Source organism: Hirundo rustica, chromosome 7, assembly GCF_015227805.2.
Source record: "Hirundo rustica isolate bHirRus1 chromosome 7, bHirRus1.pri.v3, whole genome shotgun sequence".
Classification (NCBI taxonomy): domain Eukaryota; kingdom Metazoa; phylum Chordata; class Aves; order Passeriformes; family Hirundinidae; genus Hirundo; species Hirundo rustica.
The window spans coordinates 27,078,226-27,366,583 of record NC_053456.1 but is presented as its reverse complement, the minus strand read 5'-3'; the positions used below and the strand labels follow the sequence as shown (position 1 = coordinate 27,366,583).

Here is a 288,358-nt window from a genome sequence, read left to right as displayed (position 1 = left end):
GGGGTCAGCAAGGCGCTCTCTGCAGAGGGGTCACACATGGGGCCCAGGGGCAGGAAAGGGCCAAATCCTGTCGCTTTTCCTCCTGCAAGCAATCCTATGGTCTTTTCCTGTGACCTCAAAACTTTGCCAGCCAATATGAGCCAACACTTCAGAAGAGTTTCGGGACTTGTGTTCGTATTTGGCACCTGAAAGGGCCCCTCGAGGGTTCGGGGCTGTCTGGCTGCTCCCAGCCCCTTAAAGGGTGGCCAAAAGGTGGCCCGCCGCCCGAGGCAGCCTCGGTAGCCTCGCCGAGACGGCGTCCCTCAACCTGGACGTGGCTTCTCGACGCAGCGGAACGAGGCAGAAGCCTATGAAGCAGATACCGGAGCAGCTGGGAACTGGGGACACTACCCTGCGTCTGCCCGCCTTTCGCCCGCTGGGCTCCGCGGAGCTGATCCCCCTCTGCTTCCACAGACCCTGACGACGCTGTCTCCGCGCCACCCCCGCCCCGTTCCTGAGAAGCAAGCCCACTCCCCCCGCGGAGAGGGCCGGCAGCGAGTGCTCCGCCGCTGGCGGGGGCCGCCAAATCCCAGCCCCGCAGTGCGGCCTCAGCCGCCGCCGGCGGAGCCTCCGTGGCCTCGGTAGCCACCGTGGCCTGAGCAGCCACCGTGCCCAGGCAAGGCACCGCTGTCGCCAAGCACCGCTGTCACGCAGCGAGTGCGATTCCACCAAAAGTCTCTTCTTCCTCCAGCCCTCGCGTCTCCCCCGGCCGCCCTGCCCCCTCTCCCCCCCGCCCCCTCCGCCGGAGGGGCCGCCGGCCTGCGCGCAGCCAGCGCGCTCCCGTGACAAATTTCAGCTTTGGAAAGGGACGGGTGAGAGTTATCCACCGTTTGAAATCCCATTATAAAACCAGAGCAGACGCAGCGCTCGTGTGCTCCCCGTCACGGAATCGCTCCAACTAAATCAGCATCCAGCAAGAGCGTCTGTCCGCGGTGAGGACAGCAGCTCTCACTTACTCTGTTCCGCGAACCGCTGCGCTCCTGCTCCAGGAAGAGCCCTGCAGCCGCGCCGTCTCTGCAGGGTGACACTTATCTCCTCCTTGCCAGCGTTTCGCTGGGATCCAGAACCCCCCAGTTCCCCGGCCGACCGGGCCCGCGCCGCTGCCCCTCGCAGGGGTCCCAAGCCCCCGCAACCTCCCACCCCCGAAAGACGAAACGCTCCAAGATCTCTGCGCTTTGTCAACGCAACGGAGTATTTGACAGTCACAATTACCTGTAAATATTCTGATCGTTTTGTATACGGGACACTTTTTGCCCTAAGCCTGGCAAGCCTCACACAAGCGGAACTGCAACACTACCGCAACTTCACCGCGGCAGACGGCAAAATTCCGCGCTCCGCTCTCGGCACTGAGTGCGATCTTTTTCAGTACCGCAGAACCGAGGAGCGGGAGCGAGAGCTACCGCTTCCCTCTCTCCACACCCTGAAGCGCAACAGCTAAACACTCTATTTAAAACGCTAAAATTTAGGCGAGAATTCAAATCAGACACGGGGAAAAAAAATAAAAGATAGAGATGCCTGTTATCAAATCATCCTTTCGGACAGAATAAACTGGCAGATAAAGCGCCAGGTTCTCTAATATATTGGCACTTTTTCTTTAACTGCACCCGCAGTTTAAGAAAAAAAAAATCATGAGGTCTGAGATGGTCACTACTAGCTAAACTGCGAGATTTCATAATCGGTCTTCCCATTTTCCACCACAACCCTCTCCCTTCCCTACCCATCACATCACATCACAATAATTAGCAGCGCGGGATTACCTGTCTGTTTCTTTGCGCCTCCTTCAAGTAAAGAAGGTAAAAGTCACTTCACCTATTAGCTTGTATAAGTAATAAAGAGGTGGTAACTTGGAGCTACCACATTTTGAAGATTGTGTCACATGCTTCAGCATGAATAAGGGTGTTATAGCCCTGGCGATTACTGGATCAATGCATTTGTGCAACAACTTATGGCGCCTCTGGTTTTTAGCAGGTATTTGTTCTGTCCCTGGGAACAGCTCTGCACATCCCTCCTCGCTAAGACGGACATAAACAACGACAGCTTCCCGATTTCTGGGGCGTCTTTGCACTCGTTTACCGGGGAAAGCCTGTTTGTCAGCGCCTTGACTTTGTATCAGCCTATTTTGAACGAGATACGGCGGGATTTCTCGGGCTGCAGCATCTCCCTCCGCAGCCAGGACAAGGCGGAGTTGCAGGGGCTCCCGTGCGTGCTCTCACTCAAGAGGGGATCATGGCGTGCGGCTTTTTGTCTCCCCTCACACAAAAGGGACGAATTTGCCCAACTTTCTCAAAGTTTCTCAGCCCTGTGCTTTTCTTAAGTCGCTTTCAAGAGAGCCCGAGCACCCTGACGGTCAGCCCCAAGGAATTTCACAGAACTGACTCGGTCCGGTTAAGGGACCGCGAATGGGCGCCCAGACGCGAGCGAAGCGCACGCCTCGAGGGGCGAGCTGACAGCACCCCGCGCCCCGGCGGCTCCAGCCCTCTGATCCTCTCCCAGAGCTCCAGGCACCCACTCGGGCCAGTCTCAAGCCTAGACGAGTCCTCGACAGCCTGGCGGTGAGACGGGCAGCGATCCCTCCCAGGCAGTCACTGCCGCTCCTACTCGCGGGAGCCCACAGCCCTCCCGGCTGGCCGCAGTGAGAACGGAGGGGACACTGAGCTTCGGCAGGCAGCGGGCTGACGGGGAAGCCTCCACGCAGGTGGAGCCGGGAATCGACTCCTACGATCTGGGGAAAGGATGGACCTGCTACTGCCGCTCCGGGAGGGAAATGTTAGTAGCATCCGGATTTTGATACTTTTGGCCTCGGCGACTCTCGGCGGCACCGGAGCGACACGACTGGAACCGGACCAGGGCATGGCTGCAGGTGCCGCGGAACGCGGCGCGGCCAAAGGCCCAGCACGGTGATACACAGGGCTGGAAACGACTCCTGTCCCTTCGGTGCCAGCGGTGACCCTCCGCCCCGCTTGTACTTGGCGTCACCGCTCAAGCAGGAGGAGAGGGTCGGGCGTGGCCCAAGGGTGTGGGCCCGGGCGCGGACAGTTTAAAGACCTCGGTCGGCTGAGCGCCGCTTGTGCCCTCCGTCGTTTCCCTTGAACGAGCCGGGCCTTCCGCGCCCTTCCCCTCGCACGCCGCCACAACGCAGGCCACGGGAGAGGGTCTACCCCCAGCCCCTGCGGATAGGTAACCACCCGCACCTGTGTACGGCCGAAGGGCTGAACCCGGGCAGTCTCCCCTGGCACTCCGCAGATCACGATTACCGAGCACCATCAGGCCGGTGGTCCGACCCTGCCAACTGCCCGGGGCACGGGCCCTTCCCACTCTCCCCGTGTACTTTCTCCCTCGTGCGGACTCTTCCCGGCCTCTCCAGACGTTACCGCCATTATCACAGTGTGCCGACTCTCCCTGCAAAGGCCGATCCTTGTAAGTGTAAGGGAGAGTGCGAGCAGCTTTGCCAACTCAGTCAATTGCCCTCAGCCTCCTCAGCCTGCCTCTGGCAGGCTGTGTCAGCATCTGGATACCAAAAAGTGGAAGCGGTTTTCCCAGGCTTTCACCGGCGGGTGTTTTCCTCTATCTGCGGGATATGCAGCTATATCAGCTGGAGAACGGGGTGAGGGGTGCAGGGGCATCGCACTGCCAGTCTATCTTCAAGGAAGATGGAGGCACGGATGTCTCTGCTACACGACCCGCCCGGGCCCACCGTTTGTCGCCCGTTTCTCCTCTCCCTGCCCACGCCAGAGACCGCCGGCCCTGGCCCCTGCCTGTGTCAGGCAGCTGTCAGCCGCCATGGCACCGGGGCGGTCCAGCCCTCCACCTTCACAGTCCCGGGTGCCCTGCGGGGTTCCGCACCGGAGGAAAGGGAGCCTCCGCCTTGCAGGCTTCTCAAGACCCGCCGAAGGCTGGGAACCGAGGGCCCTGGGAGCACCTCCCGGCGCATTTTCCTGTGGGTGCACACAAACAAATATTTGCGGACTACTTTGAAGCGTACGAACCCTTCCGGACCTCGGGCGGGTCCCGAAGGCCGGTAGAAGGCCGGATCGCTGCGCGCCGGCCCCGCGGGGCTCGGGTGGCCCGGCCGAGCCCACAGCGGCACAGAAGCTCCCGTTCCCCGCCTCCTCCTGCGCTCAGCCCCGCTACGGCCCTGAGAAGCCGGGCTACGGCCCTGAGAAGCCGGGCGCCGGCTCGGGGGGTTCTCGTCCTCACTGACGGGGACGAGAACCAAACAAATTACTTTCTCGATTTTCACCTTGATTGTATGGTCCTGCTTTTATAGGCCCGCCCGGCAGCTTGTGTACACACATTTACACCACTTTAGAAAGCTTCGACAGTAAAATCCCAACGAGTTCGCAGCGCCTGTCCGCTCCCACAAAGCAAACAGACGAGTGCAGTGCTGGGCCGGGCCAACCCGACCTCGCAAGCTGCACCCTTGATGCCTTAAGTTTTAGCTTTCATATTTTCCAGATTCTGTACAGAATTAGTATAAAACTCTGAACTTCATATAAAGTGTTAGCAAGTTCTCTTCAGTTTAGTTAGACAAAACAATCCTTTCCCAGCCTGAGAACCAAGGACACTGTTACAGCTTCAGGCCCAAAACTATAAATAACAGTGAATCGAGGAGAGCAGACTGGGAGGATGGGACTTCATAACCTGAAGCTGTAATTGGACAATTAACCCCAATATGTAAATGGACCAAAACTTATTAAAGGGTGAAAACGTGTGATCTGCCATCCATCTTGGTGTAGCCTCGGCCAGGCTCTTGTACTGCCAAAGGTGTATTCTTTGAAGGCCTTTTATTAAAAACCTACTTCATTCCTTTAACACTGTCTGGCCTCTGTTCTAGGTAGCCTCTCAAGGCATCACCTGAACCCCACCACCTTCCCTCTGCTGTCCAGCAACCCTTGGCATCACTGTGGCTGCAGGTGGCTTTCAGCTTGGAATGAGAGAGTAGAGGAAGTCTGAAGTCTATTTATATTAATATATTTTCGATTAAGTCAACGTACAACATCTGCACAATGTAGCAGACCCTTCCTCTTTACTTTTTCCTCATTTCTGCCAAGACAATTCACTCACTGCAGCTAAAACAAGCTTCCTGAAGCCTTCACAAAAATTAGAAGCAACAGCTAACAAAGAATCAAAATAGGAGGTAAGCTTCATGGGAAACCAGGCATGCAAAGTAACTGTGCAACTGCCAGGCTGGATTTCTCTTTTCATACGTTCATGGCTGATGAATAACGTACAACTCATTTCCACAAGTTCTTAAAGGTTTAGTCCAGGCTGCAGCTGGCCATCTGAGTGGATGTGTAAAGCAAGATAAAGCCATCAAGTGGCAGTAGGGTGACTTTTCTCTTGCAGATGGCAGTGGGAGCCCCTGGTAGCTTGCAATACAGTCACTGCACCCCAGTTCTGTATAATCAAGGATTTCCTAGGAAGATGGCAGAGGGTCTGAGGACATCTGTGGTATGTGCCCTCTCACGGGCAATAAGGCTCTTATATTTTTTTACTCTCCAAGCACAAAAAGGGTAGAATATACAATAGAAACCTTTAGGTTATTCCCATTGCAACAAAGAAAAACTGTTAGTGCCCACAAATTAACAGGTTTCCTTCTGAGATAATTTCCACCAATGCCTGCAAATAGCATCAGTGGCTTTTTCTGCCTCCTCAGTTTCCTGTAAATCAAATCACACCCAGTCATGATACATTCACATCTCCCCCTAAAAACTTGTGGGTGATGGTTGAAACAAGCAATTGTTTAAGATTTACAAGACAGATCTGAAGTACAGAGGTGAAAGGGATCAGTAAGTTCCTGCCAGCAATGAACAGTAAGAAGAAGGGTAGGAGGGAAGTCCGGTCATTTCTCCCTCAGTGTGACCTGCCGTAAGAAAAGTTACAAGATTAACTGCCTCATTAGACAACAATCAACTGAGAAGGAAAGCAGATCTAAATGGGCCACTTGCAGCAAAAAACTTGTCATGACTGGTAGTCCGACACCAAACAAAAGCCATGACAAACCACATGTCACTATTCCTGGTGTTCATGAATGTCAGTGTTTGAGATGCCAAGGGTGATCATTAGTGATTGTAAGAGATATCAGGGGATACTTGAGATACCCTAGATTTATTAGGGTACCTATTTTTACTATTTCTTTATCCTTGATTTGATACCCTAACTGTATCCAGAATCCTAGCTCAACTGTTGACTTATGTCCTCCATAGTTCAACACCCAGCAAAACTTTAGTTGCAGAAAGAGGTGAGGTTTGTTTGTGGTTTATGGTTTTTATTTTCCTGTCTTAAGCAACGCCTAATATAGACAATATTAGACAGTTTGCTCCCTTTTCTTTCAGTAGTTCCTGTTCAGCACAAGTTGAAGTGACCACAGTAAATGATTTGTCTCTGGGTCAAGGTCATGATCCTGTGTCAGCCTGAACACAGCACTGCCTTTGAAGCCAACAGGAGTCTTACGCAGGCACAGTTAAGGGATCATGCTACTAGTTTGTAATGGAAGCTGGAATGTCTTAGAATGAGAAATCATTCTAAGATCTGAAGTTATTGTCCTGCTACAGCCTATTTGTAAATGGCAAAAAAATTATTGGTACCATGCCTGCTGTTCCCTCTATATTCTCATGAGATCTCTGCTCTAGAAAGTGTGCCTAAAAGCCCTTGGTTAATGGCTAGCTTTATGCAGTTTCTATTGTGCTAGAAATGTAAAGTTGCTCAGAGATGCATTTGGTGTTCCTGACTGCTTTGTAAAAGGCTTTTGTTTGGTTGTTGGGGTTTTTTTTTAATAAACAATTAAAAATGGCTTGTCCTCTAAAAAGATGTCTTTTCAAAACACTAGAAGCACAAACAGGGGAAACAGCCTTTGAAAGAAAAATTACTTTGGACAAGTTTCGAATTTCAAACGTAGCCTTTGTTTATATTTCACTGACAAAATGCCTCTCAAATATTCTTTGAAAGGTGATTACATTAGGCAGGGGCTATTTTAGCAATTTCACATCTCATAGCACTATTGTATACAGGAATCTGTCCACCCACTTCCCTTGCTGCAGACACAACTCCTTGAGCCTTTACTCAGCTATCTTTCATCACTTCTAAAGCCATGAAGACTTTCTTTTCTTGCAAATTGAAGCCAACCCTTTCTGTACCACCAAGTTTTCTCTAGGACTTCTGGTGGGCTGCAGAATCCCTTTTGGCCTATTGGTGATGTTCTGTTTGAAAGTTCGTCGCAATATTTTGCTCAGAGTTGGGCAGAAAATGCTTTCCTGGTTTAACAAAGTTTTAGGATAACAAAACCCAATTTCTATTTCAAATCTCAGGAGAAAGTTGAGATTTTGAGTATTTCATAATTTTAAGGGAAAAAAGTTATTTTTGCTGCCCATCCTTTTCAAATTGCATATCCTTCCTTCTCTCCTATTTTTCCTGTAATTTAGGAAAAGAGACAAAACCCCTCCTGCAAAGCCATGATAAAGCAGCACATGTAATTATTCCTGCCATCAGCTCAGGTGGTGAAAGCTTCAATACACATTTGAGTTCTAGAGTGACAGGAAAGCTCTTAGTGTTTTTACTTTCTGCATAGTCTCAATACCATCATATTTCAATTTTCTGGCTACACTTGTCCATCTCCACTGCAATAAAAACTAAATTTGTTGACATATTTGACATTTTTTAATATTCTTTAAATACATTTAAAACATCTTCATCAAGACAGAATCTGTACCAGCTTAGTATCCATCATTGTGGGAACTAACTTGCATTTTTAGGAATGTTCCCAGGCCCCAGAACACAATGGGCTGTGCCACCAGATACTGAAACAGTTTCTTGCCGTGAGTTTGGAGTAAGTCAACAAGCACTGTCTGAAACAGCTCTTGGACATATTTCCAGAGTAGTCTGAGGCCAGACTTCACGTCAGCAGGCAGTTCACCTGAGCCTATCATGTTTTTCGTGGGCAAGACGGTAAAGCAGTGTCAGTGGAGGGTGTTGTGGGCGAGTTACAGAACCATTCTGACACACCAGCAGACAGCACTTCTGCCAGTCCTGCATTAGAAAGGTGGAGTAGCATGAGGCAAACATCAGTCCCGCTTTTTGAACTCCAGGCTCCTGCACAGTGTGTAAAAAATTGCACAGTACATTGCCATGCATATAAGGTGGCTGAAGATTGACAAAAATGGCCACTCAATGTTGCTGTGATGTGCTTCTGTATGGCTGTACCAAAGCAGATGAAACCAGAGTTTTGCTCTTTGTTGTGCTATCAATATTTAATTCCTCATGTCATTACAACATCTATTCTTTCTCAGGTACAGCAGTTATGCATGTTTAGAGAAAACAGACTACCACACCTACTTCAGTAGTTTTGTGAACACTGGTAAAACCCCAAAACTTCTATTTTCCATCAGACATAGACAAGACAAAGGCTTCGTTGGTCTTCACTGCTCTGTCAATGCTCTCACCATTCAGAAATTACTGGCAACCACTTACATAATCAGACCTTTTTCATAAAATGATCCATTCTAAAATTGTCTCAGAGACTTTTGATCTATTATTTCTCCTGTCATATCAGAAGAGACAGACTAGTGTGCATTTTTGGGGCCTGATTGCAAAGGCTACAGAAACTTCACCACATCAAATGCATTCTTCATTCTGTTTTATGGTTCATTAGAAGGATTCCAGAATTTGGTGGATAAGGAGGGGGTTGGAGATAAGAGGTGCGAGGAATCTCAGATACTTAAAAGCACAGAGATTATCAGTAAAGCAAGATATGATAAGGATTAGGAACTACACATATGACATATTTTTCCTTCCAATGTTATAAAAGCAGATGAAATGCATTCCACAAATCCAAATTTGGACCTATTTTTCCCCTCTCTAGCACAAGTCAGTGAAGATAGCAAGCCCACACCAACTGAAATCTGACTTTAAGGTATGAAGAATGACCCAATCAGCAGTGATGTGAAGGGTTGTATATGCCCCACACAAGAAGAGCCAGAGTGGCCTGGGAAAGATTTACCAGATATGGGTTATGGCTTAGTAGGGATGAAGCTACAAAACAAGCAACAGAACTTATCCTTTGAGATGCAGTAGTGGTATTTGACAACTTTTACATGAGCACTTACTAATTAATGTCTGGTGGAGCTCAAGCCTCATTAGCTCCTGTTTTAAAGATACGGTCTAAAGGTTAGTGCACAACCTGGTTGTTTAAAAGCTTGGGCTACAGACACAGTTTTGCTCTAGTTCTCTTTTTACAGAGAGATCTCTTGAGTGGTGTTTTAGAAGAGTATTATTGATCCGGGAGAACAAGACCGGCTAATTGTCTACCAGGCACATCCTCCTAAGACCCAAAAGCACAACGGAGAACCTCTCAAATCACCTGTTTTTTATATCTGTGAAAGGAAACAAACCTGACCCACTTCACAGTCAGAGAGGATCTGTTTGCTGGAAATTGTGAAGTCTTAACACTGAACTTGCTAAGGCAGATCTTACCCTTTCCCTGCCTAAGGAGGAGCAAAGTGCCTGCAGAACGGTCACATTTCTGTTCTGCGTAAAGGCAAGCTTGAGAAAGACACCAAGGATCCTGCTGTGCTGCTTCCCAGATTCCTGCCCCCGCATGCACCTCATAGGGTCATTTAGTGTGAGAAGGAAAAGAGGCAAGGAGCCGAGTGATTGGCCAAGACTATGCAGTGGGTCACTGAAAGGTTCCCCAGCCATTCCTAATTTCCTATTCTGTGCATTCTTCCAGATCAGTCTGCTTCCCAGTATAGGAGAACATTTCCAAAATGCAAGGCAGAATGCAGACTCTCAGTATATTTTGAATGATCTGCAAACTTTCTGTATTTAGGATCATTTTCATCTGTTAGTTGGGACACAAGTATTAGGATTACTGTAAGAGACTGATAGAATGTGCAACATATAGTAATTCCCAAGGAAAAACAGTATGTGCTTCTTATCTCTTCTTTCATACATTCCAAATATTTTAGAACTTCATTTGGTCCATCACCTGGTTTGAATCAGTGATCAAGTCAACATGGGAAAGAAGCTTCAAAACCAGAGCTGAATCTTACAAGTATCAATGCCAAAAAGTCCTGTTCCTACAGCTGCATTAGGAGTAGGTTCTGTGCTGTTCCACAAGTAACTAAGCTAAACATTGCCTTTCAATGATTTAAGGACCAATTTACTGAAGGTTTATTGACAATAAATATAGTCATATTTCCTTTCCTACCTTGACAATTGTTGCTGTAGAGAGCATTCAAACTTTGAATGAGCATTCAAACTTTGAGTAAGCATTCAGATGATTCCCTTCTCATCTATTCTGTTTCCAAAATCTGGAACTTTTGCAGCCTGATACAAACGAAAACAAACTTGTTGATAAAGTCAGCTAGAACTTAGAATAAGGAACACTATGAAAAAAGTTTTGCCCAACCTTTCTGCTTTCTGTTGTATTTTGGGTTACCTCCATCAGGTCTCCTTAACTCAATGAGTCATTTCTGTCTAACACAAAAGTACTTTTGCTGTTACTAAATCAAAAGAGTTAATGAGCAGTAGATGTCACAATCTGCACCTCCTTCTTCGCATGGAATAGCAGTAGCCACTATCAAAGAGAAGAGGTTTAAAGCAAAATTTGCAGGCACACTGACTGCTGTGTCCATCCTTCCTTTCCTCAGCTCATAAACTACAAAGACACCAAACAAGGATTATCACTGCAAAAGAAAATGAAAAAAAAAAAGAAAAATCAGGCAACCCTGACAAAAATACAAATTACTGGGGGGAGGGCTGGGAGGGCATTTTGCACACCACGAGGAAACTCGCACTTGTTTACCAGTCTCTACTGCAAGATGAATAATGCCCAGCTATGAATGAACTCAGAAAGCCTGGAAGAACATAGCGTGGGATCCAAGATTTCAAAAGGGTGGCTCTTTGGCAGACATAAGCAGTTTTATTCCCCTGGACTATTCAGTAGAGTAATAAGTGAAGCCACTCAACCAGCATTCAGACAACACTGGTACCTACCTTGAAGATAACATCAACTTTCTTTCTGGTCCCACTGGCCAAGCTGCAAATCTTGGATAAACTCCCCAGCATTTACAAGTTTCCAGCATATGTTCACCTTGACTTTACATGGATACTATTGTTTTGCTGAATTACTCTCTTGCACGTCCTGCTGCCTTAGGTGTTTGAGACATTCTGTTTAAACAGGTGGCTATAATTAATTATTCAAAATTATTTTTAGGATTTTGGATTCTTTTTCCTGACAGTGCATTAGTTATAAGCATTGTACAAAAATAAGGCAATTGCATGCTGTTTAGGGTATTTGTGATTAAAAAAACATGCTCTAGCTCATTGTAATGTTTCTGTAGGCTGGCATTCTTCGTGAGAAATTTATTTCTTGTAGCTGCTTTGGGTTTATGTCAGTTGTATATTTAAAGAACAACATCCGCTAAAGCAGTTTCATGTGAAAAATGGAAATATACTTACTTAAAGAAAGTATTTATACTCTCATTTTCTTTCCATTCTCAGTGTGTCTTTAACAAATACTTGGCTGCTAGTGAAAAAGGTCAAGAAGATTATTAAAAAATAATTAGGGAGTCCAACAGATGAAGGTGCTGCAAATTACTGTTCTTACAAGCAATAGTATGAAGAAATTGGAAGAATAACAGAAGCTACAACACATATAGAGAAACAATTATTCAGAATGCATAATACACTGGATTCTTGAACTTGTAAAGAAGTAGGCTGAATCTAGCCTTCAGCTTAAAAAGAATCTTGAAAAAGAGAATACAATGACCTCCAGTGTGCGTGTCAGGAGCCATCAAGTTCCCATACAGCTCCTACTGTAGGGAGGAACAATAGGGAAGGTAAAGAGATCTTTGCACTAATGGCCTTTTCCCCATATTCCTCCAGCCAGATGATGTATACCATTCTTGAAACAGCTGTTTCTTCACAATGTATTCTAGGCACCAGTTTTCATTCTGATGTGATTTTTTCAGTTAAAATGTAACAAAATTAAAATCCAAATTATTTAGAAGTGATGCCAACAGCTACAAACAAACAAACAAACAAAGAGGAAAAACCCACCAAACAAACCAAGCCAGACCCTCCCCCCAAATATTTACTCTTTTATTTCATTATATAATCTCATTTGTAATATATTAGGCTAACATTCTCCAAAAGTTTTATTCTATTTCTTTAGCCACTACAAAAATCTTTTAATCTGACCTTAAGCATTTCTTTTTCTGCATGGGGTGTTTGTTTCCCGATTCACAAAATTTATTATTCTCGAGAAGCAATCTGAATTAGCAAGGGCTGAGCTTAAACAGAGCCCCAGACCTACACTATGGCTCTGAGTCTCGACGGGCAGGGCATGTAACGGGAACCCCCAGGTGAAGCTGATCATGGTCCCTAGACCCTTCTGGCACTCAGGGCCCTGACAATTATTGATCTAGCACTAAAATGTGGAAATAAACTGAAAAGCAAAATGGAGAAAGAAATTTTGGTGTTCTGGAAGCAATGTGTACTTTTGCATTTGTTGAGTGCTCAGACCAGGTAAGATGTGGAGTACATGTGCATATGTGCATATGCATGTTGTGCTTGGGTCAAAAGGCATGGTAAAATTTTTCTTTAGCCTCAGTAGATCCACCTGAAGGATTTTCTTTGGTAATGTGAGCACTGGAACTTCATCCCAATACATAACAATTGTAAATACTACAGAGGCTGAGACAGACCTTGGTCAGTGGTGCATGATGCACACTATAGTACTGAAAATCTGAGATGAAATCCTCAAGCCACTGCTTTCCACAGAGCCAAGATCTGGCCTCAGGCAAAAGCAAAACTGCAGAGGTTACAATATCTGCTCTTCCACTCCAGCTCCCAGAAACAAGACCTGCATAGCAGATGTATTATAATTTATTAATATGCAAACTTGCACAAACCTTATAATCTCAAATGATAACTGAGTGCTTCCCTAGTTGATAAATCACATTTGAAGAGTTTTTCAAATAAAGCTTAAACTATTTTTCTTTCTGGAGTAACACGGAATGTCAAAGTATCAACTCTAAATAGCAAGAACTGTTCTTTTCAGATATACTGAACACACACAACTTCAGATGGCAAAATCTGGTCATTGTTACAAAGCAAACCTTACCTGGAGTTGTTTAGTGAGTTTGGACTCTCCGCCTCGAAAGAGGTCTATATTGATTTATTTATGCAGGAAAACAAGACTTCTGAAAGAATTATCTAAAAGAGAATATTAGGAATTTGTGGCACAGCAGACAGAGATACACAACACAAGAACTGTGGGATAATTATAAGAAAAATAAAATACATCAGTAGAAACAGATTTAATTCACTGCTGAAACTGTGTGTAAAAGATAATTCTACATTTTGCTTTTCCTTTCTGAAAGATGGAAAATCTACTTGTACATTGTCTTGGCTATGGCCCGACAACAGCTTTACCAAGGGGAAGATGAAGCTTTTGTCCTCGCTGAGCGCTGGCCAGCCTGGGACATGCCTGTGTCATGAAATGCAGTCAGGACAGTCTTGTCCTTCTCCCCCACCCTCATTTGAACTGATTTGTTTTCATCCCAGTAATGCTGGTCAATTGCTAATCGTAAGACCACGATGAAGCCTGACAGTTGTCTCTCATGGACTTATATTTTGCAGAAAACAAAAGCTAGATCTTACAAATACTCTGGGAAGCCAATATTCCTCTGTTGCAAACAGGACGTGGAGGAACTGAGTCAACTAACACTTTGAAGGAGGAGATGAATGCCCTCATCTCATGGCCACACATCCCCTTCAGTTCAGAGATGTAAATGCCACTGACAGCAATGTCCTCCGGAGGACAAGCACCACAGAATTAGAAGATCACTGAAACAGATGACTTTTCCCATCATTTTTCGCAGTTGTTTTTTTTTTTATTTTTTAACCTGGCATCTGTTCTCCCATGTGTGCATACGTATAAAGGCCGCTAACTCTAGCTGTTTCTTTAGGCACGTTTCTGTGATGGGGATGGAAAAGACCTTTTCTTTGGAGAAAAGGACATCAAGATTTGAAGCATCAAACCTCCTCTTGCTTTCAAATGTCGTGAACTGCTGTAGTTGTGACACAGCCAGACAGCTGGCTTAGCTGGCTCATCACATTCCTTCACTGGCAGGAAGGTAACGGCTTAAAAGAGAGAATAAAATTCACAACTTGCAAAGCACCTCTGGGTTTTCAATATACTGTGTACATCATTTGTACACATGTTTGTGAGACGGGGGAGGCAGGCCTGGGAGAGATATAGAACAAATAGGAATATAATTAAACCTAAAAACTAATAAGGCGAAAGATCTATAGGAAGCTAATATCAACTTGTAGTTTCTCAAGTTATTTTTAAGGACTGTCTAAAATCAGTGAGAATTTGATTGTGGCATTCACAGTTGTGATACTAATCAGTGGGCTCAGCTACAACATAAATCTGGCCTCAGGTTTATATTGATTGCACATCTATTCGATCAATAAAAAAACATAACCCATTCCTTTATTTCATCTAGTCTCAGAGTCTGCTGTCCCACACATCTGAATAAAGTGCACTTTATGCTGTTTGCAGCAGGAATGATTCAATACACAAAGAATAGTGTGGTTCTACCACTTTTTCCACACTCTGAGCTGCACCACTGATGCTGCTGTGCCAACCAGCAGGGACAGATGCTGAATGAGAAATTCTTCTAATAAGAGCTTGTGACAAGCATTTTCCTCCTAGTCAAAACTTACAACAAAAGGGGGTGGGGGAAACGGGACCAGTACGGAGTATTTGCATAGCAGCAAGCACTGAACATCTGTGGCTTTTGGGCCTCAGGGCCAGGATTTACAACCTGGGCTGCTTTTGGGTTGCATGACAAGGACCTGAGTTTGGATTTAGTTCCAGCAGGCTAATCAGATATGCATCATAATCCAAACAGATATGAGAAAAGTTTTTATTGAATTAGGCAAAGTATTAATTTTTCTAACCTTCAGTCCAACTCACTCAAGCATCCAAAGAGCTTACTCTCTTACAAAACTGACACAAAAAAAAAAAGCATCGGGTGCTTTTACAAAGTATACTTGATCTGAACAAAATTAAGAAAGAAATCAAGAAAGATACTAAATGAGAGGACATAAAAGAGAAACAGAATAAAGGCTGCTATTCCTACTTCTCTTTTGTGAATATAGCTTATGGTTTGTTATTCATATCAGTTCTGTGCACCTCATGAAATTAAATTAAATTAAACTTGGTAGAATACAGTGAATGAAGAAGACAACAGCTTCACTTTTTTGTGAAGGTGCATGCATGTACATGCAAGAGTGTACATTCCCACGCACAGGAACCCTCACAGAGAAGGGGGAGAAGCAAGGGCTGTGAGCAGAGCTGCTACTGAGCAGGGTTCACCCTTGTCCTGACTCTTACTAAAATTCAAGTATTTATTCAAAACTTGATTCTTTGAGACACCATTCTCTAATCCTGCAATAGAAATCACAAGTTTGAAGTTTTGAAGTACCCAGAGAAAGGATGGATAGGGAATAAGGGCAGGTTTCAGTGGAAAGACCAGGTTTGAGCAGAAGGCAGGAATGCCCTTTTTTTTTAATTTCCAGGAGTTTTGGTTTTATAGCAAATATTTTAAGGGGCTATTACAAAAAGCAAGAGAAAAGTACCTTCAATTCTGGAGAACACAATAGGGCAAACAACCCAAGACAATCTGGATTTCAGAATTAAGATGCATGGGGTATCTCCCTATAGAAACAAACAATGGATAAATATAATGGATAAATATTTTTATGGAAGCACTGTCTATATGGCACTGATGAAGCCCTCCATTTTACATCCCAGTAACAAGGATGTATTCCACAGGAAGTTATTCTAGAGACTGCTGTTGACTCTGCCCTGGAATGCCTGTGTGTAGCAAAGCAAATGATTGCCCTGAGGGGATTTTCCCACTGCTCATAAAAGATGTCACAGCCTAGCCTTGTCCCATCTGTACTCTGCTTTCTCAGGACAACATCAGTGCAACCCATTTGGAGAAGCGTGTGCTGTAAATAGTGATGTTTAAACGTTACACAGAACAGTGGCAATTTTTTTCCCACTTAAAACATTAAGAAATGAATATATTAAAAGCGGAGCACAATGTGGTGTTTTACCAATAAAACGTAGCAGGGCCAGATCAGCAAATATTCAGAGCCTGTCTTCATTTGAAGGGAAAGGTTCAGGAAAACAGGGAATTGACAGGAGAAATGATGAGTGTACTTTGCATATACTCGCACAAACCACACAGTTTCTACTAGAATTGCAGCCAGTAACTATGCCCTGCCTGGCCCACCTTGCCTCTTTCCTGGATCTAGGGAGATCTGAGGTTTAGCACAGGAAGTACTTCCAGCAAAAGAGGTCTAGGATACGGTAGGGTCCAGGCACACCCGTATGTGAGCTGCATGGTCCCTCTGTCACAAAACCCATTGGATCTAAAGTGAAGAGCAAAATAAGTTTGGGCCTGTGATGCCTCTTCCCTTCTAGTCAATGCTGGAGTGCAGCTTTAGGTTTCCTCTTAGAACAGACTGTAGGATATGGATGCAAATTTAGCATGTCTGAAAAGGAAATAAACTCAAAGCTGTGCAGCACTGCCATGATGACATGAGAGGCCAAGATCCTCATCAGGCCTCCCTCTTAGACCAAGACACTTGAAATGGGATATGGGAAACCATGCCCTGACAAAACCTGCCAGGTCTATCTGTTGGCTAAAACATTACTCCTACATATAATCTGCAAGGCAGCATGGTTCCCTCCACCACAGTGTCCCAGCCCTGCACTGAGCATACAGAGAAACTCCATGCCCATGCAACTTTCTAATTTGTAGTGGCATTTAACACAAGCCAAAAATGCCCACAGCTATCAAAGGAACGGTCTGCTAGAGCAAAACCACTATTCTAATATTTACAATTGACTGCTTGCTACAATTGCATAGTGGCTGCCAGGACGCTTTGAGAGGTGGCAAGAACAAGGCAATAGTCAAAGGTCAAAATATCTGTAGGGGAGATAATGAGGGATTATTTGTTTCATACCCTTTGACTTAAATATTTTCACTCCCTCCCTCCTATACAACATAATGTTGTTCATGAATCTCCCCACAGTCATCTCAGAGCTTTCCACTGCGCTTCTACAAACATTTCTTCACAGTGTGTCCATTTAGATACAAAATTAGTTAAGTGGAATGTGACATACAAAATAGACTTGTGCTTTTGACAAGGTAGAGGTAAGCCCATACCTTTTGCCCCAATTCACTCACCATACTTCTTGCTAGTAGGCAAATCAATCTGGACTTGCTAGACTCGGGTCGGTGCAGACGTGAATCTCCAAGGTAATCTTTAGCAACCTAAACCTCAGAGAATACAGAGACTAATATACACACTCTCTGATTCTGGGGGCCCTTTTTGCCTAAACTGAAATCCTTGTTTGTCTCTTACTGTCTGCATAAGAGGATGGAAATCCCTGTAGACATAGAAAATGGGCAGAACTGGAAACAATGGATGCTGACAAGCACACTATCATTATAGGCATTTATGTGCTGAGCAGCAAATTGATAGTACCTTCATTTGTAACTTTTGCTCATCTGTTCACTATTATTAAATGAGCTCAGAAACCAGAGGAGCTTTGAGAGTGACAGAGTGTAATTACACACTTTAGAAGAAGATATTTTTCATTGTGGTTTTAGGACATAACAACCTATTTAAAAGTAAAAAAAAAAAAAAAAAAAAAAAAAAGGAGAAAGAATGTGGGTGTTTCAATTCAGCTACATCGCTTTCCTCAGAGAGCAGACTCATTAAAAAAATCTGCTTTTCGCTTTGGTTCTAACTAAATGTACAAACAATGCAAAGGCTACTAAAAGCTTTTCTTTTGAAATACCCGACTCTGCTAACTGCAGAATTTTGAAAATCCTGTATTTAAATAGTGATTTTTTTTGTTGGTGGTGATGAACCATCTTAGTATTTTAATTTTGTTGAGTGATTTATCTGCTTACTTTCATAAGATCAATCTGTACAGGAGTTTGTATAGCAGTTGTGTAGTAGTAGTAGTAGCAGCTGTAAAATAGTTGTGTTTTATAGTTCTACTTGATCTAACATCAAAACGCTAAATATTTTATAACATTGAAGTCAGCAATGACAAATAGGTATATTGAGTATGAGGATCAGCAATAATGGATAAGAAGAGATATGAGGGAAAACTAGTAATCCCATTCATATGACTGTGTGAAATTACTAGCTTCAGCTTGAAGAGGTTAGTGTCAGAAATTACTTTTTAAGGAAAAGTGTAGCATATTGTTATTCTTGGTCCTGTGCAGTCAGGTCCTCCAGTGGCAACTCACCTTAGTTTGAAGGTTCCATGTCACATGCCAAGCCAGGTTTTACTCTTCACAGGGATCTTGTGGTTCTGTGCTGCCACAGAGAGCCAGAGTCATCCGGCTATTGCTTTTGCATACAGAGATCATTCGGCTATTCCTCCACACACCATGCCTGCAGCCAATCCAAAAGTGACAGGAAAATATGTGTCATTGTGCCTGAAAAAAAGCACAGAAGTCCCAGAATTTCATTCTATTTTCTACCCTTATCAAAAGTTTATTGTGCTTGTCTCAGTGTAGGATGTGTCTGCAAAAACAATGTACTACAGAACTACTTGAAAAATACCAATATTTGCATCACACCTAGGATAAAAGAAAGCAGCCTCAAGAAACACAGACTTCCTAAACTGATTTAGCCAGCAAATGAGCATCCTGAAATGATTGTCATTTAACAACCCTCCAGTTACCACAGCCAATCTCTTCTATGCAACCTCCAGTGCCTCCATTTCATACCATGCAGAAGCCTTGACGTGGAACCAGTGACCACAAGAAGATGGTATCCGTTTGCCTGGCAAAAATATTTAGCACCTGTCATTTGAATACTTCCTCAATTTGTGCAGGGTCTAATCAGCTAGTGCAATGATTTGAATTCAAGGAATAATCAGAACCACGTTTCAGGTAATAATTTTTAAGCTACAAAACTTTTCTGCCCATTTCTGAAGAATACATGAAAATTTGAATATTTCCAAAGGGAAGGAACTTCTGGGAGGACTTGTGATCAGTGTGTAGGGATACTTGTACACAAGTATGGTCCCATTCCAGAGTGAGGCCAAAAGCACTAAGTTTTGGTCTTTTCCTGGTTATTGCTAATCCACTGCAAATGGAATAGTTCATCTTTTCCCATCTCCTCATCTTAAGAACTCTCCAACCCAATCTGATACTGGTGGCAAACTAAATAAGATGGTGTATATGTATTTCTGGATCAAAATAAAGTGAAACATTAAAAGCATTTATTGTGTTGAAATTTTCTCTGCCAATTTTCTGCTAAGAAGCATAGATTTGAAAGGTCAGGGCTCTTGCAGTACAGAGTTAGTGGTATATTAGTTACAGTAATTCAGCCTGAAAATTCCAGGAGAAACAAACACAATGGAATGCCCTGAATTACAGGAGGCAACCACAGCTTTAATCAGCTCTTAGGAAAAGAGAAACATGCATTTGGTTATTGACAGTTGATAAACTCTGTTATGAGGTTTGAAGAAACAAGGAGTTCTAGGATTTTTTTCTTTAAGTAAATAAGCTTTTGTTTTCTTTCTTCCCCCCTATCCAGCCCTGATTACTGAGAATTTTTTCCCTCTTTACTATACAGATACACTTTTTAAACTGTTGCGATTGTTCCTGGCATTCAGGATTTCCAGACCCTGACTGGACTGTAAAGACTGGGATGAGTATGTCTCTAAGCATGTCTTGAAATAAAGTCCAGGAAGCAGAAGAGATCCTGAGATGATTGATTCTGTACAATGGAACTGTATTGATTACATAAAGGTCTTAAAATCCAAGGTCTGACCAAAGCCTTTATTCAGTCAAGACTTCTAAGTCAGCTTAATGTGTTTGTTTTCAGGAAACACCCATTTCCACAATTCCATCGCTGAGGAATTTATCACTGAATTTTTCTCTTTGTAAAATGTTCTGCTTCAAAATGTAAGTCATTACTGAAAAATGAAGATAGAGGAGGAAAGAGCGTACACTGTCATGGCTTTCTCCACGCCATCATTATCACCAATATATTGAGCCAATACAAAATAATCACCAAAACCAGAAGCAGTGCCTTAATGTAGTGTTTGAGTTTGCATAGAGCATGAAACAAAAGCTTGGAGAGGTACAAATGCCCCATTCATTTCCAATGCTGATTACTCCACAACTTTCAGTATGTTGATGTTGTATTAAATTACTAATTATATCAGAGAATTTCAGATGGTCGAACAATCTCCTATGACTGTCCAGAGTGAAACGTGAGCCGTCTAAAGCAAGCAAGCCCAACTCTATTTATAGGTGAAGTGGTTTAAAATGTCATTATCTTCAAGCCAATAGAGTGATATTTCTTCCTTTTGCAATTGACTAGTATTTCCAAATGTTTCTGTTTCATCAACATTTTCTGCCTTGTCCAGAAGCATTAGAAATTCATATACAATACCAGAAAAGTGTGTGAATGCCAGAGAATGAAACAAAGAAGAAATTCCCAAACCAAGGAACATCACAAAGCCATGAAAGGAGGAAGTCAAGGCAGCTTGACAATCTTTTTTTGATATCATCCTCTGGCAATTAATTCCATAGGACAGGCTTTTTTCTTTTTTTTCCCCAATAATATTTCACTACATTGTCTTACCGAATACCAGTGTATACCATCTGTCATTCTCTTTAAGCAATTCTGCCACAATTTCCCATCAAGTAATTGCCCTCTCAAACAGGTACTGGAATAACATGGGACAAAGAGTTTTGTTGTGTTCCTTTGAAAGACATTTGAGTCAGAGGTTAAAGAAATCACTGCTCCAGAGGCTCTTAAACATGTCATTGCCATAATATAAAAACTGACTTACTAACTTAGATTATTTGGAGAGTTAAGTGCTTGTGTTATTGCAAATTAAACTAATTAGTATCGTTTCCTGACAGCTGCAGTGAGCGATAGCAATTCCATGATTTTTTCTTCAGCCGCTCATGTGGGATGAAGAGAAGAGTGGAGACAGCTTTGTGATTTAATGGAATGGGATCAGTTTATCATCGTAAGGGCACATCGTTCCATTCTTAGCACAACTCTGCTGTTTCCTCTGTTCCCTCTCCGTTCATCAGCTATTATTGCACTATTAACTTATTACATGGAAGCCAGGGGAGACAGATGGAAGTTGCTGGAAACTTCACAAATAACTACACTGGAATTTGCTTGAAGTATTTCCTGCTTTTGGAACTGTTGTAGATTATATTTGCCATCCTTTTAACCAAGATTGTTGCTGCTAGTAGAAGGTACAAGAATCCATTTCAATACCATAACTGGTTTAATTGTTACAAAGGCCGAATTGTGAACTAGTGATGATTGAAGTCTCTAGCTTATATGAATAATTGTGTAAAAAGGGAAAGTTACAGTATTTAATTGGCAGACATTTAGCAAATCACTTGCATTTATCATGTGTGGAAAATGTGTACCAATCATGGTGGTAAAACCATTGTCCTTACCACTGCCCAGAATTTCCATGACTATGTGAGGAACAATAGCAGACAGTCCCAACAAACTCTAATAAAATGTCATACAGAAAACTAAAAGTAATCTGATCAGTAAGGAAACGTCTAAGATTTCTTTAGAAGAGCCAGAATGAAATAAAACTCTTGTCCATCTCCCACTTCACAGAAGCCCACACAAATGGATAAAATTACTCTGAATTCAATTATTCTGGAATTCTAACTTTCTAGAGACCATTGGGTCGTGCTTGAACTTTTCATTAGATCACTTGGGTCAGATTTATGGTCTACTTATATTACTAAACTGGCTCCAAAGATTTGCTCTATCTTGGAGCCATTGGGATAGACTGTAGCTTTGTGGTTCACAGACTGGATTAATGCTTTCAGCTACTAATTAATTGCTGATCACCAGCATGGAAATTGAATTATCTATAATCATATTAAAATATGGGGTTTTGTTCCTCTCCTCCATGAATCATTTAGCTTAGAAGGTCTTGATGGAAAGAAATGCATATTTTTGAGACAACATAATACTTAAGTAAAACACAACAAAGATTAGAGAAATAAATCCTCTTTGTCATTGCTGAGCAGAAATTTATGCATAATGCCAGCTATCTACTGTCCTGGTATGGTCACTCCTAGCACAGGGTCTGAGTATCTCCCACTTTTCATCTATTTATTTTCAGACCACTCCACAAAATAGCAAATTTTTATGGTTTCTGGTGACTCTTTGTCAAGGGAAGTAAAGAACAAGTGAGAATTCCTCAAGGCAGCACTGAAAATATATTAGGCAAGAGGGAGTTAAAGCTGCTTCCTCCATGTGCCAGTTTTGTATCTGTAACCACATAATTTTTCATATCTATAATCAAGATGGCAATAACAAAGTTCATCAAGGAAGAAGGAGCTGTGGATCCAGTTTCCAATTCACTGGTTTCGGGGATTTTACGCATTCTGAACCAGGAAGAATCTTCCATGACTCCTTAGGAAAGACTGCTTTCCCAGCATCTTAACACTTCCAGTCATTATTTTTCCATTAGTATTGATTCCCATCAGTTATTTTCTTTATGTTTTACCAGTGTAAAGGGCTACAGTAAAGCTGTGCCATTCTAGCTGCTCTGCATCACTGAAAAGGAAAGATACTGTTCATCCTACACCCACTGGGTTTATTTCTGCCGCTGCTCTTGACCACACAGACTTTTCTCTTTCTTGGCCAAGAGCCCTTTGGTGAACTCCTTGGTGAGCTAATTCACCTTGCTGACTCGGCATAAAACTAGTTCCCTATCTTTTTTTTCCTTTCAAAAAATGCATTCCCAACCACTGTCACACAATCCAACCCCTCACCTGAGATGCCATGTTAATTGCCATGAGATCTGATGGCTTGCATTACCACAAAAAAAGTTGAATTCACCTTTGCAGGAAATTCCCTTTGAAAGACAAGAAGCTTTTGCTCTTACACCAGATCTTAATAGATGATGCCGCTAAAATTTTATTGGACAACAAAAGTCTTTTTGTAACCTCAGTGATAAGGCTGATTAAAAATACCAGTTATTTTTAAATGAAGATCTTAATTAGGAGTAAAGAAAATAATAAGTAGTAATAGCGATTTTTTCCAAGATAGTACAGTTTTTCTCTCTGCATAAATTGCTACAGGGTAGCTTAAGAAATACCTGTTCCTTTCCTTCATGAATTAAGGGATTTGTTCAATTAAAGCAAATGGAAGCCTTCAGAATTAATTCAAAAATGAAAAGACCTCAAAATGTTCCTTAGTATGGCTCTGATGTGATTTCATAATCTCTGTTACATTATAAAAGCCATTTGGTTGAAGGCACAAGAAAGTTTAAAGTGAATAAAAAGGAGCTATTCTTACTAGGTATCAGATTATCTCTTTTTCTGACTTAGAGATGGGGCTATTCAGAGGCGTTTTAAATACGTACTTTTCAGGTACACTAAATAGGAGAGGTTACACACTTTCAAATTTAGAATTGTTTAACTGAGTGGTCCAGCTATGAACAGTCTAGAAATAATCAGCACATTCGAGACTTAATTATTTTAACTGAATATTTGTGGTCTTGAGACGACTCTTAAGAAAAACGGTATGTCTCAAAGAGAGGAGGTATGAAACATGCAGTGTTAAAATGCATTGTATATTGTCATCTAATAAAGCTGTTTCTTTGTGAAGCTCTTGCTCAATTTGTCAGCCAGGACACAAACCAGGAACACATTCAGCCTTGGACCAACTAGAGCTTTACTATTAGAGATGGGTGAACCTCTAAGTTTGTGGTTTGGGGAAATTCTGATGATTAATTTTCATGGCTGACCCAACTATATGGCAGTGGGATTTCCTTTTCTTGTGTTTTAAAAGACATGCACTGTGGGTTTTTTACTCTGTAAAACCACATTTAAATATCTACATCAAAACTTTTCCTCAGTTAGTGACACCATGAAAGCAGAGATGAGAATATCTTACATCCTGTAGAATAATATCCATTAGGCAAAATATAAAATCAAAGGTACAAAGGTAACAAATCAGTTTTACAATCAGCCATGTAGAAGCAAGTCTGGATTCTAACTGAATTTGCCTTCGTTGTTTCCAGCAACAGGATTCTACTTTAACTTTCCTGCCATCAAACTTTACCCAAGGTCATGTAACACATCCCTGCAGAAATTAAGGCACTGTCAGTAAACAGGGACTTTGCCCCACAAGCTCCTCATGAGAGAAACAGTGACAACATCTGTGAAGGTTGACCAAATGCTCCTGCTGTAGGCAAAGCCTACCCAACTCCACTTTCAGTTTCTGTCTCCTCAGAGGTCCTGAGAACTGTGCCTGTGTGTCCAATTTGGTTTAGAAATCTACTTACTTGTTCATAGTTTGCTACTTGGGCCAATCAAGGTATTTTTTAGTGAGCAGTAAACACACCTCAGTGTTTCCAGACAGCAGATAGGAAGTTAACATCAAAATCAGCTAAGACTTTTGCTCATAGAAATTCAGTATAATTTTAAAATGTATGTCAGAAGCAAAAGTAGTCTGATTTTAATTTAAATTCAAAATTTTAAAATACATTTTTACGAACTATTGGCTCATATAATTCTAGATGTTTTAAATTATTATGAGCTTTAGGAAGTAATATTTCAACATGATACATCATGGAAAAGCACTCACTGAGAGCCTCTAGTTTTCAAAACTGACTAGTCATTTTGAGTATCTGATATATCTGAAAGGAGACTGATTGTATTCTGCTTTAGTGTCTATCATCAGAGAGGCAAACTTGCTTAAGACATCTGAAGACAGTCTTTTGTAATCTGATTTCTAAAAGTTCTTGAAGGTTAGTGAATTGATATCCTAGATGGAGACAGGGACTAAAAACATACAAAAATTACCTTGAGATTCTGTGAAAATTTAGACAGAGCAATCCTTCATAGGATCTTTGAGGGACATGATCTCAAGACTGTCGGCTCAAAATTATTGAAGAAGTGAGGTCTGGTGAGCATAATGTTTCTTTATAGACTGGAAGAAATAAACAGAATTGGTTTTCTTTACCAGAAGCACATTGCCATTTCTTTATAATAAGATAAATTAAAATAAAAAAGTCAGCTATTCACTTCTTAGGTTACAAGGGTTACCACAATTACAAAACAAAGCTCACACTGCTGATCTATTCCAGGGGTTATGACCAGTCCTGTCTGGAACAATAGCCACAGCAGAGCCCACACAGTGCACCAAGGATATGCTACTTAAAAAAATATATAGCTTTGCAGATTTTGTCATGTTTCAGTGGCAGACATTCCTGAGACATATAGTTCCCTCATGACAAATATGGCCTATTACTCAATTAACACATCTTTAAACTGAGAAGACAGGCTCTTGGCAAGGGGCACTTGCATTGTGCAGTTAAACAGATAAAATAGCTGCTTGCCTCATTACAGAAAAATTCCCAGTAGTGGGAGTGTGCACCCCTCCCAGCTGACAGCATCTCTACACCAGGGTGCCACTCCAGCAGCTCCAGCACCAAAGGCTCCCCTGTACAGAACATGCCTTGCAGTGGCCTGACACAACAGTTTACAAGTTTGTAGTGTTGCAGTAGTACACGCCAAGAGCCATAAAGCCTCAATGCCTATCAGCTGTAGTAAACGCCATCCACTTTCCATCCGCTTTCCTACCAGCCGTCAACACTGCACCTCCAGAGAGTTGTACGAGGCTTTGTCACAGACTCTTCCTCTGATCTGAGTGAGGAGCACGTGTCAAAAGCTCATCCAACGTGGCTGGCTGGGCACATCTTGCTTTTACTTTCAGGATCAGAAAGCACCTCACATCACCTCAACAGCTTAAAACAGCATTGCTAGCACACACTAAAAGTGCTTGTCAGCATTCAAGAAAGGAAGGAAGAACAAAAAGAAAGTCACAGTAATGGAGCTCCTGCCTGTTAGTCATCCCAGTCAGTAATTTAGAAATAAGTAAACAGTTGACCAGAGAATTACAGTGTGGTTGTCTGATTCTGAGTGAACATCCCAGGGCCAAAGGCTCCCTCACCATCAGAAAGAGCCTTCAGAATCCCCTCCAGGGGAATGTACTTCTGCTAGGCCACACAGAAAACTTCCTTTTTGAAAGACCTTCAAAGATTTAACATACTGGATTCCAGACAAAAATAGAACTTTCTCAGTCACTTCTTGTTCCTTACATCTTCCCTTATGTCTCCCATTGGAGAAAACTGGACCTGCAGGTTACTGCTTTGATGTTAACACTGTGAAGTAGGCAAGCCTCAGCCCAAACACAGTCTGTAGCCTCCATGAAATGTCATCTGTGGCTCCCAGGGAGGTTGTTCCTGTCACTGCAGCACAGGCAAGTCAGTTTGGCAGCAATGGTCTGGTTTTGCTTGGACATTACAGGTACGTAGACTAATCACCAAGCTTCACGAGCTTAGAGTCAGCATCTTAAGATTCACCTTTATTTTGGTCTTGGGGTCAGAAGCCAGTCCTGCAGACTTCCTTTCAAACCCATAGTCACATGCTCTCTCTTTTCTCCAACACTCTCGTCTCCTCTCTCAGGCAAGAGAAGTTGATCAATGACCTTTGATCAAAGATGATTGATCAGCAGGCTTTCTGACTGGACTGGAATGTGATCTTTACCACTCTTTTCCACTGTGATGCCAAACAGGCTGAGGCAATTGCCATGGATCTAGGCCTATGTATGAATGTACTCTTCAATGCATCACACCTTCTCTCACACTTACTTGCAGATTTTCAACTGCTTCCTACATTCAAACAGCCAACTTAGGGAATGCTGGGTTATTTTTAGAACAACAACAGCAATAATAATAACCATTCAGAAATACAGCCATGCAAACTGATTAAAACAATGCTAGTCCTGGATTAGTGAGATTTGACTCTGCTAAGACCACTCTTTGCTGTGGCAGACAACGCTCCTTTTTGTATGTTATTGCTTCAGTGCAGCACTATGCCTTGGGCAGACACAGTCCGGGGCAGTGAGGAGAGATTGCTGCTGCAGGACTCTGCACTGTAGGCAGCATGATGCATCCTAAGGCAGATTACTGTGATTTGCCACCACGCAATCCACAGATATGATTGCATCTCCTTTCAGAACTAAGTGGAACCGTCTGGTCCTTTGTGTTCAATCAAAAGCCACACATTGACTCTCAAATTACATCTGCATTTACCACCTAAAACATGAAAAGAAGCTTGTGTTTTCCAGCAGTATCTTCATTCTTTGTGCACCAAATTCAGTAACCCACCTGCTCTGGCGTGCACAGCAGTTTCCTTCTCTCACAGACAAGATGATGGGATTTGTTTCAACCCAAGAGTCTGTTCTCCCCTTTTCCCTGTTGGCCACTTCCAGGTTCTCTGGCTCTGGCCAGTTCTGTAAAAATACATGTTTTTGAGTTACATAGTAAATCCCCTGCCAATATGAAAAACCTTGGAGTCACTATGTAACTTCTTCCTTTAAAACTAAGCTTGTATAACAGGACAGCTGTATTTCACAGGTACCATTATTAGCTGCATAACCAAGGACAGCTGTAATGCTCAGCTGAAATGAGATTCACTCCTAAAGAATACCTTGTATCCCCATAGGATGAGGCAAATACCTGCTGTGAAACCTCACACATGAAAACTTAGATAAAAAGAGCCTTATCACTATCTTTTTAAACGGGAACAGAGATTAAAGAATGTTTTCGATTCACCTAGCAATTCTGCAGTGGAACAAAATGGACACAGATCCTCTGAATCCTACCTCAGCAACTTAACTACAATGTTGCCATATTATGTGAGATTTTGTGAGATGTTTACAGCTCTGTAGCTGAATTTTCACAGTCTGTACTGTAAACATCATGTTTTCCACATTCCTTTCTGGTAAGAGTCAACTGTTTGACTTCTAGCCTGGCCAGTGGATGGAGAGATGGTAACCGTGTTCTCCAATCCCTGGTCATTCTTCAGAACCTATAAAAGTGAGGTCTTTGTAAATAATAAAAGTTTTTCAGCCTTCATGGATTCTGTATTTCTTCAGATCTGTATTTATTTGTATCCTCTAGCGACACTACAAGGCTTTTCTTCTGTTTAAGTAATCAGAAGCAGTTGAACCAGCATGACATTTTATCCTTTTACAAACTAACCAAAGTGCTTATATGAGACCACATATTTTCTGGTGGATGAAATACCATTTCTGAGGACCCCTCCACCATGTTGTTTTGTAGAGTTTTAATCAGTTTGATGCCAGCAGTGGTAAGATTTACCCCTACTCAGAACAACACAGAGCTCAATCCCTGGATCTGTGACTGGCTTTTGAAAGACTGTAGACAGTATTTTCTATTCCCAGCACCATCAAGCAGAGCCCTGCAGGAGACTGTGGCTTCCTCAGATTGACAGCTGATAGCTGCCAAGGGGAACAAATGTTGGGTATAGATTTTCCTATTTCTTCATACAAGTCTCTCACCAAGAGAAGGCTCCTTAGGAAGTGGGAGGAAGGGGCAAGAGGGTGATGCAGAAGATAAAAACAGCAGCACAATCCCACTAATCATATGTCTGAAGATAGCTTTGTTTGAAACAATGAAAACAGACAGGATAACACCCACCTCTACTCATTTCCTTTTCCCAGAACATCTTCCCCTTGGAATATATGAGTCACCCGGAATAAGTGTCAGGTCTGATTGCATTGCTGTTACAGGTAGTGCTGGAACACATATCATAGTAGAACCAGGGCTGAAAGGGACCTTAAAGATGATCTAGTTCCAACTCCCCCACCCTGGGCAGGGACACTTTCAACTAGACCAGGTTGCCGAAAGCCTCATCTGATTTGGCCTTGAGCACTTTCAGGGACAACCCTGTGGGGCGTCCACAACTTATCTGGACAACCTGCACCAGTGCCTCACCACCCTCACAGTAAAAAAAATGCCTCCTAATATGTCATATAAACCTACTGTCTACTAATTAGAAGCTATTTCCCTTTGTCCTGTCACTACATGCTCATGTTAAAAAGTCCCTCTCCAGCTCTCTCCTAGGCTCACTTCAGGTACTGGAAGGCTGCAATTAGGTCACCCCAAAACCTTCTCTTCAACAGGCTGAACAAACCAAACTCTCAGCCTTTCCTCAAAGGAGAGATGCTCCATTCCTCTAACCATCTTGGTGGCCTCCTCTGGACTCACTCCAACAGTTTGACGTCCTTCTTGTGATGCAGGCTTCCAGGTAGCATCTCATGAGTAGCTGCTATGATAGACAATTTTGAACAGTTTACAATTTAAAAAAGCACTCATTTTAAAATCAAACAAAACAGGCCAAAATTTCTAAAACCAGAATTTTTGTGCCATTGCCAGACTAATTTCTAGCCTTCCGAGTAACATGTCAATCACTAGGAATCCTCATGGTGTAGCATACTGAAAAACACCTCATGCCTGCTTACTAAAATCCTACAGCCTAGGCAATCTAATCAAGGAACTGGCATGTCCTTCATTTAGTGCCAGCTTCCACCCCCCAGGGGTCAGCTGTGCAGACATGGAATGCGAGTCAGTGCACATACAATAACAAGCAATGTTCAAAGCAGCACATGCCTGTGTGTGAACTGTGTCTGTCTGAGACCTCCATCCCAGCACACTGATTGCTACAGTTTTCATTCCTTTTTGTTCATCATCATGAAGCAACAACCTCTAGTGTTTCAGCCCAAGCAATAGGGCAGTCTCCTCCCCACATCAAAGAGACCTCTAATATTAGTGCCTTGCAAAACAGGACATCAACTGCTATCCAGAACTACTTAAAAACAAACTGAAAACAAAAGCCAAAGCCTCCTCATCAATGTACAACTGCAAATGTTTTGGTCCTGCATGTCAAACAAGCTTAGTTTTGACATAGACTTCTAAAGTTTCCGCTGGCTTGGCAACCAACACCCCTGTCTCACAAGCTTCTTAATATCCTAAAATTCCACAGCTGAACAGCAAGAAATTATTTGATGAGGAATGATGGATTGATTCATGTCACTTATCTGTTTAAGGACATGACAGGAATGAAATAATTTAAAGCTAAAACTCTTTGAATGTCTTTCTTCTGAAAGACTCTTTGTATCAAATGCCATGAATCTATGTTACTCTGCCACCACTGAGGCTTTTGCAATGTAGCAGTGGCAGCAAATAACACTCAATAACCTGTGGTGAACTGTCATGAGCAGTTAATTTGATACTAAACACATTTCCAACAAGTAATTGACAGGGATATTTTCTAGGTGTTAAAGTATTGTTGTGTCACTGAGTTGGTCTCACAAGTGTTTCATGGCCTCCAGCAGGAAGAAGTATCTGCAGTATTTGCAACCAAGGCTTTTTTTTTTTTTTTTTTTTTTTTTTTTTTTTTTTTTTTTTTTTTTTTTTTTTTAAATCATGGTTTTGGCACTTTCTAGAGGCCTCCTATTCAGCTGATGGCTTTAGCACAAGTTTACAAACGCAGAGGCAGGCTGGATGCTAGGAGAACATTGCCATTCCTCCCAGGGAGCAATTGGAGGTCTGTCAGACCAGCTAGGGGCAATGCAGAAAACTTTCCAGGAAGCCACAGACATTTTTATTTCTCTATAGCCTTTTAGCTGTCTGGCAAGCATTAGAAACTTCTGCTTGCATCAGCCCTAAGGAGGACTGGCCCATGCTACCACCCTGTAAAGGATGCTCTGGGGTCCCAAGACCACCACAACATCAGATGCAGGCCATGTACCATGGTGGCAGCCATCTCCACTCGATGCAGATGTTTTAATTTGCTATTTTCAAAGACGCAGTGTCAGCACTAGCCAACTTGGAGGTGGCCACACTTATTCCTGAGGGACCAGCTGCAGAAGGAATTTGATGAACAAATTCATGCTTCTGCTCTTACAGCTGAAAACATGGCAGAGGTGCTTCCTTTACCTCCCTACCGTGGCTGTGATCATCGCTTAGGCAGTCACACAGTTCCTGCTCCTGCTCATCTTTGTGATGGATTAGGTATGCAAGGGATTTGTTTTAACATAGTAAGGAAGCCACACACTAAGGCTCCACATTTGAGGATCATGTTCATTATATATTGTATAAAGAGAAAAATAATCCTCTTCTGAAATGCTGGTTTCTGTCTACAACAACACTAATAAAATACTTATTAAAAAATCAGGTCTTACAAACTTTGGATAAAGGGCAGAGAACCAGCAAAGTGCTGTGTATTTGCATTCATACTGAGATCTTTGGGTATTAAAAATGCTATAATTTTTTTTCTAAATATCACCTGTTGCATTCTTAAATACAGTCAACCTTGTCCAGAGACTTGGACAGAAACAAGCAAGCCTATGGTAGGTCCCAGAGAAATTTATAAATTTTTTTTGTGCAGAAGTACAAGTTTCATGCAATTAAAAAGAATATTTACCATACTTTCACATGTATCTGTACCTCAAATAATCTGTGCAAAGTCAGAGGGTAGATGGGAGTCTGATGGCACTATCTCTATATATGGAGGACCCAAGACCACTGGGAATACAGTGCATTGTTCTGGGAAAGAGAGAAGATCAAGAAATGTGTTTTAGTTTAGCATCAAGATCTTGCTTGCATTGCTTAAAGGTGCCTACATACCTAAATACCAGATATATGAAAAGCAGGAATTTTGAGTTGATACTGATGCAGTGATCAACACAGATACATTCACAGGACAGTCCTCCTCTCCACATTTTGGACTTCTGGAAAGGGATCACCACCATGAAAACTAGGAAGGCCCTCATTACCAATGGGATACACACAAGGAATTACATTTACATACGGACCATTCTTAACATGTCTGTGTTTTGGGCTCACTTCTCATGAAATGCTCTCTTCAATTGTCCCTGTTTCAGCCATGACTATCCTGAGCCACAGGAGTTCGGAATGTGCCCTTTGGCTGTCACACCACTTACTGCCTCGGGTAATCTTTTCATTCCAGGTGGACTTTCCAAAGCAAGCCATAGCAGATCAAGGCAAAGCTTTACATGGAAAGTGTATGAAGTGAATTTAGTGTTTCAGTTTTGTGGTGGCCAATCTGAAAGATTTTAAGTTTCTTCTGATTAGGCATAAATGTTTTGACACTCAGAATCAGACCAGATGCATCACACTGTGAATCCATCTATTTCAGATATCTAAAATCCAACTTGGTTAAAACAAGAAAACTATTTCAAATATTCCAAAATTAAAGAGCAATGTTCATACTGACATACCAAGCTAAAGAGTCAGTCATAGAAGCCAATCTGTGACAGAACAGTAGGCAAACCCCAACATGACTATATCCAGACATCTTAAACACAGGTTTGGCTGGCAGTCTGGAAAATACTAGGTTTAAATGCCAGTATTTGCACTTGATAGTACACTAAATGCATAAATCCTTTAACATGATACTTTGCTTGAGTCAGAATTCTATGCCTATAAAGCTATTAACAGTAAACCACAAATGTCCCAGCAGTTTAAGAGATGGAAACTGAGTTACTGACATGTTATTGGGGTTTTATGGAAGCAGGTACATTATGGAAAACTATTGGAAAAGAATTAATTTTTAAACCCCATGTTTTGTTAATGACATGTCATCCAGATAAAAAAACTATTTATCACTTGCTTTTAAGGCACTTTGGTTACCATACATGTGGCTGTTGATGATTTTTATGATGAAATAAAGACTTATTCTCAACACAGAATAATAGGAAAAGTTCAAATATGGAAAATATTTTTTGTGTTACTTGAAGAATCAGTTTTCTCAGGATTTTCATTTCTATTTTTTAGGAAGAATCAAAGTATCCAATTTGTCCTTTCTTTAATTTGTTTTCCCCCTGAAAAGGCTTTGACATTCTGTACTCACAGAAAAACAAGGTGGGGCTTTTTTTTCCCTTAACCACACATCTCTTTGGTAAAAAAAAAAAAAAAAAAAAAAAAGACATTTAACAGAAACTGAAAATTCTTGCTAAGAAAAAATAAACCATACTGGGTTTAAAAATCTTTTGGCAGGAAACTGTTGGCCAATTCTACTCCTAGAAGCTTATTGATCCTTTGTTTGTAAAGAATTTGCTGTCTGAGAGCTGCCAGCAATTTGTACCGTGCTTCATTGCATAAAGAGTATCTCAGTCCACTTCAGCAGTAATTTCTGCCTCAAGCTGAGTATTTCAGCAGTGAGAGATTGTTTTGATGCTTCTGATATGTTTTTCCTCTTTGCATCCCAAGAGTAGTGGACAAGAGGTGCACTGGAATAAACAGATAAGCCTATTTACCTGATGAAATGATGATGGCTCTTAACAAGAGCAGGATTCAAATTCCTCTTTAGAAAGAAGGTGAATTCTTTTCCAATACCAGACAGCGACACTTCCTTGTTAAACTGATTGCTGCATCTGACTGATTAGTTCATGCAACAAAGAAAAAGCCATTGTATTAGTCAGTACCAGTAAACACCTTTTGAGTGCAGAGTCTGATATTTGGCTCCAGCCTCCTTGGAGAGCTTTGCTCCTCCTCTCCTGCACCATGACTCCATGGGCAATGCACATGGGACAGTGGGTTTCAGTGACCTGCACTAATTGTGCTCTGCCCATGAGAACACACCTTAGAAGAAGAGGCTGCACCTCTGCACTGCACCCCCGAGGAAACAAAATCCTAACTACACAAAAAACATGAGGTGAGAGTCAGCTTATTAACGTGCCTCTTGGTGGGTGTGACTTACTGTGTGTGCTGGTGCATCTCCATGGAGGGGGGTGGAGCGTAAATCAGTTCCTCTGTGGATGGATTACATCAACTTAAGGTATTATTCAGGCAGCCCTCATTTTCCTCAGTGAACATGCAAAAGGACAGGGTCTGGCAAATAATCTGTGGAAAAACATCCTTTTCCCCAGAGCATTTTGTCATGTTACTCAGGTTCTGCCCCCAAATTTAGATAATTATTTTCTCTTTTCCATACCTCATTTTCATATTCAAATCACTTACTTCACTCTAGGGCTGAATCAGTGTTGTTTTTCTTCCTTTGCAAGAAATACAGAACTGAAAAAGCAAGAATTTTTTTGTTGCCAACTGATTCCACCTTCCCTCAGAACAAGGACAGTGTCCACAAAAATAAAAATAAGCTTAATGCATAAGGAGCATATGATATAGAAAAAAAAATCGTCAGTCTATTATTTTTGTAAATTTCCACTACACCATGACTCTGTGCCAAACTGAGTCTCTTTCTCCCTAAAACCAAATTAAAGTATCCTTGCTGGATGGCATGATTTCTTGGTGGTTTTTATAGGCAGCCACAGGAAAATTAAGTTATGTGAATTTTAGTCAGAAGGTCTTGTTTCAGGTTCAACAAAAGTGGGAAGTGATTAATCCTCTTCTAAAATATTCCAGATGAGACTTGATGCATAAAAAACCCCAGTTCCAAAGTGGTTACTCTCCAGCAGGGGAGTTCCTTGTCTAATAGCTGAAACAGTACATGCAGCAGTGAATAAAGTAGCTAGATTTTTCAGTTCAAATAGACCAGTATGTTAATCAAAGGTTTCACCTTATGTGTTTCCTAAAAATATGACAGCAGCAGACAGCAAAATCATTATATTTTACTGAATTTTACAGTGATCTTAAGTAATAATGAAACATCCAGGCCAATTCCTAGAGGCCAGGGCTACACAAAGTAACCACAAGGAACATAGGCCATGAATCCAGACGATCCTCTTCTGGAGCACTGTATTATATAAGCTTTTTGAAGACCTCCTTTAAGTGCATGCCCAGCATTAGGGTTTACCTTTAGTGTGGAAAGAACACACATGTATCTGCCATTGTCTCTGACTGTAAACATCAAAGGAAATCATCATGCAGGTCAGCAGAGCAGTAGGAGGATGGGAGGTTGTGGCTACTATGCCTCCCTCGAGTTACCTTGCCACCAGCCTGAATTTCTGAGCTGTCCCTGCTGCACAGCACGAGGGGTTGAGTTGCAGCTCATAAGGCCGTATTTCTGGTCCTCAGAGCTAACTTGCTCTAGCTACACAACACTGCATTGTGTCATGTAGACATAACTCACATTTCTGATAATGCAACCTCAGTCCTAGATGGAGTTATGATGATTACATTTCATTGATCATGCTGCTCACAACAATCTAATTATGAAGAAGAAAGCTGACAAGGCTCCAAAAATCGCAGACTGAAACACACCTCAGATAGTTGTAATCCTTGTTCTCAGTCAGCTACCATTGCTTCAGCACTGTGCATTAGCATGCTTCCATGTGTGATCCAGTTACTACTGATCAGTAAGAAAGTTCAACCAGGCCAATCAGGCAAAATGACATCAGAAAGCAGACTGCCATCTGTATGCTGAAAATATTCCTCACCTTTCCAAAGGTCTCATGATATGCATGCTGAAGGAAAGAACAGATCTTTTGGAAAGATCTTATTGAAAGAAATCCTTGGCACCTTCATTTTCATATGTGTGTAGAATATATTGTTTTGTAATCTGAATCTGTTAAAAATGCATAATTGAAACAAATCTCTCATTTTTTTCCAAAGGAAGGAAGGACGAAAGAAAACACTAATACTTTGCTTTCAAAGCTTTGACATTGACTTGGCTTTCTGCTGTACTTAATGATAGCTCTACAAAGAAACAAGTTACTGTCTTATGTGGGAAAGCATATTTGTGGCTGAGAAAGTGCTGCAAAAATTGCAGAGAGCTTTGATAATTTTATACCACATTTTCACCCGTTTTTACAGCCAATTCATTTAGTCAAAAGTTATGTTTTCTGTTGCTTATTTTTTTCATTTCATATCTCCCCATTTAATGTTTTAGTTCTGGGCTGAATATGATTTTGTGTGATGAAAGGTACCAAGACACAACTAAGGCTGTAACACTGTGAAATTTAATTCCTTCAGCTCATTCCATGTAAGGGTTCTTGAATCAAAACACAGGTTATATTGCATTGCTTTTATATTCTCAGCTCTCTCCTAACCCAATCAGGCCTCTTTTACTATGTAAATGCTTTTATCACAGCCACACTTTCTAAAAAATCAGTTTTGCACCAGCACCTCAAAGTTCCCTTGGGATACAAAAGGGGGTGTCTGGCTGAAGTTCAAACACTGCTTGTTCCATTGTGTTTCATTCCACTTCACTGCAGACTTTTTCCTAGCAGGAGCTAATGAAAAGACAAGATTCCAGCTGCTGCGTTTTGGGAAGAAAGACCTCAAGTGATTTTGCATCTGATTCAAGCCTCTTTAGTTTCTTGTAATTTTTTCTCTTGATTTCAGACAGTTTTCTGAATTCTCAATCTATTTCTAGAAAAAGCCAATAGATTATTTTTGTCCTCCATTGCTTCAGCATTTGAGACTTCTTGATAGAAAACAGGTAGTAAAGACCGACCCTTAAATCATACAAACCTTTTGAGAGGAACAGCTAAAAGCTGGTCGTAAGCTTCTTGATTTTTGCATTGCAAATGTCATTGCACTGTTGTTATGGCTGTTCCTTTTCTTATCAAAATGACTTTTAAACATGTTATTGTTTAATTAATATTTCTTAGGATTCCCTATTTCTCTGAATTTCCTCAGAGCATGCAAAATGAAAGCTTTCACAACTTAGCTCAAGAGATAATGGTTCTCCCTCTCTAACAAGGGCTTCTTTTCTCCACTGTGTTAGCTACTAAAGCTAAATAAATATTAAAAAAACCCAAAAACAAAAACAAAACCACCCAAGCAAAACATTTAAATTACTTTCTTTTTTTCCTCTTAGATTATATATAATTATTTTATTCATTTCACAATTATAGCATTGCCTTCGGGCTGGGTAAGCTTTTTTTTTTTTAAATATAAGGAATAAAACCACAACTTTCTGCTTTCTTTGCTTTAAAGTTTTGCCTTTTCACAGGCCAAGCCTTCTATAAGGTAGAATAAATATTGCTTGGACCATGGGGATGGGGAAACTGGACCTTGCTCTCTCTTCTGTAGTGACCCGTTTAAAGCTAGCTGTTTAAATTTGGGGCTCAACCCCTAACCATATTTCTTGCCTCAGTTTAGTAGATACTGACAACAGAAATCCAGTTGAAAGGGTCCATCATAACCATTCAGTTGTGCATCCCTCCTGTGCTAGCGTGAAGGGTATGACTCCCTGTCCAGCAAGGGGAACTAAAGCTTAGTGCTGAGCAGTGCTGCTGTTCAAGTGACCCTGTCTTGGGTGACAGTAATTGGATTCCTCTTTCTTTGTCATCAGGAGAGGGTACTGAGGTCCAGACTTTCAAATATAAAGAGCTGACTAAGGGATTCCCTCTCTCTCATGGGGTTAAACCTGCATCAGCTCTGTGCAGCCTCCAAACTAAGGAGCTCACAAGCTGCTGGTGCATCTTCAGGAAATCTGTCAGGCAGGAAAGAACTCCACATGCATGCTTTCATAAGCAAAGCCCGCATCATCTTGCATGCACACTTCACGTCTCCAGGAGATTACCTCTGGAATCTGGGCTTGTGATATGACACATTTTAATGCAGAGTCACTGAAGTCTGATCCCCAATGTGATTAGCACAGCTCAGCCTTAGTTGGGATAGATTATTCCTATTAGTTTCCAACTGATCTTGGAACACAAGTATTACATCTGATTTTAATGAAATGCAAGACCTAATTTTTTCCAGTCATCTAATAAAACAGTTGAACCTTCTCATGACTTGCTGTAATTACACCAAAGGCTGTGCATTATCATGAACAATGCCAACCTCTTTACGAGATGTAAAATTAATCCTCCAATACTTGTGTATTGATATGTTTGGAAATGTAAACTGAGGATTGAAAAGAAATCAGTGCTACCCTGGTGAAATGTGAACATACCTGGCACAGAAGTTTTCACACAATACGCTGTGGCAGCCTCTTGGTTACATGTAACTTTATGTTAACAGGAAAAGTCACTTTAAAATATTTTTTGTTCACGAAAGCCTCAAGCACATACACAAGTTAATCACATTTTAGATGATCATGTTAAAGTACTCGTAAAAAAACCAGAAGTGCATTATGAGGAAAAAAATTCAAGGTGGAGACATTACCAAGGAATTTCTTGCTTTGGACTGCTTTTTTTTCAAAGACTCTGGCAAGATGCTGTACTTTCAAAACTAAGTTTTTTCCATTGGGTGGCTTGTTTGCTTGCTTCTGTAAAACAGCTTGGTGGTCCTGGGACAGCTCTTACTGGCCTAATGTTCTTCACACAAAAGCCACTACTCTAATTTGCATTAACTATAATTGGCATTAACTGTTCCCTGCTTTGGCAGCCTCATCTGAGAAACCAAAAATCAAATCCACAATGTAGATTGAATTGCCCTTAGTGGCCCCTCCATAACAGGGTTAAGGGAATACTGAGAGTTAGGAAATGCTTTTGTTTATTGAGGCAGGCAAAGGACTGCACTTTCTTCACCTCACTGTCCAGTCTGCAGTGAGATTAGGGGTCTACTGAGTGATCAATCAAAAGACAGAGCACTAACAGAACCTCTTTGGAAAAACAGTGCATTTCAGTGGCAAGCATCAGGAAACATCTCTCTGCCACTGAGCTGCAAGGTGGTCTTCATCGTATCAATCTCTGTGCCTTCTGGCATACTACACCTGTTCTAAAATATCATCTCTCTGGCAAAACATCCATAGATAGGGCTATTTAAGTACCAGCAAAATCTAGTACACGGTTTCTCAAAATTTAGAGATCTCCCAATCCTTGGGGCAGGATTGTGGGAATAGCAAGCGTCATCCTGTGTAAACTTACCCTGTTCCTGGTTAAAAGGCAATAAAATTTGGAAAGGTTCACTCCTTGTCTCTCTTTTCCTATTTCACTTTTTTTTGCTTGTGGGCAAAACTATCTGTGCAGGTCTTTTCCATATATTTAAAGACCCCCTCCAGGGTCCACACATCAAAGGCCAATAAGCATAAGCACAGGCCTTCAATAAACCCCTTAGTGACAGAAAGAGCAGGAGTGAATGAGGCTGAACTGGCTGCATTCTGGCCAAGGACTGCAGCTACATCTTTTGTAGCTACACTGGTGGCTGCTACCAATGGATCACTTTGTCCAGTAAGAAAACTCTAACTGTGGGAAGTATTTTAAAACCACAACGACCCTCTCCTTCCTGCTAAGATGAGTTAGGGAGGAACTACACAGGTTCCATGGCACCAAGAAAGCAGTACAAAACCATTCTCCCAAAAAACGTGACCTGCATATCAGCCTAAGTTCACTGATTGCACATAGGCCCAAGGCCATTAAATGTTGACCCTGGATTTTGGAGGGTTTCCTGTAAGAACAGACAGCCCATACTCTCAGTTCTTTTTCCACCCAGATAAACAGTTCTGTACTAGTATTTAGTAAGATTTTAACCGCAGCCTCATAACTATACCCTTTCCTTTAAAAAGCCCTACATTTTTCAACAACAGCAAAGTTAAGAACTACTCCTTCAAATGAGTTAAGAGCGTTAGCAGATGGAAAACCCAAACACTGTTACAAAAGATAGAGGCAAGGTTCATGCATCCTTACATCAGAAATTTGAATATATGGCTTTGCTCAGTCTTCTTATGCCTTCATACTCAATAACATCCAAAAAATACTTGTAAATGCAGTATGAGCAGCAGTCCATCTTGGCTGCCCTGTATTTTCACACAGACAAATGCACATACTAACTCCCCAGCCACGAAGTCTAACTACTAATTTCAAACACAAGCAAACCAGCTGTTGTCAACTATTCATTTGCACAGCCATGTCACCAAGGATCTCAAAGTATGAGTTCACTGTTGTGTTAGGTTTTGAATTTGTACAGAAGAAAACAATAACTTGCTCCAAGGAATTTTAAGGATGTAGCCATCCACTTTTAAAATTTCACAACCCCTCAGGCTCACAACAAAAAATCAATTACTGATAAGCTAACAGTAATAACCAGTACTTAAGGCATAAGGTCAGCTAACCAACTCCTATTTAAATCAAAACCACCAGCACAATTCTATATGCCAAACTGGATACCCTTTCACTGCTGCTGGCTGTCTCCTGCTGTGTCATCCCATTTGGAAATAAGAAGGGAAGTTAGTCTGGAATAGATCATGTGCCTCTACTTTTAGTGTTTGGGAGTAAAATAGATAATTATGAAGGAATTAGCTTCATAATATTACAGGGATCAGAGGACTACAGACAGAAGGAGACTTGTAAATATTGTTGATTTATCAACACTTAGGATTGCCTTTCTCGCCATTAAGTTCATAATTCCTCTTCCCTATAATAGAGGACATTATGTTTCTGTAAATTAGTTAAAGTATTGCAGTACTTTCTGTCTTATATTCATTATATAGAATATATTTATATTCATTCTCTTCCTCCACAAATGTGGTGGAAGTTTTTTGGTTTGTTTTTTTCAAATTTTCCAGAGTCACATTTGTGCTGAGGTCTGCTATGGAAGAACATGAAATTTTCAAAGTAGAATGCTCTTGAACTTTGAAGTCCCTAAAAAACATCCCCAAACAAATAACTTGCTTATGACCTAGTCTTTCTTAAACCATAATTATTTTCCTTTTGAGATTAGGAACGCTTTCTTTTCCTTCTCTGACCTATTTTATGGTACTTGTTTAGTTGTGGGATTTTTGGTTTGTGGTTTTTGTTTGTTTTTTTTTTTTTTTAATAAATACACTGTAGAAATAAAAGGACATACATTTAGTTCATAAAACTAGTACAAAAATGGCAAGCCCTCATGACACTCTGCAGACACTGGTCTACATAACTATGGGTATTTAGATGGAGCTTTCTCTACGTAGCAGCAAACACAAAAGCTGCCATCTCACTGTTGCTACGCAGCTTCTAACACACAAGACATTGTAAATAATAATGGCTGATACTCCTTGTCAGCAGTGGCAGACGAGTTTCTGCTTTTGACTTCTAGTGCTCATGTGTCTGTGAAGTTCAGCCTTTGCAAGGGTTATCTTCCTACAGAGGAAACAAAGCAACATAAGGTTTCTGCTCCTTTGGGGTTCACTTTTCTCTAGCCAGCTTGATATAGGCCACTTCAAGTTTAATTAGACATCTCGAATGGACTTCTGGAACCTTTTAGTATAAACTGAATTAAAATGTCTTAAGAAACCTTGCCTCAGGAAACTGGTAAAATAATGACTGGAAGAACAGCAGCATTTCTGTATGAAGAAATTATTCCAGTTGCATTATCTGGTAGTTTTAAGGGCTACAGGCAGTAAAGTTCTCTATTTGACTGCATATCTCAAAAGCCTGATCACTGTTTGTTCAAAGTTCTTTTCCTTGACTGCTCAGTCCTACTACTCCCTGGTAAGGAGTGACAGAATGGGTGAGACTGGAAGGCACCTCAGGATGGTGAGGTTCATCACCTAGTCCAACACTGCTTCTCAAAGCAGGTTGTAGGATCTTCTTGAGATAGAACTACTGCCTCTTTTTCTGCCACTAGAATAAACCCCAGGATTTCAATAAGAAAGGAAGAAAGACTTTGTAAGCCTTAACCTAAACTTAAGCTCTCTTTATGAATCTGTGACTTGGGGAAGTGACTGTCCTTTTCCACTTATTCTCTTGCAGGTCAATACTTTGATGTCCACTCCAAACACAGTGAGCACTACTGATAGCACAAACTGTGTCAAAGCCGTTAGCAAGAAATCAATAAGCCTCCTTATGCTTAAGGCCATGAGAGACACAGAAGTCAAGTGGATAAAGCTGAGCACTCAGAAGCCTGTTGATTAACATTCTGTTCCCAGTTCATATCAAGTTACTTTAAAAAAATAGGCTGCTCTGTAGAGTGTTTTGAGATCCTGTGAATAAAATGGTACTTAGTCCCATTTAGACACACAGGAATTCACAGCAGGTCATGAAGGGCTGTTAAAACTACTTGCACCTCTGAAATCATGATGCATGTGCCAATTTTTTAAACTGTGCTTATTATCAGATTATACAAAATTACATGCAGAGAAAATTATACTTCATTAGTTAATTCAGCATAAATGATGCCAAACTGCTCAGGAAGATACCTCCTAAAGAATGATACGGTTGTTATAGTGCAAAAAGCCAATCCAGCCCATCTTCAGCAAGAATTAGAATAAACCTAGAAAAGTTTTGTGAATGTGGATAGTTTTTACATCCAATTACTTGCTCATTTCACCAAGTATGCATTATAGTGTCAAAGTACCAAAATTTAAGGATCCCTAAGAGAACTGTAACTGACTGGTGATACCCTCATGCAACATCTGCTGATAGATGATCTACTTGAAAAGAAAGGCTGTAGCCAAAAATGTAATACCAACAACTACAAACACAGAAGTTACCATTAACAAGGCAAACACTTTAGGAAATTAACAACAAGGGGAGACACTTTTAAAGGTTATAAGTAACTTTTCATCAAACAATACTGGCTTTCTAAAACAATTTGTAAGGAACACCTATTCCTCACATTTTCTTTAAACTAGACTCTATACAGCTAAACTGTGTGCTAAGCAAGCAGTTGTGGGAAGGGTCTGGTTAGGTCAAAGGATGTTAGCTAGATTTTCTTTTTTCCTCTCTAGTTTTTAGTTATTTCCTTGAGTACTAAAGAAAGCACAGCAGCTGCTCTTGAAAGAAAGATCCACAGCCCTTTTTTCTGTAAGTGGACTTCCAAGAGACAGAGAAGTTTGTTGTTTTGGGGGGGGTTTTAGGACTCAAAAATGAAAAGATTCATTTTAGAATTCAAGTCAGAAGCCTATAGAAATATGTAGTGATAGGTACTGAGCAGTACATTTAATAAGCTGGAAAGTGCTTCGATGTTAATTCTTCCTGCTTTGTTGTGGATGGGAGAAATAGAAAGCTACTTCCAAATTTCATCTAACCTACCACTTATTCTAAACACACTTATGCACAGCCTCAGAATGGAGCTTACAAAGCAGCTTTGAAAATTATTAGCTTCCTGCATCCCCAAAAATGTAGCTGAGTGACAAGCAGGCAATTTTCCAAATTTCCTATTTAATTGAGAATGATCAAATTAAAAATAGAATAATAGAAGTTCCTTCAGTGCCATTTCTTCTGACAGGTACATCCAAACTGTGATACCAATATAATCTTCATGCTGAGAAAGAATTGGAAGGCACAATATTGCATGATTTTTAGCAAAACAGAGGACTAAAACTTTCCCTATACTATGTGTAACATTTAAACATAAATAAATACACCAGTTGTGAAACAACTGTACATGAGACAAGTTTGCAGCGTTCTCTGACTGATAAAAAACTAATCTAAGTTGAAATTAAAATAGATGATCCTTTTTTTTACTATTTTGTATAGATTTATTCACAGACTATTAGCCTTCAGTATACCATTCACCATATATACTAGCAAAATGATACAGGACATCTCCCCATGATAAAATATTTTGAAAATAGAAGAAAGATTTGTAAAATAGATCATCCATAAGGATCTGAAAAAAAAAATCTGGTAACCTGCTTGCTCCTTTGCTTTATAAGATTCTTTTTTTCTGAGTAGGGATAATTTTCAGTGTCAAATGCTGAGTAGCCTTGTTGGATAATCACAGAATTGTCTTTATAGGCAATGCCTCAAACAGTGGTTGCAGGTTCATCCATTACCACCCTCCTGCACTGTCTTTTGTTGCACACCATCAGGAAAGTTCTTCCATAAGGACAAACCAAGGGCTGACTTTTAAAATTTAATTATAGTTTAAGCTATGCTGCTTTCTGGTATTATTTTTCCCATCTCTTTTCTCATAGTACCTTTAAAAGATTTGTAGACTTGTCTCCCCAACACACTTAATTGTTGCCTAGAAAGTTTATTACATAGTTGTTAACTTTCAATGTTTCTAGTAGTCAGTCAAAATTTAATTATAGCAACTATCCAAATAAATCTGATTCTGTACATTAAGTAACAGCTACTCTTAAGTAAATAACATTTGAATATCCTCCCCCTCTCTCTGTCATACATAAGCATTATTTGGAATACTAACAAATACTTGCAAAACATGTCATTTCCTAGCTGCTTGGTCTTACTAGATAGTGCTCTAGCAGCCATTTGTTTCATTAGAACCCTAGGATCATTTGGGTTGGAAAGGACTTCAGGAGGTCTCTAGTCCAACCTCCTGCTCAAAGCAGACCTAGATATGATGAAATCAGACCTAGTGGGGATAGATTCACAATCACCCATTTTTTAAATCGTGATGCCTGGAGCCTTGACATGGGGCAGGAACAGGGTGATTAATGGCTGATGGCAGAGAGCATTGTGCCTTTAAGCAGAGTGGGTGTTCTAATTCCGACCAGCATGGACTAAGGAAGCTGGTGTTATACAATGATCATTTGGGGTTAACGTATGATATTTGGAACATCTGAAACCTGTTATTTTTCCTAGCTGAGGTTTATCCTGAAGCTTCATAAACTTTCCATTTTAAATTACAGAGCTTCCTTTTTTAACTATAATAAACTTTTATCTTAAAATGGTGTGTGCCTTTTAATCATTCCAAAGTATTTACTTTAATTAGGTTTTAAAAACCCTGCAGAAGACAGCACTGTTCTTAATTTTGGCTGTGAGAGTTTGCTCTGCATTCAGCTAGCAGCAGTTCCTAATACCCCTGCTGAACTTCAGCCAAACAGAGCATTTGAGGCAAAGCAAGATGGCATGAATTCAAAAAAGAATACTTGTTTTCGTGAAAACACTGGTCCAGTTTCATGGTATTATCTATAATCCACTGGTTTAGTAGAAGAAAAGTTTTCATCTTTCTTTCTCTATAGACATGCAGCATGTGGCATTCTTAGAGTGTCAATGTTTTCCCTGGTTTTTGCATGCATCATTAAAGATTTGAAGTTCAGAAATCCTGAGCATTCCCAACCTAGCAAAAACCTCTGGAAGCTGCAAACACTTATTTGGTTTAAATTTGATTCAAATGATATGTCAAACTAGAAAGAAAAAAAATGGGTTGGGAAATAAAAAAGGTTGTTATCTAGGGTTGCTGGAACTTCCTGCCTGGGCCTATAATAGCTTCCTACCTGAGACTACAACAGCAGCAAAACTAAGACAACTAAGATTTCAACTGAGGTTATCAGTTAAACTACAGATAATTGAGCAGCTCAAAGCAAGCACTATCCCAAGATAAAAACCAAGCCGCTTTCTTTCACTGGCATTTTAAGTCAAGGTAGTTAACCTGACTGAGCCAGTCTGAGTTAGCATAGGCTACAGCAAATTTTACAAGTGTTAGATTTCCTATCCATGCACTCACAATAGTTCTGTTCCTTTTCTGGTGTGAGGTCTTGCAAACAAAGCCTGAGGTGGGAGAAAGACTATGGGTTAATTTCTGCATCACTTTCTTACTGAACCTGAGGTAGTCATACCGGACTAACTGCTGGCCACAGACAGAGGTAAGGAGATGAGCACGAAGAGGGGCAGGGCTAATGTTCTCCTCTTCATTCTAAAGAGACATTCTAGCAAAGAAAAACTGCTACTGCTTTTTCTTTAGGATACTTTTCAGTGGGCCAGAATAACTGGAAAACATTAACTGCTGCAGAGCCATTTTGTAAGGTTGTTCTATTACTCCAGGTGTACAAGCAGAAAGTCTCTCCATCTGCAGATACTCTCTGATATAAACAAAAGAGAATGTTGTTCTCTCCAGCTCTTTTGGGGAATATTGTAAGAAAGGATATCAACACAGTGAGGCCTATTGGCTCTTACCCTTCTCCCACTCAGTGCATCTGAAACTTTACAGGCTTTGAAAAGTTTTCTTGTCAGCTGCACTGAGGAACAGGGTTGTCAGTGTTCAAGCACATGGATGAGGGAGTGCTTGCTTTGGCTGGGTTCTAAATCTTGGCTTTCAAAAGGAGTAAATGGGAATCAAATTATATTAATTTAAGGACCAACTTAATGTAAGGGTCACAGAGTAATTGTGTTCCCCTGGAATGCTACTGCATGAAAAATAAAGATGCTTGTAATGTAGATTCCTGGGGTTTAGATTGCCCTATATTCAATGGTATGTGAGATTTCTGCATAAGCATTAGTCTCTTTTTCAGTTAGTCTTTGTTCTTGCCTGTGCTCTTAGATGTCAGTTCTGCACAGGAATAATGAGGCTAATAAGCCTCACAGATGTATGCTTGCCTAGTGACATTTAAGAATTCCAGAAAGTGAATCATATTATTTATTAATCTGGCCTCTAGTTGTAATTTAGTCTCAGAACAATAGACTCTGGTTTCCCACCTAAAAAGAGCTAACGTAGCCCTTAGATGATGACAAAGTAGGCTTGTAACTGAAGGGTAAGAAACATCCAAATAAATCACACATTCTGAAAATGCCAACCTGACTTTTTCTTCCAAATTTTGCTGAGTTGGGGCTAAACACGCTCTCACTTCCAGTAGTGCAAAGCCTCAGTTTGCACTAGCCTAAGCAATACAAGGACACACTGAATTTAATTTACTTCAGCATATCATCATGGAACTGCTGAAATACATAACACTTGCTATGTGCTTAAGCGCCTTGCCAGTGCAAGACCCAAAATAAAGCTGCCTGCCACTAAGGTAATCGCAGATGTTTAAACAGATTCAACCTGATAAGTTGCAAAATCAATTCATGAGTTCTGACTACTAAATACCTTGCCCATAATATAATTTATAACAATTCCTTTAGAGACTGGTGCAGCACATCACTTTTGTCCACATGGAAAGCACAGATGAGGAAGACTTTTTTTGCCAGTGACTAGTATCTTCAAACTAACTCAATTCACATCAACCATGCAAAGCCTGAGATAATCAGTGAAAAAATACTGCCATCATGTTTTCTTTTGTGGTTTTTTTCTCAAAATTTAGAGCAGCACTGAGTTACTCAATGGAAAGGAAACAAAGAGAAGATGCTGACAACAGTGTGGAAAGAAGCTGAGTGGAAAGTACTTTAGTTTTGCTCTAAGCTCCTGAGAATTATCAACAGAAGATTTTCAGCTGCAGAAATTTATTTTTCCTATTTATTATGTAAGTAATCTCAGATTGATCTTCAAAATACTCTTTCAGGGTTTTTTTTCCTCTTGATCTTTCCTGGAGGAGGCAACTGAAACCAGAATTGGGTCCTTTCTACAAAAAGAATTCACAGAATTTTGCAGGACAAAAGTGATAGTTTAGTGGCATTACAACATCTTTCACTTCTCCCATGCAGACATTTATAGGAGCTAAACTGTGTTCACAAGAACCTTGCTAGAAAGCAACAGGACTAGGAATACTCAAGTCATACCAGGGTTCAGCAGGTAAATGTTAAGGAAGAGGGAATCCTGCCACGTGACTTAAGTGATGAGGTATACCATAAATTTTAACTACTTTTAACAGTAGCCATCCCGGGATATTAACAAATGATTCACAGGCTGAAACACGTTAAGAAGAAAAAAAATCAAACGGGGAAGTTCAAGTAATTAAGATAGTAAAGTCTACTCTTGGAAACTTCAAGCTGAAGTTATAGCAACTGATGTTTCACGTGTTCCAACTGAAGCAGAAAAATTCAAAGGGTAAAATGTCATTTGCAGAGTCTTTTTGTAGAATCCTTAACAACCAGAAAATTTTCATAACCCCAGTGACTTCAGGGGACTTCTAAACTTATCTTGGCTTCCACAGAAACACACAGATTCACATCAGCTAATCACCTGATCTTACACAGCAGTTGATTCACTGCCAATTTTTATTGTGTTTTTATGAATAATCTGTAAGCACCTTGAGTTACAAGTAGGCACTATTTGTTACACTGAAATAAATAGAAGTAATAAGACCAATTTGGCACTTTTCTTTTACTATGAAGTAGTGTATAATTATAAGTCATTGGGAAAATCTAAGAGAAGCAATTTGGAACAAATGTCGCTTAAACTAATGTTTAATATTTAGACTGCTGGGTCAACAGAAAGTTACAAAAGTCATTTATGGCAACTAATTGAAGCCTATGAAAAATATATTTATACTCAGTGGTGCTCCCCTTTTTCGTCTAATGGGCTTACTAATCTATAGATTCACTGTTTGATCAGTGCATCTGGCTCCACAGGCTTCACGGTTTGCCAGCCACAACCTACTAATAAGCACCCTGCTGCCTGTTTGCTAAACAGATCAGTGCTGGCAAGCACCCAAAACTCTAGCCTTTGAAACTTGGAGCTTTTTTGACTTGCCCAACCTATTGTGTGGCAAGAAAGACAATAAACTATGAACCTCATAAATGCTGAGCAATTAAATATAAGTTAGTAATACAGTTGTGGTAACAGAGACTGCTTACCTCAATCCAATATATGCCTCATTTGTTCTTTGTGTCATTCCTGCTAAAAGCCAACCATAAGCAGTTCGCTCAAACCCTAATGGTTGAGATTTCCTTGTAAACAAGAAGGTGGCCACCTACTAGGAGAACTCCATAATTCAAGTAGCAATAGGATTTTGCTTTCAGCAAAAATTTTTTGGTTTTATGTTCAGTAACAGAAGCATTCACTCAAGCTCCCAACCCTCACGTTTTAGCACACTGAGAACTTCCACTGTAGATCGAAGTCCAACTCCATGAGCTGAACACTTCCCTTTGCTTCTCTAGAAAAAAAAACTACTTACTTATGGAAACATGTTTTCAGAATCAACAGCTTTCCTTTAGAACCGATGAGCATGAAATCAGCATGGTTAACGACTCACTCCAATTTCAGAACAGATCATACAAGAGTCAGAGTCTGGTTTCACAACTAGGCACTGCTCTAAGCACCCAGGAGTGAAATCTTCATTTCTGCATGAATCAGTTCTGTCTTGGTCTGACCACTACACAGTCTAGTTAAAAAAAAAAGAATCTTCAAATGCTCTAGGGACTGCAAAGTTGGTTAGGGAAAAGCACTCATGTACTCATGTAAAAAGTTATTTCATCCTTTTCAAGATTTCAACTTAATAATAGTTGTGATCTGTGAAGTAAATTCAGCATAGGTATTTTGGAGGAACTGCTAGAGGAAAGGAAAAGGTAGGAAGAACTTCCTGAACTGCTATCCTTCTAAATATCTGTTGCGCCTGATTAAAAAAAAAATAAATAAAAATAAAAACAAAATACAGGAGAGAAGGAAGTCCCCAATACATAAAAGCTCAATTTCTCAATTTCTAAGCATTGAAGTTATTAGGTTTTAGCTAGATATTGGGTTAGATATTTTTCTTATATTTTTGAACTATATTTGGTGCCTAGGGAGCACCTTTGGAAGGAGGAGGGAGCTGCACCGTGTGCTAACCTTACTATATAAAAAACAAGTTGTTGAATATTCTGCTTTCTTCAGACAGTAAGATGTGCTCTTTGCAAAAAAAAAAAATTGTTCTTCATCCAGGCCAAAGTTTCCCTCTGAAGCTAAGCAACTACATTTTTAAAGTACAAAGGCAATCTAAATTCTATTCATAACCAGAAGACCAATGCGCCTGATTTTTCTAATTTAATTACTAAAATATTTTCAGCATCTGTTTATCAAGTGTGGCCATCGAAAAGACCTCTATCCCAGCAGACCTTTAATATATTTTTTACCTGTCTTGGGCTTGTAGGCTTCTGTGCACAACAGTGCACATATCAAACATATCACTCTAAGATGAGAGGCCATTTTGTTTCAGCAATGTCCCTCTATGGGAAAGTAAGGGGTATAAACTTTAGGGCACAGGTATTTTCTCCTGGCTCATACTGCAAATCCTATTAGCAGAGAAGTTAAAATGAGTTGATCACTTATATATATCCCCAAAGTACACATTGTCTGGGGAGCTCCTGGACTGGAATAGATGATTATGTCTGTGTGTGTTGGCAGAACAACAGTTTGTCACATAAGCTTACAGCTCCATAGAGATCATTCATTCTACCGTGGTATTTCAAAAACTAAGCCAGAGAGGCCCCTGCAGGGATGAGGAGGGTGGTGCATATCCCAGATCACTCCATTTCAGTGCCTCCTTTAGAAAGGTCAAAAGTGCCATTTACAGGGGAGATTTTAGGGATATACACATTACTGCTAAAAGCAGGACAAAAAACATCCAACAACCAGTTCTAGCTAGTACTAATCTTGGTTGGATACAAACCTGTAACATACAGGGGAAACAATACTATGCAATATGAGACCAGAGACCCAGAGACCTTGGACCCTCCCAGAAATCTCTGAGTTTGGATATTGCTGATCTAAGTTTTCTTCACACTACTAGTATCCTTATTTTGATAGAAAACAAAATTATCTGTAATGCCTTCATGTCTCACATGAAGCAATCTACGCATAATGTTAATTGCTTGGATTTTACTCTGCCAGCAGTCCAGTCACTAGAGAAAAACAAGTAATCAATTTCCTTATTTGAAAGCCAGAAGCATATAATGTTTATTAATAGAGAGCATGGTTTACATAGATTTTACTGTTATTGACCATAAAACGTTGTATACTATAAGCAAGGGTAAAATTTCTAACTAATTAGCCTGTGAAGATCATATTTAATGGAGTATATAAACTCAGGCTCTTTACAAATCTTTAGGGTCTTATTCATTAAGAGTATGCACATGTAGTCTTTATGCTGAAACAGGATTTTGATACAATACAAGGTTAAATAATCCACCTTGAGATTTACAAAATAGAAGAGCTCATATGTTCCAGTTCTTTTAGCCTGTAAGAAAGGAATCAAGTGAAATATGATGCATCTTCCTTAGCCAAGGAACTCTAAATACATCCAGGGAAAAAAGCTGCAATCACCCAGATACTTTCAAAATGTTGTCAGCAGAGGAAAAAAATAGTGTTTGCAATAACCACTTTTATCTCCTTGTGCCCTGATTCAGAACACAAGAACTAATCTCGTTAACTCTTACAAGAAAAGCCCCTGCACATGTTTTGTCTGGATCATCTATTGCCACTGTGCAGCCTGACAGCCTGCCTATACTGATGACCTAATGATTTGGACTTCCTTTTGCAGCTCTCGTCTCAGCAAAACACTCCAGCATACACAAAAGCATCACTGACATCAGTGGAACTTGTGCATAAATTTGCAAGCACGTTGTTTAAGTAAAATCTTGCGGTAAAATTACTAAATCTGTCATGAGTCCATTCGATTGGGACAGAATTTGGTCATGGGCAGCTAGGTGAGGAATGGCTAACCTAACAATTTTGCGCTCAGCACAGTCCTTGGACAGTCAAAGCTTTCAGCAAATTCATTTAAGCCCTAGGCCACAATATAATTACACAAGTACTTGCTCATTTTAGTCCAAATATTGCATCTCACTCAATCCTACATCCAAAGCAACTAGATCCATCAGCAACCATGAGTTTTCCTATTAACTGAGATCCTTGGCACCAGTGTACCCCCCTGTACCAATACCTTGCTTTTACACACTGGTACTTCAGTGGCATTACAGTTATAAAATCTTCAGAGTTTTGATTTTCTTTTCAATTTGTTCCTTTTTTTTTTCAAAATACCTGTAAATAGAAGGCTGTAAGTGTCATAATAACTAAGATGTGGTAACCAATATTCTGAGAAACATGTTACTATTGGAAGACAACAAATATGTTATTGCAGAGACACTATAATGCTCAAATAATTGTGAAATAAGGATTTGATTTGTTATTATATCCGAATACAAACAAAATCCTTGTTTTAAACTTCTCAACTGTATTCGTGTCACCTTCTGGAGCCTCTCCCATTTATATTGAGATCCTTAAATTTAATGTGTTCTCACTTGTTTAGGTTGATGCTGCCCTCTTCTGAAAATAGGAGATCATGACATTCACCACCCAGAAACTTCACAACACTGGTGGTTAGTTATACAGCAATCTACAAATAAGAAAAAATCTCCAAACTTTTCCTTTTTAATCTCACATAACTCAAATTTAATCAGCACTTATTAGAAAGGACTAGGCTAAGGAACTATTTTTAGTCCAATTTGCTGTTGGAATGTCTGTCAACCTTTGAAAAATCCAGAATGTTTCTCATTCAGCCAAGAATTTAGCTGAAGCAGACTTGTATTAATGTCCATGATAATCTGAGTGCCTCTCTCTCAAATTTGTAGAGGATTCTTTTCTGACCCCAGATTGACACCATTCCTTCCTTAGTGGTCTTTTGCCCACTCAAAGCAGACCATTGCATTTTTAGAATTGTTAATGTCTGTCATTCTTCACTAAAAAGGTACTATGGAGGTTCCATTTCTGTGTTCACACCCTCCAAGGTTTGCTTTGGGTTTCATATGCAAACAAACTGATAATATGACAAAATCACCAAAGTTTTTATGCCCCGGGCTATACAGTAATGGGAGCTATTCATAAAGCACACTAATGTTTTTATTCTGGTGGGCTAAGCCCCCTAATATTCCCAATGCTTAACTGATCTCTTTGCAGCAGTTTCTTCACATTAAGCACTTGGAGGAGCAGACCTCTACACTGCCAGCAATGCAATAATGTATTTTTAGGGCAGTAAAACAGCTAAGTGCAGTTCACATGACCAAATGCCTGCCCAGACCAGTCAAGATAAAAAGGAAATAGTCTTGCTTAAAAATGCTCTTATTTTACAAGTGCTAAGCTATTATCATGTTAAATGTGTTAATATCCTGTTTGCCTCACATAACAAAATTGGTTTTTAAGCAATGCATTTGAGTATGTCAGCACTTCCTGCTGTTCTGCATTAATTTAAAAATGAAAGTTCTAATTTTGTTTACTATTTTTCCTAATTAAATATTATTTCAGGATGAACCATTATCTGCTTCCTTCAGGATATAAATTCATCATGACATATGCAGTAATAACTGATATAAATTCTTGAAGTCCACTCCAATGCTAACCAGCACTAAAATCTAAGTGCAAAGTTGCATTTGGATTAAAAAATTAAAAAAAAAAAATTACAATACTTTGAGGCTAACAGCATTATGCGCATTCAAATAGTCAACCATCTGCAGCCAGAAATTTGTTGAAATAATGCAGAAGGGAATTGCTTACCAAAAGAAATGGAGCAGCGGTTTGAAATTGTTCAGCTATCTGATACGAGAAACAAATGAAGGTGAGAATGGTTTCTCTACTTCTTTATCCATGGACTTAAACGTGGGACCACACAGGCTGCCATAATAAAAGCCGCCTGATACCTGGCCTAAGGCACTGATTATTAATACATTAAAGCTCCTTGCCCAAACAGTAACTTTGTAATACAGTACATCACTGGAAGTCAAAAGGGCTGACCCATTAGGCAAAGTATGTGGATGTGTCTGCAATTTTGCACATATAGCCTGTCTTAACAAAAATGCCAGACTTGTGTCAGAGTCTATTTATTTCCTTTATAATACCTCCTATTATAAGTCTCAATAGTACTGAAAGATCACTCTTGATATTCAAGACTGATTTGCAAGCCACCTACAGTGTTTGATGCCCAATTTCTGCTCATCTCAATGGGATTTGAATTCAAGAATACTTTAAGTAGCATTGGAAATCTCAGCCCAAATCTCTGGCCTCATTTTGGGCCCATCTGAAACTTGAATCCTCTTGAAAGAAACATCGATTGGATTTATAATTAATTCTACTATATGGGTCAAATTACGCCAGCAATTTCTCTGCCAGTTCTCTATAGCTCTTCAAGTTCCTCAAATCCAGTCTTTAAACTGATGGTGAATTATTTCACCACCACATCAGAGCCAGCACATCACAGGGGCTTCAGTAGCTTCTATTTGTGTTCTGAATACACCCATAGCAGCTGTTGAAGTGTGAATAATGATTTCTATAGAGACCTTCTTTGCCTTCCTGTACTAAGCAAAAGCTGGAAGAATGCAAACAAACTAGATGTTCTATGATTTGCACATCTCAGCATTAAGAGTGATAACAATCACCATTGGAGAATTGCTTCACCAGGGAATGCCATGATCTTACAAATCCCTGTGAGGAGCCACACTGAGCAGCTGAAAAGCAGTCAGGTCAAAGTAACCACATGACACACTACAATGAACGGGATTTTCCATGAAAAGAGCAATGTCAGTTGGCATTTTCAAAATATGTTTTTGCCCATCATGTTTCAATATCATAAAAATTACTTGATATAGAAGTGCTATTTTTTCATATATTACATGGAAACTGAATAAATTTGGTCCAAAAATGTTCATTCAGTGCTAACAGAACTCACAAAATGAAATTTATTCAAAACTGCTTTGCAAATATAAATTACAAGCCTACTGTAGTTAAGGAATAATATATAAAATTAAGAAACTTGAAAGTAATGAAAACACAAAGTGAAAACAGTGCAAAAATTTTAGCAAATATATTTTAGAAGTTGTGAAGTCAACTTTGAAATTCTTTAAAAACAACAACATGTTAAAAACTTCAATTCATTTTTGCAATATACTCTGTTGAGCAGATAGTCTGAGGAAAATAGTAGGTAACCCAGAGCAGTTTTAAAATTCACTGATTTTGATTAATGGTCTGTTTGGAAAAAAACTCCCCAATGCAAACAATGTAACATCTTCAACCTAGATATTGCAGAGAATGTTGCCAGCAAAACCAGTTTCACTTGTGCTGCAGGCAGACCTTAAGCAAGTTGATAAAAGGTAGAAACACTAAAGGTGAAGTTTTGGCTCTACATAAATGAAGAGCCAGTTTCATCAATGACTGCAACGAAGGCAAGATTTCCTCAAATCAATATATAGATCTCATGATCATCATATATAAATCTCAGGACCATCAATATGGTCCTATTGCCATAAAGACCCAGATCCAAAAACGAGCGGTGAAAAATACGTCCTTTGTTCTCGCCACCCCACTCATGTGAAAATAACTTTATAAAAGTCACTTTACAAAGTCATAAAAAGGAAGCTTCCTGAGGTTCCCAAAGCTATTCCCCACCCCACCAGTATCTGTCAGTCCTTCTGCCTACCTCCTTGTTTTTATGAAAGCAGACCAGTGGTAGGAGTCAGAGGGAATTTACCACTTCCTTTCATGGCAAAAAAGTTCTGTCTCCATTCCCCTCATTGCCTGTCAAGTTTTCAAAGAGGTGTTGCTAGAGGCAGGAATACTTTAAAAAACCCCAGCAGATTTCTAAAGTCAGCTTTAAAAGTGTCCTTTAAGAGCTTCCCTGAGGTGTTTATGGCTTATATTGCTCAATTAGCTATTTTATATTGCAGTATTTTCTTCAAAAGCAATCTTTGACTAATTGTACATTCTTAGAAAAAGTTTCACATTTTAAAAGTCCTGTTTTTACAGCTGCAATAAAGTCCTCTAGGGCACATATTAGGAGCCATAATGGCACATGACTGGACTTCAACACTCACCCCATCACCATGATGGGTGTCTCCAGCTAACTAGCTGTACCTAGTAACAAGCTGATGTTAGCACCTGTTCTCACAAAATGGATTTTAATAGAAACGGGGCCAAGCTGAATGCATCTGGGGAAGTTCAGTTCTGAGGGCTGGCTGAGTCCCTCAAACATGAGAAGGTTTTAGAAAATCTCAGTGTGCACAGATCCCAGGGTTTAGTGCTTTTGTCACTGAACTTCAGTTAACAAACTGCTTAAATGATTGGCCCAAAGTACATTTCATTTTCCATATACACTGAACAGGTAAGCATGAATGCCATAAAATTGGAGGTAGCTGAAGTCCTGAATCTTTAAAGGCAGTCACCTCCAACACCTATCCCTTGGGATAAATGCTTCCAGGTTGAGTTTCTTTTTGAAAGAATTGTGTTGATTTTCTATATGGTGCTTTTACTTGATTGAAATAGAATATTACTATAATAGAAGAACTTATTACTACAATAGAAAACTTTCTAATATCTCAATTAGAAAGTAACATTCCCCCTATAGTCACTTGTGTTACAACAGGCAAATATATATTGCACGAGACTTATGTTCATCTGAAACAATCTAATTTGATTTGCATAAAGAAAACTTTTCCACCTTCCATTTTCTACTCACATAAATAAACATTACAATTATGCTCACAGAGAGTTAATGAAAGACTTGCCTTGACTGAAATTATTTCTTAATTCTTTCATATTGCACTGTTTTGAGTATCAACAGATCACTTCTGCTTATGCCTGTTGGTTTCCATTTTGATGTGCATGTTTTGTGTTACCCAGACTGTATTTCATGTGCTCTTCTCACTGAACTTACACAAATGAGATGTCAATATCCTTCAGCCTGAGCTGCATGGCAGAACTGGGGCTCCCTTTCGGTACAGCAGGCAAACATCCTGAACTTTAAAGCCAAGGGCACCCACACTGACACAGCTCAGCTGTTCCCATAATTTCCCCTTGCTCTGTGTATTGGTAAAGTCAGATTTGCGCTACACTTCTGCTTATCAACTGACACTGCATAAACACCTGAGCTCTCTAAGTGACATCTACTATCAGAGTGAAATTAAGTATTTATTTAATTCAATTATAAACATTCAGGATACAACTCTACCTATAAAATTAAAATTAATAAACCCAGATTCATTACATGGCAAATTTCCCAGATAAGACCATAAATAATTTGAATAGTACGGCAGCACAGTAAAGTATTTACATGATAAAATATTAATACTCTTCTAAAGAAAAAAGAAAATGTGGAAATGAGGCAAGCCATGAACATGAGGAAATTATCTGCCTTTTCTAAAGTCTAGGATTCCTCACAACCCGTGTATGAAAAGCCAGAGCACTGCAACTGAGAGATGAATGAACACAAAACCTGAAATGTCCAGAGCTTAATGCTAGCTTATCCTAGTTCACTTCATAAAATCCCTCTTTTCATGAAGTATGTGACTGACATTAAGAAAAATTGTGAATCACTCACCAATAACATACCAGTTCCCCAGAATCCAGACTTTTAAAAAAAAATTTAGTGCTGAAGAAGAAAGTTATGAATTTCACATTTAAGTATATACATTTATGCAAACCTCTCCACTAATATTCTGTGACACTTTTCTGTAGCAGGGAAGACTAATTGCCGTCAGACCACATGCTGTGGTCTGGAAGAAGACAAAACAAATAATCAAGACCCTTGCTCCTCCTGCTCTTGAAAACTCCCAAGTGAAAGGCTAGGGTTGCTGAACCACATGAACAGAGCAGCACAATCACCCAAACAGAACAAGGTAATGCTTTGCTTCTCAGCCTATGTTAATCTGCATAGATCCAATACAGTACAAAAAGCTGACATTGATTTTTGCCAGCTGAAAATCTGCTCTGAACCTTAAAGTAGCTTCAGAACACGGCTATCAGATGCCTTCAATTTAAGGTACGTACAGTTGTCCAGCTAAGCTCTTTATTAGAAAGCTTTATTCCTTGAGTAACTAAACACCATTTTACAAAAATTATATATAGAGTGGTTGTTTAAAGCATAAGCTTTGTGTTTGGAGAGATCTAAATATATTAAGCAACTTAGTATCAATGGCCAAAAAGCATGGACTGTCCCTGAAGGTAAAGAACAACTTCTTAATGAAAAAAACTTGCAATAATCTTAGATCCATCTTCAATTTAGATCTTGTATTTTCCCCTGTTGTCAGAGTTTCAATCACCTTTGCTATGAGCTCTGGGTTTCAATTTACAGAGCATTAGCCCTAGGCTCCTCATCAGCATCTTCAGGTCTACTGGGACATGCATTCCAAAACACTGAGCAGTGGGAAGAACAAATCAAAATTAACAAATCGTGAGTGACAAACGAAGCCGACCAGTTGCTCAAGGAAATGAGGGGTTTCCTCAAATTCTAAGAGTGCCATGTAGATCTAAAACCATAGAGGCCAAAACAGTCTGAAGATTTTGACAAGAAACTGTCCCTAAGATAGAATATTAATTCAGATAAGCAGCCTACAAGTAAGGGAGGTCTAAAAAAATTGAAAATCAAAATCATTCAGATGTAGGCACCAAAATCATAGGTATGTGGAGATTCTATGCATTTCTGTAGCTGTTATTATTGCAACAGGACACAAAGTGCAGATAATATGCATTACAGCAGGAAACAAGTAAACAAGAATCACTAAGGCCACTGCAAACAAAGGTGATTAAATCTCAGCTGGCTTCTTTCTGCCAGCAGCTTTCTTGAAACAAAGGTGAACACCCACATCTAAAGCCTTATTTTCCCTGTTTGATGTCTCCCTCCTTTGTTAACCTGTTTTCCAGTGCAGCATACTAGTCCAAGCACTCAAAGGAGAACTTGCAGTAGGCTCCTTCTTGGCACTGACTGCACAGGGCAGCTGAAAATCTTGTAGTCAGTGAATTTTGCAGCTGCTCTGGTTGCAGTAGGCAAAAACCTAGTGTTCAGGTGGACACTAAATTTGCATTATATATAATGCTTCAAAAGTGAATAAACCTATATGAAAGTGACTTATAAGGACATTTATTTAGGGACTACTTTCTGACAGTTCTAAAGCCACTTTCATCCAAGCAATGCTGAAAGCTTTACTGGCCCTTAGAGGAAAGGTCTACAGCTCTTGATCACTGTTAATCCTTATAATAGCAAACATGTGGAAGAACAGGTAAATCCTGTACTATTCACAGATTATGACCTATGGAAAAACAGGTAAACCCTGTACTATTCACAGATTATGACCTACAAGTTAATAAATCCATTTACAACTAGAGTGTTTGCCTTCAACAGAATATACTGTACAACGATTTGGCGTGCTGAAGGTTTCCTACTTGCAGTGCAAAAGAATGGGGAAGAAGCAGGTTATAATTTGTAGTTTTCAAATTAAAAAGTAAACAGTCTCCAGAAGGGTAAGCCAATAGGACAGACACCCTGATTTTGGTTGTGAGAGAGTTAATTTTCTTCTTAGCTAGCACAGAGCTGTGCACTGAACTCAGTATGACAAGTAGTGCTTACCCAAATCAAGGACACTCCAGCTCCCCACGCTCTGCCTGTGAGGAGATGTACAAGAAGCTGCGAGGGAGCATGGCTGAGACAGCTGACTGGCCAGAGGGATATTCCATATCATAGAACACCATACCTGGTATAGAAACTTAGGGGGTTGGCCAAGAGGGTCTGATCCATGCTCAGGGATGGGCTGGGCATCAGCCAGCAGGTGGTAAGCATCTGTCTGGGGTATCACTTGTTTCTTTTGGGGTTTATTCTTCTCTTTCATTTTCACTGCAATGATTATCATCATTAGAACGGTTAAGTTTTGCTTTGTTTCAGGTATAAACTTTATATAACTCACAAGTTGTACATTTTTCCTGATTCACCTCCCCATAGTGGGTGGCCACTGCTTGCATAGTACTTAGTTGCCAGCTGAGGTTATACGACCAGCAGCCAGTGAATACAACATGAATAGGTTTCTATAGTATTCCCATCTCCCGGCCAACTTTGAAAATTACCCTTTATCACATAGGTGGTAAGACCCACCATGTCCTTTACTCTTCAGAATTCATCGAAAACATTCTTTATGTTGAAAGTCCTTCAGCTGATCAAAACTGGGACAAAATATGATAATGGAGAATGATCAGGCATGTCCTTTTTCTGAACAACTTGAAGGGAGAATTAATATCTTTTGTTTTGAAGCCAATAGCCTTTAAAAAGAAGTTAATATTAATTTCTATCTTCAATTCTCAGCATTTCAGGACTGTCATGATACAATCAATTTTACAAATATAGGCTTCAAAAATCTGAACTAAAACTTTCTGAAAATAGGTCACTGGGACATCACTTTTGTTGCTACAGAATAACAAATCAAGATTTCCTCAGGCCCAAGAAGTAGAACAGCCAAGCATATTATCTCTTTCTGAAGCTACAGTCAGATCAGGCCATTGATACTGCTCCAGTCTCTTCTCAATACCAGCTATGAGTACATCATAATTTGTATAATTTTTATTCTCTCCTCACTCTGCTGAGGAGATAAAGCGTACTAAGATAACTTTCAGGCATGTGAACAGCCATGTAGAGTACACCATCACAAAATCCCTAGTACTTTGACAGCATAAGCAGCCCACAGTATTTTAGTACTCCAAGGTTGCTTGCATTACAAATTACTCCTTCCTACATTCCACATCATTAAACACCTGATTCTGTTCACTGAAAAGAGCACAAGCTTCACTGGGAGAAAAATTACTAAATCAGCCATGACAGCTTTGCTTATTCAGTATAAATAGAGTGCCAGTCACAAGTCCAACAGGATATAGTTGAACAATACATCTCAAGTAGTGGCTGTTAATCACAGATTAAATAGCTGTTCAACAGAGATGACAATTCCAGTCTAACAACAAGGCACTTCAGAGGCTGTGCTGAAGGCACTGCTCTCTGTAGCACATCACCACTGATCCTACAGCCAGCAATAACTATTTCTATCTTCACATTATTGGACTGTGCAGTAACAGAAAAAACCCTTGAAAATGCTCAATAATTATGGTATTGTGCATTGAAGGATGCAACACTGGCTTGCTGTTAAGCTCCCATTTGGAATAATAATGCGACAGATGCAAAACATGCACTGAGAAGCACAACTTAGTAACAGTAGCCCAAAGGAAGAACCAAGGAGATTTTAAGAATCCATTAAAACCAGACATCCCAAATTAAGAATTTGCACCAAGGTTCTAACCCTTCCAAGATACTCAAGTGCATGACCCAAAGCCTTCTGCAGACAAGTGTTACTTCTTCAAGTTATGTGGCTTTGGATCACGCCTCAAGTCACAGACTCCAGCAAGTTTTCCCTTAAAACAAAGCTTTGCCTTCATACACAGAAGGGCAGGCATTGCAGTCTAACATGAGTCAAGGTAAACCCCTCAAAAACACCAGATCGCCCATTCTACTGTCACACCATTACTGAGAAATTCCTGTAAAAATACGTTGCCCTTGTGGGAGATGTGCAACAGTGGTGAAGTTAAGACTGCTGCTGTGAAACTGTAGTGTTTCTTTACAAAATGAAAATTGTTTTCATACTAGTGTATGGTACTATATTGAGCAAGAGCAATTGAAACATTGATCCAAAAATTCAAATTGTGAACAAAGGCATAGGACAAGCAAAGCTTGAAAAATGAAGAAAAGAAAGAGCCCTAGAGACAAGTGTAGTCTCAATAATCATTAGCTTCGTGATTCTGAAGAGAAAAAAATGTTTCCTGAGGTGGTAGCTGAAAAAGGGTTTGTATAGCTCAAGGAAGCTACTTCCAGTTGTTTGCCTACTCTTTTGTTCTGAAAAGCAGGACTTGCTCTTACTTCTGAAAGGATATTATAACAATAGGATTTTTGGGGTTTGGGTTTGTTTTTGTTTCCGTTTTCCAAACGATTTTTTGTCTCTGTCCTATTAGTTGAAGGGTTATTTGGAAATGATTCAGTGTTCATTGTCACTTCCATTGCACTGACTATTGACGTACTGTCTACAGCGCAGAGATAAATTGTATAATTTGAATACAGATAAAACCATGTAAGCTCATGAGTAGTTCTGAATGCTCCATTAGTAATTCAAAAGTTAGTACATAAGATTATTGTATGAGACATTTCTTGGAGCTTGCATCTCTGCACAAGTTATTTTGTGAGCAGCAACCCAAGCATTTGGCATGACATCAAACTGAAGACAAGGTCTTCAGCCAGTATAACATGTCTCATCTCCATCAGCTACATGCTACAGTGTAAGCTGCCCTTTCACAGTCTGTATATATAGAGGAGTACATGATTTCTCATTTGGATTAAAGAAATTATACTGGATGATTGCAGAGATGGTTTCTTATATTTCAAAATTAAACTGTAAACAGAGTTTACACATAAGAATGCACTTACTGTAAATGCATCAATTGTCACTCTTAACACACGGTTTCCATTTGGCACAGCAACAATACAAAAGTGTTTACAAAGTGGATTGGAGCCAACAGATGGCTCCTTCAAGCCATCAGTATCAGAATCATACTCAGTTTCCATTCCTTCCCAGAAAAAGTCTGGGATAAGAGATTGGGATGATACCTAAGCACATACACATGGTGATTTATATCTGGTTTTGTATGCATGTGCATATATAGGCACACATGTAAGTCAATGTATAATCATGTACACATGAGCAACATACAGTGCTCAGGTATCTGGGCTCTTCAGCTGTCTAGGACTCTCCCAAACCCTAATCTTATGCAAAGAATTTTTCTCCATTCAGTAGAGATATTTTATTAAAAGACAATGTTATTTTGATGTCTTGTAACTACACATTCTGATGTGTGCTAGCTGAGTATTCCTCTTTTACAGACCAGTTTTGCTGTTTCATACCTTGGCTGAAGGCCTGCCAGGGCAGGGACTGCAACACCAGCTATGCTTAGGCCAAGCTGGTGGAAGATGCTAAGCCATTCCCTGAAAGAGATCAGCAAGGAGCACTTCTCACATGCATGGCAAAAGCAGAGACCACATGATGGAAGCACAGTTTTGAGTTGGTGACTGCCACTTCCCATGCTTCAGAAAAGAATTTCTCTCTGGTGTTGCCCTAGGGATATTCCTTCATTCTGACAGAGAAGAATATTATTATTATTGTTAAAAAAAAAATCTGTAGTTGAATTGCCCCTTTTTTTGTGCTGATCATCACTCCTAGTGCTAGAAAAGAAGCGTCCCTCATTTGTAAAGCAAATATTGTCAGACATGACTTGAGATGACCACTCACATGCTTCCAGATGGAGCCCATTTCTCTCCTAAATGCCATCAATGAAAACAGGACCCATCCTATATATGTGATTCTTGCTAGAGTAATGTACATATGGTTCTCTTGAAATTGTTCCTTGCTTATTTTTATATCACTGATATTTACAACACTACACATCTGTACCATATGCCTCTAGAAAAACACTGAGTGTGCACTGCAGATAACTTTTACAGATAAAATGCATATTAACTCCAAAAAGCCCAACAGCAACAAGTTTAGAAATAGACAAGCGTGCAGGGTTTCCATTTCAGACCTTACAAATGGTTTCTATTTTTAACCTTACAAAGGTCAACCACACCACACCAACAGACTTTTGCTTCTTTATCTTAGTCTCCAAGATTCCCACTGCAGCTGAAAGCCTTGCAAGAATGCCCTCCAAAAGGCAAAACACGACACCTTTCCCTACCTCTTTTCTCAGCCAGGGGGGACGGGAGGCTCACAATAACCTCTTGCTTAGAATTTCAGGTTTGTACAAGTTATCCTTTCTCCTAAAGACACCATCCAGGAAAAACACATCATTTTTCCTACTTCATTGCTCAATTGACATGACTGACCAGCAAAGGCCCATACCTGGAAATATTTGAGCCAGAAACCAAAAAAGCCACTTATGTCAAGCTGCTGAGATTCAAAATGGGGGAAAAAAAATCATTTCTGCCTGGCTCAGGAAAAGAGCATGCCAGGATACACAGGGCATCATCAGTGACAAAATGAAGTACTTCTTATTTTCCAGAAGACACCAGGTTAAGACTAACACCAAGTAGCCTGTTAGAAAACAAAATTAGAGCTCTGTTATCTATAAAGATACAATCTCTCAACCAAAAACCTATGGGATGAGAAACTGAACAACCCATTAAGGTTTTGAGGAGCATCATAGGCAACAGCCAAGTAGAACTGAATAAAAAGTAAATTACTGAAAAAAACCTAATATTGTTTTCCTACCATACAAGATTGGAAAGGTTTTCTATTAAACACAATTTCTAACAAAAATCATCACTAATCATCTTATGACTACAAAGAGAAGCATCTATTTTCTCACTTTTATTTTGGAAGTTGTCTGCCAATGAGGCAAGGACCCCAAAAAGCTTTTCTTTCAGTTCTCAACTTTGACAGAATTTTTTTGAATAGCCTTTCAGAAAAGTTCTATTTTAACCAGGAATTAACTGTAACTAGAAATTCCCATTGAATGGATTTTCATTAGAAAATATGATTCATAAAAACAATTTCCTCAAACATACTGTATGTTCAACAAAACTCTGCTGTAATACTGGAACTCTCCTGCCAGCTCACCTGGCAAGAATGGGATCTTCAGAACCAGTTTTGCAATGAGGATCTGTTTATGCAAGGAGATTTCACAAGATGTCTCACAGGAGTTGGGGACAGCTGTCTGCTCCACTTCAGTAACAAAAAAAAAAACAATTTGTATTTTCAGGGCTTTCAAGAATATTAATTTTTTAGAATTCCCTCTGTGCAAAGCTTTATAATTTCTCTCTCTTTTTTTTTTTTTCTCCCCCTTCCCAAAAAAACTTCCTGCAGCTTCCTGAAGTTCTTGGGAATTTTTCCATAGAACAAGAAGTCTGAACTCCCACTAACTCTTTCTTTGGGCCATGATCAGTTGTAGCTTATGTCCCATTCATACCACAGTGACTGTCCACATAACACAGGGCTCCATGTCTCCATAAACAAGGGTGCATGCCTCAGGATAGGACATGAAGTAAGGAAGCCTTTTTTCCCCCTCGGTCACTGCAGCAGAAATACTGAATACAGATATTATCACTCTCCTTTCTCCCTCCTTCAGTCTCTTAGATGATTTTAAAACACTTCAGCAGAGAAGTTATCTTTTACTCTGTGCTAATTTTTAGCCTCTGGGAAAAGCTACAATAAGCAAAGATCTAAGCAGAGCCTTGTTAGTAAATAGTTCCCAAGTTCATACTTGGTAGAATCAATAGCAAAGGGGGGAAAGGCCTGTCAATTATTATTTTTAATTAGAAATACAGCTTAGAAGTGTTGACAAATGGAGCCATACTGAGGGACAATGTTAAAAGTACAGGAACAGATCCCCAAGTTTTTGAGATCTTTGGAAATCATTGGCCCTGCCTTGTCCTGTCCAAAACTGTAAGCAGACAGAAAGGATCCAAACTATGTGCAAATTAAAAAGTTGCTATAGTTTAGCACATTTAAGGCAAGGAACACAAGAAATCAAGAACTTTTGAATCTATTATCTAACAAGCCAGAAAAATGAGAATAAATATGAAATATTGGCCTGTTATTTAAAATCATAAACATAATTAAGACTTAAGGAATACCACAGAACTCTGATTTAATTGCTATGGCAACTTGCACAGTTTTACAGAGTGGTTCTAATAGTTCTCTCATCTAGTAAAAATGTGCTGAACAAAGAAATTTAAACAGAAATTGTAGTTTCAATTAAGTGTATTAACTTATTTAAGAGTAGTATAATATGCAATGTGAATTTAATATTACATCCACATCATATTGAAGCACTTGAAGCTATTAATTTAGGGACACAGGACCAGGAAGAGGACCTTTTAAGTAACAGGTTCAATCTATGGCAGATTTAATCTCATCCTATTTGAATTTATCAAGTCCTCAATTAAAATTAGCAGGGTTTCCTTACTCCCACTACTCTAACAATGCCATTCCCAGGCCTCACTCTCATGGTAGTTTGTATCCTTCTGCAAAGTACCTGACAGAACCTACTTGTCTCCATATTGTCCTTTTGCTCTTCACCAACATTCTCTGTCAGTTGAAATAACTTTTCACCTTTGGTATTTATTCCATTTCTAGTTTCTCCATTTAGAAAGCTATCACACTCTCTCTTCATTTTCACTTTGCTGTACCAAACAAGGCATTAATAACTTGTAAGAAAAATAAATACACACATAAAAATACATACACACTACATACACATACACAAAAAATGTAACAAATGTAAGTGTATACTCACACATATGCACATGATTATGAAGGAAAGGGATTGGGTCAGATCAATTTATATAAATAAAGAAAAATATGAACTCCCAAATACAAAAAAATTGCAGTTTTATAGACTATTTTCATTTCTTGGGTTGAGATAAAAGTCAATCAACTGGAATGAAATGGCATATAGCCATAAAGTGAGATGCCTATATTTGTCTCCAAATCCACTGGTTTTCTCTTCTAAAAATAATGCACAGCAATTCAAACAAATGCAAGTCGGTTTTCTACAATGCCATTTTAACCTTTACATACTGTTCTCTGTGCAATGTAACATTTTATTTATTCTGTGGGATACAGCTCAACAATGAGCAAGGTTTCAGTTCTCTTTTCAGATTTAGTCTGGGTTGCAACTGGACTGAGTTGCAAGAGTGTCTCAGACATATTTAAAGATGGGATTGACTGCACTGTCACCCATAAAAAGCACAATGAGGAGTTGATTTTGTCATGAAAGTAGTAAACATTCTCCAACCACAGTGAAAACGAACAGCAGACCTATTCCCTTTTACTAGCAGGTATTCAGTTCAGTGGGCTCCAGTGAACTAGACAGTTTTGTCATTTGATTGGTGTTACATCAGTTTTAATTACTTAGAAGGATAATGTAACAATATGGCCAATGAAAGTAGAGTGCACAATGCTTGCAGCACACCATGTTGTTTTCATCCCATCCTCAGCAAATACGTATTAAAAACCAGAACTTCTATTTGCTTTTATGCTTTTCAGAGGTCAAGAAAACATTAATTTCTTAATTGAAGAGTAATTAGATTGTTAAAGTGAAAGAGAAAAACATATGCCTTCAATGGGCTCTGTCCTGCCATGTCAAAATGAAACAGTTGCAGAATTAAACTGAAGGGTCTTTTATTGAATTCATTTACTGAAACTCATTTTAAGGTGATTTATCTAATATGTATCTCCTTAAGAGCAGCTTGAATACTGTTTTGTCACCATACCATCTTCTCAGGTAGTTGTTGATTACACAAATGACTCAAAAATTGGCCATATCACTGTTATCACATGATAGAAGCAACTCCTCATTTCATGCTACAAGCTCTAATTTCTCCAGCTCCTTTTATACCAGAATCAACCAAGTTCACTCTTTCTAAAGATAGTAAATCAGTTCAGAGAGAACTGCACACAAACAGTTGGTTAGAAATAGAGCAAGGGAGAGAAAAATGATTGGAATCATCAGATGGTTGGAATGAGAGCATAATTACCTCTGAGCAGCAGCATTGCTTCTTGTCAGCTTAAGCAGTTTGTGGAATTACAAAGTTACTTTGCAAGCCGAAGATGTTTTTAGTACCTTGAGAAACCACAAAAGCCTTGTTCAAATAAATGTAACAGATTAACAGCATGGCTATATACTTTGGAAGAATGAATGTCCTTCTGGCAGTAATTGTTTGTAATTAGAAAACCTGTCTATCTGATAATTGTTATCTGGTTATCTGATCTTGGACACAATTATACAAACACAATGTCCAGGTTTCAGCACACAACTGGGAATTCCAACTGATATACTTTTACTGATTAACTGGCATGAGTCCCATCAGCCCCTCTGCCAAGGTTACCTCAGTGAAACCTACTTCATCATGAGCGCTTCACTGTGTTTCATCCAATAACTCAAATTATATCAGCATCTTCTTAGTCGGAAACCAAACATTAAAAATTGAAAAGCTCTCAGGTCTACAATTTAAATGGCCACCTTATTTAAAGTGTCATGGGCTTTGAACCCTCAATGACTGCAAAATGTGCATGATCTGAAAGATAAGACTAATGCAAACCTAATGTTGCCCTTGCACAGTTCCTTGAGGAATTCAATGGGAAATAGTCCAAGAATAAAGAAACCTACATTTAAATTTCATTAAAAATTAAGCATCATAACAGAACCAACAGCAAAACAGCATTAACTAAAGGCAGCATTTCTGAGCATATGATGAAGTAATAGTTTTCACTGAAGGAGGCATGCTTGAATATTTGTATGCATACCCATATGCTTTGTATGTATACATACACATAAACCCAAAATTCTACTTATATTATCCCATACATTTAATTATATTAAAAATTTCAAAGAATGCAGCCTTGCTTATGGGAAATGTTTAGAAGCTGCATCACACTTTATTTTTACATTGCATCAGATAAGTTTATATTTACTACTGGTAGTCACTAACATGTATCCTATAGCTGCCTTAGTAACAGCACCCTTAGTGAAGCAATAAGGCTTGTGTTAGTCATGTAGTATGGCAAATAGATTATTAAAATAATATAGCTTATTTTCCTGTATGAACAGCAGTTAAATTACATGAAAACAGGATCACGTAATTAAAAAAAAAGCACAAAATTTTACAAACATTAAGTTTTTAAATGTCACAAGAGATGCTGAAACAGTTACTCTACACTTACAGAATTTGTTCCAACAGTGTGAAGGAACTGATTCACTCCTATACTACAAAGAACTGAAGGTGAACTGAAGGCTGCATTTAAATGTTTAAAAATAGTTATGAGAGTTCAAGTATTATGGTGGTTGCCATTAACAAACATCCCCTCCAAATGGATCATACAGTATCCCACACACAGCACAGATGTCTGTTTCAATTCACAGAAACTCTTACAGTGCTTTTCAACATGTGGTAACATTAAAAAAAAAAATAACGTGATCACTTTATTGCACAACACTGGAGTTTTTAGAAGCAAACTTTATATTTACTTCTAATACATGCAAATTGCATGAAGCCATAATGTTTACTTTTTATTTCAGCAAATAAACTCACCCCTCAAACATAGAACACAAAACCATTTTAAACCAATATTGAGAAAAGAGCTAGGAAATATTTTTTTCTTTCTTTCTAGCTGAAGGCTTAACAGCTTTGAATCCCTCTGGAGATCCTTGTGCGTTTTAAATTTGATGTTTTACTTTGAGACAAAGAGCATAGATTTGCTGGGAAGCAGGTAGGACTCGGTCCACTGTGCCCAAGGTAAGCAGGAGAGAGGCTTTCCCCAAAAACGGCAAGTCTGATTTCCACACGCTGCAGGCTTCCACCTTTTGCCAGCAGGTGGCAAGGGGGCAGGCAGGGAAAGGCAAGATTGCTAAACCCGTGCCACTCACATGAAGAGCCAGCTCACACTTTCTGATGTAATGAAGGGAAAGGCAGCTCCGTAAATCCTGAGACCCCAGAATAACGACATTTTCTAGATTTACTAAATGCTGAGAAGCTGAATATAATTATAGTTGCACGTAGCTCTACAAACCAATTTATAAAACGACTGACAAAGCAAGCAAGGGTTTTGTACTGCAGACTGCATGCTACTCATCTTCCCATACATCCAGTCAAGGGCTCAGTGCTACTCGGCTCCAGGAAAGACTACGAATGAGCAAACTGAGAAGGAGCAAACCTAATTTTTAGGATCGTAATGTAGTCTAACATATGCAAAAATATTTCAAAGTCTGACCCAATATTCATTTACAAAGATATAAATGAGGAGGCATTGAAGTCAATTCAATTACAGGAGTGGAACAAGGAAAGGTAAATAAAAACCCAGGTAACAAAACAGAAGGCAAAGTTCAAGTTAAAGGAAAAAATTACCAAAGGATCCTTTCTGAACTTGTCTAAATGCCTACTCCTAGAATGTGGAATTTTATATGAAACCCATGTCCATGGGCTCCTATTTTAAATAAAACAGAAGAAAGGATTAATTGTCATTGTAAAGGAAAGCATCTGCTCTAGAACAAACAAAGCAAAATAAAAACCCTCTTGCTACTGAAAACTTAAAGATATTTCTTGCTAATAATTTTGGAGAATTATTTCAATAAAAAATTCTAAAATACAAAGTTTCTGGTCTAGAGGGCTATCTCCCCACCTCTTCTTGCACTTCCCAGAACCACAGTGTACTGTACCAAAAGGCTGACTCCAAGACCCCTGCTACAAGTCCTGCTCTGTAAGGTACAACTAATCAAGGTCACAAACCCAAAAAAGCCTTTACAAAAAGTAAATTATATTGGGTTTCAGATGCTTTTGTCAGATCTTACCTGCAGATAGAATGGAAGAATAAAGAGAGGGTGAATTGATGCACCTCCCTCCAAATAGATGCTAAAGAGCCACCTGCAATATCTTAATTCTGTACTGAATAAGTCAGGCAGCACAGTAAGAAACAACATTTTGAGTAGTGACCCAGGTCTGATCTCACTGCATAAACCGGTAAAGCAGAAATCATTCAAGTTGCACTGCAACATTGGAAACAGCTCTATAATGCCATTGTGCATAACAATGTTCAATGTGTGGATGAGACACATCTACAACAGGAAAAAGATTCAGCAGAGAAAATCTGAAGGACTTTTAAATGGAATAACAATAAAAGGAGTGCCTATACACAAGATTTATTATAAACAAACCTCTTACTACAATTCAGCGTTAAAATAAGATGTTTAAGCTGGGCATATATTCTTCTTCCATTTCTTTCTCTTAGAAAAACTTTTAATTCTTGCAGTTCAAGTTAGATCCACTATCATCACAGGCCATAGTACTCAAAGTAACCAGCACATAGAATACAAACATAACTCATTCCTCATGTTTCTTAAACCCTTGATTTCTTCCATAATGCTCAAGCACTGTTTGCAGTGCAATGTGGTAAACAATTTGCTTCAACAACAGCAAATAGAACCATGTTTAATTCAGACATTGTCATTACATTTCCTTCAACCTCTGCAAAACTGCTCCAACTTGGTCTAATCCACATGAAGTATTCTAATAGTTTCATAAAGTACAGAGCTGTGCCCAGTGCTTTTCATCCCTTTGTTGCTTGCTTCACAAACCTCAAAATTAGTATTTAGAGTAATAGGTAGAGCTGTAAAGCTGGGTGCATCTGTTCCTATGCTGATAAGATACAAGTGAGAAACAAAAGAAAGGAGAAGTATGCTATGTTATATGGAATATACAGTGATCCTTTCTACCACAAAGTTTTCTGCTTTAAGCCATGTTAGCCCTGTAAATACTACTACAGACAGAGTTCCGAATCAAAATACAGTAAAATTTGAAGCAAGATCAAATACCATACAAAAATAAGTATTTGCTTTTGTCTACATATGGTAGAAAATAAGTTTGCAGCAGTTTGCTATGTTCTCAGACAACAGAGGCACAGTAATTGCTTGTATGATCAGATCTCATTGGGAAGGTCATCATGAGATGGAGACTTTACATTCTCTCCTGCTTGGACATAGCTGTCAGAATGTATCCATCTGTTTGAATAAAATAAAAATATTTGTCTAATTTGGTTTTTAAACATTGACTAAATGGGGCAAACTGCTTTCTGCAAGACAGGTCAAAATTTAGGCCTGCAGTTATGGCTTCTGCAGAATATGGTGTATGCATTTTCTAGAATTTATCTAGAATGTACTGCCTTTCTAGAATTTATCCCACTGATATCAAATTGCAGGCTGTATATAAATTTAGATTTTCTTTCTTTACATTGCTATACACTTTACTGAAATTTTCTTTACTTTGAAGAGTGTGAAGTCAATGAAACAGTGATGACTTCCAGTGAGACACAGAATGGTGATTTACTTGGCACTGATCAACCTCCAGTGGTCTACAAAAGCACGAGTACTGTCAGCTCAGCTGAAGTCAGGAGGAACTGAGGACATTCCTCACCTCTCATATCTGAACTTGGTATTATCAGACAGCTCTCCAGTGGCAGATGTGAAGTTGCACAAGGCATATTTTTAACAGTCTGCCTAACAGCAAGACTTACACCATATGCCAAAACTGTAATATTTTAAATCAATACTAAGCTGAAAGGTTCAGATGAAATTATTACAATCCACAGATGTTCTATGGACAGAAAAGGGTTTAGGACAGAAAAAAAATTGCTTGCATAAAAATGCACTGTAGCACTAGAGCACACTTTAATGTGGAGAAAAGTGAAAATCTGTTTTGCTTTTTCACCCACAAATATTAGCTCAAATTTGTCTCAGGCTGTCAGTCATAGCCATTGCTTACAGATACTTAGCAGTAATTTTAATTTTCAGCAAGTGATTAACAGGGAATTTTATAAGTATAAAGAACTATTTATAGATAATTTAAGAACCAAACATTTATTGATGAAACTCTATTTTATTAAAGTCATACAGTCTGAGAACAGAAATACATTGAGTGACCTAAACACCCAATCAAAAATATCAGCTCAGAATCTGAGTTATCAAATGCATGTAATTGCCCAAGTGCAAAATAACAAACAAATGCCCACAGCTATTTGATTAACAGCTCTGAATACTAAGCTGTAGAAAGTAAATTGCTCACAACATGGCAAGAGAGGGAAAAGCTAAATTCTTTTCTCCAAATTGCAGCTTTGCCATCTGTGTATCTTGATTATTATTCTTTTTAGTCATCTTTCAGCAAAATTTGGGAGTTTCAAGCTGCTCAGTGCAAATTTAATGGAGTCCTTTTCAGTGAAAGCGAAAGATACTTTTACAAAGCTTCTGAAGTTTGAGCCATACCATGCTGTAACAGGTAGAGTAGCTCCTCCCATGGTTATAACATCAGTCTGTTCTCAGTGAGAGGTCCCATAGCAGTGCAATCTCAACTGCTGCTGCCCCACACATTTCTCCATCCCAGGAAACACACTCAATTCTAATGAAGAAACTAACCAACAAAAGAGTGACTAATCTTGAGCAGAATGAGGCCCTAATCACACAAAGGTCAGGAGCACTGGCAGGAAAGGGTAAAATAAAGGAAATAGGAGCTCAGAACTATACCAGCTTTAATTTATGTATTGCTAAGGAACCATGTCCTGCAGTAGAAACTGCAAAAATAGAAGCAATTTTTGGTGACCTGTACTGTGACAATTCAGCTTTAGAGAAAACCACACAGGCCAGGGTACTGGGAAAAGTACCAGAGCAGGTAACAGCATACCCTTAGGGTGGGTGTAACCACTCCCTTTGCTTTTCTTTGTATATTTGATTAAGCTAGGGAATAAGAGGGTAAAAGCCAGGGTCCACTTCCCTTACTGAAGGGGCAAAAAAGCTTAAGTGATCAGAAGATCACAGCAATGAATTATGCTTCTGCTCAGGTTAGTTTTAGAAGAGATTAATAACCAATTGATCCACAGTTATGGATCAATCTCTCCAAGAGAGATCCATGCTCCGAGAAAAAACTGAAAGATGACTGAAATTAATATATCCTTCAAACAAGACAACTTTTATGCATGAAATAGATTCAGAAAATGTAGCGCTACCAGAAGGGACCAGCCCTTTAACAAATTGTACTAGAAATTTAGGAGATGCACATCAAATTTAATAAAAAAAACCCTTCTCTTCTCTTCCCTCACACTTTATTTCCATTTCCTCTGAGAACCCAACTATTCTGCATGTTACTTCTAGAACAAGAATGTCTGACACAAAATGCATCCAGGCCTTGAAGTTAGGGTGATATAACACTTGAGATCAGCTGAGTGGTAACAGACATGACAGTACTCAAATTCTCCCTGTAAGCTGTTCATATGAATTATGCTGCTTTTCACTCACTTCATCCCAAGATGTCAAAAAGCACATATCAGCCTTTGTTCATCTGTGTTAGCTTGTTAACTATTAAACACACGGAGATGAAAACCACGAAGTACATGAAGCTGCATAATATTGTTCAAGGCAGTGCTTTTCTAAAAAGCATGATTTCACTAAGAGGTTTGTTTGTCCTGAAAAGATTATATTTGCCTCAATGAATTTTGAATTCTGAAGTAAAACTTAGATTCCATAACTTAGATCCATTTTACAACACTAGCTTTCCAGTTTTTCAGATGCTTTTTTGCAGATCAGTTTTGGAGCAAACAAATCATGCTATATGAGAAGTGCCTGAGTTACCAGACAATAGAGTAATATTTGGAAATCTGCCTCCTCAATTACTGCTTGTTAAGTGCTCAAGATGACTCCTGAACTTTAAAATTTTTGGTCTACAATTTTGTCATGAAACCCACATTTTTTGTCGCTTGTTCCACAGTGGCTATCCAAGTTTACAGTGGAAAATATGAGTAACAGCTACATTTAAACATAATAGACTTCAGCAAAAATACTTGTGTCAGATCTGACAAAACAAAAGCAAACTGCAAGCCAAAATTAGGTTAGGAAACATGTCTCTTACTTTAGCCTTTATGTGCTTCTTATTTCAAACAACCAGACAAATAAAAAAATGGAGTTAATACCTGTGGCACAGAAACAATACTGAAGCAGGTAAGATCAACTGTTGTGAAATGATAAGGAATTGGAATGCCCCACATGAGGTACAGCATCACAGAGATCAGCATGAGTGGAATCAATGAAATCCACAGCCTGTGCTGTGGAGTGCACTTACTCTACCAGATACCAAGGTATGTTGCGAAGTTTGCTACGTGGTTCTTAAAAGGACAAGCTCCACTTGGTGTTTGTCTGCTGAATGCTTGCTAAGAAAGTGTCTGCAAAGAAATGCGTTTAACATCAAAATAAACATAACAAGTACATAAATTAGGTTAAACATTCACAACCAAAAGAAACCAAAGTAATCGATAGCAGGAGTACTAAAAAACATAACAAGTACTCCAAGGAAAAGTCAGCAGAATTCCCAGCCATGCTGCAAATTGTATTTTTGTACTACTGGAATCAGTACCTACAAATTCAATGAGTCTGAAGTTTGCTGTGCAGATGAAAATAGAGTAATCTTTAACAGTACTTCAGTAGAAAATGTAATTTGGGTCATTGTATCCTTACTAACACAACATCCAGTTCACCTAACTGTAATCCCTCTCTGGTTTAGAGGACTACTGAACACAGGATTATTCATAACAATTTTTTCTTTTTCAGCAGTGCATTCAAGAACATCTCCTGCAATAGCTAAGTGACAGCGACACAGCATAGAGTTTTAAAGCAAAAGTATATTCTTGCATGTAACTCTAGGCAAATAAGATCTTTTGAAGGAACTGCAGGTCATACAGGGCATACTTTCACAGATATTCAAAGCTTAATTTTTAGACAGCAACTTGAATTTGCTGTGCAGAAGAGAATTCACCACTGCTATATAGACTATAACAAAGGTTCAAAGACATCTCAGAAAAGCATGGATTTAAGGCAGACTGACAATTTTACATTCCACAAAATAAATCATCAATGGAGCTTATTTGAAGAAGGTGCAAGATATGACATCCTGCTTTATACACCTGGAACATTAAATTTCTTAAGAATCTCTTATAAGAGCTCTTCTTGGCCACTGACCTCAATTCCAAGACAAAACCAATTATGGTCAGTCAAGGTATTTTATTCCTGATAAGAACAAAAAAAAAAATCCTTTTAATAGACATACCTTTCTACTTTGTTAACTTGCAGTGATGTCCATTTTCTTCTGAAGTACAAGTATCAATAAGAAATGCAAAAATTTTCTTTCAGATTTAACTTGACACCCTTTTTATCTACCTCATTCCTCTTCCTCTCAGAAAAAAAAATGCAAAAAAGAAAACTCTAAAGGGTAGGTTACTTACAAGGAGAAAGCTCATTGTAGGAAAAACATACACCCAGCAGTTTAATTCTGTTGACTGCCTCAGTCACTGGTTAGAGCACCATTCTGTCGACTGATCTGGAAAGAATGATTAAAAAAGAGGGACACAGTCAGGAATTTAAATGCTCTTGACTACTGACACACTTTGCTAATCTATCTTGAGAAGGTCAGTTAACTTCATTGTGTGAATTTCCAAAAGGATATATTAAGTTTATCCATCTTTAAATAAGATTTTCATCTCACATCTTCAAAGCTGTTCCAAAGCAGACTATGCTTCATTTGTTACTAAAGTCAAAAGATCGTGAGATGGGGCAGGTAAATTGTGATATTCTTTGGCAATATGTGATACCATTCTCTAATTAAACCATTGGAATAAAACACAGTAATTAACACAAAATTATTCTAGATTCACACAGTTCATTTGTGTTTCTATGAGCACAGAAATTTAGGACTATTTATGTTCATACACTTCACAGTTCAATACAAGAAAGCTTTCAATGCCAAGATTTAAAATCCATATGTTTAAGATATACGATTATACAGATATGCTTCTTATAAAGTGAGATGGAAATTTCTTTCCCTTTTGCAAAATTACCTAGTGCCTTTCATTAAGGCACACAAAGCTTACAGTCCTTCAGAGTGATTCCAGCTAGTGCCATCCAAGCAATCTTCTTTCCATGGTCAGGGGCCAATTCTTTAAAGTACACCTCTACTGACTGAGAACAAACACTCGGGAGGTATTTTCAAGAACACAGTATGAAAAATATTCAGTTTTCATGCAAAGTCAGTGCATTAGTCGTAAAACTTTCCATACCACACATTTGTTGGATTTTCACAATGTGGGCAAAAAGTGAGCTTGCATGATCCTTCGCACCACCTGTCCTGCTGCCTCGGACAGCACTTGCTACCTCCTCTTTGTGAAGCCAGTTCCTGGGTGTCCATAGCCATATTGCACTTCATACGTATGAGCTGGCTCCAACACCTGCAACCATTAGAAAAACAGATTTATCAGAAGAAAAATCCTCACCAGTTCTACATTTTCTTATACATTTATATTAAAAAAAATGAAGAGCAGTTTCTAGTTTTTCCAAATCTATCCTGTTGACAACGCATCCGACTAAGTTTCTGGGCTGATACTGCATCCACTTGCCCCATTAGTATTTACATTCAGTTTATATTACTTCCTCAAAGTTCCTTCTCTCCAGGTGACTTCTTAACCACAAATATCCAATATGTACAGGCTTAATTCCTTTTACTTTACTATCTTTTCTGTTCTTTTATTGTGGCGTACTAAAAATGGAGGCCTTTTGCATATACAAACATCTCTACTGAAAAACAGACAAGATGTCTGTCATTAGTCCCCTTTTATCCACCCACATCAGATTCGTTGTCCATGTTACAAAGTAACACCTAAATAATAATTCTTGTTCCAAAGATGGGCCTCTTGGCCTTCCTGTTGAGTGTTCCGCATAAAAGAGCAAGAAAAATGGGCTGATTTCAGAAAGACTAAACTTTCCACTACTCAAAAATGGAGCCTAAGAGACATCTACACAAATTCCTTTCAACAGCAAGTAATGATTGGCGTAACTTTTCTTCAGGCAAGAACAATAAAATTGATGTATCATTATGTTCCAGAACGATCAAAACCAAATCCATGCTCAGGATTCTAGCTCCAAAACTTTGAAATGCAATTAATGAACACTTCTCTCTCCAAGTCACCAATGCCGGTTGCTCAAGAATAAGAAGTTAAAGTTCAGTCTGCTGGACTCAACTTCACACTGCAGAAAAAAAAGAAAAAACTATTCCTATGGCTTTGGGACAACAACATGTTTAATAAAATTTTCCTAGCTGCACAAAAAATGAAAACATCTTGCTTGTAACATTCCTTTTAGCAAACACTTTAATGAGAGTCTCTAGATTATTATCAAGCTTCTAACTAAAAGAATAAACCCTAACTCCCATTTATATGAAAAGTGGGATAAGTCAACCAATTCTAATTGTTCTGCTGTTCACTGCCAACTACATCAAATTCATATTCTTAGTTAAATATATTAAAAATAATTTAAGGTGCTTAAAATATCAATCCAAAACAAAATACTAGTACATTAGAAGACCAGACTTTAAAATGAGAGAGAGTGGAGTTATATAGACCCAAAAGCATACACCGAACTTTTAAGTTGTTCAGTGGTACAGTTTGCATATACTTGGAACCTCGAGTGACAGAATTTCTGATTTACCTGCCACAACTCTATTGATAAAAGCTTTTGGTCCTGCATGGCATGCAATCCTTCCTAGATTTAGCTGATATTTCTTGGGTTCTGAGCAGTGCTGTGATCAGAGATCCTTGTTGGAGGTTCTCTAAGCACTCCCTTGCACTTAACTCCTACTAGGCCCAATTCTGTTCTTTTTCTACCAATGACATCTTGCCAAGATCTACAACAGAACCTTTTGTGCAACTTTTCCTATTTTTTTTCAGCATATAAAGATTTTGTGTTTCTATTACTTTGCAAAGAATAAATGTCTTTTCATAAGAGTTTACTTATGCTGACATTCAGCACCTCCCACGCCTTACAAGATGAAAAAAGGAATAATTATTATGTGCTTCTACTGATCCATCAGAGACTGATGAATCACAATGGTTTTTTTAATAACTGACCAGTAATACAAAGCCTGAATGGCCTATGCACATTTTTCAAGTTTTAAGATTTATCACTACAAATGTACCTAGAAATGCCAGAAGGAGAATCCTATTATGACAGACAAACTTAATCCACATTCCAAAGGGTTGACAATCCACTCATAATTTGTCTGTTCATGAAAAACACAAGAGGTTATATTGCAGATTGACACAATTCTGGTCTCTGCTCTAATGCTTGGCCTACTCGCTCCTAATAAATCCCGCAGAGAAACCCAAAAATTGTTTTAAAATAATCTGCAAATAAATCAAACTATTTTAGTTAGGCATTCAGTACTAAAGTCCTACTAATTTTTTTATGGATAAAGTAAACACAAGTTTTCAAGTTTCCCTGGCAATCCTGCCATTTAAAAGCAGGCAAAGAAATAGGACAAACCCCTTTCACCACTGCAAACCATCCAGCTGGTGATCCTGATAGCTACAGACTACAGTTAACTGATAGTGATGTAAACTCCTTATGCCAGCTTGCTGAAGCACAGAAGCACAAATGTACATAATTAAGATCTGATGTTTGCTTTTTCCTCCAAACACAAATGCAGTATTTGTGTTTGAGCACTAGCAGTAACAACTGTGAACTATGCTATTAATGTCTGATTTAAAAATGCTTGTGGCAGAATCCTGTCTAGAGAAGCAAAAATAAAATGTATTCAGACAAAGCAACAGTGAAAAGTGCATTAAGAAAATTAAAAGCAGTAATTACAGAGTAAAATCATGTATTCTCCTCTCAGAAAGTTATTTATGCATAACATTTCTTAAAATGGATCCAAACACTGCCATTCTCAATAAAAACTAAATTTCTGAAAGCATATATTTTTAAAGTATATGCAAATCCTTGTTTTATTAGAAGGAAGAAAAATAGTTCAGCACTCCTCTTGCTTATTCTCCTCAAGGATTTTTCAGGTTAAATAAATTGGTATTAAATGGTCCAGAAATCTAGATACATTTATTGCTTCATTTATTAACTCAGGTTTAAAATTTATATCTTAAAAAAATGCATCGCAGATCTGAGGCTTTGTAAATTCAGTAAGGGACACAATGAAAACTGTCTGCAGCTCAAAGAAGCATTTCACATTAAACTGAGGCATCCATTTACTAGACAGTCTCCCAGAATGATCTCTGGCTCTAAATTAATATCTGAAGGTGCATCCTTCCACTGAGGATCTGTGGATTTCAGCTGTCTGCTGCAATTGCCTATAGTAGGACTACATGAAATTGTTCTCTCTCCTGTTCCTATTGAAGCACTCCATAGTGATTTCTAACACTGTATAAAACCAGTCCGACAGCTTAGTCTTTTTTGTGAGATATGCACACAGAAATATTCTGGTGATTATTGTTCTGAATTTTTAAGGCCATGCAAGGCTGAACACAACCAAACTAGAGGTTTTGGAAAACCATGATCCAAGTAGGAAGAAAACATCCACCCTGTTACCATCTCACTGTGTGGGGGTTTTTGGCAGCCACTTCTGCCAAAACATCCTGCCAAAATTTGTGAATTCATATTGCTATCAGTCACATTGCTTCCACTGATAGATTTAACTAAAACAGGTTTCCCAAGGAGGCACCAAATAAATCTTTATAATCAGTTAAGGAGAGTTTTTTGGTTTGGTGCAATGGGATTTTTTTAAGGTTTGTTTGATTTCTGGTTTTAGCTGGTACTTTTTCCTCAGAAAAACACAAAAAGGCAAACCTACACCAGCTAGAAACACTGAATATCACTGGGTATTCTGAAGATGGACTTTTATTCCAAATGCATCTGAGTGAAGTCTGGATAGGGGCCTCCTAACAGAACAAAACATCATTCTGCATGTACATCATAAGGCCTTAGAACAACAAGTAAGCAGATTAGAGAAGTTTTGTATCACAGGTAGATTTAGCTTCAGGTCAACATGGCCTGCAATATTGCTTTTCAGTCTTAGGTTTCACATGTGCTTCCTTGAGATGAATTAGAGAATCACAGAATGGCTAAAGTTGGAAGGGGCATCCTGAGACATCTAGACCAAGTCACCCTCTGATAGCAGGTTCAGCTTGGGCAGATGGCTCAGGACATCTAAATATCTCCAAGTATGGAGACCTGGCCCAGTGTTTCATCATCCTTACTAGAAAGAAGTATTTCCCTATATTTAAATATAGCTTCCTGTACAACAGAAAAGTGGGAAATAAGCCTCATCTTCTAATCACCGAAGTTCCTTCTGGGGCAAGGGTTAAACTCTTTAGGAACATAAAAAAGAAATTAGATACCTTCTTAACCTATCAAAAGCTTCATTAATTAAAACAAATTGTTATAGGCATAGTCTGGAGATGTTCTTACAACTTCTACTTGACTACTTTTGAGCTCTAGAAGAAGATAAAAATTTGAGGTTTCTAGTATGCAGTAAGTAGCAAAAACTTCAATTCTCCATATTGCACAAGCATATACATAATTTTCTGCCTGCATTTAAAAACAAGTCTTTTGATAACGCTGAACAGAAGCAGGTGCTGATTAATAATATTTTAAATTAGAGATACTTACAGCCTTATATGTATTACATGTGTTAAAATCTTCCAAGTCTATCTGCAAATAAAAGGGACATTCCTCATCCACATGAAGCACTGACTGTGACAGGATTATTTACATTAAAAGCAATGAAGAATTGCCTGATACTGTAAAGTAAAAAACATTGCCTGTTACATGCTTGCCATTGTCATTATATGTGGAAGAATACAACCGGAAGCTGAAGCATCTGTATCCACTGGATATCATATGGCTAAGTTTGTCCCTTATTTCATATAAACATATTCTACTTGAATAATATTTTTTTAGATCAGCATCCCATAAACAAATGAGCTAGCTTAGAGTCCTGAGCTTATGCAGCGCTCTTCCTAAGAAAATACTTCTCTCTGACAAACAAGTAATTTCAAGTTGAGGACCTACTTGCCTACTATTTGTGTAACATATCATGCAAGCAGCATCTCAAACCACTTTTGGAAGGAAGAGCTAGACTGAATGTGGTATAAATTCCAGAAATCCATGGTGCAAAGATACTGTCTTTGGCCAAATTCTGACCTTATTTTTGTGCATGTGGCAATCCAAGTTAAAAAAGGAATGGCAGAAGTTAGTCTTGTGCTGAATACGTTGCAATATACCCATCCACAAAGCCAGAATATTCTAAAGTAAAGAAGAGAGAAGAGAAATTGGGATACAAGTACACACAAGTCAAAACTTCAAAATTTCACTGCCAAACCTCAAACTGCAGAAATTATTAGGGGGCTGAATTTTGTCCAATTCTTCAAGCAAAAAAATCCCCTTTTACTACACTTCTTGGGTCACTGTGCATTCTTTTAAATCCCAGGGAGATTTCCTAATTTATATTGACTTACAGCAGGCAACACAGAGCTTCCTTAAGTTTCTTGTACCCTTAAACAAACTGCAAAGCAGAGAAACTTGTCGTTGAAGTATGGGTTCCATGAGCAGCAGAACTACTGATGCTTTGGGGGGGCACTCCTGCTCTTTGCTCTTAATTTTTCTAGTAAAGTAATTCCTAAAGCCCTTTCTACCCATTGTGTCTTCTGGGCACTGGAGCAGGACAGACAGCACATGCAGGCTCCAGCGTGCAGAGCCACCACACTGAATTTCCAACCTATTATATTCAAACACACTGTATAAAAGCTGATTTCACCCCAGCTTCCTTCAGTAGAGGCATTCATTTGAATCATCCTAATCTACTAATTCAGCACTTTTCCCAGTCCTTCCAGGTTATTTGCTCTGCAAGTCCTACTCTTCACTTACAGCGGCCAACAGAGACATTGAAAATGACTGATAGATATTAGAAAGGTATACAGAATCAAAATTAAACAAAACAAATTTCCACAGGGAAGCAGAAAAGAGGAAAAGATCTTTTAAACAGTACAGTAGTTCCAAATACTTTATACACTGATTTTTTTTAGCATTAAAAAAAACAAAAACAAGATCCTATATCCTGTGTTTTAGCAGCTTCTCCACACAGCCAGCATAAAAGAAACATGGATTTACTTTTCAAGCTGAAAAGCTTTTATTCTCACTTGCATACAACTCAGTAAATTGCCCAGAGAGTGATTTATTCTCTGCTATGATCTCCTGAATATCTTATACCCACACAAAAGATGGATGCTGGCAGGCAGAGCTGTCAGTAGGAATTTCAGCAGAAGTAAATTGTTTAGTACTTACAATGCAGCATAATAGCTGTAATTTCATTTGAACTGTTTCCATTAATAAAACTACAAGCCAAGACCTAGGCGTTCATTACTGTGCAGCCACTGGGAATTTCTCTGTGCACACTTCACCACAGATGCAGGCAGCTCAGTCCTGGAAGTGTTACCATACCTGAAAGAATGACAAACCAGTCCTGGCACTTTCTCTCCATAGTGAAAGACACAGGTGCATATCAACTGCTAAGGTCTTTCCCATCAGTATTTAACAGGTGTTTTCACAGCTATTCCGTTCCTCTGCCAAAATGCAAACTAGCAATTTCAACACATATGCATTGAAAAATGTTTAAAAGGAAACTAAAATATAACACAGACCTGCAAATATGTGTCTATGTACACTGCACATTAGTTGGGCAGGAAGCATGTTTTTCTAGAGCATGCTCTCCTGAAATATTGCAGCTGCTACATACGAAGAGATAGAAATTCAAATACATTAAATACTTGGCTAAATATATCACATCAGCAGATAGTTGCTCTTTACCCAGATTTTTGGCAAAGCACCTATTAAAATGCTTTAAGTGCTACAATTAAAACAAACTATGGATTGTTTTCTTGCTCTAAGAAAACTCATACAACCTGAATTCTATTCTATGCTGTATATATATGCCCTAAATGGAAATTTAGGATTAGCATACATGCTACAAAGGCAATGAAACAGAGCCAATTTCAGAAAAAGTGCTTTGAGTGTAGTAAAGATGACTTTTGCTGGGGTACCCTTTCTACTCAGAAACTGCATACTTGGCTGCTTCTGATAGGTTAAACTAATTAACCACCCTGCAGGCAGCCCCAAAGCTCTATATGGAAACTCAGACACTGAAGAGGTGAATAAGCCATTAGTTCTCTCCAGAATTTGTTTTTATATGTATGTATCTCATCACTGCTAATCAGCCATGATCCACATTCTTTCTGCCAAACTCCCTGAGATATACGGATAAACATCTGCAAAGTCTGAAAAAATACTGTACACCTCACTTTCCTGTCCAGCCTACAGAAGGAGGGAGAAAGGAGCAGTGAACTGCACACACAGGACAGGCTGTTTTACTGGCAACTCAGAGGTCAGCTCATGAGAGATCTGGTATAGGAAAACTGTGAGGAAAGAGGAACAGATGTGGTAGGAGAAGCGGCATGCAAAAAAGAAAAAGTCTTTCCTTTTACAGTAATAGAGAGCACAGCAAGCGAAGAATAAGTAAATAGATGAATGGAAACATGAGGCATCACAGAGAAAAGGACAAACACAAAGGCTAACAAATGCCTCTCAAAAATACAGTATTTTGTGCCTCCATTGGACGATATGTGTAAGGATTAATACACTCAGTTATTGAATCTACTTACATATTGCAATAGCCACACAACAAAGATTGGAAGCCACCTCAGGGCAATCAGTCTCAATTAAAATTTATAGTATGTCACAGAAGATTTCTTGGAACTTCTTCAGAGTAGGAATAAATTGATGCTTTCTATTTTAAGTGGGAAAATTAGGTCATGTACACCATTATTTCCTATAAACAAAAGAAAGACAATTTCAAACTTTGGTCATGGTGTGTGTTGGAATTCTAAGATATGGACTAATTTCCACGCTCTCCCATAAGGCTTATGTAGCATTTTGGATGAAGATGAAAGCCTGTCTACAACCTTATGTATTAGTTATAATTACCTGGTAGCAGTGGCATCATGAACACGCTGTTAAAAAGTTAAATAAGTATTTCTGGGCACAAGTACCAGCGTCCCCTTTGGCTGCTGTAACTACCCCCACAATGTGAATAAAGGTTGTAAACCCTTCTGGGCTAGCTAATCTCTCATCTGCAGAAGCCACTGGAGAGAACAGAGGCCACAAGAGGAGAAGAGCACAGACGTTTTTTTCACTGTACTGACAGTAATTATTCATATTTCTCAACAGTAATTACTAACAAGAAAACTTTCTCTTGCCTGACCACTTCTCTTCAGCAAATCCTTGCTTCTTCATCAGGTATCAATAATCATAAAACAGCTGTGCCTGTGCAAGCAAACCTTAGCAATCAAGGTCAGAATATAAGGGTTTTCAGAGCACAGACATTTTTCTCTATTTCTGTAGGCACTGTTTTGAAATTACCTGCTTCATATGAGAAAAGCAGAGCACTAGTTTCTTCTTATGTGTGTGCATTTAGTAGATCATATCTAGTATTTCTTCAGCACAGTACCCAACAGGGGACAGAAGTGAGAAACTTCCATTAGCCCACCTAATTAAGTTTTAGGGTCGGCATGGACCTGAACTGCTCAAAATTGGATTGAGAAAGTTTGTGTGCATGAACTGAAATAAACAGTTGAATGAAGGAGCTAGAGATTTTTTTCCTAAATAATTTTGCTTCATTAGCACAAGAATTGTGAAAGTTTCCACTCAGGTCATAGCCTTAGGACATGCTCACAGAGAAGAATCTAGAAAATATTCTACAGCAATACCTCAAAAATTCAATCCGTGAGAAAGAGGATGTGCTCGGGAAAATTCCGAAGTAAACGCCTGAATGTTTCTAGCTGTTCCTATAAGAATTTTTCAAATCGCGCCGCACAGCGACATCTTCTGGTGACCAAAAATTGGATTTCCCCCCCCAAGTCATTGAGAAAAAAAGCTGTATCCGTATCAAAGATAATTTTTATACAAAAAAACACCTCGTAGTGTTAAGCCTTTAAAAAGCTATTTTAATCAAAAACCTACAAAACTTAAATCACCAAAAATTTTAATTAATCTCTGCTATTCCTATAAAGGCGAGAAGTGGGGGGGGAAAAAAAAAAAAAAGAAAAAAAAAAAAAAAACACTTTAAAATGTCTTTCTCCCTTAACCAAGAGGGCCACACATCAACCTTGTTCTGATTTCTGCAACTGAAGAAAGCTATGTATTTCTTACACAACAAACAGTGAAATCGCAAGAACATATCACAACACAACTTTCTTCTGTGCTTCTAAGGGGACCCCCAGTGACAGGGTGCAGCTCCACTCTCTGGAAGAGCATTTGGGTGAGCTTTGGAATATAAGAACTATTGAACCTCTAGTATGAGCCCAAAGACATACCCAGTGTGTCAAACAGACCACGACTGCATCAGGGCTGGAACTGAACCTCCATGGGCATTCCACGCTGAAACGTACAGACTAGAGTTTGCACTTTAAAAAATAAGCCCCCCTAAATTATTCTGCTGGTTTCTAGCTTGCTACAGTAGCAAATAACCTTAATGTCACCGTATTTCCTTTAACTTGTTGAATTTTCCAACAAGAAGAAATCAGTCAATGGTTTGATTTCTTGATTAAGCAATCATCATTCAATTAGCTATCCTTTCTTGAACGGCTCAGCTAATGGGAGACAGGCTTAATATTTGATAGCTTTCTAGGTTTTTATATGGGTGTTTTAAAGTAAAACAGGAAAACGGAATAAAGGAATAAATACGTGAAATATCAAAATCCTAGAAAAAGGAACCATGAATGCTTAGAAATAAACTAAATGCTCTATTTCCTTGCTTTGTTTGCCACGTAAAATACAGTGTTCTCACCAGTGCACGGGAAAGTTTTTCTTCCAGCGCAGAAGACCTAATGTAATCAAAGCCAGTAACCCGAAGCTACCTTTTTATTTACTTTTTCTAAATCATCTTCAGGAGCCAAGCTAAGACACATACCTCCTGGTTTGGAAATTACCCGCTCCACGTGGAGCGCTAAATTCCTCCTACTGCGGTAACTTGCACAGCCGCACACCGCGGGGTTTTGCTGCCCTGCGCCCGCTCCCCTCAGGATTTACCGCCCGGGCACCGCCCCGAGGGCGGCGCGAGCGCACCTGCGCCCTCACGGCCCCGCGCGCTTCCCGCCGCCGCCTTTTGAACAGCCTCGTGACGTCATCGCTGGGCGGGGACGCGCGCCACGCCCCCTGCGCGTCCCTCTGGAGGGGGCTGTGGGCGGTGCCTGTGGGCGGTGCGCAGGCGCGGCGCGCGGGCGGGCGGCGCGCGGGGCGCGGAGCGGAGCTCCCATGAGCCGGCGCTGCCGCTCGGCCGCCGCCGCGCTGCTGCGGGGGCTCGCCGGGCCCGCCGCGCTGTGCCTGGGCAGCGCCATGAGCCTCTGCGGGGCGCCGGCCGCCTGCGCCGCGGGGCCCGCGGGCGGCGGCGGGGGGTTCTCCGCGGCGCGGCTGAACCCGCCGTGGCTGCGGCTGCCCGAGGTGCCGGGCGCTGAGCCGCACCGCACCAACGACCTGCTGCTGCTGCCGCCGCCGGCCCCGCACGGCCCGGCCCCTTCGCCGCAGCACCACGTCGTGTACTTCCCGGGGGACGTGCAGGTACGGCGCGGGTGCGGGCGGCGAGCGATGGGGCCCGGGCGGCGGGGCGGCCGCGGGGCGGGAGCGGGGCAGCGGCGCCGCAGGGACGCGTCCCCGGAAGGGCCGGGCGGGTGGGCATTGCCCGGCTCCCGCCGCGGCCATCGGCGATCTCGGTGCCCCGCACGGTCGGGCACAGGGAGCGGGAACGGGCCCTCCGGAAACCTGAGCTGGACCAGCAGTGGAGGGAAGGAGAGTCGTCTTCACAAAATCGCTTAGGTTGGAGATCATTGAGTCCAGCTTATGACCAACACCACCACGCTAAGCGCCGTGTCCATCCAGTCTTTCCTTCAACACCTCCAGGAACGGTGACTCCACCACCTCGTGGGCAACCCATTCCAATATCTAATCACCCTTTCCGTGAAGGGCACTTCCTAATGTCCAACCTAAACCGCCCTCGGCACAACCTACGTCCTCTTGTCTCCCGGGAGAAGAGACCAAGCCCCATTTGGCTACTGCTCCTTTCAGGGACCTAGGGAGAGCGATGAGAGCTCCCCCTGAGCCTGCTCTTCTCCAGGCTAAACAGCCCCAGCTCCCTCAGCTGCTCCTCAGAGGGCTTGTGCTCCAGCCCCTTCAGCAGCTCCATGGGCTCACTCCAGCCCTATAGCACTGCCGGAGGGTGGCATCTGCGACAGGGATGGCAGTGTCTGAAAGCGTGGCAGGAGTGTCAATGGAGACAAGACAATGAAACCCTAAGGTGGTCGGTTGTCCTCCCCAGACAAAACACCGTGTGCCTGTGCAGGGCTATGGACATCCCAGACACCGTCTTTGGGAATTCGACAGGCACTGACGCTTTCGCAGCCTGTCCTGAGAAGACACTTGTAGGCTCTTGAGTTGGCAAGAAATTGCAGAGTCTCTGAAGTGCTGTCTCCAAGCATGTGGTTGACCTCTAACATAACATGCTCTGGTAGCCAGCTAATCTCAATTGTCATTGCTGCTTCTCAAAAGCTGGGGGGATGCCTTCTTCAAGGGAAAAGGCTTTCCTTCTGTCAGGTAAAGAAGCAGAATTTTGTGTGTTTTTATTTTAAGGATTGGGATGGCCTACAAAGGCTTGTCTGATTGCCATTCTTGCATATGGCTTCATTATTCCTTAGTAAAATAAATGAACTAGTATTCTTTGCCATTAAGATTTCAGACGTGAGGTTCATTCATGACTTGGGGGTTAATTTCTTTCCATCTATGCCCTCTATGGATAAGACAATAAAAATTTCCTGCAGCTGAATGAGCAGGGGTAATTTTGTTTCTGTATAAAATCCAGAAAATTTGCTACAAAGTTTTAAGTGTGTTTTTGTTTTGTAGTAAGATAATCAGTATTTCTGTAGATGGAGATCATATAGTGAAATTATGTATTCTGTGTCATACTAAGTTGAATACTATTTTAATTTTCTTTTTGTGTGAAATCAACAAAAACTATGAATATTTTTATGTGCTGATTTTATTGTATTGATCTCAGGGTAGTAAAAATATGTGGTAAAAAATATTAAAGTAAGCAAGGGGAAATATACTAGTTTCTTTAATGTGTTTCTTGTTCTGCAAACCTAAAACGTGAGAGCCTCTAATGCATGTTTTTCTTTTACAGTCCTTTCTTATAAATACAAATGCATTGGAGCTGAATTTTCACAATTTAGTAATGCATCTTTTTTAATTTTTCAGAACTATCATGACATCATGTCTTGCCACCCAGAAAACTTTCAGTGGGAGCACTGGAGCTTTGAAAATGTTGCTACCATACTTGCTCGCCGGTTCCCTAATAGCTTTATTTGGGTCGTAAAATGTTCTCGAATGCACCTGCACAAATTCAGTTGTTATGACAATTTTGTGACAAGTAACATGTTTGGAGCACCAGAGCACAGCACTGACTTTGGAGCTTTCAAGCATCTCCATGCTTTGCTAGTTAATGCATTCAGACTCTCTCAGAATATTCTGCTGTCCCAGAAAAGTGTGCATGGTGTCAGCAAGGATGCAAAAATAGCTGCTTGTAAATCACAGCCGCAGTCTGTTCCAACAACAAATGGCTGCTCATCCAAAGAAAGGGAGAGAGAATGTGAATGCTCTAATAATTCTGCTGTGGACTTCATGCTACCGTCTGCTGTAGGTGCAGCGTCGTTTACTCTGATTGGCTTCAGTAAAGGCTGTGTGGTTTTGAACCAGCTGCTTTATGAGCTGAAGGAAGCCAAAAAAGACAAGAATACAGATGCCTTCTTAAAAAACATAAAGGCGATTTACTGGCTGGATGGTGGTCACTCGGGAGGAAGCAATACTTGGGTTACTTACCCTGAAATGCTGAAAGAACTTGCAGGCACAGGAATTGAAGTTCACGCTCATGTGACACCGTACCAAGTGTTTGACACAATGAGGTCATGGATTGGGAGGGAGCATGAGAAATTTGTACAGATACTTGAAGAATTTGGTGTGGAAATAAATGATCAACTGCATTTTGCTGATGAAGTTCCCTCCTTAGACAACCATTTCAGAGTTCATGAAGTATTTTGAGACTGTATGTATATGAACAGTATATTCTTTGTGGAAGCTGTTTTAACACTGTAAATGTTGTCATCTAGATTTTGAGCTTTGAGCAGATGCTTTCTAAACAGAATACTGAATCAGTTCTGTGTTGCTAATAGATACTATATATAAATTTCTGTAGCTTAAAAAGGCATATTTGGACCCCATAATTATAACAGATGTTTTTTGATTCCTGGGAAAAAAGTGTTATGAAGAACAATCCTAGACATGTTTTTTTGTTAAATGTGAATGTTTATTCTTTAACTGTTGGTAGAAATTTAGTCCTGGATATCTAATATCATATACTGCATTTAATGGGACTTTAAAGTACTTGAGAATTTCTGATGTGTAGATACTTCAGCTGAGTGGCTTCCAGGGCTAAAATTATTGGTCTTTGTCAGTCACAGATGTAAGGTTAGTTTTTCGGCTTAAGGAAATTGATTGTTAGAAGAATGTTAGTTATATATTTTGCTGATACCCGTTTTATTAGGTAATTAAATCTGCCAGCTTTGTAACATTTCTCCTTTTGAAACAAAGTCACAAATACTCACCTTTGGAATAATAGTGCCAATGCATTTCTCTTCTTAATGTGTGCCAGGCCATTTCTGTCACCCTGAAGCTTGATTACTAAATTGTGTAGTATCTGCTAGTGAACAGCCATTTCACCTGGGGGCTGGAAAATTTTGGTTTAGATATGTTAAGTAACCAAGAAAGTTGATTAGGGTGTAGCTTGTTCCTATTTCAACATACCTTGCTAACTTCTGTAAGGACTAGCAGTAATACCTTTATTATCACAACAAGAGGTGACGTCCCTGCCTTGGGCTGGCAATGTTTTTCTTGGTAATTGCTGCATTGATGATGCTCTAAATCGAGCCATAAGCACATAATCTATTACAAGTTGCATTAAAAAAAAAAAAAAAAAAAAACAGACTGTGTTGACTGTAGCGCTTTCAAAATGCCTCAGTTTTAAAAGTTATTATCTCCTTTATATGTATTGCAATAGTTGCTTCTTGAGCCATCCAAAAATCTTATTTTTGGAGCCTAATTTTTCCTACAGAAAAAAAAAGAAAGAAAAAAACAACTTCTAATTAAATAGAAAGCCAGCCAGATTTGATAGAAAATATGTAATCTGGTTCAGACACCAAACCTGAGTGTTCATAAGAAAGAGGTACTGAAAGATGGACAATGGAACTTATCTACTGTTGCAAGTAATTTCTCATTTATCCACAAAGCTTGGAATCATTCTTAAAGACAACTGCAGCTATTAACAATGAACCAGTAACTCCAAATGGTTTTGGATTTCCTGGAAGTATAGGAATACAAAAGCAAGTTAGCAGAACACTGTGAAGATTACACAAACAATTGTGGTTAAGTTCTGAAAGAAGACATTTTATTCAACTTTGGTTTGATGGCTTAGTGACATCTCTGCCCTGCTCCTTGTTTCCTGTGACTCTTACAGGGAGGGAAATCCTGGGTGATCTTTCTTCTGTTATCATCATCAAAACTTACAAGGTTCCCTGTAGACAACTTTTGGGCAGAAATGGTGCACATAGTGATCACTGAACAATGAGAAAAGTGTGTTGTACTCCTAAGAAAATTTTCTTAACTCTGAAAATATGAAGGGTGATAAAAAGGATTATGCATACAGAATGCACCTTACAATTTGAAACAGAACTCTATCACTAATAATTAGATTAATGTACCTAGTTCATCAAAAGAAATCTATTTTAATTGATGGAAAAAAGTGCAACATGCAAATAAACTCTAAAAAGCCTGAAATTCAGCTCCATCTGCTCTTTTCTTTTAGGCTGTTTCTTGGAGATATCGTTCAATCCTATTTGTTGATTGCCATCTTAATAGGCTTATAAAAACATTTTAATGTGTTTCAAGGAACATTTTTCCCCTTTTTGGTCCTTTTGATAACATTTGCAGCATATGTGAGGACTTCTGTAAAGGAAATATGGGTCACCTAAAGAAGTGTTTTTAATAGAAAGCCTGCAAATGGCTTGAAATATAGTTAACGATCCCCTTAAAAAATATATTTTTAAAAAGTAAACCAACAAAACCCCCAGAACATTCTATGGCTTTTGCTCCCTCCGTTTCAAGCTGACTAGACTAAGTTGGGTGTGCTAACACTTGCCCAATCCAATAACACTGCAGATCAGAGACCAATTTCTAAACAATTGTGTGCCTGCCAAAACAACGGGACTACGTCGTTGCAAGCTTTTGGAAAAAGCTATTAAAATATTGACATTGTCTTCAAAAGTTTCTGGATGGCTGTCCTATGAAAATAATACTAACCTGTTTGATGGAGGCTGCCTACAATAACTGTTAAATGGGCTCAAGTGTTGCTGCATTACTTTGAAGAATAGGCACTTTGTTGTAAAACTAATCTTGTTATGAGACCTCGTGTTGTGGAGGGAAAACTGACTGGTTGTTTTTCATTCTTTAAACAGCTGTAGTACTCTGTTGGAATGTGCCTCTGTCATTCACTGCAATGCATGCTAAAAATAAATTTTGCAAACTATGTAGAAAATAAACTATTTCTAATGGGTGAAACCACTTTGATGTGAGTATAAAACCATTGAACAAGGGATGTGCAGTTTTGTGGATTAAGCTTTATCAGGTGTTGGTGGAGACCTAGTTTGAAAAATCAGATTTATTTGATAACTTTTCTTCAAGGAGGCTTTGCGTAGTCAGCATCCATAATTTTGAGGCATCTCACAAACACAGGAAAGCCGGCATGAAGCAGCCAAGGGTGGGACATTTCTGTGTTAGAATGAAATGGGTCATAGTTTGCATATGCCCATTTTCCAACATTAACTGTAAAGGTAGATTTTAATGAGCTTAGATGTAAATGCCTAATGTTAGGTGTCTCTCCTGCTTATACTGGTGTAGTTCAAGACAATTCTGTTTTTTAATGGAGTGAGCAACATTACACACTCCTTAGTACAAGCTAGTAATGACCGGTGTTCTTTGTATTACCTGCTTGTTTCTGGTACAATAGACAAGGCATTCTTCAGATTTTGAGACATACTAACACATTCTAAACTAAATTCTCTTAAAGCAAGGCTTGATTCTGTGAAATTGTCCAGATGACTCAAGTGTTTTTATTTTGTGTGACTGTAAAATGCTATAAAATTTGGTAAAATTCTTCCCATCTGGGACTGATTTAATCACATCTCTGCAAATGCGGATGCATTAATCAGTATTGGCCTCTAATTTTGGAAGATGATTAAGGGTCCCCTCCTTAACATGTGGCTGAAAGGTGCAATTTTCTCTGCCTTCCCATTGATAAAATCCTGCTGCCTCCCTGCACAAGCATTTTTATGGTAAGCTGTTTTATTTTTCTAAACAAACATGATAGCAGTAAGTAACAGCAGCGCTATATATTTAAATAGTCATAGAAATGATTTTAAATAAGACTGCTAAGTCAGTTCAGGAGCTAGGCTGTTATAATGGTGGATATGCACAGATAAAAATGATTGGGCATGAGCATGCGCTCAGCTTTTCCCTGGAGGTTCTTTTTGAGCTGTAATAGTTACTTCATCTCTGCACATAACCAATATTTGTTGTCTTGTACAGACTGAAATTTGAAGCACTGAGGCTAATTGTATACCCATTCATTTACCTTGAATGCGTATTTTAAATTACATGGGGTCTTATCAGTTAATACAAGAAAGAATTTATTAACAGTGAAAATTTTGGGATGCATGTGCTCTGTTGTGAGTGACACGTCTGGGTACACTGCAGCCTAGCAGAACCCACAAACACAGATATGTGTCTGGTGCCTTTGTGCAATACAAAAGCAAAAGCAGGTGTCTCAAGACTAAATCCAAGAGACAGCACAGCCTCTTTAAATCACCTTCAAAGTTACTTCACAAATCTTATATTGAAATATCATTTCATTTTTGTAAGGATGATAGATTAAATTTTAAAAGTTTCACTTCTAATGATCATAACCTGATGAAAATTTAGATGCATTTGAATATTGCAGATGGAGGTCCTAAGAACAAAGCTTTCTGTTGGTGTTGTTGATCTCTTAACCCTATTCAGATGCAGGGTGACTGTTTTTAACTGGAATAAAGTAACATGAAGTCATTAAGCCAGTAATGCAAGATCATCTAACACCTATGTATCGGACAGGCACTGCCTCTTCCAGTGCCAGACATACTGTTCCTGACTAACTTCATTCTGTCGGTATTAACAGTGTAATTCACTCCTCCTGCTGACAAAAAACCCCACTTGCACTGGATTAGCTGTTCCACATCACCATGGAAACCATGGAAGACTGATTCAGGCAGTTATTTTGGATATAGTGTAGAGTGGGTTTTAAGGTAATAATGGCTGTGTCATTTCCTGTCATTAGGGCTTGATTACATGTTCCAAGTGACCCAAGAAGTGTCAAATTGTACTTAAGCAAATGACCAGAAAAGCAACTGGTAATAAAAAAGGGGAAAATAAATTACCTGGGTTTAATTCATGTGTACAAACACCTTATGTATTTGAAAAGGAACGGAGTGCCATTACTTCAAGGTTCAGAATAAATTTTCTTTCTTTCAGTAGGCTCTCAAAAGAGCACTATCAGTCATGATTGCTAGTTTCTTTTGTTAAATTTGGCACTTCAGAGCTGAGTTGTTTCTAAAGAAAGCACTGCTGCAAGATAAAAACCAGTTAAGAGACAGAGCAGTGCTGAAGGGCAGGACAAGGCTCTTCTCCCACACCAGAGTTTACGCTCGTGAGCAATACTCCTAAGCCTGGCTGTCAAAGTTGTTGTATCCCTTACAGACCGTGTGCTTAGCTCTTCTTTCCCATTCCCCATCAGGAGAAATACATTAGGGTTTTGTGGTGGAAGTTTAAAGCAATTCATGTCCTGCTTGACAGCTGAAGTATAAATGTTTTCACAGCAGAAATTGTCCATTGCTATGATCTGTGTTATTACTGCAAGCTACAGCTTCTGAGCCTTTTTGTACGAACGTGGCACTGCACGTGGAGCTGCGCGTTTGACACGGTTGAGCTGTTCTTTTAATGGCTTCAATCTGCAGCGAGGAACAGACCTGAACAGTTGGAAACAAAGTCATCTGCTCTTGCTGCTCTCAGGAATCGCCGCTTAAGAGAGAGATTGTTGCTCCTAGAAATTCCTACACACAGAGCTCAGACCCAAAGTAAAATAGGAAATCTTAATGTACAGCTTTACTGCAAACTTGGGTAACTGTCTAAGAAAATGTAAAACTTCATCTGTCCTTCAAATAACACCAGAATCTTTGCTTATTGAGTGATGCCAACTTAGAGAATCTCTTGCAAAAGCTACTGTCTCAGAACATGCATCTTCAACACGTGTGTCACTTGCAAGATATCAGCTTTGGGAAGATAGATTTTGGTGGGAGGAAAAAAGAGTTGAGGGTATACAGGAATTTCTCTGAAGCTGTGGAGTAATACTGGGATCACATCATATGTAATACCACCTCTGCTGTGGTAAAATCATTCTCATCTTACTCAAGTCAATGTTGTGAAACCAACAGTGTGAATAACACAAATACTTTCATCCTGTATATTTAAAAAACTTTACAAATGTATTTCTGATCCTTTATGATCAAGTCAAACTCTATCTCATTAGGCATTTAACTTGACACTTAACCTAAACCCTGTGTTTATTAGAGAGGAACATGTTCTGAGTACATCAAATTGTCAGCATAAACACAACAGGCATATTTTTAATTATATGTTTGTTTGACAAGAAAAACATTTTGACATCAGTTTTTTCATTTGAATGTTTCCACAGCAAGCACATTTAAAAAAAAAAAAAAAATCTGAAATAATTTGTGATCCTTTATATTTCATCTGGCTAAGAATAAATAATTCTGTCCAGGTGTTGGCTTGCAATGAATTTCCATTTTAGATGCTGCAGTCACCAAATTTTTAGAGTAATTCAAGGTTTGGGGTAGGCCAAGTTTAAACCTCTGATTTCAGACATTGTCTTTATGTAACTGTCAACTCATCTTTCAATCCTGGGCAGTCTGCATCACCCAGCTCCTATGAATACATTATTTGAAGTGGCTGCTTTGAATGCTTAAGATGGTCAGTGTTTATTTTTCTAATACCTATTAACACAACTTCAGTTGTTTTATTGTGGCAGGATCTCTAACAGATAAATGTCCACAAAATGTCAGTGGCTCTAATTCTTTGTGTGATTTCAGTAATGGATTTCAAAGTGTGCCTACCTGTAATCTCTTACTATGTTATCTGAAAGTTATTCCTTTAATGTTTTCACCATTCATTCATCACTTTATTGCCTGCTTCACACCATGTTGCACAGTGGTTACAAAGCACAAAGCAACTTAATTTTTTTTAACACAGTAACTTCAAGATTTTTATCACTAGTCAGACTACATCCAGATTAAGAAAATACATTTTTTAAATGCTTGTATTCTACTTTTATAGCATTTCAGAACACCTGTTTTAGAGAAGTTACTAAATACCAAACTGGAGAAACCCTTTCAAAGTTAAACAAGTTGGCAGCATGAAGATAAAATTTATACTTGAGTGTTGAGGGCGCCTGAGAATACCAAACTAACACCTCCCTTTTGTGAATGGAGATCCAAGGAATGGCAGAAGGAGGCATCAGCACAGTACTTCTCTGTATCAGTGTCTTGAGAAGCTGCTGGCAGTTATAAAGTGATGGCTGTGCAGGCACAGTGCTGGAACACAGATTTGTTGAGCCCTGCAGGCTCTCTGAACCTCTCCATTCAGTCCTAACACACAAATGATAAGCTCTGTTCACCTCTGCAATTCAGACTGGGCCTTTGACGTTACCAGTCCAACAAAGCCAAGAGGTTACCCCAGCTTAATGGGCAGAGATTCTGTCTCAGCAGTATGCACAAGCAATCCTTGTTCCTCTCTGAACAAAATTTTGGGAGACCTATTTGTGAGCCCAAATTTAAATTCTACCCTCAGAACGTACAATGATGCCCGTCAGAATCGCTTGGCTGGTTCCATTCATGCTTATTCATTGAGGTGGCTGGGTGCCCATTCACATGGTACCAGACTATTTTCACTGTGTTGAACTGCCAAGAAGAACAGGTTTAGAAGAATAATCTGCAGTGTTCAAGCTCCTGCTCTTCTGAAGAAAGCTTTTATCCAGCATTTTTTAACACTACACATTTATTTAGTCTAAGAGCTTTTGACAAGTTACAATTCTCAAAAAACATTGCTAGAAGTAACAGACTGACCTAAGTCAGATAAATGCTTCATTTCCCAAACAGCATAAGTAATAACTTCAGGGGCTTCAAATAACTTCAAAGAGTCAATGATTTTTTGTCAGATTCCCACCTTTATTTCACAGTGCTTTTGTAAGCACCACAATCTGCTGAAAAAGTAACCTACAATGCCTAAACAACAGGCTCCACCCCAAAAGGTGCTATGCAAACCCCCTTTCATATGGTAACAAAGAGCACGGTCAAATACAGCTCCCAACAGGTTCTGTGGCTACTCCACATCTATGAACTCCACTGCAGATACTGGACTGTATCTGAATGGGTTTGTGGGCAACATTAGGCAAGTGTGTCACAGCTGCAGGAACAGCAATGCTGTCTGCACGGGCAGATACTGCACTGAGGCAGTGACAAAAAAGATAGAATTCCCCTGCAGTAATACAGTATCGAGCTAGGAAAAGGGTAAATCAATTACCTTGTAGTCAAGCTGCTGTACAATTTTAAGTGTAACCTTGCATGGTTAATTTTTGCTTTTTTTTCCTGTACCCACTCTGTTTCACTACAAGGGGGAGAAGAAACTCCCTACACTAATTGCCAGGTTATTACTTAAAAAGAAACCATGACCATTACAGCTACCACCAATGGCTTGCTTGGACCTCCTCAGAAACCACTATGACTTTCCTAAAATTTAATGAGGTTGCATTCACAAAGATGTGCAGTTACTTCTACGCATACATGCTGTCAGACCACATAGCAAAACTTTTGTTCAGAAAAATTTAGGTAGAACATTCCAAAAAAGTACAGTTATAAGTGGAAGTACTGCAAATGTCATGGTAGAAAAGAAACCATCTCTGGATCAAGCAGACTGTGACCTCACTGCACATGAAAAACCAGAAAGAAAATCTAAAAGATCAACTTTGTTATAGATGAATTTTTATTGGTCTCACAGAAAGTGTATGTAAGTACATATGGACAGTTTTCATACTAACATACAATTTTCTACTTGCAAGGGACCTTGCTGAATTACAGTGTGTTACTTTATCCATAATCACTCCTATAGGCTTTTTCTTGGATACGTAACACCATTCTCCGAGCATAAAAATCCCTATATTCCTCAGGTAGTTCTTCAAGTGTTTTCAAGGCTCTGTCCAAGATCTGTATAGCTCTAGAGGCTGCCATGGGATCTTTATTTCCGTAAGTGTCAGTCTTATCATAGGACTCAGCAGAAAGGTGCTTCCAAAAGACATTCAGTGCCACTCCAAATTCCTCAGAAATTACATTATGGAACCACAAAGCTGTAGGAAGAACAGTGTCTAAAATCAAAATAATTGTCCAAAACTTCTATGTGCCTCCAGGCAAGTGTCAGAACTGACCAAACAAATCTAGTTGAGGAAAAGCCTCAACCACTGTATTTTTGTTTATTTATAAATATACATATGAATATATTGCATTGTACCAAATTTGAGTTTTCCAAGACATTTATGCTGGTCCATAACTTCTCATAAAAGTAAAAATTGCTGAAGTGTAGAGGTACTCAAATGTAAGCAAAGGATAAGCACATGTGTAGGATGAAAGAAAGACACCTTCCCTTACTCACCTCCACTCTAAATGCAGTTACCTATTTTCACTTAGCCCCTGACCTTGCACATACTGTCCACCTTTAATGTAAACCACCAGCATCATGTCACCCAGGCAAGTTCCAGATCTTCTCATAATGAACGCATGAGGTTTTTCATCTGAATCATCATGACTGAGGTAAGGAAGCCAAGACATCTTTGTTTCATTGAGTATATTTAAAGAATCAGTTTAATATGGTATATTTAGGATATTTGGATTTTAAGCTAAAAGTCTGAATGCTGTATTTATTGCATCTTAGTTGCCTGTAGATGCGGAAGACATAGAAAAGTTTATTCTGAGAAATCAATATGAAGTTTCTTCCAGGTTAGGAAGAAGGGCTGCTTCTACCTTCTTCATAATAACCACACACATTCCTCAAAACACATCCTTTTTTTTTAGTGATACAGACTGCAGGATGCTGACAAAACACCATTCTCTGGACTCAAAAATCTCTATACTCCCCAGTCAGTCTTAAGAGAGGTGAGTGTGTCTCATGTTTGACTCTGCTCACCCACTGGCAAAGACAAACAAGTATCTGGACTTCATAAACAAAAAACAGGGATGCTGACAGCAGCAGCAGTGTGACATCCAACTATCTAAATGTAACCAAAAGTTTATTTAGAAAGAAACATTCAAAATTAAGTAACAAGTCCAAGGCTAAGAAACTATTATAAAATAGCTTCCTAAAAACCTATTACCTTCTTGTTTACTGACCTGTTTATATTGCCCAGATAATGTAAAAGTGACAGGATGTATGTGCTGCAAGCCCACGATAAGCTAAAATAAAATCAGTAACAAGGAGGAGTAGTTCAATAGGAGTAATTAAAATGCCTTTCCCTGACTACCAGAATTTGTCATGTCAGCCCAGGAAGCAGCTTTCTGCTTGCGCAGAGAAATTATTAGGACTTGTCTTTCCATTCCCCAAGGATGATTATAAATCTTAGGAAGGTTCAATAACTCTACCATTCCTAATTCTCATCAGACCATGTGCCTCACAGTGCTTAAGTGCAGAGCTACAGAAGAACAGAAATGCTATTTCACTCAAATTCTGTCATTAAAAATCCCTGAAGTAATATCAGATTTCAGAAGGTGAGTTTATAGTACAGTATTAGGACACAAATTCAGGAGCATACAGTATACACTTGAGGGAAAGTAAAATTTGTAGGTAGATATAATAATACTGTTTTTCAGGTTAATGGTACAGCTGGAAGAAGTAAATGAGTTTTGCCAACATCTTTCAATGCTCCTACTTAAAACAGAGAAATGCTTTAGACACCTCTTACCATCTCCAGAAATCATAGATCAGAAACAAGACAGTTGAATTGGTCAGTTGAATGGTCAGGAACTATTTACTACTTACCCGGAATAAATAACACATCTCCTGCTTCCAAAACACATTGATAGCGCTTGGCTTTCACAAAAAGGGGATATTTCTCCAGGTCTGGGTTATCCACATCCAGCACCTCTGATTTAGTACCTAGGAAAATGCCAGTGAGTAAGTATTCCCACTCTTCCAATAGTAACAAAGCACTGTCATATTGCTGGAAATGGCAGTTCTTGAATCAAATTTAGTGCTGCTTTATTTCTCAAAACCAGGGAAACCTGATGGCACCCCTCATTTACTGAAGAGATGTTCTCCTGTTGTCTGTATTTGTTCTGTAACTGCAACCTTATTAACACTAAAACCACTTTTCATGACATTTAAAAAACCATTTTGAACCCAGACAGAACATTTTACTCCTTCAGATACGTGTTGAAAATAATCAGGAAAAGCTGCTTTTCTCCTTGGCTTTGACTAAAGCACACAGAATCAGAGTTAAAGGAACAAATTACTTCTTTTATACCAAGTCATATGTTAGTGATTATTTTCTACAGTGCAACACTTGTGACCTAAGTGTAAGAAAAGCTAGATCACCAAACTCTGAACTAGATACCTATATCATGCATACCTGATAAATATAAATATGGTGCATCTCGAGGACTGTATAGAACAACTCGTTTTTTTCCTGTGACTTGGATTAAGAAGTTGTCCATTACCTGGGATGAGTGTAACAATAGAGATGTCAGCCAAAAGTTGAGTGAATAAATATACAGACTTCAACTAATCGAATTATTAGCTTAAAAAAGAGAATTAATAAAACCTTCACATGTTAAGGATTATCTCATAAATAAATGTATTCAGAACTCACTGCGCAATGTTAGATGACAACCTTATTTGGAAGCTATTGCACTGCAGCCAGAAATCACTACAATAAATTGCACAGCTGGCAGTGTATTGTACAACTAGAATTTATCCTACTCTGGCTGTTAGAGTGAAAAATAAAAGAAAAGTAATGTTGAAGACAAAAATGTTGAAAGTTACTGTGTTTCAGATTTTCAACTGAAACTCAAAACAGTTTAAAAAAACAAAACATCCTTTAATCTTACAAATCTGGAAGTAGACATAAACCCAGTTAAGATATTATGCCTAAGCCATGCGACACTTAAAATTTACCGTACCAACTGAATGTGGTTCATTTCACTATTTCAAAATATGTGATGTTTGTTATTATTCTCTAGTCTCTGACAGAGATTTGCACCTTATTATCTCAACTCTGTAATGCCATCTGCAACATTTTATGCTAAACCCATGTATTACTTACATCATAATGTGTCCATAACTGTAATCCAGCTGAGCTGATGCGGAAGACGCTAGAGAAAAACTGTTCCTTCTCAAAGTACTCTGGAATATGAACATCTTCTGCTAAAATAGGAAACTGCTTCCTGATATCTGCAATATCCTGAAACAGAAAAGGCATAACTCTTAGAGACCCATCTATGCACATTGAAATGGGGAGCACTTCACAGTCATTTCCAATCATATGGAACAGGGTTAGGACTTCAGCACTGGCAAACACCTGAAATCAGCAATGCTTTGCAGCACTGACTTGCTCAATGCCATTAATAAGAACAGCCAGAGAGCTGCTCTTAACCATGGCTGCTAGGAATCACACTGAAGCAGCAAGAGATCAGCATAAATCCTTTTATATTATAAGTTTATAACAAAAGCTGAAGAAAGAGAGTTTAGCAATGTACTCTTCAGTGATCAGCTAAGCACTCATGCAACAGCAACTATTTTAGACACATTGAAGTACTCTGACCCAAATCCAGTCAGATTCACAAACCATGTGACCCTAAGTAAGTTGCATGACAACAGGCTTTAAAAAATATTTCTAAACTGCAACTTTACAATATTAGAACTGTAATCTCCAGTAACTTACCTTCCTAACATCTTCACCCACTGATCGCAAATAGTACTTTTCATCCTGAAGAGAACACAAAAAGAGAATGGTTTGGGGTTTTTTAATAAGATTTGCCAAAACACTTAAACAAAGCTTGTATTTTCTCATTTATCTAATGCAGAGTTTCATTAAAATATGGTAGAAATAAAGGGCATCTACAGATTCAGCTACTTTGTTACACTGCCTTTCACCGGTCCCTGCAGCTCATCTTGAGAAGTGGGAAAAATAAGTTAACTGAAAGAAGAGTAAAGTGTGGGGAGACTGATCAGCTGCTTCAGCATTGCTGTTACTGAACAGACTAAAAGCAAATGCAGATAATAATTTAAGTTCTTCAGTACACTGATGCAGAAAACTGTTTTGATTGACTTCAAAACTTAGAGCATTCTATGCAGCATAAAAGGTAAAAGGCATGTCTACATTCAAAACTATTTGCTTTCCAACCAGTTATCTGAAAAATCCCTAGCCTGAGCACTGATATGTAAATCTAACCACACACTTGCTACTCACAATTTATGTTACAATATATCTGGATTTGTATTTTGACAGTCATCAAATTCTAAAATATCTTCATGACATTTTCTTGCAAAACACGCAGATGATATGGTGGTTACTCTAGAGCAAGGTTTGCTTTCTAAATTTTATACTGGAATTTTTTTGTCATGTAAGCAGGTTTTTTTATGAGAAACAGGATGACTGAAGTTAACCACACTGTACACATGCAAAAACACTACTGAGAAGAACTACTTCTCTCATTTTTTTCTTTGGCATCAAGACACAAGACAGTGAACTTAAAGATCAAGTCTTTTACTGAAGTAAGACTTTAAATTACAATTCATCCCTTTCCTCTCCATATGCCAACAAAATAACCAACAGAAAAAACTGTGACGCTAAGAAAATTACCTCAGTAAGAAAGTACTCCTTGTGCTTGACTTCAGCTGCTCTTCGTACAAATACATCAAAAGGCAGAGTTCTGAAATATGAATATTTGAATTTATACCATGAATCAGCGTAACAACACACGGTCCAGACTGGAGATTTATAATAAGATCCCTTGCCATGTCAAGTATAATGGAAGATGCAATAGGCTGCTCTCTTAGTTTTTAACTTAATATGGTGACTAATCAATGTTTGTAGTGGATGTTTGAAGAGTTCTCCCAAGACAGAAATCCTACACTTAGAAACTTCTCTGCTTTAGTGAATTGTTCCAATATATATCCAAACAGAATCCTGTAGTAGCTGAGGCTGGAAGGCCCTCTGGAGATCCTGCAGTCCAAGCCCCTTGCCAAGAGCAGGGTTCACTCCAGCAGCTTGCACAGGACAGCATCCAGTTCAGTTTCGTGGACCTCCAAGGATGGAGACTCCATAATCTCTCTAGGTAACCTGTTCCATTTGTTCCATTGTTTGACTGTCCTCACTGTAAAAGAGCCTCTCTGTGTGTGTGTGTGTGTGTGTGTGTGTGTGTGTGTGTGTGTGTTAAAGGGGTTAACAGAATTTCCTGTATTCCAGCTTGTGCCCATTGCCCCTTGTCACCATGAACCACTGAGAATCTGGTTCCATCAACTGTTCATACACTTTGTTAAGACCCTCTCTTGAGCTTAGGAGTTCCGAATGGTCTGAGTCACAGAACAAAACATCTTTCACAGTCAAATTAAGACTCAAAATGTGACAATACTTGCTTAACTGTTTTGTTAAGTGTGTCATTTTTAGGATTGTTTACTGCACATTTTTATAAATTTGCAGAAAAGCTCAGCATCAAGAAAACTTCAACAGAGAAGTTGCACATGCTTATGCATTTTCTGCTATGAATTTGTGCAGGAACATGGATAACTACCTTCATTTGTACATCTATAAAATTGATTTCAGTTATATGGATTTTTTTTTTTTTTTTTAATATATGCTTTCCCAGCTCCTTGAAACAGGAGTTTTAATACAAAACACAGGAATCTTGGTATTTCCAAATGTTTCTTTGCTTTTCCCTTAAATTTACTAAAGACAACTTCAGAAGAGTCACTGGGCATTAGAGCTGGTCCCTCTGCAATCAGTTAAAGTGTTACATATTTATCTACATAACGGGAGCTTTTCATACAGATTACAGGTTTTGGTATCAGTTGGTAGCTGAATGGCAAACCAAGCACAATCAGCAACAGGACATGGACTCCTTAGCATGAATTCAGTGTTACATTCATGCAGCTCACCATCTCACACTAAGTGTCACTGGATAATGAATCACTGCATGTAAACATCACATTTAGAGCAACCACCACGTACTCAGGGTTAGGAAGAAAGCATTCTTGAGCAAAAATTTTTTGGGATCCTGTTATCTTTTTTACTAGAATGTGAACCTGCATCTGACAGTACTTAAACCAATTCTCTAAACATTTTAGGCTTGTTTGGAATAGGCAAATACAAAACCCACTGAAATCAATGGAAAACCAAACAAAACACAATGCTCTGACTTCAGCCAAACTGTTTCATCATGTCCACTTACATTTGCTGCTGAAGAAAGTGAGAGCACAGCTTTACTACAGCTTAAACGGATGCATTCTGGTGCTACCACAGCTCTGCCCTCATCCCCCCCATCTCCCCCCTTACAGTAGCACTGGCAGTCATCTGACCTCTCCATGAACCTGCTTACAAAGCTAAAACAGCAGAAAAACATTCAGATTTCTGCAGCACGTCACAACCTGGCTGAATGAGTTCCAGAACCAACACAAAAACAGGGGTAGGAGCATGCAACATACAACAGAACTGCAGTACTACTAATGTTCATCAGTTTAAACTGATGGAACTGCATGTTCAGACCTCAGAGCTTCTATTCTTTTGCTCCTACTTATTGTTTCTTTAGATTAGAATGAGGGGCTTGCTGTGGAAAAGGTCAAAGCTTTCTGAATTTCAAATGAAGTATGTGAAAGTTCTGACAGCTACTATAATGAAACACGATCAGAGCATCCATACGGTGGTCTACAAACCTGCTAAAACTAAGACTCCAGAACAACTACAACAACTGTGAACTCACAGCAAGAGATACTAAAAAAATCCCAAAACAGAGCAGGAAAATGAAGTATGGAGATAAGGCGAAGTTGGTCAAGTACAACCTAATTTCAGAGATTCAGAAGTTCATTATGCAGTGAGCAGAATGCATCATGATTGTAACTTGTGCTTATCCCCTGAACAACAGGCTCCACCCAGAGACTTGTAGCTTGTGTACCCCTACAGCATTCACTCCCACCTGCTCAGAAGTTTAACAGACTGAGCACATCCTCTTCCCACTTGGAGAAAACAAAGGACTGCTAAAATAAAGGCATTTACCCATGACGGGCAACACAATGACTGAGATTAGATGAACTCTGAAGAAATATTCTGGCAGTTACATAAGAGAAGCTCCAGAGGAGATCAAGGGGTTTTGTGGCCCACATCAAGATTAAAGAGCTGGTGAAATGTGTGATGTCCAGTGGTTTGAATATTCTGAAAGCTGCACATGCTAACTTTGAAAGGAGCTGGGTTTTAGTTACACCCTTTCTGGAGTGGAACAGCATGGCTGGCACACACACACCGGCATTCAAAGGGGATCAGACACACAGTGAGCCAGAAATTATCACTATTCAGTAACACTGAGAATGCACCATATAACTAGAACAAAGTACCAGGTCATCAACTGTAGATATCAAAAGTGTTTTGGTTTGTTTTCAATTAACAGCTGCAAGTGCAAGGCTCAAATTTCCTGCAAGAGTGTTCTGACAAAATACGTTTACAACGCTTCTTCATGACATCACTTTCAAGGTGCTGTCTGGCCTCTCATTTCACCCTCATTGCATTTATTCAGGGTGTAGAATTAATAGAAGAGGGATAAATCCAGGAGAACCCTTTGATACATAATGTAATGTTTTCACAAACTATCTTCCTATTCCCACCCTCAGCTTCAAACAGATGCACTGTATGTCTGTAAGTTACAAACACATGCCTTTAAAATACAAGAGGCCTTGGAGTGAAGTACCTATACACAAAGTTCTTACTGAGGAAATCCATCTGTGGCACTGCAGAAACATGAATCTTCACTTCTTTAGATCCTTCAGCTTGGCTCAAGTAATCTACTGTCCATTTGGTGGTGCAAGTGCCCAGTTCCAGTCCTGTCAGCACTACCGGCTTTCTCTAAGGAACAATAAAAAAATTCAGTGGTGAATGATCACAGAATCCAACAGGAAAAAAAAAAATTACTTTTTCAAATTACATCCAAGCAAATAAATCAGTTGAATGCCAGGATCCACTACACAAGGTCACAACTAATCTGTTCACAAACAATGTAACTCAAATGCTGAACGTAGAAACAAAATGCAATAAATGATGGAACTGTTTCTCTATTAACTACGTGTTCTTTCCTGGTTGGGTAAGGAAGGATATGGAGAGGCAAAGACAATTATAGCCCACACTTTGTGCTGGGGCCACTGAGGAATCCAGCCAGATGAAGGAACAGATTTAATCGTTCTAGCCAAGGCTTAGCAAAAAATATGTAAAAGCCCACACGGTTAAGGTGCAGACTGTGAGCTGTGGTGATGTCGTTACGTTCTCAGAGGAGAAGCTTTTTCCACCTATATCAAGGTTCCTTGCTGCTCACAACCACGAACAGGTCTGATCTAGCCCACACACAAAAAGTAGAAAGGCACTTTTAATTGGCACCTCGGAGGGTGGGGGGAAATAAAACAAGAGATGACAAAGCAACAACACTTTTTAACCACTCCCAAAGGAAATGGACTCTTACAGACATCACCTGTCGGAACTAGCCAGCAGCTCAGACAGGATCTGCCTATCTGCTCCTTGCTCCTGAACTCCCGTTCCTCTCAATGGATCAGGGCACTTTTCCGGGAACGCACAAACCAAACCCCTGAGGTTTCCCTGCCCCAGCAGTGCCGGCTGAGGAGGGGTCCCCGGACACCTCCCGCCTTTCCCGGTGTCCCCGCTCGGAGCGCGCCGTACCCGCGGGTAGATGTCCCGCAGGAAGCGCTCCCGGGTCACCCCGTCCAGGCGCTCCAGGACCACGGCCGCCGGCTCCCGCCGCTCCATGGCCGCGGGCACCGCGTCCGCCCCGGCGCTTCCCCCGGAAAGAGGAGCCCGGCAGAAGCGTTCCTGCCTCTCCCCCTGGGCAAGGGCCGGGAGCCCGCGGATCGCGGAATTGTCAGGTTTGGAAGGGATCTCTGGACACCATCGAGTCCAACCCCTGCCACGTCAGGGTCACCGGAGCAGGTGACACAGGAACACGTCCAGGCGGGGTTTGGACGCCTCCAGAGAGGGAGACTCCATGACTTCCTTGAGCAGCCTGTTCCGGTGCTCTGCCGCCCTCCACGTAAAGCAGCTCTTTCTCAAGCTGAGGTGGAGCTTTCTATGTTCACTTTATGGCCATTACTCCTTGTCCTGTCAGTGGGCACCACTGACAAGTGTCTGGCACCATGCTCATGGCACCCGCCTTTGGGGGATTTATATGCACTCATGAGATCCTCTCCCCATCTTCTCCAGACTGAACAAGCCCAGCTCCCGCAGTCTCTCCTCATGAAGAGAGATTCTCCAGGCGCCCAATTAACTCTGTGGCCTCCGCTGCGCCCTCTCCAGCAGCTCCTCGTCTCTCTTGTACTGAGAAGCCCAGAGCTGGACACCGTACTGCAGACGCGGCCTCACGGGGGCCAGCAGAGGGGCCGCCCCTTTCTCCGTTGCTGCCCGGGGCTCGCGTCCCCTCACCGGGCGCGGTCGGAGCCGCCGGCCGCTCGCGCCTGCGCCGGAACCAGCGGCGGCCGCAGCCGTGTTTCCGGGGAGCGGGAGTCGCGGCGGACGGGGCGGGCCCGGGCCGTCATGGCGCTGCGCTGCGCGGCTCCGGGCCGTGTCCGCTGGCTGGCGCGGGCGCTGGCGGGCTCTGCCCGGCTCCTGCCGCCGGCCGCAGCTGCGCCGGGCCCGCCGGGCCCCGCCCGGGCCCGCCCGCCCCAGCCCGGCGCTCGGTTCGCCAGCAGCGCCGGATCTGGTACCGAGGGCCCTCAGCGGCGTGTAGTGGTAGTGAGGATCACCAGTCCCATCGCCTGGCTCCGCACCCGCTTCTACTACCTGCTCATCCGCCTCTACTTCGACCACGAGTTCAGCGTCGAGGAGTTCACGCGGGGGGCCAAGCAGGTGAGCGGGCCTGGGGCCTCGGGGCGAGGAAAGCAGCCGGCCTGAGGGGAAAGGTCCCGCTGCCCCTCCCTAGGGGCTGCCGATGCTTGCCATTATTTCCGTGGAATTATAGAACCAGTTAGGCTGGAGAAGACTGAGGAGATAATCACAGATGAACAGAACCGGCGAGGTAGGAATGGAGCACAGTGGGTCATCTGCTCCATCCTCCCTCCTCCTTCTCCATCGGCTCCAGCAAGGCCGTCCTAGAGCACATGGCACTGGATTGTGTCCAGACAGGTCTGGAATATCTGCAGTGAGGGAGACTCCACGACCTCTGGGCATTCTGTTCCAGTGCTTGGGCATGCTGACAGTAAAGAAGTTCTTCCTTGTGTTCAGGTGGAACTTCTGTGCGTCGGTTTCTGCCCGTTGCCTCTTGTCCTGTGGCTTGGCACCACCGAGCAGAATCTGGTCCATCCTTCAGGCCCTCCCCTCCTTTAAATGTTTCTACACATTGATGAGATCCCTCTCAGTCATCTCTGCTTGAGGCTGGACAGCTCCAGTCCCGTAGGCTTTTCCAGTAGGAGAGATGCTCCAGCCCCTCAGCCCTTGCTGTTGGGCACACCCCAGGAGCTCCTCGTGTCTGTGTTGTATGTTGAGTCCAACCTATGACCAAACACCACTTTGTCAACCAGTTTTTGGCATCAATGCATGTCCAGTCTTTCCTTAAACACCTCCAAGGGGTGATTGGGCAGCTCATTTCAATGCTTGAACGACCCTTTCCATGAAGAAATTCCTCCTGATGTCCAGCCTGATGTTATTACATGTGGACATCGTGGCACTAATGTGCTCCTGTGTGTAAAATACCTGGAGTTCCCCACTGCTGCCTCCAAGCACCACACCTTGATGCAAATGATGTTAGCAGAGCTGTACTGTTCTTCAGGAATTTCTTGTTATCCCAGATCCCACAATTAAAATTAACTGGTTAAGCCAACCCCCAAAGAAGAGTGAAGGAAGGTGCTGCCAAATGTTATAGAGGCTTTAGGGAGAAATGTGTCTCTTAGCAGGTTTTCCTGAAATGGTAAAGCTTAGACAGCTGGTGTGTATATTTATTTCTACAAATTCATGAGCCCCATAAGTTTTGTCAGCAGAATGTGTTGAAGAAGTATAAGTACCTCAAAGCTGTACAGAGTTATCTGTTGGGAAAGTTTTTATTATTATATTTACTTTTAATGAACCAGCTCAAAACAGCACATCAGGGGACAGAATGTTAAAATGATTAGGATCAATTCAAGAGAGGAAAAAACCCACAACCTACAACAACTAATTTGACACATATGCAGAACCACCTGTTTTACCTTGGCCTGGTTTTGGGGGTTTTGTTTTGGTGTTTGTTTGTTTTTACTTGGTGTAGAGTCCTAAATACACGGTCCTTCACGAGTGCGCTACTTGAATATGCAGAGGCATAATTGTATGTAAATGTACCTGCAAAATTGAGGAGAGAAAGGAGAGTTGAGCGTCCTGAAGTCCAGAGACTAAACCAGACTTCTGAAGAAAATTTGTAAATTGTAACATCAGTTTTGACTGAAACCAGAAGATGAGTTGGAAAAGTGGGCAGGGGAACAAAACATTTACAGGGAAAGACACAGACTGTTTGAATTATCAAAAAGAGTAAAAGCAGCAGATAAAATACTGCAAAGCTCTTTTTCTTTTGTAAACTATGGAGTCACTTACCTATTGGAAACTTTGATGTTTTAAATAAGAGATTGAAAAGAAATCATATAGTTTTGTCAGTTCATGAAATAACTCTTGTAATGCTGGAGGGTTTACCTTTCAATGGTGGTACCCTCTGCAAATACTGAAATCCTAAATCATGGAATATTTGGGTAGCTTGTCAAATACTTATGTATTTGTCTGAAAAATAAGCCAACCTAGAGTTACTTGTTCATGTTTGGGTTTTGTTTCTTTTTTATTTTGGTAGGCCTTTTCTGTTGTTTCAAAGCTGCTGTCTCAGCGTAAACTTGACCTGCTGGAAGAGCTTGTATCAGCAGAGGTAAAAGCTTTCCATCTCCTATTCTAGGCATTTACTGTCTGTTATAAAGTTACATGGATGCATTCAGCCTGTCATTATCTGCAAGCTGCCAGTTTGGTTTCATTTGGGAAAAACAGCATAATGTGACATAGGGCGGGCAATTTTTTGTCTTGCAGCTTTCTTTTATATTTAATTTCAAGGCATGAAACTTAATTCGAAGTTACTGTATTTAAAGCAAAATAAAATATATTTTAGCTGTTGAGCATAAGGACCAAATACCAGAAAGATTGCTGGTGTAGCAGGAGGATGGAAAGGCAGCGGGCTCTGCATAGCAGGTGGAATTGTGTATCTCCAGGTGTAGGCAGGTGGCTGAAGCTGACTCAGTGTGTGCACCAGAATTCGTGTGAAGAAAGAAACTGGTTTGTGCTCGTCCCTGCTGCACTGATACATTCCCACCCCCATCAGATCGTACAGCTGATTACTGCTTTTGGCTGAGCGGCCTCGGTCGTGTGTCGTGGTCTCAGGGATATGACTGACCTGGTTAAACATCAGTGCTGTGTTTTCTGTGGTTTTTTTTAATTTTAATTGCTGAAGCTGTCTTGGCCTTCCCAGGGCATGGAGGTAGCAGATACATCAGAGTCAAGTGGAGGAGAACTCCAGGTCTATGTCTGCCTTGTTACAGGATGCCAGCGTGGCCTGTCCTTTTGCCACCCATGCCTTTGCAGCAAAAGCTCTGGTGCTGTTCTAGTGCATCCCCTCTGAGCAGTCTTGCCTCCTCTCTCTGAACAGACATAGCAATAAAACGTGAGTTTGCTTCTTGCAGTTGTTTTGAAAGGGCATCTCCTCTGCTTCCTCTTGAAAGAACTTGCTCTGGTCGCTGTAAATTTTTCAGGTTTACATCGATGCAGAGATTTCATGTAAGCCAAGGATGGAGTACATGAGGCTGTGATCCCACACACCTTGGCATTTCTTTGGCCAGTGAATTTCGTACCTGCAAAAGGTACTAGAAACCAATGTCTCCTGTGAAGATTGCCTCTTGCTTCCATGTAACCTCTGCATTTGTTTGTTATTCAAAAATGGTAGATCAAGTTAGGGTGAAAAATAAGTATTAGTTAAAAATAAGTCCTGCAGTTTCATCCTTCCTTGTGACCCGCCTTTCTCATGTGGTGTTTGAGGTGCTACCTCTGTGCAGTTTTTGCACCCCACCATTTTCTACTTAACACAGCTGTGTGGATCGCAGGACACTTAGATAATATGGATGTGAGTGTCATAAGGACATTAATTCCCAGGGGAACAATTTTTCAGTCTGTTCTGATTTGCAAGCATTTCAACTTTCTCTAAATGGAGCGGGGATCACAAAATGGCAAGATAAACTCATCATGAAACTGAATTTCAAAGAAATTTGTGAAAGAGAGCTGAAAGATACTGAATCCAAAGCTTAGGGAGCTGCACATGGCGAGAGTTCAGCGGTGAGGAGGCAGAGTGTGTCTGTGGGAGCGAGCTTCGCTGGGCTGTTCTGGGCTGGCAGGGCTTGTGTCGCTGCTGCTGTTTTGACAGTACCTTTTCTAAACATTTTTAAAGATGCTTGGTTCTCATTTGTTTTGAGCAGTAAATGGAGCTTCTTCACTGCTGCTGAATAAGGGTTTAGGAGTGCCCAAACTTGCCAGTGCTTTTTCGCTTTAGCTGTTACGTGTGTTAGACAAATGTTTTAGCAATGCAGCTCATATTATTAACTGCAGTAGTAGATTGTTACTTAAATTTTCTAATGAAAAACTAAGTGACAATTTTTCTGAATTTAGGTACTTCAGGTGCTGAAGGAAAAGATTTCTTTGCTCCCTGACAGCCACAGGGATGCTTTAGCAGCTGACATTGATGCAATCATGTACACAACAGAAGGAGATGTTCGCATTTACTATGATGATGATGGTATGTTTAGAATCCTAAAACATTTCAGCAATAAGCAGTCTTATTTCCTGGTTTTGCTACTAAACAGACATTTTCCATGCAGATGTGGTTTTGAGTACAGTTTCTCATTCCTTGTTTCTCTGTTTGTAATTCATCCATATAAAATTTCTTAATTTCCTTTTAAACCAGAGAGAGAGATTATTGTTAATACATCATGGTACCGTTTTGACTTCTGTTTGGGTTTCGCTTCTTCTTCTTCTTTTGTACAGAATTTTATATTATTAGTCCTCAGCAATGTGAAACCACTCAAAAACAATTATTCTAATATATGCTGAAAGCTGTTTGCTTCAACAATGAAAATGCATCCCGCAAGAAGAATAAATGAAGGCTAGATAATGAAATAAATTTTGCTGGTTTAGTCTTTCTGTCATGAAATACCCATTGTTCTAGGACTCCTTGATTGGTTAAGGGGTTTTTTAAGCTAATGATGAGTTCAAGCAAGTTTTTCTTTTGGTTGGAGACCAGCGTTGTGTGCTTTGTTCACTGTCAGTGAAGTGGATATGATAGGTGGGTCTAACCCTGGGTCTTCAGTTGAGCATTCCAAATTGTCAGACCCAGTAAGCATTTTTCTTGCTTTAGGAAATAGGAATTTCTATTTCCCCTCTTAGATTGCTCCCATGTTTGATACTACCTTACATACATTTGTTGTATCAGTAGCTAGCTTTGGAATTTGTGGGAACCAACTTTTTTCCTACAGTTCCATTATATACGCTGCCACCACACTCATGGAAAAATAGGTATTTTTTTACAGAGTGTATTTTTATTATTGCTAAACAGTACGAGTAGGGCACAAAATGGCTTTATTACTCATTATTCTGTCCTGTATTCTTTATAGCTGAAGTCAGCTGTCCTTCCAGGGTCTCACTAGAATATATGCCAGGTAGCAAATAGGAGTATTTGATCCATGAGAAACATGAGATCTAACTTAAGTTTTGATTTATTTCCAACAGGAAGAAAGTTTGTTAGCATCCTGATGTGCTTCTGGTATCTGAATGGTGCCAATCTACCTGACGAAGTACCAGGTGAAGCCAAAGTCTTCCAGATTGTGTTTGGAGATGAAAACACAAAAGAAAAGAAACATCTTTTAACAGCAAACTATGAGTAAGCTTGCTTGTCCCTTCCTTTTCCCATGAGTGTCCATGAGGTCCCTGTGGGGAAGGCAGTTCTGCAAGCACTCCCACTGTGCCACTGCAGAACCTGGTGTTTTTAATTTACCTGGATTCTAGTCTAAGTTAATTCTCATCCAGCTTTCCAGTTTTGATCTGAGGGCCAAATTTTTTAAATACCCCTAATTCCATGATGTTATTTCCTTGCTTCTGAGTTGACATTAATGGGAACTGTTTCACTATAAGGAAGAGCGACATTTGGAGCACCAAATGAGGTTTCTTGTCCTCAAAGCACACATTAGGAAGATGGATTTTCATAGGAACGCTTATAAATAATGTCTGTGTTGGTGTACTGTTGTCAGAGCAGTGCAGAAAATATCTACACAGTTAGCAAAATGTATTGAAAATGAGATTCTCAGAAGCTGGGAGAAGTGAGGTTTTTTGTGTGATAAATGCAGTATGATCAAGGATTTCTACACCCACATTTGAAATTGAAAATATGGAGTCTAGGTGATGACATCTGAAACAAAGGTAACGCTCAGGAGGAGACCGGTACTTTTTGCCTGGATAGATTGTTGGGGATCCATCCCTTAGCTGAATTCAGCATCTTCCTTAGAGCTGGAGGCTTCTGAGGTTCCATTAACCTTGAGAGCCTTCCCTTAAAGCCTGAGCATCTTCCCAATCCCACTTTGCAGGAGTGGATTTGCACATGATTGCAAAGCAATGCTGTTATACTGCTCTTGTCCATGACGTGCAGGTTATTTGAGAACATGAGGGTTCAGCTTGAAGCTCAGACTTAGCTTTACATAAGGGAGACTCAGTGCTGCTGTTAACTTATCTTTGATGAAGTTCTGAAAATAATATTACCTGTTAAACTGCACTTCAGGAAAGATGAAAATTTTCAAATAAAATATGGAGCACGTGATTTCCCTTCACTTACCATCCCATTAAATGAAACCCTTTATTTGCAGATCAGGATCTTCCATAAAGCTTTATTCATATTCCTGCTGTGGAAACTGAGTGCTTTCTTGATATCAGGGTCTTTACTGTTGCTGCTTGATCCTGTCTGTGGGATCTGAACCAAAACACTCCGAAGTCAGTGCCTTTTGTTTCTTACTATAGAAATAATTCTTATCTTCCATTTTGGGGCATAAGCATTAAAGTTTAAGTAGCTTTTACAGCAATAAGTTTGAAGTAAAATATTTCTTCATGATTTCTTGTTGTATTAGTAGCGCCTTAGGGTCGAGTAAATTTTAACAACTCTTCACTTATTATCTTTCCTTTTTCAGGTTCCAAAGGGAGTTTACAGAAGGAGCAAAACCAGACTGGACTATTACACGGATTGAACATCCAAGGCTATTAGAATAAATGCCTTCTACAGCCTTTTTATGTACCACTGTAATTGTTTTGATAAAACAAATACCAGGCTCTTGAGGGTCTTTTTTTCCCTTCCTGCCCTTTCCTCCAAAAGAAGGATGAATTTTCTATGTATGATTTCCAAAATCTCTTTCTGAAGCTGCAGCATTACAGCATTACAGCAACGCCTTTTCCCTGGAACAGGCTGGTAGAAGTTGAATTGGTTCCAGTGCTCATCCAAGGCATTTAGCACAGTTTCATTCAGGCAGGTGTAATGGATGTGTCAATTTCTTATATTCAGAGAAGAAATGGTACTAGTTGAAAATAAACAACACTTAAATGACTGATGACCCTTCTGAGTTACTTTCTTGTGTTTCTTTATTTCCCTAGGGACTGTGCAATTTATAACTGAATAATATGCAAGATGAAATAGAGGTAGATGGACTTCTTAGCTTGTCTAGCCTCAGCAGTTCATTTTGAGGTAATCTTGCTTTTGAATATATTTGAGGTCAAGAAAGTTAGAGCTGCTATTAGTATTTGCTACAGGATTGGAGAAAGAAAAAGCTTTTAGCATTGCACTGGGAAAATAGATCGAACAGATATGTTTTGGAAAATTTTAAAAAAACCATTCCTTTCAATTCAGTAATATATAGGCAGTTCCAAGTTTAGAGAATTATGGAAGAAAGATCAGGTGAAAACACGAATTTAAAAGAGGACCTGACAGTGAAGTTAAATGAAGTCCTCTGTTTGAAATGTGTGTTAAAGAAATTACCAAATCCTTACAATTAAAAGTCACAACTGCACAATTTTCTAGTTGTCACTTTATCTCTGGTTTCTGGAACATGAGAATCCTGGTGTAAGTAGCTAGAGGCTTTTCTATGCAAATGAACAGGAGATCATAACAGGTTTTGCCATCCCCTATATCAACTTCAAATATAAAGCTAACTTTCTACCAAAGCATGTTGTAGACATTAGTGCAGTGTTTTGAAAGTGTAAAGTGTAATTACTGTGATTCACAGTAATTGTAATTAAAGGTATAAATTAGATTTTCCACAGTTCAGCTCTTTTGATCCAATGACTTAATGAGAGGCACATCTAAAGCGTATCAACTAGTTGATAACACGCTTGTGCTGCAAAAGATGTGATTGGGAATTTGCATGCACTGTTTTATTCTTTTGAAGTTGTTTATGTCTTGTGGGTTGGAGCCAAAGGGGGCAGCAGTTCCATGTTTGGAGTTTTTTTCCCGCTTCTGATTTTCCATTAAAAAATTATCCTGGAGACTGCAAATCTCCAACAGACAGAACTGCCCATGGATTTATTGCACCATAAATAAATCAGAAAAGTCATATAAATTACTAAGCTTGCTGCATTGGAAATTCTCCCACACTGAATAAAACTGGTGTAATTAAACTGGATTTGTAGTCTGATACTGGCTTCAGAAGAAAAAATACCACTCCACTCCAGAAAAACCCTCACAAACCAGCCCCAAATCCAACTTGTAATGGACAAATGTGGAAGGTTTGACTCCTTTTACCGGCCATCCATAAATTTTCTGTCATAAATCTGATCACCATAGCAATTAATCAGACTGAAGTGATGGCCACTGATGGGAATTTGTCATTTTATGGTATCCACATTTTCTCTTGTGGAAATACTTTTCTTATGTATCATTTATTCAAGCAAAACAAGATCTTCTGGTTTCTATGTTGCCATCCAAAAGCAGCAATAAGAAATTATTTTAGTTCCTTCAAGCTAGTTCCTAGTGATTATATTTCTCTGTGCTATCGAGGTTGCCCGAAATTCTTAAGGCAAAAAGGATGAGTAAAGGGTTAACTTTACTTCATCTCAAAGATGGAGAGACTATTGTCTTGTAATCTGGGGATTTTCAGTGCTGCCACTCAAATACCTTACTGTAAAAATCATAATGCTAACTTAAGTGTCTTGAATTTGAAAAACAAGCTAAAGGAAATGTCTTATTAAAAGCATCATCCTGATTAGGGAATCATGATGCTCAGCAGGAGCAGTGTGGGGATCCCTGTGTCGTAGCATGCCGTTGCTCACAGTTTCCCTTGCTGATTAGTCTCAGACATCACCTTGGAAATGACAGTGTGTAAGGATATGGGTGTGCTTAATTTCCCTTCCTTTTCCTTGCCTGGTGTCCGTTTCTGTTGCCTGGGGACAAGTACAATTGTAACAATAGTGTGCAGCCAAAAAATCCCCATCTAAAATCCCCATTTAGAATTGTTGCAGTTTTAGCCTACAAATGTTTCCATTCAAACCCCATTAATTCTTGCAAACCATGTTACCAGGTTTGGTAGTGATTTTGGGGATAAAATTCATACCTCTATTAGCAACACTGACCTGTCTGATTCATTTTACACAGGGCAGTGAGGTGACGTGGTGTCTGGACTACAGCAGGATGCAGATTCAAAGTACCACACTCTTCTCCCCTGGGCACCATCATGGTTCTTTAGGCCCATGTGGAGTTGGGAAGCCTTAATTTATTATTTGTTCATCCAGAACTCTGATCATACTTAATAACTGACAGCTGCCTGGCACAATTTCAAAACGTACCTAAATCCTGATAAGCACTAATTAAATCTGCCCAACAAACCTCCCATTAATTCACACACGCCACTCACCAGCAGATGGCCTTGGTCACAAAGCTATTGTGGCTGGGAAGTAACTGACATTAATGAGAGTGTAAGTGGGGTAAAGGATAAAATGGTAGAAGCATTAAGTGCTATTTAAATAATTTAGATTTGTCTTATTAAAAAATCTGTGTATTTTTCTTGGCTTTCATTGCAAGTCAACAATAATGTCTGGTGTTCTCTCTGGCCGTTTTAAAGTGGCAGTTTATCTGCATCCTTAATGTGGGAAAGATGTGCTGTACATGTGAATTCACATAGGCACCTCTGTGTCTGACAGTAGCAAAGCTAATTTTTAATATTCACATTTGCAAATACGTTTATCATGTTGGTTGTGTTCCTTTCCCTCCTGTCCCACCATTGTCTGATTACTTTAAGGGACACATTCAACTTTCTCCAGTTTTTAAGGCATGTTCAAGCTTGACCTTATCATCACTTCAGGTTATATTCAGTTAATTATTTTGAGGTTTTATGCCTGGAAATCTGTTTAGTAGTAGAAGTCGTACTGTTTATCACAGTAGTGATCATACTCCTTCAAAACTTCTCAGCTCCCCTGCTTGTTTTGTTTGTGGTGTGGTTAAACTTGATTTCTGCCCCATGTGCCCTATTGGCTGCAGGTGGGGGCTTTGAGATTCCTCACAGGCTGTAGTCACATGATGGCTCACAGCTTATAAGAGATGGGATACAAGAGCATGCAGTGCTTTTGGTTTCATTTCTCCTTCGTCCATGGGTGTGATAGCTGATCTCTTGGCACTGGACCACATGCAGACACAGGAAGAGGTATTTAGCTGTTGAAAAAGCAAGCATTGCCTACACAGCTGTGCTTTTGTTCTTCTAAGGGAAAGCAGCTGGGGTAAGTGCTGTGTCACAGGGAGTACTGACCACCCTAAGTCATAGGAGTTCCCCTCCTTGTCTTTTACCTTAATTTTCCATTGCTGGTGTGCTAGCCTTTTGGGTTTTTATAGTATTGCCATAGGATGGAGGTTGGGTAAGTCACCGTGAACTTGTGCAGCACTCCCTTAATCACAGTGTGTCTCTTACGTGTATTTTGTCTGATTTCAGTGGCATGTGCTTTTCCTAATGCAAAGTTATTCAGGGGAAGCTGTTCTGCATTTTAATGGGAGCAGACTGCAGCTTTGCTGCCTTTGAAGTAACTCCATCAGAAATAGAGGGAAGCTAAAGTTAGACCTGCTGTATTTTCTTGTGAGCCATTTCATCCCTCAGCTGCTGTCACAGAACAAGGCTTTTCATAGTGAGCTTGGTAGTGTAGTGCCAAGAGGCACGGTGAAGGAAAGGAGCAGGACAGCAAAGAGAAGTGCAGAAGAGGTGGCATTTCACCAAGGCTGCATCCCTTTGCCTTAAGCACATGGGGTACTTGGAAACAAGTGGAGGCTTGAATGGTCCTCTAAATTATATTTTGCAATTAACAGTAACTTTTTGCATAAAAAGCTGTGCTTGTATATGGGGAAGAAGTCTGACTTCTCAATATGAGAGCTGAGGTCCTGCCTTACATTTGCAGAGATTTCCTAGTCTGACTGGGGAGCTGTGGGAGAGGCTACCCAGGGAAAGGTGGGGTACATCAGAGCAACTAAAGGCTATTTCTGCCTTACACTGATTAGCAACTGGCACATCCCTAGAAACTGGAGTGAAAAAGGAGAGGGGCAGGGAAAATGCCTTGGTAATTCTGAACTTTCTGGAACCAGTTAGCAGGTACAGCTATGAGGTCAGTGCCATTTGCTAAGTCTGGAAGTGGAGGTTTCAGTGGTGCAATTGGATTAAGTGGGTACCTTGTTCCAGGCTGTGGGGCTGTCCCAGTGTTGGGTTCTGTGCTCACTTATGGTGTTAATGCTGTTCAAGGACCTTCACATTGCTCATCTGCACTGCAGCCGGACAAGGCCATGACTTGTTATTTTTTTGTAATGTGTATTTCATTTCATAGGCTGAGAACAGATAAATATAAATAATTCTTTGGGGGATGTTTTAAAAAATCCTTTCAAATGGAGCAGGAACTGAGAGATTGCAATATAAAGTGACAAATGAGCAAGTGACAATGAATTTCTGTAGTCCAGAACTCGTGTCATGCAAGGCACTGACCATTAACTAGCGGAAAATCTAATCACTACTGTGTGATTGGGATAGGAATTGTCATGAAGAGGTCATTGGAAGCTGCCAGAAATCTCTTATTCTGTATTTTCAAAGTACATATATTATTAAAGTCTGTAATCAGCTTAGTCAAGAACTTTGTCCTTTTTAATTATCAGTGGGGTCACTGTCCCTTAGGCCTACTCAGGCTCAGCTGCCTATAGCAGAACCTTCCGAGCTGTTAGCCTCTTTCCTGCACTTTTGTCATTAGTGTCATTAAGTCACTTTGGGTTTTTCTCTGAGATATCGAAGGATAGAGAGATTGCTGATCCTGTGGGTGCCGTGTGCCTTGCTTGTTGGTATAGGAATCCTGCCTGGACTTCTGTGAGATGTGCTCTTGGTAGGCATCATTCCTGCTGTTGTGAAGCAGTCTCTGCCTGTGAAAACTCTCTGCAAACCCAGTGGTGTGAGAATGAAACTGTGTGATTTCTGTCTTGCCATAAGGCTCCAGCCCTCCATCTGAGAAGGGTAGTAAAGTATTTGTAGCAGTATTTGTAAAGATGGCAAGGCCATTGCTGCTTGAATTGTAAACTTACCGTGTATATACTTAAAAGTTTCAGAAGCAAATCTACAGATCAGGTGAGAAGTCAGAATTTGTATCAGCTGCATTAAATCAGTAATTATAATAAAATCTTAGCACAATTTCTGCTGTGAGGAAGGGAGGGCTTTTTCCTTTGTTCACATTGTTCTGTGGTGGTTTTTTGTTTGTATTTTGGTTTTTATTCTCTCTTAAACACCAGCAGTTAGTCAAGGCTAGAGAAAGTGTTCATTGAGTAAGACAGAGAAAATTAGATTAGAAAATTAGAATATCAGTAATTTTTACATATTTCATGTTCTACTTTTAGATTCTGTGTTGGAAAGAAGTGGGGTTTTAATGCCAAATTGGTAACATTCACTGCCTTTCTCTGCAGTGGAGGCTGTTGTTTCCTGTTGGAATCATTTGCATGTGGTTTTGCCCAGTTCTCTGCCAGTGCAGCTTGTGCTGGAGGGTCTCCTGCAGTGTACAGTTTAATCTCTTGCTTTCATTTCACAGAAGTATATGAGTTTCAGCAGGGGTAGCTGGGTGAAAGTTTAGTGCCTGCATTATACTGGAGATCTGCTTAAGTGATCTAATGGCTCCTCCTGGCAAAATCTGTGGAATTATAATAGCAGAAGTAGAGAGAGGAAGGGGACCAAAGGTGGGTGGTAATGCAGGAATCATATAAACGGGAAGTTCTGTGAATTCTGTCTCTGGAGCAGAAGCTGAAGTAGCCCTGAAATGAAAGCAAGTTTATAAAACTTGGGAAAATAAAATTGTGAGAAAGTTGGTGTTCTGACTGGAGATTGTTCTCTCAGATAAAAGGCTGGAAAACTCCCTCACACCCGAGGCAAGGAGAATTTCTTGTAGGATTCTAAGGTAGTGTCCTGTGTATCAGGAAGAAGCAAATTCTAGAGGATTTATAGTGACTTGCCTCAGTTGTGGGAAAGGTTTTGGACCGCTTCACAAAGTGAAGACATACGTGCTGAAACCTTCACTTGCAAGGACCGGGGATTACTTCTCTCAGCAGTAGTCAGTGCCTTCTCATGAGACTGATACATTCAGTCTGCAGTCAAATGGCCTTTGTGATTTTATTTACTGTCACACAACCCTCTTCTTTGCTAGCCTTGCAGATCTAGCAGTGGGTATTTGAGAAGATGAGCTGGTGACACTCATTCACAGATGCATTAATCCCATTGCAGTCTCAGAATCAGTTGATTGTCTTTTCTCAGAAGTCTCAGTGCCTTTAACAGCCTGAGCTGAGCATGCTGCTGCAGAGCCTGCTGTATTTATCCAGTGTGTTGGAATAATTTCCTCTAATTTCATATTTAAGAATTCTCAAGCTTAGTTTTCAGGATCTCATTTCTTCTGTTAAGCATAGTAGCAGAGTACTTGAGATTTCTCCCCAGCATTATTTCTGACCCTATGTGTGACCAGGAGGGATTTCTTTCCTTGTTTCTTTTGTCCAATCACACATTACCACCATAGGCTTTTTCTCCCCTTGGTTTTAACCTTGTGCATTCCTACTCCTTTTACTGTATTCAGTATGCTCTCCGTTCTTTCTTGATCCTTTTGCTTTCTTTATGGTGCATTAAGTGATTATTTCTTTCATCCTGTGCCCAGAAAAAAAAAGATAAAATCTGTGTTTCAAAGATTATGCCCAAAGCTACTTAAAAAAGATTTGCTGATTCAGACATTCAAAAAAAATGCCAGAGAAAGGCCTGCTTTAGTTTCCTGTACTCAGATTTTCATGAGCTCTTATCTTGCTGCCTGTCTGCTGGGACAGGCAGAGCTGTGTCACTTGAAGTCAAGGCCTATCTAGGTGCCAGTGATTCTGAAAATCGGCCAGTGTACCATGTCACAGTTGCTTCCCCCCTCCTGCACTGATCTCTAGTCATAATCTTCATTTGTAAATTGATACCCGAACTCTCAATACAGTTCATCTGATATGTAAAATTTCTGTGTCCATTCAAACACTTACCCAGCCAATTGTTTGAGCACAAAAGACCTAATTGTTTGCTTTAGCTTCCCTGCTGCTCTACTAAAACAGTGATCCTTTAACTTATATTTACATGATCTTTCCTTTTTGCTGAATTTTTTCTTGAACTTCCACTAGACATTTACTTTAAAAAACCTCCCGGTACCATTTGGGTGTAGAGTGAGCTACAAAGCAAAGAGGATTTTGAAAGGATTCATTTAGATACATAGTGTAAGTGTTGCTTGCTTGCTTCTTAGCTGGTTTGCTGGGCTTTGTGGTTTTTAAGAGCTGTTGTGGGGGAGTTTTGAATCGCTTTCTCGTCTAATCTCGTGTTTGCATTCACAGCAGGCTGCCTGTTTTAGTAGTCTTCTACATTTCTCCCCAGTGGACTATATTTCCTGTTTTCTTTGTGAACATCACCATATGTAATTGTTTTACCATTCTTGCTTTCTTCCTGAATGATTTGGGAACTATTTTGGAGCCTTTATCCAGCTATACATCCCTCTCCCAAGTGTATGAGCTCTCTTATGTTCCCAGGTTAGTCCTGTCAGGACTGTTTTGAAATCCATATATGCACTTTCATGTGTTTTGTTTTTTCTGGCCTGCCTTTCTGTTGCATTTCCTTGTGGAGTCCTGAGAGCACTATTGCAGTGTCTGTGCTGATGCCACAGCTGTTTGGAACACACAGGTATCTGAGGGAAGTGGTTTTATGCTGTCACTTCAGTTGTTCTTAAACTGGCAGTCCTGATTATTGATGGACACCACATCTAAATATGTGGTATTTGTAGATTTGCTTGTGTATTGGTTTTTATGTTTTGCTTTGGGTTTGCTGGTTATGATTTTTTTCTCTTTTTAAAATTTTTTTCCAAATGCTGCATCCAACTTAATGTTTCATAAAGTAAATCACTGAATAAATTTGTAACTTCTGTCATCAGAGCCTTAAATGCCTGAGGTGCTTCCTGTTTCATATTCACAGGGATGAAGTTGCACATAATTAAAATCCTGTCATTTCAGCATGAATTATTTTATTGAATCATATTTTATTCACATGCTTTTTCTCTTTCAAGGTTCTCTGGTATGCATCAAACACTTGCACATCAGTCCTACAGTCTGCTGTAGCAGCTTAACTTGGATTAATTTCTTATGCTTGTTAGTTTGTGAAACAGCTCTGGTTTTGAGTTTTAGCTTCTGTGTTTTCTATGCTTCAATTTCTCCTCTTCTGTTTTTATTTTTCCCCCTAGAGGTTGTCTAGAAAGATTGTCTTTTCAGTGGATATTGTATGTCTGGCCCTAAATGCAGATCAAAATTCCTGAAAAGAATACACTGTATGTGTTAGGGGATTAAATGCAGCAGGGTCATTATCATTTACTTGAATAGCCTTCCATTGTTCACATTCTGTTATTCAATGCCATATTCCATCTTAATTAACAGTGAATTCTACCAATGCAAACAAGCAAAACCAAATAAATGTGGAAGAAAAGTCACTTTGGAAATGTAGAAATACTGTCCTTGGTCAGAGAGCGATGGTGAGAGATAGGGATTTGGGTTGTTTTGTCTTCCCAGGGAAGAGCAGACTCTGCTGCACGGAGTTTCTTCAGGCACTGTGCAAGCTACTGCACAGTTAAGATTATCCTGGGATGGGTCTGCCAGAATTCTTAAACCATGGCCTGTAGAGCTGTGTGGGCATCCATAGGCAATCTTTAAGATTAAAGGTACCAAAGTAAAGTCCCCGTGTGGCACAAGGCATAAACACTTCAGAGGGGTCAGAAAGCACATGTAAACATATGACATGGTGGCACAATAATCCTGGTGTTTAAAGTATTGTTTCAGTTTTGCTCATCTTCCTCATGCTTAGCTCTCAGATGTAATGAGAACAATTGTCCTTTCTGCTGGCTACACAGCTTGCTGTTTCCCTGGTTATGACTGTTCAGCCAGATCACAGAGTGGTTTAACAGTGCACCTCATGCCCCAGCTCTTTAGTGTATTTGCAGTGAGGATAAGGTACAGACACCTAACAGATATCACTGCTAGAAAGGTATTGCCTTCATACAGAAATGTTTGTGTGTCTGCCCTGCAAGCCAACCATGGTAACTGGTCTTTCTAAACCACTGAGAAATCAAAAACCTATTTTGCATGCAGCTTTCAGAGTATTTTATTATGTTCATTTACATATGGAAATGGCTTGGGTGGAGGAGTTCTTGGCTATATCCAGGCTCACTTGCTGAAGTCAATGGGAGAATACAGTTCTCCAGCCTCAGGTTAATGCAGTTTCTGTGGGGTCAAAGCCTCCCTACCAGTATTTGTGCTTTCAAAGTGTGCATTTTGCTTGTTTGAGGCCTGAGAACTCTGTTTCCAAAAGCCTAGTACCTAATGGTTTGCAGTGACTTCAGCAGTGCAGCTGCCTAGTACCATTCACTGAAGTCAGCTTATGTAAAACAGGACTCCAAACTTCTTATAGATGACTCTTTGATTTCAGTGTGCTTCAGAATATTCTGCAATTCACTGGTGAGCCTGGGCACTCAACAAGGTAAGGTGCTGCTGTGTGTACTAGCCCCAGTACTACCAAATATTCCATGGAAGTACATGAATTACAGAGTTTTACTCTTGCTTTTTAATTTCTGTGGATTTTTAGGAATTTGTTGTTTGTGTAGGGTTTGGCTTTTTGTTTCTTTGGGTTTTTTGGATCAGAATTATCTGTCACATTGCAGACTTTATAATTCCAGTTTTAGATTCTTTTTATAAAGCTGAGCCTCTGTTTCCCAGTTTGATAAGTTTTCTTAAGTACTGCTAGGAACTTGGTTTTGAGCCTTACTGTCCATGTGACTTTTGTCTCAGAGCAGGAGCAATGATATTCCTCTTTTCAGTGAGTGCAGTCCAAACCCCAGCTTTGCATGAAACCTGGCCTGTTCTACGCTATCATGGTCTTGGAGCAGGAAAATAGTCTCCCTGATGTTCTGTGGGGAACAGCCTGGAGCAGAGCTGTATCTAGAGCACAGAGCAGCTGTATCCTGCTTTCCTCAGAGCAGCAGAGCTCTCTGAGCCAGCACTCTCGGTGAACCAAGCTGTCCAGTGTTTGGATTCCAAATAGTACCCTGACCTATACACTAGACTAAAGCTTCCTGTTCTAATATTGATTTAAGACTGAAGTATCAGTGGCTTATTTTTTTACATTATCATTCTCTTTTTTATTTAACAGTTCCCTGGGATATGCAGAGGGCCATAATCAGGTCTTTCTAGCAGCCAGGATGAGGGGAAGGGAAAAGCACATGAAGGACATTTATGAAAAGAGGCAGAGCTTGAATTGCCATGCAACTCACAGAGTATTTTGGTTCAGCAATCAAATTGTGTACTGTACTATTTGCCAAAAAAGAAGAAACACAGCGCTCATTCTCTTGAAAGCTCTCTCCTGCAGGAATTTGTTAGCTTACTTTAAGTTTCATATTATTTATAAGCTCTGACCCAGACTTCTCATTAACTGTTCCCAAAGCACTAGAAAAGGAAAGTAGAAGTACTTCCTGCTTCATGTATCTGGTTAACAGCTGTGCCTCTTAGAGGAAGGAGAAAATAGCCAGTGGTGATAAAAACTCGCCCGCATAGGGAGCGCTGCTGCAGTGAGCTGCCTCTCCCCAGGATCCACTCACTACACTGCTCTCAAGTGCAGCTTGCTGAACACAGTTTTATTGTGGGCAAAGAAAGGTTTACCCATCCTCCTTGCCCTACCATTGGCTACCTATTTCCTCTATTACTTCTTTGTTGTTTTTGATTTTTAAAAAACTGCTAGGCTGGGCTTCAAGAGAAGTCCAAATGCTCAGAGGTTATTGGGTTCTTTGCTCAGATAGTACCCTGGCTCAGCAGTTGTGAGTAGTGTGAAAGTGTGAGAAACCAGTTTTATTGCATCTCTGCATGTGATCAGCCCTGCAGTACTGGGTTGCCTTCTTTCAGCAGCAGTTCTCCCTCCTGGAGTCTGGTCTCTGCAGTTGAAGCCGTGCTTAGGCAGCCTCCTGTTCCCAAATGAGTCTCATTACATCAGACCATCACCTGCATAGCTCCTGGCACCCTGAAATTACATACTCATCTTCCCCCTTTGTTTTTTGTGGATGTTCTGAGCCAGTGTTCCTAAATACAAACAGTCAGAAATGACAACAGTGGCTTAATATTTGTTAAATGCATGGAACTGACTGCTTTTGGTTTGTTTTATTCTGACTGTCTGAGTTTATATGCTCATTAAAGGCACATTGTGGAAAGCTTTTCTCTGATATACTGAAGACAAGGATGGTGTCTTCCAGTGCTACCAAGACTGTCCCCAGTTCATATGCTCGTAGGAAATCAGGATTCAGGGTCCATGTGAGGCATGATGAGAATCCCAGGAGTTGATAGCAGGGTTTACTTGAGTTTGCATATGGGAACAATACACAAGCATGAGCCAGCTGACCAGCTCTGCCTGTGGAAATCAGAAAAACATCCTCAGATCTTTGCAGCTGTGCACTGGCACCTGAGATTCTCTTCTCCTAGGTGGCACATACATTGCTTCAAGGAGGTGGTGACATTCTTGCCCAAAGTGTAAGTCAAAACCCTCTAAGTGCAATTCTACAGGTTGCTGTCTCCTGTGGTTTAAACTTTCTCACCTTTTCTGTTTTTCAGTATTGAACATAGTTTACCCTGTGTGCATTTTTCAGTCTTGGGAAAGGAAAGCATTTCTAGTCCTTCCAATTCAGGAGAACTTTAATGCACGAGGAACACTGACAGTCTCACAGTATTCCCCTACAATTTATATTATATATATTAAAAAAAAACCCCAACTATTAACTCCCCACTATTTACTAAAACTTCATCTTCCATAAGGCAAGGCCAGAATTTCTAGTAGTCCCTTGAGTATTAGCAAGATCAGCACCCAACCATGCCTTTTTCTGTTGGGAAGAAAGGAGTGTAGAAGGGTGTTCTTGTATGGCAGCCTCTTACTCAGAATGTTTATTCTGTGTCCAAATAAAAAAAGGGATGCCTTTGTTTTTAACTTAACCCAGTTTGTATATCCCTGTCTAGAGTTTTATACTTTCATTGACAATTATGAAATTTACTTCTCACTACACAAAGAAGTAGCTACACAATGAAACTGGATCACGTCTTTTCAGCGAACAGGAAATCCTTTTGACCAGCTTAGTTCCTGCCCTAGAATATAATCTGTGTGCTTTACCTGTGCTCATTCATGCTTGCATACATCTGTGGAAGGTTGGAGGAATTTTTAAGAATAAGTTCCTAACCCTCAGCCAGTCTGTTACCTGGAATTTGTTAGCACTTCTGGAGTTTTGACTGAGAGAGCCAGCCTCCAAACTGAAAAGCTGTGTATTTTGAATAGCTCAAGGTAACTGGGATCAAATAGGTAGGAATGTTACTGCTGGTTAACATGACTGCTCCAAGATCTGGAAAGGGGTTATCTTGACCATAGCACTGTGCTCCTGGCTGCCTGAGTAAGTAAACATCCCTGTGTGGAGCTCCATGTCCTGCTTCTCAGGTGACAAATCTGTTTGGTGTCTCTCTTTGAAAGCCACGTTACTGTCTTTATTTCCTTGAAAAATAAAGCCTCCTATTTCCTGCAAGGCAGCCACGGGGGGGCTTATGTATGTTAATTACATGGACATTATGCATTTAAAGTGCTTTAGGAAGGAAGTTGCAGCGAAACAGTGGATGGAAGTATTGGTTTGAAGCTATCAGTCAGTGGCAGTCCTAGGTTTTGAGATGTGACGTTTCAAGCTATGCAAGACCCAGACTGTCTTCTGGCCTCTCTTATCAGCTGGGGTTGTAATAAAGGGAACAGCCATGTAATAAAAATGGTATATCTCTCCTCCCTGAGGTGTTTGTACTTCCTTCACATGATGAAGCTGCAGAGGAAAGGAATGGAGCAAAAGGGCTTCAAAGAAACTGGCTTGTGCTAGGGAACCTTTCCTGGAAACACAATGAAGCACAGGATGTGATAAGCATAGCTCACAGAAAAGGAAACTGCTTCAGAAGGCTGCAAGGAACAATGCAGCATCACTTGAGGCAGACAACTCCCTGGGATTAGGATGCATTGGCTTAGGCTGAAGAAGAAAGACAGTCTTGAAAGACAGTTTTGGAAAGTTTTCATTGTTTATGTATGGGAAGCATACGTTCTTCCTTAGCAGTTGCATTTTGTGAGCCTGCATGCACTAGCTAGAAATGACTGTTTATGAAGAGTGGGAAATGCTCCCTAGTGGTAGCATTTATCCACTCCCTGTTTTCTTCTAGGGAGATGAATTGCCTTTCTAGTAAACATTGTTCCTGGAGCTGGAAATATCAAGGGAAAGGAGTTGTGGGTGGGCACTTGGATATTGCCTGGATCTGCAAAATACCTTTGTGCCACAAGGGGAAAGGGAAGATTTACTGAGGGGCAAGGAAGAGCTCTGTCGTGGTTTAACCAGGACAAGTTCTCACAAGGGTGAGAACAATATCACAGTGTTAAATAGCTCTAAAATGACAAGACCTGGCAGTGAGACATGGATCTCACAATCCTTCACGACGCCAGGATTAATTGCAGAGGATTATGGTGTGAAGTTTGCCCTTCTGCCAAGCTTGTTGCCTAATGCATTTGATGTTCCCAGTACAAGCTATTGCTCTGAATACTGTACAGTCCTCCATCAATTAAAAGACTGAGGAGCAGGAATGTCTCTAGTTAGAGATGTGAATGGTGGTGCTGGCATTATGAACTGCCCGATGCCAAGTTGTTTTGTTCACTTACTTACGTGCGTTATGAGGCCAATGGAGTTAATATCTGTAGTAAAACATTTCTTTGAGTCAGACAGAAGGCTCCAATACAGCCTTTGATTTGAAATTTCAAAAATATTGAACTCTGGACAATTGGATCTACACATGACACTTTCCTTATTCTGCATTAAAATTCAGGTGGTTTTAATTTAGACCAAAATAATCTTTGTTGTACCTTAGAGATAACTTTGGGCTTGTATATTTATCAAATTCCATGGTAGTTAATTCATGCTGCTCCTAGGAAGAAGTATGCAAGCACTGAAGTAATTTAACCAAAACCAGGCAACTTGGTTTGCTGTTTTGATAACCACCACCTTTTTCCATCACAGTGAAAGTCGTCTTAGGAACCTCTGACATTTGATGATCATTATGTCAAAAGCTTTTGGGGGTAAGTAAAACAGACAACTTTTTTTTGTGGTTTCTTACTTCTCAGCTTATACTGGAAATGGAAAAGTGTAGCTCAGATAATATTTTAAATTTTAACTCTTTGTAGGCTTAGTTCTGCTTCCATTATATGTAATTGCAGATACCCAAAAACCAGAACCACTATGATCTGCATTATTAAGTGACATGTCACAGATGACAGAATTGTTAGGACTCTTGTTACTGTGTTCAAATGGTTTTGTATGTGAACAATGCTGATAATCTATTTATAGAAAGCATATTTAATTCAGAGAATTCATGAGCAGAAACCCCCATTCTGCATGTTTTTCAGTTTTGTTCCAGGTGACTTGTCATAGCTGTAGACATTACAAAAGTGTTTTTAAATGACTATAAACTAGTGCTTCTTTTCTTACAAAATTTGATCAGGATAATCTTACTTTGTTCTTGGTAAGTTTTGTAATCACTGATGTTGATAGGGATTATTTCACCCTTCTGTAAATAACATCCTAAACGGTCACACAAAGCAATGCAACTGTTTAGAAAAGGAAATGCTGCGTAATCACAGAAATCATAGGCAAGATTTAAGTTGGCAGACAGCTCTTGATGCAGGTTGAACGTTGCAAGGTCACTATGTCCTTCCTGCCTGTTATTTGCTGAAAGAAGAATTCCTGGAATTCTTTATTATGGCCAGGAACACACGCTTCTTATCTGAGAGCCACTGTGTCTGATGCCCTTAATATTATGTTTTGTTTTAGGGTTAGATCTTGATGAAAAGTGAGAAAGACCTGAAGACTCATCTTAATATAAAAGGTTTCATGCAGTTTCATTTCTCAGATAGCTGGGTCAAATAGATGGCAAAATGTCTCTTTAGCTAAAATGTATTTCCTTGTAATAATATATTCTAAACAGATTTTTAAAATGCAAACACGGGGGAGGAAAGTAGACAACCAGGTGTCCCTTCCTTTCCTCTGGGTTTATGTGCGGAGGAAATCCATCTGTGGCTCTGTATTCATATACCTGAGACCAGTGTATGAATGATTTTTAGGAATCCCCTCCAGGATGGCGTGTGTTACACACCGGCCCTGCCATGTTCTCAAAGCCTCACAAGCACAGGAAATAAAATGTACATCCACTGCTCTTAGGATTATGGTTTCCATCACAAGCCAGGGAGCAGTTCCAGAGGCAGGCTCTGAGAGCAGGCTCAAGTGTTGCCAGCAAGTAGGGAACACATGGTGCCTCTTTAGAATCCCTTCTTGGAGAAGGATACTTAAAATAGACTCCTTTTCTGTAGCACCATATGTAAGTTATTATCAATCAAAACTTTTCCAAACTCATTGTTTAACTTTCTATAAAGGGAACCTTCTCAAGCAAGAGGGAGCCCCCACCTTATGAAATGCAGGGGAAATGTGCTCAAAACAAAGGAGGAGTCCTCCATTTTAAGGCTCAGAGAAAGGTTTAGAGGTACAGAAAAAGGGGTTTATGGCTGTGTTTATATTTTATATCTCTAGCAATGTGCTTCTTTAATCTAAAAGTTATAAAATCACACAATGCCATTCTGAAGAAGAGGGTTCTCTTGTTCTGGTTCTATTTTTTGCTGTGTTTTAGAAGAAGCTAGACAGTGGCTCACTGAAAGCATAGTTGACCCTAGTAACTTAATAACACCAAATTTTGTTGTTTCTTTAAGCACAAATCAAGCTCTTCCTTTGCCTGCTCAGCATGAAAGCAGACAGTTTATGGAGCACCAGCTCTCCCACTGTGTGGTGTGGGCTGTGCTGGGCTCTGGGCAGCAGCCCATGGCCCCCACACAGAGCCTGAAGTGCAGTTCTGGGCATGGGACAGAGCTTTGGGACCTTCAAAGGGATTCTCAACCCTCTGTAACTACTGCTGCAGCAGTTTTTTTCTTCATGGTTGTGGCAACAGTGTTTATCTCTGTCTCGGAGGTTGGCTGCAGGAGAAGCAATTTTAAAGGCATCAGGTAGATTAGAACAGTTTCTCACCCTCTTGTGTAACGATCACTTATCTCTTCTTGACGAAACCTGCAGTGCAAACATGATATTACCTCCTAAAGGAAACTGTAGCGGAGTTGCAGGTTTAGGCTTTGGAAAAAAACACGAGTGTTTTGGACCATCATTTCTTCTTTCTGCTCTTAGTCCTGGCTTTTTTGGAGGTACATAAATCCCCAATACACTAACTTCGTGTCTTTTAAAACTGTGTTGTTACAAACACAAAGCAAGTCCTTACCTGTGCTGCTGTCCCAGAACAGGGCAGAGCTCCCATGAGCTGAGTATTCTGCAGCTGTCAGGGGCAGCCTGGTGAGGCCATTTCCTGAAAGGGTGTTCTGATCACATCTGTGAGGTTTCTAGGGTAAATGCTAGGATTTGAGTCTGTGTTGCTTCGGCTGTTGTTCTTCAATATGTTCTCTGTCCATGTTACATACAGTGAAAATCAATAAAAAATAATAATAGACAGGCTTTCTCTGCACCAAATAGGTGCTCAGACCCTCAGACTCTACCTGGCTGGCCCAAGCTGGAAAATAGTGTGATTGTCTGCCGGCTGTTCTGGACAGAAACATGTATCAATACTCAGATCAGCTTTCAGCTGTGAGACCAGAAATTGGTCTTACACAGTACAGGTCACTAATAGCTGATAATTGCTAGCAAATATTTCAGATGTTCTCAAACAGGGTAGAATCTTAATTTTTTTTTTTTTCCCCCCACTTGGGTACAAAACTGGTCTACGTGTTCTTGAAGTCTCAGAAGATATCTGAAAAACCTTACACATCCAAGCTCCTGATCTTTGGGTAGGGCAGAAGGGACTTGTGCTTCTGCATTCTGCAATCCTGGGCTTGGCCTTCAAGAGATGTCATGGTGTCATCTGGGACTTCAGAGTTTAGCTCCTGTGAAGTAGCTTTTTTTTCTTCTTAAGCTGTTAGATTGAGAATTGATTTGCCAGTTTGCAGCATTTTGATGCACAAAATGAAGCTGTTAGTCTTATTAGTTCAGTTTTGTAAATACTGCATTAGCTTCCAAAAGCCAGGTGTAACTACACAGGATGTATTTTCTAAAACTGCTCAGCAAGCAATGCCTTTGAGACTGGTGTGATTTATGAAGTAATCTATGTATATCAGTTATCTCAGTCCTTGATAGATGCTTACTGAGTTTAGTTATATGTGCCTAGTGATCCTCCAGGAAATATGCCTAATCTAGGAAAAGGGCAAGAGGTGTGAGAGGCTCTGTGCCAGAAAGCTTCTGGCTAAATTCAGCCATACTTCCAATGCAATGTCCTGTTAAGCACTAAAAGCTGCACACGCTGCAGTTGGGAGCAGCATTTAAAAAATAAAATTGAATTTTGCAAGTTGACATCAATGATTGACTGATTTAATCATGACTGCATAATGATGAGTTGAGAACTGAACCCCTTAAATGAATAGCATGTCATTACTTTTGGAAATAGAGAATAGCCAAAATAACAAATCTGGTCAGTGGAGAGCATCTGCTTCTAGAAAGTTAAAATGGGAAAATAATTTGAAGTGAGGAAGTTCTTTAATACATTACTTTGAACAGCAGCCCAGTTGAAAAAATTGGATCAGATTCACAAGTCAAAATGTTGCATTTTTCCACAAAGCTGGATCTCTGCAAAGAAAAGCAGTGACAGCTTGGGAGTACCTGTTTTCTCTCAAACTCCGCTAGTCTTTTGAAAACACCAGGGCATGTTTCATTTTCGTGCAGATTTTTTGAGTCCCTGCAGGATTTCACTAAATTAGTAATACTCCCTACAGGGAATTTTTCCTTTCTGATCTCTGCTCTAAGCAGTTAAATAAAGCAGGGGTTAGTAATAGGAGCTCAAGGCTGATGGTAGAGCACACGATGGAGATGGGCTAGCAAGGGGAAAGTGCAGGATGTGGTTCTGCCCATCCTGTTTGTAGTGCCCGTTCCCTAGACACGGGTGCAGGTTCAGCCCCGCTGCCTGCCGTGCTTGTGGCAGCTGTGGGGAGCCTGGCAGGCTCGTGCAGGAGAGCACTGGGGAGTCCAGTGTGGACATCTCCCGGTTTCAGTGACAAAGCTGTGCGGAGAGCAGCTGTGGCACGACCAGTGCTAAGTGATTTGCCAGATGTGCTCCTGGAATTAATCTTCTTCATCCCAGAGACATTCAGGACACTGAGGGGATGGCTTAGACTATTGACCTGGAGCTGGAAGTTGTCCCCTGACTAATCATTTAGTCTCTGGCACAGCTAAGGCTATGTCTTGTAACATGATGGGGCTCTCTTATTAAACTTGAGAGGGGGAGTGGGGTTGGTTTGGCTTTTTTTTTTTTTTTTTTCCCCAGTAATACTAACAGGAGGTTGTTCCAGGTCTTCAGCAGTTGCCTATCTCAAGCATAAATATTGCTTTGCTGATACTTTTGTGATATCACCATTCTTTCACTGCCTACTGCACCTTGGACCCCACAGTACAAGAATGGCTACTTGAGACACACTTGTGCACCTTTGTGGAAACACAGATGTTTGTGGGTCACAGATAGTATGATAGGTTAAGTATAATTGGGACACTTGTTTGATGTGCACCAGAGAGTAATTTAAAAAATCAAGGTCTTGTCTTTGTCTTCCAATACTCTCCTCATTGGAGCTGCCAAACAAAAGAAGGTACTTAGCTGAATCTTTATAGACTGCACTGCACATAAAAATAGACAAGATGGGTAGCTGTAGTACTGGAAAGCATAGGTTCATACTAACCAGCCCATTTTGGACAAAGCTAATATCCTGACTTTTGGGTTGTCAAACATGGGTGACATCCCCCCTGCCTCAGGCGTAGTTTTTTATACTGGACAAAATGATCATTTTGTCTATGGATTATGTACTTTTCTTTAAGCTTTTATGTATCTTTCTAAGATTCTTGAATGCTTATCATTAGTCTATATATTTTTGAGCCCAGAAATACTTTCAAAAGCAGGAAGTAATTTGCCTTTTGAGCATCTGTAGTCTGTGTTTTGCTGCAATGCTCTCTGCACCAGGCATAGCTGATAATGGTGCTCAGTTTTTGCGACTTCAGTTGCTGTACCTTTTCCTCTTTCTCAGCCAAGGTGTTTAGGATTCCTATCAAGTCTGCCATTATACAGGAGTAAACAGAGTAAGAAGTGTTTTTTATAGAGGTGTTGGCTCTTAAGTCTTACAAAGTTAAAATTGTTATAGATGTATTTATCTGAGTTCACTAGCTTGTACACCCTTTGATTGTTTAGTTTATTGAGCATCTCTAGTTTTAGGATTGACTCATCCCTGTATTGTCACATGGCCATATGCCCAAAACTTGTTTTGCAGAAGTGGCTTGGCAGTACTGGCCCAACATTGTGTGGGCTTGTTCTGCCCACGTGTGCCTACAAGTATGTAAAAAGCCAGCTGTTTGCAAACTTCTTTGTGTTATGTGTCCTGTTTTAAGGACAGTATCCCACTGATATATCACTTCTACTCAGGGCCACCTGTATATCTGCATGAATCATAGCTCCTCCCCGTAGTGATCTCAACTGGTATTGAAGTAGAATAATTGTTTGATGTGACTTACTGTCTTTAGGACAAATTGCTTGTTGTACTACTTGCAAAAAAAAAAAAAAATCATGTTTGCCCCTTTGTTTACTACTCCTCTCAAGACTGTTTCTAGATAATTTGCAGCTTTTTCTACTCCTGCTTATACCTGCAGGAATCACAAATAGCACCGTAGGAAGCAATGATTTCATTTGAGAATGTTAGGAAGAATGGGAGTAAGGTCTGCACTGCAATGTGTCATCTTCTTGCCAAAGCGACCTGTATGGGCATTGATTCCACTTTGTATCTTTCACTCTGATCCTGTGAAGTGCTTTTGCTGCACTGGTTGTAAGTGAGATTTTGTGAATGTGAATTTAGGTTGTGCAAGGCCCCTGCGCATCAGAAATGTAAACAAAACTCCTGTGGGTCTAGTCCATCACCAACACAAAGTCAAATGGCTCAGGTTAATCCACCTGAGTAGTAATACCCAATATATGGGCTATCATTCTTTTGCCATTATGGAATCATACTTTGATGGTTTCTGTAACTGTTTGCTGTCTATTATTGATTAGTTTTTAAATTTGCAGAACAGTGAGGAAGATATTAACTTGAGTCATGTATCCTTGCTCGTGTGCGCAGATTCAACCTTCTTGGTTGCAATTAATTTTGCTCTTTGTCTTTCAGCCATAAGAGTTAGATCTTCTCTAAGAGGTGAGAAAAATGTCCACAGCTGGACATACACTCACACTTACTGTGGCAGTCACATTATAGGAAAATGTGGCCATTAATGATATATGATAGAGCAGACAGAAGAGAAATGATGTCTTGTTTTCTTCAGGCCCTTGATAAAAGCATGAAGGCAGTACAATCCATCTATCATTGTCGTCCTGGAACTTTATAGCCAGGCTTCCAGGCTGTAATTGCTGATTATGTGGCAAGAAGTCCCAGCTATTTCTGCTCACATAATCCTTAAGCCAGTCAGGTTTTTTTAACTGGCTTTTCCTCATCCCTACTGCTACCGCTGTAAATTAAAGCAGTCTTGAGGCGGGTTTGAAGGTACATTTTTCACTTGTATGGCTGTGGTTGAACTGGAACACTTGTCCTCTGGATTTGATGGGAATGTTTTGAGCTAAAGAGAGTAGTAAATCCGGATTTAAAATACGTTGATAACTTTTGACTAGTAGAAGCTGTATGGAGATCACCTGCCTTTTCTGAAGAGGTGTCACCAATGAGGAGTCAGTTGATGGTCTCTGTTGATGTGAATGTCAGGAATACTAATAAAACTTGTAGAGCTACCAAATTTAAGTTTTTCTTTCATGTATACACATTTTTCTGTGTTTCAAAGGAGGCTGTTAGTGGGTTTTTATATGCGCTGAAAATTTAGAGTAATTTTTCTGCTTGTAAAAAAAAGAAAAAAAAACCTTATAAAGAAGCTGACAGCCACAGCCAAGAAGTAAGTCGTGCAAAGTGCTTGTCCAAACACATTCCTTCTAACTTACACCACATCCTTTTAGTCCTTTAATAGATCTTGTATGAATGGATAAAGCAGATTAGAGGGTCACCAACACCCTAAGCTATTTCAAAAAGACCTCAGCTACAATTCTACCACCAGGACTTTTCACTGGAGTTGGCTATAGTGAGAGTGTGAATGCAGAGCCAACTTTGGATATTTTTCTCATTCCTTAGAGATCTGAAGTAAGAGGAGTGAGAGATTCTTAACTTCAAAGCAAAACAGACAAAAGGGACTCCCTTGGATATGTCTAAATAATAACTACATTGAAGTGATTGATTTGGGACTGCTAGTAAGGCTAATTCTTGTGATTAAAATCAGCATCTGAGAAGGAGCCCTGTCCAGTGTGTTAGAGGAAAAAGGCTCTTAGCTCAGGCTGGAGTCAGAAGTTTGGTCATGGATAGACAAGATCTCTGCTAGAATCAGTCTCTGCCCAAAATGTACTTTCCCTTGGGGAGTTATGATGAGGTCAGTAAGGCAGCTGTGTGATAAGCAAACTCACTTCCTATCTGTCTGAATAGCCCTATTTCCTTGGGCTATGCCTCCACAATATAAATGTGGCAGGAGCAGCTTTCTGTAGAATAAAGAGTGCAAACTAAGTTCTGCTAAGGTCCTTAGAAATACCTTTTGGTGGTCTTTCCCTTCATTCCCACCCTTCCCCAAATTCAGTCTAAGCAATCTATCCTCTTCTTTTTTTTTTGAATGCTTTCTCTTAATTCACTTTCAGATGTAACCATCAGATGGTCACAGAGCTTTGTGTGTTTATCATTGCAGCAGTTGAAAGTATGTAAATGACTTGCAGATGCTCTGCTGGGCTGTAACCAAACTTGGCCGTGGCAGTTTTAACATACACATGACAAAACCACACTGGCTCTGAGCAGGCCTCAGTGTGATAAGCTCTCTAGGTTCTCCTTCTGCATAAACCCTTTTATGTTCTTATTAATTAGAAACAGGAGTCTCTGTTTCTTTCAAAGTTCATGTGATAGCGATCAGGCCAAAGAATGAGGTACATGCAATATCTGAATGGTAATATGTTGATAATGCTGCCAGGGATCTGAAGTTTATTTTTTGGGAAATATATGTTTATGAGTGTGTTTGTGTATATATATCTATAAAAGTTAAACAGGCATAAACAGTAAAGCTTCTGGAATATTTGATGTGGTATATTTGCACTTAATTCATTTCAGTATATATTTCACATGGCATATTGTTGACCTTAAACTTTAGTGAATATTTTCTTGCCCTTATATCTTAATGCCTTTCAGCACAAACAGATCTTGAAGCTGCTTTATGAATTGGCAACAGTGCTGTGACTTACTGAAATAAAAATATAAGAGCAATCTGGTAGTAATTATCTAAATCTCCACTCAAAAAGGTCTTTAGGTTGTCTGTAATTAGAAGTATATATCAGTAACTTCTGTTTTATAGTGCCATATCATAATATGGCAATATTTCAACGTGAAGTATTTTAAATAGCTGTGGCCAGTTAAACTTTGGGTAAATGGGGAATAACTTTACTGATCATTTATTGACAGATTAACTTACACAAGTAAGTGAGGACATGGTTTGATTACAACAGTCCAATTACCCGAGTAATTTTTGTCAAGAAGTTCTTACCTGTTCTGCCAATCAACAAATAATTTTCAGAATTTACTTTGGTTATAAATCACCACTATCTGTAACTTTCTGTGCACTGGTATAATGTAAGTTGCTGGTGGTGGTACAGAAGCCAGGAAAGAGGATGGAGAGAAGGCAGATGGTAATGAAGAAAGCCCCTCTGGCATGAAAGAGTGTGTTTGCAAGTTACAGCGATGATGGAAGTAATGAACGAGCAGAGATTTGGGACCCTTAGCAGGCCCATCTCTTGGGGCTGTAATGTTACTGGAGAATAGTGGGAAATTCAGATAAATGTTGACAAAAATTCCCTAAGCTGACTGAAGAAGCCAGAAATGTTGATGAATTATGCACTACTTGATGTGGACTGCTTCATAAAGACATGGCCTGGCTTAGCACGTATCATTGAATCTGCTTCCCTTCAAAATCTCATCAGCATCTATTTCAGTCCCAATCACTTTCCATCTCCAATTTATATCAATTTAAACTCCCCCAGAAGAACAGTTTTATATTTTCTTGTTTAAATTTCTTTTCCCACCGGAATCCTACAAATCTGGTTGCTTTTGTCCTGCTTTGTGTGAAAGGAGCAGTAACATTTATCTCAGGTGAACTTTTTAATTTAATTTTTTAAATTACTTTGTGCCTTGAAAGAATGGTGTAAGTTTTCTCAACATCTTTAAAATTCAACCTATTTTGGTTTTCAGGAATATTATTCCTGAATGTTGTATTTTGTAATTCACCTCTGTGCCTCTTCAGGAAGATGTTAAAATGGCTGTTTCAAGTCGTTGCTTGGGAGCTCCTTTCAGAATCTTGGTTTACTGCACTCTGTCCACCACTGATGTGAAGGGGCTAATGCTGTCAGTTCCCTGCTTTCTCTTGGCTGTCATCATGTACATGGAAAAGATATGTATAAATGCAGTAGGTTCTTGTCATGTTGCTGCTAGCAGGTTGTCTATCTTTCCCATCTTTTCCTCTCTCTTTAGAAAGTACTCCACGTGTATTCTGGAAACCAGGGCTGTGTTTCTGACTGTGTAATTCAGAAATCCCAGCTGTGTTATTGCAACTCAGTTCAAGGCTTTCTGAGTCTGGATTGTGGCATGCATGAACTATAAATGCTTGAAAGTGAGCTATTTGTGAAGCTGTAAACCTAGATCAGAAGATCCTGAGTTCAGTTTCTGCCCCTTCTGAAATTTTTCATGATCCTGGTTGAAATGGTTTCATTTGTGTGCCCCTCCAGGCCATAAGGACTGACCGGTCTGCTTTCCATCCGATGCTTTCTGTGCGCGTGTGCTCAGACCCAAACGCCAGAGCACTCAAATGTGAACGTGGCTTTATTGCAAATGAAGTGCTGGAGATAATTCTGTGTTTGTACAGCACCTAGCAGATGAAAAGCAGAGCATCATTTGGGACATCTAAGTACTATGGTGATACAAATAATGAAGGTACATTTTACCATATAACAGAGGCAACATGCGTACTCTGCCAGTGAAGTCTGTTTTAGATAATTAGCTGCACAGCAGATTGGGAAGAATTGCAATTAGCTACAATCACTAATGAAAAAGCATGACACTTTGACAAGGAAACAATTTAGGAGATTAATCTACAGGATGGATGTTGATTGTGATTTCTAAAGGAAGTAAAAAGGTCAATACTGATACTGGTGTTTTATGGCATTAAGATAATTAGGTTGAGGTATCTTTTTATTTTGAAAAAATCTTTAGTAGCAAGATAATACTAGTTCTGCAAAAACTATCTTAGACTGAGGCAAAAATATGATTAGTGACACCAGTTCAAAAACTTGTGCTGGATAGAAATAATTTGACAGGAGCTTTATATATTGTACTGCAGTTGGGACATTGACCTGTAACTGCTGTAATTGGTAATTTTTTTCATCTTTTAAAATATCAGGCTTTGTTTTCCCAGTCAGCTTCTATACTGTTGCTTAAATAAACATCCATTCTATGCAAACTGCAAGAAGATTAAGAATTTCCTGAAATTTCTGGTTAAAGCAAATAAAGGCTGCATTTTTCCTTGGATTTATTCTGTTTGCCATTTGTCCCTGGCTCTAAAGGAGAACTGGAGAGAGTGGCTTATGTGTCTAAAGCTGGATGGCAAATTAAAGCCCGTGTGTCATTAGAGTTTTGGTTTTCTTTTAAGTTCTCAGCTGAGCCAGTGTCTGAACAGCTCTGTATCCATTCTCAGTCCTCTCCATCTGCATCAAAGCACAATCTTTTCAACAAAGCATCTGATTCATGAGACAGGAGTTAAATTAGGAAAGGAGTGTGCCATATGTGGCTGTGCTGAATTCATCAGGTGTTTGGAGAAAAAAAGGTAGTGGGTGTTCAATGCAAATCTATCCAGTGAAAGCACTTCACAGCTCACATTGTTTCTCATGCTGGGAGGGAGAAACTTGGGTGAAAAAAGCCAATTTGTCCTCTTTAATGACTTGCTTTGCTCTGTGTCCACTTTCATCGTGTTAATTACGTACAGAACACAGATTCTGCAAGGGCAGTGTCTTTACAGTCAGTCAGGACCCACCAAGACAGGCAGCCTTTCCTCACAGGAAATACTCCAGAGTGACTTCATAGACCTGGGGTTGTGACTGGCACCTTCTAACTTAGAGGAGAATGGAGATCAGTGAGTACCAGGAGAAAGGATAATATTTTTGCTTTTCAGCATCTTCTTTAAGCTCTACCCCTGGTACTAGGAGATTGACAGTAAAGCACATGTCAGCTCTGTAAACTCTAGTTTGAGACCTGAAAGCCTTTTCTTCAAGGCTGTTTAATAACCCTGAAATTAAATAAAAAATGTTATATTATTAGGACTGCAGAATGACAATCTCTCCCTTATGCTTCCAGATTTCTCATTCCACCACAGCGCCCTGAGCACAGGTGTCAGGTGAAAGCCATCAGGGCTCTGGCATGTTTTCAGCCAAGCTTGAGATGCATCATCCCAGTCTGAAGGGTACATGGCACTTTCAGCACTGGAAATGCACAGTATCTGGTGGAAATTAGCAAAGTAACAGTGACTCAGCCCTTTGTGAAGTGCTTCTGTTTTCCTCTTGCTTGTAGAACTTTATTATTTCTATAAAACACGAAGCCCTCTGTTACAATTAGATGCCTTTATATGACCCCAGGGTCACACTTCTGGCACGAGTCCAGCTGTACTGACAGCAATATCTGCTGTCATGCTGGCAGCAAAATCCTCTGGTGGTGGCACACCTACATTTCAGACTGAGCAAAGCCAACAGGTTTCATTACCACAGGCAGCAAAGAAAACACTTTCTTCTGTATTCAATGAAATTCCATAAAGGTGGAGGGCAAGGTTAAAGTGAAAGCTGAGTTGAAACAATTCAAGGGAGAAAGGAAGCTGGTGCCAAGAATGCTTTAATAACCTTTTTCTGCTCCAGTGTTTGTACCAAAGTGACCCCTTAACTTCTTAAGGAAAATACTGTATTTGTTGTCTCTCATTCAATCACTTAGGGGAAGCATTTAGTCCCCCATTTTATATGTGCTGTGATACTGTAATAGAATTTGTGTACCACTGACAAATCAATGTGGGAATAGTATCCCATCCAGAAAAGCTTTGAACTTTTCCTTCAGAACAAAAAGAACAACTGAAGTAACAAATCTGGTTTCTATAGATTTCTGCTTCATGATTTATGCAAACTTTGACTTTTTTATAGTTGCAAAATTTAAAAGAGCAGCATTCCAACTGTGTTCTCTGATGTCAAAAGCTGTTCCCTCAGCCAGATGCTGAAGATAGTGTCCTCTATTTAGCTGCCTGTTTCCTCTTAACTCTGAATTGCCCATTCCTCTGTCAACTTTGTTTGAAATCTGCTAATAAATTTACAAGTCACACAGGACATGAGCCTACGTGCACAAAATATTACTCCTCTGTTGTGACTGTCACAGTTTCTTTTCCTTTGGGAACCAGCTGATTAATCCAAAACAGAACTACTTAAGCTGCCAGGAGGTGCTTTGTAGCCAAGGGCCAGACTTTGTTCACACAGCTTGGCAAATTTGGGCTCTCATTACCAGTCAGCAACAGAGTCAGGTCAATCTTTTTCTTGTTTGTCTGACGTCTGGGTTGGAGGATGTGTGGTGGTGTACAGAAAACTCCTCTGTGTTTGTTGAAATAGGTCCGTATCACTGAAAAACATGGCCCCAAGAGAAGTTTGGAGTCTGACAGGCCATCTTTCCCACCACGCAGTGGGCAGATACGTGATTATATCCTGGTTTGTAGTCATTTGCCTTTCTTATTCTCTAAGTAAAATTCCATTATCTCTCCAGGTAAGATATTTTCAGAACTTTCTTACTGCTATCACAAGATTCTGCTAAGAATTAAGAGACTTTTGAAAGTTGTAAGCTCTACTGTCAGTTATATCCAAGTGAGAGTCTGTTTGCCCCTGCCTCACAGAGGAAGATGTCAAGTATTCATTTATTAACTGTGTTTAATCTACTGATATACACTGTCCTAGCAGGGCAAATATTGATTTGTCCCCTGTAGTGAGGCCTGTGGACTGTCATCCAATTCCTGTTCTGTACTCCTGATTCTGTGCCTCTGCAGGGAAAGACTCCAAACCCAAGCTTTTCTGCCTATGGAGGAGATTATCCTTTTCCTTCTCATTTTTCCCACTCATCCTTTTTCTTTTTCTTGGCCTTACCAACACTTTCACGACAAGAGCCCTGTTGTTTTAACAAAACAAGTGGGCTAATGATTGAGGCATAACTGCACACTGCTTTAAGGATACCTTAGTGTGAGCACAGTCACATGTGAAAATGGCAGATGAAAGGTCTTGCTGGTTTCTCTCGTATATTAGGTTATTCTGCTTGCTCTACAAAAAACACCTCAGCTCTGACATCCGACAGGAAAGCTGAAAGAGTGACAAGATCTCTTATAAACATCCACTGCAAACTCCACACAAATGTCTAAGCCTTCTGGGCTGATCCCTGTACTAGACATATGAGTTCTTAGGGGTGCAGCTCTCTGCATTTCCAGACCAGTTTCTTATAAGAATAATCTGATTCACAAGGGCAGAAACACATGAGAAATTTCCCTACTATCCCTGACTGCAACATCCCTCCTGCTGGTGGAGGGACATTGTGTTCATTGATCAGTAATAACCTCTCCCAGAGTTTGTAATCTTCTCTAAAGCTCAGATCAGGCTACCCTGAAGGGCTGAGAAGTTTGCTGCTTGCTGCTGCCCGGTAAAACTCTGTTCTGCAGGAACTGGAGAAATTGGAGATATTTAAAATTGCCTGTCTGTGTAGTTCTCTGGGAATCCATCTGGATGTTACTCAGTAATCTGTTCCACATCTCTGTTTGTAGGGGACTGTCAGGGATCTTGCACTCAAGATACACAGCTGCTGCTCTTGCAATCTGCTGTGTTCTCTGCACCGCTCTGCTCTGGCCCCTATGCAGATGTGGAGCCTCCTTTGTTAGGAGCTACTTGTTAAGAAACAATTGCTAATATTTTCTGTCTTGCATTATCAATCATAGCAACAACTGAGTTGCTCGTGTATGGCTTAAATATTACTCAGACATGCTCTTTTGTTAACACTAGAGAGATGCCTCTGGAAAATCCTAACATCCCTACCTGTCTGTAGCATAGGACTTAAGAGTTCTGGAGAAAAACAATAGAACAGGATCTGAGAGGCAAAATGCCTTGGTAGTGTTACAAACTTACCATGGATAGATCATTTGGCCTCTTGGGTTCTCTGATTCGCTTTGCCCTTGTGTCAGTTTCGATCATAATTTCTGAGGAATGTGATCCTGTATTGTATATGTTCTCTGACTTACGCCTCTGCTACAATGCAGTTAATAAATGCTTTTTAGTGGCTGCAAATATTCCACAGTCCATAAGTGTTTAGTGTCATTCCTTCAGTGATCCATCTCTAGGGCTCCCAGAAAAGCAAAGTTAACTTCAGTTAAGAGACTTGCCAGAGGCATCTTTGCCTGCTCATTCAATCCATCCTTCTTGCCCATGGAGCTGCAAATGACACAAAGCATTCTTACCACCACTGCATCCTTCAGGGTGGGTAAACGCTTAGCTCATAGTTTTGGCACTTGTAATTGGAGGCCAGCTCACTATAAGCTGTAAGAAGAGAGGGTTTTGGTATAGGTCTATCCTACCTTGGCACCTGAGAAAACGGGGCTGGTGAGTTCAGTGGCTTCTGGGCCAGATTTAGGACTGCTAGAAATGGGTGCAATTCTGTTAAGTGAAGTCATAGTTACTGTTTTTAATTTAACAGTCAGAGTTCATTATTAGAGTGCAGTAAGGAGAAGTCTGGAAATTAAATAGGCTTGGTTATTGACGGGTTAATGGCTTTTTAACCAAAAATTTATATGTCGTTAATTCATATGTTACCTCAAGGTTACTGTGTTTTGATGCAGGTGTACTTCAGAACAAGAGTTTTGTCCTCTGCAATAATCTAGCTATGACAGCAGTGAAAAATGAGATGACAGTGGTGGCTGATGTATGAACACTATGCTAGAGAGCAAGTGTGTAGAAAGCTGATACAAAGTGTGAAAATATAAATCAGGTGCCTGCCAAGCCAGGACACGTGTGCAACAAATGTTATCTCAGTGGTGCTGACAGGTGTTAGCAGCAGCCAGCACGGGGGCTTCTGCTAGTGCTTTGTACTTAGATCTTTCTGTTAAGTAAATCCCAGGTCTCATTTTTCCATGTGGAGAGCTTCTGCCTTTTTATTGTTTTTTTCTATAACAACAGCTAGGTAATATGGTGGAGTGATTGGTTCTGGACTAGTTCAGGCCCTGCAGCCCCTGGAAAGAGGTGAAGAAGGGTCATGATTTCTTGCCTGCCTCTGGCTCCCTGTGTGAACCTTGAGATTTCACCATGCTTGCAAGAAGAGATAAAGGGATGGAAGTGACTGAATGCTGAAATTAACTCAGAGTCGTGCTAGATCTCCAATTCTTGTGTTGCGTTCCTCTAGAACACTTTTTTCATTTAAGTTTTCTTGCATTTGGCAGGATCGTGATGGTACTTGTACAGGTGTTATTCTGTCACGTAACGGGGGAGAAAGAGGTTATACAGGGAAATGCAGAGACTCTGCATTTTTATGCTGAGTATGCTCTGTATGTTGGTCAAAATTACCAGAGCACTGCATACAGTAACAGTGGCAGGGACTGGGGGCAGCTGAATGAGCAGTTGCAGGTGCATTCCCAGAGTGATGCTGCAGCTCAGTGGAGTGCTTGTGGGACATATAAGCAAGGAACATCTTGTGGTTGTAGAGAGGCCATTAAAGTTATAAACAGCTTTAGCAAAATCCTTCCACACGTAACTTGCCTGGCTCTTTGGTGTCCATGCATTCAAAAGTCAGTTGGACACTTGGAATACATTCAGAAAGTAAAAAAACCCTGAGAATAAGGAAGGACTTGAGGATGAGGGATTTAAGGCTTACTGCAATTCAGTCTTGACTTAGAGAGAACTTGTTTTCTACTAACAAATAAAAAACTGGGGAAGGTAATTCTAGCAGCTCTTAGTTTAGCACAGGGTGATATGTAGCATCTAATAATTGTAAGCTAAAGCTAGACAATTTCAGTGAGGACTGTATCACAAGATTTTAGCTGTGAAAGACCAATGTATTTTGCATGTGATGATTGTCAGGTGAGAGGTATATGGAATCCCAAACTAAATTTCCTAAATGCCTATTCTAGCTCACATGAAAGGTATATAGGTGGAGAAAAGCACTAGAAAGTAGAGCAATAAAAGATTAAAAAAAAGAAAACCCAAACAAACAGGAGATGCCAGATGAGGCTTTCCCAACATGAGAAGTACAGTGTTTATGCTGTGAGTCACACAGACTGTCCTCCACTCTGTGTCCTCATTGGGTGCATCTTACTGTCTGTTCTGTGCAGGCCTGACTCCTGTTTTTGGCTTATTGGATGGTTACTTCTTAGGCTGTTATCTGCCTTTCTGCATGTTGCCTTCCAGTTCCCCTGTTCAACTGACCAAAAATATTCCCCCATTTCAGTAGGTGGGTACAGCTCTAATGGATAGTTCATGTATTCATAACAGCAGTGATCCCCTTTACTCAGTTTAGTTAAATATTGCAGAAGGCTGCACCCTTTTCAACTGCCAAAAAAATTCCATAAAAATGCCATAAAATCAGAGTGGATTAACTCTTTCTGATAGCCTCATAAGTCACCTTAAATGTCTGTAATATTAGCTAGAGAGAGTTGACAGCATAAAGGAAGCCCTTATGAGCTCTCTTAATAAAGAGCTGCACCAGTTTTTGCTGTGTGAGAATCTAACCTTTTGTAGGGGAATCTGTTATAAATTTTTCTAGCTGTACCACAAGGCCTGGGTCCTGTGAGCATGTGCAGAGGCATAATTTTACTTGCTGGTTGGTGCCATTGCTCTGTGATTGTCTGTCCCCTTATTTAAACAGAATAAGATTACAGAAAGCACTGCTGAATAAAGGGCTGTAAAAATCTATGTTGTAGGGGGTATCCAGGCTCAATTTCCTGCAGAATTAGAGGAGCCATCCAAATCATCTACAAAAATGCTCAAGGTCATCGTTAAGTCTGTTATGTGATATGATGGATCGACACACACAGAGCTATGTATTTCATGCTATTTAATATTCTCATTTTACCACAGCTTTTTTCCATGGGCACCAAACATTATTGTCTCAAGAGGCTGTTTACACTGGGAGTGATTTAAAAAGGTTACTGTTAGTGATGAAATGGAATTGATTATGTTGTAGCATGAACCAGATTTTTCTTCTTGTGGCAAGACCCTTCCAGCTTCAGCTTTAAAATCCTTAGGCCCAGATCCAGTCTCTCCAATGCTTTTGCTGACAGCTGGGATAGGCCTTCAGTGCTCTCATATTGGCCCAGTACCTGGTAAGTCCTTGGCTCTTCCATTTTCTGGCATTTTCTGCAATAGATTAGACGATACAAAAACGCCTTGGCTTCTAGTCTCAACCTCACATATGGTGAAATGAGCTCAGCACTTAGTTATGGGGCTTTTTCCTCAATCCTCCCTCCTAGTGACAATTCCAAAAGCTGATTTGGAAAATAGAAGTGGAAAATAGGAAAAACTGAAGCAAGTACTGGAGATCTGAAAGCATGGAGCTCTTATACAAGCATATGTCAAACAGAAAAACATCTTCAAACCATCTCTGAGAACTCACAGAGGAAAATATGATGCATGGGTCTTGTGCAAAAGATGAAGAATCTGGAATGTTAATGCTCTGAGCTAATTTGGAGGCATCTGTACTGGCCTGATATAGAGGCAATATACAGCATGAATGAGAAAGATTAAAACCTTTCAGTTAGCCAACATTTGCTGGAAACACAGAAATGGAGTGAAGCACTAATGGAGCCAGTGGGACAGGAAACATCTGTCACACTGGCATAGTCAGCATTATAACTGAAAAGGACCTTACCTTGCAGACTTTGCTCGGGTGGGCTGAAGAATTTTAGGTTGAACTATATGTAGTTAACATTTTAGAGAGCATATTCCAACTTTCTGCATCAATGACAACTACGTGTTATTTTGTTCTCAACTTTGATGAACTGGACTTTACTTATTTGATCCTGACCATTTGGTGGGATGTTTTAAGCTATCCTTTTGACAGACCACTGTTAAATGTTTTCCTCACATGTGCACATTTGCAGTTCAGCTGCTGAAATAAGAAAAAAAAGAATTCATCCGTAGTCATGAGCATTACGTCAAAACATCTATATCTTTTTAACTGTAGTATTTCTAAAGTTACTGAGCATGGCTCTTATTAAGTGACAGAAAAAGCAAATTTGCCAGTGAAAGCCAGGCACTGCATCTATAAGGATACATCAAAGCAGAGTAACCACAGGGTGCCAAAGTCTATCATCAGTTCTGCTCCTTAGGATGGTAACAGAAATAGGACCCTGTGCAGGTGGGCTCACCAGATTACTTTACACAGGCTTACCCAGTGATTATCTCAGCTCTGTGTAATTACCACTCAACTCACAGCATCTGTCAGGACATGCATGTTTTTGACAAGCTTTGTAACAGACATAGATCTGCTTTTGAGCTCTCTCCTGATTTCCTTTTCTTGCATAACCACCGGTGAAGCTTTGTACTACAAGATTATATTGCTGGAGCTGAATGGAATAAAATTAGCATCAAGATACAATGCTGAAGAACAAAAGAACTTTTAAGAAGGGAAACATTAAAGAGCTAATACATACTCCCTAACAAGCATCTCTGCTATGAAGCTTTGTTTACATGTTTCATTTAACAGGCAAATGATTAACCAGCAGTCTCTATCAAGAGCCTCTTTTAATCTGACTTGCTCCTACCATTTTTCTAGTAACTGAGGAGAGTGTTCCTGGCCATTTTGCAAGGCCAGTGGAAGAACAGACCCAAGAGATTTCAGAGATACAAGCAAGTTCCTAACAGCTGTAAATAAAAAATGTATTATAACGTCTTCACATTCGGTTGTATTTATAGTTCCAAATCTCTCCTGCTGTGGTCTCTGTGGGAGATGTGCTCCTGCTGTGCATCTCCCCAGGGACACGAGGCCCTTCCAAGGTCACACAGCGCTTCCAGTCCCGCTCTGCAGCGTTTTCCTCGCTGATGTGCAGCGTCAGCGCTCTGTCCACAGCAGGCTCCAGATATTCCCCAGGGAGAGCCTTTGCTCCTGTACTGTGCCATATGGAGCTGAATGCTTTAACACAGCCTGGCAGTCAGAGTGCTTCAGCCTTGTCTCTGAGACCATCAGGATTGATGCCTCACTCTTGAACCTGATGATCAAACAGCTTTTATTGCCAGCTGAGCTGCTCTTTTGAAGAGGCCAGTCCTTGGCTCCTGATGACACAGGGGGCTGTTGATTGTGGACACAAACACCCTCTGTCAGGGGAAACAGAGCTGGATCGTTTCTCCTGTGTGCCTGTGGCAGGGCCCCTCCCGCAGGGGTCTGGGGGGCAGGTGGCTCTCCCAGTCTCCCTGCGCTGGTTGGCGTGGAAGCAGGCACAGGAGCGCTGTTGTGCGCCACGAGTCCCAGGAATACGTGCCCCATCTGGCAGGAGCCGAGGGAGGAGGGACAGCCCTCTCAAATCTTCTAAGTCAGCCTCTGATAGGGGACTCCAGCTAGATCCTGTGGCTGCAGTGGATTTATACTGGAGTAAAAATTAACCTTTAATCTTTACCAAAAAAAAAAAAAAAAAGGCTGAAGGAAGCAAAAGCTTTTTGATCCGTAAGCTGAGTTATTCTGAAATCAATACCTACATTTTCCTGGAACTCCTAGGCCATGATGCCTGAGGATTTCTTCAAACTGAATCACATAAAGACTTAATATTTGCTTTTTCTGGAATAATATTACATAGATATATCCTGGGACCATGGAGTCTTTCTTACTAATGTGAAAATTAAATCAGACCGATGCTTTTTGCATGAACTTTTTTCTCTGTGTGTTCCCACTTCTTAGTATAACTTTGGCATATGCAGTGGGATTTTTACTAATTTTTATGAGAAGGATGGGCAGAAGTCCAGTGATCTGTGAGACTTCAGCACAACCTTTGCCTTCTTAAAGTACAGGAGTTGCTCTTGAACCTTATGATTGTTCCAGCTGCTTGAGATTCCTTAATTTAGTAAAATTTGTGCCCCAGTTCTCCACCAACACAATTAACTCTGTTGTCTCAGTTACCTAGCAGATGATGTTTGTTTTAAACAGGTGACATTAACGTCTAAGAATTATTAAAATTTTAATAATTGTTGAGGATTCATATGGAAAGCAAAATGCTGCCCTTGTAAATTGTTCTTTGAAATTATTTATATCATGGCTAATTGCAGGGACTTGATAGATTAGTTAAAAGAAATGCTGGTACTGGTAACACTAGCATTGAAGGATTTTTATAATGACCAGAGCGATTCAGTTTTAAAGGGTATTAATGTTCTTACTGTGAGAACTGTAAGTATGTTTGCTATATCTAACACCCTACTGAAATCAGTAGGGCACTGTTAGTATATAGGGTGTGTTTTAGGGGTCACCCAGTAAGTTCCCTGCAAGGTCTTGATGACAGGAGAAAACTTTTTGTTGCGTGAGCTTACACAAGGTATCTGAATTTTTGCAGTGTACAGTGGTACAACTCTGTGAAATGAGTTCTGAGAATCCATGTAATTAAACTGCTAAGAGCTATAAACCCACTGTGTTAAAGTACAATGTGTACTTATTGTAAAGGAGGAGCTCTAAAGTTTCTGGAATAGAATCTAGCTATAAATTACCAGTAGTTTTTAAAACGTGCACAAAGTGGTTCCATTTTTCGAAAATTTCACTGTTTGATGTTGACAGTGGTTTTCTTTAAAAAATTATGGTCTGTCCTCTCTTGATACATCCACAGCCACTTTTTTCACATTTATCCAATGGAAGTTAAAACTGTGGAGCAAGAGAGGGATCAGAGATTGTTCTTGTTGCTTCTAACGTACTGTAAGTTTTGGTACAACTAAACAATATAGTGTGAGTTCATAATGTGACGCATCACAAAGTATTTAAAGCTTTGTCATGAATTGCTTTGTATATGGACTGTGACAGAGCTTACATTGTGCACACCTCTGATATGGAAAGGTGTGGGGACAACAAAATAGAACTTTTCCAGCCTGTGACTATGGGTCTGTAGGGGAAGGCTGTGGAGATTACTGAGACCATCAGTACCTGACTGCTTAGGAAGTAGGGGAGAGGAGAATCCAGTATTCCAGTACCCTGATATAAACTCATACAAAGCTTATTCAGTCATTTAGAAAGGGTGAAGAAATTGGATCATCAATATCCGTACAACATTTTATTGCTTTTAGAAACTGGATTTTGCTACCTTTACCTTCCACCTAACAGAGTAATAAATGCTAGCTTTGCATCAAGTGACTTGCTGGACTAGGGCACAATCAGCTTGTGTGTGTTGTTCTGAATCTGGCCACTATGTGCTTTACAGGTTTTGGATAAAGGGTAGCACATAGGTAGTGCAGCTGCCTTGTTTTTCTCGAGTCACAGAACTAGAATAACAGGACAGTTTTGTCTTATTCACTGAGCTGCTCATTTGCATGTGGAATTCATTTGCATGCTATTGACATTTGGGGGGAAAGCGCTGGGAAGGTTCTGGGAGGATCTGCACTTGATGCAGAACAACTCTCTGGCTGCAGTTGGATGGGAACAAAATTATCCTGGCCTGTGGGAAAAATTGACAAACTTTGCTTCACAATAATGTCTCTGTCGTGTGCGTTTTTTGTTTGGAAAAACACAGCAGTGTCTTGTGAGGAAGGCATAGATGTTAGGTATTTGTAGGAAGGAGAATTTAATTTCAAATCACCTTCCGCATAGCTTCCTTTCATCTTTGGGAAGTTCTTGTGGATTCACTCTTTCCATCTTCAAGATATTTTTCTGCTTTATTGAAAGGCTCTGTATAGTCCGAAGTTCTGTTCCTTACTGTGCCAACCAGGTTTGTGATCTTGTATGAAAGAGACTTTTTCAGAGATAGCCTATGATTGCTTTCTGGGGTTCTGAAATACACCAGCTACACACTTGTCAGCAAAACGATCCTTTGGTTTAATAAGTACAGGAGCCAGGAAAACTCGTTCCGTGTTTACCAGGACCAAACAGTCTGGTGGAATGAGTACTCAAGGTACTGAACCGTGGCTGGAATGACGCAAATGTGTGTGGACACACTCAAAGCTACTCTGTTGCTTGGGGCGAATGTTAATGACACATCCATATCTCATGATAAATTCATTCAGACATTAAGTCACTGGAAAAATTACTCTCTGAAAAATATGCATATGCTCCTGCTGACTCAAACCCTTGTAATGCTTGGGAAGAAAAAAGTTTTAGTTAATTTGTGATCTTAAGAATAAAAACTTGGCTGAAAATGTCAAGGATTCAGACTAACATGGGCATTTCAGCTTGTCCAGCACATCTAAATTCCCTGTTAAAAACTGGGATCTGGGATGTCTGTGATTAAAGGCCGAGGCCCCTCTTGCCTAATAACTAAAGAGGATTTGGAGCAATTGGTGTACATTTGCACTGGAGAGAGGATTTTTGTGTTCAATTATTGTGTTTGGTAATTAATTCTTTTTAAAAAATATTTTCCAAAGATGATAACATGGTTGTGATCTAGTTTATTTACTTATTTCTAAAATTAATTTTGAGACTGGTACTGAAATGTTAATTTTAATTAGTGAAAGACTACTGTCTGAGCAAACAGAGCATCACCTTTTGGGATGTCACCTGAGGTGATTGTAGAGCATTTTCTATGCAGTCAAGCAATAAAAGTAATTGTTCAGCTTGTGCAGTGGTGATGTGAGTATTCTTGGCAAGGAATAGCCAGTTCTGGACTTGCTGAGCCTTCCTGTGGGATTTTGGTCTCCTTTTACTTGATCTTTTTGTGCCTCAAGTACATCTGTTCAAAAGGCTGGTCATTTACCTCAATTTGTTGGTTTGGTTGTTCTGTAAGGATCATATATATATTCTTCCAGGCAGAGCTGTCTCCTTCCCACTCGTTATGTGTGTAGCGCCTGGTACAGTATGTCCTCAGAGGTGCTATTGTAATACAGAGCTCACTCCTGTTAATAGTTATGAAGCATTTCCATCCATGTGAGCAGGAGCTGGGCCTTGGTAAAACCAGGGAAAGGCTTCACTGGGTGATTAGAGGGTACACTGGCCTCGTGCTTGTGTCCCTCAGAGGAACATTGTGTCTGCAGCGTGAAGCAGGGCTGGCATTGTGAATGACTCCCTGGTGTTTCTTCATGTGAGAAAGTCTCAGGATGAGCTTTAAATTCCACATTTAATTCAGGCACCTGGAATGTTTGATATATGTTGCATATATTAGCTCTAAAATGAGGGTTTAAATGAGCTCAGTTTAGGGTGGAGAAGAAGAAATATGTCTATGGAAAAAAATCCTCTACACTTCTTCAAAGATATTGTCTAGATGACCGGTGTCTGGCATCTCCAGTATAGGGAATACTTGCATTTATGTTTATATATGAGCAACTCACCCCCACTAAGGTGCTTTCTGCTAAGTAATGCATAGGAATATGCATAAGCCAGGAACTGATAAATCAGTCACAGAATAAAGGCTTGCCATTTTGTCCTTATAACTTTTTTAAGAAACATATATACATGTTCTTTATGGGCAGGAATACGTAAGCTTGTGCTATTTTTTTAATGCGTGGACAATACACACAAGAGTACAAATCAATTCAAAACTAAGTGCTTAGGTTATGTCAAGCTGGAAGATGAATTTGCAGCAGAAGTTGCTGCTAGGTGAACACTGAAAGGAACATTAGTTTCCACTTTCTCCTTCAGTGGCTACTAATAGGAACATGGATCCCTCAAGCCTGACATTACATAAAAATATTACTATATGGATTCCAAATTTTGTGCCTTTTGGGTTCTGAACTTTTAGATTTAATCATATAAAGACACACCTTGGAAAGGTGTGATGGGTGCTGGTTTACATCAGCTGAGGATCTGATCCAGGGGCTGTGTCATCCCCCCAACAGGCACAAATCCCCCGGTGAAGAGTTTTCATCAGTTCCTGTCCTGCGGGCACTAACTTCGGTTTGCACAGTGCACTGTAACTGAACCGGGGTTCACAACTAACCCAGAGTCACTTCTGGAAAACTGTCTCACAGGAGACTTCATTTAGGTTCGAAAGATATCCAAGCACTTAGAAATGGCAGGTAAATCCCTCATTGCATTAGAAAATCTCATTTAGTGCTTACTGCCAGTTAACTTCCATGGGAATTGAGTTTGTTTGTGTTTTTGGCAAATCCCATAAGTACTTATATGAGTCTTTATCTACTCAAAATTCGGACTGTTGACAGTTTTGAAAATACTGTCTGATGACTAGCAAAGTGGAGAGTTGTTTTGTGCTCCTGCCTTGGGATTTTAATGATTGCTAACATGGTCCTGTCCAAAGGGTGAAACTCGTCTTTAGCAGGAAGATTGCCTCCTGGCAAATGCCAATTAAATGATTTGTTATTTAATTTACATTTGTGATATTTCTTCTGCTGTGTTTTAAGGTGTTGAACTCCATGGGTCAGAAAGGATTTCTGTGCCTGGAAGTTAAAAACATTCAACAGAAAACAGTGTTTCTGACCTTTAGAGTTGCCAGCACTGCATTTAATGTGCTTGTAATTTATTGGAAGGCTCCGCTGATTTTTATTTTAGGTTTTAATATCTGACACATTCACATTACTTAAGGGATTCTGCCAAAAACAATTCCAATCACAGTTGAAAAGGGAAAGATGCAGAGTCAAATGCCTCGCCCCTTTTTCATTGTACATAGAGAATTTCTATGAATGGGAATATCAGATATCTGCCTAGTCTGAGAGATTAGTGATTTTTGGAAAAAGTATCAGCTACTTGCACATGCAAAAAGTGTCTGATTTTTAACAGCCAAGTAAATAACTAGAACGCAGAGTGAATTTCACCTTATGAGGTGTTGGTAGTGAAGAAACTGACAGATCATGAAAGTCATCCAGCAAAAACTAAGCTGGGCTTGAGTACTATATGAAAGTTTCAGTTCATTTGTTCTTTGAGTGCTGGCAAGAAGCAGTAGCCATGGCTGTTTGTCTTGCTGCAGTGATAGTCTGCAAGGACAGGCAGCCAAGCCAGGAGGAGCAACTGCAGCTGACTCTGGCTGCTCAGTGAAAGAGCCCAGATGGGTTTTAGTCCTCTGGATAAAGTTTACTTGCTGCAGCTCCAGACCCAGAGCTGCTTTGAGACAGCAAGCCTTCAGTAGGAAACAGAAAGGTACAAACACTGCAAACAGAGGCAACGGGCCCCACACTGTGCAGCATTTCTGACTGAAATGAGTTCTTTGGCCTCAGAGTTGAGTAAGACTGTAAAAATACAGAAAAATATTGCTGGAAATGGAATTTCTGCCAAATTCAAAACTAGCAACTGTGAGTGACAATAGGTAGCAGATGTCAAGTTTCTATTTATTTTCTTGTTTTATGGAACGTTTGTAAGTTTCATTTTAATATTTTTAATATGTTAGTCTTTCAAATTTTCTCATGTGAGGTGCAGAGGATTTGTGTACCTGCTCTTTAAAATAGCATCATTGAGGCATCAGGGTGAGATTGTATAGGATAAGGAAATTTCTCTGGATGTTTATTGTTGCTGTAGATCTTGTGTGTTTACAGAGTGAAACATTATTAAACAACTCAGCAGACAGGCAGAATAACCAACCTACCCTCGCTGGCCTTTTGTTGGCCATTAACACCCACCTAGCTTCTCTGCAGAGCCTGCTGATAAAATTAACATCCCTCCAAACACTAAGAAGCTGGCAGACAAGGAGTCTGGGCCTTGGCGAGGCAATGGCAGGACCATTTCCCTTCCCTGGAAGAGAAGAGCAAGGACTTGCCTCAACTTATCATGCCACAGCTTACTGCAGCAGCTTGGTGCTCTGGAGCAACCCCAGGAACTGGCCTCTGCAGAGGAATTGCCACAGCTGCGGGTGTCTCCTGGGACTCTCCACATGCACAAGGAAAGCATGAAGGGAAAAGGGAGAGGTGTATCATTTTGCTTCCAAGGTAGTCCTTTCGCTCCCGGCTGACATTGTTCTTGGTACACCAGACACTGCAGAAATCAATGTCAGCAGCCGTTTTCCCAATCACAGCGTTTGCCTTGGATGAGAGTGTCAGCTGGCTGGAAACCGTCTCCAACCATCTGACATTCCACAGTGGGGTTGGGGCTGTTACTTTTATCACCAATAAAATATGAGAACCCTTGGATGTGGCGTTGCCTGTCTGACTTACACATCCTGGTAACATTTCCAACAGCTTTTTTTGTTACTGTCAGCTTAATTTAAATCTAATTTTTCTGTGTAGGAAAATGAGTAATGCAAGCCGAGGGGTGGATTTTTCAGTTGGCTTCTTCACCAGAAGGCCATATATTTTATATGTTGAGGAGGGTAGAGATGGAATGGGATGGGACATAAGTTTACTTCTCTGCAGTCTGGAAGAGCATTTGAAAAATTATTCTCAATTTATTTCCAACTTCCTTGTGGAGGCAGCTAGACCATTGGCAAGGACTTAGTGTCCTTCATTTCAGGAATGATGTCTTGGGAATCTTACGTGTTGACTCTCTGCTTTCATTCCATTTTAGAAATATATGGAAGAGAGGAAAAGAAATTCAGCAGTCTACTTCAAGAAAACTGAAAGGTGGGCTGGAGAGGACAGAATTCTGAGAGGCCAGACACTAGGTCCTATTCCCATAGCTATCATTTGACGCCAAACTGCAGGCAAATCACTTTAGGTCTCTCTTGTATTTTCTTCTCATGTTTTTTTCTCCCTACCTTTCACCTTTGAAAGTGCTGCGCCTGACACAATAAAAAATAGCGCTCTGGGTGGGGCTGCCATTATCAGCAGTCGTGATGGCAGTGTCTCTGCAGGGTTTCAGCTGTGTCACATCTTCCAGTCCTTACCTGTTCCTATTTGGCAGAAACAGCTTGGTTTACTTACAGGTATTGTCTGATCAAAAATGTACATTTCAGTGATCTGGAAAGTTCTACAATAGCAAATCCTTTGGCCAGCATCCAGGATTCATATAACTGTTGAGCCTACCTGTGCTAGTTAAACTCTCCTCAGGCTTAATGTGTCCATCACACTTCTTTTGACATCTTAGTTCTCTGCTGGATCCAAGGTGTTCCAAAGATCTCCGAGGTTCAGAGGTTACTGAACGTATGCCCAAATAACTTTGCCATTACAAGTGCTCCCATGTGTTTGATCTTGCTGTGGAGTATACAGAGAACAAGGGTTATGCTAGAAGGTATGGGATCTTCCTGATGCCTCTTCATGACAAAACAACAACAAAAAAAGGGCACATCATAATGTTCTTTTCATTTGGTGGGCATTGAGACAAAATGGTGGAATTAACATTTGATTAATACCTTCTTTCATCTTGATGGGTGAAATTGTAACTCCAGGCAAGACAGCAGAAAGTCTGTTAAAGACTTAACTGAGAAAAGCATCCGCCTTCTGCAAGAAAGAAATTTGGTTTTGAGGCTGCAAGCTACTGTCTGCAGCTATTCAGAGTTCTAATATGTTGCAGAGATGGAATATAGTGAAAAGTTTTTCAAGGTACAGGTACTCACAATCCCATCTTAATTTCAGTGCTGGCGTCGTTTCAGCCATAGGCAGGGGTGACATTGCTTAGCACTGTCTGCGCCTGCCTGCAGAGCAGCATCTTCCATCTGTGCTGTCAGACTGCTCGCCTCAGTTGGCTCTGATGGTTTCAGAGGCCCCCAGTGAGTTACATCAGAGATGGACTTTGTCCAGGGATTCAGCCTTAATTTGAATTTACCACCTCCCCACCCAGAAGCTAGGCTCTGAGGTTATTTTAGGAGTGTATGTGTAATGATTTTCATGTGTTTGCTTCAGCAGGGTCTGATGGACTGCTGTGCTCTTTTCTTTATTTCCCATCTTTGGCATAATGAATTGTAGCCACAATTGCATGAAGCCATCTACGAAGTAATTTTTTCCAATGGTGACTTTTTTTCCCAAAAGGTTGCAGACTGTTCTGCTGCTCACTGTTTACTTAAAGAGAAAGAATGTAGCCACATATGTTCACATGTATAAACCATAACTGGTCTGATATTGTACTGTGTACAATGCTTTTTTAAAAATAAGTGAAAACAGACCAGCACGCAGCTTCAAAAGCTGAGTGTACATGGGAAAAGGAGGAAAAAAAAAGCTGAGATTGTGCTTCAACTCCGTAAAAAAGTATTGTGAGTACTCTGCAGCGAAAAAATGGGTAACTTGTTTGACGTTTCTGCCCACTCAGGACATAACTAACTGATAAAACTGAAACCCTGTTGTAAACATTTGGAAAGACAGTGATACTGATGTGACATCCCCTGGTACAGTGTAACTGAAGCATATCTAGCACTAGTGTTTCCAAACAGGGTGGGAATGGCTTTGTAAAATCCTGCTTGGCTGGTGATTTCTGAAGAAAATAGGTCACAGACTTCTTGCTAAGAAGTCTACAGTCCTCAAGATAACCTCAGTATCCTAGCTGAACAGGCTCTGTATCTCCCTGCCAAACGAGGCATGGCTTTCAAATTAGAGCAAATCACACCGGTAAATGATTTCTGAAGCCCAGTTATGACACCCTTGTTCCAAAGGCTGAGGAGGACATCACATTTCCAGCTATCCTGCTCTCACTCCAGGACTGTCAAGTAATTTGGCTACTATGGTTCCAGGGACCTGGCAGAAGCCTTTTTTTCCCTGTGAAAATTTGCTAGAGTGATTGCTACAGCTTTTAGTTTAAATTACAGAACGTGAGAAGGACTGTGCAGAAAAACTTTGGGTTATGAATAAAACACTGAGCAGAGATATGCAGGAGAATAAGCCACAAAATATTGTAAAGTAGTAACATGGGCTAAATGTGGCAGCTAACAGGGAGGAATATAGCTTGCCGTGGTGTTTGGATACATTCAGCGAAATTTGGTGTTGATTTATCAGAGCCTGACCTGTACCCCAACTGTGGTTATAAACAGGGTTTATTCCACGCATTATGTAACACTCAGGGGACATAAACCAGGCAGCCCCAGGATCCATGTGGTTCTTGTAAAAGGTTCTGAAATGTCTGATTCCTCTTCTGGTAATTCCCAAGTGCACATGCAGACCTTGCTGCTTACATCAGAGTACTGTCATGTGAACTCTTCTTGGTTTGCTAGTAAAAGTACATTATTTCATGTTAAAGAAAAGGAAGGAAGGTTACAGGAGCTAATTGCAGACATAGTACAGGTCAGTAATTAATTTTCTATTTCTGTTTTCCCAAGAGTTATGTATGTGTGTTGACCATGCTAAGTACACGGGTGTTGTTGCAAATTTATATGCAGCATATCAGTGACCATAAAAGTATGCAAAAAATTATCTTCACTAGGTCCATGTGCCCTGGCAATAATGTGCATTTCCTGCTAAATGTTTATTTTATTGTATCTGTGTTTACTTAGATGGCTTAATGTGTGCTTTGAAGCTATGGGGCTGCATTTGTGCTTGTTTCCCGTACCAAGGAGTACGTGGCAGACAAGCAAACGAGCTCGTGAATGAAAAATGCTGAGGGGAATTTACCACATTTATATCCTCTGAGTACTCCTCTTCCTCTGGATTGAATTGTTGTGCTGTTCATAGTGAAAGGATGCACAAGGATAGAGGATGATCAGTTAAAATCCAGTTGGAGTAACTGATAAGGCTTAAGAATTCTTGCTTTGACTGACAGTGTAATTTCACAATAAACACAGAGGAGTATGTTGTTGAGCTGGGAATTATGCAAAGAAGATTGCTTGGTGATGTGCAGTCTTTGCAGGGTAGCTGTAAACTTACTGAACTAAGACTATCTTTGTTTCTTCTGAAGACCTGAGAACAGGATGTGTAACCAGCATCAGAATCTTAAAAATAGCAGAGAAGAATGTATCCTTCAGATAACCCTTAAAACTCACTGAAGGACAAAGGGCTCTTCTACACACCAAGGCACAAAATACTGAATTTCAAGAATAGTTTCTATCATAGCTGCTGATGATGATCTGTGCTGTTGGACTCTAAGATTCTTGGTTGTTTGGTCCTTCTTCGGATTTATGCACTGTGCTTTCCTCTGGTGTGGTTACTCTAAGTCGTCCACCGTGCAGGATTCCTTGTGACTAAATAATACAGGTTGAGGGTCCTTCAGAGCTCTTAGTTATCTCTCTGGCCATAAGAAAATTCACTGACAAATTAGGCTCACTGAGCCTGAACCATTCTTTTTCTGAGCCCAAGGCTTTTCTCCTCTCGTTGCTGTTCTTGGTAGATGTGTTCTTTTGCTGTTTTTTAAGGGATTTCGAAGAGGACAAAATACTTAGTTAAAAAAAAACTACACAAACAAAACACTTTTCTTACTCTGCTGTGAGTATTATGACAGAGAGTGTAAGAAGAAAAATATGTGTCCATTTAGGGAAATAAAAAAGGCAGGCATCTAGCAGGAATCCATTTGAGCTTATAAGAATACAGAAAGAATTTCTGATTTGAAACAGGAGTAATTGTGCTGTCAGAGGGAGACTGACTTATACCCAACTAGTTATCATGTGATTTAATTATTCTGTAAAATCTCCTTCACAACTGTGTGCAATATCACACTGAAAAATTAATCCTTTAGTTCCTCTATGTTATGTGCTTAATGACATTAAAAAAATGCAAAAGATTCTGTGTGAAATGGAGAATAACTTAAAGCAGAAAACAAAACAAGGCTTATGGTGTCAGCCAAAGTCCACCGAATTCACTCGTGTGATCTGTATCAGGCCCAAAATAACTAACTGAAATTTACAGATTATCAACATGTTCATTTTCTGATTATCAATATGTTCATTTTTCTTGCTGACTTTCTAATGGAGTAGTAGAATTTTCCAACAAAATTGAAAGCTGACATAATCATTTTAGAAAGGGGGAAGTAAGAACCTCCGGTTACACATTGATTTCTGAATATACAGTGCTACATAAACATTTGAAATCTCTGAATGCCATACACGTGCTTGAAAGTAAAGCATTTTTAAAGATAATTGATTTGCTGTCAAATTGAAAGAAATGTCCAGAAATGCTTTTAGTGAAAAATAATAAATAGTGGATGAATAACACCTCAGAAGTGTACCATTCTTATTCCACATTATAAGCTATAGTTGGAAAAAGCTGTTAAAACAAATCTGATTTCTGTAAATGTAACCCAACCACCTCATGACACATTTTTCAACTGCAGTTTGTAATCAAATCATAGGGCCAAGTGAAAAGACTGATTTAGTAGTAATGTAACCCGGGTTACACTGTGTGCGTGTGTGCAGTCTGTAGATTCACAATGGTCTGTGCTCTGTGACACGATGTGGATTACCCTGAGTTTGGCAGCTCTGAGGAATCCAGCTTGAAATAGCGTGAGCACTGTTGGATGCTCTTCTGGATGTGTGCATCCATGACCTTTGCAACCGTTTTGCTGGAGGACAGTCAGTTATTCAGCTGCTGTAAATCTACCACATTCCAAAACCGTCAGTGCATCTGCATTCTTCCACACAAGCTGATACTCCCTCTCAGAGGATACTGCATTTTCTTACCCCCATGCTAACAGCAAAAGCACATAAATCAATTCATTAAATTTATGAAGGGGAGTAGACTCATGAAAAACCTGTTGGATCACATCCTGTAAAATTAAGTTCAGTTTAACTGGAATAAATAGATTATTGTTTTCTAGAATGGACTCTTAGCAATAGATTATGGTACTCGTATTTGGGCAGCTCAGAAAAGTGCTGAGAATTGAATTCTTCTACTCATAAGTGCTGAAAAGGCACTAAAAGCTACGAGTGTGTTTTCTGTTCCAAAATCTCATTACCCAGTAGGACGTGCAGAAGATTCCCCACTGAGCTATGGTGAGCCCACCCATTGTGCTCTGGCCCCAGAGCACCGGTGGTTCAGTGAGCTGCAAACGAAAATGAAACGCAAAATGTTCTAGTTTGAGTCTGATCTGTGTCGACATGCCACAAAGTAACCCGCTGGTTCCACCAAAATGTTTATGGTGGGAGCAGTGCGAGTTCTCCCATCAGCCAGGTATGGAGTGAGCCCGTCGCTGCGAGCAGGAGCGTGCTGGAGAGGGAGGCACGCTTTGGGACACAAAGCTGCTGCACCAGCAAACAGAAAGATTTATTGGTTGTGAAATGATGCTGCTTGTTTGGGTATGAGATTAGCATAATCTGTCATATGGTGTCGTTTCATCCATTTATAATAGGTTGCAATTATGAAATACTCTCCTTTTGAATTATATATAAAATTCATTTGGTTCATAGCATAAGTGCCTCTCCAGGCTTATCTGTGAATTTCATTGTAATTCATAGCTTTCTCCTAAGGTAGCCCCCAACTAATCAGTGCTTTACAAGCTAATCAGCTCATACTGTCACAAGTGGCATAATACAAGTAATTATGCTTTAATTCAACTTCTAAACAAGGAGGGGAAAAAATCAGATTGAACAAAAAGAGGCTTATCATGAACTCATGAATTGATAATCATGATTAATGGAGGGTCTCTGGGAGAAGATGTGGTTAAATCTCTTGCCTGTGACCTTTTCATTGGGTATGGTAGAAAAATAAGCGCATGTATGTTGCCCCAGCCAGCAGCCAAGAACTTGTTCTCTCCAGTATCTTCTCCTAATCAAATCTGTTATCACTTTCACATGTGGGAAAAAAAATAATTTCTTTCTTAGACAGTCTCACTGTTAAATATGTATGTCCTGGTTCTTGGTGTCACCTGTATATTAAAGTGAAAGGACAAACTGTTTCTCTAAATTGCATAATTTTGACAGGGAGTGAGGATTCCCAGGTCCCATTCTTCATTGTGTTCTTGAATCCTGATAAACATAACAATAATTGTCTAATATTTATATAAAGATCTGCAAGGAAAGATGATATAAGCACAAAACAGTGTTCTTAGAGAAGCTAACTTTTAGTAGGTCTTTGTTTTAGAAAAATGTTTCTGTGGTCTGGGTGGTAATTCAACACGACAGAAAGAGAGAACCTCTACAACCTCAACAGACACGCCAGGTGAGAGGGGAACCCTTTGAGAGGGGAAAGGGAGGTAGTCAAGTTCCACCATTGATTCAAAACCAGATGATATGGTGTCTACTCTGTGTCAGAAATCTCAAACCAAGTATACCTTCTTTTCCTGGAAAATAAATCAATATCAAACCAGAAGCTTCATCTTATTTAGCATTGGCAGGAATTATTTCTAACTTGGGCCCATAAGGCTGCTTAGAAGTCAGTTTCTAATTCAATTAGAACTTGTGTTGCATTAGAACTGGTGTTTCAGGAATAGATGGATTAGATTTCACTTGAATATTTGCCTTTGCCATTTTGCAGAAATAATGAAAGGCATAAAAAGGGTAAATCAGGGTAAGACCCAGACACACACAGTCTGTCAGCTCTGCAGTTTCACTTTCTTGGAAATGAAATTGGAATCCATATGAGAGTACAGGGTTGTAAATGGAAAAACTTTTATATTTCACTGGACTGAGTCTAGTGTAATACTTGGGACTTTTTCATGTGCCAAGAAATTCTACATGACACTGGATTTTAAAATCTTTTTTATTTTTAGAATTTACCTATTCTTTAAACTAACAGAAGTGTAGTTATCTGATGAGACTGAAATACAGGTATTTTAAACCAGTTAAAAGAAATATGCATTTGTTTAACATACAGTGTCCTTTGGTAATGAGTTCCATCAGTTTAAGTCCCAGAGACAAGCAGGATTTAAATATCATTAAAATGCAGATGGCAAAATCAACTGTTATACATGCTTTTTAAGACTAGGTTATATTCCTGAAAAATACAACTGGAGGATATGAGAAGAAATCCCCCATTTATCAGGTCTCCAGAGAAACCAACCTCTCAGTTAACCAGACTAGAAATGGGAGAGCTTGGTTTGCTCTCCAGGAGTGTGTGATGTGCAACCCGAATGTGAAATGGGCTCTCTAAGTGCCACAGAACTGCATTCAGCACGGAACTGGAGGCTGGTCCAGGGTGCCAAATGTAAGTGATTGACATTAGTGGCAACATTTATGTCTTAGGGTTTTATAATAGGCACATACGTAGCTAAAGTGTTCCTGAAACTGTGTAGTATTGGACCTGGAAGGATTCTTGAACAGGGTAAAGAAATTCCAGGCAGATGCTGTTCTGCCTGTAGTAATGGTTGCAGCTCTGGGTAGTTGCAGTAAATGCAAACACTGAAGTTGGATTTATTTTTTCCCCTTTGATGCAGGGTGAGCTCTCTGAAAGCACAGTACTAAATGAAGTGCCTCTTCTTCAAACCAGCACCTGACCCCAGCCAGCAGCTGCTGACACTCCCTGCAGCAGCTCCTCACAGTGGGGAGAAAATAGGAAAAATGAAATTAAGAGAACTCCACAGTGGAGATAAAAACCAATTTAATAGGTGAGGAAAAGAATGGGGTAGGGGGAAACAAGTGAGGCAAAGGAGATGGCACCACCTCCTGCAAGCAGAGCAGTGCCCAGCCAGTCTCGAAACATCCACTTTAGAAGCCAGAACACCCCCCATCTTTTTCTTCTTCCAGTTTTTTTTTGTGAACTCGAGGATACATCACATGAAATGTGCCTTGGGTCAGTGAGCACTGGCCGTGTCTGGTGCCAGCCTCTTGCCCACGCTCAGCCTGGCTCTGGGGCTGTAGCTGGAAGCAGAGGTGGCCTTGACACTGTGCGAGCGCAGCTCAGCCGCAGCCAAAACACCGCTGTGTTGTCAGTGCTGTTACAGCCACAGAGCCAAAACACAGCGCCATGTGGCTGCTGTGAGGAAAGTTAACTCCGCCCCAGTCAGGCCCACCGCAACCCCAAATCATACCGCTTTTTTTTCTTTTTTTAGTTTGCTTTTGTATATCATAGTTTAAAATTCAGATTTTCCATTTTCTTTGAATTTATTTTCTCACTGTAGAGACATCGAGTGCTCGGTTTTCCTGAGGTGGTTGCCACATTTCATTGCTGCTGAGACTCCTTGGCCTGTTCAGCTTTGTTATGATCTCTGTCGTGTTTTTCACTAGCACTCTGAGGCCTATATTTGCTTACGAGCAAAATCTGTTTTGCTTAGCCTGGCATTCTTCTTGGTACTCCTGGTAGGTCTTCACAGGTTCTTCAAAGCTATTCATTTAGGACTAGTAGAAAAAATTATTAGCCCTCTTTGTTCAGTCACCAAGTGTCTTTCAAATTTCTCTCTTTTACAATTGCTTTTCTACCCGACATTTCCAAATCATCTGTGCTATGACAGACATCTGCCCCTGTCTCGGCAGACCGTGGCCTTTGCAGGCACACAGAACATTCTCACTTCATTCCAGTTGTCAAAATCATTCTTGTAAGATTCTGGGGCAATGCTGCATCCCCACTACAGTTTACTACCAGACAAGGTGTGTCTAGTTTTGAATCAAATTGCTGGGTATAATGCCTAGCTCTAGACTTTGTGTCACTGCATATTTGCATATACTCTGTATTTTTTCTTGGAGCAATTGTGAGCAATTTACTTTTGCCTTCACTATCATATTTTCCTATGACTGGAACCCACTTAATTCCTTCAGTTTCTCAATGTCTTTATTAAAATTGACATCCCACATCCATCCTCATCTTTGCACAACAATTCTTTCAGGTTACTGGTTTGGAGAGCTGGATGCCAATTTCACTCCCTAATTCACAGTGCTAAGGAGCCTTTGTGACCCTTTTTTTGCCCACAGGAACAGCCCCAACCTTGCACTGACCCACTTGTAACTCTTATTCTGCTGCAGTCTGCTTGCCCAGCTTCAGAAGTTCCTCGTGGCTGATTCCATCTTCTCAGGTCAGTTTACAGTCTCCCCCTAAAGCTTTTCTCCCTTTCTTTTCACATTTTTAGGTTAAAAAGAAAATTACTATGTTCTGTTCTCACATGGAATGAAATTAGTCTTACAATTTCCCCCCTTCACCTGCAAAGATACTACAAATACTTTTTGGATCTGGGGAAAGGAAGTCTTTTGATCTCTCTTCCTTTCCTTGGCACCTGTGGCACCAGACTTTTGAGCTTCTCCTAAGACTTCTCTCTGAGAAGAAAACAATAAAATTTTTCCAAATGTCATCACCCTTAGAAGAAATGTAACATTCCAGTAATTTTAAAATGTTTAAACATTTAGTAGTGATATTATCCAAGGGTTTTGTATATTGTCTTAAATGTAAGGCATGCTACAGAATAGACATCAGTGAAGTTCTTCAACCACATGTAATTGAAAAAAGTACTGCAGGAAAAGAGAAAGGTTGTTGTGGAGGGGTCATGGATCTTTCAGCAGTGATGACACTGTTGACTGACAAGTTAATGTATATATACATGTTAAAATATAATGTGGGGTCAGTTTTGATTAATTGTTGTTTATATATGTAGTTTTGGCGTGTATATATAAAGTAGGTCACAAGTTTCTGTGAGAACGATACAAAGAACCTGAGCCTAGGGAGGCTGGGATAGTGTGAAAGCTCAGAAAACACAGCAAATGAGATAAAGTGAGGAAAGGAACTTCTTAGGCCAGAAAAAGGAAAAGCAAAATGGAGATTAAAATGAAAATATAGAAATTGTTCTAAGAAGAACAGTGATATGTTGTCCTTCCACTGGGCATGGGAAATTAATACACAACAAGGAAAACAGAAGTTTGATATGAGGAAAGATTTTTTTTTTTGTTATACAGGCTTTGAAATGTTGGAGTTTTGAAGGAGGCTGAGGAACTTTCCTCAGCGATGTTGGACATGCACCTGCCAGGACGGGCTAAGGGTGTTCTGGCATTCTCTTCTGCACCCCATCTATTTTCATATACTAACTTGATTTTTAATACTACAGTAAAGGCAAGATTTTTCCCACTTTTGTTCTCACAGAAAGCTGATTCTTAATATTATTAATGTGCAAGTAATAACAAGGCTATAAACCTTTTGGTTTTCTAATTTTTCTTCTTTTTTTCCTATTTTTTGAAAATGTTTAACTTAAGGTCATATCACACCTTCCCCCATTCAGTTCAGTTTTATTCGCTCTCACAATTTTATTATGATTTTTGCACTGTGTTGTATTTTTTTCAAGTTCTAGCTCCTTGTCAGCTGTGACCAGGTGAAATGTTGCTTCTGGTTTTTTGAAACTAGTAAAAAAATTATTCATCATGGGAATGTTTGACTAAACAGCAAACAATTAAAAAAAAAAAAATCAAAGGTAAACAAATTATTTCTGAAAAATATTATTCTTTGAAAACAAACTCATGCTTTTGGGTATGCCTGAACCACAATTTTTAAGGCAGACGGTGCTGAGCCCGTCTAGACTGCGCTGAGTTATTTTAACATATTTCCCCAGTGTTTCAGATAGGAGAGCTGACTGGCACTTACATGACTCCTTGCTTCAGTTCCTACATAGCAAACAGGAAAGGTTTTCGTGCAAAAGGCAAAAGTGCTGGATTTTGTTAAAGCAAGTGAAAAGTCTTTCAGAACAAGAATTTTGGAAATGGAGAGAACTTTATACTGATATAAGACACTTCCATTGAAATCTTTGGGTACCTTGCTACTGAGAGCAGCTTTGTATTTGATTTACATAATTTTGCTTTTTAATTTGTATAATTTTTGTATGTATCGCAAATTATTATGAAATATTTATGCCCTGCATATGAGCAAACCCCAAGCTTTCTATGTTTGACTCTTACCTGTGACTTTATGTAATAATCAAATTTTTTTGTTTGTTTGATTTTGTAAGTACAAATTTTAGGTTGATACAGAAAAATGTTTCTCACCTCGGTTTACCTTGCACTTCTGACAATATTTTTCTGAATTTATTTTACTGATGGTATTGAAAACATGTATCTTCTTGTTTGCAAGAATTTCTGAATCCCAGACTTCTTTTGGTCTCTTGACTAAGAAAAAAAGGCAAGAAATAATGTTTCAGTAATTATTATATATTTAATGTGTTCGGGAATTGGGGATAAAATTCTCCCTCAATAAAGTCAGCTGCCTTTTAAAGGGATTAAATCCTGAAGTTGGGTTATTTCCTTTCCTAGGATTCAACTGCAAGTAAGTTTTCTTTCTGAGCTTCATTTACCTTAGGCTGAAATATTATAATGCTCGTATAACTTGTTAAAGTTCTTTTGAAGTTTGCAGAAGTGGAATGAAAAAGATCTCCAGTCTGGCCCAGTGTTTCTCCAGATGATACCTTTGAGTAACCACTGAGATCCTAACACAGTTTAAGCTTGCCTTCTTTCAAACTCTGGCAGCCTTGGAGTAAAATCAGCCAGGATTAAGAAATTTTCCTCCATCTCCCATGGCCTCTTAGACTTTAACGTTTCAGTTCTGCAAGGAGCTGAGGAGCCTGGCCTTGATCCAGGTAACTATTTGGATTTTAGGAGTTGCCACCCATATAAAGTGACACACTTGGGTCCTGTTTGCCATTTCCCTTGTTCAAACCCTGAAAGATTAGGATCTTCATGCTCATAATTTGCACCGTGCCAGAAGGAAGGTGCCCAAGCTGCACAGTCCTGGCAACTGGGACACTTTAATGGAGAAGCCACAGTGCCCACTTTCATTCTTGTCACACTCTTTCTTAACCATCAATTACTGAGTGTGACTAAGAAAGGAGGCACTGAGGTCAGATTTATGATATGCCCCTGTGCCACTGGTGTGGACAAGTTCAAGTTTTCTCTCCTGGCTGAAATGTCACTCCCTCAGCTGACAGAAGGTGTGTCTCCTGATCTCTAAAATGTAGAAATGAACATTGCTTTACTTTATCAAACAAATAGTTTCGGAAAACCACAAGACTGACAAATATGCTTTTAGTCCTGGTGTTGCAAACTGAGCTGGCAGGGAACAGAAGGTGAAATCTTAGTGGCAGTAATGGCAGTGGGCCTCTTATTTTTCTCGTATTATTTTCCTGGGACCAAGTGTTTTAGATGATTGGTTCAGAACTTTACTGCCCAGCTTATATTTTAACTCTTCTATTCTAAAAACAAAACAAAACAAAACAAAACAAAAAAAACCAACAACAAAAAAAACACCAAACAAACAAACAAAAAAAACCACAAAAAAAACCCAAAAAAACCCACAACACAAAAAACAACCCAGGAATAAATATTCTATATTTTAAACATACTTAGCAGGAGATGTGAAATGCTAAAAGAACTAATCTTATGGGTGTGAAGAACTCTCACTGCTCTGAACCACTTGCAGGTTATACTTAATGCCAGTCCTGTATGTTTGATATGATGGGAAAAGATCTTGATGTCTTAAAAGAAGTCGGTGGTATATGAATATTCTTAGGATATGCATTTTTCCAGATGTCATTTCTGGAGGGATTATTCTAATTGTTAAATACAGTCAGAAACTGGCAATAAATAACTGAAGTGAAATGAAAGATTGTTTCAAGAATCCTCATAGAAACTTCTTGGTTCATTCAACTATCAGACAAGCAGGTTGGCTAGCAATAAATCACACTTTATAAGTGACAGTTGAATATATTTTATTTGGAGTGATACTCAGGCAAGATTAAAAGATGTCAGAGAACATTGAATTGATAACATCAATTTATTAATAATGGGTGAAATTTGGAGGTCCTTCCACGGTTTTTGATTCAGTGCTCTACTTCAAGAGAAGCTGAATAAACATTAAGTAACAACTGATTCTGAACTTCAAAATGTGACCCAGTAATACTTACCACTTATGTTGTGCTCTGAACTTTCAGAGCTCTTCTGTGGGTCAAATTTGGAACACAAAGGGACTATTGAAGTGAGCATGATTTGGTCAATTAACCTGTTAAATCTCTGCATGCAAGGCAGTCAGAGGCCTGCTGTGGTTTTGGAGAGGGGTTACTCAGATCCAGCAAGTTACAATATGTTGAGAATCCCATAGAGGTTGTATCCAAGTAGGGGCCTTGTTGGACCCCTGCTCCTTGTGGAATAATAAATCACATGGAACTTTTTCAATTGGAAAAACATATTAACTTGTCTGCTACTCCAGCTGGAGAGAATAAAATCATAATGCTTTATGATAAATTGCATACATTTCTTGTATATATACCATTTGTGAGACATTTATCCCCCTGAAGTTGAAACCACAATGACACATATAAACGGGTTTTTATAATGCACCATCCATGGAGACTGGAGGAATATTAAGGATTAATTAAAAGCATAAGTCACCAAAGTTGATTAGAATGCAAACTAGGTCTAATTTCATGCAGGATCCATTAAAGGCAGCCAAGGTTGTAGCAGAGAGACAAAAAGACTGAAGAGCTGCTATATTTAGATGAAAAACATACACGAAAGGCAAGAATCCCACAGATGGGAGATGAAGGATTAAAGTGACAAAGGCAATAGGAGCCACAAACCAAAGTGGGGAATCCTGTTGCTGGATTTCAGTCACATTGAAGGCTTCTCTGAGGTGACTTACCAGAGCCAGCTAAGTGGTCTTTGGTCAGAATTGCTGAGTGTCCTTGAGTTCTGCTTTCATGGAGGCAGAAGTGCCCGGTTGTTTTTTGCATGGACAGCCCGTGTAGGTCTCTCACACCCTGTCCAGTAGGCTAGAGAGAGGCAGAGTGCTAACAGTGGCCCAAGCAAAATCAGTTTTGTGTGACAGTGGTATTCCTATTGCCAGCTTGGGAGAGCTGTTTCCAGTTGGTGTGAATTGTCCACTGTTCTGATTCTTTCTCCTGGTGCTCCCTGAACATGGCCGGTGGCTGTGGCTGACTAGGAAGAGAACTAAGTTTTTCTGCTTTTGCCAGGTGAAGAAATGTGTAGTCACACCTCTTGTTTAAACTGTGAGATTGTGAGCAGCATGCATAAGTATTTCTCCTTCAAAAATCAGCATACCGTGATTTGGTTTGTTTTTAATAAAACTTTTGATATCATTCCTGTCTTGCGGGTATTAGCAATTACCATGCTGCTTTTCCCTTTCTCTAAAGCTTTCTACATGCTAATAGCAGCTTCACTTATTAATTTCTAGTGCCATCCCTTGCAGCCAGCTGTTTCATCACAATTGCTCCGCCATTCAGCTCATGGTAGTTACTGCTTTGATGGATTACAATCAGGATTTTGATCCCAGAGCAGCTTTGCAATAGCAATCAATAGCTGAGCATGACAAATTATATCCTCCTGAACCCATATTTGGCTAAATGCCAGCATTTAATCTCACTTGACCACTGTGTAGCTTTCAGTCATTTTAATCACAGCACTTTGCTAAGGGGTTTGTAGCCATTTGTTGGTATCTCTGGAACAAGTATTAGAACTGCATTTTACTGTACCTTAAAGTCCCACATTAAATTTTATTGTAAATCTGAAGTTTTCTCCCATTGGAAAGTCATTTTAGAAGAAATACACGTAGGCTTGTCTTTTCTTCATTGCTTTTTGTTGTTTGGGGCTTTGTTCTTGGAAATGCAGCTGTTGCTTTATATAATTTAAATTAACAACGGCTTCCTAGCCTGTTTTATTATAGCTCAGTACTTCTGGGACTTAAGGTTTGATATTGCATATAGTCAAGGTTGCAATTCTTAATTTACAACTGTTACAGAAATACAAATGCACAGAAACTATTTGTTGATGCCCTCTTCATTAATTCTCATGGAGAATATAAAGCTTTGGGAATTTTGATAGCAATGTAAGTGCTATCAAATCTCCAAAGTCCCGGCAATCTCATGGGTATCAAGGGTAAACCCTTTAAATACTGAAGCAAGATGTATATAGTAGAAAATAACAATAACATTCTGCCACTGTTGTGTGTGGGCATTACCCATCATTTTGAAAGCTCTTTTAGACTTGCTTCCTGTCCTTCAACTCTCTGGTTTCTACAAAAGGATAAATTATGTGGATTTGATTGGCGAAATTGCCAAGCTTCCTCAGGTAGGTGCAAACTTAGTCTCTGTTCAGGAAGTTGTTTGTACTTCTGCTTGGTATTTATAGTCTAATTTAATGAGGTGTAGGGGAGAGGAGAGTGCTGTGAAACCCAGCTCAGCAGCTTCAGCATTTATTTGTTCACGGGATATTCTCTTTTGTGCCTCTTGAAGATCTTTTCAATAAGCGAAGTTTACAGAAACAATACGTATTATTTTTCCTTCGTTAATTCAGACTTTTCAGTTGTGAAACTATACTGTTCAGCTCGTGGTCTGTAGGGATGAAGGTAAAGTTTTTGAACTGTGCCTGCAAAACAATGTCATCTGTAACTGTAAGACTTAGCACTGCTGCAGCTAGTAAGTGTTGGATATAGGAATGATGGGGATCTGCGCATAAATTTTTCACTATTTTTTCCAATGTTGAATATCCAGTTTGGAGTTCAATTTTTGCAACTGTGAACAGTGATGAAGACTGAAAAACAGCTTTTTTAATATAAAAAAACCTGTTCTACTTCAAAGGGTTTCTCTAAAGCTGGGAATCAAATGGCATAACTGTTGCAGCCTGCAGCTTCACTCTACCCCCTTTCTTGATTTCTTTTGTCTGCCCCTGTTCCTGTGCGGATATTAACTCTCACTTTGCTGTAGACAAAACACAGTTTATACGGTGTTTGTGACACAAGGGGGGCGCAGCTAAGTACTTGGTTGTTTTGTGGTCAGCTCAGCGGGATAAACTTGGATTCCATGACAGGTTTTACAAGAGGGAACAGGTTGTTCGGGTAACTGTCTCCCAGGATCTACATGAGCAAACTGCACTGTTGGGTGGAGAAGACCGTCTGGATCTTTCATGATGTTCACACACACACATTCTGAACCTCCTGTCCAGAAGAGTAAGACTTGGTGCCTTCTGCTTCCCCTGCATCTCTGTCTTCTCACCCTTCCCTTCCAGTTGTTTTCCAGCTTGGTTGTGCTAGATTTCTGTTTCACTAAGCCTTGCCCTCCTGCCTTCTATATCTCTTCCCAATTGTTTCTACTCAGGAATGGTGAGAGAACTCCTATGAGTTGTTTATCCATGAAGCTTTGGTGAATGGGATTGGTGGACAAATTTTTCATGTCACAGTGACTCCTTAATTATTTGATCTGTGTGGTGCCAAATAAAGAGCCTGAACCAGCTAGGAAGTGATCACATTCCTTAGTTTATTTGTCTGTGGCATTTTTTCCCTTTGTTTTTTATTCTTTAGACAAGCTCTGAAGTGTCAGAGTAAATCAGAAAATGTAATTCTGATGCCCCAGCAGCTTCCTCCTGCACCAGTTGTCCTATTAATATTGATAACCTATTGGATATGCAGAAGTGCAGTGTAATCATGACTGGCATGTTGCATGTTCTTGACTACTCCTTTGGTGCACTCCACTTACTGTTTTCCACATGTTCCTGATGAACCTATTGTAATTTTACTCTACATGTTCCTTCTTGGCAGTCATAGCTTTCCTGTAGACAGCAGCAATATGCTGATCCCTGCACTTGTCTGTGAGCAGCAAAAGAAGATGCAGATGGATTTTTGGGCACATTTTACCCAGAAAATGCTTGAACTGAGTTTTCTTTGATTCTTTTTATGCACGTTGTACTGCAAACAGCATAATCAGCCTCCTAATGTTCAGTTAGCCTTATGAAACGACAGCCTTTTGTTCCACCTTTTCATTAAACTTCATATCAGATTGAGCTTTTAGGACACAATGCAAGATCTGGCCTCAGACATTAGTTTCTGTTAAGATTCTGTATTTGGAAGTGAACTGTCAGTTCTGAGGAAAGAATGGGGCAGAACAAAATGGTCTTTGCCTTGCTGCCATGGTAATGGCAGTGAAGTGCTGATAAGTAACAATATCCATCTATGTGTGAGTTAACTCCTTATGTATTCCTCAGGGAGAAGTACTCTGGCATAGAATAATACCATCTTTCTCATAAAAATTTGAAGCCATCCTAAGGATTATAATTAATAAGGGACTATATTCTTATATAATAAATTGGGTCACAAATGGTACACGTTCATTACATTCTAGAAGACTCGGGGACCATGACTACAGAAGCATTGTCTGAACTCTGTGATGTGCAGTAAGGCCCTTGTACAAAGGATGACCCCAAAGTTGTTGGGTTTTTATACTGCATCTGTGTCTATATATCTCCCTTTTTCAGTCTTGTCTTCTAGGTTTTTTAATGTTATCTCTCTCTTCTCTTAGGCCATGAGTAGTCCTTTCTGGTCCTTAAGAGTAGCAGGCTGTATTTGTTATTAAATCAAGTCACTGCACCTAGATGGATTCTGTTTTATCCAGAGTGTGGTTTTAAGCAGTTTGGGTGGGTTGTGGGTTTTTTTGTTGATTTTGTTGTTGTTTTCTTTTTTTCCCCCTTTGTTTTGTTTTGTTTTGTTTTAATTTTAGGATAACTTTCAACAGCCACTATAAGGTAAATTTCGGCGAGGCACTTTCTGAGCTGGGACTCTATCCTTGTTAAACAGAGTCACTGCTTTCCTAGTGCAGAGCCCTGGGGACACTTCCCTTTTGCTTCTGAGGAACTTGGATTCTACATTGTTGTGCTTCTCTTCAGTCTTTTCTGAGACAAACCAAATCGATGCTTGGCATCATTTCATATTAAACCTTCAGTTACCTTGCTACTTTCTGTCTCACATGGCTCACATATTTTCTGTTATGATCCCTGGACTTCTAAAGTACCCTGCTGATTGATCAAACCATTTAGTTTCTTCTGTAATTACTATGTTTTAGTATTTTCTTTTAATACCCTGTGTAACAATACTAAAGCTATAGTACTTGCATTTATTGTTTTTTCCAACTTGATTATATGTTTCTGCCTGTTGATCAACCCTCCTTTCAAATACCATCAGACATGTCACTGTATCAACCATAATCTCAACTGCCAAACTCCTGAGTTAGTAGTTAAATCATAATTTAAATGTGCCACTTCTGTTATTTACATTGCTTCCCAGATGAGTTTCGTGTTGATTTTGAAACCACACTTCAAAGCACTAAATACATTTGCTTGCTTTTCCCTTCCAGCACGGATTATTTTGTGCAGATGACTTTTTGCTGTGGAGGAGACCAGAGTACTGTCCACATGCAAAGCCAGTCCTTGAGTGTGGTCCCTACTTTGCATGGCTGCCTGTTATATGCATTTTTTCTTTACACCAATGTAAGTGTCAGTTAAACTCCCACACATCTTCAAATGGCAGTGGAATACTTTGTTATCAGATTTGGTGTTGAAGGGAGATTGTCTGATTTGTATGATTACTAAATGACAGGGCATTTTTTGCGTGGAGATTTTTTTTTTTTTTTTAACTGAGCCTGGCTTATTAATAGAAGAAAGTAAATTGTCATCTATAAACTCACCCAACCCTGTGGAAAAAAAGTTCAAACTGTTGTAAATTATTCTTGATAGTGGAAAGGAGAGTAGGGCAGGGGCTGAAGTAGCATTTTGCACACTGCCTAGAACAGAACACTTAAGCAGGAATTGGAATTGCTACACTTTTTGTGGAGCTTTATTTTCTTTGTCCAGTGATGTGAGAGAAAGGTTTGTAAATAGTTTCTACTACAGATCATCTTGCACTGCAAAACTTGGAAGCAGATCCACATCTTTTAGATGCCAGTTTTTTCATCTGTCTTTAGTTCCCCCATGAGATTAATCAGACACTAGAACTGAATCCATTTTAGAGAAGAGGGACAACATTTGGAAAGTAAATTAATTATTTACTTTAAAATCCATGGTGCACAAACTAAAAATTGTCACAGAGTTGCAGCATTTGTACACCATATCTTTAAAGGTGGAAAAGTTTGCACACCGGACTGTGACACAGTACTGAGTTTTCATGTTTTAGAGTTACAGTCATACAAAAGAGAGGGGCTTTTTTTGCTAAATTTTATTCAGTCAGTGTGTTTGCTTTGCCATCAACACTCTGAGCTGGCTGACATCTTTGAAAGTCAGAAGAGAAGAAGTGACCTCTGTCAAAAGCCGCTCTCACAGACCCTTGCTTACTTGTGCCCAGAAAGACAGGGCTGTTGGTTATAAAATGGTGACTGTAATATTCAAAAGCTCTCATTTACCTTATGAACTCTTGTTTTTCTCCTCACAGTATCAAGTCCAGACAGAGGACAGCAATCTGCTAGTGCTACCAGCTAATGGAAGTTCCCTGTTCTTCTGTTACTGAAGTTCTGGGTTGGCCCAAACCCTTTTGGAATATAAAGCTGCTAGATCAGACAGTGGCACAGTGCCTCTGGGTTACTGAGAGTAGTTTTCCTCCTAGGAAAGTAACGCAAGTAGCGCTGTGACAAAGTCATCGCTGCACTGGGGATTTTCACAGTTTAACTGCAGACACCTGTCGAGTGCTCATGGGGCTGAAGGCTCCTGCAGGGTCAGCGGGACGCCTACGGCTCCCCTGACAGCCCAGCCCTGAGGCTGCTGGCTTAGGCACACAAGTTGGATGCCTGATGCTAAACAGTGAGAGCAGCCTCTTTAGCCCAGGGTCTAGTTCAGCCACAGAGCAGGAGTTTACCACAGCTGCTAACAGAGGTACCTTTGGCTGTCTCTTTAGTGCTGAGTGCATACCAGCACTCTGAGTGCATGGTGGAACTCCTCAAAAAGATGAGCATTAACCCAGCTTCAATATCCTGGAACTGCAAGCCATTATCATGAACTCTTCCAACCAACCACTTTTTTGTTGTTGTTGTTTGTTTGTTTGGGAGGGGGGTTGAGAATGACTGGTTTAGTCACTGAGAGTTGTCCCTGTATCTTTCCCCTCCTTTTTGGATGTTCCCTCAGGACCAGGAGTGCTGTGGTCTCAAAAAATTCCATAAATAAGTATAGAATATTTTTTCTTCCTATGCTTTTCCACCTACTGATGAATTAAGAGCTTGTGCAGAAAGAAACAGAGAGAGGACCAAAGCTACCAAGCCTCATCTCACACAGAATCTGCTGCTTTGCAGACCGCCCTTCTCTAAAGTCCTGGGAAACACAGTGAGGAAGAGGATGAGGTTGCTCAGCCTGTGTGTTGCTCAAGCAAGAATGGGTGCCAGAGTCAGAATCCCAGGACCTGATATATATGGTGTATTGTTAGCTGTGTTTGTTTTGGGAGCTTTTGGTAATTTTTCTTCTAGGTTTTTGTCTCTCTATTTAATTATCCTTTTCATTACTGATTTCCTGACTTAATCTGAATGTGCATAAATCTCCACCACAGATTTATCATCTCTATAGAAAGAGCTTTCAGAGTGGTTGTGCAGCTTCCCAGAAAAGGGACACTGTTGGAAAATGAAGCTTTCAGATTCAACAATAAGCCCACTATTATGCTGATTTTTGCCAAGCTTTCCCTCACTTTTTTCCCATTTACTACAAGAGTGAGCTCAAGGCTTCTTTTTGTTTGTTTTTGAATTTCAGTCATTCTTAAGTGTTTACCACCCTGCTCAAGTCCACTCACTCTGAAACATCAGACACTACACGATACGGCTGTGTTGCCTCTGAAATCAGGCTGGTTTTTTGGTTTGTTTTTTTTTTTTTTTTTTTTTCCCAGCTGCATGTTTCTGTGGAGGTTTTAACCAGCCTCTTTGCTAATCTTTATATATATATATATATATATATAAAATATTTTTCTTAAATATTGCACTCTGACTGTCACAGTCCTTTGGGGACTTTGTATCTTTAACCAAATGTGAGCTCTCAGAGAAGCAATTGAAATGATCTTTGATATAAATAATCTCATTGCAAAACAGATTTTTGTTTACATACTATATAGTCTGCGTGCTCATAAGCATTTAATCAAATTCAAGTCTTGTCTGAGCAAACATAATGGCCATTGACTTATGTGTGGGTTGTGAATTATTCTTTCTGAATTTGACCTGCTTTGAGAGCTAAAAAAGATGCTGTCCTTTTTTTTTTTTTTTTCCTTGGGATCACACAGGCAAGTGGAGAAGCTTTTCTATTTTATTTTTTTTTTTTCTGAATGTTGAATACAACTTTCTGCTTGATAACATGTAGGAAGCCAAACTCTCTAGGGTTTTGGTCCACTGTGGCTGTCAGAATTTTTTATAGTTATCATGAATTTTCTTTTTCTTCTTTCCATGCTTACACTTTATACAACGCTCTCTCTGATTCCACCCAGGTCCCTTGAAAGGTTCCTCTGTCTTTTCTTTGCTTGGCTGCTTTGTCATAAGCCAAGCATGTAAGCACCTATCTCCTGAAGATATATTCCTGTTAATCACTTCTGGTGCCTCTCTTTGAAATTATTCCCTCCAACATTCCAGTTTTTAACTGCTGTTAACAAAAGCCGGGATAAAATGTTATTATCAGTCTTTCTCCTGTCTTAAAAGACCCTTGTTATATTTATGCCCTAGATTAGCAACTGCTGCACATGTAATTCGCTGTTTTCCATATCTTCACCCTCAGATCTGTTGCCAGACCACTGTGACTGTTCTACTTTATTTCCAAATTTTTGTGTTGAATCAACTTTCCCTTGTTGTGAGCCAGAAACAGTTTTGAGCCAGGGGAATTTCAATTGATTTCATTTGTTGCCAATTAACAAACTCTTAATCACCGATTCTGGTACTGAAACCAACAAACTAATATATATTTAGAAACACACCTCAGCTCCCTTCCAGACACCTCTCCTCCCTGCTCCATGATCTCCTATTGCTGCTGCACATGGCACACAGTCCCTTTGGGGAGGCAAGAGACCTCACCACATAGCAGGAGATGAAGCTTCATAGTCGGTGGATTGGGCAGGACTCAGAAAACCTTCGTTCTCTGCAACATTTCTTTCTTTGCTACTGTCTCTTATCCGTAGTCAGGAAAAACAGCAGTGACCTGCTCCAGGCAGTCCTTGAAAACTGATTGCCAAGAAGCAGTCCAAGAGGATGTGGCGTTACCGATGCAACGGAAGCGCTGGTGTCTGTTGGTCCTGTGGTAGCAGGAGGTGTTTGGAGGATATAAAGGAGATAAAATATATCCCTATGTAATTGTTCTATTCTCTTTGCTTTCAGCTGGCTCCCATTCCATCACTAGCCCCAAGACTAATCAAGTAGGACCAGATATTGAACCCATATAATATGTGAGGGGTGTTTTTCCCCTTCAAAAACAGTGACTGTACAAAGGCTGTGTTGTGACATCCCTCTGGATTACTGCAGCTCATTATCTGATGTTATAGTATGACACATCACTTTTCAAGGTCCTTTCCATGACAGGTCACCAGCTGCTGGAGCTTCAATAACAACTGGATCTCAGTTAAACAAAGAACAGGGGGGTGCAGTGTGGTATTTTTAACCCAGGTCATTTCAGTGGTCTGGACTGCGGGCAGGTTTCAAAAACTGAATAGAATAACAGATTACAGTGCCAGGATGGAGTCAGGGAGGCTGCAAGTGAGCAAGAAATCATTCAGACACCTTTCCTGCCAAAGTTACTACATTCTACAGTTATACCTGGAGTATCTCTTAATCTTTGTCATATACGCTGAGGTCTGGAAATTCCTTTCTTCTTTTGCAAATGGCACAAACTGAGGCTGAGAGAAATCAAAGGAGTTGTCTGGGATCACATCAGAAATATGACCATGGTTGTGCAGGAAATACAGTGACCTAAGGATTTAATGCAAAATCCAAAGTTGGTGCTTTGAGCAGGTCATCTCACTTCTAATATAGCCCAAATGTTCCAGCTGGGATGCTTAATTGTTGTTGCTTACCATTTTACCTTTATCAATTAGTACCCTCTACACAGAAAGTGAACCGTTGTAACGTGTGTTAACCATAAGGTTCATACTGCTATTTGGCATAAACAGAAGATCAGAACTAAACTCTGGGCAGCTGGTGTCCTCTTTTTGCAAATGTTAGCTCAGCATACAGTCAAATATGCTGCAAGTCAATGCAGATTTGCACATTTGCTGCAAAAAGTTAAAAAGCTGGCGGAGTAATCCTAAAATTCTTTCAATGCTGCTGTAGAATCTGTGTCACCATGTCTGGAGATCACCTTCTAGATATTGGCCCATTATTCCCTAGAAAAAAATGTTGGCAGGTGTTGCATCAGTCTCTGTATGAAGAGTCTGTTGCCTGAAGATTTGTTTGAGGTAGCCATTCATGACCCCCACAGCAAAACAAACATTATCCCTTTTATGTTCTCATTTCAGCCTCTACTCTCAGTTGCTTTGGAAGGCAATTTCCTTGTGCCAGTTTTTGCATGCACCTGAAGGCTTCAAAGCTGTTATTCCTCCTCTATTTGTTTACAGCTGCCTAGTACTTAGTGGGGTTTTTTTTCACTTGTGTTTAGAACCTAGAAAACTCTCCCTCAAAATTGTCCATTTGTCACAAGAGTGGTAGATGAGAAAAAAAAGAAAAAAAGACCCCTCAGGAATTAATTTCAGTGTACACAGAGTATAAAAACTTTATTGGAAAATACAGTAAAAAGTAGACCACTTAATTTTTGTTTAACTTCTCAAAATAGATTTACAGTTCATCTTAATTATTTAAGTCACTCCTTTTTCAAGAGCCAGAAGTAAAGATCTGGAATGAAGTTTCAGTTCAAGTTTTCTTCCTTGCCACACTGTCACACAAAAAACCTAAGCTATTTCTGGCTGTTCTTATTTTTAGATTGTTCTTCATATACCATTTACCGTCATTGAAATTAATGAGAAAATAAAAGGAGTGACCTTTGGCTAGGCACATACAGTTTATGCATGAGCTAAACAGCAGGATCCTTTTTCATTCTTCTTTTTCCCACATCCTCTTTCTCCCTGCTCTCCCCCGTCCAAATATAATTTGTAAAGCCTTTCGAGCCTTTCATCCTGTGTGTTTCCACTGTGTTCCTTCAGATGAATCTCAGGTCCCTGATTCACATCTATTCTCTTGTGCTGAAAGGTCAGTGGCACCCTTGTTTTACGAATATAATCCACCATTCTCCTGAATTTCAGAATCGTTTCCAAAACTCCCGGGCAAAATTCGTATAGCTCAGGGTGCAGACAAATGATAGCATTATTATGAAGAGCACTCTCCCTACACAAATATCATTCCAAGTTATGGAACACTGTTTAAAATAAACCAGCATTTACTGAAGATCTGAAGAGTTTTGAAGACACGATTCCAATTGCAGATGTAATTCTCAACCTGTTGCCTCACTGTAACACTGGCTATGTAATTCATGCCCAGCTTTCTGCAGCAGGTGGACAAGTCCAGTTGCCAGGAAGGAAGCCATCGTGCCTCAATAGAGTAGGAAGTGTGCAGTGAGGTTTCCTGGGGCACCGCTGTCACAGAGAACCTTGTGCTGTCCCACTGCAGTGGTTCCCTGCCAGGAGGAAACGCTGCCAGCTCTGCCTGGTTTGCAGGGTGAGTCGGATGTATTCTCATCATAAATTCCACCTTGAGTCATTTTCAGTGCAGCAGCTTCAGAATCCTTGGTTGAAAACAGTAAGCCTCAGGTGTTGCCTCCAAAATGTGAGGGTGAAAGTTTGTTTCCTGGCTGAGGGGAGGGAGTCAAGTAGAGGTGTGGTATGACCAAGAAAGCCCCATTTGTGCTAGCTGGAAAAGAGGTTTGCAACCATTTTGAGAAGGAGCGCCATGATTTACTTGTGGCAATCATTGCTAACATAAATCAGAGCTGGTGTTTGGCTTAAGGGAAATGCTTATGACAGTGTAAGACACCAGACACTATGCTGATAGTAGATCCAGTTTGTAGTTGTTTATGGAATTTGAGGGGGAGGGGTGGTTTTTTGTTTGTTTTTTGTTGTTGTTTTGTTTTTGTCCAAGTGTACAGTTGTACCTCTGTGTTCTAGTGTTTAAATTTAAGTAGGTAGTTATTTATTGCTTCTTAATCTTTGTGTTAACAATCCTGACTGTATTTTATTTGCACCTTTTAGGTGCAAATAGTTTTAAAACACTGATTACTGAAAAACTTGTAAGTTTTTATATTTTCATTGTTTGCCATGAATATTCATAGAGCTTTAGGGCATCACGGAATGGATAAGGTTGGATGGGGTCACAGTAGGTCATCTGGACCAACCTCCCTGCTCAAGCAGGGTTATCCCAGAGCACAAGGCACCGGATCGCGTTCAGCTGGTTCTTGAGTATCTCCAGAGAGAGAAACTCTACAGCCTCTGGGCAACCGGTTCCCAGGCACGGTCACTGCACAGTAAAGAAGTTCCTTCTCAGGTGGAACTTCCTGTGCATCGGTTTCTGCTCGGTGCCTCTTGTCCTATAGCTCAGCACCCCCGAGAAGAGCCTGATCCATCATTTTAGTACACACATCTCCCCTCTCCCTTTCAATATTTATACGCATTAATGAAGACTCCTCTCGGCCATCTCCTCTTGAGACTGAAATTCAGCCGCTGGCCGTGACTGATGTCGTCTGTTTACTTTCGCTTACGGAGAAGTTCGTGAATAGTTCCTTACACGAGGCCCAGCGCTGTCCTTGCGCGTCGCGGGTGTTTTATTTGTGCGTGGCAAGCGGGGTACACGTAAATCCTGTGCCCGCGGCCGAAGCCAACCCCTGGGGCGGAGGGGCCGCTCCCCGCCCCTCACAACTGCCCCGGCCCGGCCCGCGGAGAGCCGGGACCCGCGCAGCGCAGCGGAAGCGCCGCCTCCGGCGGCCTCGCCCCGGGCCCGTCCCGCCGCTCCCGCCCGGCGGCGGCCCCGGCCCCGAGCCCAGCCCGGGGCGGGTCGGGGGCGGCGCTGCCGCGCGGGGCGGGGCGCGAGGCGTGTCCGCGGGAGGGCGGCGGTGCCACGGCCGCCACCGGCCCCAGCCCCTCCTCGGCCTCCGCCGCGGCCGCACCAGGTAAGGCGCCGCCGTGTCCTCCCGTCGGCGGCACCTGCGCGGGGCGGCGGGGGGCCGCCGGGAGTCGCCTGCTGAGGGGTGCCGGGGAGGGAGGGGTGCGGCTGCCGCGGTGCCCCACCCGCTGCTCCGTCGCCTCGGGTCCCGGCGCCGAGCCGCGGCTGCGGGTGGGCCCCTCCTGGCGGCACGGGGACCGCGGCCGGGCCGGCCGCGTTCGCTGGACCCCGCGTGGCGTGCGCCGGGACCCGCTCCGCCGGCGCCCGGGAGCCGCTCGCCGCCGCTCCCCCTCCGGCCGCCGCTCCGCCGGCCCTCGGAGACGAAGCGGGGCTGGGCTGGGCTGCTCAAGGCTATTCGGTAACAGCCTCGGCCATAAATGATTAACTGCGCGCCCGGGGAGCCGGGTGTCGCCGAGCGGAGCCGCCCGTGCCCGGCGCGCTGAGCCAGCGGAGCGTTCGGTGCCGAACCGCCGCCGGGGGCTCTGGCGCGGCTGTGAACGCTGCCGCCAGCGCTGCCACACCGCAAGGTAGGCGCGGAGCTCGCTGTGCCTCGGCTGCTGTTTCGGCATAAATCCACCCATATGGGGTTCCTTTTTTTATCTCTGCCTGAGTAAAAGATCGCCAAGATGATAGGATGGGTTTTGGGGGTTTTTTTTTGTTACTAATTTTGTGTTTGGTTTAGGGTGTGTTGGGTTTTTTAAGTTTTTATTGCCTTTTTTACTATGCATTAAAAAAAAAAATTAGTAGGTATGGAACTCGTTGATAAGCAGTGGCAGCTGGCAGTGCTCTCTTATTCTCTATCAGAATCCAATGCCTCTTTGTTGAGCTGTAAATTAATAGTGTAAGCTCCTTCCGCACCCTCAGCCTCATCACTTGGAGATGTGAATCACTTGTACTACCAGATTTGTTTTCTTTAGGAGAACTAAGAGGCACCACAGAAAATCCATCTGTTTCATTCCAGGTGACATTCCACTGGGTTGATTTGGTTCGTTTCAGCTTGAAAATGTGCTTCAAGGCAGCTAATGGGTCTTCTGTGGGATTTTTTTTTCTTTTGTTGCTAACTTTTAAATTTGAATTCCCAGTGTATGTAGGAGGCATTTCTCTTCTGTTTCTTTGAGCTCTTGATGCAGTTATAAAGTATTTTCCAAAACATGGCGATTCAAGAAGGTAAATTAAAAACTTTCTACACAGAAAGTGGAAAGGGCTGCTGCATGTAGAATGTCAGATTAACTAGGAATGTATTTGCATTGCCCATGAAAGAAATCCTGGATGGCAACCTGTTGAATGCCACTAACTAGAGTCTTTAAGCCGCTGTGAGCAGGACACTGTGCCCTTGCCACAATTGTTTCTGTGAATGCCGTCAAACCGTGCAAATTCAGAATGATTTCCAGGTCAGAACAGGTTGATGAATTTAGTGAGGCACCATCACAAACTGCTGGAGCTGAACGCTGCTGCTAGGCTGTGAGTGTTCTCCCACTAATTGTGCTGGGGAAGTGGAAGGAGTTTGGCCCTTTGAGAACAGCAGGATCTGTTAAATGTAATGAGACACCAATCAAGATAAGGCTTATACTGTGTCAGGTGCTGTAGAGCTGTAAGGAGGTAAGGTCACAACTCCGGGAAATTTACTGCATAAAAAAATGCTATGATTAAGATGAATTAAACTAAGTACCCTTCAAAATGTCCTCAGGGTTATCCTTAAGTGAAGGGTCTGTTTCCACAGTCCTTATGCCTAGACAGATGTCTGAGAATAAATGTGCTTGAGAATGATTGTTTTGTCTGACATATAGTAATGAGCCAAAAAATTGAACACAAGCCTCTTGCTGTGTTAAGAGAGGTTTTGTTCGGAACGTGAATCGGTTCTTCTTGTCTACTAGTCCTTCTTGCTCAAAGAAACGGAAACAAGGCTATATCAGGACACCTTCCTGCTGTTTCCCAAATTTTGAGGAAATGCTTGTCTGGAACTGAAATTGATTCAGGCCAGTTTTTAAAAGAAGGTACAAAGTTCCCAGCGGCCTGCAACGTGTTTTATATTTTCTTCAAATTTTTCTCTAGCAATCATGGAAGTACGAAGCCTGTGTCTGTCAGCAGTTGTATTTGGTATTAATTCCTGCAAACTGCTATGCTTGTGTGCCTTTTCACCCACACTCACGGCCTCTGTTGTCATTCTGAGGGTCTGTGTTTCTTGGTATGCTTTCAGAGGCCACTTCTTAGACATCTTTAGACACTGTTAGCAATGTTGGTCATGCAGAATACATAAAAAACCCCACCTCAGTCATGTTCGCAAAACAATCTGCTGTGGTGCTTTACAAATCTAAAGGAAAGGTCAAACTCCGCTTTTCACTGTGCACCAGAGGATAAAAGTAAAGCTGTGTAATGACTTGGAGCAGAACACCAAAGGGTAATGGGACTTTGCGGGACGATCTAGGGGAGAAAAATAACAGTTAACTGTTAATTGTAGTTGATTTGTAGCTAACATCACGCATTTTATCGTCCACATTACTCTTCAGAAATATGGCTCCAGTCTGGTGCTACTCTCTCCTCTCTTCTTCTGCACTGTTCTAATGCTTCGGTTTCTCTGTTCCTCCTGCCTTCCCTCCTCAGATGCTTCACCAGCTTTCTCACAGTTTTCTTCTTCTAGTATAAAAAGAAACAGTAGTGAAGTACCTTTATTTTAGACTGGGCACCTTCTCCTGTTAAAAGTTGTTTGAAAGCAGTGCTCCATCAAAGAATTTGGATCCTGAACTTCACTGAGATTAACAGGGAGCTTTGCATGTCACACCTCTATGCCCTGTGGGTTTCTGAGCACCTTGAGCTTCAAGATGTGCGGCATTGTTTAGCTTCTACTTTGCATTGGCAAGAGTCTCTTTACAGTCCTCGGAACGGTAAGCTCTTGTTTTGGAGAGCATGAGATGAGGGGTGTGTAGTTACCTTGGGGGTGTATTTGCCATGGCAGGACTTTTACTTCCGATGTAGATATGGGAGTGGCATCGTGGCTGCTTCCTACAGCAAAAGTTTTGGCCCTTGTGCAGCCTTGTAACATGCTAAGGACCAGCTCCTTGCCTGATGTAATTTGATAAGGTGGTCTGAAGAGCTAAATGTAACTGGCTCCTTGACCAATGATGCGTGCAAAATACATTGTTTGGTTTCGGTGCTATTGTGGGAGCGCAAGGAATATAAATTTTGGATGTGGCAAGGAGCTGGTGAGTGAAAACTGCCACGTTTTGACAGGTTTTTTTTCATGGTTTGTGGGTGGAGCATACGTGGAAGAGGGCAAGTCTGTCAACTATAGCTCTTTTTTCTGAATGGAAGTGTGGTAATTCCATAGTTCTGGGTATGGGTTAGAAGAAATATATTTTAGGTTATCAGCTTCCACTTTCGTTCCTGCTGAAAGTTTGTCCACATGAAGCTTGTTTAGAAGCTGTAATGAAATTATTTGTGCCGGCCCCATTTTGAATGTGCGTGCGCCTTTGCATGTAAAATCTGGGAACTGAAGTGTCATTGGGGTAGGCAGAGAAGTCAAACATTTTTTCCTTCTGGAAAGTTGTCGGCAAATGTAATTAACTTCTTTTTGTGAGGGACCTCAGAAACAGGCTTCAAAATTAGAGTCTAATACTGGTTTCTCAGTATAAAAGAAGTCTTTTTCTTGAATTGGCTATCTTACACTTTACTGGCAATGCCAAATTTGCTCAATTACTGAAGCGATTATTAAGCAACAGTGACAATGGTTTCACTTATTATCCCAGTACAATTACACTTTTACTAGATGTTGTACCAGAAAAAGCTCCTGATGACTTTCTGTTTATACAATAGTGCTGCAGATCCTAATTAGGGTTTGGGAATAAAGTCAAAACTCTGCAAGTGTTTTAAGCTTCTCTTGTAAAACAACAGTAATATAGAATGCCAGCCCATCTTTTTATAATACAAAAGAGACTAAAAATATGCTCTGCATGTACATAGTAGGAAAGGATTGTGGCATAACATTTTCAAAGCTTGTTCTTTTCTTGGTTTGCTTTTAACTGAATCTCTGCAGTTCCTTCAAAAGCCATGAGTTACAAATGAAACTGCAATACTTTGTGACTCCTTGTCCTTTCCTTCAGACAAAAGGCTCTTTCAAACCATTGTGGAACAGTCACTGATTTTCATGTGGTCATTCAAGAAAAGGATAGCGATTGGCCTTCATAATAGGCCTTTCAGTACTCTCTCGAGTGGTTTGCTGGCTGAAAAAAAATGCCTATGGCAGTGTACAGTGTCCGGTGTTTAAATTACTGACGAATCTAATCTCCCAAATGTTGGAGAGGTAAGAGTTCAAATGGCAAAGAAGCCTCACCTGTTTGTGAATAACAGCGTGCTGCTACTCAGAGTTGGGGACAGATTCTGGCCTGTGTGAACTGGTACAGTTTTATTTGATTTTCTTTGACTGAAGTTCTGTTATATTTCTTTTTTTTTTAAGTAGTAACGTAAGCCTGGTGTTACCATGAACTTTGTTTCTGAGAGGGTTGATGCTGTTCTATGTCTAGGGTGGAGTTGAGCAATGTTATCTGTTTGTGCTATGTATAGCCAAATGAACTGTGAGTATGATTTCTTGGAAGGTGGTTCTCCTTGAAGGTTGTGGGTGTGTTTCAAGTTGACATTCAAGAAGCTGCAGCCACTGTTGTGCTGACAGCTCAGTCTCACGGAGTTATCTTTCTGTGCTGGTAAAGCCAACCTGCCTGGCAGCATTTCAAAATAAACACCTTGTGTTTGGGGTAGGTAGGCTCGTGTTTGTTGGCCCAACCTTGTGTAAAATCCGTGCAAGAATTTATGGTCCTTGACTGAGTCTTATCTGGAACCACCACCATAAGATATTGTTGATGCTGTGAGACATTTCCAAATGAAGATAGCTCTTCAGGTTCCTGGCTAATTTTGTTAGAAATGTGTGCAGTACTTGCCCTGAAGGTTCGACCCTGGAGCGTCTGCCTGAATGCTGTCACACCTGGCTTTCATTGCCGCAGAAGAGTGGTTCACAGTGGCGGATCAAGACTTGGGACTTTCTTATTGGTTTGGTACAATTGCCAGCAAAGAGTATTAAGGCTCTGGGTGATGAGCTCAAGCACGTACTCAAATGGTTGTTTCAGACCAAATTGCTTAGTAATACATAAAACCAGCTTTGAGTATGTACTGTCCTACACACATCCACTTTGTGGCTTCCTCTTCTGCACTACACTTAAAGTTATTCCCTTTTAGTATCTAAATTACAGTGCTGTGTGTGGTTCTCTGTGTAAAATTAAATGCAATAAAACCGTTGCACATGCCGTTTGGGTGTGGTGGCACTTCTCGTCTGGAATGTGTTCAGAAGCTGTGGTTTCTGGTAGCAGTGGAAAACCTGCAAGTCCCAAAATGTCATCACTATGGGACTTCTCCTTTCTGTGTTGCTGAGGGAGTAATTATCTTACACTGTGATACTAGGCCTGTGTAGAATTTGATTTAGTGATCTTTAGAAGTGTTGCCTTTTCTGTGTTTCTGCTTTCCATTAATGACTTCGTTTTGGCTAGAAATTGTTTTGAATTGGCTGGTTTGTTAAGGTGCTGTCATGACGTCGTGCTTTGGTGTTAGAATTGGAGCTTGTGGTCCTTGCACTGGGTGTGTTAGAGCGAGGGATGGTGTGGAGATAGACTGCACAGCTCGAAGGTGCAGAGAAGCTTCATCATCTGTTCCCACAGCTACTGAGGTCTCCCACGTGCTGCATGCACTTTTTTTACTAGGCTGAAAGAAGGAAGCCTACTTCTTGTTAAAATTCTTGTGGGTTTCTTCCTCTACAATAACCGAATTATGTAGTATACAAACACAGTGGAAAGCAGAAAGGACTGGATATTTCATCTGCAGAAAGGCAGCCAGGTCTGAAATGTAAGGAAAGAGCAGGACAAAGGAGTCAAAAGGTCAGATGTGTGCTGTCAGGTGCACAGAGCTCTAGTGGGGCAGGAGGTTCCCTGAAGGGGTCTGAAGTGTGAGGCAAATACAGATGAGCTAGAGCAGCCTCTGTGTAAGAAAAATGCTTGTAGACTTGTGAAGAGAGCAGAAGGTGGCGGTTGGAGGAAGCCCTGGTGGGGAGGAAGATTGTGCTTTTTTGGTATAAGATGATCCAAATTGTGTGCTCTTGGGTCTGCATCACAGCATGGCTGGTAGCCTCACAAATTGTCCCTTTTGTGAAAGGCATGTGCCCCGAAACAGGTGCAGTCTGCATCCTCTGTAGCTGAGTTTCTGGGGAAGAGATATTTCAAACTAAGGTCCTGTCAGACCTCTATTGGCAGTTTTGCAGCACTTTGTGAGTAGGAGTTTGGTTCTATGTCCTTAGCCAAGAATATGACGAGAGCCAGCTGTGGAGCAGGCTGCAGCAGTTTGCTGCTGTTCATTCCACTGAGTGCTCAGTCCTGAAACTTCTGACTGTTGTGTGAGAGGGTTCAGAGTTCACAGGGTCTTTCAGGATGAGGGGCACTCTATAACGGGAAGTGTTGTACTTTATTTTGTAGTAAAGAGAGTAAGCCTAAAAACCTAAGAAAGTTCTGAACAAGGAAAGCTGTTTGGATGCGGATACCATCCCTGGAGGTGTTCAAAGCCAGTTTGGGAGAGGTTTTGGGCAACCTCATCTAGTGATTGACATTCCTACTGTGGCTTGGGGATGGAACTATGTGATCTTCAAGGTCTCTTCCACCACAAGCCGTTCTGTGATTCTATGATTTGGTGACCTGGGAATTCACTCTGCTGTTGCATAATCTGGCAAGGAATTGTCACGTATGTAAATTCATCAAAGCATTGCCATGAGTACGATGAGGATTGCAATGAAGAGATGACTGAAGGGGGACCTCGTCAATGTGTATAAATATCTAAAGGGAGAGTCCCAAGAGGATGGAACAGGCTCTTCTTGGTGGTGCTGAGCCGTAGGACAGGAGGCAGTGGGCAGAATCTGATGCATGGGAAGTTCTACCTGAACATGAGAAGAGCGTCTTTACTGTGCGGTGACTGAGCACAGAACAGCTTGCCCAGAGCAGGTGCGGAGTCTCTCTCACTGGAGACATTCAACAACCGTCCAGACCTAATCCTGTGCAGTGTGCTCTAGGATGGCCCTGCTTGAGCAGGGAGGTTGGAGCAGATGACCCACTGTGGTCCCTTCCAACACAACCCGTTCTGTGATATCTTGACAGAGAATGATGGGTTTCCGTTTCCTTTGCTTCTGGGATGAGGTTGATACTGGCATTTTAACGCCTGATTCGCTGCTGTGAAGTTAACCTGTATACAACCATGATTATTTTGTGTTACCTTATAGATGAGGAAATGTTAGAAATTTTTAATTGGTGTCCCAGTGTTGGATTTCCAGAGATGTTGACTGCAGGAAATTACTATTGCAGTTGTGTCAGTCAGGTCCTCCAAACATCAGCCTGTAAGTGAATGATGGTGCCTTCCAAAGCATTTTAGTGAGAATTGCTAAGAAGCAAAACATGGTTTCTTAAGCTGTAATGAGGGGCTTTTTAAATGAAAGAGGGATCCTCTTGTAGTTGCAAGGTCTATTTAACTGCAAAAGGGTTAGTCATTAGCATTGTTGCCTCATATTAAAAGAATGCAGCAATGTAAACTCATTAGTTAAACTAAACAGCACACTTTTAAACTACTGTTCACTATTTTAACTGAATAGTATCTTCTTCCATCTAGAGACTGCTCAGCCTTGTATTACAGATTTCTGTGAATTAAAAAAAAAAAAAAAAAAAACAACAACCCCTCAGGATTGCTGTTACTGATGACAAAAACCAGACGTTTTGTACCATGGTGTGGTATTTCTGGGCTGAAGTTGACCTGCCAGGCTGTGCATCCTCACTGAGCTGGCTGTGAAGTCAGAGCCCGGCTCTGCAGAAGTGGTTCAATAGAGGGAAACGGTCAAACATATGATAGCAAGGGCTGTTTCTCCGCAGTGCCAAAAGACCTGAGCAAGGAGAACTCATTTTGAAAGTCTCTAAGGTCAGAGTGTGGTGAGGGTGCTTCCCTACGTGTATGGGAGCGAGGCTCCTGCAGAGCTGCGTTCCTTCTCCAGGCCTCTGGCTGACATGGGGAGCCGCTGGAGTGGCCGCCAGCTGGCAGCTGGGCTGCTTTGCAAGGGCTGTTGCTGAGTGTGCTGGTTTTCTTGGATTTTTGTCTTTAAACCAGTTTAGTACCAGACTCCATAAAAGGCTTTGCCTTTTGCTCGTTTGGGATTTTTTCTGGAAGGGACCGGAGGGACTCTTATGTGCTATATTTTTGGACATTTTCGGTTTCCAGTACTAATCACAGAGCTTTGGGAAGGAATCTGCTGTTAATTGGAATGGAAAATACAGCAGATGGACTCCTTAAGAGACAGGCCATAAATCATTAACTGCCTGTGTTAACACAAAGTTAGAAAGGTATCTGTTCATGGATTACAGTTTAACACCCCGTACCTCCAAAAAACAACCAGCAACACAACCGCGGAAAGTTCCACCTTAAGGAGGAACTTCTTAACTGTGGGAGTGACTGTGCACTGGAACAGGTTTCCCAGAGAGGTATTCAGTATTCCTGGAGATATTCAGGAACTGTCTGGATGCAGTCATGCACCGTGTGCTCTGGGATGACCCTGCCTGAGCAGTGAGGTTGGTCCAGATGACCTACTGCCATCTCATCTAACCCTAACCAATTATATCTGTGAAAAGATATAATCATCTCACTCTTGTTTTGAAATTTGATAATTCTGCTTTTAATCCTTAACTTTTATGGTGTGCTGTATTCCTACACATGCACCACGAGCTGCGCCTCTGGCTTCTCAAGGTCGTTGACTTTGGTAATTCACTAGAAGAAATGTACTTATGTCCTAAGGTGGCTGAGAAAGTGTTAGTATTTAATATATTGGTGATCAAGGTGAACATGAGGTAGTCAGGCAGCGTGCATGTTTGAAATCTGCAGCTCTGGTTGTTGAGGGATTTGCTTACATGTGAAAGCTTCAGCTGTTCATGCTGAGGACTGGAGCTATGGCTGATGTTGAGCAGAGCCCCCACCATGCAGGTTCCTCTGTGAAAGCCAGGAGACCTTGTAAACAAGAAAGATAGGTTGTAGTTACTGTGTGCCACTCCCCTCCTCTACTGAAGCAGCAAATGTCTTGGGCAGTAAAATGGAAAAATAAATAACATCAATGTACTATAACTTTGCAAAGCTAAAACAAACAGAAGGCTGATAATTCGCAAGGCAGAGGTCGGGCTAGAGATGGTAGCTCGGCCATGTGGTGTGCAATGTAATGTTTTCCATGCAACTTTGTCATTAAGTGGGACGTTACTTTTTTTAGTGGACTGTGTAAATATTCAGACCATGTCTTGTGGGTGAGTGGTTATTACTGGAATAAACTTTACTTTTGGTATCTCAAAGGCAGTTGGAGCAGAGGTTCCAAGTCATAGATCAGTTGCTGAGGCTCTGTGTCAGCAGTAAATGCATGTTTGTTCCTAGGAAAGTAAATGCAGACGTGAATTCATAATAAATGATCCATATAGAAGATGCTATGCCAATGAACTGAGGCAAACTCCAGTTTGCTTTAACAAAAGGTTTATATGAGTACCTTGAAGGCATTCCAGATTTGCACTCACTTTTATTCAAACTTACTAGCAGAATAGAAAACCACACTGTATTTGTGCTTTATTTTACCCAGATTCCTTCATAACAAACATACTGACACAAGCATTTCAGCAGAAGCCCAGAAATAATTTAAATCATCGCTGAAACAGTCTAAGTTCCAGCAAGAGAAATTTGCTTTAAAACTTTGGGTGTTATTTTGTTATTTGTATGTCATTCCCATGAAAAGGCAGCTTTGACGAGCAAATTCCTGCTTCATGGAACCTTCTGTCTCAGGGCTGTGAGAGCTGTGTTTTCCTTTGTGATGTGAAATTCCACATGAGAATGAGATCTCATTTACACTCAGGGCTGAGTCTGATCAAGATCCCCTGGGTAATTTTGTTCCACCTTCCTATTAAAGCTTCAAAAGAGGCTAGAGTTATATTTACATTTGTAAATTGATTTCATCTTTGTTTTTGTTCAATATGATCCCACTCTTAGAATCTGAATGCACAAGACAAGAGTATTTCCTATTCTAAGTGGAGAAGGAATGGAGTTTCATATAAGAAGGAATATGTCTAATCTCTGTGCTCTACAAGTATTCTTTGTGGTTGTGTTCAGCTCCTGTAGGACTGTCAGGAAGGAGAGAAGTGTGAAACTAGTTAGGTGATAGCAGTCTGGGAGTTCTTAATCCTCCTCCTGTCCACACCAAGGCAACATCAGTGGAGTGAAGTGGGACTGGACTTGAGGATCCATTGCTGCTGCCATGCAGGGCCCTGGCATAGTGCTTTCTTTCTGAGCAGGATGCAGTACCTCCTCCAGTGGGTGATGCAGAGTGTATGTCCCTCTGCTGGGCTGCTTCCCAGGAAAGGTTCCCAGGAGGTACTCTATTCCCTGAACCTCCCCCACTTCCACTGTTACAAAGGCACGCTCAGCGCATGATATTGTATTGACAAACAGCTCCACTTTTCACAGTGGTGGTGTGATGCTTTTTCAGAAGCCCAGCAATGGTGGCAGTGGACCAAGCCTCCTTATGTCTGTGTCACAGTGTAACTTTCAGATGTGGTCTCTACTTGGGGCTTTTTGGTGATTTTAATACTTATTTATTGTAACGTTTGATATTTGGTACTGCGCAATAAGCCCCAATATCAGCTGGATGTCAGCAGGAGGAAAAGTTGAAACCTGTTGTGCAGGGTTGAGCTTTTTAGTGCGCTCTGTGACTCCCAATAGATGCATACTGTGTGTCTTCAGCACATGTCTGCTCTAGCTGGGCTGTCTTGCTTTTGGCACTGATCTCACTGTCTCACCTGTGTGACTGTGGTGCTGTCTGCTGAATGGCAGCATAAACTCAGTATCCACAGCCGTGATGGATCCACCACACGTTGGTTGTGTGCAGTAGTCACCCTTTGTCTCCTAAAATAACCCCCATTCACTTTAAAGCATATGCACTCAGACGTATTTTTTCTGCCTATGCTTATTTAAATAAGCAAATAATTTTAACTCCTTAAAAAAGCATAATTTGCATGCTCTTCTTTTTCAGAATATGATTGTCTTAAATATAATACGTCTTAAAATGTTTGTACAAAATATATAGATTGACTTTGCTATTAAGACAATGTCTACTTTTGTTTTGGAGCAGTTTAAAAAACTGCTTTATAAAATACTGAATAAAAAGCATTTGAGAGAGTGAGGACACAACTGATTTTGCTTAAGTGTGCAAAGTAAGAAGTATTGCTTCCTTCAGAAGCTTCTCTCCTGTTGGGAGGCTGAGGACTGATTACATGGAGGATATGCCAGTTGGAAAATAGTGCTGATTGCACTTGCGTGGAAAATGAGTTATTTCAGCTGTTGTTCATTGCAGAAACTCTAACATGATTGGTTGTTCTGATGTGCTTTTCTGATCAGAAAATAACATTGCATTTTTTTTTTCAGTTTAGGTACACTTTTTTTCATCAACATTTAGTTATAAGGTTGTGTTCTGTGTAAATGAACATACCTAAATTTACATGGATTCATAGTGATATTTCTAATAAACCCATGCATGTTATTTTTAATTTTTTAACAGTTACTGTCTGAGACCCAGTATTTTTGAGTTCCAAAGCCTCAGTAAGGGGAAGCTCTCCTGACAGACTGACCTTGCAAAGGTGGCAAGTAAAACTCACAGTGGACTCCCAAGTGGCAGCAAAATTAATTTCAGAGGAGGGCAGTTTTCACACTGAGGCATGGAGAGTCCACAGATTGTACTGAATAGTTTCCTCACTCTTTTTAGGATCTTGTGGCCCCTGGAGTGCACAGAAATGGAGATCCCATAGCTCCTCTAGGCACTGAACACATCCTGGCTCATCAGGGTATCAGCAATTGTCTTAACTAGGGCTTTCCAGGTTTGTGGTGTTGCTTGGTTACATAATTCCCACAACTCTCAAATGAAGAAAGTAAAGCAAATATTAAAAAAAAAAATCCACCTGGTTTCTATTTATGGGCTAGGCTACTGTACAGATCCAAACAAAACAGAACTGTAAATCCTCTACAGCTTCTTTAATGGTCATTTTTTTCCCTCGAGTATTCCTCAAGTATTGGCTACTCCCAAAGGCTTTCAGTTTTAAATATGTTTTATACTGAACGACTTCTAGGATTCAGCACAAACTCATCAAGTTCCGAAGCTGGAATCTTGACAAATTATGGCTTGTGTCATCAGCCAGTCTTGGTAACTCCAGCTGGGCCACCTTTTCAGGTAGGCTTTATGCGCATCCTTAGGGCAGGGGAGAGTGGGCAAATCTTAGCGTGGAATATGTTAGGGAGCATTTTCTTTAGTAATGATGATAATGAGCTATCATAACCATTTGGCTAAGGATATGTCATTTTTTAAAATATTTCTAAATGTAGCTTCAGAAGCCCTCACCTGCCCTGAAGGGGAATAATTCTGGCGTGTGGGCTCATGTGTTTCAGGGAGAATTCTCATCTTAATTTCAATTAGCTGATCTTGACGAGGTACACAGACACTCTGGGAACTTGATTGTAGCATATATATCTGAGTAGCTATTCTGTTGCCTATCCTTGCTCCACCAAAGAGTTCTGCAGGATGAAAGCTATCCTTTTTTATCACTTCCAGGCTGAGACAAATAACAGCTCTTAAGACGGTCACTCTATTGCTGTGTAACAAATGAACTTTTCATGAAGTTAACTCCCAAAATAACGTATTTTTGGGAAATTGTGGATGAGTTTCATAGTGAAGAAACTATCTCCATCTGTCAGAAGTATGGTATGTGTATGAAGCAGACAGCAATTCTTGTAGGAAGTAGTACTTGTAAGTATTGCCCTATATTCATTTTCTGAGAACTTGTGCTTCAGTGGGGTCCACTACTCAGTCCTCTAACCATTTTGGGCTTCCAGTGGGGTCCAGTTCTTCTAACAGTGGAGAGATTTCTCATCTGGTGAGATACTAGATGTTCGGTGGTGTGATGTTGAATTTCCAGTGTCATCTAGCTCATCTGTGTGTGTGTTACTGATCTGTTGTGGCTCCAGCACTGTCAGGAGGAATTGGTTTAGGCCCGTAATGCTTTGAGTAAATCGTTGACTGGTGTTACAGAGGAGGAGTAAGAGACTGAAATAATGAGAGGTTACTGGTAGGAGAATAAAGGTGCTTACAGACAGTTGAACATGAATCCTGTCATTTACCGAACTGTGATATCATTGTCTGACTGAACAGAAATCTGGTATAGGATGAGAGCTGGTCTGGTCCTGAAGCTTTTATTTGCTTGTTTCCCAATCCTAATGCCAAGAGATTGTTTTGCTATACAGTCTCTGGCAAATACCAGATGAGGATGGTTTTAGACAGAAAGCTTTGTGCTGCTTTACAATCATATACATCTTCTGTTGCAGTAAGAAGTGCACATTGTAAATGTAGATATGGATCATCCTCTGAAGGCTGGATCCTGCTGAGTGTGCTTTGCACTGCTTGCCCTGGCTAGGGTTTGAAACGGAGGTGCGCAAAATGGAGCATCTGGGGTTAAAGGCAGGCCGAGTTCAGCTTTGGAAGTTGTTGTTGCTAATTGATACTGACAGGATCTTACCACTGTGTTGAAGTGTAGCAGGGACAGATAAGGAGAAACCCTGATTTACTTTGACTACATCAGAACTTGCTATCTGTGTTGGGCGTAAGGCTGAGAGTAGATGTCTTAAGGTCTGACTGTCAAAGGAAGTGAGGTTTACTTTCCATGTGCTAAACAGCTGCATTGGCATTTAGGGAAATGTGACTCACTAGATAGGCCAAAATCAAAACCCAGAGAAGGACCAAAAAAACCCAAGTGCCATAATCATCAACAAAATTTCAATTTTTGTGGACCAGCAGACTGTAAATAGCTTTTGCAGTCATTCATATCAACATTCAGAAGATCCCCTGCCTTGTGCTGACTTTCTTTTCACCTCGATGTTCCATCAGTGGCCTTGCCAAAGAAATATCCTGAAATGAAAACTAGCTGTCTATAGTCCAATGTTTCCTTGTGTTATCAGCATTCATCCCAGATCAATATGCCTCTGATTCCACTAGAAACTTAGCTTTAATATTTTTTTTAAAATAAGCAAAAAGCAACCCAAAACAGAAGCCAAACAAACTATTATTAACAGACTCTGACAACTTCCAGTTAATTGCAGTGCTAGTCTAGTCACTATGTACAATATGGGATGTATTTTGCACAGGTGTGCCAATCCTGTTTGTATAGGATATTTACTTAGGAATGGAGGGATTGCAGGTTATGTTTGCTGTTAGGGTCTAGAAGACTCATGGGTTTACAGTGGAATTAGAAGAGTGCAGTGTTAGAGTTCTTGAGCTCCTCTGTGTGATGGGTGTGTTGTGAAATCTTAGGTTAAGGCTGTGGTCAGGGTTAGGTATCAGAAGGGGTCAAAGGCCTTGTTTTACTCTTCTGAAGGGTAAAGATTCCTGTAGGATGAGGACTCCAATCTAGAGTGTTTATATAGCTCATGTTATGCTTTGATTCTGCTCTTTAGGTTCATTAAGGGCCATGTCACAATGAATAGCTGTTCGATCTAGATTTAAACTTTGTGTCTGGTTCTTCTATTGTCACATATCACATTAATTACTAGGATTAGGGAACTGTTGAAAAAGTCACAGCTCAAGATGGAGAGGGATTAAAATGCTTGGTTTATTTGTACGTTCTGCAGGGCTGTAGCACTGTAATGAGCTGGTGTTTGGGCTCAGGTTGGTTTTGGTGCAGTTGTTTGTCACTGAGCTCTGGTGGATGTGTGGTTTGGTGATGTGCTATCTGAAGCTCTGCTTTTTCCCTCTTCATACTCTGCAGTGGAGGACAATGTTTTTAAGGTTCTGTGAGGGGGTGTCATGTCATCTGCACGCACATGGCCTTCATCAGCCATGGATCTGCGACAGGAGAATATGGACCACTGGTTTTCAGTCCATATTCTAAGGCCTGCAGTGACAACATCCCTACTTCTTTCAGGGTCTTTTTGTTGTTTGAGAAGAAAAATCACTTAAAGAATTGACCTTTCATTATAATTGGAAATTACCTTGAACATTTGCACCTTAAGCAACAGTATTTTCTGTGATGTTAACTAAGTGAAATAAGTTTCCTTTTAACTGTTGTACCTTTACTCTTGATTTCCTTTCTTCGCCCTTGAGTCATTTTTTCCTGTGTAGTGTTTGATAACATGTCATGGACCATTGAGTAAAGAGAAAGTGGTGATTTAGGAAGGTGATCAAATTGTGGAAAGATGTCCTGTAGAATTAATTAATTTTTTTCAAGGTAATACATCTCATTTGGTCAAATTTGATAGGTGTGGTATTGCTTGGAAAGAACAAATCTTTACTGCACCCAGTAAAATGGGGTGGGTTTATAATATTATATATAGTGTACACTTGGCTATCTGCTTTGTTACTTTATGGTGATGCCAAACAAGAACTTTGGACTTCAATTTTTTGCTTACATTCCTTTGTCTCTTATAACAGTTTTTAAGAATAGCTCTCAAGGGGCAATAACTATAATTCTAGCTTGAGTAATTTCATACCAGTGACTGTATTTCTTGACCACATCAATAAATGGGATTCTGACATTATCAGTCACTTTCTTCTTCAAATCTTGTGAAGTTTCAAAAGACAAAAATCGTCAAAAGAACTCATTGAGCAGGAGGAAAAAATAGTTTTTTAAGTTATAAATCTCTTCCCATTTGACTTTTTCAGGTTTTAGTTTTCCAGTGAAGTTGGAGAGGATTCTCCTCCATAGCCTGGGTTGAAAAAGATCAAAACTGGGGTTTAGCAGGTGGTGTGATGCAGGTAAAAAGAAGAATCACTAGGGTGCCTCTGTGCATCAATGTCCATGATCTGATCTGCTGTGTTTAAATCATAAAAATCATTCCTGTAGACTACAGGCAGTGCTGGAAGGAGGTAGATGTCTGTATATTGGTGTAAGAAGTTCAGTAGCTATTAGGAATGTTGCTGTCTTCTCTGTTTTGATTCAAGTGCTCACTGGACAAAAGGGATGAGTTCTCAGCCCTTCCTTGTGTCCCTTTGAGGGGAAAAAAGCCAAATCTTGCCCCAAAGAAAAAACTCCTGGTAGGGCCATCACACAGACCTCCTCCCAGTGCTTGGTTGGGGTATTCTACCCAAAGGCAAGGAACTGGGAACGCTTCCCTCACCAGCTTTCCAGCCCCTCTATTCATCTCATGGATCTGTGCTTGTTGTGTAGATTCCAACAGCCAGAAATGCTCTTTAACACTGACATGTGTGAGTACTTGTATTTCTTCATCGAAGCATCACATTTTCAATTGCTCCATTCATTCTTTTGATTTTGAACATAACTGTGACTCAGCAAGCCATGTAGAAATGTGTGTTTAGATTGTAATGGACTTTGGGACATAAGCTGTGAGTCTTTGTTGTGGGAGCCTTTGCCAGGTGAAGTGCTTCAGGGAACATCTGGCTGTATTGGATGTAGAAGCAATTAAGAGCTTTCTGCCTCGCTTTAAACTAAAACCTGACAGGACTTTTACAGTCTAAAAATCATTTTGGCTTCAGCGAAATATGTAGTTTCAATCAGGATAAAATGAATTAAACATGACAGCAGTCACACACTTCAAGTCTGTACATAGAGTGAGTATTTTGTAGTACAGAAGGAAAAATTTGTCTGTAAAGACAATCCAGTCATAGCGGCTTAGCAGAGGCTGATTTCAGCAGTCAGGATGTTCAGAAACGTTGCAATATTCTTTTAGGATTAGCTGGGGGACTGCTAAACAGATCTTATTCCAAAGCAAACAAGGACCAATGTGCAACTCACTTAATAGCTGCCAAAGAGGAATAATTTCTGTCTGGCATGCATGGTAAGCTGTAGACCATGACTGCCTTGCCTTCACTGCGCAGGAGAATGCAAAACTTAACTACTTCCCTGCAATAATGAAATTGGGAGATCAGTTTCCATTCATCCATGTATGGATGTAAACAGGCATTCAGTTCTCCATGTGCTTGTGTGTCTTTAACTTTGGGAACAATTCCTCTGAAATTTATATGCAAATCAGCAAAGGCCTTGTGTTTTGAGCAGAGTGCTGGTGTCACTCTTTGGGTTTCCCTTTCTTTCATCTGAGTTAGTATTCTTGAGATGAAAATGTTGTTTCTGGAGAATGACCACAGTGAAACTGCACTAGTGCTGCTCAGAGAGGTTTGATTAGGAACTGCTGCATTACTGTAACTTGTACCTATGGCTCTCTTGAATTAATGATAAAATAGTTTTCATTGCATAAGTTCATCTTTCTGCACATTCCATGTGCTGGCTAGTTTAAGCTTAAAATATGTGCTTTAAAAATGGGTTTGTTTCAGGGGAGAATTGTATGTGTGGTCAGGAATGGGACTGACAGCGAGGTTTAGGTGATTGCCTAAGCTTTCATGGCAGTGAAGATAGGCCCTTGGAAAAGATAAGCCCTGTAGAACAGGTAAGGGCACCCCACGTGTTGACCACAGCAGTAAAGGAATGTTTTTTTCACAAAAGTCTCCTGTGAGAAGCAAATCAAGAAAAAATTAAGTACTTGTTTGTTTTTGGTTTTTTTTTTAACTTCCAACTATTTTTTCAGGAGATACAGTCTATTGGAGAAGATAGAAAAATTGGAACAGAAACTGGAGTCATTTGCAGTGGTAAGATACTTTTTATCTCTCTTTGCTGATCATTCAGATAGGAAGGTTCTTTACTTACAGGTCCATCAGTGCAGGATCAAGAAGCCAGGAACTTCGGGGGCTGCTTTCACCAGAGCAGTGCAGTCTATTTGAACATCTTGAAAGCTGAATCATATGGAAATCGTAGGTGGTTTGGGTTGGAAGGGACCTTAAAGATTGTTTTGTTCCAAGTCTCCTGCCGTGACCAGGGACACCTTACACTAGACCAGGTTGCTGAGAGCCCCATCCAGCCTGGCCCTGAACACTCCCAGGGATGGGGCAGTTTTGTCTCGAGTCCATCATTCACCATTCCATATAAATTTCTCTCCTTTGTCTTCTTTCTGTATGTCACTTAGTTGACCAGCTTATGCTATATGCTCCTAGTGCTTCTCCTCACCATCTCCTCATCTTTTGTAATTGTTGAATCGCTGTGAAGATGTAGCATGGTTTGCACCTGAAAGTTCTGCTGAACTGGTATTCTGAAGTCATATCACACTAAGTATAGTCCAAAGCAATGCTCAGAGGGTAGGGGAAAGAGCGGCCTTGTAGTAATTAAAAAAAAAGAAAAATAGATACAATATAGACTACAAAACTGAGAAATGGGGTCTCTGCAATTGCCTAATTTTAGAGGTGGTCTAAACCCTAGGGTTTTTTTTCACTTGTTTTAAAGAAAATATTTGTTGGAACACACCAAATAAATCCTTTTGCCATTCTGTCCAAAGGAGGCAGTTTCTCCATGTCCAGCATGTTAAAAATCATAAGCTAAGTCTGTTCCAAGCCTGAATCTAACAAATGGGCTAATGACCTCATCGTTCCATGTAATTCTAATGGAGAGGACCATTTTTTCAAATGTCTGTAAGGTTCTCCAGCTTCTTTGCAGCTTAGGACACCTGGAATGTGTCCTCTATAAGTGGCTTTCTGAGAAATCATCGCTGAATCATTTAATTCCTCAATTTTAAATCTGTAAAATGAGATAACAATACTCCTGCATTTAAGCAAGGGTGTCAGAATGATAAATATGATTATGTATTAAAGTTTATGAAATGCTCAGGCATTTTAATAAATAGGTTGAAAAAGAACTCATTTCATTTGCACATTATTCACTTCATGCACTCTGTTTCTTTGGTGGAGGCAGTTACGCTGTTTCTTACGGATTTCCTTTTTGCTTCAGACTTTTTGCACAGAATTGCCACATGGCATATTTTCAAAGCTTTTGGTAGTGGAAAGCTCACAGGGAGTGGCTGAACAGAATCAATCTGGTAGTTAATAATTTAGCACGCTGAACTCGGTAGTGGTGAGCTGTGTGACTTCCTCAAAGGAAAGAAGAAAAAGATACGTGCCCAAAGTGCTTCTTAGGCATCTGCTGATTGCAAGTGTGGCCAAGTACGTGATGAAATATTGCTTGTCTGGCTCTGAGCTCTGTATAGTACAAGCAGAGTGACTCATGGGGTCAGTTACTGACCAGAAGTTGAGCTGTCAGAAACAGATGGGCTGCCTAGAGAGCGAGAGATCTTGGAAGCATCTCCACCCTTGCCAACGGTGTTACACAGCACATGGATTTCTCAGAAGCAGTGATTTCTGTGAAAGATGCTGGTATTTCAGCTGCACTTTGGTCTTCCACACCAGAATGATGCCTTGTGGCCCTGAGAATAAGGAACCTTGCTGGCTTGTTAGTGAAGCTCCGTGTTTGTGAATCCTGTACTTAGAGGGGCAGTAGTAGGGAGATCAGTAAAGTTCTTAAACTTGCAAAGGGATTGTTTTTCAGCTCTGAGAAGCCTTCAGGTTGCTACAAAAAGATGGCTGTGTGTAGGTGTTCTTTCTTCAAATGAGGCCAAAATTTTTAATCAACTCTGAAAATCTTTTCTTGTAGTCCCCTCCACTTCTTAACCCCTCAGCAGAATGAGAATAACAAATGCTTCCTCAGACTGTAGGGTTGGGATGAGGATTATACTCAGCTCACATATTTGGAGATAAAGTGCCCTACAAGTATCTCAAGAAATAGGTTTTTGTAGACACTGAATACTGAGGCAAGTTCTAGATCAGAATCTGAGAAGAGAGTACACCAATGTGGGATTTCAGTTTGACTTGCTGTGGTAGGTTCACGCTGACCAGCAGCCCGGCACCCACACAGCTCCTACCTCACTCCCTGCAGCAGCTCTCCACAGGGGGATGGAGGAGAAAACAGGGAAAACAAAAGACAGCTGAGTTGAGTTAAAAAATAATTTAATAGGTGAAGAAAAGGTGGGCTCAGGGGATGAAAGACAAGCAGAGCAAGGGAGATGGCACACCAGGTGTGGCAGATTGATACCCAGCCAGTCTCCAAACAACAGCCAAAGAACTTCCTTGAAAACAAAAAAAAACCCTTTTCTTCCTTTATCCCAGTTTTTACTTCTGAGCTTGAGGATAGATCACATGAAATATCCCTCTGGTCACTCTGAGCGCCGGCCGTGTCTGGTGCCAGCCTCTTGCCCATGCTCAGCCTGGCTCTGGGGCTGTAGCTGGAAGCAGAGGTGGCCTTGACACTGTGCGAGCGCAGCTCAGCCGCAGCCAAAACACCGCTGTGTTGTCAGTGCTGTTACAGCCACAGAGCCAAAACACAGCGCCATGTGGCTGCTGTGAGGAAAGTTAACTCCACCCCAGTCAGGCCCACCGCAACCCCAAATCATACCGCTTTTTAAGCTTACTTTTTAATGTAATACTGTAAAAAGGAATTAATACAAGAGCAAAATCCTATTGTAAGGTCTTAAGAACAGAGCATTCTTGATTAAAAATGTTTTCTTGTACGTGCACATGTGAAATTTTCATTATAGTGATGCACACTTCTGAAACGGTTCAAAAAGACTCTTAAAAACTTGCTGAAGTTCATTTTTTCGCTGAAAAGTGTCTCAAAAATTTGTTTCAGGGAATTCAGTAGCACTTAAATGCTTGTCTGAACAGGGTCTGCATATTCAAGCTGACTGTGTCTTGCAAGAACAATTCTGAAGAAATTTTACCCAGTGTGAACATCAGACCCATGTCAGAAATGGGTAATTCTCTAATTGCCTATAGGTGCATCTTGTTACTGTCTATCTAAGTACGTCATTTTGTGCCTTAAAATAATCAACTCTGTGAGTCTTATATATCATGAGACTGGACAGATAAAATGCTTTCAGAATTGAAACATTAAGAATTAGGTTTATGGGGTTATCCTAAGAAATGGAAAAACTAAAAAAATATTTGAAGTAGGAATGAAATCTTAGTTCACTTCTGAACAAAAATCAGTAAATGGCTCTGTTCTTCCCTGCAACACCTTACTTTTGGTTATGTATGCTGCTGTCAATGAAAAATAACTGGCAGCTGTGTGATGCAAAGAGTTCAGGTAATTCAGATTAGAGCTCGCTGATTACTTTGATCAGTATCGAAGTGTGAAACTGAAAGCAAGTTGAGCTTTTTAGAATTTTAGAGAAAATAATCAAGATTAAAGGAGACTCCTGAGTTCTTGAATTGATTCTTTGTTTTTAGGATATTTTGCCTTCTCTGTTATTGGTGACCCTTCTTTATTCCGCTTGTTAATATGAAGGGAGATAAGATTTGTTCCTGGTAGTGAGAAGCATTACAAAGCATACACAAATGTTGTAGCAGTGTGACTGGTCTAAATGTAAAAGTTCCAGGCAACCACCTCCAAACCTCTTACTGGATCAGTCAATGCAATCATTCCAGGAGAGAGATGACATTATGGGATTTGGTTGATCATGCAGTAAGCACAGTGAAACTGAGACTTCTCTGTGTTCATGAAAAGTTCTATGCAATTTCTCATGCCTTTTTAACATTGGAGCACTGACTTGAATGAAACTCTCCGTGTATGGTGGGGAAGAGTGAACATATTCATAAAAGGCAGCCCACAGTGAAGGCCAAACAGAATTGCCCCCATCCGGTATGTTTTAAAATGGTTCAGCTGTAAAGGTTCATGATTGGAGCAGGTAGTTTTTCTTTGCCAGTGATAACTTGCATTTTTTGTTCACTCTAATACAGCAGGTTGGAAGAATTACGGAAATCTTTGGTTTTGGCAGCAAAGGAACAAATGTTCTCTGAGGCCACTAGGATGGAGTGTGTGTTCTGCTAGAAGGGACGATCAAGGCAGAAGTTTGTGCCTTGTCCAAAAGCAGGGTGTGTGTGGGGATAAAGGAGTGAAAGAGTTCTTGTATTTTTCCTCCAACTGCACGGTTCAAGCAGTTAAAAAAGAGCCAAAGCATTCCCTGTTTGCTGTGCTCTGATTGTGAGCAAGGTAGCTAGACTGTCTGGTCTCAGTTAATGAGCAGAGCCCCTGGAAAAATAGTGATAGATAAAGTTCAGGTCTTGGAAAAAAACTCTACCTGTGTCAGTATTATTGGGAAGTAAATTGCATGTTTAAGGAAGCCAGTGGAGCTGAATCTCATCCCGTGTAAATTGATTCTTATACATGAGTCTTTTTTTTTTCCTCCATTATTGGAGAGTCCAAATATTGAGCAACTATAAATCCAGTTCTCTTCAGCCAAACTCCTTGGTTCTGTGGATGCCAGTGACAGAGCTCTGTTAACCATAGACTCCAGTCACAGCTCATGTCTGCTGCCTGGAGAGCCAGCCCTGCTTGTTTTGCTGTGTGGCTAAATTGGAGATGTGAATCTGTGGCAACTCTGACTGTGCTTTTGTCTGCAGTATGAAATCTGTATGAGTGACTGCCAGAACTGCTCATTATGAATGAAGATGGTAACTTAGTGCATGGCTTCATAAAAATACAGTCAAACACTTTGTGAAGGACTAGCTGTTGAGGAGTCACCTCTGCCTTTACTTGGTGAGGCTCTAGAATAGTGAAGGAAAGGCGTGACTGACACAGCGCTTCACTTGATAATAAATGCTGTGGTCAGCTCTTCTGTGTTTGCACAAGCCACAGTAGCTTCCTGCTTTGTTAAGCTGAACTTTGCTTATCCCAAGTTTTGCTGTGATTTGGGCTTTTTGGGAAAGGATAACTGGGTAACAGGGAATTCAATTAGTTTTTGAGGAACTCTTGGTTAGTCGGTGTTGGAGAAATGTTTTGGTTATGCTGAAGTAGCTTCACTGAGCCCCAACAGAACCCATTTGATTGGGAAATTCCTAGCTAGCTCAGTTTATTATCTGGCAGTTCTTACTGCTGACGGGATGGTTAGAGCAAGTTGGGATACTGGGAGTTTGACTTGCTGAGACTTTGGCTTGCTCAGTGTGGTAACTGTTAACCAGCACTGGGCAGTAGTGCCTACATGCAGTATATAAGAGCTTGTCACTGCTGTTGTAATGTTGCCAATTAACAGCAGTGAGAAGAGAGACTTAGCACTTAAAGCAATTTTGAGATTCCCGTACCAAAACATGCTTTTTTGTGTGCTTGTGGTGGATTGACCCTGGCTGGACACCAGATGCTCACCGAAGCCTCTCTGTCCCTTCTCTCCTCAGCTGAGTAGTAGAGAGAAAACATAACAAAAGACTCGTGGGTCAAGAGGACAGGGACAGATTACTCAGCCATTACCATCACAGGCAAAACAGAGTAGACTTGGATAAATTAGCTTAATTTATTACCACTCAATAAGATAATGAGAAAACTCTCCTAAATTTAAAAACACCTTCCCCCCAGCCCTCCCTTCTTCTCAGGCTTTTCTCCCAAGTTCTCTAACTCCTCTCCAGAAGCAGTGCTGGTGGATGGGGAATGCAGGTCGTGGTCAGTTCATTACACAGTGCATCTGCCAATCCTTCCTTCCGAGGGGAAGGACTCCCCACACTCTTCCCCTGCTCCAGCGTGGGGTCCCTGCCATGGAACACAGCTCTCTGTGAAGTTCTCCAGCATGGGGCCTTCCCACGAGCTACAGTTCTTCACAGACTGCACCAGTGTGGATCCCTGTATGGCACCAGCAGGGGTCCCTTCCCATGGAGTGCAGTCCTTCAGGCACAGCCTGCTCCAGCAGGAGCCCCCCACGGCATCACAAATCCTACCAGCAAACTTGCTCTAGCATGGGCTCCTCTTTCCAAGGGTCCACAGGTCACTGCCAGGAGCTTTTTCCAGTGAGGGTTTTCTCAGGGATACAGCCTCCTTCAGGCATCCACTTGCACCAGTGTGGTGTCCTCCACGGGCTGCAGGTGGATCTCTGCATCCCTGTGGACTCGCATGGGCTGCAGGGGCACAGCTGCCTCACCATGGGCTGCACCACAGGCTGCAGGGGAACCTCAGCTCCAGTGCCTGGAGCACCTCCTGCCCCTCTTACTCTACTGACCTTGGTGTCTGCAGAGCTGTTCCTTTCATATATTCTTGCTGTATCCTCTCTCCACCCACAAGTGCTGCTGCACAGCTTTTTCTACCCCACCCTTCTTAACCCCAGAGGCACTTCCAAGGGTTGCTGATGGGATCAACCTTGGCCAGTGGCAGGCGTGTCTTGAAGCTGAGTGGCATTGACTATCAGACACGAGGGAAACTTCTGGCAGTGTCTCACAGAAGCCGTGCTTGTAGCCCCTCCACTATCAAAACATTGTCACACAAACCCAATACAGTGTCTGAAACCTGCTGGTACCCGTGTTTGCCCAAGAAAATGGGTTTGGCATCCTTTAGAACACAGAGTTTCAGCTGGTAAGGCCTGCGGTGGTAACTAGCAACCTAGGTAAATACAAGTTAGAGCTTAATTTGATGCTTTTGAAACACTGAATTCTGTGAGGCAAATAGTATGTTACCTTATCCTCCAAAGCTGTGTTCAGTATCCATCTTCAGAAATTCTGGGCGGATGCAAAGTAGAGGTTTGTCCACAGAATTTATCATTTCATGGATTCTGGCATGCCAAAGATAGATCACTTCCAGTGAATGGGCACAAACAGATGAGCTGAAAGATGCTTTAGAATGTGTATCTGTGCTGTAGAGTGTAACTATGCTTACCTGTCTTTGAGGAAAGTACCTTAATATAAGACATACTTTTATTTCCTTGAAAGTGTTCCTCAACAAATAAACAAAGATCTTCTTTTCATTCTGTTGATAAAATTATTCCATTTACTGTCCATATGTCCTAGCTAGTCAAAAGCTTTATCTTTGGATTGTCTTTGCCAAGTTAAGAAACTTGTAATTTTAAAAAAAAAAAAAAAACAAACAACAAAACCCCAAAAACTTAATATACCTGTCTAAACAGAGGCCTCCATTCATGCATGTCAGCAACACTTCATATGCTACTGACCTTCAGAAGCAGAAGAGTTTTTTAAGATTGTCTCCTGACTATTGGGGAGGGTATGGAAGGTGAGACTGGTCAAGGTGCTTCTGCATATTTTTGGCAGGATGCAGTCTGCATTTATTGACTGTACTTCTACAGTTAATGATGTAGCTGGGTAGTGTGAGTTTCAGTTGAAAAAAATAATGGGTTTCTTTTGGGTTTTACCTATAAAAAGTGCAGTTCAAAGTCCAGTAAATGCTCTAATAGCTGCTTGTTCATGTGTAATAGCAATTAGGTTGAAGGACTGCATGAACAATAAGTAATTATAAGTTAACTTATTTATGTGCTTTTGTTGTTTCCAGGAATACCTTTTGTTAACATCAGAAAATCAGTGTTTACCTTGGCAGTAGGAAGGTGGGGGAGGAGAGGAAGACTAGCATTTGTTGTGAATCTGAGGATATCAAAATGTCTGTGGTGGTGACAGTGTAGTTAGTGTCTGACTCTACAGGTGCAGTTAATATGGGAATACTGGGGCCTGTGTCTGTTCATTGTGGATATACATCAGGTCATTCTCCTAGAGAAACTTGTAAACATTTGTTAGAGCTTTTATGTGCGTATGTTTTGTGTGTGTACATACATATTTAATATATATAATTTAAATACTGTTCAGGGAAAAATTTGCATCTTCTTCAAAGGAGCTATATGAGGTGACTTGGTTATAGAAAATGAAAGACTGCATTTGATTTCAGTGTTTGGTTTTGGAAGGTTCAGACTGCTTTGGCACATTCAAATCAGGTATTTACCTTTAAGCATATACATAACCTCACTGATTCATTAAGTATGCTTACCTATACTTTGAATATATGTTACTTACCTGTGGTCTCACCACACTAAGGCTTCTTCAGGTCTGTCTTGCCTCCAGTTGAGCATCTGGCTTTATCAGTTCTCATCAGAAGCCCTTTATTCAGGCAGCACTTTCAGAGCTCTGGTAAAGTGCTTCCTTTCCCAAAACTCACTGTAAATTTGCCAACTCATCATGACTGTGGTGCTTCCTTGTGTGCTTGGTCAGGGCAGCTCTGATGACTTCTTCTTCTCTGTCTGCAGCTGGGGGGGCTCCTGTGGGACCAGCAAGCAGCTGGTTCAAGTCCATGTAGCTCTTCGAATTCAAAGGATTGTATTTGCTGAGAGTCAGCCTTACACATCTAACAACAGTAAACTGGTTCTCCAGAGATGACTGAGCAAGAAGGAAAGGTGATGTGGACTTTGAATACTTAATAGAAAGAAGGCTGATATCAGAATAGCTCCAGGACCATCTTTGAACCTGAGGTTTATTCCAAGCTTGAGAATTTACTGAACTGTACCAGACTGCTGGTAGAAGTTTGATTCCTCATGATAATTTCTGGTAGGAGTTTGATTCCTCATGATAATTTATTTCTTGATGTCCAAAACAAATGTGATTTGAACACTTCCTGACATTCACTTTTGTACTTCTGCTCTTACTGTTTAGAGAAGCCGCTGTGATTGAGGCAAGTAATGCTCCCACTTTACTCAGTTCCCTGTTAGCATTCCCATGCCGTGCTCTTGTAGCAGTCCACGTTTGGGCAACTGCGGAAGCAAATGAACCGACGCTGTCTCTTGGCATCCTGCTCTGAGCTGAAATCAGAGCCAGCATAAATGGCTTAATAGCTCGAGTCCCTGGCAAGAGCAACTTGGAAGATAATACCTCCTTTGTAAAAACTGAAAGTTAACCTTTTTTGTTGTTTTGCAGGAAGGTCATGCAGATGTAGAATTTGAGAAGATTGTTTTTTGCTATTTCAGTGGTCTTTATCAGCATGCTTAGGAAGATATTTTGAGGCGCTTGAGGAAGAGCAAGAGGCTAATGTTTATTTTGGCAAGTCTTACTGTGGAAAGTGAGTTTTCTCAGTCTGAATTTTTTTTTTCTAGAACCCCTATCCCTCCCTCCTGCCTATCAGAGAGAACCATTTTACTGATCATGTAGCTGAATTCATCTATTGTCAATTGGGCTCAGCTCTACTAGTATGATATACATAGTAAAACCAGAAATTCAGATTATGCTGAATCACAGTGATGCTCTGCAGATGTTCCTCTAGGATGCCAGCCAGCAGAACACAGGGTCTAGGCTTCCAGCAACATTCTCCTGCAGACTGGGGAGGATATAGAGCCCCTGGGTGCAGTCCCTGAAGTGAGGAGCATTAGAAGCCAGCAAGTGGATACTTTATCCTGAGCAGCCCCTGGGCGGTTGTGGTAGTTTTGCAGTGGTGCTGAGTTTCCTACCTTTGGAGCTCTGCAGTGGGGATATGCATTTGCTGGCTCTTAGCTGGTTCTAGGAGGCTAATAGATGTGTTTGAGGGAAACAAGAAAACTCTTTAGAGAAATCCTCTTCTTTTAAGAATGGCCTAGGGGTTAAAGTACTCTTCTAGTGTAGCAGCAGGCAGATTTGGAACAGGCACTAGATCTTCAGTCTCTGTAGGCTGGAGACATTCCCTTGTTACTGGGCTGCTGGGATGAGTTTTTTCTGTCTCTTCTATTTGAGCTGTTTCATGTTCTTTATATAAACATTTATAGAACAGGACTCCTCGTTTTTTCCAAAGTTCCAAAGATTTTAATGAGTTGATAATTTCTTACTATAAAATGAAAATATTTTTCTCTCTTGTCTTGAGTGAGCACCAGCTCGTACAGTGACACCAGTCTCAGGGGAAACCACACTGAGACCAGAGTTGACCAGCTTTGCTCTGATAGGACAGACCCAGCATTCAAAGGCTGTACAGGAAGAGGGTTTGCTAGCAGCCTCACTTGTAGCCAAGGGTGAGTTGTTGTCTGTGGGCCAGTGATAGAAAATACAGCCAGAATCTTTTGGGATGTCCGTATCAAAAGATATGGTTATATCACTGAATACTTGTAAACTGCTTGGCTGAAATATTAATGGAGTCTGGGGAAGGTGCCAGTCAGTAGCTTTCTTTTGACCCTCTCTTAATGTGGCCTTGGTAAGGGCTAGAGCGTTCCTCTGCTGGGTTCTCATACAGTGGAGCTGCAACACCAAGTGCAGGGAGGACCTGAGGATCCCTCACACACCACATCTCTGGAGCCCGCATAAGCAGTGCTCTGGCTTCTCTCACACACTGGAACTGGGAGAGGGAAGGAGGCAAATCAGCTGACAAGAGAGGAGAAGCACAGGTTCTCCTTGGGTTACATGGACAGCACCATCTCTGCTTAGAAAGGGGAGGGCATGAACAAGGTCAAAGAGCAATGGGTTTTATCAGAATGAGGTACAGGATTTATTGGTGCCTGACCATTTTGTTGCAATACTGACTGGACGTGGCAGTGTCTGTGGTACCTGCTTAGAGCCATTCCTGCCCTTGGCAGAAATCTGAGGAGGATAGAAGACGGTAGGGTACTGATCCAGGTACTAAGGACTGACCTTCCTCACATATCCCACTCTCACCTTTGTCCCTTTTTTCTTTCCAGCAGATCTGTGGTCTCTCAGATATGGACTTTATGGTGTTAAATAGCATAACTGAGTTCCTGATGCACCACTGCACGTTTTCCAAACCTTTACCCCTTAGTGCCCATTTCCAAGCGAGCAGCCTGCAAGGCTGTAGATCTGAGACATCTGCTTCTTCCTCAAGGCTGTGTAGTCAGGAATTCAGAAATCCTCAGGAGGAGGTGATAAACAATGGGGGAGTATAAGCCTTCTTTCTCTAGGAATCCAGAGCTACATGTGGAATCAGTGAGACGTTTTATTTCCTGCATCCTGTTCCCAGATCTGCAGCCAGTGGGTTTCAGGCAGTGTGATGACCAGTAGAGAGTCTGGCTGCAATAGCTGAGCAGGAGGGAGAATGCAACAGCTGCATTCTGTGCTTGAGACAAGCGTGACCAGGGACTCTGCCAATGGGGAATGGTCTGGAATGTGTGTGCACTCCCATACATATGTTTATGAAGGCATTTAAAAGAAAGGATTTTGAAGGCCTCAGATGTCATGAAACTTACCTGGGGTGCTTAAGTAGTCTGAAGTGGCTAATCTCAAACTTCCAGAAGCCAGGAAATACCAAATGATGGTGTGGATAGAAAATTTCTACGTGCAGGCATTAGAAAGATACAGACCGGTACTGGAAAACACCAGCTGTGTATCAATAGCATTTTATGTTGGTTTTACTAGGTGTGTTCATTCCTAGTGACAAAAGGCTAAAAGGACAGCTGTGGGGACACTTGTTGATATGGCCTGGGTGCTCCTGACTCTGGTTATGTTTATACATCAAATTATTGTGTTTATCTTTAGATACAAGACTACGGCAAATAGAACATCATAGCCATTGCTAATGTCAAGATACTGAAGACAAATGTCTGAATTTTGGTATTTCTTGTAGTTACACAATCAGTGGCATACAGATGCTTGCCCATTTGACCTAATTAATTTTTTCTTCTATTTAAATAAAATCTGAGTGAAAACCAAAATAATTCCTTTCTGAAATGCTTGAATTTTGGAATCTCACTCTCGGAGTTTTTTCAGTCTTTCTGGTGCCACAATATTAGCTTAAAACTGCGTCAGAAAAATTGTGTTCATGTCAGGCTTCATGTGCTGTTCCCTAATAGCATTTCTTTATAACGAGAAACCAAGTCAAATGTGAAATGGAGGCCATGTGTCTCTGATTCTGCTGATTTTGCTTTTACCTGAGGCATGTGGACGGCTGCAGGCAAGGCAGTGTAATATAATATATATGGATGGATAAGAATCCCATTTGAAAATGAGATGTAATTCTGTAGAGAAGGTAGAAATAGAGAAGATGAAAGCATGGTGCTGGCTGCTACAATCTCATTAGCTACTGTCATGGTTTAATCCCAGCCAGCAACTAAGCACCACACAGCTGCTCATTCACTGCCTCCCCATGGGAGTGAGGTTTGAGTGGCAGAGCTTTGTATGCTGAGCCTGACATCATATGATATGGAATATCCCTTTGCTCAGCTGTCCCAGCTCTGTCCCCTCCAATTCCTTGTGCCCCTCAGCCTCCGTGCTGCTGGGGTGGGGTGAGAGGCAGAAACGGTCTCAGTGCTGTGTAAGAAATGCTGGCAATAACTACAACATCCCTGTGTTATAGCTACTGTGAAGAAAATTAACTCAATCCCAGCCAAAACCAGCGCAGGTACTTAGCTTTTTTTCTTTTTTTCTTTTTTTCTTTTTTTTTTTTTTTTCTTTTTTTTTGAAGTTCCTCTAAAATTGTGGTTCCTTTGTTCTGCCCATACCTGTCTAGCTTTTTGGAGCAGGGGGATTTTGACTGAACTATTTGGACATGAGAAAACAATCTGTAATTAAAAATAGAAAATCATTAAAATTCGTATTCTGGTGTTGTTCTACTTAGTGAAAAAAATTGAGTGACAAAATTGTAATCTCTAGTTTCTCTTTTATTAATAGACAAAGCTCACTCAGTGACTGGGATTAGAGAAGCATTGGCAAGGGTCAAGTCAGTTAGACCTGGAATTCTTGGTTTGCAGGGGTAGTATTTCCTTATAAAAGGAAACAGTTGCAGTGGGCAGATGAGGAACTATGACATTTTTTGGAGCGTAGGAAAGCATTCATCCATAAGCCTACAGATGGGAAATCCTCCTAACAGCAGATTATTATGTGCTGTTTAATGGGGAATTTTCTGATCCCCCTTGCCAACGTTGCAATTTCAGATGTCAGAAGTGGTGGAGCAGGTGTCACACACGGTCTCCGCTCTGATAGACTTTACTGTGACCGAGTATTTTCACAAATTGTATCTTTCTGGCAACCCTTATGCTTTCATAAACTACTTTTCCTCTCTGTAGATTTGCAAGGAGATTTTTTTTTTGGTGGTGTTGTTAGGAGTGGGGAGCATCTGACAGTTCTGAAGTGCGAAATTTAAATGTGCCAGGTTTTGCAGCAGTGTCAAGACGCGGAGTTGTTGTTGTGCTTCTTTGATGCTTGAGATGCAGGCAATCCCCCCCGTCCGTAATGTTGTATAGAATGCAGTGTTTGGCAGCTTTACCCGGGGGCCTGGCTGGCTGGGAGGTGTCTGTGGCCCAAACACCTCTGATGCTGGTACCAGTGGGAAGGTGGGGGGCATTCTTTGGAAGCTTAACGCAGTGGGATTTCACTGCTGCTTGGAGACAGAAAGGAAACTTCTGTAAAGGCTGGGCAAGCAGCCACGTTCTCTAAGCTGTGACAGGTGAGCTCTGACATATTTTTCTGCAGTGGTTAAAGGCCGTTCCTGTAACTGCCTGCCTGCTGGACGTTGCTGCTTACAGTTAAGGTCAGCAGGACAGAGATGTGCCAGCACCGTAGATGCCCTGGTTCACGTTCATGGTAGCTTAAACCTGCATAGACTAATATGAATTGTTTCATTTGGTAGAGGGGGAGAAGTAAAACTGCCAAAAGTAGTCCAGTCTTGTCGGCAGCATTCTCTTGAATGCTGTTGAAATGCTTCATTTTACAAGGCAAGTGAAAGGTGCCATTTGGATGTGTGTAATAGCTTTAGAAAAAACACCCTGTTAGTATTGGAGGTCAGGATGTAATGAGAAACTGAGAGAGATCTGCTCCAGGTAGTGCATTTGGAAATTCATATCAGAGATTAATGACCCATTTATATAAGGGATTTTATAGTTGTTTGGGGGTTTTTTCATTAATTTCTTTTTCTTGGAAGTCTTGGCATGATTCGCAGTGACATTTCAGGAGCAGAAATGCAAGCAGGAGATGGTGGAAAAAGACAAAGCACATAAGCTGAGTTTCAAGCTGAGAATCTCTCAGATACAATATGTTTTGTGTGTTTTAAATTTAGTACTTGTATTAACTATATGTTGGCCAGTACAGAAAATCTTCTGTCAGGGATCTTTCTCCAAACGTTCTTTTGTGGTCAAACATGCTGTGGGTGGCATGTAAATTCCTGTTCTCCACTGGCCTTAGGCACCTTTAGGGCACAGCTGAGGGTCCTGTTTTGATGTTCCACAACCTGCAGAGGAAGAAGCTTTGCTGAAGAACTCAGGATGAGAATGTAGCGGCTCAAATGTAGATCCAAGCTTGGAGATAAAGCTTGTAAACTTCAGTGGGACTATTTTGTTCATAAAATTATGGATGTGCTGTAGTCTTTTGCAACAGGATTAGAAACTAAGTAATTGTTAAATATTGAGATTAAAATAACGCTAGAGAAAAAACACTAGTTAAGTCATTAAATCGGCTGGTGCTGCAATGAGGAAATTAAATTTGTTATTTATTAAGTATAGCCATAATGGATGATGCTTTTAAAAATTAGTGCAGCATTGACATTTTTTTTTTAATGTATCATCTGTATTTTATGTAACAAGCGGTGCTGGACTGAGTTATATAAATGAGCAAGTGTTTTATGTATGTTATTTCAATTATCTGTCCTTGGAGAAGGTGAATGAAAAATAGCTCAAAGTCAGTTTAAGCATCTTCATTTTGACAGTTGTAATATGCATATTAATGAAGTGTGTGAAGTGTAGAGAAATGGGTCTGTTTGTAAAAGCTGGTGTCCTCTTAGTTCTTTATCTTAAAAGGAAAAGAAGAAAGAAGCAGAGGGTATGTTTCATGTAGCATGCCAGGCCTTTTTGTAAGCTAGCTGAATCAGCACCACATTTACTGGTGGAAGGCTATAATCATAGTAACACCTGCAGTGTACAGCAGAGAAGAGACACATCAGATTTCTGGCAAGGTGTTGAATGAAGTTTTTTTGTCTGGTTTTAAATCAAGTCAGAGCGTTGCTATAAAGAGTAGAATTGGTTAAGTAGTAGGGTTTAATCAGCAAAATTAATTTCAATTTCAAGAATTATTTAGCTACTATCTTTGAAGAAACCTTAGTTGAGAGGCGTGAGGCTTTCACAGAGTATCGTTATTTGGGTTAATTTGTTTCAAATAAAATGGAAGTTTTAAAATGTACAATTTTGGTAAAAAATTGATACATTAAAAAAAGGGGGGGAGGATTTAAAGTGACAAAGATCTTTTCCCATTTCTTACTGGGGTTTGTAGGATGATGAAACTTTTAAGGCCAGAAGAGTTTAGCTCTCTTAGTGAGCTTGTTTCTGTGTTGTGTGTTTGTTTCTTCAGGAACAGATTTTATTTTTTTTTTGTTAATGTTGTTACGAGGTGCTGGATTGGATTAAGTGTATTTGAATCAGTATGCAAGAGTGCATTGATCAGTTGTCTCTAACATTACAGAATCTGCTCAGTACTAGATACAAGAGCAAACCAGGCAAATTCCTTAACTCTTCCTTACCCTACAGGTGTCTCTTAAACAGAGAGTAGGACCCATCCAGCATGGTTTTGATGTCGCCAGGTAGAAGCCATGCTTTTGTGAGAGGCAGCAAGGGAGATGAAGACTCAGTAACTTTAGAGCTGACTTTTCCAGTCTGCATGGGAAAATCGATTACCTATATCTCATGTTCTTTGCCCCTTTGGCATGAGAAATAGCTGACAGTGAAAGACAAGAAGTACATCAAAAAAGTTGTCTAGGGACTACAGGCTACAAGCGTTTCTCAATGCCTTTCTTTTGTCATTGGAACCCACTAAATATTGGAAATGGCACTGCCCTGAACTTGCCTCCTGTGTGATCTTCCTTCCTGCTCTGTCCAGATGTTTTTAATTCTGCTTCTAGCCTTTGGGTGGGCTTGACAAAGAAACTAATTTGAGCTCGTTAATTCTTGATGTAGGGAGGGGCAGGAAGGGCAACCTTCTGCTCTGAGATACCAGCAGGCAGTAAGGCCTTCAGAGTGACACACTGGCTCAGGTGCCAAGAAGGCTTATCAAACAAGCTAAGCACTTCAGCCACTGACTTAATACAGGTAAAAGGTATTTGAGTTCCAATAGAACATCTGTTCATGCTATAGTAAAAGAGAGGTGGCACGAGCAGCCTTATTCATTTCCAGCATGTCTTTTTAATAGCTGGCAATGGAAATGGTTACTTTTGCCTTTTGGCTCTTCATCAGACCAAAACTCAAATTAACTTCTTTTTCTTTTTCCTATTATCTCTTCCCCATATGCTTCCTCAACTCTCATCTCTTTAGTTAGAAAATGGGTGCATACAGAAATTAATTATAAGATTTCAATGTAGTCAGTGAACACTGTAGGAGAAGTGCTTAATTTCAGGAGTCTGAGCTCTACTAAACTTCTGTGTTTCAAAGGAGAAGTTAAGGGAGGATTGTTTAAGGGCATTAAAAGAGATTTAGAAGAATTTTTGGAACACGTATCAGTCAACATAGCAAATGCTCAGATGGGGAAAAGGAGGTGTTCCAACTTAAAAACTTAGAATGAATTTAAGGGTTCATTCTCATATATCTTTACCTATACCTTTCTATCAGTGTATAGTAGAGTTAAAGAGAGTGACCGAACCAAACCTGCATTAGTCTTTGCTGCAATTCTTTGTGTGTGGTTTAGTTTTAACGTGTGAAGATTCAGCTCTGTTCCCTGGTGAAGTTTAACGCAGTTGGTTTTGATAGAAGCAAGATTAGGCAACGGGACTCCTTTCCCTGTGTTAACTCTTCATCGTGTGGTAGTGTCTCTCACTTACCCAGCCACATAACTGGAAATAGAAAGCATATTGCAGGGTTTCTTAATCACATGCAAATTCCATTCATGTGCCTAAGTTTTCAGAGAAGACTAGGAGATTTAGATTTACAGACCCTGTTACTTTCAGTAGAAGCTGTGTGACTAAATCCTCTGAATTAGTTTTGAATTAAAAACAAACAACACACAGCCGTGCAGTACTTGTCAGCCCAAGCTCCTGGCACATTTAGCTGCATTTTAAGACTGCATTAATTGATAAATTCTTTTGGCAAAAATTGAGGATGCTGGTGAATGAGAAAACAGGAGCTGTTGAGTTCATCTAAGGTGCTCCTGCTCTTTACAGCCTCAGAACAGGGTATGGGAGGTGTGGCTGGGAGAAGTGTGATACACCTTCTATCCAGATTCATAGTTATACGGCATTTTTGAATGTGCTTGCAGAACTAATCTGGGGAAGGTAGGAAATTTGGACTAGCTTTACCTTTTGGCAGGATTGAGCACTGCTGTGCAGGACATTGTGTTCTCACATTTCTCTCACAGGTAAGCATATGCAATTAGTCACTACAGGTGTAGCTTTGGCAGGTTGGGTCTAAAACGTCCAAATTAATCTCTTTGATTTTTTTTTTCTCATTTCAGAGACACTATTCTCCTCTGTGTAGAGATGGCAGAAATCAATTCTCCTGTAAATATCAAGGAAAAGGTAGGTTGAAGTAACAGTACAATGCAAACCAAAATTATATTTGCATACATGTTTAATTTCTGCTGTTTTCAACATGGATCACATACTGAACTTTATTATGCATTGACTCTGTGCATGAAGTTAAGTACACAGAAAGGTATTGATAGGACTAATCTGAATCTTGCTTGACAAGAAGCATTTTTATTATTTGCAGAGAGACTGTCAGCTAGTCTTCTCTTGTTCTTTGTAATTCCTGTGCACACTGATGCTGTGGAGAATGGCACTTTAGGGTGATTGCTGCTGTACAAAATGCAAGCATTGAAGAAACGTGCCCTTCAGAAATAATTTTCTGCTAAAAAATGTTATACCTATAATACTTAAAGCAATTCCTAAAAGTGCAGGACCTGAAAAGAGTAGATTACGTTTTCCTATGAAGGTATGTCTGCTTTTAATGGCATTCCATGTGCTTGAGTGATCTTCTCCACATCCTTGGCTAGAGCTAGAGCCTCATCACCCTTTCAGGAGCAGTAAAGGACCTAAATCTAATTAGGATATGAGGTAGGTCAGGAGATCTTTTGTGACTCCTAGCAGGCAGATTGTGAAGAGGCCATCTAACCATAGAAATTCTTTTGCTCCATCTCTCCTTACAGGAAACAGTTCGTTACCTGTTGCACTGCCACAGGTGCCTGGTTTTTGAGTAGTTTTACCTTACATTTGTTGTTAACATCTCAATTGCTCATTGTGCTTGAGGATTTGCATGTCAGTATAAATGTCTGTCTTATTCATCTGGTGATGAATATCTTCCTTAGTCCTTAATAACCGCACAGGGTTTTAAAATTGAGCAGCATGATGATTTTGCAGTAGAAAGTAATGTCGTTAAATTATTTTCCCTGGTGCCAGAGTGCTCAAAGGTAAACTACAGTAATTCTCAAAATACCACTCAGTAAATCAGTTGAAGCTCTGCATACTTACTGTGTAGCTTGAAATTTTTTCTTTAAGTCAGTTTTACAAGTGCAGAATTTTACAAATCATGTGTTTGTCTTTTGCAAGTTTAAGAATGAGGAACAGCAACAGTAGTTTTATTTACGGTAGATATCTGCTGTTCCAAGTGTGATACCTGCTGGGAGTGCCCAAAATCAAATGTTTTTGAGCATATGCATTTTAAGGCAGGAAAATAATTGGATTGATACAATCTATTATAAATTGTTCCACTCTTTATTCCTGTATCTTCCATCAGTATTTAATGCCACTAAATCCCTATGCCAAAGGGGAGGGGAGGTTGTTTGGGGGTTTTTTTCAGTTCTGTGTTCTCTCCCTGATCAGATTCATGTTATGCAAGAAAGTAAAACCTCTGCCACTGTTTTAAAAGTGCTGTGAGGCCAGTGCAGACATTTTGGACATTACGCTCAAGCCCAGGCTCTGTAAAGCCCCAGCCCTGAATTTGAGTCATAAGAGAATGCTACTGTAGTAGTGATACTTGTGTAATTCATTCTTGGCATTTCAGCTGAAATAGTTCATGGTGTCAATAGATTAAACATTCTATTTCATATCATCTTTTTTCTCCCCCAAGAGATTTATATAAATGTTGGCCTGTGATGTTAGGAAGGCTAATGAAAGTTTCCATAGTTGGCAGAGACTCCTGCAGCTGTGAGCCTCTTGTGGGAGAGCCAGGACTCTTTCAATTACCATATTTTCATGCATATAATGCACAGATTTTCTGGAGTAACCTAAGTTCTCCAATTCAGCAGACACAAAGGTCATTAATTGCCTGCATAACTAGTATAAGAAGTTTACCATCAGGATCTCTCTCAGAATAATTCCCTCTGCCCTGGCCCTTGCTGTAGTCTTCCTTCACTATGCCACTCTTCCTTTTGCCTCTGATAACACAATCATCTCTGTGCCTGAAAATAAGTAAGGACTTATTTTTTGTATCAGGGTTTTCAGAGACTGAGTGTTATACATAGTTCATATCATATGCACTAGAGTTCACTGGATTAAGGGATAAAATGAGCCAAATTCGTTGGCTTCCATCCAAAATCCATAAAATCAAAGGAGTTATTCAAGCATTAACCTAGTACATCACCAGAAGAGGTGCTGAGAATCTGAATTACAGGGCTTCCAAAGAAGAAGCAATTGGACTGAGGAAGACAAGTGATGTATTGTCTCCTGCAACAATTAGGCCCTCTTAGTTTAATGAGAGAAGAGTGAATATCAGGCACTCCCCAGAATAACCATTCATCTCTGCCATGTGACTTTGGTTTTGATCCAGAGAAATATCATGAATTGTTTAAACTTCAGGACTTGCTTTTGGGCCATTTTCTCTCTCTCTCTCTTTTTTTTTTTTTTTTTTTTTTAATAATATGCTGTGTGTCTAAACATGTCTGAACAAGTGACATCTGCTATCAGCTAGAATTAGCAAAATACCCATTCAGATGAAAATTCTCCTTTTGAGATTCTCTTAGGAGTGAAGTTTTTGCTGAAGTTTTGCTGAAGCTCTCCTGAAAGGCTTGCTTTCTCATTTGTCATCTCAAGTGTTAGAGCTGGAGGAGCAGATGAGCAGCACTGCAAGAAGGAAATTTTATTCAGATGTGGTTTGGGGGGTTTCTCAGTTTTGTTTGCATTACACCATAAAAGTGGTTTTCATAAGCAATAGTCAGCATGCAAGGAAATAGTAGGATTTAAAGTGGAAGGAATGGAAGTAGTATGTAAATTTAAAATTATGCATTACGAAAGCAGATCATTTCCAGTCTGTGATTTCACTTTCTCCTTAAAGTTAACCTTTGCAGCTGTTCTTCCACGTGTTGAAGTAGATGGACTGTTCAAAGACCAGAAAAGTTGATCAAAATGCACTTTAGTCACTTGATGAGCCGCTTAACTTGGGTTAAGGATATCACAGATTCATGTCTGTAAATGGTGCTGTCATCACTCAAGTATAGAATAGTTCTTACTAAGCCAAACTTCTCAGGAATCCTGAAAGAACATATTGGAATGTCTGGCTTTCTATTTGATGGATAAGGGTGAAATAATAAATCCATGACAAGTGCCTAAAGAAGTTTACTGCAGCAAGTAGAACTTTCTTGGGGATTGCTAGGACTAAATGATCAGAAGGTATCAGGGTGATGAACAGATCATGTAGCAGAAAGAGAGGCACAGACCTGATCAAAGCCATCATTTTGCTCAAAGGGGCACTTGTTCAGTTCGTCAGGATGAACTTAGTAAAGCATCTGGAAAAACATCTCCAATGTAAGAAATAGCCTCTTAATGCAACCCAGTCAGATTGTATTCATGAAATATTTTTGTGTAGAAGTTCAAAACCTTTTTAAAAATTCTGCCATTAAGTGGTTTTAAAATGCATTTTCTTGCTTAATGTAGTCAGGACATCTGCTAATGCTAAATTCCTAGATTATGGAAACCAGCAGTGTTCTGCAGGCAGCCCTTCTTTCCCACTTCACTTTCAGGGTTTGGGAGAAATTGGGGGTTTAATGGAATTGAATGATGTATATGTGTACATAAAAATTTGCTATTGACATGCAGTAAAAGTAAAGTAGGAAATGTCTGTGTTTATTGATAACCATACTTATAAATTAATTTAGTTCTTGACTTAGAGAAAAATCTGTCCATCTTAACGTTTAGTACAAAGTGAAGGTGGATCAGCATTAGTTTTCCTAACCAAGCATAAATGAGAGTATTTCTGTCTAAGTGACCATAATAGTCACTTACTTCAAGGGTATTAGAGCAGCTGTGTTCAGGGGTTTCAGAACAGCCGTGAGCTTTCAGCAAAGAAGTTTAATTTGTCACTCTGTCAGAAATACATAAACAAACTCTCTGAACCCCGGATATGTTACTTATTCACCAGAAACATCCTCTTTGAGATGATGCCAGGGGGGACCAGATGGAGCAGAGCAGCAAACAGGCAGTGATTGAGTCCATGTTGTTACAGTTGCCTGGGAACCATTTGAAACTTGACAGAGAGCGTAAAGGGCTTAGAGGAACACACATCCCTGTCAGCTTGGTTCTGCATGTGGAATAGGTAATCTGGTGTCACAACTTCCAGGCAGGCTGTTTCTTTTTGAGCTTGATTTACCTGGAAAGTCTTGTGAAATGGGTGTTTGTGAGGACTTAGAGTAAGGTACTATGAGAGGGTAGAATTCAGCATCCTTTCCTGTGTGCTGAATTCCTCTGGAGTAACCTGTTACTGATTCATTGAATTTTAATTTTTTGGGGGGGGGCGGTGCACCAAAAATTTTCTCTGAGATGTTTAACAGTAATCATCAGAAAAATAATCAAGTATATCTGATAAGACCTTGAGGATTTTATTGTGAGGCAGAAGCTTATCTGAGGGGACTTGAAATCTTTTTCAACTTTGATTCCACTTCTGGGCAGCTTTCAACATTTTTTGTAAGAGACAGATAAAAACATCCTCCTGACCGTGGAATTCTGGTCCTGATGAGACACAGTCTGGCTCAAATTGCAGCAAACATCAGCAGGACTTGAGCTCTGGATCGTGGCTCTAAATGGAGGTGGACCTGGGTTCTGTCTTTCGTGTTCTTTACTGTATATGATTTTTTTCAAGATCACAGATTTATATTTTAGATCTGTGACAAAGTAGCTTGTGTAAGCTGAAATTCTGAGAAAGTTTTCTTAGTAGTACACAATGTAATGTGCTTTCCTGTTAGGCTATAGGAGGAAAAGCCCAGGAATTTAACTACTGTCAGTGACAGATTCTCAACCAATGCTGACATTAATAGCATTAATTATCTGTGGTTCTGAAGGTATGTTACTGAATTCTCTTGGTGTCCCGGAATGCTGTCTAGCATCCAGATGATGACAGCAGCTCACTGGGAATCTACTCTGGATGAAAACAGGATGTTTCACAAAATAATTAAAATAATTGACTTCCCTGTAGTCTGTCTGGTAATACTGTTTCTCCTGTGATCAGGTTTCAGTAAGTAGGAAAAAAATGTTTTCTCCCATATACATGGCAATCTAATAAAGTAGACTGCTGAGTTAGCCTTTGCAGAATGGCATTAATGAATTGCCATTGCCTGGTAAGAGATTCTTTTGCTCTGGTACATTCTTTCATACTTGAGGATGCTAAATGGTTTTTAAAGGAATTTGTTGTTGGGAAGTCATAAATACCAGATGATTCTAGTTGCATAATCTGTTTCTTACATATTAAGAAGATATTCTTGCTGAGTTTGAGGACTGTCAGTTTAGAGAGAGAAAGTTAGGAGTTACCTCCTGCCCTGACATCCTGCTATCATGATGTCTTGGTTTGGGACAAATTTGGGAGAAAACCCCTGTATAGGATCCCTCTAAGGAAGCAGACCCACGTGGCCCCTCCTTCCAACTGGTCTGGGAAAAAAAAACCCAAAACCTTCTTTGGAGAAAAGTGGAAAAAACTATTTTACTAAACAAATGAAGTGCATACAAGTATAAAGAATGAATAGTATGAAACAATAAAACTTCTCCTTCTGAAGTGAGATGGCAAATTTAGAAAGTCTTTGCCGTGGGTGTAGTTTGGCTCTCTCTCAGTGCCTCTCCTCAGTCCCAGTCCCTCTGGCGCTGCTGGAAAATGCCGAGGTCCAGGCCCTGGTGGGCCGCAGGTGCAGCCCCCAGTGCTCCCCTGGGTTTTCAGTCTAGAGCAGGTTTAAACAGTTCCAAGAAAAAGGAAAAAAAACAGTCCAGGGAAATTCTCTGCCCTAGCTAGCTGAAACGAACTAAAAGCAAAGAAAAAAACTCTGTCCTGCAGTCTCTCCAAGCCTCCGCCGAACACGCTGTCCGCAGAAGAATGTGGAGGAGTCAGGCAGTTTTCTCAAAACAAACTCCGCGCTTCTCCTTGCTCTTAGAACCAGTCTTAAAGGCACAGGACTCAATATACAGAACAAACAGAACAGACGATTGGGGATACAGGCATCATAAAGTTACCCTAGGACATTCCACCCCTTGTATCCTTATATTGTCAATTTACTAAAACTAATATGTATTCTAGTTCTACACACACATACATCTATATAAAAACAATATGCAATATACAGCTACATACAGTGGCAGTACTATTCAGCACACAGTGATAATTACACACGGTTCTCACTTAACAATCAAATCTCCCTGGGGTACACATCGTGTGGTTCCATCTTTCTGCATTACTCACTATGTGCAGCCTGGTCTCTGAGCAAAGACAATCCCACGGATGGGATCTTCTGTACTTGAAGCAGAATTGATTCAAACTGTTTTCCTTAACAAACTTCTTACATGTACTACTGGGACTTTCTCTCCATCTACTGTATGTAGGGACTCAGATTGGGCAGGGTCTGCTCTGTTGGTGGAACTTCGGGTGTTAACTAACTAGGTGGCTTTTGCTAGATGCTGTTCTCAGTTTTTGAATGATCCTCCACCCAGTGCTTTCAGGGTGGTTTTTAGCAGTCCATTATATTTTTCTATTTTCCCTGAAGCTGGTGCATGATAGGGGATATGGTACACCCACTCAATGCTATGTTCCCTAGCCCAGTTGTTGATGAGGCTGTTCTTGAAATGAGTTCCATTGTCTGACTCAATTCTCTCGGGGGTACCATGCTTCCAAAGAACTTGTTTTTCAAGGCTTAGAATGGTGTTACGGGCTGTAGCGTGAGGCACAGGGTAGGTCTCCAGCCATCCTGTGGTGGCCTCTACTATTGTGAGCACATAGCGCTTGCCTTGGCGGGTTTGGGGAAGGGTGATGTAGTCAATCTGCCAGGCCTCCCCATACTTATACTTGGACCATCGCCCGCTATACTATAGCGGCTTCACCCGCTTGGCCTGCTTGATGGCAGCACACGTCTCACAGTTATGGATAACTTGAGAAATACTGTCCATGGTTAGATCTACCCTTCGGTCTCGTGCTCACTTATAGGTGGCATCTCTGCCCTGATGGCCTGAGGCATCATGGGCCTATCGAGTTAGGAACAACTCTCCCTTGTGTTGCTAGTCTAAGTCTATCTTTGACACTTTTATCTTGGCAGCCTGATCTACTTGCTTGTTGTTTTGGTGCTCCTCATTAGCCCGACTCTTGGGGATATGGGCATCTACATGACGGACTTTGACAGGTAGCTTCTCTACCCGAGTGGCAATGTTCTTCCACTCATCTGCAGCCCAGATTGGCTTTCCCCTACGCTGCCAGTTGGCTTTTTTCCACTTTTCTAGCTATCTCCACAGAGCATTGGCTACCATCTACGAATCAGTGTAGAGGTAGAGCTTTGGCTATTTCTCTCTTTTAGCAATGTCCAGGGCCAGTTGAACAGCTTTAAGCTCAGCGAGTTGGCTTGACCCACCTTCTCTTTCAGTGGCTTGTGCAACCTGTCTTGTGGGACTCCATACAGCTGCTTTCTACTTTCGTGTCATCCCAATGATGCGGCAGGAACCGTCAGTGAAAAGAGCATAGCGTGTTTCTTCTGCTGGCAGTTGGTTGTATGGTGGAGCTTCTTCAGCACGTGTCACTTGTTCCTGCTCTTCTTCATCTATGAGACTAAAGTTTTCACCCTCCGGCTAGTTTGTAATTATCTCCAAAATCCCAGGGCGATTTGGGTTTCCAATGCGGGCGCGCTGAGTGATGAGGGCAATCCATTTGCTCCATGTGGCATTGGTGGCATGGTGGGTAGAGGGAACTTCTGCTTTGAACATCCATCCCAGCACTGGTAGTCGAGGTGCCAGCAGGAGTTGTGTTTCAGTCTCTACTACTTCTGAGGCAGCTTGAACTCCTTCATAGGCAGCCAAGATTTCCTTCTCTGTTGGAGTGTAGTTAGCTTCAGACCCTCTGTAGCTTCGGCTCCAGAATCCCAGTGGTCGGCCTCGAGTCTCCCCAGGCACCTTCTGCCAAAGGCTCCAGGACAGGCTATTGTTCCCGGCTGCTGAGTAGAGCACGTTCTTCACATCTGGTCCCGTCCTGACTGGGCCAAGGGCCACTGCATGAGCGATCTCCTGCTTGATCTGGGCAAAGGCTTGTTGCTGTTCAGGGCCCCAGTAGAAATCATTCTTCTTGTGGGTGACCAGGTAGAGAGGGCTCACAATCTGGCTGTACTCAGGAATGTGCATCCTCCAGAAACCTATGGCGCCTAGAAAAGCTTGTGTTTCTTTTTTGTTAGTTGGTGGGCACATTGCTGTGATCTTGTTGATGACTTCAGTGGGAATCTGACGCCTTTTATCGTGCTATTTTACTCCCAGAAACTGGATCTCTCGAGCAGGTCCCTTAACTTTGCTCTTCTTGATAGCAAAGCTAGCTTTCAGGAGAATGTGGATGATCTTCTCTTCTTTTTCAAACACTTCCATTGCTGTGTTTCCCCACACAATGATATCATTGATGTACTGTAGATGTTCTGGAGCTTCACTCTTTTCCAGTGCAGCCTGGATCAGTCTATGGCAGATGGTGGGGCTGTGTTTCCACTCCTGGGGCAGTCGGTTCTAGGTGTACTGCACGCCCCTCTAGGTGAAAGCAAACTGAGGCCTGCATTCTGCAGCCAGAGGAATGGAGAAAAATGCATTAGCAATGTCAATTGTGGCGTACCACTTTGCTGCCTTGGACTCCAGCTCATACTGGAGTTCCAGCATGTCCGGCACAGCAGCGCTCAATGGTGGAGTCACTTCGTTCAAGGCACGGTAGTCTACAGTCAATCTCCATCCTCCGTTAGACTTGCGCACAGGCCAGATGGGGCTGTTGAAGGGTGAGTGGGTTTTGCTGACCACCCCTTGGCTCTCTAGCTCACGGATTATCTTGTGGATGGGGATTACAGCATCTCGAGTTGTTCTGTACTGTCGGCGATGCACTATTGAGGTGGCAATTGGCACTTGTTGCTCTTCCACCTTCAGAAGACCTACAGCAGATGGGTTCTCTGATAGTCCAGGCAAGGTATTCAACTGCTTAACACCCTCTGTCTCTACAGCTGCTATCCCGAATGCCCACTTAAATCCCTTTGGGTCTTTGAAATACCCATTTCGGAGGAAGTCTATGCCCAAAATGCATGGAGCTTCTGGGCCAGTCACAATAGGGTGTCTCTTCCACTCATTTCCAGTCAGGCTCACATCAGCCTCTACTAAAGTAAAATCTTGTGAACCCCCTGTCACCCCAGCAATGGAAACAGATTCTTCTCCTACATGTCTTGATGGAAGTAATGTGCACTGTGCACCAGTGTCAACTAAGGCCTCGTATTTTTGTGGTTTTGATGTGCCAGGCCAACGAATCCACACAGTTCAAAATACACGGTTTTCTCTAGCCTCTACCTGGCTAGAGGCAGGGCCCCTCTAAGCCTGATTATTCTTATTTCCCTGGGTAACCGGAGCTGCTTCCTTCTTGCTGGAACTTCCTCTCACAGTCTTGCCATCTAACAATTCATGCAGCCGTTGTGTCATAGCATCAGTAGATTCTCCATCCCATCTTTTCATGTTTTCTCCACATTCACGCAGGAGGACCCACAGCTTAGCCCGTGGGATGCCTTTTCCCTCTCTATCTAGGGAACGTTTGCGTGTGGTGCCAGAGTCCCTAACTTGTACTGCAGAGATCTGGAGAATGTCCTGCTTGAGTTCTTTGTGATTTTTCTCTATCTTGTCTGCTAATCCCCGCACCTGTGTTTCCAGAGCTGCAATTCTTGCATGTGTTGGACCATGCACAGCATCTGCATATGTTCGTAGCTTCTTCGCTATATCAAGCACGGTCTCCTCTGTCTCATTCCGCTTCATTATTGCTAAAGCAGAGGAGTATTCTTGTGGCCTAAGTCGTACAAGTTTTCGCCACATCACAGGTGTACATGGTACCAAGTCGGGGTTCCGAGTGTTTATGTCATCTGAGAAGACAATCTCCGCCACTGCCATTTCTCTCAAGCGCTGGATCCCTTGTTCAATGGTTTTCTACTGGGTTTGCTGCATATAGAGATCGTCGGCACAGAGATATCTTTGTGCCACACTTCCCAGGACCCGTTCCCAGAGACTGCAAGGACTAGCCTCCCTCATCATTTCTTGGTCAATAATTGGATCATGTGACAGGGATCTCAGATGTCTCGCTTCAGTGCCATCCAGTATTGTAGCCTCGCCTGCAGCATCCCAAAGACGGACTAACTAACTAATTATAGATTCATCAGGTCGTCGAGTATAATCCTTTCTTAGGCCACGAAGGTCCTTCAGGGAAAAGGACTCAATAGTATCTCCTGCTCTTGCAGCAGTTGGTCGGGCTCCTGCTCTTGCAGCAGTTGGTTGGGCTCCTGATGTTGTAGCAGCTGGTTGGGCTCTTGATCGTGTGCTAGTTGGCTGGACTCTCGATCTTGTGCCAGTTGATTTGGCTTCCGATTTTGTATCAGTTGGTTCGGCTTCTGACTGTGTATCATCAGTTGCTTCAGCTTCTGATTGTGTGTCAGGTGGTTTGACTCCTGACTGGGTGTCAGGAGGCATTGAGGATCCTTCACCTGAATCATCGTTTACTGGTCGATCGGTTTTGTCCGTGTGCTTCTTTCCTTTCTTTACTGCAGCGACTGCTGGTGTCTTAGCCTCACTGTCTGGTTTAGCTGCAGCCTGAATAGCTGTGGGGTTGGCTGCAGTCTGAGTGACTGATTTATCTCCCTGCTCCCTTGCTTCTATCTGCTGCCCTACAGTGTTTAGCAGTGTGTGACTCATTCTAGAAAAGCTATAAACCATATAGAGGAAAGTCACCAGGTGAAATACCAGGAAGGTGGTGTCTTTAACATTCAGGAGATGCCGAACTTTCTCCAAAAGTGATGTAACTGACTCAAAAGAGAAGAAGGAAAGAAGAGGCTGAAGAGCCTCATCTCCTACTCTTCTTCTAACAAACTGGGTGCAATTGTTGATAAATCTCCAAAACATGCTGCTGGAACTAGGACGCAGGGTAGGACGAAAAAACCATAAACTGAACATACCCAGAACAAACTCCAGTATCTTTATAAGCTTCTTGTAAACTATAATCACCGAACTTAGCAAAATAGCAATTCTAATTTGTGCATCCTTAATGTAAAAGCTGTATGTTAGGGACAATATTGGAGCTATTTCTGGGTAAGAAAACAAATTTAGGGACCAGAAAGGTATTAAAACCTCAAAAAAGCTTAGGGAACAGAAATGCAGAAAGGACTCCATTCTAAGAGACATTAGGAATTCAAGAAGCAACATGGCTACTGATTGTTTAATCTCCACCCAAAGGACAACCAAAAAATGCAGTTAATAATAATCAATACAAGTTTTTTCCACTCTCTCGTGCCCCGCAGTGGGCGCCAGTTAGAAATATGTCTTGGTTTGGGACAAATTTGGGAGAAAACCCCTGTATAGGATCCCTCTAAGGAAGCAGACCCACGTGGCCCCTCCTTCCAACTGGTCTGGGAAAAAAAAACCCAAAACCTTCTTTGGAGAAAAGTGGAAAAAACTATTTTACTAAACAAATGAAGTGCATACAAGTATAAAGAATGAATAGTATGAAACAATAAAACCTCTCCTTCTGAAGTGAGATGGCAAATTTAGAAAGTCTTTGCCGTGGGTGTAGTTTGGCTCTCTCTCAGTGCCTCTCCTCAGTCCCAGTCCCTCTGGCGCTGCTGGAAAATGCCGAGGTCCAGGCCCTGGTGGGCCGCAGGTGCAGCCCCCAGTGCTCCCCTGGGTTTTCAGTCCAGAGCAGGTTTAAACAGTTCCAAGAAAAAGGAAAAAAAAACAGTCCAGGGAAATTCTCTGCCCTAGCTAGCTGAAACGAACTAAAAGCAAAGAAAAAAACTCTGTCCTGCAGTCTCTCCAAGCCTCCGCCGAACACGCTGTCCGCAGAAGAATGTGGAGGAGTCAGGCAGTTTTCTCAAAACAAACTCCGCGCTTCTCCTTGCTCTTAGAACCAGTCTTAAAGGCACAGGACTCAATATACAGAACAAACAGAACAGACGATTGGGGATACAGGCATCATAAAGTTACCCTAGGACACATGATGACATCCATCATACACCTGTAATAAAAATGTGCTCTGTACAGTTTGTTGGATTGGGAATTGATGGACTTCTCTCAAGCAGCTGGAGGTTTGTAAGCAGGTGAGGTGTAGAGGTGTACTAGCACAAGGGCTGTTTTATCACCTGAGCTAGCAGGTGAGCCAGAGGGCAGCCAGCATACCTGGAGTGCTTAGGTCCAGCTCACACTGACCCCTTCAGTGTAAATCCAATGTCATCTTGCATTTGTCAAGCATTCCTGGAGCTTTGATACGCTTCTGTTCATCACAGTGTGTTAGATCTCTCATGACCTACAGTTGGAGAAGTGCATTTGTGCTAGGCTTATGCTGTCAGCATGTTTCCTATCACTCCCTTTGGCTTTTTCTTTTTTATCACTAGGTCCCTTTCCGGAATCAAATGGGACTCTTTTTGCATGAGGGGACAGAGCTGAGCCTCAGACCTAGAAATCTACATATATATTTGAAATAAGGGTTAAAGGACTAAGGGGTGGAATATCAGGGACCTTGAAACTTGCATTTCTAGGTGAAGGCTGTCATATAGCCTGGTCTCCCTCCATATACTTTGTCCTGCTCCCAAATATCCTGTCGGGTGACAAATTGGGACTTGTAACCACATGTCATTAACTTCTGTCCAGAAATTGCTGATATTTTCATTGCCTGTGTACAACAGTTCCAACGTATCCTGGATTAAAGCACTGGTCAAACAGTGCATGTGATGTAGACGTGATGTCTGGAACACAGATCTTTGTCTTTGAAATTCCAGAAGAAGTATGGTAACGAGGTCATTTTGTTCCTAAAAGTTTACAAGACAAAATACTTTGTTTTGGAACAAAACCTTTCGGGATCTCTGTTCTTTTGGTTCTAAAGCTGTGTGTAGTATGACATAGTTATGTGTGTGTGTGTGTGTATTAATTTTGATGCATCATACTGATTGCAGATTTTAGTTTCCATCTACTCACTCACATAAATCACTGCACAAATCTGGAAGGGAGAAGTACTAACTTGTAGGTATCCTGTATCACAGCATACATCCACAAGAGAAGCAGATTTAAGAAGTCTAAGCAACTTCTGATTTGGGATTTCCTAGGTCTTGGATGTTTTCATTTGCAATCTGATGGGTTTTTTCCTGAGAAATTCCTTCATTAAACTTCTCAATGTTTTATGTTTTCCAAATAGAAAGATAAACAAATGTGTTTTTTGTGCAACAGTCAACAAAAAAATGTTTTTGGGTTTTGGCAGTAGAACTGTTGAGCTTTACAGTATATTAATTCCCTAAATCAACTTTTTTAGTAGTCCAGCTAAACGAGGGCTGTGTCCACAGTGTTGTCGTATGCTAAATTTATTTTCTCTGTACTGTTAAGCATTTTTCCTAAGATTATTGTATTTGGGGGGGTTTTTTGGATTATCTCCACAACTAGAATGTTTCCATAACCTTTTTGTATTTAATTATAGTACTAGTTGGATGTAGCACAGTTTAGCTTTTCGTTTTGGTTTTTCTATAATCAAAAAATTCTTCACAAAGATCACGCAGTGCAAACAGAAAGTCTCTGGTTGATTTTGCAGTCTAAAACATAGCCTGCTTGGTTGATTTATTGTGTGTCAATGTCCTCTACCCTACAGATATATTCTTCTTGTCTTCAAGAAGTTTCCAAAGTGCGCTGTGTGGCGAGTTGCCTGATCCCCCAAGTGAGTTCTTAGCCTCACTTGGTTGTTTCCAGGTGCTTTCTGAAGCCTGCAGACCTTTCATGGCAAAGTAGGACCTAGAAGCCATGTGAGATCCTTGTGCTTATGTTTAAAGTTGGTTAGAATACTTTAGATATTTCTTTTACTATTTTTCCTGTAAGCAGTCACCGCAAGGAGATTATGCAATTTTGAGTAGGCAGAGAGATGATCCGCATGATTGTGAAAGAAGAGGGGAGTTTTTTGTGAGAATATGAGGATGTAATCCACATGGTGAAAATGTTTGGGAGCTACGAGCTTGAACATAAAACGGACTGCTTGTGGCCTGCTCTGCCTTAGTGTCTTTGCCAACTTTTATTACAGAGCCAGCTCAGTTCACGCTTGTTGCAGGTTTATCAGTAAATAGCGTGCCCATACCCACGATCACAGATGAATTAACTCCTTTTCCCAGTGCTTTCTCTTCACATCCTATTGACTCAGGTTAGTTTTCACTTGGCTGCCTGCAGTACATAGCTGAGAGCTCTACTCATTGCTTCCTTCCCCATGCGTGCACGTCAGCCGAGGAGAGAAACTTGAGCAGACAGGATTTTCTGCTTAGTTTTTGGCAACAACAACCGCTGGTTCAAGCAGTCCACTTTGTCAGCCTGGTCTGTATGAACTTCAAGAGGAAGTTGTCCCTGTTTAGTAGCTATTCTAAAGCAGCCTCTGTTGGCTGGGGACAGTTGTTGCATGGCAATGTGAGACAGACAATGAGAGGCCTTTGGGAAAGGGTCCTTGGGAGGTAGACAAGCACTTCAGCTCCACTGTCTTCTAAATTACGCCTTGGACTGCCCAAGGCTACCTGAGAGGTGTTGTGAGCAAGTGTGAAGCTGCAGAGAGGGGTGTGATGGGATGGTGGACAGGAGCACAGTAAATCATGCTAAGTAGCTGTGCTAACATGTGCTGAAGCCGAGTATGAGCCTTTTGCGGTTCTGAGGCTGGGTCCAGCAGGCATCAGGAATCCCATCGCTGTCCCATCGCTGCATTGAGAGAACCTCCTGTGATTCCTGGTTTATGGCAGCATACAGGACAGGGAAACACAGTGGTTGAGGAGTGGGGTGAACATACTACAGCAAAGTAAGATTTTTTTGGTCAAATCTGAGCACTTAAGTGTTCTCAATCACCTTCTGATGTCCCCGTTGGTGGAGGCTCCATAGAGATTGTCGTGCAGCACCTAACTGGGCAGCTGAGACAAGGCAATGTGAATGCTCTTGCCATGTGAGCCAGCCTGATTCCCTTAAACAGCTCTACCTTCACATAGTGCTTTTTCACAATTATATTTCACAGTACAATAAAAAGACCGCACTGCTTCACGATTAGCTTGATGACATTGGGATGCAGTAAATAAAGTACACCCTAATCAAGGATGTATTCCCACAGAAAGAGGACAAAGGAGGCTGCCAGATAAACATTTGCAGGACAATAACAAGTTTGTGATTGTAAATACATGCTGGATATCTTGACACGGAAGCTCATAAAGCTAATTTGAAACAGCTAAACTGGTTTGGCAGAGTCATTTTTTATCATAGGTTTTTGTTTTGCTAATTATGTTTAATTTATTTTTTATCTGATCTAGTAAAATTTTTATAGCATTAGAATAAAATAACAACAAAGTAGCATGTAACTATTTGCTTTCAGCTATATTGTATAGGGATGAGAAAATAAATGATCAATGTGGTTCCAGTAAAAAATATTTTATTAAAACATCATGAGTTGAATTCCATTTGGTATCAATGGATACTGACAATACAGCAGTAGCAAATGCTATGAAATTTAAGCATGGCATGCCAGAGTCACCTCATCCATCAGCAGTTTCCTGAAGGAAGCATTTGGCATCCCATGTCCTTTGTTCAGGATTTTGTTATACAAGCTTCCTGGACACTTGTACATGGAACAGCAAACTGAAATTATGCTGAGCAGCCACTAGAACTTTTAGAAATTATATTGTTCTGTTTCAGCCTCCGACTGTTTTCATGCATATGACACTTTTTCAGATGCCAAAAAACCATCAGTCCTAACTTTGATGTAGCAAGGCCATGCAAGAGCCTTATTGAAGAAGGTGTGTGCTCACTAAATTTGTGAGTGTGTCGAGACCCTTGGCAGCAAATAGACCATTTAGGAAAGAAGCAAAAGGCCAAATTCTGGCAGCTGAATTAAGCTGGTTCTTCTGCTGAGAGTGAGAGTAGGATTTGTTTCCAGGATCACTGGCTACCAGTTCCATGATTTGATATCATGAAGAAATTGTTTCATTATTTGCGTGGCTGGGTAGGGATAGGATGGGTATGGCTTTGTGCCGGTACATTGCTGTGTGCTCGTGAGCACAGCAGTGTAACAGGCATTTATACAAACATCCGTTGGCACAGAGGTACCTTACAGTCTAAAGGAGTATGATAAATTCACGTTATTGTCTTCTTTTACTTACAGATCAATGCAATCCGATTGATTGTTCCGAACAGAAGCAATAATGAGATAGTTCTGGTGTTGCAGCAGTTTGATAACAATGTAGACAAGGCTGTTCAAGCTTTCATGGATGGTGAGTACAAGGGACCTCTTTCACTAATGCAGGAGGGATTCAATCACATGCCAAAGTACTTGTTGTCACTAGGAGCTCAAAATATATTCTGTGGTTCTTCTGAAATCTGAGGTGTGACACTTGTTAATTATAGCAAAATGGATCCTCCTGTCTGCATCTTTGCTTCTTCACTGTACGAGTTTGACATGGCTGTTCATCTGATCTACCTGGCTGCCATTTTTGAAGCCATTCTTAATGCAGACCTGCTTCTTTATTCTGCATTCTTTTTAAAGTAATATGTCAGGAAATTATTCACCATTGAAGATACAGTAACTAAGAAATATTCAGGATAGTTCTGAAGCACATAACCAGGCCCCTAAACCCCTGAATTTGATGCATACATTGACATTCAAACCTCAATCAGAATTTTTGCAAATAGCCTTGACATTTATAATGGCTGAACCAAGACTCCATTGAAAGTTCGAGCCATTTAAACCCGGATCCGTGTTTGTATTTTGCGTCATGAGACCATCTCTAATGAAAGGTCACTTGTATTTTAATAAAACTTTCCTGGTAAATACATAAAGTCAAGTATTTTGAACTTTCAGCAGAATCTGTGAGAAACCTTTTGCAGACGTAATGGCATACCATGAGCAATCTTCTCAAAATTTTTTAGCTTGGGGTTGCATAAACGATAGCAGAAGTTTGGTGGTCTCAGAGGGCCCTGTATATCTTAAAAATGCCTCATTTTTGCTATCTCAGCAAGTTGTTTACTTCATGCCTATTTTATTTCAGAATAATTTTGGATTTCATTTGGAATAACTTAATAAAATGTATCAGCCAAAAAACATCATCATATACTCGGAATTAGCAATATGCAAAAAGCAGATGCAAGCAAACTGGACTATTTATAAATGTATCAACATTCTTCCATCAGATCTATATGGCTCCTTTTGCTTCAGGCAGCTGCACAGACAGTTAAATTCTGAGGGATGGATTGAAATTGCATTTGTCTGCACACACACACACAGAAAAAAGAAAGTGTGATGCATCTAATTAATAATAATTTTGTTTTCCTGTAATGTATGTCCTGGGGAAGGTAGTGGAGGATTGTTCCATGACTATTCAGTAAGTTGCTTTCACTTTATTTTGTCATAAGTTACCGTGGCTTTCTTGTGGCTTATGAATTGTTTCCAATGGTTCCTCAAAAGGGGAAGTGCTTTCACAACCGTGTGTCCTCACCTGCTGTAAGGAAGATACAGGGCAAACACAAGCTTTGCACAAAGTGCAATAAAGTTGTGAAGAAAAGCAAGCTGTTACACCCAAGCTGAGGTGATCTTTGTTTGAACTTCACCAGTTCATGATTATTGCTCAGAAGTCTTTGTGAGGGAGTATATGAAAATAGCTAATATTTGTAACTGTCTGGAAAGAGCAGAAAACGTGTATCCACGCAGCTGCCCCTGTGGGTAGAATGAATAATTGCAATATTTTTTCACATGAATGATAAAAATTGCTAAGATTGAAATAATACTTGCTGAGAAGTCCTGCCATGAAAACTGTTGGGGTGGCCATGCTGAATGGAAAGCTTGAGTCACCTTCTGAGGTGCTACTTGCTGAATCAAGAAATAGTCAAATTTTGTTTCCTGTCTTGTTTCATATCTGGAGTGACATTTAGATGATGCCTCTGTTATGGATTTTATTCTATAGGTAAAATTTGATTTAAATGACAGGTTCAAATGTTTTATTTGCTATGCTAGTTTACCTGATTAAGCATAATCAGAGGGTCTCTTCAGCTGCTTTGTAGATGTATTTGAGAAAATATACTGGTGGATTCAAATGAGGGCAGTGGGATTTGGACAGTTAGTGCATTTCCATTTGAAAGAAACAGAGGTTAGTTGGATGAATCCCTAAAGTAACTCTCAGCATTGATAATATTCAAAGGGAAACAAAGCAAAGATGCCACCAGCCAACACAAAAAGGGTGTTGGTTGTACTGTGAAAACAGTTTACAAAGCTGTCACATGAAATCACATATTTTCAGCAGCATGGAGTAAAATGTGCAGCAAATGTTGATTACTTCATACAGAAACATGGTACCTGTCAAAAGGTGATGTACCTTTAGGAGAGGAGATTGTAGTTACATGCACATAAGTATGTGTGTAACTAATTCTAAGTATGTATATAGTTATACAAGGAATAGAACTTGTCTTAGCCTTCCATCTGCATTGTCATGTCACCTAGCAAATAAAACATGGCTTTGATGGATTCCATGCAAGTTTTTTCACAATTGAACAAATTTGTCTTAGCAAGATATGTAATCTTTCCTATTGTGTGTGTTAGGCTCACCAGATAATCTTGGATCTGGTTTATTGTGATAGAAAAGTAATAATTTTGGTACATATGAAAACCTCACATGCCTTTGGCTGAATACAAGTTGACAACTCATGGTGGTCTGAAAACAGCAATTCTGCTTAATGCTAATATCAAGATTTCACTGAAAGGAGTGAGAAGAATGGCTGAGTATGAAATCCACTTAAAAAGGCTAATAATTGAGTGTGTACTAGATTTGTGAAGTGATGGTAAAGTGGTTGTTAAATGCAAGCAGAAGACCTTTAACCTGATGGTGATTAAAAATACTATTGGCAGATACTGCCATAATAGCTTGGATGACAGTTCAGACAGCGTGCTTACCATGAGATCTATTTTCAGCATTAAGCTCCAGGAGAACAAAATTATGATGTTAATTAGAAGGAGAAGAGTTTTCTTCTAACATGGCAGCAGGCACTGGTCTGACCAAAGCTCTGCCTGCTGTGTTCCATAAATTTATCTGAGCAATTCACGATGGCTGACAGGCAGAATTTCAAGTATAACTGTAATTACTTCTGAGAATATTTTTTTACCATTCTTTTCTGTCAGGCCTAAGTTTACTGCATTTGTGTGATGCAGATTTTATGCTAGAGTCCACAAAATTACTCTTACATGCTAATTCTTTACTTTTTATACTCTTATGTCTTCTGAAGATGACAGGTAACCGACAGAAAATACGTGATAAAAATACCAAAAATTTTTAAAACTTTCGGATGCTCTAGAGTCAGGGTGGACTATTTAGTGTTGACTCTGGGTGCTGTGATGCTTTCCTTTTCAGGCAGGAGATTTGAGTGTTGATTTTGCTGGGTCTTAGGCTAATGTTTTAAGTCAGGCACACGATGACTTTGTGCAGTGAGGTCCATGAGAAGCCAGTAGTGCCAAGTGGACCATCCAGTGTAAGCAGTGTAATCAGAGCAGGTAACTCAGAAGAAGAAAGGCAGCAGTGCCCATTTTGTTCTCGCCATGTAAGAGAATTCACAACCAATTGAAATCCTCCTCAGCTAGGCTAGAAATTGATCATGAACACACTGATTCTTTTTCGTAGCTGAACTTCTGTTGAAATGGTTTTATCTTTCCTTTCTCTAGGCAGTGCTGCTCAGGTTCTAAAGGAATGGAATATGACAGGGAAAAAGAAGGTAAGAACTTGCTCTTGAAAGTCAAGGCATTTAAATCACTTGTCAGCTGTCTGTACTTGAATTGCAGTACTGTGGGTCAGTACTTGGCCTTTTCCAGCACAGGTGACCTCATTCACATCTGTAGACAGTACTTGAAACAAATACGTGTACTATTTTTAATCCTGTTCTTCTGTCACTTTCTCACTAAGCCCAGTGTTGTGAGTGAATTTCTGGGATAGCACACGCGTGTACCTGGGTGTGGGAACCAGACCCTGGACAGGCACAGGACAAATCCCAAAACAGCCCATGCACAGAAACACTTTTAATAAGAAACTGGATAGTCACAGCCACTTACAGTGCTCAGTTTACTGATTGCATTTTGCGTTTGTACGATTTGCATTGAGTGATATCTCCGTTCTTGTGATATTTCTCCATTTAGAACAATAGGAGAAAAAGAAGCAAATCTAAACAGCACCAAGGCAATAAAGATCCTAAAACCAACAACAGTGGACCTGAGAAGGCATCTCAAGAGCCTCAACGAATAAATGACTGTCATATGAATGGATGCCCTAAGGACAACTCTGGCCGTGGTTCTGCCAATCAGAAACTGGAACCCACTGCTCTTGAGAGCAAAGGCTTCGGATCTGTAGGGTCAGCACTGGAGTGTCCAGAAATCAGAGGTCAGTCCACCTGCCAGAGAGCACCTTTTCAACTGGCAGTAGCCAAGCCTTCATTGACGTAAAGATCATGGTGTTTTTATTGTCCTGAAGATGTTGTAGAGATGTTTTTTTGGAAGAATAATGCACGTAACTATCAAAGTCATGCCAATAGATTTCTATCCGCACACTATTCATCTTGCAATCCATTTCCTTGCAAAATGTCTTTCTTCTCCTATAGATAGACCAGGTGATACAGAATATTACAGGTAGAAATACAGAAGAATGCAGGGTTAGAAAATGGCTTGTGTCAAATGGTTAGCAAAATGATTAAGTCCTTCATGTGCGGTAAAGGTACCTGAGCACTATGAGCTTGTGGCATATTACTGGATTTCTTTATTGCTTAGTTCAAACTAGTCCATTTCTTCTTTTTCTTATCTTCCCTACACAGGCTAGTCACAGTAGGCTTCCACTGGCTTTTCCTAGCAGGGAAGGGAGTGCCTTTGTGGTGTGCAAAGGCACTCTGATGGCCTTTTAGTACGTGCATTTAGTTTCTCACAGGGTCTAGTTATCTAGATACCATTTGTGAAGCTGGGAGGGGCAGCAGCACAGAAAGTTCTTCCTCACTGTAGTAAGTATAGACATATGATTATACCAGCACCAGTGTGAACAAACTCACTGCTCTGGGGCAGATGCTCTGGGAGAGCTTTTGCCTACAAGTTCATGAAGCTCATATTTAATAGTTGTCAGTGCTGGTAGTGTTTCTTCAGCTCTTCACGTTTCAGATATCTGACAGGCCTGGCTTATGGCTGCTGTTAGTATTTGCTTCCTGTGTCTGAAGACCTTTCCTTGAAATGCCTTTTCCCATGGTTGCAAATACAGCTCTAAAACCCCATTTTAAAGGAATGTGCCAGAGTAATGATTGTCCTGAAATTAATTATCGGCTGCTTTTGGACGATTTTGGAGGTGCCAGCCTGTGGTTAATTACATGAAGACTATGCAACCTGTAGCAGCCAAACAAACTACTTGCCAAGAAATTTTGTCCTAAAAACTTGATGCCTCACAAAGGACCAGAGATACACTCCCTGCCCGTGCTAGACTCCCACTTAACTTAGGATAAAATATGCCATAAGCCAGAAAATTCTGCATTTCCATAATACTAGAAGCATTTTTGCCACTTATTTTGCAAGACACAAACATTTGTGGTATAAATCAGACTTCTTAGAGTGGCATTTTTTTGAATGATGTGTGCATGAATATGTAGACTTAATTGCCTATTCATGGAGGGTGTTTTCTAGGGGGTACAGATACAGAATGCAAGAAGAGTGCCCATGCTGTTAGTGATCTTTTTATGGGTCAGTGGGATTGAATCCTGCTTTTTTCTCTTTGAAACAGCTCGGAGTTAGTTGTACATATAAAGGGCAAAAAGTTTCTGGAATTTTTTCTTTGCTTTTGCAAGTGGCAAATGAGAAAATGCCATAGCTTTACAAATTTTTTTCAACTTAAACACATCTCTTCTGTTTCAATAACAAGGGGGAGAGAGAGCTTTCAAAAAAAAAAAAGGGCAGAAAAGATAGGAAAGGAAATAGAAAGGAAGACCTGAAACTTTATTATTCAAGTTCCCCCTTACATAGTAAAATAATTTCCTGGCAAAATTTTTGATAGAGAGAAGAAAATAATTTCTTCTTCACTTTCAGTTGCACTAGTATCGTTTTCTTTGTAGTCAGTGTGACAACTATTTTCTTAGGGTCAAAAGCCACCTATATTTATATTGTTACATTTGTGCTGAAGTGATCAGGATCCTTCAGGGGCCAGCAGCTGTGCCCTTGCAGTTTCTGAGCAAGTCCTACAGACTCTTAAAGCAGTGTGAAATGTTGAAGTGAGTCCAAAGTGCACCTGTTTCATATTGCACTTTCTTGTGGTGTAATCTCCTTTGTACTGTCCTTGTCTAGCTTTTTGCTTTGGGTCCTTCCCTATCAAATGAATGTGACTGTCGTCATTTCACCATCTCCTTCGGAGGGCTCACAGCTCAGGGGGATCGTGGGTGCCTGTTGAGAGTCCCTAATGCTTTCCTCCCCTGAGGAACACGAGGTGGAAGCTTTGCCTATACCAACTCCCAGCCTGTGAGATTAGGACTTTTAGAGCCATAAAATCCTGGCAGCCTGGAAGGAACTTCAGAAGCAAAAGGGGAGGATGCAGCATTTCTCCATAGAAAATTAGGGGCAGAAACATAGTTTCAGATCTGCTTGTCTCTTGCCATTATTCCATCTTTTTTTTCTTAGACCTCTTTAGTTGCTGTTACTCTTTCTGTACGTGGCCTCGTAAAGAAGCAGTGTGGATGCACCGAAAGGAGATTTAGCGCTGCCTTGCCATGCTATTGCTTTTGCAGGGACCCCGGTAAAAATCAGATCCTGATCTCTTCCATACTTACTTTTCACGTAGGAAGATTTTTAATGACTCTCTCAAGCTTCCTGTTTATATCTCAGGGGATATACAGCTTCCTTCTTTCAGCCAAAGAATCTGTGAGGTTCACTTGATTTGAAAGGTATTGAATGGCAAGCTGCTGCAAAAAGATAACCCACTCATTTCGAAGATGGCAGCTCAGCAGCCTTCAGAGCAGGTTAATCTGGGCTGTTGCCATTACTGGCCCGTGTGGTCACGCTTGACTGTTAATGCAGCAGGTGTCACACGATAGGCTGGTGCTGAAGTCCCAAGCCACCACATACTGAACCATGTAACAGTTCACCTGCAGCTGCTCTTACTCTTATCTCTTGCAGGTATTTCACAGAGACTTTGTTACTAGATTTTGTTATGTGTGTGTTTTAGCTGGTGCAAGTCTTCAGAGACTTGCTGCAGACTTTCTCAATCTATTTTTAGTTGTGTTGATTGTCTTCAGTCAAATTTAAAGGCTCAGTCGCAGGATACAAAGCTACTGTTCGCTAGCCTATGTTGGCCATCTTTCTGCACGGTTTCAAAGCAGCTTGGATGTAGTTTTGGAAGGAACAGAGTCAAACTATACTGCAGACAAAAGATGATCAAAAAGTTTAATTTAGAGTATAATCGTTGTTCTAGGTGACCTTCTTTAGGCAAAAAGCTGTCAAGTTTGTAATTTGTCTTGACAAGAGTGCCAAAGCTGCTAATTAAATGGAGTAAAAAATATGCAGGTTAACAACAAATTTCAGAAGATCAAATCTTAGGGACAGAACCGAAGAGCCCTGGTCTTTCTTTATAGGTTAGCTGATAGATAGCTGGTTTCTAATTATCTGTTAGAGTTATGTAGCAAGGGCAGCCTCAGTTGAGAGTAGAAAGCCGTGATTTGTAAGGAATGTTCCATTTGCATTAGTGTGAGATGCAGCCAGGGTTGAGCGGGGTTAGTGGCAGTTCTCTCACAGGAGAGCTCCTCACTGTGTGCCAGACCGGTGTTGGCATCAAACCCTTGCCGTGTTCAGAGCGCTGCATCACTGGTGCTTCTTGCTTTCACAGGTTTCTTTGGCTTCTTTCACTACTTTCTTACATGCTGTTTTATGCAAGATACCTCTTCTCTTTTCAGACTCAGCCTTTTAAAGCCCTTAAGAGCTGATTTAAAATGTGAGCACTGATGTTCCTCCTTGTTTCTCTGGTGTTATGTGGTTACCATTAAACATACCAAGATGTGCATTCCAGCTGTCCTAATGGCCAACCAGGGCAGAAAGAGGTCCCTAGTTGATATGCTGTAACTGTCCATGTGATACCCTTCAATCCCAGCAGTGTTTATTCCATTCCATGGGCTATAATCTGACCAGTCCCTTTTCTCCAGACACCACACATCATCATTTGAATAAAGCGATGCATAAAAAGCATCTTCAGAATGAAGAATCATTCGTTCATCGAAGTGAGTACAAAAATTAGAAAAATGAGTTAACACAACAAATCACTTTCTATGCTTGTTTCCTTAACTAAAATTCACAGTGGCAGTAATAGCTGGCCTTGCCTGTCAGTTTTCACAGTCATGCTTTGGCTGCTTGTTCCTCTGTTATGATGCTGGTTTCTTGAATCCCTTTGGAGTTTTGGAAAGAGGAAACCAAGTCATCTTTTGGCAGCCAAATGGTCTCAGGCATTGTTATCTTATCCCTCTGAAGCTGTTGAACCCAGGAGCCTAATCTTTAACATACTTTCATTTCCTGCTTGGTTCCTTTTAGCAACAGCTTTTGATTGAAATCTGTAGTCAGGCAAGGGTAAGTATTTCAAATAGGAATGTTTAATCAGTGCATTTAAAATGCTGATAAAATTAGGAACTTTTGTTTTTGTGTGCTATATATATATATATATATACACACACACATATTTGGGCAAATATTATAATTGGTAGTATGCTTCTTATGTTGTGAGGTATTTTCCCTATTGGCATGAAAGAGTTGATTTTTTTTAAATTGAGTTTTTCTTTTATACACTGTTGAAATAAAGAAGTGTTCCAATTAGTGTTTGATTACCAAACAGTTTCATTTGTTGTCATAGCTCTCTGCGGTTCTGTAGAATGTGTGCCAGGGGAACACCATAAAGTCATTCTGACTTAATAGCAAGGCTTCATACCTTTCTTAATCTTACATCTCCTTGTTTTCCTCCTTAATGCTTTCTTGCAGACAGAGAACGAGAGCGTCAGAGAGTATCTGTGGAATCAAACCCAAAGACTATGAATGGAGTAGAACAGCATGAGCTCCTTCAGTCATCAGTTCAACTCCAGTGTAACCTAGGCAGGCCAAAGTCAAAATCTTCCTCAGTTAAATCACCCAATGCGTCAACCCAGCTTGAGACAAAGACAGATGATTCTCTCAAAAAAAGAGGTAAATTGGGTCTCTGGTTGCTGTGTTCTGAGGTCAAAAACAGCTGAGGCCTCTAGGAAAAAAACCCTGAATTCACATAAGTTAAAAAGAGACGTGTTGGAAAGTATGAGCAGAATTATAACAACATGAATAAAACTATTTAAGGTCTGTTTAACATATTAAACTGAATAATTTGAACTAATAATGCCTTTCTAATATTTGTTTGATTTGGGGGGTGCGTTTCAGCAAACATGTTTAGAAACTGAAGAGCATTAGGGAGGGACTGTGGAAAAGTTGGATTTATGGACTGCAGTAGAATAACCACTTGATTCTAATCTGGGCAAATAATATGTTGAACTATTCCTGGTGCCTCATTCAGAAAAACTAAACCCAACTTTCTGACTACCATGCAATTTTTGTTTTCTATTTTAGGGCCAAACATTGAAAAGTCAGTAAAAGACTTGCAGCGTTGCACTGTTTCTCTAACCAGATATCGTGTGATGATCAAAGAGGAAGTGGATAATTCAGTGAAGAAGATCAAAGCTGCTTTTGCAGAATTACACAGCTGGTAGGTAAATCAGCTGCAGAGAGCCATCAGCTCCACTTGGAAAAGCGACTAATTGAGCCACTGGCATTAGTGGGGAGGGGTCACTTACACTCTCTTTGTTTGTGGCATTTGGTTTCATTTAAAAAAACATGGTGCCATTAAGCAACCTTCCTCACCAACCAGGAAGTAATATATGCATATATTGTATACATACATAAAGTTCTTTGAAAAAACACTCAAGTTTTTTTACTCCTAAATTATCCATCTTGACCTAATTCTTTTGTATCAGATTCAGTGGCAACATATATGAGCAAATGAGAGCTGTCTGGGATTTTCTGAATACTCTTTTACCTTCTTTAAATCTCTTCTTTCTATACTGCATCTTTGATCTTATCTCCTTTGGCAGACAGTCCTTTACTGTCTCTTCATGTCCCATCATCTTTGCTTCTTATCCTACCATTGTTCTCTTAACTTTCCCTCATAGTTCCTTCTCAGTTTCCCATCCATCATTTAATTTCCAGTTTGCATCTCTAGTTCATTCTTCTTCCTCATTATTTTATGTCTTCAATCTATTTTTTCCATTGTAATTTTGATTACTGTGGAGCTTCAGCTTGTATACCTATGCCCTTTCAAAACTTATAGCAGAAATAATTGCTGTAGTAGCAAGTTGTATATTTGGTATATTCTTGTCATAGAAAAGTATTTTCTGCTTTGAGTTTCACTCGGCCTTGGTTAAACATAGATGTCATATAAAACCTATGCATTAGACAGTGTTGAAGTAAATGGAAGAAATCATGTTGAAATGTACAATACCTGGTTACAAATAAGAGATAAAAGCTTTTCCCCTTTAATTCAGTCACTGTATTTGTCAGTATTTTTATGAGCATATCTTATAAAGAGCAGTAATATTGGCAGAAGTTTAACTTTGGACTTCAGTGGTGTATTCATTGTCTTCAAAGGTGCATCTAAAGCAACTTTAGGGCTGCTGGGGCTCCAGTTCTGTATGGGCAGAAAATCCAAGTGCTGCTGAGCTGATTTTGGGGAAGATTCTGGTTCACTGAGCCCAGTGTGTAAAAGTGTACTTTACTGTATAGCAGGGAGAGCTGTGTTTCTGTCTCTCCAGTGAATATGAGCTGTGATCACCCGTTGTACTAAATTTGGTACTATTGTCAGGATTGTTCTGGAGCCATTACAGTGATTTTTGCTTATGAACTTAAATGTAGTAAGACTGTTGGGATAGAAAAATTGAGTTCAACAACTCCTTGCACCTTTTTTTGGTAGTTCTCAGAGGGGACCTTTTCTCTGAGAAAACTATAGTTGAATCTCATTTGCTCTGTAGTTCACACTCACTTTTTTATTTTTGGTAGCAGCATTAAAAATACCTTACATCACATGTCTCACCTTGGCTGCAGGCAGTCACAGACAATTCAGTCTTCAAGCAGTTGTCACTCTGGTCATGGAACAGACTTAGAATTCTGTCCTGATCTAAAAGGGCAGGGAGGTAGTAAGTTCAGAACTGAAATTCTTCATTATTCATATTTTAGTTTGAAAAACAGTAAAGTGTGTTGCCTAATACTAAAATATCCCAAAAGAGTTTGTAAAATGCAAGTACTTAAAATGATGAAAATAGCCTGGAAAACTTTTCAATAGGCTTCATTTCATTTTGCCTCCTACCAGCTTCAGTGCCTAAATTACTGAAGTGGAGTCTGCTGGAAGCTCTAGAGTGTAACAGATCTGTGGTCTGAATATTTGTGCCTCAGCAAAACATTGCAACGAGGACAGTACAATGTCAGGAGCTGTTTATGGAAATCTTAGTGCTGGCTATGTTGCTTTTGGCAGTTCATAAGTCTAACATTTAGGTTTTTCTTCAGATGAATGAAGGGGATTTTTTGTTTAAACAGTAAACTGCCTGACTTAACACCTTCTTTGCTGAAATTAAAGAGAGTTTTGTGATATTTCATATGATCTTGTGGCCAGAACTTTAAGGAAGATGGGCACAGCTGTTTTAATGCCTTGTTTCCAAAAAATCCCTGACAGCTGCTGTAGATTTACTGGATTTGGGTAGAAATCACCTGAACCAGTGATACATATGGCTTCAGACTTCCTACAAGGATGGCATTGTATTTCTGAGCCGCACACTTGAGTGTGTGTTATTTACGTGGGAGTTTCCTCGTTCCAGAATTGAACAAAACATCCCCAGTGCTAGCAGGAGGATAAGGTTTTAAGTGAGCATATTTATTACCCTCCTTTGGCATGGAGTTTCACTGGGACATGATCAACTTGCCTGTCATGGAAAAATGAAGGAATTCAGCTAAACTGTTGCTCCCAGAATGCTATGGAGTGACCAAAGCAAGAGCATGATGTCAGGTCTCCATTGTGATCGTGATTCCAAAGCTTTTTCCAAGTTCCTCTCCCAGTTCCTGCTGGAGTGTGGGCAGGTACAACAACAGCCACCAAGTGCTGTCTGTGTTCAGAACTGCCAGGAATACTGGAATGAGCTCAATACTGTAACCCCTTCCTGTTACACACAGCTGTCACCACCCAAGGGGTTTTAGGGAAGCCAAATTCAGTCAGAAGCTTTTAACTTGCATTGCAGATGAATCCTGAAACACATACTAATTTGTCTCTTTTGGGTTTATTTTTCTTCCTTTGATTATAGGATATAAGATCACTTTTGTCCTTTATTGCTATCAAGGTCAGAATCAAAACTGCATTGCAAGAGTCAGTAATATTTTTGACTTTCTGATGATCTGTTTTGGTTTTTTAAACCTTCCCATTATTTTACCAATTACAGAAAGAATGAAGAATGCAAAGATAATATGATATGTCTTCCTCTTACTTCCAGACAGTAAACAAAACCATTATTATGGAGTTAAATGAATAGCACATGTGGCCTAAGATGTCCTGAAAGCTTCAGCAGAAGCATTCACAAGAACTCTTTTTAATAGCAGAAACTACTGAGTGATAGCTGCCAGTGAAAATCCGTGTTTCTGTCTGGCTCATTATTTCACAGCTTGGCCTAATAGGGAAGTTACTCCTGAACAGGAGTACTATACTGCTATTTAAACAGTCATCTATCATTTTGCAAAATACTGCATACCCTCCCAATCTGCAAAACAGTGCTAGGGAGCAGATGTGCTGTGAACCCCTGTAAAAGCTAGGGGGGAGAATGCAATGCTTGCTTCAGTTTTGACTTTGTAGTAAAATGGGGCAAATAACAATCCCAGGAAGATGTTTATATAAAAACATTGCATTGGGCTCACTTCCTAAAGAGCCTCACTGAAGTTTCTGCTAACTGGAGTAATTCTCTGTGTGCTCTGAAGTAGTGATAACAGCTCGCATTTATTCAGTTCTTTTCATCCCAGAAGACACTACAGCACTTTACAAGCCGTGGGCTGGACCAGGCAGGGCACTTTGCCGCACAAGAAGTCTTTTGCAGTCTCAAGTGGACTCTGATCCAGCACTCTGGTCACCCCTGCTCTTGCTGGGTTTTCTGTGACATTGCTTTCCCAAGTCTGTGAGAGCACTCGGCAAAGCAAGCCGAAGGGCTGTGTTCCTCAGGCTCACGTGCACCTGAAAGTTAGGAGAAAAAAGCTTCTTGGTAGTACTCCTTGATCCAGTATTTCTCCTCGTTGCATTCAGCTTTGGTGCGTGGTTTTCAGGAATGGTTTTCACCTTAGTGTGAGCGAGAAAGAACATGAAGTGCTCCCTTGCTACTTGGGATATAAAATACATCAGAATATAGCCACATCCCATGTTAGTGTGGAGCACAGAAAAGAAGGCTACCAAATAGTCCTTAAGTTCCAGGGAAAAGTTAAGAGAGCTACATGACCTCTCCTCTCACTAGAATGCACTTGAGACATTTGTTGCCACGCTTAAAACCTACACGCATTAACTCTGTTCTCACTTCTTTTCCACCAAGTGACTGAATAACCATGCTGGGGATAAAAGGAGAGCCCCAGGAAATCTGAGTGAAATGTGTAGGGCACAAAAGGAGCCACAGTTCCCTGTAACACCTCTTGCCAGAAAATAATTTTCACATATTGGGCATTCGTACAGTCATATGGAAAACTAAAAGGAAACATCTGCTACTTGCCCATATGGTCTGCTGCCAGCCACAAAGAGTCTGTAGAAAACAGAACCAGGTTTAATTACACTGCAGGCAGAACTGAACCACATAAGTACAGGCTTCTCTTTTTTTTTTCCTAACATGTTGGTGTGTCCAGTGCTGTGTGAAGAGCATGAAAATCAACACAACTGAATTTTCAGAGTGAAGAAAAAGCAGTTGAAAGCTTTTCCATAGGCTTAAAAAAATTCATAGATTTTAAAAAAAAATTATTCTGACATAATGCTGGGAAGATGGATTTTGACAATACTGACAAATTAAAAATATACTAAAATAGGTTCAGGGTAACAATTAGAAAGCATGTGCTATATGTTTGGGGAAGATGAAGCAGTTTTTATTTTGGTTTCTAAGTTAAAGCAGAGGAGTGGTTGAATGAGGGAAGAAATAATCTAAAAGAACAGAATTATGTCTGTACCTACATAGTTGTGTCTGTACTGACTCAGTGTGGGGTAGTGAGCAGTGGTGCCAGTGCTCACAATTGCAGAACAGTGAGAACGCAGTGGCCCCTTTCTGGGACCCCTAATTGGCAAGCTGCAGAGATGATGGTTTTCTGTAGCCCAGAATCACTGGCACCAGATGAGAGCTGCCTGCTTGTGCTGCGGTCGTTTGGAGATGGGCAGATGGCTGGAAATGCCAGGACTAATATTGCTTTACACTGAACAGAGTTCTGTGCTGGTTTTCTCTCCATTTCCAGGCCGTTCTTCTGAGGTTTCTGTCTGTCTGACAGCTGACCTTTGGTAGTCCTGCCTCTAAAGTCCAGGTTTTCGAATCCTCGTGCAGTTCCTTGTGACGTTTGTCTGCCCATCGGTCACGCGATCCATCCTTAGCCTTGTCAGAGAAGATAAAAATGATCTCCTTGCATTCAGGTTTCCTTGGCCCCACTGGGTTTTCAGGTGCCTTCAAAGATAAGTGCTTTCACCAAGGTCCCTGAGCCCTGGCCTTGCTGCCTGGGTAGTCGGGGAGAACCTGATCCAAGAGCTCTGGCCCAGGCTGGGTTCCTGCCTGGAGAGCTGCAGCACTGGGAGAGGGGCTTGTGCTGGCACTCCTCTCGGGACCTCCAGCAGGCTGGGATCACCCTTGCTGTGCATTCGTGGAGAGAACAGACAGACTTCATGGAGCTGGGGGCAGTCAGGTTTCAATGAGATACGTAAGTCCCCCTTCTGACCCCTTTGTCTCTTACAATTACTTCATCACAGTATTTTTTTAACAAGTTTGTGAAGCTAGATTAAAGAGGTGAGATTCAAAGGTGGATTACGTTGTTTCGTAGATGTTGTCTGTATTTTATGGCGCTGTATCTCCTCTCTTCCCTCCCAGTCGTTCATAGGTGTGTTTGTCATCCTCAGTAACACACGGAACACGCAGGTTTTGAGGCCGTGCAGGAAGACTCTTGATTTTGTGCATGTCATTGTGGATGGAAAGTGAATATCTCCTTTGTGATCTCACTGTTGTCGGACTCGTGAGAAATCTAGTTTACTAAACACAGAAAGAGAATAATTGACTTGAAAAATTTCAGCTGACATTACACCAAACAGCCAGATCTTTCTTTGGGGCCACTTTCCAATGTGCTTTGGGGAAAGTTGCCTCTTCTCTGTAGCAGGAGCTCAACAGCTATCTTCTCCTTGCTGGAGTGTGTTTAGACTAAAATACATAAAACCAGTAAGGTATTCAGATACCTCAGGAATCAGATGAGAACTGAAAGAAATACTTTACAGGTTTATGTAAAAACGTGTGGGCTAACAAGCCGTGGTGCAACTCACACTCACCATTGTTAAAACTGCCACATTGTGAGACGGTGCCTTCATTTCTAAATAACTAAAAGTTAGAAATGTTCTTTCAGGAAAAGGTTTTCCATGTCAGTTTTTAGCTTAAACAGTTTTTTGTAATGAGGCAATAAATTTCTAATTGTTTGTAAAGAGATCTTAAAAGAAAATTACAAGTAGACCTTTAATTATGGTGTATTTATGACACTGTACTGACTGGCTGCTAAAGAGAACAATGTTAGTGAAGGCAGATAAAAAATTACCCAAAGTCAACTTGAATACCTAAAAGCCTTTGGGCATTTTCAGTTCCTCTAGATTGTGCTCTGCAGAGGGAAGGATTTCAGTGAAATTATGCTGTCTTCTGTGTATCTTCTAATTGTCAGTCTGTACTAGTGATCAAAATGAAAATTCACGTAATCTGGTTTGCTGTGTAAACGTTGTACGTATGCTAATATGGTGATCCAATAACCTTCAAGCATTGTGAACATTTAAATAATATTGAGCTAATACTGGAAGAATATAATCTACTGAAACATTGCAAAATATGTAATGTACCAGCTTTTCCTACAAGGTATTTTCTACTGAATATATATATATATTTCCTATTAATATAAAGAAAACTTGAAGTATCATTTCTCCAGTTACAAAATAGCACGGCTAGTCAGCAATCCTGTAACACTTGTAATCACCTAGTACAAGTGATTGGGTGTTACATTTATATTCTCATCACATCATTTTAGTTCCTTGTGCCAAAAGTTTGACAGGGACAAGTTTTTGGATTGATGTGAATGATTCTTTCGTGAAATACACAATTGGATTAGAGATTTTTATCAGTTTTCTTTTCACACTGCCTATGGGTCAAGTATGTTCATGCTAGAAGAGAAATACGTGCAGGAAAAAAGCATAATATTTAAAGACCAATTCAGAGCTTATCAGGACCATTTCATAAATCTGCATGTAACCTCAGCTTAAGTACAGCAAAGACAGTAGCAGTACTTTCATCCCTCAAACTTGCTTGGGCTTGTCAGCAGCTTTCAATCAGCACAGCTTCAAGGAGCTACTGGGGTCTGTTCCAAAGTGTTGACAGAGCAACATCACTGGAGTATGTTGTATTTCTGTTGATGCCTAAACTCTCAGACTCTGCCAGTGTCTCATTACTCTAATTCCCTTCCTCATGAAAAAAGGGTTCAAATTGTAGCTCAGTGTTCAGGAGCTCCAGCTGAACCAGCCCCCAGAGCATGGCCAGGAAAAAATAGCTCTTTCCCCTTCTGGACGAAGAGCCCTGCTGCAGTTAGCCAGGATGCCACAGCTGCCACTGTCTTCCTCAGTCTCCAGAACAGCAGTCACTCTCAAACTGTGTACAGAACTGGTTGAGGGGAGAGTAGAGTTTATTAAACCTCCCCAAGGAGGAAATTGGCATTTTGAGGAGTTTAACAGGGTTATGAAAGGACTCTTTCGAATTACACTTAACAGTAACCTCTGTGCCACGCAGCTGGGGCTTACCTTTGTGAGCTGTGTCAGCATGTCTGCCTCCGTGTCAGCTTGGACTTTTTATTTCCCCGGCTCTTCAGGTACAATAGGTTTGTCATAATACCTAGAAGAGGCAGAAGGAAAGAGAAGATTCTGGTCATCAGGAAGCCTTGTGATTCTCATCAGTAGAGCTATAAATCAGCCGGCCTGGCAATCTGAAGCAGCTTTTTTTAAAGAGACACTAATAACTTTAATGATTTTAGTGGCATTTGGAGGTATTGCAGCTGACTGAAAATATCTTTTCTTTAGCACTGTGCAAAAACTAGATTTCATGCTGTAAACTAGAGGAAGATTAATTTGTTTCCACTAATGTCAGAACAAATTCAGAATTTGTTCTGAGTATGAAACTGTGAAATGAGGCAGCTGTCAGCATAACTTGCCCCATCACTGCTGTGCCAGCAGCTCATTGTAGTTTGGCATTTGCAGCTCTTTTGCCATTGTACACTAGTGTGAATCCTGCCAGCCTCTGTAAGGCCAAGGCACGAGTACTGTTCGTTTGACAAGGAACAGGGCACTTAGGTTTTTGCCTTCAAAATCACTTCAGCAAAACGATTCCTAGAGAGCTGCTGTCTCTCCTGCTGCATCTCATATCTCTTCAGCGGCAAGCACTGGCTGTGTCTCATTTGCATGCCCTCCATGTTAAGCCTCTGCTCTGCCATGTCCCCTGGACAAAACTGTCTCCTTCCTGAGCCCCAGTTCAAAATTTCACCTGGATATGAAGCTGAAACAGTGCTAAATCCCGTGCTTCAAACTGCAGATACTCACCTGTGGTGAACAGTGTTACGGTGCTGATAGCTCAAGTTTGGTACCCAGGTCCTGATCCTGAAAACATGAGGGGTAAGAAAAGGAAGAATCAGTCCTCTCAGGAGACAGGAGTGGTAAAGGGAGACAGGAAACAGAGATAATAATGTTACTCTGGTTTTTTCTATCATCAGTCATAGAGATAAGGCTCACTTGATTCAGATCTGTCCGAGTCAGGTCAGTGAAGGGGGCAATTGAGTCCCAGTGTTTTGTCTACTACTGCAGGAGAGCCTATGGACTGATGATTAGGACATGGATTCGGGTACATTCAAAGAAAAAAGTGGTTCTGAGTTGTGTGTTTGTCACCAGAGTCACAAATAGTATGTGGGAATATATTCAGGTGTTGATATTGATATTCAAGGTAAGGAGAAAGCGTGCCTTCAGCCATGCCTTTCAGATTTTTAGTGCTCAGAGTAATCAGAAAAAATTGACAAGATTATGAACTCTTCAGAACATGAGCGAAAGTAGTATGTTCATGATTTTAAGCCTGGTTCCAAACATCTGTAGAAAGCCCAAGAGAAACAACATAACTGGAGAGGAAGGAATTAGCAGAATGTTTTCCCTCAGGTGTCTTTAGATCTGAAATGCATTCTGTTCCTCACCCTGCTAGAGCTCAAATCTGGTCACACCTGAGTGTGCAGAAAGTTCCTGTGGCACTCAGTATCCAGTTCTCCACGGCACACCAAAGGCTGCAGGCTGTGCACTGGAGTGCACCAGCTTGATACAACTTTTCCGTGCCAAATGGACACTAAAAAGCATTAAAAGAAAATGCTTTCCTGGGAGGAAAGCTTCGAGCAGTTCTCAATAATGCTTTTGCTGTGGTCTAATCACAACCACTGTATTAAGGCTGAGCAGGGCATTTTTCCAGAAAATACATTAAAAATGGTTGAACTCCCAAGTTAAGGAGCCATTTAGTTTAAGTGACTGTCAGACCTTTGTGTGAAAACAGTGGGATACTAGCAAGAATGAGAGACAAGATTTGATCCATTGATTTTTCCACGCTGTTCTTGTCCTTTCTCCTTCTATGTGTTAGAATTAAGATTTCTCTTTGTATTTGTCATTTGTCTTTTTTTTTTTCTCCCAACGCCGGAGTTTTTTTCCAGTTTCCTGTCTGTTGTTTTCATTTGCTTATAACTTCGATAAATTCTTCTTGGAGGCAGTGTTGCTCTGTTTTGCATTTGCTGGTGCTGGTTGGCCTAGGACATTTCTAAAGAAACATTAACTTTTCCCATATATGACATATGGCAGTTTATGGTTTCCAGGCTGAGAAATGTGGTTGTACGCTTCCAGATGAAAATTAGTGTGTTCCTTTCCTTTAGCCAAGAGACAGAGAGTGCATGTCCTTTGCTGATATAAATTAGTATAGCTGCGTTGTCTTCAGGGAAAGAAAACCTTTTCAAGGTTTGTCTGTTAAAGAAACTTCATTTCTTACATGGACAAAGGCACCAAACAGTTTCTCTCTTGTATTATTCTTTAATTTTTCCAGTGCTAGTTTATAGCTAGAAAGAAAAAACTCATGTGGTTGTTCTTTAAATTCGTCAGTCAGGTCCTCTGCTGCTCGTCCAAACGCTTTTCCTGAAATGTTTGTCGGAGATCAAAATGAGACATTAGGAGAGGAAAACTGTCTAGTAACAGATAAGATTTGACTATAAAGTATGATAAATATAGGACCACTATAGCCTTGTTTTCATTCTGGTATTAAAAGCGATTTTATTTGGCATCAAAATAAAATGTCAGGGGCCACCAGTTTACTAGGGATCTGTTGTTAGAGTGCAGAGAGGACAATCCTGGAATGAATGAGCTGCACTAAAACACTCATCCTGATGAGCTCTGCTGTTGTGACCTTGTTGCTTCAATATGTATTCCAGACAAAAGTTGATGTTGATATAACCTCTTTAGTGCACTAGGGAGGCACTTCGATAACAAAGACAGAAAAAGCAAAAATCTGCAGGTTTTTTAATTTAAGAGAAAGTAGTAAAGATAACTAGATTCTCTTTGGGGAGGACAGAACTAAGTACGAACTTTAAAGACTCATTTCAGACACCTGTTGTGAAAGTCAAGGAAGTTTATTAAACCGCGTCGTTACAAAAGCTAATTGAAAATTGTTTCATTCTGAGAACATATGACTGTTTAGATTAGCGAGCTGCAATCATCACCTGCTTATTTGGCAGGTGATGCTTAATGCTTATGCCTAGAGAATATTGAGTGCCAACTGGAACAAGCGTGTCCTTCCATTGTCAGAGCCTGCCTCTTAACTGATTTGCTCTACCGTAAAAAACTCCTGCTGTTTGATTTCCTCTGGCGTGTAGGTCACACTAAATCGATCTGGCAGGCTGAAACAATAATTTTCGTCTTTTTCTATGGATGAACACAAAAAAATGTGTTACACTGTGATTGTGTTGTCTTGCTGCTACCTTTGCCATCAGCCAACCTGCTTCTGTCCCTCTTGTGGGCTACTGGGAGGCAGTGTAAAGGTCTCCTCCTCTTCAGGGGGCATGGTAGACTGGGAAAACTCAAGGACAGAAGACTGCAGAGCTTCTGTTACAAACCTCCAGTGTGAGGTTGGTTGGAAGATTTCAAGGAAGGATGAATGGCACTTGAACATGTTGTAGCTGGTAAATGTTTGGTCGTCAGCTGTGTGTTTGCCACATGTTCCCCACACCACAGTGGTGAGCACTGCCTTCTCACCAATCTTTCCCTGTTTTAGTAAAGGACCTGTCAATACTTCTCTCTTGAAGTCTTCTGTCTCTCTTTACTGCCCACTGAGCTCTGCAGGATCTTCCCTTTCTTACGAAGGATGCTCTTGACAAATATTCTGGGTTTAAGTTTTCTGTAATGTCTTCCTCAGTAGAAGCCTGTTCACGTGTAACTCAGTGTCTTCACTGGGTACAAAAGGTAATGTTTAAGGTGGATTTTACTAACAGGGTTGAGAGCTGCACTCTTTCTTCCCTTGAGTGCGTGCCTAGATGTACTCCTGGTGTTTGACCTACCTTTTGCAATTTCCCCCCCAGCTGCTTGAATTTACTCACGCAATCACAAACATTAACCTTGGCGGTGTTCATTAAACGTGAACTTAACTTTGAGAATAATCTAGTGAGGGGAAAACAGAATGGCACCAGAGCACTGTCCCCTGGAGAGCATTCTGCAGAGATGTTACTCCACTGGACATTGGTTCACAGTGTGAGCAATTTACCCCATGTCCTGTGTGCTCAGCACACCCACCTGATCAGTCGCACTTTGACAGCTTATAAGCACACCAGGATTTGTAAAAGGGATTGCACACCAGACATTTGTAAAAGGAGAAGCACGCAATTCCTTTGGGAAGGCCAGATAAAAATGGAACAACTCCTTCCCAGTCCTGGAGGAAATTGGGGGCAAGGAAGCTGACCTCTGTTACAGAGACACTTCATTGCTTATCCACATCACAAACCATTTTCTTGTTTACCCTGACATATTTTGCAAAAATATCTCTAAGGAAGAAAAGGGACTCATTCTGTACATCTCTAATTTTGTTTCATTCTTAGTTTTGTGCCGAGACCTGAGCTGTATTCGTCTGGTTAGCAGCAATGGTATATCTGGCTTAATTAGGAAACAGACTGTTCAGATATTTGAGGATTGCTGTGCTGACTCAGACTGATTTCCACATCTGTGCAGATACATGGGAAGGCCAGTGAGATGTTTGTGTAAAGCAGCATACGCTCATTATCACTAATTTTTTGTAGCTGGCTTGCCTAGGTATTTTTTCAGCTTCAATTTTTTAAGGCTTACTCATTTCAAAACTGCCCATTATTAATGTCTGAAGTCTGTATGTAGTTATAGCTTTTGATTTTGATGGAGTTCTAGCATGAATAAATTATGATTTTTTTTTCTTTCTTTTTTTCCTTTTTTAGCATCGTAGACAAAGAAGTGTCATTAATGGCAGAAATTGATAAAGTTAAAGAAGAAGCCAGTAAGTAAAAAAAAAAACACACAGAGAATTTTTGGAATACTGTTGAAACAGTTATTTTGTTTGGCAGAAAATTACACAATCCTTAAATTTGGTTAGCAGCATTCCATCATCTCTCACTCTGTATGTGTAGTCAGATAAGGCTTTCCTTTCTCCTTCTACTTGCCTATCAGATCTTTTTGACCACTCCCCTTTTTTTTCCCCCCTCATTTCTGTGGTTATTCAATTACTTTGTTTCCATTTATCAAACACTTTTTGCTTGCTTGTATTACCTACATGAGTTAGAATAGTGGAATTAGGAAGTAGGGGAGTAGGTTATTGTGTTGCCTTGCATAGCTTTAAGGGATAGTGATCAAGCTTATGAATTAGAAAATTTTAAAAAATAAAAAACCAGATGTTTATTGCAGTCTGTTTTCTTACTAATCTGTGGGAGTTGATCTGAATCCAGGCTTTCATGTTGTGTCTGGTTTTTGCATTTTCATATATATATATATATTCTGTTTTGGGGGGTGGGGAAAACAAGATGAGCCTTATATTAGGATCTCACAATAGCTGTCTTACACTCCATCCAAGACAGTGTTTGTATTTACCCTCAGTAAATACAGGGGGACATGTTTCAGTAGAGAATGCTAAGCAAGAAACTGAAGAGTAACTTTAAAGCATTATTAAAATGATACTTTTCCTGGCAGATGAAAATGTCCTTGATATGAATGCATACAGTCCTTTTATTGATTTGTGAACTTAAGATCCTTCCAAGCAGGGTCACAAATATATTTAACATTTTTGTATGCTTCATCTGCATTTAGAAATCACTTAGTTTACAAAAGTATACTAATTGAATTATTGTTGAAAAAAAATGCTCTGAATTCTCTGTTGCTGTCCAAGTCTCTTCCAGTTGTATATGTGTAGAAACTAGAAAGTACAAAGTTACGACAGCAAATATTTGCAAAGTTTGTGTTTTGAATTTCATTTGCTAATTTTCTAGGAATAACATGAAAAAAATGTGAATTTGAAGCTTTGTGTTATTCTGGGAAGGATTTGTGGAGGGATATATCAGCAATTTTTGGTATGGCCAGGTAGCCATAATCAGCTACAGAGCGTGCACTCATTCCCAGGAAAAGCAATGGTAGAGTTCCTACTGATCAGCAGGCACAGGTTTAAACCCTAACTGCACGAACAAAACCACATTTTGGAAATCCACTGTCCAGGGCTGATGATATTATAGGGCCCCTTCATTAATCTTGGCCAGTTATAGGAATTTTTGTAGAAGCCTAATTCCTACCTACCAGCGTGCAAAGTGCTGCATTTGCACATAGCATGTTCTGTTTCCCTGTTTTCCTGCCAGCTCCAGGCACAACAGTGGATGGATGGATGGCCCAGTGCCTGTCTCCAGCAGTGTGGTTTCTGCTGTCTCTCAAGGCTGTAAAGTGCCTTCAGAAACTTGGGCAGAAAGTTGTTACAGGATTGTAACATGCTAACCAAGGTTTAGAATATTACTTATTTTCGTATCTCTTTGCTGCGCTCAAGACTGTTTTACAGTTTTACTGTCAACACTAGGAAAAATTCCAAATATGATAATTTCAGGGTTTTTTTAAAGCATGGGTATTTGGCTGGCATCTCATGGAAATAAATGCCAGTGTGAGATGAGATCATACGGTCTGGGCAGTCCCTTCAGTAAAGAGGATATTGATCTTGGGGAGGAACAATATTAGCATTACCTAGAACAAGCAGTAAAGCAGAACTATTGGACAAGGTGAGATAAAAATTTCTCACCCTGGTAGACTGTGTTTTACAAAGAATGAAATAGAAAAGATCAGCTGGGGAGATAGCAGCTGTTCTTGGCATGAGTGATAATGTAGGCAGAGATTTACCAGCAGGGCTGAAGGAACTGTGGCCACCCTCTGCCCTCCCTGGCACGTGTGACACGCGCTCCTCTGCAGTCGCACAGTTTGCTCTGTCATGGTGCAGCTGTCTCCCTGTGCCTGCTGGACCATGCTGGACTCAGTGAAACATTGGAACAGGTTTCCCAGAGGAGGGGAGATCCTCATCCCTGGAAGCATTCAAGGTCAGGCTCTGAGCAACCCCATCAATTTGAAGATGTCCCTGCTCATTGCAAGAGGTTGGACTGGAGACCTTTAAAGGTCCCTTCCAGCCCAAACTATTTATTGACTCTACAATACTTTCAAAAGAAGGTGTTATCTGATTAAATAAATTAAAATGGGTTGAGAAACAAACTGTCTGTGAAATATCATTAATTCTCACCTTTAAAAAGTGCATTAAAAAGTATAGGCTGGTTACATGACTTGTCGAGTATGATGTGGAAATTTGTGGCAAAAAGAAGACAAAGAAGCCAAAATCTCTACTGTTGTGGTGGAGTCTGTGTCCTTAGGATAGTTTGCATTAAGTACCACTCCCCCTGACTGTATGTGTAAGTTCAAGACAAAAGAATATGATTTGTTATTATTTTACATTTAGATGTTGTTTCCTCTCTGCCATAAGTACTGATCCCATCAGCCAGTTAATCAGCTGTCGCTTTTACACTGAGTCACCATTTAGGTAATAGTTTGCATATATTTCCACCAAAATTGTAATGTCATATTATCTTGTGTACAAGTAAATCATTGGTTCGTGGTTTATGATTAATTTTCCTTATAAGGATATAACTACTCACCCCTTGCTTACATAGAATATACAAGACAGGCAGTAATGAATATTTAGTATTTTTTTCATAAAGACTGTTGGCCTTCAATACTGCTTTGCTGTTAAAATGGCAAATGTGTATGTTCCATATGTGAAGGCAAAATTGCTGGTGATTTTAACATAAACTGTGTATGAACAGGTTTTTCAGAGGAAGTGAAATTCCCCTGTGTAAATCAAATCTCTTCAGCATGTCTTCAGAAGCGGCCTGGTGACTCTATGTATTGCTTCTTTCCATGTCTCTGGAAGGCTCCCTGTTTTTGTGCTTCAAAATAAAGCACTGGAAAGCTGAAACCAGCATGTCTTTGCCCTTGTTTGTCTTAATGTTGGAAGACTGGTTTAACTTTGATTTTCTGACAGCTATCCCATTTTCAGATATTTTTCAAAATCAGGCAGTGCAGTGAAATATGCTGATCAACTTAATCTGTGCGAGTGTCATATTGGAAGTCCAGCTGAAGTCAGCGTTTGTCTCACGTGGGATGTACGATGTTAATGCCCAAAGACTAATGAATTACAGAGCAATTTACCTTCCTAGCATTAATGACTGACTATTGGTGTTTGGCAGTGGAAATCCTGACTGCTCGGCAGAAGAAAGCGGAGGAGCTGAAGAGACTGGCAGACCTAGCCAGTCAGATGGCTGAAGCACAACTCTCTGAACTCAGGGCTGAAATTAAGGTCAGGCATTCACTTCTGCTCGGGTCTTTTAGCCATTTGCAGAAACGCCAAGGAAGAGTTGTCACGTTAACATGCCCAGGCTGTTCATTCCTGCAATGGGCCGAGGGGTAAATAGCTTTCCATAGGGAAAGTGTAGCTTAAAGCGTTGTAGCACCTCTGAGCAGAGGTGTACAGATGCTGTCAGAGGAGTGTAAGCTATCCCCTCCTAAGTGCAGCGGTGGGGAGTTTTGCCGTTTGTGTATCATTTCCACTCGGCAAGTAAACCTGATAGCTTCAGGTTCAGAGATCAAACATCTGTTCTCCACTGCACTGACCCTCTGCCCAAGTGTGGGAGTGACCCACCCAGCACTGGGCTGGGAGACGTCATTTGGTAAGGATGGGAAAATACTTGGTTCTGTACAGACATCTTGTGAACAGGGCAGGGCCGAGAATTTGTTGAGCCTTAAAGCGAACTTAAGTATTGATTGGTTCTTTTACCATCTCTAGAGTCTTTTGCTGAGAATGTAAATCACTGTTAACGTGTCTGTTTTTGCAGCACTTTGTGAGTGAAAGGAAATACGATGAAGAGCTGGGCAGGTCTGCCCGATTTTCCTGTGATACAGAGCAGCTGAAGACCCAGATTCAGCTCTGTGGAGAAAGTAAGTGCTGATGATCCCTGTCACTGAGTTCCTCAGAACACAGCTGCTCAGCAGAGCTGACAGCACGTGTGCTGCCAGTGTGTGACTGTGCAGCAAGCCCAGTGTGAACGGTGTCTCTGAAGGCAGCAGGACTGCTGAGTGCACACAAGGCAGCTTTACAGTTTGCAACGTGTTAGACTCACTGTGCCTGGGCTGCACACTCCACCTGCAGGTGCACACTACCATCTTTGTCAGAGATTTCCAGGTATTACTCAGATCGGTTGGAGTTTTCAATCTACACAGGATCCCAACTCTAGGGAATACACAAATTCAGTAATTTATAAATAAATAGTAAATTGGAAGCTTCTGTGTGTGAGTGTAATGTAATGAGACAAATTCAGATCTCTCCTGCTAAGAAGTAACTCCCCAGCTTTATAACAGTATTCACTGGGTTTTTCAGAAGCCATCTAGCGTCCCAAATCATAGAATCACTAAGGCTGGAAAAGACTGATCCCACCTTGCTGCAACCTCCTTTTAGGTACCTGTAGAGAGCAGTAAGGTCTCCCCTCAGCCTCTTTTTCTCCAGGCTCCTGTTTCTAAATCATCTGCCCTTCTGCGTGGAAATTCAGGCTCACATTTTTTGCTTCAAGTATCGTGTCCCTGTTGCAAAATAAGAGCCTATTTCTCATCTGTCATGCTTTTTTCCCCTAAAACAAAGTGATATAAGGCTTTGCCCAGTATGTTACCCTGTCCTACGGTATTCCATTCAGGAGAAAAGTGGTAAAACAATACTGAACAAGTGCATCTTAGTGGAAGGAAAATAATAAATGTTTTCAAGTAGTTCCAAAAAACAGAAAATAGAGAATACTACACAGTCTGCCAATACAAACTTCTGACTGCACTGCTAAAGAACTGACAGCTTGGAGGCATAACCAGTTTAAGTCATTAGACCATAAGAATTGCTTTTGCAGAACACTTTGAAGATCCATCTAACCCCATATCCTGTCTCAATGAAACCAACCCATCCCAGGATGCTTCAGAGGAAGACATAAACTTCCCAGTAATGCATCTAATTGTTTACAATTATCTAATACCCTGAAGCATAAGAGATTGAAAATTCCATAAAGATTACCTTGACTAATAATACCGCAGCTGCTATTGATACAACCATAGACTATTTTTTAAAACTCATTGAACTACTTTCCTAAATAACTTCCAGCTGCAGTTAATTCTCCAACTTAATTATTTATACCTCATTTCAGTGAAGCATTACATAAGGCACAGTTTGATGCAGGCCTGTTTAAATCAGGTCAGTGAAATCAAAAGAGCAGCTTTTAGAAAAGGAGCAGTGTCATCCTAGAAATGACTGATAGTGCACTGACTGTCTGAAGAGCTTGGCTCATACCTGCCCTCAGTGTCCTTAGATGAGCAACTTGAGATGATTGGTGTCTGACAAGAGCTTTTCAGTGCAAAAGATGTTTCTCTTAGCATCATCTCTCAGTGAGGCCCAGCCCTGCTAGGAGCTGCAAATACCCCTCAAACAAGAGATTATACAAGGCCTATAGCTAAGAACAGCCACTCCTAAGGGCTTTAATAAAAGCAATAACCAAAACCACAGAGCTTGTGCAAAGGAAGGAATGTTCTAGCATGAGGAGATCATAGCATATACTCAAAATGAAGGACAGGAATAAACAAAAATAATTGGATTGACATATATCAGAACGCCCAGTATCCTTTCCTTGTTGCTTTTTTTGGTTTTTTGGGGTTTTTTTGTTAAAAATACATTTTTATGACAAGCATCTGGGTTTTTATATGGGCTTCCATGTGCAGCAGTCTGTTTTAGATGAGATGGTTGGCCTCATTGAACTCAGAAGAGAAAATTCAGTTCATTTTGCAGATCATTGTATTGTTTTTCTGAAGAGGACACCTAGTGGGAGAAGTAGCTGATGTTGGTGTAAGTGGATCAGATCTTCAGAAAACCCAACAGATGATGCTTACTTAATAAAATGATTCCTCATCTTCTTTCTCTGTACTGGAAGTGAAAAAATAGAAGTACCTCTTAGATAAAAACAACAGGTGTCTCTCTGGAGTGAGCCTTAAATTTGTAATTTGTACCAGAAGGAAACAGAAAAATTCCATAATCAGAAAAATCAGGACAGCAAATTAAGATCAAGAACTTCATTAGCCTCAGAATCCTCTTCAATACTGCTTGGGGGCCATTTCACAAAGGCAGCTTGAGGAAATGCAGAGAGGAATCAAGGATTTTTTGGGTGCATTTCGTATCCAAACATGACTGCTTACTAAATTAGGTGATCTCAAAATACTGAGGAGTAGGAATATACTGAGATGAGCAGTGATGGTGCAGACTGTTGTGTTCTGCATGAAGTGGATTAGTGCACTGCATTCAGTTCCAGTTTTTGTAGATACCCATGATACAGAAGAGCCTTTCTTACCCATTTCCTTTAGAAAGAAATAAGGTAAGTTCTCTTGGATGCCAAGAGCCTGGCCTTCTGCCAGGCTCCTTCCAATTTTAGTGCAGTGCCACCACATTGGCTCTTTTATCTCCAGAAGTGCTTTGCAGTGAGGCAGACTTAGAGGTGTAGAACACTATGGCCTGACTCCAACCAAGCTACTTCAACAGTTAGCTTAAGTTAGCTTACATCATTACTTAAAATGAGACTGAAACAATGCTTCCAAAATTAACTGTAAGCAAGGTAGGGATATAGCCTTCTGTTTAGATGTTGGTCATTTAACTGATAATCCCTTTTTTTAACAGTTTCTCACCCAAAGAACAACTATTCCTCAAGAACACCATGTAGTTTATTGTTGTCTTCAATGACCTCGCATGCAACAACTGGCAAGCAAAATACGCACAACCGAAAGTCCTCTAGTAACGCCAAGAACTCTGATAATAAAACAGCCAGCAGTAAAGTACAAAGTTATTCTTCTTCCAATCCCACAGAATCTTCTTCTCAAGGAGTCCCAACAAATAAGCAGGTAAGATGTCAATCAGTCATGAACTAAACCAGATTACTTCAAAAACTTTCAGATAAACATGTAGCGTTGTGAAAGTTGTTAATACAAAATCAAATACTGATTTGTGGTCTATGTTTAATTAGTAGTTTTTGAAAATAGTAAGCATGTATTTTCCAGCTTCATTTTCAAGTCAGTGTGAACATATAGTAGAAATACCATATGAGTAAAGACAGCTTCTGTTTAGAATGTCTAGTGACAGTAATAGAGTGAAAAAGAAAACCCCTCCATTATAGCTAACTGCTATGGAGGAGAAACATTGAGTCCTTGATAAATGGTCAGCTGATGTGCTGTTGAAGCACAATTATTAGATACACTTTGAAAGCAGAATCCTGCCAGGTTTAAAAGCATATTATTTCAGAAGCTCTATAATACAGGTTATAGCATTGTACTGTATTAGTTGCATTATAGATATATATATATATTTTTTTAATATATATATATATATATGATTTGTATATTAATTATATTTAGTTGTAATAGCACCTTAGAATGTCCCAATGCCATTGTTCTTAGGTAAAGCTGCCACTAAAGTTGGTCTGAATTTTTTTCCAGTAGGGATTTTAGGCTCAAGTAGATGTGTGAAGGGAAATGTAAGACGGTGCATAATGTCAGTGCATGTATGGAATCACCTCTCCTGTCAGGCATGCAAATAAAAGTAATTCAGCCACTTCTCACTAAGATTCAAAGCACCCTCTGAGCAGAATATCGCAATGGACATGTCTTCTACAATGAGGATTCTTCACTTGACTTTGATTTCCATGTTCTGTAAATCTGTTCTGTTCTTCCTGCAGTCATACTGTAGTACTTGCACAACTCTTTACTAGGAAAGCAATATTCATGATTTTGGAAAAAACCAGTCAGTATTAAGTTCTCCAGTACTTCTTAACTGCTCAGAGAATCACAGTGTATCCTGAGTCCCACTCCTGGCCTTGCACAAGACACCCCAAGAGTCCCACCCTGTGCCTGAGAGCATTGTCCAAACACTTCTCGAGCTCTGTCATGTTTGGTGCTGTGACCACTTCCCTGGGGAGCCTGTTCCAGCGCCCAGCCACCCTCTGGGTGAACTTCTCCCTGACACCCAGCCTAAACCTCCCTGACACAACTTCAGGCCATTTCCTCAGGTCCTGTCACTGGTCACCAGAGAGAAGAGATCAGTGCTGCCTGCCCCTCCTCTTCCCCTCACAGGGAAGTTGTGACTGCAGTGAGGTGTCCCCTCAGTCTCCTCCAGACTGAAGTGACCTCGGGCACTCCTCACACAGCTTCTCCTCAAGGCCCTTCACCATCTTCATGGCCCTCCTTTGGACACTCTCTAATAGTTTAATGTCTTTCCTACATCATGGCACCCAAAACTGCCCCCAGACTCGAGGTGAGGCTGCTCCAGTGCAGAGCAGAGGGGACAGTCCCTTCCCTTGCCCAGCTGGCCATGCTGTGCCTGATACACCCCAGGACACGCTTGGCCCTCTTGGCTGCCGAGGCACTGCTGACTGATATTTACCTTCTGTTGACCAGAACCTGCACATCCCTTTCCTCAGCAACTGCTGCTGAGATGTCTAGAATTTCATCCCCTTTTCTGTACTCTCTTGAATCATGGCAGATTTTAATTTGGCATCAATGATGAACCTGCCAACTGTATCTCCAGACTACTCAAAGGTAGTATGGTACTCAGAGTTCTGGTTATACTTAGAATAAAGAGACTCTGGTAACAATCAAAACTTTTTAGTGTTTTCCCTCTCCTGTTCCCTCCTACCAGTAACACTGTTAATTTTGACTGCTGTGTTTCTTGGCCTGTTGGAAGGATTCAGACAACCTAACAGTTATCCCATTCCTTTCTGGGTAGAATGGGCCTTCTAGCCAGAGACGAAGATTCAACCCGCAGCACCAAAACATGCGACTTAACGGATCTCATAAGTCACAAGGTGCCAGCAACGAGGCTGATCAAAACACAAAGAGTGGTTCCAGGTCTGAGCACAGAAGACAGCAGCATAACAGCTTTCGATCTAAAAATAAAGGAGCTATGAAAAATCAAGAGCAGTCTACAACTGCAAGGACCGCAGAGAATGCGACGCACGCGGAGAAGTCCCGACGGAAGCATCACACGCCGGACACCGCAGAGCACAGGCCTTTCCAGGGCAGCGTTGGCAGGGGGTCACAATGCAATCTATGTCCTGCAAGGATGGAGGTCTCCGCTGATGCCACTGTTCTTTCAGTGCCAGCTGTGACTTTGGTTGCTTAAAATGTCACAGTGGTGGCAGGCAGAGAAATTCAATCTCTTCATTTTAGTTGGTTGCTCGGAAAGCTTGTTGGTGAAGAAAATAAGTCAGAACATAGTCTTTTAAATCTTTTGCTGCTTAAAACTTGTTGGTATCTTTATTACTTACTAATTATCAAAATTAAATCATACTTTCGAGGCTTTCCCCAATATGTTCTCCTTTCTTTTCTCATGACTGTACGGAATCTTACCAAAGCAGCATTTACTTCTTAGAAAAATTAAATCTAGATTGGAAATATAAATTGATAATTAATAATTCATAATAGCAAAAACCTGTTGTAGATATGTGGTTATACCATTCAACATTGTTATTTCATAGAACAGCCTGTGTTAGAAGGATCCCAGGAAGTCTGTATGCTGTGGTCTGCGAAGAAATCGAATAATCTTGTAGAATTTTTCAGCAAATCTCTATACACCTCTTTCTTTCTGTGCGTGTATACGTGTACATGCATGCACACTGTATACACAGAGAGTATTGTTCTATACAAGAAGAGTTGAAAAAGCAGTTCATTTGATTTTAGCTTATTATCCCATAATCTGAGATCTTTAAATTCAAGTATAAATTGTATTAAATGTATTACATATTGGTATTTTTCATGGACAAACTATTTTTATGAGGCTGAGGAAATATGCTCATTTAAGTTTGGAATGTATATAGTAATGGCTATTCAGATGCACAGCCCTGTTCTCCATCCTTATCAGCCACTTTTCTATGACTAGTTGGATTTATTTTTTGCATATGAAAAGTTGCAGGTCTTCTAGACTTGAATTCAAATTATTTTTCTATATTTTTGCTGTAGGAACCATCTGTCCATAACAAGAGCTATGACTAATGAACTACTTAGTCTTTATGTTCTGAGTCTGTATTTCAGAAAACCTGTTTCTTCCAAATAATTAAAATCTTCTTTCTAAAATACTCTGGTGTTTGCTGCTTTGCAGTGCCTAACCTTGTGCTCTTACTCAAATTGTATTTGAGTAGTGGAACTGGTGTCATTGGGAGGCTTTCAGCTGAGTTTGGACTGCACTAGGTTTTTGTTTCTAGCTTGATTCTAATGCCACAGCGCACAAAACAACCTTGTCATGAGAGTCACCTCCATGCTGAACACAATTTACAGTAGGTTACCATTTAACATGTAAGGTGTCAGAATCAGAAAGGTGTAAAGGTCAGAGATTGGCCTAACATTGAGGTCTGTAAGAACAGAAGGACACTTGAGTAGCTTTAAAAGTTTACAACTAGGTGATTGTTTGCTATTGCTTTTTACCAATTTCCTCTGCCCAATTTCTGTTTACTGACTGGATTACTCCCCTCTGGGGCTTTTGGAAAATAATCTCCAGGGGAAGAGTGAAATGCATTCCCTGATTTTTCTTTTTCTTTATATACGTATACAGTGTCCTACATGTGAATATTGGTAAAAACTGATTTTAAATGCCAAGTAACTCATTGTCTGCTGGAAGAGTGGTGAAAGAAAAATAAATGTGTAGGTAGACACTGGCTTTCCTAGCATTGCAAGCACTGCTATTATCCTAGTTAATTACCTATCACACTTCTAGCTGAATGTTTTGGGGTAGATGGAACTGAAATTCCAGAATCTCTGTTGTGCATACCCATCAGATAGGTGGCTTTTCAAAATTTGTCTGCTGCCTTACAGTTTCACTGTAACCTCACTGTAACCAGCACTGTAACTGCTGTGTAATTGAATCTAAGGGATTCAATTACAAATTCCATGCAGCTATTACACAGGATTTTTTTACATTATTCATATGTAAGTTGTGAAATGTGTCTCTTCTTGAAATCCCCAAAAAATCAAACTTATCTGTAATGACAGTTATTCTTCCTTTATAGCTTCTACATGTGATTATTGCATTATTGAAAGTTACTTTACTCCCTAAGTCAGTTTCTCACAAGCGACCTTCTGCAGATAAATAAATAAAATCTGTAACTTAACTCAGCACAACAGGACCACCGTTTGCTCTTCAGTACCAGCCAAGCTTTGATGTATTGGAGGCTCAAGATGTGACAGATCCAGGACTGACAGGTGAGAGATGGCATTTCTCTTTTCTTTGGTGATACAAAGACATCTTCATTGTTCAAGAGCTTTGCATGGGTTTGGTTGGGCTGAGGAGAAGGCTGGTTCTGGGAATGCTGCAGTTTTAGCACACCGAGTTTTGTCTGGTATGTGCTGCTTTGGGAAGGTTATTCCAATGCACACTTTAACCACATTATGTGGCTGTGCTCTGAAACTGTGTCAGAATCTTCATCTTTCATGTGTGTCATACACTTGGAATTATATCTGCAAATTTCTAAGAGTGTTTTACTGTTCATGGTAGTTACAAGTAGCCAAATGCTCTTGGGCCCGTCTTCAATAGAATTCTGGTTTTATCTTCCCATTACAGAGACAACTACATGCAATTCTCCTTTTAAGGACTTATAGAGGGGCAGTGAGGGAATTTATGGCAGGGCAAGGCTTCCCTTCCAGGCCAGTCCTCCTTTTAAAAAGTCCTCTCAATTAGCAAAGCAAATACAGCTGTTTGGCCTCACTCAAACACAAACATGGAATTCCCACTGCACTTTGTGCTCTTCCAGAAGTGGAAACACATCTTAAAGGGGCAGTATTCTAAAGCAGGTTGAAACTATCTTTTGTGTAAGATTAAATTCAGAGTAAGGGCAGAACCCAGCAATAAAAAGATCCATACACACAGCTGGAAAACTAAAAAGCAGAGGTAGCTTAATGCAGTCAAGCTCTTTGGAGAACTTATATTAGTTAACCATGTTTGGGAAAAAAGAAAAAGATAACCAACACTTAATATGCTTGGAAGTCTTTCCTTTAAAGAAAACCCAATGATTCTGGAATTGGAATAACTTGCTGAACATGTTTGTGTGGGTTTTTTTAACATATCTCTGCTGTAATGATTTAGAATTTTACAGAGATTCAAAGTAAACCATTGTCACACCACTTGACAATGCATTTAGGTCCAGTCACCATGAAGGTTAATGCCATCCATCATCAAACAGTTCACTATCACTCTTAGCAATTAATAGAAACTGAACAAGATTCTGTGATGTAAAAAGAAAATGCTGGAAGTGCCTACTTAGATAAGTTGAAAAGCCATGTTTGCACTCCATCCAATAGAAAATAAATAAACCAAGTCCTCCTTTCTTTACCTTCTTCAACCACAGCCACCTTGCCATTTCATCTGCTGAAATTCAAGGGGGTTGTTTTTTATTCTTTTAACCACAAGCTAGTATGTCCAGGACAAAGAGAATCCCCATTAATGCTGCTGTAATGCAAACGACACAAATGTTACTTGAAAAATACTGAGCTACCAAAATAATTAAGTAAACACTGAGGTAGTACAAACTCATAAAGTCCTATAGGAATATTCTCAAAGCTTTTTCTTGTATGTTTTTTTCTAACCTAAATTGTATTCTGATTCCATGTTTATAGAAGCTTTCTAAACTCAAAAGTTGAAAGAAGTCAGCTTTAGAGAGCCTTGTAAAAAGATTTTAAGAAGCATGGTAAAGTGCTCAGCCATTGAATAAATAGTTAAGTAGAACTCACACAGAAGATAAGTATCAAAACCTGCTTTTCAAACAAATTTCACAAACTTAGTCTCATGTTCAAAGAATACTAGAGTACATTATGTTAGTATCCTTCCATAACTTCTGCTTTGTCCTTTCTTCAGTGAAAATTTTTGTTGAGATAGGAAGAACCTTGGGATTGTTTGTCTTCAGTTTTATTTCTAAAGAAAAAGCACTAGCTTAAATACTCTAAAGGTCAGCTGGTATACACATACACGCACCAGTAGCAGAAAATTATAGAGCTCTACACCTTTATAGTGACTACTGTTCATGGCAATTCGTCTCGTTAAAAACATGTTCATACATGAAAATTCAGGGTTTTTTACTTGTGCAAATTCTGTTTCAAGTCCTTATGCTTGGGAGAAAAGTCTGAAAATGTGATGGCTTTAAATGATCTAGCAAATTAAGCATTTGAAGAACCCTTCTGTAATTCTAATAGTCTCAGGAATTTTAAGAACTTGCTTTTTGGTAATGTTCTCAGTGCTCAGAGACAGCTGTATTTACTGTGCTGGAGAAGCAAAAGGAGTCATAAAAACAGCAATGAACCCTGGCCCCCAACGCTAAGCAAGGGTACAAAACAAAGCCAGGTTTTGTTCACTGATTTAAACAAGTAAAAGAGCTCTTGAAAATCAACGATCCCAACTTGCCTTTCCTCTGCTGGTAGAAACATACAGCAGCTCTTTGTTTCAGTATCATTACTCAACATTTGCCCTGCTGCAAGAATCTCCTCCAGCCTGCACGGTGGGGAGAAGGAGGGAGACTTTCTTCAAACCACGGCACTTCGACCTCAACTTCTGTGCTTCGCTGCACACAAGCTGAGGTTGTGCAAGGTGATCCCTTGCATTACTACTAAGAGCAAAAGTGGTCATTTACCCTCACCAGAAGTCCCAGTAAGGGCATTCCATTTCTGGCGTCTCTGCAGCACACATATGTTGCACACTTTTATCTATTCCCCCCCTGCTTTAAAGGTACAATTTGAGGTTCACTGTAGTCAAAGTTGACTGGAATGTTAAACTACATGTGCTTGAGCGATTTTTTTAAATTCATTTTTCTTCCTCCCTTCCTAACCTCTAAAAAATACCTAGAAATAAAGCAGAAAACACACTTCAGTGCTCACTTGAAACAATTTCTTCCTCTGCTTTTCACTATCTTTTTCATCACAATTTTCTACCTAATCTTTGAATAAAGGATCACATGAGATAATGATCTGTTCTTCAGCCATATAATCCAGAGCTGTCTAATCTCTCAGACTGAGTCAAACATTATCCATCCACTTTATCATTCTTAAGCGTAATACTTTCTGCTAATACAACTGCTTCTTTCTTGTTTAGTACTGTAGAAGTAGCAGGGATCTCAACAGCAGCACTGTCCTGTTCCCTCGTTTCACTGGACGCAGAAGAAGGTGGCTGAGATGGTGTCCCAAGAAAAAGCGGAGTCCTCCTCAGCTTCACAGCGCGTTTGTTCACAGGGTTCTTACTCCCTGCAGCCTGGGCTGGCACCTGGCTCAGTGTCCCTTCGCCAGTGCTCTGCCTTGCACGGGGAGCCTGGGGCTCGCCGGGCACTGATGTGCACGGTGCAGATGTGGTTTCAGAAGCTGCTTTGTGCAGCATCAGCCTTTCACTACGGGGTTTAAGAATCGCTGCAGAATGTGAAGCGTTGCAGGCAGCTACCTTTAATGAAGATGAATTCTTGACTTCTATGTGGGTACTTGTTGAGGGACCTGAGAATCTAATTGGCTGGGGACCCACTTTACATGGTAAACAGCCTTCCACTTCAGTATAGTCAATTAATGGTCTGTAAGACAAATAACTTCAATTAAAAAAATAAACTATATCTATAAATTGTTATTTTTACAACATTATTGCAACAGACCATCTGCAACAGCGTTTCACAAGTAGGTTTAAATGATACTGTAACAAGCATAAATTACAGTTCCCAACTGTTCATCACTACACTCGGGGTTGCCTTTTGTGAACAGAACCATCAATCTCTTCTGCCTCTCTTAAGATGACACAGTAAAAACTGTCACAGTAAAAACTGTCGCAGTGAAGTGGCTGTAGCTGGCTCAGGTGACTGTGCAGTGGCACCTGCAAAAGGCTGCTTTTAGGTAATGTGTTGAGAATGGAGCTGTAACCAAAAATATTGCCATAAAACTGCAGAGAGGAAGTTCTAGAAATACCTTCTGAAAAAAGATCTCACAGATGTGAAAATCAGTTAACCTTTTAAAGTTTTCACTTAACTTTCTGGTTAAGCAGTCCATTTAACTAATACTGCTCTGTAGTTTTTCAAGTTATTCCTTGTAACTTGAGAGAAATCTTAGCAGCCTAAAAAAACCCCATAATTTGTTTTTAACTAGTTCAGTTGTGCAATTAAGTGCCCTGTGACATTTTGTAAGAATGTAAATTAAGAAACCAGCGATCTCAACATGCAAAGATATTTAAGGAACCTGAAATTTTAGAGGGGAGAGAAAAAAAAGGTGGCACTGTACTTGTTAATTGATTTTATGCCACCTATGCAAATCAGCATACCTTTTATAAACTGGAGGCATACGATGCAAACTGCCTCTCAGGGGGCGTTCTTCCAGAGTCCAACGTTCAATCAGCTCCTGAGGCACTCTCCAGCAGCTGACACCTGCATTTCATAGCAGCATTGTACTGATGAGCTGAGAGAACACCGCCATGCAGGCTTACACCTGACTAAATACATGAATACATGTATTTTATTATGCAGAATTTCAGCTCTCACCCTGCTGACATGAGCATTGCTGACAGCTGACATGCTGCTTCATTCCTGTCAGCTCCTGTCCCCTCTCTGAAACATCCCATTAAACATTTTTTCCCCCAAACAGCCACTACTATTTTACAATGTTAAAGTTTATGCGGAGTTTTTATTATACTTAGGTGGCAAATATTTTTCTTATTTAAATGTTTTAAAGAATAAATACTGAAATAAAAAATTATTACTCTACCTGTCCCTTCCCAGGCATCGAAAGCATCCATCATCTTTTTCAGCTCAGCTACTGAGTAATAGCTCCAGATGTATTGGATGTTATTTCCAGCTTCTCTAGAAATATTGTTTTAAAGGTAACAGTTATATGATTAGTTAGCTAAGTCCTTAAAAATGTACCACTGGTGAAATATATCATACCAAATACTAACTATAAGGACTTAGCAGTAAATTATATATAAAGTAGAAAGGAAAATGTTACTCTGGTTTTGTTTTTATTCAAATAAGAGGTTCTAATCCTCCCGTGAATGCCTATTGCTAAAAATGGATATTCATGAAAGAACAGATGTTCACTGAAGAATTACAGAATTAATTATTTAAAAACTATTTTTCTAGAATACACAGTAGGAGAACCGATACCTGATATGTTGCCAGATACTCTTGGAATAAATATTAATGTTCCCAGCCTAAATTTAGGGAGATACACATCCTAATTATAAAGATGATGAAGTATCAAGAGCTCTATCTTAATCAAAAGATGCAGTGAGATACACTTCTGACACTGCACTGAGAGTGACAAAGACCAGGTGCTTCCAGTTGTAAGTACAAGTTTACCAATAACTTCCAATTACTGCCACGTAAATACATTAATAGTGTCGTACAGCTGCACATGTTCTTTAAAGAATTAAAACCCATTTCCTTTCATCTTTGGTTCTCAGTGTTCAGCTATCTTAGAAGATTGCAAAAAAGAACTGCATGAATCGCAACCAACCTTGCAAATATTTCTGGAGATTTTTCTGTATGGGGATTTATTCACTGTATTTAGTGTAAATATTAAAAATTAATTTTTAATTGTTGAGACACTTTAAGAATAAGAAGTCAAACAGAATAAGAACTTACAGCAACTGCATGCTAACCAGCTTGTGTGTACTCTCTCAAATTCCTAACCTCCAGGCTTAGGTTTTTTTCTTGTATATTTGTTTAATGTGGCCATTCTGTTATCCAGCTGCTTTGGGAACTGGAAAGATTCCTTCCACAGATTTATAGTACAATAATGCTGCATTATGCTACATATGATAATATTTAGGCATAATTATAACATGTATTTATTCTCACTTCAGAAGGCTTTCATGTTTGACAGTCACCTTTTGTACATGCTTTTACTATGAATTTTCATTCCTAGTGCCTTATTAATTGCATCAGGCCCATCAGCTCTTGTGGCATACACACCAATAATTTTACTTTCACAGCTTGCTCCAGAAGTGTTGAGATAGTGCAAGACCCAAACTGTAGGCTTGGTACAAACCAAATGGTAAGAATCACAGAAATCCAACAAAGCCTGGAAAAAACCATAAAACATAGATTATTAATAAGAATGCAGAATTTTTAGTTGAATAAGCTTTCATATTTAAGTTTTCTTAATTGTAGCAGTGAGCTCTTTTAAGTAAATCAAGGATGCAGTTTTTTCTAGAATAATGTCTAATAGAATAAGTTATTTCTTATCTGATGTTACCATAGAATGTTGTGAAACTAGGAGGTTCAGAGAAAGGCAACAGAAACAGTTAAAGGCAAGGCAACTCCTTAAAATATCCAGAGAAACTGAAAGGCCTGGAATTGTTTTACACTTTTCAAAAGGAAACTGGTAAGGGAGAATGTGAAATACAGAGAAAAATAAGCTGCTAAAAGAATATAGGTGACTGTCAGGAATAACACAGCCAGAACTGGTAATATTAGTTAATTTCCTACCAGTTAATTAGAATTAGCTTTTATGTTACAATACTCTAAAGCCTTAGGATTTTAAATAATATATTAATTATCTTTTCAACATTCTCATTCTAAAAAAAAATGTCAGAGGACATTTTGTCTTACAAGTTTAAGGAATCATTTGTAAAAGTGAAAAAGAAGCCCCAACCCAAATGACTTGAAGGGATCGAATTTAATTTTAAGTAAAATTTGAAGCCAAATAGGAAAGTAAATGTCCTTCTACTACTCAAGTTCTACAGCAGACTTGCATGTACAACACTCACATTTAAACTGTTGCTGTATTGCAGTGATGGTAAAAGCTGGTGTCCTTAACTATAATGACTGCATTATCAACTCTAGGATTTCTTAACCTAAAACTCTGAATTTACTCATGATTTAGTGTGGTCACTGAGGAGCGCTAACTTGGATATTCTGTAGCTTTAGTGTTTGGTGCTAGTGAATGGCATGGGTTAGAGAGTTCACCATCAAAAATGTAAAGACATGTCAGGACCTTTTTAAGCTCTATGTTGGACCTTGAAGAGTATGTCTCCATTTCATTGGCCAAATGATCAGAGAGACTGTATGGATAAGGGATTCCAAAATAATCTGCTTCCTCCTGCAGTGCAGTTCGAACTCGTTCATCTCCAGGGATCTGCACTTCTCCATGAAGATAATCCAAAAGATACTTAAACAGGTTCCCATCTCGATCAATTAGACATGCTCCTGAAATCATAAACTTATTGAAAATAATGTTTCCAGCAAGTGAAGACAAACTTGACACATTCCACCAAATCATCAAGTACAGCCTTTTGTACAAAACTTCTGTACTGGTTTTATTTAGGAGGAGTAAGTATACTGTCTTTATTCTTTTTAAATGGTATTTTGTTTCCCTGGAATATTTGTTATTTGAAGATAAAATTCTTAGTGCAGTAAACATTTCTTTGGAATTTCAGTGAAATCACTAATCTGCATAAGAACACAGTAGCATACAACCTCAGCTGTTCTGCACTCTGCTTAAAATGCTAAAATCTAATTCTAGACACATTTCTAATTCTAACTACAGGTGTACCTTCACCCACTGTTGCAGGGATCTGTTCAATTTTGCTTCTAGACCATTTAAAAGAATTAAAATTAACATCAGTTCCAGTACACATCTAGTCAAATCTTCCCTGTATATTGCTCAAGTTATACTGTATTTGTTTCTTTTTCTCTCCTTTGCCTGAAGGACCCAAGAAACCCAACCAAAGCATACAGTCTGTGCAACAGGCTGTTCACTGCACTGTGAAACATGGTAACAAAGTCCTGCTGTTATGCCAAGTCCTTATGTTAAACGCTTCAGGTATTTTAAACAGTCTAATGTATGCAACAAGGACTTACTATCCATCATCATCTCTTTTAACTGCACCTACTTTGGCAGGATTTCTAAGTCACAAACAAGTGTGAAATTTGACCCATGAATAGTTTCATTCAAATTTTTATATCAAGCCATGGTGGTGAAAAATGCATTTTTTTACTGGGTTATAAGGTATTCTGAAACAAAGATTAGACCCAAATCTCTTTATGTAATGAACAGAGGGAATGAGATGCCTCTGGAGATTATAGGGCTTCACAGACAGGATCCAAGATAAATGCCAAATACTCTGCCAACTTCAATTTTATCTGTTTTTATATTCTTACTGAAGAAGAACATTCCAAAGCCACAGTTTGGACAGGGACGTGGCACTGTACAAATGTGCGTGTTTGCAAGCACGAGTAGACTTGTGGAATTCAGATGAACTACCTGTACATATCAAGTCATGCATGCAGAATTGTTTTCCAGCCATTGGAAATAGAAGCCAACTGATGCTCAGCAGACTGGGAAAAGACCTTTACTATAAAATGCATAAATATATATAAAAGCGTGTGTTTACCAGAGGGCTCCGTGATCAGAATGTGTTATTTAGAGCTGCAGTATATTTACCCGTCCCGTCCACGTTCAGAGGAAGGCGCCCGCTGAACACGGCAGCGAGCATGGAATCCTTGAAGCGGCGTACAAACAGCCCCGCACGTTCGGCCGTAGAACATCCCGGACGTCTTCAGCCTTGCCCTCTTCCATTGCATTAGCCAGTGATGATGTTCATTACGAGCTATTCACACCTAAAACAGATACAAGTACAAGTCAAACCAATGCCGGCTACAGACTTAACGTATCACGTGCAAGATCTAAACATCCGCTCAGCTCTTGCACGTCTGTAACGGGATACCCGCTTTGGAAACAGTTCTGGAGACCTAGTAACGCAAATAGCCAAATATTCTGCACCTTTAGTCTAAAAAACTATGGCGTTTTACTTTGCTAGGAAACACAAAGTTTACTCTTTTGCGACAAATAGTTCACAGCACTAAAAATGCATCTCTTTTTGAAACAATGACAGCGCGGCCTCTTTAAAAACCGATCTTTAACTGGGGCCGCTTTAACTTCCCGAGCCTCTCGCTCGCCCCCTCCATCCCCCGGGGCGCTGCTCGGCCCAAGAGCGGGGAGCGCAAGATGGCGGCGGGCAGGGCCAGGACGGGCCGGGCCAGGACGGGCCGGGCCGGGCCGGGGCAGCTGAGGGACAGCCCGTGTGCACCGGCCGCGCCCTCCCCTCCCCTGCCCGCCCCGGGGTCCCTGCCGCCGGCTGGCCGGGTGCAGGGCCCCCGGGGCTCGGCTGCCGCCGCTCCTCGGCGCTGCCGGCTGACGATCCCTCAGGCGTCCTCCCAAGTGTGGCTGACCCGCCTGCAGTCGGCTGCTCTGTAAGGCACAAACCGTGCTGATAACGTGTGGGTTTTTTTAATTGCAAGTACGAGCTTACTCAGAGTGGCTTTGATTCTGTTGCTGTTTCTATAGTCTCCATAGTCGGAATCAGAATGGTTTGGTTTGGAAGGGGCCTTGAAGATCCTTTACTTCCAACTACCGCCTTGAACATGGATAGAGCATCCATTGCTGCCCTGGGCAACCTGTTCCACTTCCTCACCACCCTCACAGAAAAGAATTTATTTTTTTCCTAATAGCTAATATAAACCTGTTCTCCTTCAATATGAACTCGTTTCCTCTTGTCCTGGCATTACATGTTCGTGTAAATACTCTTGCTTATCTTTCCGGTAAGTTCCTTTAAGGTACTGGAAGGCTGCAGTTAGGTCACCTTGGAGCCTTCTCTTTTCCAGACTGAACAAACCCAGTTGTCTCAGCCTTTCCTCAAAGCAGAGATGCTCCATGTCTCTAATCTCTTGGTGGCCTCCTCTGGACTCCCTCCACCAGGTCCCTGTTCTTCCTGTGCTGGGGCCCCCAGAGCTGGGTGCAGTGTTCCAGGTGGGATCTCAGAGCAGAGGGGCAGAATCCCTGCCTTGTCCTGCTGCCCGTGGGGCTCTGGGTGCAGCCCAGGACACTCTTGGCTTTCTGGGCTGAAATCACACATTGCTGGGTCATGTCCAGCCTCCCCTCCACCAGCTCCCCCCAAATCCTTCTCAGCAGGGCAGCTCTCAGTCTGAGAGCACCTTGAGCTGACACCTGACACAGTGGTGGTGGGTTGATGGCAGATGATCTTGGTCTCTTCCAACCTTGATGATTCTGTGATTCAGTCATGAGGCAAGATGCCTCACTCTCGTACAGTCATTTTAAAAAGACATTCAGAAAGTGTCCTATTAAATTCCTTATGTCTGACATAGAGTTGTGTGGTCATCAAAATGCATGCAATAAACAATAGAAAGGTAAAGAAAATAGATTCTTGTTACACTTTTGTCTCAGCCTCATTACACAAAGTTTATATACATGAAAAATATTTCTAAAATGCAGCTGGCATTTTCTTAAAAAAAAAATACAACATTATGTCTAGTTCCCACTTAATTCTCATTTATTTGTTTAGAGTTTGGGGTTTTTGCCATAACATACAGTAAGAAACCATCCCTGTGGATACAGCTGCCAAGTGACTAGGAGTTGTGTGCAAAAGTTAACAGCACCAAACTCTGGATTTCTGCAGACTTTCTGGAAGGTATGAGCTAGTTATAAGTTTAGAATATATAATATACAATATATTATATAAAATATAATATTTATGTATCATATTTACTATATAATGAAATAACTAAATCCCAAATGTTAAGAGCATATTTTTATTGCTACCTGAAGTCCAGTAAAAATCCACCTACTTAATCGTATACTGCACATATAAGAAACATGTCTATATTGTATTTAGTTTACTCAGTTATATCTGCAATTCTTAGTGATTTTCATCTTGTATCATCCTAATTTTTTACTCATAATTTCCTTCTGGACCTGTTTTGTCACCAGCTTAAGGTATTTAAAACTTCAGCTACAGGCTCACTTGCTGAAGGGTCAGACCAAATGGTAGGTAACAGAGCAGCTACAGTTCCATCACTTGCTTTATCCTGGTCTGTTACTACATTTTTATTTTTGGGATTACCTAAATATTCATCGGCTACTCTGGTTTTAGTTAATATTTAGGACCATAAACTTTTAATTCAGACTTCCCTTCATAAAATGAAGAACCTTAGAGGAAAGAGCCAAATAAATCATAAGTCATCATCTGGTCCTAGTACAGGAATTATAAATTCTCTTTGAAATTGTGTAACTCTGAGTGATCACTTACTACTTAAAACTCACTTCACATTATCTTAATAGTTCTACCCACCAGGAATGCTTTAGTCATAGCTCACACTGTATTAGGCACTACAGGATTAATTCCTCCACCAAGATTCTTCTCAGACATGAATATGTAGGTATCTAGTAAGGTACAAATTCAGTTCCCACATGATTAGAGCTTTCACAAGAGTGTGTGTTTTTCCCTCACTACCTTTCATTTCTACTCAGTTTAAAGACCAGTCATAAGATCCCAAGTGACTGAAACCCATAATTCTGCTCTTAATATACATTTAAAATATATAGGCTGTGAAACTTGGCAGTGCTTTAAGTTCTTCCCTACTTCGAGTAGCTGGCAATTAACTGGAGATTTTTACATGTGAAGTGTTCCAGCGTGGGAGTTTCTCAGTGAAGTATAAAGGAAAGTATGACCATGGGTGGAAATTCAATATTTCACATTTTATTTTAAATTTATTGCCCACAGAAGTGACATAAACACTAAATGGAAGCAAATTGGTGATTGCCTCTTCAAGACTTGAGATCACTGTGGAATTGGAGGAAATGAAAATTCATAGTTGGATCTGGAAAGAAAACACCACCTTGTGGAAAGAAGAAGGAGGTAAGTTTTATTTGATTGGTTTTCTGTTTTTAAAGTTACGTAAGGTTATTTGCTCTTTTATTTGGCCAGAGATTTATAGTGGCTACAGTCACTTCCAAGTTTCCTTGTAAGGGAAAACGTACCAAAGGTATATGATGTGTGCGGGATCAAAGCTGTATTTTAAGGATTTTGCATAGAAGCAAAGGGTTTTGCAGCTTCAGGGCCACACTAAGAAACTGTCATACATCATTCACTAAAAAAGGTAGAAGCAAGGGACTCTCCAGATGCTGTTTAGAGCAGATTATGAAAAGAGTAAGTTCATGAAGATCCATGTTCACATAATGCTACTCATATTTGATGTGTGATTCCTTTGACTTACTTTATAGAATATTGTAATGTTGGCATGCAGCAAGCTAAGGTTTTTCTGACAATTACTGCATTACAGAAGCTGATGCTTTCTTATTTCAATCTTCTGCATCTCTGTAAATCTTCAAATAAAACATTATTTCTGCTTACTCTAAATTTACCAATTCCTGGATCAAATTTAGCAATTAATGTCCACCTAAGCTAATGGCAGAACTGGGCACAATTAGCCAGTAAAAGAGAATGTATGTGAAGAGAGTGTTAAAGGGCTTTTGGACTTAGAAGAGATTTTGGGGAAAAGCATTTAATTAGACTAAAGTACTTCTATGCAATTCACAGTCCTAATAATATTACCTGAACCGCATTAAAACAGGGCTTGCTCAGTGTCAGAGACTTCCTGCCCTTCCAAGTCTGCAGGTATGCAGGCAGTATATGATCTACTAAATTTATCACTGTTGCCTTCCTAACTGCCCTGATGCCTGTCTATATATTGTTATTTCATGCATAGATACTAATAGCTCAAAATCAGCCAAAAAGAAATTTAACTTGCCACTGAGAAGGAATTACAGGTCTTTCTCCCTTAAAGGAAATCATTTTCCTGAAAGCCAAACACCTCAAACTCTTCCTAAAAATCTGACAGCTACGTGGAATATCTGGAATTTTCTACTCCCCTCCTCACAGTGCACTAAAATTGATGCTAAGCATTCATATCCTTTATATCTACTTTTTTTAAAAAAGGTATGTTATTAATGGTATTGAAAATGTTTTTCAAAGATACGTAGCTGGGAAGTTACAAACACCCAACTCCTTTATAAAACATGCAGAGATGTCACTCAAGAGCAGGAACCGTGGATTCGCGGTTAATGACCACTGCATATCCCACTTTTGAAACGCCCCTGACAGAACGTGAGAGCCCAGCTGAGCCGCTTTAGCCGGGCAGCCCCCGCACAGTGTGACCCCGCAGCGCCGTGCTCCCTGACCGAACGTGAGGGCCCAGCTGACCCATTTCAGCCTGGCAGCCCCCGCACAGTGTGACCCCGCAGCGCCGTGCTCCCTGACCGAACGTGAGGGCCCAGCTGACCCATTTCAGCCTGGCAGCCCCCGCACAGTGTGACCCCGCAGCGCCGCTCCCCCTGACCGAACGTGAGGGCCCAGCTGACCCATTTCAGCCTGGCAGCCCCCGCACAGTGTGACCCCGCAGCGCCGTGCTCCCTGACCGAACGTGAGAGCCCAGCTGACCCATTTCAGCCTGGCAGCCCCCGCACAGTGTGACCCCGCAGCGCCGTGCTCCCTGACCGAACGTGAGAGCCCAGCTGACCCATTTCAGCCTGGCAGCCCCCGCACAGTGTGACCCCGCAGCGCCGTGCTCCCTGACCGAACGTGAGAGCCCAGCTGACCCATTTCAGCCTGGCAGCCCCCGCACAGTGTGACCCCGCAGCGCCGTGCTCCCTGACCGAACGTGAGAGCCCAGCTGACCCATTTCAGCCTGGCAGCCCCCGCACAGTGTGACCCGCAGCGCCGCTCCCCCTGACAGAACGTGAGAGCCCAGCTGAGCCGCTTTAGCCGGGCAGCTCCTGCAGCTGTGTGACCCCGCAGCGCCGCTCCCCCTGACCGAACGTGAGGGCCCAGCTGACCCATTTCAGCCTGGCAGCCCCCGCACAGTGTGACCCCGCAGCGCCGGGCGCTCCCCGCTCTCCGCCCCCTCAGGCCCCGCGCGCGCCCGGCCCAACGGCGCCGCCTCGCCTCGGGCTGCGCGCGCGCGCGGCCGTTGGCCCTGAGGGCTCCGAGGCGGGCGCGGCCTCGGCGCGGCGCGGCGCTGCTGGGCGGTCTGTGCTTCTCCCTCCCTCTGTCGGGTGAACTTCCCGCCGTTTGGAGGGCGGTTTATTTAAATGCGTCAGTTTGAAATCTGTCCTGACAAAGAACAAGCTGGTTCTGGTAGTGTGACGTGGTAGAACCTTGGGGTTTTTATGTATAAACTCGGATACTTAACGTGAGGGATAGACAAGCTAAAAAAAAAAAATTATGATCTTTAGAGGTTTCATGGTTTATTAGTTAAGTATTTTGCCTCTCTGTGTTAATGTCTCGTGTTGATTAATTCGTTCATCTGTTTTAATTAACAAAGGTAAAGACTGGAGCAATTATTTTGACTTTAGACGCAGAAATCCTCGTAAGACATAATAAACTCAATTTTGAAAAGTGTCAAAAAGATAATTTATTTATTTGGACGTTCCCCTTGATGGTGCACAGATTGATTTTGAGGATGGATAAAGGCGCAACTGCTAAATCGTCATCTGTGTTCACCTCAAGTGCTGCTAAAGGATGGATGAAGAAGAGGGATGGAGCATTACAAGCTGCAAAATGGAATACTTCTTTAGCCTCTAAGATCAAAACTAAATTAATAAGTAAGTCCTGTTAAAATGAAATGGAAGCTGTATACTGTACTTAGAATGTATGGCTTCAGAAGGAATAGTAATTGTATTTAACATGATTAGCTGAAATTCTGCCTATTAAAACTATTCTGTAATAGGCGTAGGTAGGTTTTCATTAGGACAGTAGGGATATATATTTTGAATATAAAGCTTTTTTCTTTATGTTGTCAAAATGCATATTTATTATGAGAATGTTTGAATGTTTCAATTTGTAATTTAAAAAAAATTATAAACCTTTTTATGCCTGTGAAACTATCAATTTTCAAATGTTTTCTTCTTAAAATAACCTGATTTTTAAAAATCCAGACTAGGGCAGAATCTATGCATGAAATAAACTTGAAACTGACAGAGTAGTCATCAGAATGACAGCCACATAAACGATTTTATATTGGAAAGAGTTTGCTGCTGTTGCACCAGAATCTACAGATAAAAACATCATCATATAGTGATAGTTCATACAGAGAGGGCCTGGAACGGAAGCTGTTGAAAATAATATTATTTTGTCTCCTTTAGATAATTCATCTATGTTTAAAGTGTCTTTACAACAAAATAACAAAGCATTAGCTGTGGCTTTGAGTGTTGAAAAAGAAAATTCTCGCAAGCTAAAGAATGAGAAGATTTTTCTTCAGAAGGAAATAGAAAAACTCCAGCTTCATAATATCTCACTTCGTCAAAAACTAACTTCTTTGGTATGCTGCAAATAATACTATTTAAACTCAGAGCAGCTAAACTAAGCTTTTATCCTTTTTTGAAACTTAATATTACTTCTTAAAGTGCTAACTTAAAATTCGTCTCAGATTTGTGAAGTCCTATCACCTGACAGCATAATATTTACATTTGATTTTTATTTTGTAGCTTTTTTTGAACTATTTTGTCTATCAGTATGTATATCTATAGCTATTTTATATGTTAAATATTAAACATAGTCCATATTAAATATGGACTATTTAGTCCCAGGTTCACCTTTATATTTATAGGTATTGAGATGAGTTTGTGCTCAATTAAGTCTGAAAAAAAAAAATGCAGCATAGATTCACCTTTTATATCTTGTCACTTCTTAAGTCAGAAGCCACTTAAAAGATATTTTTTCTATTATATGCAGAATAAAACTCTTATTGGAATAGATGCATTTTTGACTGAAAACCTCTTAACTGCAATAGAAATAAGCAGTCCTTCTGAGGTAAGATGTTTTTTCAACTTTATCATATTGAACTCATCTTCCAGGGTAAGGTTTTCAAAGCATCAAATTGAGTGCAATGTTGAAATACTGCTGGTGTAAAACATTTACCCCAGTTCCTTAAAACTTGGAATTAAACCAGAATAGTAAAACAGATGGAATTCTTTTACTGTACCGAAAATTTAGGATTTAATCTGGTTTTCAAAGTATCTAAAGGTTAAATATCAGCCCGAAAGAAGAATTCGTGTGGTTAAAAAAAATAAGCTTAGCACTTCATTATGTAGTAAGCAAGCTACCTGCCTTCCTTGCTTAGTGCTGCAATAGATATCTTACATCTGGAAACTTAACCAGAAAACATAGTCCATGTTAGTCCTTGTGTCATGGAAAAAATACAACTAATTTTAAAAAAAGGAAAATACCATGTTGTCTGTTCTGAACTTGTTTAGTTTAGCCTTGTGCTTTTATGTGTATAATGCAGTGTGCATGAGTTATAGCTACATTTAGAAAGCCTGTGCATTCCTCTGGGATAAAAGTAGGCTATGTATTTTGATGAATTTCGTAACAAAATATTTTGCTTTAAAATTATTGCACGTGTTTGAATATCATGTGTGTTGCATCAGTGCATGTATTCTTTTCCCATTCATTTTTGCGGGTTTTTTTTCGTGTGGATATTTCTAATACTTAAAACGTAAGAGAATATTTAACTATTTGTGTTTCCCTGCTGTTCTTTTGAAAGGATCTCCAGAGTTCCTTTCCCCTGTCAGCTGGCCCAAGCAGCCCTAGTGCTGACCAGTTCAGGAGTACACGTCGGTCAGCTCGGTAGGTGGTTGTATTAAATGCCAAAGCTGGTTGGTGTCTGTTCTCTTACAGCTAATCTTTGTCCTAGTTAGTTCTGTGGTAATGAGAAAAACATTTCCTGTTTAATCCAGAAACTAACTGTTTGCAACTCAGAATTTAGAGAGAGAGTGGTAGACAAAACTTGTGTTTGAGTAACTCGCTGCTTGTTTCATGAGATCTCACCAGCTCAAAGCAGGATTCTCTATCGTCAAAAATACATTTGCCCCAAGACAGAACCTGATATCATAATCGAGTTCTTGTGTTCTGCTATTAACATTTTTAAGGGAAGATTTTAAACAATTAAATGTCATGACAGAAAATGTAGTAAAAATCTTCACAGTAGAATTTTCTCTTTTCAGATCTGTAGAATTGCGAGCAAAGCTTCCTTTTGTTGCAACAGCTAATGCAAAGCAGCAAGGTAGCCCTTCTCTGGGTGGAGCATCAAACTCTTACGAGTGTACCACTAATTTGACAGAGGAAATGCATTCAGATCAAGTCAAGTTTGCATCACTCTGGCCTTCTGGTACAAATAATCAAAAGTCAATTGAAACAGAACCAATGGTTGACAAGTATAGGTTTTTGAAAGGTATGATGTATTTCTGTGTAAGTGATTTATTTTTCAAGCTCTCTGAGAATTAGTATTTAATAATTCATTACTCAATGTGCAATACAGAAGGTACAGTAAGATTCCTAAACTGTTATAAGCTAGTAAAAAATAAATGCTCATCCATAAGTACAGGTGTCCTGACAATCATTTATGGAATAATAATAGCTGAAGTAGTTAAAGAAAAGTAGTTCTATTTATGTCCAATTTCAAAAGTCCAACTTCAGTAAATTATGAAATTACCTTCAGTTTACTAAATTTTTAAGGACCAACCACAGAATACGCGTATTCAGTTAGAAATAAATGCGCACTTTTCCATACTTCTGGTTCAGCCTTCAGTAGTTTTAGGTAACTATGCTCTGTTCTTCTTTTCCCCAAGCTGCTGATTTTTTTTTTTCTTTGCAGAAAACCAACAGCGTCCAGAATTAAGTTGCAGTAGTGCCTTCCTGACTCATGGAAAAGATACACAATCCTTAGAACAATCTGAGGAGCCAACAGAACAATATCATGATAGTTCATTGCCATCCTATGAAAATGTGACTGAAAGAAAGAAAAATGCAGTACTTTGTAAGTCAAAAACTCAACCTAATATAAAGGATTTTGATAAAAAATACAGGTCATTGAATCTGCCTCATCATGATATCAACAGTAGCAGCAACGCCAATGATAGGAATTTGCAGGAAGGTTTAAGGGACTCGTCTCACATTATTCCTTCACCTCTTAAATTTAACAGTGAAAGTAAGACAAATTGTAACAAGCTGCTTTTTACTGACAAGATGAAGCCTGAAGAAACTGTTTATGATGCTGATATGGAGTTGACTGCTAGTGATGCAAGTGAACTACTCACAGTTACAGCAAAATGCAGTTATAAATTGCACCAAAATAAAATTAACAATGCCAATTCTGACAAAAGAATGCCAAATTTCAGAAAAGTAAAATATTCTAAGAAGGATAAAGAAAAAATTAAAAGCAAGACTGAAGTCCATTCAAATTTGCATGCAGAAGAAAGGCACTCTAGGGCTGATAGTAGTGAAACTTCAGAAATCACTGATTCACAAACTCAGCTATTCCAAAGTCAGAGAGAACAGCTACCTGCAGGAAATTCTGTAGAGCAACAGAGTAGAACAAATAAAGCTAAGGATGCCAGGAGGACATACCAAGTTAATGTAGGGAGTCCAAGAGAACAAGAGACAACTAAAGAAACTTTCTCAGCGGTGTTTGGAGAAGTGGAACGCAGGAGGCAAAAACCAGACTCAAGCTCATCTGTTAACAGGATTCCACCAGAAGTTTATTGTGCTGAACATTTACCATTCCAAGATAACATTTCTGATGTATTGCCTTTACAGGAGGGTTTTCTGAATAAAAACAAGAAAGATAACAAACCAACAATAAAGAGGAAAACTTCTCAAAACTTTTCCAAAGCAAACACAGCAAAGTCCTGTAGAGAGGAAAATAGCCAGTATGGAGAATATATTTCAAAAAAATCTCAAACAGAGATAAACCAATGTGACAGCAGCAAGAGAAAACAAGACCAGAAGAATATTACAGAGAGAAAAAACAACAAAAATAGTAGTTACAGACAAGGTAGAGAAACTGAAAATGACGTTCCTCATAGTCAGAAAATAGATCAAAAGAGCAGCCATTTTTCACCGGGCAGATTGAAGCGTACATTGGCAAAGGCCAGCCGGAAAGCATATATAATACCAAAGGAAAATCTTACACGGTTCTCAGTTTGTAAAAATGAAGAGTTAAAAAATAAGGATTCATTGCTTGCAGAGGCTGGGAAGAAAGTAACTGTCACTCAGCAAATGCAAGTAGCTTTAGTTACTCAGAATGGTGTAGATCTGAATACACCACAAGCTAAAGAACAAGTTGATGATGGTGTTAACAGGTTGAAGAAGGTAGATTCCTTAGCAGTGGCAAATAAAACCTCCCACATAAGTAACTTTCCTGATGAGCATGTAAAGCAGAAACAGAGATTTAGTTCTGATACTACAGAAACCAGACAAGAAAGAAGTTATTTCAGGCATTTTGATCAGGGGGGTCAGAATATTTTGGATGACCAGGAAGTCCCTCATGAAGTGAATTCCTTTATGAGTAAATTGAAGCCTGTGATTGAAGTGGAATGCTGTAAGAATATGCTATTTAAGGCAGATAACTTTTCCCAGGAAGATCTTTCCAATGTGGAGCTCCCAGCTCTTGATAACCACAATGCTTCCATCAACTTCTCTCTACTGAAAAGCTCTGAAATCCATGGGCAAAATGATCGTAATGAAGAACCAGATGCTGAAAAAGCAGAACAAAATATGGATCATCTTTCTAAACAGAGTAGCAAAAACACTCTGAAACCTTGTCATGGTAAGTGTGTGGGCTAGAAAAAGCAAGGCATTTTGAATTAGGTAGGGCCTAATAGGTAACATGTCTGCTCTTAATTCTATCCTCTCATTGCTTGTTGAGAGTGGATAAAACAGGAGTGGAAAAAGGTAAGAATGAAAATCATCAAAATCTTCTATATCATCTATCGGTTGCAACATCTTTTTTGAATTGTGGTGACTAATATCCTTGTTATTTTTCAGTATATCCCAAGATGATACTTAGTAGGGCAGATGTAAGATAAAATAGCTTGAGCTTTTTATCCATGGGAAGCAAGACAAGACTTTACTGTTTCCTTCTTAAATGGAAAATGTAGCTGGACCTAAAGATTTCGTTTTTGTTTCTTTAGAAACACTGCAACTCAACAGGAATTCTGATATCTAAAAGAAAATGTTGATTAGGTTTTTCTATAAGCTGCCCTTGTGCCAACTTTGATGTGACAATCTCTTTTTTTAAGATAAATTAAGAACATAATAAAACTTTAATGTAGTCTGGAAGATAGGTTTAAATTCTTCTATAATAAATGCAATCATTATAATGCAATGGAGTGGAGTTAATGGAATATAACACTTCTGTACAAGAGTTTTAATATACTTTAGAACATAACTTTGAAACTCCATAACATTAGAGATCTAATTTGTAAACATATTTGTTCTCAACAAGTTCCTGTTTATTTCATAGTTTGAGAAAGCCCCAACACCTAGACAGTATCCTAGCTCAGATTAATAGTTTGAATCCCAAACTATTTAAGCTAATACTTGGCCTTGGCTTCATTTGAATGCTAGGACACAATGGCCAAAAAAATCTCCTGTTTTACATAAACACAGAATAGGAACACTGGCATAATGAGACCATTATATGAGGTATCAGTCTTTGTGATTTGCAGTTGTGTCTTCTCATCTTCAGTTCCTTCTTTGGAAGGTGGAAAAAGGATCCCATACTTCTAGAAGCTTTAATGGTAAATTAGTAAGCCCTTGTGATCAGCAGTATCAAACACTGCTGGCATAAAAAGCAAGGGAGTTATTTGATCTTCATCTATTTAAGCATAGTTCAAAAGACAGTTAACTTTTCATCCTACATCCAAATCGAAATCTTGAATTGAAAGATTGCTATGCTCATTTTTTACACATAGGCCCAAAAGAAAGGCATAAAGCTGGAAAATGCAGATCTAAAAAACTCTTGTACAACTTGACTCTTCAGATTATACGTGTGTGCCCTCCCCCTGTGTTCAAGGCCAGGAGCTGTGAGCAGTGTTACTTTTGTAAATGCAATAAGGGAGTCCTGAGCAGTCGCTCATGGGGCTCTCTGAAATGTCCCATGAGCTGAGGCAGACCTCAAACAGCTCCAAGTTTTTACAGGATGAAAGCTGCTCTAGTAGCATTTTCTTTGATCATCTATCCCATTTTGTGTTGAGTATCTTTAGTGTAGGAGCAGTAACCAATGTACCTGAACTAAGAAAGACATATTAAAAGAATTATTAATCAAAGTTTACATAGTGATTCAGGAAATACTTAAAATGAAGCATATAAACTACTGTATTTACAGGAAGAAAAGTTTTCCAAGATCTGACAAATACTAGTATACAACTTCACACTTCTGTACCTAAATCCCCCCAAACTTTAGAAGACTCAGCACCACTGAGACGAAGCAGACCCACTATTTGCTACAAGGAACCCAACCTACACAGGTAGGTACACATAAATTGGGGCTTTTGTTCTTGTCTTTTGTGTACGTAACTACCCCCAGTAGAGATTGGTTATTAACCCCCAAACAAACAGTTGTGAGCTGTCATAAATCTCTTTTGCAAAGATACTTCAGTGTCAATATAAAGCTTCTCCAGTTAGTGTGGCAGAATTTCCAAGTGCCGAAGTAAGACAACAGTAGTATTAAAATTCTAAAATATAGTTTGGACTAATTAAGAATAATAGTGAATCTTAATGTTTATCATGATATAAACCACTTTAGAGATGAATAATTTTGAATGTTATACTTAAAGGTAAATTGTACCATAATAGTGTCCATGTAATCTTGTCAACTGGAAAGGAAATTTATGTACTAATATTATATAATTCAGTAGTTTTGCTTTAACTAGCTATATGTAATATAAGAAATAATTTAAGATATATTGATTTTATTGTTAGTTATACTGAATATATTATAAGTAATTTGCCTCTTAGTATTCATAGCAAATTTAGTGGCACAGGATTTTATAGGTTATTAAAATACAAGACATAAATTCTGAAATTTAAAAGAGGATTTTAAACCCAAACTTCCATTAAGAAAACTTATATATTTGCTCTTACATGAACAGATCTAAATATAAACAGACCTTTATATTCATTACTTCTGAAAATATTCTGTAAGTTTTTGCCAGCAAATTGTTGAGGTTTTTTTGTTTGGTTTGGATTTTTTTAAAGTATAATATTAAAGTATAATATTAAATTAAGTACCACTGAGTTGAGTGTGTGCTAGTAGGATGTGTATTCATGAAGTAAAGACAGTAGAAAGGCTTCCCTGGATCAGTGTTGAGAGTGGAAGGATTATAGCAACTTACTTTATGACAAAGGTATAAAAAGCCTTTTTTCCTGGCAATACAGTGGCAGGACAAGAAGATAAATGCACAAAATGAAAAAAAAATTAGACCACTGTTCTCATACAACCTCAAAATAGTTTTTATTTCTGTGGGTAAGCTGACAATTGAAGCAGTGAGACTGAGGAAAGGTAGGAGCTAAATGTAATGTAGGAAATCTTCACTTTGCCATTGGCAATTCAGAAATATTTATGCCAGATAACTTGTAAAAAAATTGGAAAGGGATTAGAGTCATACTTTTATCTTAACATACTAAAATACTGTAGTATTATATATTGACACATTGCCACTCTTTTACTCCAAAATATATGGTTCTGTATTTCTGAGAAATGGTAACTAATAACAGGAAAAAAAAAAAAAAGGTTGATGTCAGTCAAGATTTTAGATGATTGTCTTCTATTTATATTTTAGTTAGATTTACACTGGACTTTGTTTTATAGGAATATCACATCCTAATATGATAGAGGTCATATAAAACATTAATATTTCTAGCATTATTTTGGAAAGCAGTAGTTATCTATGTCTTGCCTTTTCAGACATACTTATTTTCCACAAGTTTAATTTCTTTAATGTATCAAGCTTTCATTAATGCTATTTACCATTTGAATTATTATGATTACATTACTATAGTTGCATAGGTGCTTGATGATATTCATACCTGATGTCTTTTATTTCTTTTCTTTGCAGCAAATTAAGGCGAGGGGATCGATTTACAGATACACAATTCCTGAATTCCCCAGTCTACAAAGTAAAAAATAAAGGAAATTTTAAAAGCAAATCAAAATTTTTTGAAGAATAGAGAATTGCCTTTATGGACAATACTTCTGAAAATGGGTACAATTGTGTATGTATATATGTAAATGTTTAGCAATGTAGAGTGTTTGTTGTTCTTTGATTAGTAAAGGTCTTCCGCAGTGAAATTCTCTGGAGAAGAACCTCTATAAAATGGGCACAGAGTACTTTACTGAGGAAGGCATATTCTGGTTAGGCTCACTCGTGTTTTGTGTTTCTGGTCAGTAATTTCTAATCTGTTCAAATGGCTTGCTGCACTTCTTAAATTGTTAGAAAAGATATGTTTTAATGACAAATAAAAATAAACCAGCTTTGGGAATTGTACTGTGAGTTTTTCATATTTATTTTGAGTGGAACCATTTCTCAGTGCTGGTTGGAACAGACACACGCATCCCGAATTTTTACGAATTTATTGAAATAGATAGAGATAATCCCTCTTTTTTTGGTAGTTGACTTTTGTGTTTGACAGAATCACACTGAGATTTCAGTGAGGAAATTTCATTGAGAAATAATGGAGGGAAGTCAAGTGTCCACAAACTGTGCCAGAGGCAGCAAGGAAGAAAGAAGCACTTCAGTAGGAATTCAGTAGCAAATAGGATCCAGACAAATCAACACCTTGAGTTTCCAATTTGAGAGTGCCAGTGTGACAATACAATAATGTCATAACATTCAGCTTTCAGGTTTTTATACTGCTTTCCCTCTGCATTCTATAATGTGCTGTCAGCTGACAGTTTTCTGGCAGTATC

At 40.4% G+C, this 288,358-nt stretch overlaps 6 protein-coding genes and 2 long non-coding RNA genes across 11 annotated transcripts; 4 read left to right on the top strand and 4 right to left on the bottom strand.

The window, feature by feature from the left end:
* Positions 1-73,648: 73,648 nt before the first annotated feature.
* LOC120755257 (uncharacterized) lies at positions 73,649-85,744 on the bottom strand. The gene is made up of 5 exons (XR_005701697.2): positions 85,593-85,744; positions 83,287-83,453; positions 75,850-76,017; positions 75,019-75,113; positions 73,649-73,962 (listed from the first exon to the last, which is right to left on the bottom strand). It is a non-coding gene; the product is annotated as an uncharacterized LOC120755257 (long non-coding RNA).
* LOC120755258 (uncharacterized) lies at positions 80,243-82,047 on the bottom strand. The gene is made up of 3 exons (XR_005701698.1): positions 81,914-82,047; positions 80,774-80,875; positions 80,243-80,281 (listed from the first exon to the last, which is right to left on the bottom strand). It is a non-coding gene; the product is annotated as an uncharacterized LOC120755258 (long non-coding RNA).
* Positions 85,745-85,936: 192 nt separating the features above from the next.
* Positions 85,937-91,339, top strand: C7H2orf69 (chromosome 7 C2orf69 homolog). Its single transcript, XM_040070209.2, has 2 exons — positions 85,937-86,239; positions 87,929-91,339. Exons 1-2 carry the CDS (start codon positions 85,937-85,939, stop codon positions 88,766-88,768), a joined length of 1,143 nt encoding a protein of 380 aa, XP_039926143.1. The 3' UTR covers positions 88,769-91,339.
* Positions 91,340-95,710: 4,371 nt separating this feature from the next.
* Positions 95,711-105,991, bottom strand: TYW5 (tRNA-yW synthesizing protein 5). Its single transcript, XM_040069622.2, has 8 exons — positions 105,861-105,991; positions 104,884-105,038; positions 101,790-101,859; positions 100,869-100,913; positions 100,251-100,388; positions 99,558-99,645; positions 98,969-99,085; positions 95,711-97,286 (listed from the first exon to the last, which is right to left on the bottom strand). The coding sequence occupies exons 1-8, from the start codon at positions 105,945-105,947 to the stop codon at positions 97,030-97,032; spliced, it is 957 nt and encodes a 318-aa protein (XP_039925556.1). The 5' UTR covers positions 105,948-105,991; the 3' UTR covers positions 95,711-97,029.
* Positions 105,992-106,725: 734 nt separating this feature from the next.
* On the top strand, positions 106,726-113,824 carry MAIP1 (matrix AAA peptidase interacting protein 1). Its single transcript, XM_040070366.2, has 5 exons — positions 106,726-107,039; positions 108,997-109,068; positions 110,847-110,973; positions 111,963-112,113; positions 113,408-113,824. The coding sequence occupies exons 1-5, from the start codon at positions 106,728-106,730 to the stop codon at positions 113,484-113,486; spliced, it is 741 nt and encodes a 246-aa protein (XP_039926300.1). The 5' UTR covers positions 106,726-106,727; the 3' UTR covers positions 113,487-113,824.
* Positions 113,825-116,818: 2,994 nt separating this feature from the next.
* On the top strand, positions 116,819-263,882 carry SPATS2L (spermatogenesis associated serine rich 2 like). Of its 4 annotated transcripts, XM_040069701.2 has the most exons (14): positions 116,819-116,975; positions 127,866-127,924; positions 198,377-198,437; positions 215,808-215,871; positions 231,941-232,049; positions 235,481-235,530; positions 235,949-236,189; positions 240,785-240,985; positions 241,397-241,532; positions 253,619-253,677; positions 256,937-257,046; positions 257,582-257,684; positions 260,440-260,660; positions 262,537-263,882. In XM_040069701.2, the coding sequence occupies exons 4-14, from the start codon at positions 215,833-215,835 to the stop codon at positions 262,930-262,932; spliced, it is 1,665 nt and encodes a 554-aa protein (XP_039925635.1). In that variant the 5' UTR covers positions 116,819-116,975; positions 127,866-127,924; positions 198,377-198,437; positions 215,808-215,832; the 3' UTR covers positions 262,933-263,882. The 4 variants fall into 4 exon arrangements, with proteins under 4 accessions (XP_039925635.1, XP_039925637.1, XP_039925634.1 ...); XM_040069703.2 differs by lacking the exon at positions 127,866-127,924 and having other exon boundaries at positions 116,838-116,975; XM_040069700.2 differs by lacking the exons at positions 116,819-116,975; positions 127,866-127,924 and adding an exon at positions 180,640-180,722.
* Positions 263,883-267,538: 3,656 nt separating this feature from the next.
* On the bottom strand, positions 267,539-273,332 carry KCTD18 (potassium channel tetramerization domain containing 18). The gene is given in 7 exon segments (XM_040070021.1): positions 267,539-268,342; positions 269,077-269,179; positions 269,517-269,611; positions 270,640-270,833; positions 271,749-271,960; positions 273,198-273,266; positions 273,269-273,332. Coding segments are annotated over 7 exon segments (1,269 nt in total). The 3' UTR covers positions 267,539-267,810.
* Positions 273,333-278,583: 5,251 nt separating this feature from the next.
* On the top strand, positions 278,584-287,936 carry SGO2 (shugoshin 2). The gene is made up of 9 exons (XM_040069736.1): positions 278,584-278,703; positions 279,058-279,212; positions 279,753-279,928; positions 280,342-280,419; positions 281,153-281,235; positions 281,613-281,839; positions 282,263-284,215; positions 285,776-285,917; positions 287,508-287,936. The coding sequence occupies exons 2-9, from the start codon at positions 279,071-279,073 to the stop codon at positions 287,617-287,619; spliced, it is 2,913 nt and encodes a 970-aa protein (XP_039925670.1). The 5' UTR covers positions 278,584-278,703; positions 279,058-279,070; the 3' UTR covers positions 287,620-287,936.
* The last annotated feature ends 422 nt before the right edge of the window (positions 287,937-288,358 follow it).

What these genes read in the sequence shown, in the direction of transcription:
- SGO2 (XM_040069736.1), top strand. Translation starts at nt 279,071, where the DNA reads ATGGATAAAGGCGCAACTGCTAAATCGTCATCTGTGTTCACCTCAAGT. An exon ending in AGTACACGTCGGTCAGCTCG is followed by an intron (nt 281,236 to 281,612) that starts GTAGGTGGTTGT and finishes TTCTCTTTTCAG; the next exon opens with ATCTGTAGAATTGCGAGCAA. An exon ending in CACTCTGAAACCTTGTCATG is followed by an intron (nt 284,216 to 285,775) that starts GTAAGTGTGTGG and finishes CTGTATTTACAG; the next exon opens with GAAGAAAAGTTTTCCAAGAT.
- SPATS2L (XM_040069701.2), top strand. Translation starts at nt 215,833, where the DNA reads ATGGCAGAAATCAATTCTCCTGTAAATATCAAGGAAAAG. An exon ending in GGAGTGTCCAGAAATCAGAG is followed by an intron (nt 236,190 to 240,784) that starts GTCAGTCCACCT and finishes GCTTTCTTGCAG; the next exon opens with ACAGAGAACGAGAGCGTCAG. An exon ending in TGATTCTCTCAAAAAAAGAG is followed by an intron (nt 240,986 to 241,396) that starts GTAAATTGGGTC and finishes TTTCTATTTTAG; the next exon opens with GGCCAAACATTGAAAAGTCA.
- MAIP1 (XM_040070366.2), top strand. Translation starts at nt 106,728, where the DNA reads ATGGCGCTGCGCTGCGCGGCTCCGGGCCGTGTCCGCTGGCTGGCGCGG. An exon ending in CATTTACTATGATGATGATG is followed by an intron (nt 110,974 to 111,962) that starts GTATGTTTAGAA and finishes TATTTCCAACAG; the next exon opens with GAAGAAAGTTTGTTAGCATC. An exon ending in CTTTTAACAGCAAACTATGA is followed by an intron (nt 112,114 to 113,407) that starts GTAAGCTTGCTT and finishes TTCCTTTTTCAG; the next exon opens with GTTCCAAAGGGAGTTTACAG.
- C7H2orf69 (XM_040070209.2), top strand. Translation starts at nt 85,937, where the DNA reads ATGAGCCGGCGCTGCCGCTCGGCCGCCGCCGCGCTGCTGCGGGGGCTC. An exon ending in ACTTCCCGGGGGACGTGCAG is followed by an intron (nt 86,240 to 87,928) that starts GTACGGCGCGGG and finishes TTAATTTTTCAG; the next exon opens with AACTATCATGACATCATGTC.
- TYW5 (XM_040069622.2), bottom strand. Translation starts at nt 105,947, where the DNA reads ATGGAGCGGCGGGAGCCGGCGGCCGTGGTCCTGGAGCGCCTGGACGGG. An exon ending in TGCGGGACATCTACCCGCGG is followed by an intron (nt 105,039 to 105,860) that starts GTACGGCGCGCT and finishes ATTGTTCCTTAG; the next exon opens with AGAAAGCCGGTAGTGCTGAC. An exon ending in AGGAGTACTTTCTTACTGAG is followed by an intron (nt 100,914 to 101,789) that starts GTAATTTTCTTA and finishes TGTTCTCTTCAG; the next exon opens with GATGAAAAGTACTATTTGCG.